Raw genomic sequence first — 286,374 nt, 5'->3', positions numbered from 1 at the left:
GAAAACAATCCTTTCTGGTTTCTCTTATTAAAAAAGTTTAAATACCATGTTTGGTTCTGGTGACTCTTTTTTCCCCTTCTTATACTCTTGCCATATGGTTCAATGTATAGGATGAAAAGTCTATGTCACTGTGCAGTAGTGTTAATGTTAACTTGATAATCCGTATAGATCACAGCAAGTCCCAGTAGACATGAACTAATCCTGCTTTCTTGACCTACAGGCACTGGATTTTAACTAAAAGGTTGGCAGGTAATTCAGCCAGAACCAAATGGTCTGTTCTGACTTGAAGGCTAGTGGGAGTGGAGCAATATAAAACCAGCAAAAGACAGAAATAAAAACATTTCACAGGGGAAATGCAGATCTAACCTTCTTCAAATTTTGAATTTACACTTTGGTTTAGAAATTCTTTTCTCCCAAATGAGTTGCATTTCAGATTACAGTTTGTTGAGAGGAAAGTGTTGACCTGCTGTTCTTCATACATTTTTCTGACAGGTAAAGATGCTTTGAAACAGTTAAATAGTTGCCAAGTTTCTGACTGGCTCAATTTCTGAGATTTGCTCTGGGCAGGAGGGATTTGCTCATTACAAGAGGGATGCTGAAATGCTGGATCGAGTGCAGAGGAGGGCAACCCAGCTAGTGAAGGGCCTGGAGAATAAATCTTATGAGGAGTGTCTGAGGGAGTTGGGGCTGTTTAGCTTGGAGAGGAGGCTGAGGGGATACCTCATCACTGTCTACAACTATCTGAAAGGACATTGTGGAGAGTTGGTGCTGCTCTCTTCTCACAGGTAAACAGTGATACAACAGGAGTGAATGGCCTCAAGCTGCAACTGGATAGGTTTAGACTGGACACTAGGAAACATCTTTTCATGGCAACAGTGGCCAGGCTGCCCAAGGAGAGGGTTGGATCACCAACCCTGGATGTGTTTAAAAGTTGTTTGGATGTGTGCTTAGGGATAAGGCTCAGGGTGAACATTGTAGAGTAGGGATATCAGTTGGCCTTATTGATCCTGAGGTCTTTTCCAATACGAAAGTTTCTGTGTGACTCTGTGATTTTAAGGACCACTACATCTATTCATGTGATAGTAGAGAGGTAGCAAGTTACAGTAGAGAGGATACTGTCTCCTACAATACTTTTTTCATTTGCAGCTGTCACCTTATTATGCAAGAGGTGATCATGCATTGCTGAAATGGAGTGTTCTCACCTTAAGGTTTGCACTTACCATTCCCTGTGGTGTAGCATGCTGAGTGTGCATCTGCAAATAGAATAGACATCAGAGACCTGCCAAGCAGAGGATGATGCTTATAGATACATGGATAGGACTGGCTCAGGAAAGCCACTGACACACTACCAACTTTATTATGCTGTCAAGAGCACTAATTTATTCTCCTTTCCCCTGCATTTCCCTGATAAGCCCCTGAGGCTGTGAAAGGAGACCTGCTGCTGTCATGGCGCAAACCATGGCTGGTGTATGGATTTTTTAGAGTTTATCAATCTCTCTTGTTGGCATCACCTTTGAATGGACACCAGTTGCCGGTGTACTGTGGCCAGTGGAATTCAGTTCTAGTAGCCAATCTGTGGGGAATCAAGTCTCTGTTTCAAGAGAAATGAAGGTTTCTGCTTCATTCACAAACTCTGGAGCCAGGTGACCACTTGATTTGACAGAAGGGCACAGTAGGAGGAGTGGAAGCAGCGTGATTATCAACACTCTTTCAGCAACAGCTCATTATTAGATGAGCTTGAGCAAAGTACAAAGCCATGTTTTTCAGCTCTGGGTAAAACCCCTCTCCCTGTACAAACAAAAGTACAACTAACTAATCTTGCCTTTCTGACCAGAACTTTGACACTTAACCACTGCAGTTACAGATACAGTTCTCTTACCTCTATGGTGCAAAGTCAGTATCTACTGCTAGGCATGATTGATTAACAATTGCTGTGCTAGTTTGAAGCAAGCTGGAATGTTTGGGTAAAAGAACTAGATAACAGGCAGTGAAATGAAAACAATTGATGTCAACTTCTCTCACAGTCTCGCTGAGAACTCTGGGAAGAAGAAATAAACTTTCTCCGTTTTGTCTCTCTCTTGCTTTTGCCTTAGACCTGGTCACATCTCATTAACCCTGCTCCCACTAACCTTGCTCCCTAACCTCTTGGCTGCACCTCTCTTCTTCCTGAGAACTGGGGTAAGGTTGAGAGGGCCGGGGGAGGTGTTGGGGTGGTTTGAGAGCCCCTCCTGGGGACTCAGGTTTCTGGGAGGGGAGTTGTGCTTTTGTATTGTTTATCCTTTGTATATTTCTGTATATAATTGTATGTAACTGTATATATTGTAAATAGCTGCTTGTAAATTCTGCTAGCTGTAAATAAATTGCTTCATCTATATTCCCAGGGTCCGTCTGAGTTAGCTGGGGCAAATACAAAAGTGTGTGGGGGCGGGGTAACCCCCAAACCATCACAATTGCTCAGGACAGTACATCTCCTTACCTCCTAGGAAATTGTTGGTCGTCCTGAAGTCTTCTGCTGATTCTTGCACAAGCATTCTTTAGCTGCCTTTTTCTTTTTAATATATGAGCAGTAGGTACTTTTAACTGGAAGTAACCCTGAAAATTGCAATGTTTTCTTTCTCAGACCATTAACCGAGCTCAGCTTGGATAACCTTGTGGATACAAAGACAATTTACCTTCTCCCACATCAGTAGGCTGAGAGGGGACATTGGGTATATTGCCAAAGGTTATTGTAGAACGTAATCTGAGCTGGAACGGACCGTAAAGATTATCTAGTTCCAATACTCTGCCATGGGCAGGGACACCTCCCACTATACCAGGTTGTGCAAAGCCTCACCCAGTTTGGTCTTAAACACTTCCAGGGATGAGGCATACACAGCTTCTCTGGTTTCTGACCACACTTCACCTAATCATTGATGTAGAGGGTGACACCCTCTCCACCTTTCCCCTGCCTGTCTTTCCTAAAAAGCTTGTTTCCACACTACCCTGACAGTTCAATTCAGGGTACAGAAATGTGTATAAAACCCAAGCAACTGAGTTGATTCTCATGTACCTTAAATAAGCAAGCAGCTTTAGACTGTGATGCTGAATGTGTATGATTTACACCTATACAATTTACAGGTGAAGCAACACTTGTGCCAGAGACATAAAATCAGTATACAGTTGCTTGTATTTCCAATAGCTTCCTGCAATAAAACTGTTGTGAGACAGCTAAGATTAACTGCAAGCTTTAGCAAATCTATAATAACTATACCTCTTCTAATAATCCTGACTATTTTTCATCATGAAGAAGCAGAGTACCAACTTTTCACCATGTGTATTGTTCACAGAGAGAGTGAGTTGCCATTGGAATGGGCTGCCCAGGGAGGTGGTGGAGTCGCCACCCCTGCAGGTGTTCAAGCAAAGTCTGGATGAGGCACTTAGTGCTATGGTTTAGTTGACTGGATAGGGCTGGGTGCTAGGTTGGACTGGAGGATTTTGGAGGTCTCTTCCAACCTGCTTGACTCTATGATTCTATATGCAGTATTATTGGTATTAGTGAGAATTGATGGAGGACGTCCCACAGTTAAGCACTGGGATGGGAGAGCTATAGGCTGTTCAGGAGGAAGATTGTAGGAGAGAACTTTTTTCATACGTCCTCAGTTAACTAACTAGGAAAGATATCCTCCTAGACTTGCTAATTGTGAATTATGAAGGACTCAAGGGGGATGTGATGACAGGTGGTTCTCTTCTCACAGTGCTTGTAAGATGCTTGATCTTAAAATTTTCAGTGTAATGAGAAAAAAAGGACAGCAAAGTTGCTGTCCTGGACTACAAAAGAGTAGACTTAAGCTACTCAGAGAGCTATTTAGGAGAGCACCCTGACAAACTGCTTTTGAGGCTGTAGGAGTCCACAAGTGCTGCTCAGTTTGTGAAATCTGCCTTTTAGAAGCACAAGAGCAGGCAGATTGTAAATCAAACAAGCAGGACACAAGACCAGCCTGGCTGAAGAGGGGAAAACAATTTTACAGTCTTGAAAGCAAGGTCAGGCTTCACAGGAGCATTACAGAGCTCTGGTTTCTGTATGCAGGAAAAATGCAGGCCAGGGTCCGCTTAGAGTTGAAAACAGCCAGTGGTGTGTCAGGTAACAACAAGGGCTTTTCAAAGTGTGATAATTGCAGGAGGAGGTCTAAAGAAAACATTGGACTGAAAGTAGCTGAAGATAGTCATCTGACTAACAGGGATGAAGAAAAAGGGGAGTCATTCCATGCTGGTTTTTTTTTTCCCTTGGTCTTTTATAACACAGATCTATCTTGGGCTGCCCAGACCCCTGACTACAAGTACCACAAGTGTGGGAGCAATGACATTTCATTTGTAGGCACTGAAATTGTAAGAAATCAGCTGTATCAGCTGAATGGCATCAAATCCATGGAGCTTGATGGGACTTCTCCTAGGGTACTGAAGGAGCTAGCAGATATTAGGGCAGGAATCCTTTTGATCATCTACCAAAGATTGTGGTAGGTCTCTGTTTGACTGGAAGCTGGTCTGTCTTATTCCACTTTGTAAGTAGAGAAGATTCAGGGAACCACAGACCTATTAGTTCTTCTAGAAAACCTGGAGAAAATTATACTAGGTGCTATTGATCTCAGAGGTCTCTTCCAACCTGGTTGGTTCTATGATTCCATTGAAAGGCATTTAAAGAATAATGCAATCATCAGGCACAGTCAACATGAGTTCATAGGAGGAAAGTCCTGTTGAATTAATTTGATATCTTCCTTTGGTAAGGTCTACCACCCAGTGAACAAAGGGAATGCTGTGTATGTAGCTTTTTCTGTATTTTAGTAAAGCTTTTGAGATTGTCCCTCACAACATCCATCCAGCAACGTTGTGGTGGAGTGTGTGAACGAATGGCTGAAGGGCAGAATACAAAGGGTAGTAATGAGTGAGGTTCCACCTGACTGGTGGCAGGTTGCTGGCAGCGCTTCTCTGATCAGCTTTAGAGCCAGTTCTGTTCAATCTATTTATCAATGATCTGCATGCAGGAGTTGAATGCACCCTTAGCAAGTTTGCTGATGATACCAGAGTAGGAGGTGATGTTGATTCTTTGGAGGGATAAGAGGTCTTGCAAAGGGTCCTAAATAGGAGAATTGGACAATGATTATGGGATGAAATTGAATAAGTCCATTAAATAAGTCCATATGTTGGACTCTGCATCTGGGACAGAGAAATGCTGCGCACAAGTATAAATTGAGAGGGAAGTGGCTAGAGAGCGACCCTACAGAAAGGGATGTGGGGCTGCTGGTTGACATCAAACTCAGTATGTATCAGAAGTGTGCTGTGGCAGCCGTGAGGACAAGCTGCACCTGTGGTGTAAGCAGCCAGCCAAATGCGGTGATCGTCTTACTGTATTTAGCACTGCTGCCACCTCACCTTGAATACTCTGTGCAGTTCTGAGCCCCACAGTTTGAGAATGTTAAGGTCATTGAATATATTCAAGGAGGTCAAGAAAGCTGACAAAAGGGCTAGAATGAATATTCTATGGGGAGTAGCTAAGGAAGTTTGGATTTGTCTAATTTGGAGAGAAGGAGGCTAAGGGGCAATGCCATTTCTTTCTCTTGATTCTGCTTCCTGAGTTGGGGAAGTGGAATCGTTCAAAGCTACTCTGGCAGGGGGTTAGACTAGACATTAGGAAGCATTTCTTTAGTGAGTGTGGTCAAACACTGAACAGGCTTTATAGAGGTGATGGATGCCCCAAGCCTGACAGCATTTCAGACAAATTTGGGCAATGCCCTTAGTAACATGCTTTGAATTCTGGTCAGCCCTGAACTGGTCAGCCTATTGGATGAGATGACCACTGTAGGTCACTTCCAGCTGCAAATATTTCGTACAAACTGAGGTCTCTTCTTCAAGTGGACAATGCTTTTATCATTTCTGCAAGAAAGGGGGCAGCAGGGAGTCCTGAACTACACTTCCAGCCTAGCATCCTGCTAGCCTGGAGGTGTTCAAAAGAAGACTGGATGAGGCACTTAGTGCCATGGTCTAGTGGATTGGATAGGGCTGGGTGATAGGTTGGACTGGATGAGCTTGGAAGTCTCTTGCAATCTGGTTGATTCTGTGATAGTCTCTGCATATTACTGAAATCAATGAGGAACAAGAAAGTGATTTTGCTGCCATTAACTTGCTCAGCCCACTTGGAGCTGGTAAACCCAAGAAATTACAATCTGGTCCTTTTAGCAGCAACAAGGAGACATATCTAAATATCTAAAGGGTGGACGTCACAAGGATGGGACTGGGCTTTTCCCAGTGTTGGCCAGTGATAGGACAAGGGGCAGCAGATACAAAGCAGAACACATGAGACTTCACTTGAACTTAAGGATAACTTTTTTTTTTGTTTTGAGGGTAAGAGAGCACTGGAATGGACTGCCTGAAGAGGTTGTGGAGTTGCCTTCTATGAAGACTTTCAAAACCCACCTGAACATATTCCTGTGCAACCTGCAGGCATACCTGCATCAGAAAGGGTGTTGGATTAGATGATCTCCAGGTGCCCCTTCCAACTCCTACCATTCTATGATTTTATGACATACTCAAGTTAAAGACCATGATATTCAAGCAGCACCATGACTACACTTTCTGAGACCCTAACCTATACTTAGCTCAACAGATGATGATGGTATTGTAATACAAGGTTAGGGCAAGAATATCTTCTAGGACTATGCAATGCTATGAAGTTTTGCAGTCTTAAAGTTCTCTGAAGGAATAAATCTGCTCTGCATAACAAAGCTGGCTACAAAAATAGGTCCTAATGTTACCCTGATAAAGTAATTGTGCTTCAGACTCAAGAGATATCCTAGTCACTAGATATTTCTGTGCGTTCTGCAAGCCACTAATTTCTTTTAAAAGGGACAGAGAATTTTCTCCATCCACAAGAGGAACTCTCCTAATGTTTCTGTTCTTATCAGAGTATGACATAACAAAAAAGTCTGTGTCTACTGCTATCCCCTCTTCAGAAGCCGAATTGGTTGAAAACAGTCTCTCCATTCTGCTTGGGTGAGATATAAGAGGAATGTGTCTGGGAATCCAGTGCTTGTCATCACCTCTGTTTCTGCCCCAGCTAAAGAAGAATTTGTGAACTTGAAATAAATAAATAGGTATCAGGCAAACAGTCACTTACAAATCCAAAGTAGCTTTTCATTTGGGAGGGAGCCTAGCCCTCAGCTACTTCACATTTTGTTGACTCTGTTGATCCAACAGTGTTTCCCCCACTCTTATGAGAGTAAAATATCTACACTTTGTGAAAGCTGAGGCAGAAAACTCAGAAGGACCTTGGAATGTCTGGACAATGCCATGGGGTATATATTAGGTCTGGAAAAAAAAGAACATTTTGAATCACAGAATTGTTTTGGTTGGAAGAAATCTTTAATATCATCAAGCCCAACCATTATCTATCACTACCAGGTCCCTAAACCACTTCTTAGCAAGACACCTTGGTGCCATGGTCTAGCCTTGAGCTCTGTGGTAAAGGGTTGGACTTGATGATCTATGAGGTCCCTTCCAACCTTGGTGATACTGTGATACTGTGATACCTAGATGTCTCTCCTATACTGCTTGGGATTGTGACTCAGCTGCTTACCCAGGCAGTCTCTTCCAATGCTGTACCACTCTTCTGGTGAAGAATTTTTTCCTCTTATCCAATTTAAACTTCTCCTGGTGCAGCTTGAGACCATTTCCACTTGTCCTGGTGCTTGTTACTTGAGATATCAGACTGATACCAACGGTGCTGCAACCTCTTTCAGGTAGCTGCAGAGAGCAGTAAGGTCTCCCCTCAGCCTTCTTTTCTCCAAGCTAAACAATTCCAGTTCCCTCAGCCACTCTCGTAACACTTCTGCTCTAGACCTTTCACCAGCTTTTTTGCCCTCCTCTAAACACACACCAGCAGCTCAGTGTCTGTCTTTCAGTGAAGGGCTCAAACCTGAGTACACTATTGGAAGAGCAGCCTCAGCAGTGCCTAGTATATGAGGATAATTACTTCCCTGCTCTTGCTGGCCACACTGTTTCTGATACAAGCCAGGATGCTGTTTGCCTTTTTGGCCACCTGGGTACACTGCTGGCTCGTATTCAGACAGCTACTGATCAACACCTCCAGTTCCTGTTCCACTGGGCAGCTTTCCAGCCACTCTTCCACATGCCTGTGGGGTTGCAGGAACTGGCACTTGATCTTGTTGAATCTCACACAACTAACCTGGGGACCGTTCATCCAGCCTGTTCAGGTCCCTCTGTACAGCTGTTGTACCCTCAAGCAGATCAACACTTCAGGCCAGCTTTGTATCTTCTGCAAACTTTCGGAGGGCACACTCAATTCCTTCATACAGATCATTGCTGGAACGTGTCCAGAGAAGGGCAGCAAAGCTGGTGAGGGGCCTGGAACACAAATCCTGTGAGGAGAGGCTGAGGGAGCTGGGGGTGTTTAGCCTGGAGAAGAGGAGGCTCAGGGGTGACCTCATTGCTGTCTACAGCTACCTGAAGGGACATTGTAGCCAGGTGGGGGTTGGCCTCTTCTCCCAGGCAACCTGCAATAAAACAAGGGGACACAGTCTCAAGTTGTGCCAGGGAAGGTGTAGACTGGATGTTAGGAGGAAGTTGTTGCCAGAGAGAGTGATTGGCATTGGAATGGGCTGCCCAGGGAGGTGGTGGAGGCACCGTCCCTGGAGGTCTTCAAGAAAAGACTGGGTGAGGCACTTAGTGCCATGGTCTGGGTGACTGGCTAGGGCTGGGTGCTAGTTTGGACTGGATGATCTTGGAGGTCTCTTCCAACCTGGTTGATTCTATGATTCTATGATTGGCAAAGATATTAAACAGATCTGTCCCCAGTACTAAGCCCTGGGGAACACCACCAGTGCCTTGAACTCCCTTCACTAGAACTCTGTGTCCAGCCATCCAGACAAGTGTATGCCCATCCAAGCCTCAAGTTGCGCCAGGGGAGGAGAAAGTTCTTCACTGAGAGAGTCATTGGACACTGGAATGGGCTGCCCGGGGAGGTGGTGGAGTCGCCGTCCCTGGGGCTGTTCAAGGCAAGGTTGGCCGTGGCACTTGGTGCCATGGTCTAGCCTTGAGCTCTGTGGTAAAGGGTTGGACTTGATGATCTGTGAGGTCTCTTCCAACCCTGATGATACTGTGATAAAATGATGTCAAATGCTTTACTAAAGTCTAGGTAGACAACATCCACTGACTTTGTGTTATCCATTAAAGACATCACCTTATTAAAGAAGGAGGTTGGCTTAGTCAGGCAGGATCTGACTAGGCCTGATCACATACACTTGTAATGTTTGTGACGTGCTTAAACTCAGTCAGCATTGTTTCACCAAAGGGAAGCCATGTTTGACCAACCCAATAGGACAGATGATGACAGAGCAGTGGATGTGGTTTATCTTGATGTCAGACACCATCTCCCACAGCATGCTCATAGCTAAACTGAGGAGGTCTTGTCTGGGTGATCAGGTAGTGAGGTGGATTGGGAACTGCTTGAAGGAAAGAAGTCAGAGATTTGTGCTCATTGAGATGGAGTCTATTGAGGCTTGTAGCTAGTGGGATCCCTCAGGGACTGGTTCTGCTCAATATGTTCATCAGCGACCTGGATGAGGGCACAGAATGCACTGTCATCAAGTATGCTGATGACACAACGCTGGGTGCTGTGGCTAACACACGGGAGGGTTGTGCTGCCATTTGTGAGACCTAGACAGGGTGGAAGAGTTGGGCAGGGAGAAACTGAATGAAGTTCAACAAGGGGAAGTGTAGAGTCTTGCACCTGGGAAAGAACAACCCCAGGTATCTGTATAGAACCATAGAATAGAATCATAAAATCAACCAGGTTGGAAGAGACCTCCAAGATCATCCAGTCCAACCTAGCACCCAACCCTATCCAGTCAACTAGACCATGGCACTAAATGCCTCATCCAGGCTTTTCTGCAACACCTCCAGGGACGGTGACTCCACCACTTCCCTGGGCAGCCCATTCCAATGCCAATCACTCTCTCTGGGAAGAACTTCCTCCTAACATCCAGCCTGTACTTTCCCTGGCACAACTTGAGACTGTGTCCCCTTGTTCTGTTGCTGGTTGCCTGGGAGAAGAGACCAACCCCCACCTGGCTACAATGTCACTTCAGGTAGCTGTAGACAGCAATGAGGTCAGCCCTGAGCCTCCTCTTCTCCAGGCTAAACAACCCCAGCTCCCTCAGCCTCTCCTCAGAGGGTTTGTGTTCCAGGCCTCTCACCAGCTTTGTTGCCCTGACTGGCCTGCTGGAGAGCAATGAAGGGGAGAGGGACGTGGGGGTCTGCTGGATGGAAAGTTGACCATGAGCCAGCAATGTCCTCTGGTGGCCAAGAAGGCCAATGCCATTCTGGGGTGTATTAGATGGGCTGTGGTTAGTAGGTTGAGAGAGGTTCTCCTCCCCCTCTACTCTGCCCTGGTGAGGCCACATCTGGAATACTGTGTTCAGTTCTGCATCACGCAGTTCAAGAAGGACCTCAGGGAACTGCTTGAGAAGTCCATCGCAGAGCCACAAAGATGATGAAGGGAATAGAACATGTCTCTTACAAGGAGAGACTGAGGCAGCTGGGGGTCCTGAGCTTGGAGAGGAGGAGACTGAGGGGTGACCTCATTAGTATTTACAAATATGTGAAGGTTGAGTGCCAAGAGGGTGTAGCCAGGCTCTACTGGGTGATGCCCAATGACAGGACAAGGGGCAATGGGGGGGACGTTGAAGCCTAGGAAGTTTCATGTAAACGTGAGGAGGATTTTTTTCACTGTGAGAGTGACAGAACACTGGAACAGGCTGCCCAGCACAGTTCTGGATTCTCCCTCTCTGGAGATATTCAAGACCTGTCTGTATGCATTCCAGTGTGATCTGGGATAGATAATCCTGCTCTGGCAGGGGGGTTGGACTGGATGATGTTTTGAGGTCACTTCCAGCCCCTGACATTCTGTGATTCTGTGAAACACAAGATAATCTGCTCTGTCAGCTTCTCTGGAACCAAGGCCTGGCTGACAGGCATACAATTTACCAGATCCTCCTTCCAGCCATTCTTATAGATGAGTATCACCTTTTCTAACCTCCAGAGAATTGAGACCTCCCCAGTTATCCAGGGCTGCTGACAAATAATAGGAGGTGACTTGGTGATCACTCAATACCTTTTGGTGGACACCATCTGGTTCCACAGACACGTATGTCTAAGTGATGCAGCAGGTCACTAGTAATTTCCTCTTGGATTACAGAGACTTTGCTCCATTGTCTCCCCCTCCCCCCCCCAAAAAAAAAAAAAAAAGAAGGAGGAAAAAGGGTCACGTTTTAAAAATTAAAATTAAAGGAAAGCTTATGTGTGGGTTCCAAGTCAAGTAATATACTGCAACTGCTTTGCTTGCAAAACTGCTTTAGCTTACAAAGGCATGACAAGGACAGCATCAGCACTTGCTTGTTGTCTCCAGGGTATAACATCCAGAAAGACACTATGCCTTGATCCAATTTCAGCAACAGCTCAATATAGAAATATGGATCTTGGTATTCTGTATCATCCTGCTCTCTTGAAAATAATAACAATTTTAAAAGCTGGCTGCAGCTGAGAAGGAAACAAAGAGCTATGTGAAAGTGTCTGTAATTGATTGCAAACATCTTGCCAAAACAAATGAGCCTGATTTCAGCTTAGAATAAGAAATGCATGTGTCTGAAATACAGCTGCCTATGTTAAGACCAGGCAATAAGCAAGGAAAATACAAATGGACAGTGCTATCTGCAGTTTGTGGTATTAGAGGGGGTTCTGCAAATATCCTGGGTGATGGAAGGGCTGCATGGGCAATGAGGAGGAAAAAATCATGTCTTGAAATGTCACTGATCTCCTGCCTGGAATGGCATTCTAAGCCCAAATTTGACTTTGTGAGCATGCAGAGTTAAATCCTGGCCCTGCTGATTTGATTTATGCCTTTACACAAGGGCCAGAGCCTACATTTCTCCGTGATGTCATTGCCACAAGCTGCTCATTAGGGCCTTCATTTTGTCACATTCAGCTCCCAAACCCAGCCAGGCTCCAAAACTGAGCCAGGTTCCAACACCATTAGAGTAGATTGTTCTGGCAGTGATCTTCCTAACGCAAGCCAGGATGCCATTAGCCGTCTTTACCACAATGGCACATCGCTGGCTCATGGTCAACTTAGTGTCCACCACGACTAACAGATCTTTCTCTGCCAAGCTGCTTTTCATGTGCTTGAGTCCCAGCATGTGCTGGTGCATGGAGTTAATCCTCCCGCCATGCATTTCCCTTTTCTGAATTTCATGAGACTCCTTTCTGTCCATTTCTCTGACCCTCCAAAGTCTCTCTGAATGGCAGTAGAGCCAACACCTGCATTAGTCTCTGTTCCCAGTTTTGTGTCATTGGCAAGCTTGCTCAGCTTGTCAACCAGTTAAATAGTATTGGACTCAATACACAGCCTTGAGATCCTTGAGATAACCGTGGCCTCCGCACCATGGGGCATAATGCTTGGGGTACAACTGTTCAGCCAATTTTCAGTCCATTTCACTGTTAATCTATTTAACAAGTTCTTTGTCACCTTGTGCATGCAGATGCAACAGAACACAATGAAAAAAGTCACACGAAGTTGAAGTAGAAAATATCCACGGATCTTCTTGCAGTCTCTCAGCCAGTGATTTTGTTGTACAAAGATAATAGGTTGGTTAAACATAATTTCTCCTATGTAAATCCATGCTGACTTCTGTTCACCTTGTCCTTTATGTGTTTGGAAGTGGTCTCCAGGAGATACTGGAATGTGTCCAGAAAAGGGCAACAAAGCTGGTGAGAGGCCTGGAACACAGCCCTATGAGAAGAGGCTGAGGGAGCTGGAGGTGTTTAGCCTAGAGAAGGGGAGGCTCAGGGGGGACCTCACTGCTGTCTACAGCTACTTGAAGGGAGGCTGTAGCCAGGTGGGGGTTGGTCTCTTCTCCCAGGCAACCAGCAACAGAACAAGGGGACACAGTCTCAAATTGTGCCAGGGGAGGTCTAGGCTGGATGTTAGGAGGAAGTTCTTCCCAGAGAGAGTGATTGGCATTGGAATGGGCTGCCCAGAGAGGTGGTGGAGTCATCGTCCCTGGAGGTGTTGAAGAAAAGCCTGGATGAGGCACTTGGTGCCATGATCTAGTTGATTAGACAGGTCTGGGTGATAGGTTCAACTGGATGATCTTGGAGGTCTCCTCCAACCTGGTTCATTCTATGATCTGTTGCATCATCTTCCCAGGGATCAAGGTGAGGCTAACTGCCTTGATTTTCCTTCTAGTCCTTCTTAAAGATGTGGAATGACTTTCAGTGACTACTTTCCATTTTCCAGAAATCCCTTCTGTGACCTTTCAAGGGCAACCACAAGAGGCTTTGAAAAGACAACAGCCCACTTCCTCAGCACATGTTGGTGCATTCCATCCTTTCTATTGGCTTGTGTACATCTGGTCTGTCTAAACACTTACCACCAAGTGTTCCTTGCTCCAGACTTTCCAGAACCAGACAGACAACGCTGACTGCTTTATGTAAAGGACTCTCCTCCTTTTCTGTAGCATTCACCTTTCCAACAAGGAAATCTAAGCCAATGGGCAACTCTTAATCATGGAGAAAGTAATTTAGTTCTGAACTTTAGTGCCTGGTCAACCTCATCTGCCAGTGTTCTATACAAGGCCCTTCACTGTATGATGAAAACTACAGAATAATCAAATAGATTTTTAAAACCCCAACGTATTTTCAGCTTACATTTTCAGCTCCTGACACTGATGTAAATACCCTCAAGAAAATAACTACTTTCTGATAGAGAAGGCTCTATCCAAAGAATGCAATGTCAGCGACAGTTCTCCAATCAAAAAGGCACTGTGAATTCTTGGTGTGCTGTCCTGGTTTCAGACAACCTGCTGAATCAGCTCACAGTGTTCAGGCCAGCTTTATAGCCAAGTGCTGGCCAGGGAAAAGCACCATGGGGCATGGACAGAAGATCGTAACATGAGATGGTTCCAGTTTCTGGGGGCTGCTTCTGGTTTCTGGTTTGGGGTGTTGGTCTCTTCTGCTTTGCTGGCTGCTGTTTGGATGCTGTGCTTTTCTGCTTGTTTGCTTGCTCACACAGTATTGGACATGGTATTATTCCATTAAACTCTCCTTACCTGAACCCACAAGGCTTTTTCTGTGTTTCTCTCAGTTTCACTCTCAAACTCTTATACACCAGGAGATGTACCCAAAAGCAGATTAAAATAAGTCAGAGGGGCAGCATGTTTGTCTAGGTACGTGCTTCCTCCTTCACCAGCCACTGGCCTAGCACTGTTCTGTAGTCTACAGTGGCACCGCTATAGTCATGAACTCCTAGGAACACAGCTGCATGTGAGCATTTGGAAAGTGTTTCTGCCACTTCTTCTAGATGGTAGGGGATAGCAGCAGACAACCTGGGAAATGCAGGGAAGCTTCTGGAATCTGTTGTCTCTGACAGTATAGAATACACATGTCAGAGACGCTCTAGACTTTGGGAACAAGCAAAACAAAAGGAAACCAGCCAAGCCACACAAGCTCTTGCACAGGTAAAGGAATGAAAGACTCTGTCAAGAAGAAAATTAATACTGCAGGTTTCAATGCCTGTAATTCTTTAATTGAAAATAACAACAGAACTGCCAGGGTATGCAGTCATATCTTGGCATAGAACCATCCTGTCACATCAAAATTTACATGCTGTCAGTATAGAAGGAGCTGCTCTGAGGTGAAGGGCTAATGGTAAGCAAAAACTGACAAAGGAAGGGAGAAGCAGTAAGCAGTGGATTTCTGGATGCAAAGAGGCAAGTTATAATATTCTCCTGTTTGCCTCCTTTTGACAGAAATGCTGGAATGCTTTTGACACAGAATGTGGAATGGGCTGTTGCACAGTAACTCTGGGGCTGACCAGCAAGACAGATTGCAGATTATTAAAAAATCAGAAATGTTTATACTATATAAAGGAAATAGAAAAAAAATAATTACATGAGAGAGGACAGAGATTATTTACTGAAAAGATAAAATCGTTTCTGCCTCCTTGTGCAAACTCACATCCTAAGAGACAGAAATTTCTTCTCAAATTTGGTCATTGTTTTCAGAGGTTCCTTGAAGCTTTACTTGGAGTAACAGATACAGCCACAGTTAGAGATGAGAATTTAGGCTAGAGAATACTAACACCAAGAGTTCAAGAGGTGGAAGGTTCTTTTCTTCTGTTTCAGTGAGTTTGTCTTTCAAGATGAACAGGGGAAGGTGATGTTACAGTAGGGGTCTGTTACAGGCCACCTGACCAGAAGAACCAAGCAAATGAGGCCCTCCATGAGGAGACAGAAGTGGGTTTGTGTTCACAGTCCCTGGTTCTCATGGGGGATTTCCATCACCCTGACATCTGCTGGAAGGACAACACAGCAAGGCACCAGCTATCCAGGATGTTCCTTCTCCAGATGCTGGAGGAACCGACAAGAAGAAATGCTATGCTGGACCTTGTTCTCACTAACTGGGAAGGGCTGGTGATGAATATGAGACTCAGGGACAGCCTTGGTTGCAGTCACCACAGCACACTAGAATTTAAGATCCTCAGGGCAACTAGGAGGATGTATTCCAAGCTTACGACCCTGGGCTTTAGGCATGCAGACTTTGAACACTACAGGGATCTGCTGGCCAAAGAATCGTGGGACAAAGCCCTAGAGGGAAGGGGGGCCCAGGACAACTGGACTATATTCAGTGATCACACTCTCTGTGCCCAGGAGCAAAGCATACCAACAAAGAGGAAGCCAGGAAAAAAATGGTAGGAGACCTGCCTGCATGAGCAAGTTGCTCCTAGACACACTGTCACACAAAAAGAAACTGCACAAGGAGTGAAAGAAAGGACAGCTAGAATGAGAGGCATATAAAAAAGCTCTCTGAGTAGCAAGAAACCTGGTGAGAAAAGCTAGAGCTCAATTAGAATTAAATCTAGCCAAGGAGTTGAAGAGGAATATCAAACATTTCTATAAGTACATTAGTAGCAAAGGAAAATGGGAGAACTGGTGATGATGTGGAGAAGGCTCAGGTTCTCAACTACTTCTTTACCTCAATCTTCGCTGGCAAAGGCTCCAGGCACACTCCTGAAATCTCAGAAGAATGCTGGGGGCTGGAAGAAGCAACTGTGAGTGAAGATGAGGTTCGTGATCATCTGAAGAACCAGAAAGTGTACAAGTCTGTAGGACACAATGGTATACTCTTACAGACACTGAGGGAAGGGGCAGATGTACCCAGAAGAAAAAGAGGAGGGTAATTGTTATTGGTGATTCCCTTCTGCAGGGAACAGAGGGCCCCATATGCCGGCCAGACCCCTTCCACAGGGAGCTCTGCTGCCTCCCTGGAGCCCGGGTCAGGGATGTTACCAGGAGGCTGCCTACTGTAGTGCAGCCCTCTGATTACTATCCCTTATTGGTTATACAGACAGGGAATGATGAGATTAATAACAGAGGGCTAAAAGCTATCAAAAGGGACTTTAAGACACTGGGGAAAGCAGTTGAGGGAGCAGGGGCACAGGTAATCTTTTCCTCTATACCCTTAGTCACAGGCTGGAATACAGAGAAGAATAGGAAAGCATATTTGATAAACAAGTGGCTCAGAGGTTGGTGCATCCAACATAACTTTGGATTCTTTGATCTTGGGGAACTTCATCTTGCCACAGGTCTGCAATCAGCAGATGGGACACAACTATCACAGAAGGGGAGAAGGACCCCGGCACATAAGCTGGCTGGGCTTGTTGAGAGGGCTTTAAACTAGAATGGAAGGGGGAGGGGGTTAAACATGACAGCACCAGAGATAAATCAAAGGGAATTGAGGATGGTAGGCTAGAGCTAGGAGTAAAAGCAGGAGCCCAGCTGAAGTGCATGTACACTAATGCATGCAGTATGGGTAACAAACAAGAGGAGCTGGAAGCTCTGGTGCTGGAGGAAAACTATGATATTGTCGCCATCACTGAAACGTGGTGGGATAGCTCACATGATTGGTGTGCTGTAATAAATGGCTACAGACTCTTCAGGAGAGACAGGCAAGGGAGAAAGGGCGGGGGAGTGGCTCTGTATATTAGGGATGCTCTGGATGTCGTGGAGGTAGAAATCAAAGATGTTCAAGTTGAGTCATTATGGGTGAGACTTAAGGTGAAGGCCAACAAGGCTGATATCCTGGTTGGAGTCTGTTACAGACCACCCAATCAGGAAGAAGAGGTTGATTTATTACTCTTTTAAGCAACTGGAGGCTGCCTCAAGATCACTTGCCCTTGTTCTGGTGGGCGACTTTAACCTACCAGACATCTGCTGGGACTTAAATACTGCAGAGAAGAAGCAGTCTAGAAGGTTTCTGCAATGTGTGGAAGACAACTTCCTATCCCAGCTGTTACGTGAGCCTACCAGGGGGGCAGCCCTGCTTGACCTGCTGCTCACAAATAGAGAGGGGCTGGTAGGGGATGTGGTGGTTGAAGGCTGCCTGGGGTCCAGTGACCATGAAATTATAGAGTGTGCAATACATGGAGAAACCAGGAGGGGCATCAACAGAACCTCCACGCTGGACTTCCGAAGGGCAGACTTCAGCCTATTTAAGGAACTAATTCAGAAAGTTCCTTGGGAAATAGCCCTTAGAAACAAAGGGGTCCAGGAAGGTTGGACCTGCTTCAAGAAAGAACTCCTGCAGGCACAGGAGCAGGCAGTGCCACTGAGCCGGAAGATGAGCCGACGAGGGAGGCAGCCAGGCTGGATGGGCAGGGAGCTGCTGAAGGAATTAAAGATTAAAAAGAGAGTGTATCACCTTTGGGAAAGAGGGGAGGTGTCCCAGGAGAAGTTCAAGGAGGTTGCTAGGTCTTGTAGAGGAAAAATTAGAGAGGCAAAAGCCCACTTGGAGCTCAGGCTGGCCACGGCTGCCAAGGAAAATAAAAAGTGTTTCTTTAAATATATGAATGGCAAGAGAAGGGCCAAGAACAACCTCCAGTCCTTGTTAGATAGAGAGGGGAACATAGTGACAAAGGATGAGGAAAAGGCAGAGGTGCTTAACACCTTCTTTGCCTCAATCTTCACTAGTGGGACAGGTTGTCTCCAGGACAGCTGGACTCCTGAAGTGGTGGATGGAGTCAGGGACCAGTACAGTCCCCCTCTAATCCATGAGGAAGCAGTAAGGGACCTGCTGCGTCATTTGGATCCTCACAAGTCCATGGGACCGTATAGGATCCACCCTAGGGTGCTGAGAGAGCTGGCAGATGAGCTGGCCAAGCCACTCTCCATCATTTATCAGCAGTCCTGGCTCACTGGAGAGGTCCCTGAAGACTGGAAGCTGGCCAATGTGATTCCCATACACAAGAAGGGTCGTAAGGAGGAGCCAGAAAACTACAGACCTGTGAGCCTGACATCAGTGCCAGGCAAGGTCATGGAACAGGTCATCTTGGGTGCCATCACAAAGCACCTACAGGATAGCCAAGGGATCAGGCCCAGCCAGCATGGGTTTAGGAAGGGCAGGTCCTGCCTCATCAAACTGATCTCCTTTTATGATCAGGTTACCCGCCTGGTGAATGTGGGGAAGGCTGTGGATGTAGTCTACTTGGACTTCAGCAAAGCCTTTGACACTGTCTGCCACAAGAAGCTCCTAGCCAAGCTGGCAGCTCATGGTTTGGACAGATTCACTCTGTGCTGGATCAAGAACTGGCTGGATGGCAGAGCTCAGAGAGTGGTGGTGAATGGTGCCACATCCAGTTGGCAGCTGTCACTAGTGATGTGCCCCAAGGATCAGTACTGGGCCCAGTCCTGTTCAATATCTTTATTGATGACCTGGACGAGGGCATTGAGTCCAGCATCAGTAAGTTTGCAGATGACACCAAGCTAGGAGCAGGTGTGGATCTGTTGGAAGGTAGGAGAGCCCTGCAGAGGGACCTGGACAGGCTGGATGGGTGGGCAGAGGCCAATGGGATGAGACTGAACAAGTCCAAGTGCAGGGTTCTGCACTTTGGCCACAACAACCCCAAGCAGCACTATAGGCTAGGGACTGAGTGGCTGGAGAGCAGCCAGGAGGAAAGGGACCTGGGGGTACTGTTAGGTAGTAGGCTGAAGATGAGCCAGCAGTGTGCCCAGGTGGCCAAGAGAGCCAATGGCATCCTGGCCTGCATCAGGAACAGTGTGGCCAGCCGGACAAGGGAGGTTATTCTTCCCCTGTACTCAGCACTGGTCAGGCCACACCTTGAGTACTGTGTCCAGTTCTGGGCCCCTCAATTCAAGAAAGATGTTGAGGTGCTGGAACATGTCCAGAGAAGGGCAATGAAGCTGGTGAGGGGCCTGGAACACAAACCCTATGAGGACAGGCTGAGGGAGCTGGGGTTGTTTAGCCTGGAGAAGAGGAGGCTCAGGGGTGATCTTATTACTGTCTACAACTACCAGAAGGGGCATTGTAGCCAGGTGGAGCTTGGTCTCTTCTCCCAGGCAAGCAGCAATAGAAGAAGGGGACACAGTCTCAAGTTGTGCCAGGGTAGGTATAGGCTGGATATTAGGAAGAAGTTCTTCACAGAGAGAGTGATTTCCCATTGGAATGGGCTGCCCAGGGAGGTGGTGGAGGCACCGTCCCTGGGGGTCTTCAAGAAAAGACTGGATGAGGCACCTAGTGCCATGGTCTAGTTGAATGGCTAGGGCAGGGTGCTAGTTTGGACTGGATGATCTTGGAGGTCTCTTCCAACCTGGTTGATTCTATGATTCTATGAGGCCACTAAACCACTCTCTATTGTATTCCAAAAGTTATGGCAGTCTGGGGAAGTCCTCACTGACTAGAAAAGGGGAAACATTACCCCCACAGTCAAAAAGAGAAAGAAGGATGTTCCAAGGAACTACAGGCCAGTCAGTCTCACCTCTGTGCCCAGTAACATCATGGAGCAGATCCTCCTGGAGGCACTGCTGAGGGAGAGGAATAATGAAGAAGTGAGTTGGTACAACCAACACAGCTTCACCAAGGGGGTACAACCAACACAGCTTCACCAAGGGCAAATGGTGCCTGACAAACATGATGGCCTTCTATGGCAAAGTCACAACATCCATAGACAAGCAGTGAGAGCAGCCAATGTCATTTATCTGGACCTGAGCAAAGCCTTTGGCACTGTTCGACACAACATCTTGGTCTCCAAGCTGGTAAAATAGGGGTTTGATGGGTGGACCACTCAGTGGGTAAAAACTGGCTTGATAACCACACCCAAAGAGTGTCTGTCAATGGGTCCATGTCCAGGTGGAGGCCAGTGACAAATGGAGTCCCTCAAGGATCAGTACTGGGACCAGTCTTGTTTGACATCTTTGTTACATGTCTGTATTGCTATGCAAGCTGTTAGGGATAAGCATTCTTACCAGTAGCCCCTTTTGGGCAACTAAAATGTAAAGCATCTCTGTTACAACACACAATATGTTACAACAACAACAGCAACAACAGAAGAGATAAAAAGACAGAGGGGAAAAAGAAGTAAAGTAATACATTGAGAGGATTAGTGAATTCAATCAGTAATTCTAGAACATGGAATTCAGATAGACCCATGACACTTTGGGTGGAATTAAATTTAGGCATCTGCTATATAAATTCCTGTTCTTGGACAAGTTGTCCAGATTGCCTTCTTATTCTGGAAGGCGGAATGGATATGTGGGATGATGCCTTTCATTTCAGCCCAATTGCAAGAGAATTACAGAAATATGTGGGAACATCCTCAGAAATACAGTCTCCTGCTAGCGTTATCTCTCCTAGAGTTATGTTGCAGAATAGCTAAATTGGCCAGAGGGATTATGTCCTATTTCTCTCTCTGTTGAAAGGAAGACTTGCCAAGCAACTCAAATCGGTCTTTTTGTTCTCCCTCCCTCATCATTCTCAGGATTCTCTGAACACTACCAGACAAGGTAGAACTCTTGACCCAGTCCATCCGAGTGATCTCAGAAACAGCCCTGAGATTCTCTGGTGACCTTTAGATAGCTCAAATATGTGTTCTCTTCCCTGCTTTGCTTTAGCTCAGCTGAGGTTGAAGCCACAGTTGTGTGCTCAACAGACTGTTGCTGTTGTAATCAGTGCTTTGACCCTTCTCTTGCAATAGCACTGAGCTGTGTGAGGGCAGAAAAGAATCATAGAATTAGCCAGGTTGGAAGATCCATGTGGGAAAGTCAACAATTTTGTACTACCTTTGTTGTGCCACTGCTGAGGATGAAAAAGCAATCTCTTCCCAGGTCAGGCTGCTGAGGTCCAATGCCCAAAAGATAAGCTAGCTACCATCACTTCTTCACACAACAGAGTCTTAAATATCTTCATGCTAGTCATACTCGTGAGCACAACCTATTTCTCATTTATTAACTGAAGAAAATAAGTGAAAAGACAGCAACGAAAAAAAGTGAAAGGTGGAAAATTAATCAAGTGGGAAAGGACCTTATGAGGTTTACGTCTGGCTGCGAAAGTGACACTTGCATTAATCTAAAAGAGTTAAAAGCAAGAAGATCTGCAACATGAAGAGGTTGGTAAAGACATGGTATCACAGTATCACAGTATCACAGTATCACAGTATCACAGTATCACAGTATCACCAAGGTTGGAAGAGACCTCACAGATCATCAAGTCCAACCCTTTACCACAGTGCCCAAGGCTAGACCATGGCACCAAGTGCCACATCCAACCTTGCCTTGAACAGCCCCAGGGACGGCGACTCCACTACCTCCCTGGGCAGCCCATTCCAGTGTCCAATGACTCTCTCAGTGAAGAACTTTCTCCTCACCTCCAGCCTAAATTTCCCCTGGCGCAGCCTGAGGCTGTGTCCTCTTGTTCTGGAGCTGGCCACCTGAGAGAAGACAGCAACCTCCCCCTGGCCACAACCACCCCTCAGGTAGTTGTAGACAGCAATAAGGTCACCCCTGAGCCTCCTCTTCTCCAGGCTAAACAATCCCAGCTCCCTCAGCCTCTCCTCGTAGGGCTGTGCTCAAGGCCTCTCACCAGCCTTGTCGCCCTTCTCTGGACACGCTCGAGCATCTCAGTGTCCCTCCTAAACTGGGGGGCCAGAACTGAACGCAGTACTCGAGGTGTGGTCTGAGCAGTGCAGAGTACAGGGGCAGAATGACCTCCCTGCTCCTGCTGACCACACCATTCCTGATGCAGGCCAGGATGCCACTGGCTCTCTTGGCCACCTGGGCACACTACTGGCTCATGTTCAGGTGGGTATCAATCAGCACCCCCAGATCCCTCTCTGTCTGGCTGCTCTCCAGCCACTCCCCCAGCCTGTATCTCTGCATGGGGTTGTTGTGGCCAAAGTGCAGCACCCTGCACTTGGAGCTATTGAACGCCCTCCCATTGGCCTCTGCCCATCTGTCCAGGTGGTCAAGGTCCCGCTGCAGAGCCCTTCTGCCCTCCAACCCAGCCACATCTGCCCACAGCTTGGTGTCATCTGCAAACTTGCTGATGACTGACTCCATGCCCTCATCCAGATCATCTATGAAGATGTTAAAGAGGATGGGGCCCAGCACTGATCCCTGAGGGACACCACTAGTGACTGGCTGCCAGCTGGATGTGGCACCATTCACCACCACTCTCTGGGTCCGGCCCTCCAGCCAGTTCCTAACCCAGCACAGAGTGTTGCCATCCAAGCCATGGGCTGACAGCTTAGCTAGCAGTTTGCTGTGGGGGACAGTGTCAAAGGCCTTGCTGAAGTCCAGATAGACCACATCCACAGGCCCCCCCACATCCACCAAGCGGGTCACCTGATCATAGAAGGAGATCAGGTTAGAAAGGCAGGATCTGCCCTTCCTAAACCCATGCTGACTGGACCTGAGCCCTTTGCCATCCCTCAGGTGTGCAGTTATTGGCCCCAAGATAACCTGCTCCATCAGTTTCCCTGGCACTGAGGTCAGACTGACAGGTCTGTAGTTCCCAGGTTCCTCCATCCGACCCTTCTTGTGGATGGGGACCACGTTGGCCATTTTCCAGTCTCCTGGGACCTCTCTGGTGAGCCAGGACTGCTGGAAAATGATGGAGAGTGGCTTGGCCAGCTCAGCTGCCAGCTCTCTCAGCACCCTGGGATGGATCCCATCTGGTCCCATGGACTTGTGGGTGTCCAGATGGCTCAGCAGGTCCTGAACTAATTCCTCATGAATTTCCAGGGGAACACACCGCTCCCCAACCCCATCCCCCAGTTCAAGAGGCCACTTGCCCTGAACTCCCCCCCCCTTACTGTTGAAAACTGAGGCGAAGAAGACATTCAGGACCTCTGCCTTTGCTTCATCATCAGTTATAGTGTTCCCCTCCCGGTCCAGTAAGGAGTGGAGGCTCTTCTTGCCCTTCCTTTTAGCATTGATAAATTTATAAAAGTGTTTTTTGTTAACTTTCACGGAAGTGGCAGCCTAAGTTCTAGCTGAGCCTTAGCCTCTCTAATTTTTCTCCTACATAGTCTGGCTACCTCCTTAAACACATCAGGAGAAGCCTTCCCCTCCTTCCAGAGGTGATACACCCTCTTTTTCTCCCCCACTTCCTTCAGGAGCTGTTTGCTCATCCAGGCTGGTCGCCTCCCCCTGCGGCTCATCTTTCTGCACGTGAGAACTGCCAGCTCCTGTGCCTTCAAGAGCTCCTGTTTAAAGTAGGTCCAACCATCCTGGACCCCTTTGTTCTCAAGGGCTGCTGCCCAGGGGACATTGGAAATAAGTTCCTTGAGCAAATTGAAGTTTGCCCTCCTAAAGTCCAAGGTGTAGGTTTTGTTGTAGTGCCTCCCTACCTCCCTGTATATTGAAAACTCCACTAACTCGTGATCACTACACCCCAGGCAGCCTCCCACTATCACATCTCCTACCAGCCCTTCTCTGTTGGACAGCAGCAGGTCAAGCTGAGCTTGACCCCTAGTAGGCTCGCTTAACAGTTGGCTCATGAAGCTGTCCTCCATGCACTCCACTATCACTTATGGTGATAGACCATAAGACGGCTCCCTTAACACAAGTTATTCTTTTGGGAGCACTCCATATCACACAAAACATATGAGGACACAGCTTAAATTAAGAAGCTTCACTTCCCTACAAGAGACAGTATCACCATGCACCAGCAGGACTCTTTTTGCCAGATGAAGCAAGGCAGTTATCCTCAGAGACTCAGGGCACAGAATCAAGTAATAAATCAGCAAATAAAGCTACCTGAAGCTTTTCAAACACATTTGAGCAGCTGTATTATGCCTTCCTCACTAGAACTGCTGTCCATATTCAAAGCTGAAACTCTGATGGGATATCCTATTCGAGACACTCAGCTAGGAATGAAGAGGAAATATGAACGTTTTGGGAACTGTGGACGTCTGGAGCAGCAGCTGAAAGACAATACTGAGACAATTCCTTCCACCTACATGTAGGCAACTAAGTCATATTGCAAATCAGCATCTTAATATTCTGCTTTCTTAATCTTCACTTTCAAGTGCATATTAAATGAAGGTGAGAAGTCCCAGGCAACATCCTCTCCCACTGCTTCCACATCACTCCTTCAGGAGACACTTCAATCAGATCTTAAATAAAGTAGTTCTTTGGATGCTTTCTTTGTCCCCACCTGATGAATCTGCTGGTGTTGCTGTAGCAGCAGCCAGGCAGGGACAAGCTACATCATGGATTCAGTTGAACCTGCTGCTGTTACTCATACCACGCTGCAGTCATGTCAACTTCAAAATGAAAGTACTAGCTGAAGCAAAGTATTATGGAGCTTGAGGTTCTCACTGTAACATGGGGGGCTTCCTGTTCCAGTTGCTGCTTCTGGGTTATAGGTTTTTTGGGTGTTGGTCTTTTTCGCTGGAATGGCAGCAGGACAAGGAGCAGTCGCAGAATTAACTAGGTTGGAAAAGACCTTTGAGATCATTGAGTCCAACCTATCATCTAACACCTTCTAATTAACTAAACCATGTGTGATGGTTTGGGGGTTACCCCGCCTCCCACACTTTGTATTTGCCCCAGCTAACTCAGACGGACCCTGGGAATATAGATGAAGCAATTTATTTACAGCTAGCAGAATTTACAAGCAGTTATTTACAATATATACAGTTATATACAATTATATACAGAAATATACAAAGGATAAACAATACAAAAGCACAACTCCCCTCCCAGAAACCTGAGTCCCCAGGAGGGGCTCTCAAACCACCCCAACACCTCCCCTCGGCCCTCTCAACCTTACCCCAGTTCTCAGGAAGAAGAGAGGTGCGGCCAAGAGGTTAGGGAGCAGGGTTAGAAAGCAGTGATGTTAGAAAGATGTGTCTCGGTCTAAGACAAAAACAAGAGAGAAGAACAAAATAGAGAAAATTTACTTCTTCTTCCCAGAGCTCTCAGCGAGACTGTGAGAGAAGTTGACATCAATTGTTTTCATTTCACTGCCCGTTATCTAGTTCTTTTACCAAAACATTCCAGCTTGCTTCAAACTAGCACAATCCACCCCTTGTCTACTTCGCTCAGAGTATCGCTGAGAATTATCCAATCTAATCTAAACCAATATTTACACTAAAACAATATATACAAGTTCAGTTCACACTTCAATCAGATGTAGGTGATTCAAAAGCTCAGAACAGGGACTCCCAGGTGATATTGGGTTCGTGCTCACGTACTGTAGATTCTATCGTAGATTCTCTCAGTGTTGGGCGCCGATGTTACCTAGAACAGAAAACTCCTAACAGCTTGAATTTAAACTCTCTCAGCTAAGGTTAGATTTCTCTGTGGAATACACTGTATTTCACCATTCTCCTGCATTACCCAGTATGTATGACCAGGACCTTCAGCAAAAACCACCCCTCGGACAGGTTTCCCTTCGCCCGAAGGAGAAAATACCCAAACAGTTTTCCCTAACAGATTCTTCTCACGTACAACAGGAACTTTATCACCGTCTACTGTTTGGACCAAATCTGATTGTGCAGGTCCTGCTCTGTTTACTGAACCTCTACTATTTACCAACCAGGTAGCTTGTGCTAAATGTTTGTCCCAGTTTTTTAGAGTTCCACCCCCCATGGCTTTTAGGGTGGTTTTCAGTAAACCATTGTAGCATTCAATCTTCCCTGAAGCTGGTGCATAGTAGGGTATGTGATAGATCCATTCAATACCATGCTCTTTGGCCCAGTTTTTCACAAGATTGTTCTTGAAATGAGTACCATTGTCTGACTCGATTCTCTCTGGAGTTCCATGTCTCCACAAGATTTGTCTCTCCAAACCAACAATGGTGTTACGTGCAGTAGCATGTGGAACTGGATAGGTTTCCAACCATCCAGTGCTGGCTTCTACCATCGTTAGCACATACTGCTTGCCAGAACGAGATCTAGGTAAAGTGATGTAGTCAATCTGCCAGGCTTCACCATACTTGTACTTTGACCATCTATCACCATACCATAAGGGCTTGATTCGCTTAGCCTGCTTAATAGCAGCACAGATGTCACAGTCATAGATGACTTGGGTGATAGCGTCCATGGACAAGTCAATTGACCTATCGCGAGCCCATCGGTATGTTCCATCTCTGCCTTGATGTCCAGATGAGTCATGGGCCCACCGAGCTAAGAACAGCTCACCTCGGTGTTTCCAATCAAGGTCAATGTCAAGTTCAGAGTTGGTATCAACTTGAGCAATCTTAGCAGCTTGGTCTGCCTTCTGGTTATGTTGATGTTCCTCAGTTGCTCTGCTCTTAGGCATGTGTGCATCTACGTGCCGCACCTTCACTGGAATTTTCTCCAGCCGTGCATCAATGTCTTGCCATAGATCAGCACACCAAATAGGCTTTCCTTTCCTCTGCCAACCATTCTTCTTCCAGTCCTTCAGCCAACCCCATAGAGCATTGGCTACCATCCACGAGTCGGTGTAGAGGTAAAGGATAGGCCAATTCTCACGTTCAGCCACATCAAGAGCAAGTTGAACAGCTTTTACCTCAGCGAACTGACTGGATTCTCCTTCGCCATCTTTCGTTTCGGTAGCTCTCCTGGTTGGACTCCAAACTGCTGACTTCCATCTTCGCTTGTTCCCAACAAGACGACAGGAACTATCTGTGAACAAAGCATAGTTCTTTTCCTGATCAGAGAGATCACCATAGGGAGGAGCTTCCTCAGCATGAGTTATTTTCTCCTCTGGAGGTTTGGAACAGTCTGTGCCTTCCGGCCAGTTGGTGATCACCTCCACCAGACCAAGTCAGTCAAAATTACCCATTCGTGCTCGTTGGGTTATCAAAGCCATCCATTTAGACCAGGTTGCATCTGTGGCATGATGTGGTGATGAACCTTTGCCCTTGAACATCCAGTTAAGAACTGGCAGTCTAGGAGCTAAAAGCAATTGTGACTCAGTTCCAATCACTTCAGAAGCTGCTTTCACTCCCTCATAGGCTGCTAGAATCTCTTTCTCAGTTGCAGTGTAATTTGTCTCTGAACCTCTGTAACAACGTCCCCAGAAACCAAGTGGACGACCACGTGTCTCATTTGGAGCTCTCTGCCAAAGGCTCCAAGTTGGACCATTGTCACTGGCAGCCGTGTACAGAATGTTTTTAATGTCCGAACCAGATCTCACAGGTCCCAAGCCCACTGCATGAACTACTTCTCGTTTGATCTGATCAAAGGCTGCTTGTTGTTCAGGTCCCCACTCGAAATTGTTTCTCTTACGAGTCACATCATGCAGAGGTTTGACAATCTGACTGAAACCAGGAATGTGTAGTCTCCAAAATCCCACCACACCAAGGAAAGAAAGTGTGTCCTTCTTACTGGTGGGAACTGCCATGGTAGAGACTTTGTTGATGACATCCTGAGGAATGTAACGGTGACCATCCTGCCACCGCACTCCCAGAAACTGAATTTCTCTGGCAGGTCCTTTGACCTTGTCTCTCTTAATGGCAAAACCTGCTTGCAACAGAATGTCAATGATTTTGTTACCTTTCTCGAAGACTTCCTCAGCAGTTTGGTCCCACACAATGATGTTGTCGATGTATTGGATGTGCTCTGGAGCTTTACCTTTCTCCAGTGCATTGTGGATGACTGAGTGACAGATGGTTGAGCTGTGTTTCCACCCCTGAGGCAAACGGTTGAACTGATATTGGATTCCTCTCCAGGTGAATGCAAACTGAGGCCTGCACTCCTTTGCTATGGGAATGGAGAAGAAAGCATTAGCAATGTCTATGGTTGCATACCATTTAGCCTCCTTCGATTCCAGCTCATACTGGAGTTCCAGCATGTCCGGCACAGCTGCACTCATGGGTGGTGTCACCTCGTTGAGGGCACTAAAGTCAACTGTCAGTCTCCAGTCGCCCGTAGGTTTGCGCACAGGCCAGATGGGACTGTTGAAAGGTGAATGAGCTTTCTCGATGACAGCCTGACTCTCCAATTGACGAATCAGCTGATGAATGGGCAACAAAGAGTCACGGTTAGTTCTGTACTGCCTATGATGAACAGTTTGAGTTGCAATTGGCACTTCCAGGTCCTCTATGTCATGATGTCCCACAACTGCAGATTCATCAGAAAGTTCAGGTCTAATAGACAATTTCAATTTATCATCCTCAATCTCTACAGATGCTATTCCAAAAGCCCATTTATGACCCCTAGGATCTTTGAAACAACCTTGTCTCAAAAAGTCAATTCCCAAAATGCAAGGCGCATCAGGACCAGTTACAATAGTATGTGTCTTCCACTCTTTACCAGTTAAACTGATCTCAGCCTGTACCTTAGTTAACTCTTGAGATCCACCAGTGATTCCAAAGATAGAAATGGACTCTGTCCCTTTGCAATTTGATGGCAATAAAGTACACTGAGCACCTGTGTCAGCTAAAGCCCTGTATTTCCGAACTCTTGAACTGCCAGGCCACCTAATGAATACATTCCAATAGATTCGATTCTCTCCACTATCCCTTTCCTCCTCCTGGCTGGAGGCAGGGCACCCCTAATGCTGAACATGGCATGTAGGGTGTACACAATGATTGGTGGTGTTGTGAGAGGAATTGCAACTGTTGGAACAATTGCAATTGCTCTCAGGAGCTGAAGAAATGACAGCTACCTTCCTGGCATTATTGCCTCTGTTTCTGCCACTCTGCAGATCCCTGACTCTCTTTGAAAGAGCTGAAGTAGGTTTACCATCCCACTTGTTCATGTTCTCACCATATGTGTCACGCAGAAGTATCCACAGTGACGCACGTGATTGCTGCTGTCTGGGTGGGATTTGTCTCCTCCTGGGCTGGAATTGCCTTGCAGGAGGTGGGCGTCTGTTCCTGACTGCAGAAACATGCACCCATTCAGATGATGCAGGAATGGTATCCTTTACCAGATTGGTAATGTTTTTGAGATCCTCCTTCAGTTCTTTCATGGTATCTTTAATCTCTGTGGTCATAGTTTGTATGGCAGAGACTAGGCCAGAATGTGACAAGCTGTCCTCAATCTGCCTGAGCTGGTCAGTCAATTCACCAACAGTGAAAGACCTTCCATTATCACTCCTTGATAGGAACTTGCTGGCCAAGATGTTAGCATAGGATGAAGGAGCAAGCTTAATCAGCTTCTTCATGAGACCTGTTCCCAAAGGAATATCATCAGGCTCATGAGTACCATGATCTCCATAAAGCACTTCCTTCACAGCAAACTCCTTCAGAAGCTTAATTCCCTGCTCAACGGTGTTCCACTTCTTGGCAGCCCATGGCAAATCATCTCAGGAAGGATATATCATAGCCACAGCCAACAGAAGGCGTGTCCACAAGCTAACCTTACCAAGAGGACTTGCTAGGTGTTTGTCCACTCCACTCTCCTTAGTGAGTGGTCCCAGCTGTTTGGCAGACTTGTCTCCTACCTGCAGAGCATTAGCACCAATGCCACGGCATCTCACTAGCCAACTTAAGATTGGCTCACCTGATTCTCTTGTGTATTCCTTCCTAACTTCCCTGACCTCTCTGAGTGGATCCTTGGAGCCTTGGATGTCATCTTCTACCTCTTCTTCCACCTGTTGATCTGGTGGTACTGGGCCTAACACAATCATCCTCATAGCACTCCTAAACTCATTGGAACCATCCTCTCTCTTGGCAGCCAACCTCACAGTGCTCCTCTCACTTGAGTATTGTTGTCTCAGCACATCTGCAAGGTCTCGCAGACTAACTATCTCCTCCTCCTCCTCTTGCTGCTGATCACCAGAGGTCCCCTCTCTTACATCCTCCTGTGAACCACTCTTTGTCTTAGCTTTTGCCTTAGCAGGTGCCAGAAAGACCTGAACAGCAACAGACTTGGGTGTGTCTGCTGGAGGATTTGAATCATTAGGGGTCTGACCTGGAGCATTTGAATCATTAGGGGTCTGTCCTGAAGCTTGTGAGTTCAAATCTGCCTTGCTTTTAACAGGAGGATTTTGGTTCTGGTCTGCTGGCTGGGGGTTCGAATTGGCTGAGCTGGTGTCATTAGGATTTGGACTGACTGGGCTAGCGTTGCCAGCATTAGCAGTGTTATTATTTGCCTGTCCTCCTGGGATGCCTGCCAACCCTGAGGTGTTATCATTTTTGCTAGGGACATTCTGATTTTGGGTACCTGCCTGTCCTCCTAGGGCTCCTGCTGAACTCTGTGGATTGTTGTTGCTTTTGCTATCATTGTTTATGTTAGTGGCGGGAACATTGGCCGTGTTCCCAGCACTTGGAGAAGGAGGGGCAGAGGCTGGCAAGGGGGAAGCCGATAACTGTGTTCCCTTGTTTTGCTGTGAAAGAGACTGCTTCTGAGACACAGAATTTTTCCTAGTTCTTACAGAAGCTGGTTTTGAATTTTTCACCAATAATGCCAAAATTAATATGAATATTAAAATCATGAGGCAAATATTAAAAACTGTAAGAAGAAAAACAGTTTTACACGAGCATGTCCCTAAGCAAACAGTTGGAATTCCTGTCTTAGGCTGAATAACTCTCATTAGAGCCATATTTAAAGCAGAATTTCCATTGATTGTCACATTATTGACCAGAGCTCCTGTAATATCCTTGGTAATATTCTCAGAGATATTAAAACCAGCATAACCAAGAATAAAATCACCCCAGCTCCAGAACATATCTGAAACCTTAGCTTTAGCCTTATTATAAGCCAGATCAATAAAATAAGCAACAATTTGAGCTTTTATCCAATTAAATGCCAAGAAAACAAAACCAGACCAGAGCAATGCACCAACCAAATACAATAGCTGCTTGATTAGCTTCATCTTAATTCCCAGAGCTAATTTCCAATCACTCAAAAATCTCTAGCCCCACGTTGGGAAAGCCAATTAAAAAATGTGATGGTTTGGGGGTTACCCCACACCCCCACACTTTGTATTTGCCCCAGCTAACTCAGACGGACCCTGGGAATATAGATGAAGCAATTTATTTACAGCTAGCAGAATTTACAAGCAGCTATTTACAATATATACACTTATATACAGTTATATACAGAAATATACAAAGGATAAACAACACAAAAGCACAACTTCCCTCCCAGAAACCTGAGTCCCCAGGAGGGGCTCTCAAACCACCCCAACACCTCCCCTCGGCCCTCTCAACCTTACCCCAGTTCTCAGGAAGAAGAGAGGTGCAGCAAAGAGGTTAGGGAGCAAGGTTAGTGGGAGCAGGGTTAATGAGATGTGTCTCAGTCTAAGGCAAAAACAAGAGAGAAGAACAAAATGGAGAAAATTTACTTCTTCTTCCCAGAGCTCTCAGCGAGACTGTGAGAGAAGTTGACATCAATTGTTTTCATTTCACTGCCTGTTATCTAGTTCTTCTACCAAAACATTCTAGCTTGCTTCAAACTAGCACACCATGGCACTAAGTACCTCATCCAGACTCCTTTAAAACACCTCCAGTGACAGTGACGCCAACAGCTGCCCGGGCAGTCCATTCCAATGGCAATCACTCTCTCTGGGAAGAACTTCCTCCTAATATCAAGCCTAAACCTGCTTGAGACTGTGTCCTCTTGTTCTGTCACTGGATGCCTGGGAGAAGAGACCAACCCCCACCTGGCTACAGCCTCCCTTCAGGTAGTTGTAGACAGCAATGAGGTCACCCCTGAGCCTCCTCTTCTCCAGGCTAAACAACCCCAGCTCCCTCAGCCTCTCCTCATAGGGTTTGTGTTCCAGGCCCCTCACCAGCTTTGTTGTCCTCCTCTGAATATGTTCCAGCACCTCAACATCTCTCTTGAATTGAGTAGCCCAGAACTGGACACAGTACTCAAGGTGTGGCCTGACCAGTGCTGAGTACAGGGGAAGAATAACCTCCCTTGTCCTACTGGCCACACTGTTCCTGATGCAGGCCAGGATGCCATTGGCTCTCTTGGCCACCTGGGCACACTGCTGGCTCATCTTCAGCCTACTATCTACCAGTACCCCCAGGTCCCTTTCTTCCTGGCTGCTCTCCAGCCAGGAAATTATACTTCATATTTGTTCATTTTTTCCCATAATTCTGTGGGGGAAACTGAAGGCTATTGATTGTTATGTTGTATGCTCTCTTCCTAAAATACATTTGTTGCCCTCCATGTGCTGTTACCTTGCAATGAATCAACACAGAAACAAGCAGGCCTCCCACTGGTTTAAAGTCATCGATAATTTGAACTTACACAATTTGGTTATTTGACTCAGGAAAAGGAATTGAGACATGGAGGAATTAAGTGGATATTCTCAGATCTTGTGTATACTTCATGTGTGGTTTCTGATCATATCAGAGAATCTTTCTAGTCTTCAGCTTTAGATTTGATCAGTTTTCCTTAAATTAATGAATTTTTGGTTTTGCCCACCCACCCTGTTCATGTTTCCCTCAGTCCATGCAAACATATGTAGTTTTCACAGTATCACAGTATCAACAAGGTTGGAAAAGACCTCGTAGATCATCAAGTCCAACCCTTTACCACAATTCTCAAGGCTAGACCATGGCACCAAGTGCCACGTCCAATCCTGCCTTGAACAGCCCCAGGGACGGCGACTCCACCACCTCCCCGGGCAGCCCATTCCAGTGTCCAATGACTCTCTCAGTGAAGAACTTTCTCCTCACCTCCAGCCTAAATTTCCCCTGACGTAGCTTGAGGTTTTGTCCCAGCTGTGCTGGTTTGAGGCTAACTGGAATATTTTTAATGAGAGAAATGAGATTATTTGCCGTAAAAAGAAAATAATGATGAAGTCTCTAACATTCATTGGTTTGCTAAAAGGGATAAAAAGCCAAAATGTAAACCATTTGCTTTCCTTCTGCCTCAGAGCCCTTGCTGCTTTCACTTCTCCTTTGCTCCACTCTATCATCTTCCACTAACAGACAACAAGTAAGCTTTGCTGATTGCTTGTATGGCTGAGAGAGAGGGAGGGGGTGGCTTTGAGCCCCTTCTGAGCACTTTCCTTTTCTGGGAGAGAGTTTGGATTTCTGTATTATTTCCAAATTGTAAATACTTGTACATATATTGTATATATATGCTTGTAAATTTAGCTTTGCTGTAATTACAGCTTTATCCTTTCAAGCCATCTGAGTTCATCTGGAAAATTTCAGTAGTGGCCTGGGGGGAGGAGAGGAGGAGAAGAGGAGAATGTTCCTTAACTAACTTTTTTTTTTTTTCCTCCTTCTTTTGAAACCAAAACATTAAAAAAAAAAAAAAAAATTTGGAATTACAATTTTTTATTCCATGTCAGGCCTACTCTGACTCTTGCTGTAAAGTGGCATTAGCAAAGGACTTCTCATACCTTGATCTATACAGACATTCAGGTCAGGAGCTATGTCCTGCTTTTTGGCATTCACTGAGCTGAAACAGATGTCTTTTCTGTAGATGATGTTCAGATGGTGCCACAGTGCTTGCCTTTGGGAAACTAATATATATTAACCTATTAGTATTATTTTATGTAAAAGGTTATCCCTCCTGGGGTAGTGGTCTTGACCCCACCCCCAGGTCCTCCTGACTCCTCCCCAGGAGTGGGCCTGACCATTATTCCAGGTGTAGTGCTTAGCCCACTGCCACTTCTTGTCTAGCTCCCTATAAAAACAGAGGAGCTTCCTGTTTCGTTCTCCCTTGCCCTGCCTCTCTTTTTGACAGCACCACCCTCCTGTTCCTGACGCTCCTTGTTTTACCAGGTGGCCATCAATCCAAACCCATTGACATCAATCTGGTTGTATTTTGTACCTTGTTTTCCCTTCCCTATACCTCTTTGTGCCTTTTATTTGTACCTACCTCAAGTACCTTTATGGTTAAAGTTTTATCTTTTAACTTCCAAATCGAAGTGAGACTGTTTATTTGTGCATGCTTTACTGTTGGGGAGGGGAAATTAATCGATGCAAGATGCTATTTTCCAAAATTAATACAGTTTATTAATTTTGATATTCTGAACTCTTTCCACCCCTGACCACTAATTTTCACATTATCACAGTACCACAGTATCACCAAGGTTGGAAGAGACCTCACAGATCATCAAGTCCAACCCTTTACCACAGAGCTCAAGGCTAGACCATGGCACCAAGTGCCACGTCCAATCCTGCCTTGAACAGCTCCAGGGACGGCGACTCCACCACCTCCCCGGGCAGCCCATTCCAGTGTCCAATGACCTCTCAGTGAAGAACTTTCTCCTCACCTCCAGCCTAAATCTCCCCTGGTGCAGCCTGAGGCTGTGTCCTCTTGTTCTGGTGCTGGCCACCTGAGAGAAGAGAGCAACCTCCTCCTGGCCACAACCACCCCTCAGGTAGTTGTAGACAGCAATAAGGTCACCCCTGAGCCTCCTCTTCTCCAGGCTAACCAATCCCAGCTCCCTCAGCCTCTCCTCGTAGGGCTGTGCTCAAGGCCTCTCACCAGCCTCGTTGCCCTTCTCTGGACACGCTCAAGCATCTCAATGTCCCTCCTAAACTGGGGGGTCCAGAACTGAACACAATACTCAAGGTGTGGTCTAACCAGTGCAGAGTACAGGGGCAGAATGACCTCCCTGCTCCTGCTGACCACACCATTCCTGATGCAGGCCAGGATGCCACTGGCTCTCTTGGCCACCTGGGCACACTGCTGGCTCATGTTCAGGTGGGTATCAATCAGCACCCCCAGATCCCTCTCTGTTTGGCTGCTCTCCAGCCACTCCGACCGCAGCCTGTATCTCTGCATGGGGTTGTTGTGGCCAAAGTGCAGCACCTCACAAGCAGAAAAGAAAAAAATCAACACAAACCATTTGGAACAGCTTATTGTTTTTAGACTCAAGTTCTCCTTTCTAGGTTCAACTGAAATCCTACTCCTGTGTACTGTTACAGCTGCTTTTTAATTATACTGCTGTAAAAACCCAAATCATAACATCATAGGATCACCTTCCATCTGAATTTCAGCTTCTGAGTTACAGGCATTTTCTCCAAACTAGACCAGTGAATGACAGTACTTAAATGGAGCCCACTACAGTATTTCACAGTCCTGCTGGAGAAGGAAATAGGGTAACCAGACTGCAAACAGCCCTGTTTTCTGGTAGTCTTGTCAAAGGCTATCCAAGAACTTACATCTTCCCTTTAGCACTGAAGCTCATAAAACCTACCACAACTCTAAATCTAAGCTGTGCCCCTATAAAATCCCTGAGGTCTTGCCTTGTACTACCATTCAATGAAATTGTAGTTAATGAGTTTCACTCACAGGACAGCAGAGAACATTGTGCAGCACAGTGGCCCCAGCCACCTAGTGACAGAGAATACAGATATGCAGCACAGCACTCAGGCGTGTTCACTTCAGCACATTGTTCCCCACTTATGACCACTCCAACATGTTATGAAGACACAAAATTACTTTCTACCCCAATCCAGAGACCTGTGCCTAGGTCTAGATCACCAAGGTACCATTTTTAAGTCTGCACACTGCTGAGTATTCAGTCACTGCCTCTGGAACAAGACTCCAGGATTTGTTGCAGCTCAGTCTTGGAGGTGTTTGTTTTTTTTTTTTAAAGCAGAAATGAAAATACAGTTAATGTTGAGTTTTTCTCTGATAATTCATCTGTGTAAGCACATAAACCCTGTCAAAGAAAAGGTGGGACTGAAGGTACTAAGAGGGAAAAGGTTCTTAAGTTACAAAGGAGCAGAATTACAGCCTTCATTCTCTGAACTGCTATCCCTACAAAAAACACAGTGGTGTTCTTCCTCTTCTATCTGCTTTCAGGAGAGCATAGCCTCTTACTGCTTTCAACCCCATCTATCCCTGCAGCAAGTGGCTTCTCCACTCGCAACCTCAGATAGTACCAGGTTGTGCCTGAATTACATGTGCTTACTTGCAAAGAGCTCCAGAAGTTTGCAGTGGCAGAAGTGTCCTCCTCAATTTAAACTGCACAGTAGACCAGCTAGAAGCCACTTGGATTTTGCCTAACACATGATGCTTAATTAGTTGTATTATCAGTCACATGCACCATTATGTCTGAGAAGGGCCACCCACTCAAAACTGAAACTCCTCTAAACAAAACCCAGGAAAACAAGCACGAACTAAATTAATCTGAACAAGTGTCACTCTGCATGTGTCAGGGGAAGACCATGACAAAAAGGTGTGCCACGCTTTTCGTGTGAAAGCTGAGCAAAATGTGTTCTAGGAAAACTCCCACCAGTTTCACAACATATGCTAGGGATCCATTTCATCTCAACACAATGGCTCGATCCTGCAGGTAATGCTTTCACATTACACTCTTCCCACTCGAGATTTAAAAAGCTTTCAGATAACAGCTTTGTGATTTTGCTGCAGTGGCTGGCCAACAGATGATTTTCCTACTTCTGTTTTGAATTCTGCTAAAATTTTGTTGTTGTTTGTTGGGTTTTTTTTTAGTGCCTCTAACCAGTAATGGTGCAGGCCTTTTTTTTTTTTATTATTTGTTTGCTTGTCATTGTTGTGTTGGTTTTTTTTGCAGCTAGAATCTAGCTTTTATCATTCTTGAAACAGTCCTTCTCATGGAATTCTGCAGTGCTCTAGGAAGAATGAGCATCAGTACAATCAGTTCACATGCTCTAGATTGGATTCTTCAGCTGCCACTGTTGTATAAAGTTTCTGTATACCTGGGTGAAGTTAGACTGGCCAACATCTTGAGCACTGTGGCTGAGATTCATGTTACCTAACTTCAAACATCCAAAATGTTGGCATCAGCTAAACCAAGATTCCAGACTCTCTTCGAATTCATCATCGCAGGCAAGAAGGCAGGATGTGACTGCAAGGGAGGTATTCATTTCAGTTCTCTGAAACTAAGTGATTTGCCATCTGGACATAGCCAGATCCACAACTTTTAGTGCTCTGGAGTTGGATCAGCAGATCACCTTTCCAAACTTAGTCCAAAATTCAAACTGCAAAATATTTAACTTAGTAATAAACAACATTAATCTCAGTCAGGGTCAAGCAAATCAATAGTAAATCTGTTTTAAATTTTAAATGAATAAATTTAAATCCTTTTAAAGAAGGGAAGAGTCTGTCTGAGCCTGAATTGAGGCAACTGGCTACAAAGCTGTAATCTAATGTCTCCAGCACAACAGCACCCAGGATTTTGAAGGAAACACACAGCATGAGTAAAACAGATTTTACTTCATTAGTTTGTGCTGACTAATGTAAGGGATTTCAGAGCTCATGGGTGACTGTAATAATAGTCCCCACAGTGGTGTCACACCTAGCATGTAAAGAAATCAGACTCCTTTCTGCACAAGCCATGCCTTACACAGGATAATTTATCTTGTCTTGTGCCAAAGGGTGAGGAAAAAAAAACACCAACAATTCATATGGCATCGAGTAATAAAGGCAGAGAATAACCAGCTTCACTGATTCTCCAGGTGCAGATCAACCTCTCCTGTGCTTCCCAGGCTAGAGCTGTTCTGTGATATCTTTGCCTTGTTTGAGGCAGGTGTTAAGTGCTGCACAGGTGAGACCAAGCATTCCTGTGTGCTCCAATTTATGTCTAACTGGCTTCACAAGCAAGCCAGAGCCTTTGCTGCATGAAATAACAACCTTCAGCATAAATCAAAAGCTTCATTCCAAACCTGCCAGAGCCATCAAGCAGTGGAGCTGTGACCTGTTACACGTATAATATCAGCCTTGGCCAGAAGGCAATCTCTCCTACACTAGGCACATGGTTTTAAACAGGTAAGCACTGTTGCTGCATGTCTGAGCAGAAGGAGGGGGACGCTGGTGTGAAGCTGTAGCTGAGGGCTTGTAAGTACACAGGACTGAGGAAGACAGCATGAGCACACAAATACCCTGCAAAGCTACAGTGTTGTGTCTGTCCTTGGGGCAACAAGAACGAGATACAGGAGAGTAATTTCTCATCAGTCTCCTTCCTGCCTACATTTCTATTAGCTCATGCCACAGGCTTTAATTACAATGGTGGAAGTTGATGCTATTTTGAAAGACAGGGAGGTCTCACCTTAAAAGAGTTCGAAGGGTTATCAGGTTTAGGGAGGAAGAGAGGGACTAGCCACAACAGTTTTGTCATGGTGCCGTGCTCACATTTTTCTGCCATCTGGAGAACTCTGGCAGATGTGAGTTCATGTGTCTGTGCTAGGCTTGTGCGTCCTGAAGGAACTACCTGATGGAAAGACACACCTGAGTATGCCAGGGAAGTATGTCTCTGCCAAGAGGTCACCTCATGAGAAGAAGCACCAGCACAGGATAAGTGACCATGATTTCATCTTAAATACTGTGTAGGTTCAGACTGATTGTCACAATTTCCTTTAAACAAAATGTAAAATTGCTCCAGAGTCTTGGCCAGGACATTTGGTCTCTTTGATTGTTACAGAGAGGGATTCTCTGTACCTACGCCTATTTGGCAGAAGTGAGAAATTAATTTGAGGTGACATAAATTTTATATAAAAATATAATTTATTAAAATTAATATTTATGAGCTCTCACCACCCCCAACCACTGTGTATTAAAACTTAGTCCTGTGCAAGATTATGAAAACAATTAGGACAGAATACATACAGGGATTTGGTCAAAAACTAGCAAAACATTCAAACTATAAACAGAGAGAGGAATTTCCCTTTGGCTTAGTGCCACTTAGGAGCTTATAGTATTTGCCCAGCAGAGAGGCTGAAACTCTTTCTGCTCTATGGCAGAGGAAACTTTTATTGCAGAAGAATTCTTCCCCTGTACTCAGCACTGGTCAGACCACACCTTGAGTACTGTGTCCACTTCTGGGCTCCTCAATTCAAGAAGGATGTTGAGGTGCTGGAACATGTCCAGAGAAGGGCAACAAAGCTGGTGAGGGGCCTGGAACACAAACTCCATGAGGAGAGGTTGAGGGAGCTGGGCCTGTTTAGCCTGGAGAAGAGGAGGCTCAGGGGTGATCTTATTACTGTCTACAACTACCTGAAGGGGCATTGTAGCCAGGTGGGGGGTGGCCTCTTCTCCCAGGCAACCAGCAATAGAACAAGGGGACACAGTCTCAAGTTGTGCCAGGGTAGGTATAGGCTGGATGTTAGGAAGAAGTTCTTCCCAGAGAGAGTGATTGGCATTGGAATGGGCTGCCCAGGGAGGTGGTGGAGGCACCGTCCTTGGGGGTCTTCAAGAAATGACTGGCTGAGACACTTAGTGCCATGGTCTGGTTGATTGGATAGGGCTGGGTGCTAGGTTGGACTGGATGATCTTGGAGGTCTCTTCCAAACTGGTTGATTCTTTGATTCTATGAATTAAAGCTTTACTTATAAGTGTTGCTATTAATTATTAATCCTAGGGTTGTGTCACAGCCTGTGCCCAATGTCCGGACTTCAGGGGTCTCTCTGTGGACTTGGATGCTGGAATCTTCCCGGCTTGAGGGGAGATAGGTGAATTTTCCCAGTCTCTGGGGTCTTAGAGTTTTCTAACCTTTCTCCTGGCGTGGGATGATCTCTGCCTCGATGCTGCTGTCTTCTTCTGGATACCATGTCCAGGGATTGTCAGCTTGGCAGGATTCCAGGAGCAGGAGAAGAATATCCATGTTGGCTCCAGCATGGTTCTCTTCACGGGTTCAGGCCGTGGGTGTGTGGGTGCAGACAACCCAGAAGTCTGCTTCCTGGTTCTCTCCAGGCAATATGCAGCGGGCATGCGAAGTGTGCTTGGCTGCTGGGAGTCTGAGCTCCGTAGATCAATGCAAGACAGCTTGCAAATATGTACAGCTGGTTTAGGAGGCTATTGGCTCCTTCTATATGTATGTGCAGGCTTGAATGAGCTCTGCATCTAAGCTATGCAGACAGGTTAGCTGCGAATTGAATCAGTGCATGAGGTCTGAGCCTCAGAGAGCATCAGAGCTATGCAGTGGCATCCGAGCATGTGAGTATGAGCAGCTGAGCACTTCAGGTGAAGGTCAGAACTGTGTTTGATCCTTGCAGATGGGTCAGAGAGCTGAGCTGGGCTGAACTGAACTGAGATGAACTGAACACGTGGTTCTCCTGTGCACCCTCTTTATGGACTGTGGGGCAAGATTAATGGCCTCTTTGGCCACCAGAGTGACCAATCAGGTTGGCAGTTAGCCAAACCTTACCATAATAGGCAGGAGGCTCTTGCCTGGCCTCTCCCAAATATGGGAATCACATGGACTCGCCCCAGGGATACACGAGCTGGGTGTGTGTGTTGCGCAACTTGTTTACAACCAGGGGTCCTGGCAGAAAAACATGTCCGGGCATGTAGGGGCATAAATAAGCCTCTGTCTGGGCCTACAGGCCCTCCACAACATTGATAAAATATAAACAGATATTTTTTTCCACTCTGTTCTGATGTGGATGAGCTGATTTCCTTCTGTGAAAATCTTGGTTCATGCTGGGATCTAGAATTTGTTCCCTTCCTTGTGGACAGTACTGGGCCTTGCAGCAAATTTTTGCAGGGCAGTTACGTGTCTTTTATTAAGCAACAATCACAAAAAGAATCCCACTTGTTCATCTATTAATGCATTTATTACCCTGATAATAGCACTAAAGGAAACCTCTTCATAGCGATTACCAAAAGAGATTTAAAACTTAGTGGGGAATACCAAAAAGCTCCATTTGATTTTCCAGAAAAGGAAAACTGTTACCACTTCAAAGTTCACTGGGTTTGTCAGTCATCTTTCCTAGTCTTTGAGCCTGCATGCACTGGTATAGAAAGCAGGATGCTCTTACCCTCGTCTTCTTCTCGTCCTTATGTGCCAGGAGCTCTTTGAGGCCAGAAAATTGGGTTCAAGAACACAATCTGGTCCTTTTGTGCCACGTCAGCCCTGAAAGTAGAAAAGGTGGCCCTGATGCAAGCATTTTAGTCTGTGCAGCATGTGTATTGCCAAGGAAACAGTAAATTCCTATGGGAATAACTATGGGAACAAGAATAGAGTTTGGCTTAGTTTCATTGTCAGTCTGTGCATGATTATTTAGCTCCAGGAATAACAAGAGCAAGACAGCAAACCTCTTAGGCAGTTATGCCAGCAGCCTGAAGGTCTGAACACTGTGGTTACAAGGTTAAAAGTGCACAGCAAACTGCACAGCCTGCACCTTCGTTAATGGTGCAGGCTCTCTTGACAGCCACAGAGCTCCTTGGGGCACGATAAGGATCACAGGATGTTAGGGGGAGGAAGGGACTCAAGAGATCATCGAGCCCAACCCCCATGCCAAAGCAGGACAGTACTATCTAACACAGGTCACAGAGGAACACATCCAGACAGGCCTTGAAAGTCTCCAGAGAAGGAGACTCCACAACATCCCTGGAGAGCCTGTTCCAGTGTTCTGTGACCCTTACAGTAAAGAAGTTCCCCCTTGTGTTGAGGTGGAACCTCCTGTGCTGCAACTTACATCCATTGCTCCTTGTGCTATCACAGGGAGCAAGTGAGCAGAGCCTGTCCCCCCCTGCTCCTGGCCAGCCCTCAGGTACTCATAAATATTTATCAAATCCTCTCTAAGTCTTCTTTTCTCCAGACTAAGCAGCCCCAGGTCCCTCAGCCTCTCCTCATAAGCCATGCCCTCCAGTCCCCTAAGCATCCTCGTAGCCCTCTGCTGGACCCTCTCCAGCAGGTCCCTGTCCCTCTTCAACTGGGCACCCCAAAACTGAACACAGTATTCAGGAGGAGGTCTCACCAGGGCAGAGTAGAGGGGAAGGAGAACCTCCCTGGATCTGCTGGACACACTCTCCCTAGTACCCCCCAGGGTCCCGTTGGCCTTCTTGGCCACAAGGGCACATTGCTGTGCCATGGGTAACTTGTGATCCACCAGCACCCCCAGGTCCCTCTCCACAGGGCTGCTCTCCAGCAGATCACCTCCCAGCCTCTACTGGTGCAGTTTATTCTTCCTCCCCAGGTGCAGGACTCTGCACTGGTCCTTGTTGAACCTCATCTGGTTCCTCTGTGCCCAGCTCTCCAGCCTGCCCAGGTCTCTCTGCATGGCTGCACAGCCTTCAGCTGTATCAGCCAAGCCTCCCAGCTTGGTGTCAGCAGCAAACCTGCTGAGCAGACACTCTGTGCCCTCATCAATGGCATTGATGAAGATGTTGAATAGGACTGGACCCAGCACTGATCCCTGGGGGACTCCACTGCTTACAGCTCTCCATCTGGACCTGGCACCATTGATCACCACCCTCTGAACTCTGTCTTGCAACCAGTTCCTAACCCACCTCACTGTCTGCTCTTCCATCCCACACTTCCTCAGCTTGCTCGCTAGAATGTCATGGGAGATGATGTCAAAGGCCTTGCTAAGGTCAAGGTAGACTACATCCACTGCTCTCCCTGAATCTACCCATTCAGTTATGGCATCATAGAATGCTATCAGGTTAGTCAAGCATGACTTCCCCTTGGTAAATCCACGCTGACTACTCCTGATAACCTTCTTCTCTTCCAAGTGCCTTGAGATGCCCTCCAACAGGAGCTGCTCCATCATTTTTCTATGCATGAAGGTGAGGCTGACAGGTCTATAGTTCCCTGGAACCTCTTTCTTGCCCTTTTTGAAGACTGGAGTGACATTGGCTCTCCTCAAGTCAGAATACTTGACAACAGACAGAAGGTTCACCTTGCAAGTGTGAAATGAAGATGCTCTCTGTTGCTGCAGGAATGAGGTGTCTGGGTTCAAATGGTCCTTACAGTGTCTGCAAATGGAATGAGGCTCATAGCTGAAGTCAAGCCATAGGTTCAAACTGCCCTGAAAAGTCATGCCTACACTGAGGGTGTGAACAGGAAAAGAGTATCTTGAGCATTTATTTTAACTTGTTAGTTAAAATTTGTTCTGCTTTTTCACAGTAACCCTGCTCAAAATGTTGTTACGTAGGCACTTCAACCCTCCCCTAATCCTTATCACTGCTGAGAGAGGCAGCCTCACCTCACATACCAGCCCACTGCAATTCAGTTATGCTGTCCTTGTGCTAGCTGAAGAATACAACCAGTTTCACAACACCTCAAGTCTGACAGATTTTAAGTATTTTCCTAAAGCATATTTTTCAGCTGATCTGTTCTTAGACCTGTCTGACTGCTTAGTTACATGAATATTGCAAAGGAGTGGGAACTGGAATGCTAGAGTGGGTAGAGGGTGAGACCTTCCTTTTGAGCAACAATTCAAGCATAGAAAAGTTTAAAGTGGTCAGAAAACCACAAGTTGTTCGTTTTTTTTTTTAATGAAAAGCAGCATACAGAAAACAAATCATCTTGTTAATACATCACCTTGCAAATCAGAAGCCAGAGGCTTCTGAATGTCAGCTAAGTTCTTCAGAAAAAGCATTTTCCTTTTCTTTTTCCTTTTCCTTTAGTAAGCTTAGTAACACAACAAAGCAAAATAATAGTTGAGTCCTTGACAGTTAAGTGATGTTATAATACAGAACTGAATAACACAAATTAGAGATCTTTAGTCTCTAGGATTTAGATCCTTGTTTTTGAGGCTTAAATATCTGGGTACCAAATTTCAAGGGACTCTACAGATAAACACTGAAATAAAGCAAAATGAAAAAATGCAGCAAGAGAGAATGGTTATGAGAGAAAGCTTAGTGGAAAAGATATTCAGGATTTAACATAATTTGGCACACTTAGTCCTACTCCTTCTGAAAATACATTTATATAAGCAGACAACCATTCTGCACTGCTGTCTGTGAAAGGCAGCCAGGATAGGGCAGCTTGGATTTGCCAGCCTAAAGGAAAGGAATTTTACCTGAAGTCTACATGGCTAATGGCACACTCTGGCTCTTTTCTGTAACATACTAACATGAATTTGCAAGCTGATTCTCCCAAACTGTTCTAAGTTTCCTTCTTCAGCACTGCATGAGCAAATATTGATGACAACATGGCCTGTGTATGTTCTCAGTGAAGAGCTGACGAAGTGTGCTTTTGGATGGGCGTTTACTAATGAACTGAGACTCCAAAGGTGAGTACAGATAGAGAGACTCTGCATTTAGCAAAACCATTCTTTGAATTATGCTCTCTCCCCCACCTTTCCCCTTAGGTCATATCCAGGTTTTGGGTGCAGGAGAAGGTGATCATACATACTTGTGCTGTCATTCATCAATTCCTACTAAATCTCATCTTACCATTTGCTAGAGTACAAGTCTAGTTTAGACTTAGAATAGAATCAACCAGGTTGGAAGAGACCTCCAAGATCAGCCAGTCCAACCTACCACCCAGCCCTAGCCAATCAACTAGATCATGGCACTAAGTGCCTCATTTTCAGTCTTTTCTTGAACACTTCCAGGGACGATGCCTCCACCACTGCCCTGGGCAGCCCATTCCAATGCCAATCACTCTCTCTGGCAACAACTTCCTCCTAACATCCAGCCCATACATCCCCCAGCACAACTTGAGACTGTGTCCCCTTGTTCTGTTGCCAGGGAGAAGAGACCAACCCCCACCTGGCTACAGCCTCCCTTCAGGTAGTTGTAGACAGCAGTGAGGTCACCCCTGAGCCTCCTCTTCTCCAGGCTAAACACCCCCAGCTCCCTCAGCCTCTCCTCATAGGGTTTGTGTTCCAGGCCCCTCACCAGCTTTGTTGCCCTTCTCTGAACATGTTCCAGCACCTCAACATCTCTCTTGAATTGAGGAGCCCAGAACTGGACACAGTACTCAAGGTGTGGCCTGACCAGTGCTGAGTACAGGGGAAGAATAACCTCCCTTGTCCTACTGGCCACACTGTTCCTGATGCAGGCCAGGATGCCATTGGCTCTCTTGGCCACCTGGGCACACTGCTGGCTCATCTTCAGCCTACTATCTATCAGTACCCCCAGGTCCCTTTCTTCCTGGCTGCTCTCCAGCCACTCTGTCTATTTGCTCTGTCTGTCAGTGAATCTGTCAGTAATGGGGACAATTATGTGTTGTGGCAGAGCAAGAAGGAGTGGTTTTAAATTAAAAGGGGAAATTGAGACTAAATGCAAGGTAGTTGTGGTAGGGTTAAAATAACCCCCAAAATAAAACCACCAGACTATCTTAGAAGGTTTGGAAGCAAAACGAAGCTGTATTTACAGCAAAGCTTAAAATACAATGAATATGTACAAAATATATTTACATATATGTACAATTCCCTCAAATTGTTCCCCCACTCCTCTGGACAAGGGAACAGCTCTCACCCCTCCCCCTGCCTTTCCCCTTTCCCTTCTTGGTACCTCATAGGTGCAATACACCAGCAGAAGGTCAGGAAAGAGAAAAGAAAGCAAAGCAGAATCACAGAGAAGTGAAAAAGAGAAAGAAACAGTTTGTGCAGCACACTATATACTCAGCCAGCAAACTAATGGAATGGTATAGGCTTATTTCTTGTTGCTCTTCTGTATCCAGTACAATTCCTTATTTACCTTTTATTCAAATATGACCAGAAAGTTCTTATTTCTCATCTATAATTTAAAACTGCACTAGATTTTTGTTAGTTCTGAAAATACCACAGTAGAGAAACACTCCAGCAGGCGATTGTCCCCTTGCACTCAGCTCTCGTGAGGCACCTTGAATATTGTGGTCAGTTTTCAGCACTTGAACTAAGGCTTGGCCACCTAAATTGCTGGTGACACAGAAATCTGCAGATCAGTGACAGCCTTAACCATCAGTATATAGGTATCAATAACTTACTGAGTCCATAGGGCTTTCTCCAATCAGTGTGGAGACTGGCTCATCAATTTAGGGGAAGCTGAGATTCATCAAGAGATTGTTTTTCCATTATGAAACAGACATGTCCAAAGATAGCCTTCCTCATTTCCACATCCATGCAATTGAGCTATCCTAATCTTCCCTTGTGTACATACAGGTGAAGAAATAATGAGTTTTCCAGCACCTTTAATTATTGATGCTTGTTTAAGTAATGCATAATTCTGCTCTGAGTAGCTGACATGCTCTGAATGCTGCCAGACTTATGGTGAGAGCAACAAAACCACTTCCATATAGTTTCCTTACCAATGCTCATGTCTATTTCTTGAACAAGACAGTTCAAAACCAGTAATACACGTAAGAACAGTCACAGTGGATTGCACTGAATGTCCATTTAGTCCTGAATCTCAGCAACACACAAAATCATACACCTAAGAATACATGTAAGGTCAGGACAAACCTGCTGTGATACTACCACGGAATATTATCGCAGAGGTTAATAAGTGGGCCTCTGGAAACTTCATAAGCCACAAGCATTTTACTACATATTACCCATCCTCCAGGTGAGACAGGAAAAATACTCTCACACTGATTTGTACTCTCTCCTTTTGAATCCATGCAAAATCAGTCTCTAACATTTTGGACAGAGGAGGCCCATGGCTCCCTACTTATTGCGTGAAGAGCCGTGTTCTTTCCTTTGTTTAGAACATGCTGCCCTTTGCTCTCATTTGTCCTCTTTACTATGAGAAACAGTTCTGGGCCACTCAATTCAAGAGAGATGTTGAGGTGCTGGAGCATGTCCAGAGAATGGCAACAAAGCTGGTGAAGGGCCTGGAACACAAACCCTATGAGGAGAGGCTGAGGGAGCTGGGGTTGTTTAGCCTGGAGAAGAGGAGGCTCAGGGCTGACCTCATTGCTGTCTGCAGCTACCTGAAGGGATGTTGTAGCCAGGTGGGGGTTGGTCTCTTCTCCCAGGCAACCAGCAACAGAACAAGGGGACACAGTCTCAAGTTGTGCCGGGGTAGGTCTAGGCTGGATGTTAGGAGGAAGTTCTTGCCAGAGAGAGTGATTGGCATTGGAATGGGCTGCCCAGGGAGGTGGTGGAGGCACCATCCCTGGAGGCCTTCAAGAAGGGACGGGATGAGGCACTTAGTGCCATGGTCTAGTTGACTGGCTAGGGCTGGGTGCTAGGTTGGACTGGCTGATCTTGGAGGTCTCTTCCATCCTGGTTGAATCTATGAACAGTAATTTCCTTATTGACTTTCTCCATTGCTCTCAGGACAGACATCTGTCCTATTCCCAGCAGTCCTCTGTACTCCAGATTACAGCAGCCTTGTCTGCTAAGTATTCCCACTTTGCTCCACACCTTTAAAACCATGCATTATGTACATATTAAGCATCATTACAGGGCCCTGGTACTCACTGGGAAACTTGAAAGCTACAGTAGCACAATACAGATAAGAAAACTGCAAACCCAAATTTAACATTATCCAAAATTGATTTAAAAAATAACCTAAGAGAACAGAAGCTATCAGATTTCCTGCTGATATAACCCTCCTCTCAGTGCAAAGCAAAAAATCAGAGCAGTTTCCCTGCATTTCAGCCAGGCTTACTTGCAGCCTTATATGTGGGCAGGGCTGCACATCAGACATTAATATTTTTTCTGCTTTATCAAAGGTTCTGGTCATTGTGTCAAAAAAAAAAAATCACCTCTGTGCAGCTGAACATCAGTAGAACTTGCTATTAGAAGCCTTAACTGTCCCACTTTTTGCTCTGGTGAACTATTTCTTTGGGATTTGAAGCATCTGAGAAACAGCAAAAAGTGTATCTTATTAATCACAAAATCCTCTTGTGACTGGACTGACAGCTACTACAAGAAATGTCAAGCTCAAGTGACACAGAGAGAGAAAAAAATTGTCTCACCTCTAACTAGATCATGAATTAGAGGCAATAATTGGCCCTATAAGGAGAGAAAAATGTCATCATTACTCTTACTATTTGACACTTTAAATGTTGCTATTAGGTGATGGCTCTAAAACTTTCTGGCTTCTGCCTGTATGAAGACTCTATGTCCTGTCTATTTGATGCTGCAAATAGCCTCCTCTATTGACCAGTGCCTGGAGTGCAATTTCAGTGTAAGAAAATGCTGTGATTGTGGTGGATAGACTTACTACAAAGTCAAGAAGGATTTCTGTGCACTCAAGGTTTTGAGCTTTGAAAGAATGATGACCTTCCTTTTCCAATTATGTTTTTATCTACTGAGAACAGGCCCTACGTACTGGGGAAAAAAAGAAAATGTTAGATACTCAAACAAAATTTTCTTTGTACTAGAGCAAAACCAGACATGGTTCAAATTATAAAGATGAAGAAAGGCAAAGAGAACAGGTGTTTCCATTAAAGTTTGTTAGCATCTCCAGGATTTCTACTATGCAAAGGCTTTTTCATCTATTGAAACTGACCTGCTCCAAACTGTACTGTAAAAAAACCCATGTGAGATACAGGTAACAAGCTCTTAAAGGGAAGCAGTTAGCCACAGGAGTGGCAGATGACATGACAGCATATTGTGTTTCCAGCAGTAATTTTTTTCACTTCATTAGAAGATGCAGATGTGATACAGGAACTGCTGAGTGAACTCTCAAGTGCTGTTTACACTAGCTTTCATACTGCGTTGTTGTGGAGGCAGGGAATTAATGTGGCCGAGTCAGGAATATATAGAAAAATAGAGTTATTTTATTTTCCCAAAAACCCACCCCCAAAACTATATACAGAAATTGATTTAGTTTTAATTAGCAGATTCAGTTAGGTTGAGAAGATCTACAAGGACACCATAGGTAATTTGACTCTTTTGGAAGTTGGAAAAGGCTGAGCTATTAAACACAGCATTCCTCACTATTAATCAAACTGAATCATTAATGTTTACTCACAGGTGAGCCAGGCTAACTGAGAGAAAGGGCAGTCCAGATGCTTATCCCCTGCTCTCTTTCAGAAGCCGTCCAAGGATCGTTAAGGACTATTGAGCCTGCATAAAGGGTGCTAACGGTGGACACCATCCAAAGCAGAGACAGTCCTGTCCCTCAGGAGATTGTCCTTCGGAGCACCAGGGGACTCTTTCTTCAGGAACTATCCAGGCTGGGGAGAGAACTCTAAGGCTGGACCCCCAAGGCGGGAAGCCTCCCAATATTCATACCCTTCCTAGACAAAGAGCAGAGTTACCACTGCCTAGGCACAAAGACCACAGCCAATCCCTAACCCAATTCCAGCGTGGGCACTGCATGGGGCACCCCTCATGCCAGAAGGACCCTTTGCTCCCCCGCTTCACTTCTGCAGGGCAGGTGAGGGAAAACAGGTCTTGTCATGCCTTTTCCTCCCCCAGTCAAACCACAGAGGGAGAGGAATTTGGGGGTATACAGGACTCCAGGACATACGAGCACAGACGTTCTGTCCTGGAAGGCCAATACGCCTCTTAGATGTCCTGGCTTGCCCCGCCCTTCTGCTAGTGGGGGAAGCAAGGGCAGGAGGAAAACAAAGGCTTGAGCCACTATGTCCCCTCCCAAAGTGATAAACAGGTACCCACAGGTGTTTAGGTACTTGTTGGTGTCGTGCCCAAATAAGGGTGAACAAGCCCTGTTTTCACCTAAAATGGCCAGTTTAGCAAAAGCCATTCTGATTGGTGCATCTCTGTGGCCAAAGGAGCCATTGCACTCGGGCAAACAAGATAAATTGAGCTAAGCTGCAAGCAGTTGCACTGCTTCTGCCTCACTGCTCTTGGACAAGGTGTTCTGCTCTGCCTCATGCTTCAGACTAGCTTAGCCCTGATATACTGGGCTTGAACTACCTGGAAACTTAAGTGCCTCAAGTTTCCCAGGAGAAGGCATTAAGTGCCTCATGATGTGGCAAGAACTGCCACTGACAGTGTTCTCTCTGCACATCTGCAAGAGATCCTGCCTGCACCTCTGCAAACCTCTGTGCCAAGAGGAACCAGGATCAGGTCAGAAATTGTCTGCCTCTTTCCCAGCTTGGGAAGATCTGGAAGCATCTCAACATCCAAGCAGCTCTAACACTGCCATAAAGGAGCCAGGGACTAGCTTGAAATGTCTGCCACACTGCAGTGAGTAGAACAGACCTTCCCCAGGGCTCCAGGCTGCCTATTTGTAAGTGAGGCAAAGCCATTTTGTGGCTAAACTTTTCCAATGTTCTGATTCTCCTAAAGGAAGGAATTGCCTATAAGCATCCTTGTGAAGATTTTTCCAACTGAATTAGAACCCAAATTTAACTCATTTGTATAGAGTTGTGAGTGGTGCTTTCTGGAAATAAAATTAACTACATATTTTGTAATTGCTGCCCCATTAATTGCCCCAACTAAACCATATTTCCTCTTGCTTTGAACTCTGTGCTCTGATTTGGTGCAGCAGACTTCACTGTAGATAGGAAACATCAGAAAATGTTTACTTTTGACAAACACATAGAGCAAATGGCAAAAACTTCAGAGTCAGCATTCCTCACTGCTGCCAAAAATGTTACAAGCTCCTGAAAATAAACAATAATTTGGTTAGAGAAGCCACAGAAATGTTGTCCTGCTGTACGAGACTGCCACTCAGAAGTCACATTGTTTGCAGGATGTTAGGGATTGGAAGGGACCCAAGGAGATCATCAAATCTAACCCCCCCTGCCAGAGCAGGACAATACTATCTAACACAGATCACAGAGGAACACATCCAGACAGGCCTTGAAGGTCTCCAGAGAAGGAGACTCCACAACCTCTCTGGGAAGCCTGTGCCAGTGCTCTGTGACCCTTACAGTGAAGAAGTTCCCCCTTGTGTTGAGGTGGAACCTCTTTTGTTGTAATTTACATCCATTGCTCCTTGTGCTATCACAGGGAGCAAGTGGGCAGAGCCTGTCCTCCCCTGCTCCTGGCCAGCCCTCAAATACTCATTTATCAAATCCTCTCTAAGTCTTCTTTTCTCCAGACTAAGCAGCCCCAGGTCCCTCAGCCTCTCCTCATAAGCCATGCCCTCCAGTCCCCTAAGCATCCTCGTAGCCCTCTGCTGGACCCTCTCCAGCAGGTCCCTGTCCCTCTTCAACTGGGCACCCCAAAACTGAACACAGTATTCAAGAGGAGGTCTCACCAGGGCAGAGTAGAGAGGGAGGAGAACCTCCCTTGATCTGCTGGACACACTCTCCCTAGTACCTGCCAGGGTCCCATTGGCCTTCTTGGCCACAAGGGCACATTGCTGTGCCATGGGTAACTTGTGATCCACCAGCACCCCCAGGTCCCTCTCCACAGGGCTGCTCTCCAGCAGATCACCTCCCAGCCTCTACTGGTGCAGTTTATTATTCCTCCCCAGGTGCAGGACTCTGCACTTGTCCTTGTTGGACCTCATCTGGTTCCTCTGTGCCCAGCTCTCCAGCCTGCCCAGGTCTCTCTGCATGGCTGCACAGCCTTCAGCTGTATCAGCCAAGCCTCCCAGCTTGGTGTCAGCAGCAAACCTGCTGAGCAGACACTCTGTGCCCTCATCAATGGCATTGATGAAGATGTTGAACAGGACTGTCCCCAGCACTGATCCCTGGGGGACTCCACTGCTTACAGCTCTCCATCTGGACCTGGCACCATTGATCATCACCCTCTGAACTCTATCTTGTAACGAGTTCCTAACCCACCTCACTGTCTGCTCTTCCATCCCACACTTCCTCAGCTTGCTTATTAGAATGTCTTAGGAGACTGTATCAAAGGCCTTGCTAAGGTCTCCCTGAATCTACCCATTCAGTTATGGCATCATAGAATGCTATCAGGTTAGTCAAGCATGACTTCCCCTTGGTAAATCCATGCTGACTACTCCTGATAACCTTCTGCTCTTCCAAGTGCCTTGAGATGCCCTCCAACAGGAGCTGCTCCACCATTTTTCCAGGGATGGAGGTGAGGCTGACAGGTCTATAGTTCCCTGGAACCTCTTTCTTGCCCTTTTTGAAGACTGGAGTGACATTGGCTCTCCTCCTGGCAAAGATGGAGAGTGGCAGAGCGATAACCTCAGCCAATTCTCTCAGCACCCTTGAGTGCATCTCATCAGGGTCCATGGACTTGTGAATGTTCAATTTGTGTAACTGATCCCTAACTCACTCTGCACTGACCAGTGGGGAGCATTCCCTCCTCCAGGCTTCCTCTGCTTCATCCAGGGTCTGGAGTCCATAGGGGAGTTCAGCCTTAGGTGTAAAGACTGAAGCAAAGAAGGCATTTAGCAACTCTGCCTTCTCCACATCCTCAGTTACCAAGGCTGCCTCCTCGTTCACAGTGCCCCCCCAACACCTTCCCTGTTCTTCCTTTTTCTGCTGATGTGTTTGAAGAAGCCTTTCTTGTTCTCTTTTACTTCCTTTGCCAGCTTCAGTTCCAAGAGCACTTTGGCCTTCCTTACTGCCTTCCTACAAGCCCTGATTACTTCTCTATAGTTCTCCCAAGTGACCAATCCCTTCTTCCATGGATTGTAAGTTTCTTTCTTCCCTGAGATTTCCTTCAGGAGCTCCTTATTCAACCTTGCAGGTCTCCTAGCACATCTACCTGATTTTTTACTCAGGGGAACACACCTAGCTTGGGCTTGGAGGAAGTGGTCTTTAAAAATTAACTAACTTTCTTGGGCTCCTTTATCCTCCAGAGCCTTAGCCCATGGGATTTCTGCAAGCATGTCCTTGAAGAGCACAAAGATAGCTCTGCAGAAGTGCAGGGTTGCAATTCTGCTCAATGGTCTGATTCTACCCTGCAGAATACTAAATTCCACCATGTTGTGATCACTGCCCCTAAGGCTGTTCCTGAACTTAATGTCCTCAACCAGTCTCTCTTTATTAGTTAATACAAGGTCCAGCAGTGCACCTCTCCTTGTTGGTTCCTCCGCTACCTGCATCAAGAAGTTATTGTTGATACACTGCAAGAGCCTCCTGGACAGGCTGTGCCTGGCTGTGTGATCTTCCCAGCAAACATCAGGGTGATTGAAGCCACCCTGTTATCACTTTGAAACCAACTCTTCCAAACAATCTGTGCCTACCTCTTAAGTTAGGGTATTTTGGTGGAGCTCCTCATTAAACTGGACCAGAACAATCTCTTCAAACACAATTGTTTTTCCTGTAAGCACAGAAGGTAGCAGGATGCGTTTGGAGTTGTCCACTGTAAAGGGTTAACCCTCCTGGGGGAGTGGTCTAGACCCTGACCCCAAGTCCTCTTGACTGCTCCTCAGGGGTGAGTCTGAATTTTACTTCAGGTGTAGTGGTGTGATGGTTTGGGATAGTTTAGCTCCATTAGCTTCATTCTGATTCCCAGAGTTAATTAACAATCACTCAAAATCAATTTGCCCCGTACTGGAGTGCCAAAAAAAAAGATGTAGTGGTTTGGGTGTTCCCTGCCCTCCCCACACTTTGGAAATCACCCAGGCTAGACTCAGCTGGCTCTGGAAATTTGAATGAAGCTTATATTGACAGCTTAGCTCAATATACAAGCAGATATTTACAGTATATACAGTTATATACAGAAATATACAAGGTGAAAGGTAATACAGAAACACAGCAGCCCTCCCAGAAATCTGAGTTCCCAGGAGGGGCTCTCAACCACCCCTTCACCTTGTCCCACCCCTCTCAACCTTACCCCAGTCCCAAGGAAGAATGGAGGTTCGGCCAGGGGGTGAGGAAGAAAAGTGGATTAATCAGAGAGATGGCAGAGAGGCTAGAGAGAAGTGCAGCTCAGGCAATGCCCCAAGAATAAGTATCTTATCTGTGTTTGCATTCTTGTTCTTATACCTCTCAGCAAGCCTATGAGTGAAGTAGACATCACCATTGTTTCCCTTTCACAGCCTGTAATCTAGTCCTTCTCACCAAAACATTCTAGCCTGCTTCAAACTAGCACAAGTGGTCAGCCCACTCCCACTTCCTGCCAAGCCCCCTGTAGAAACAAAGGCAGTTCCTCTTTCATTCTCTCTTGCCCTGCTTCCCTGCCTGACAGCACAACCCTCCTGTTCCTGGTGCTCTTTGTTTTACCAGGTGGCCATCAGTCCACGAGATGGACATACCCATTGCCATCAGTCTGGCTGTGTGTGTATATATATATGTATGTGTATGTGTGTATATATATATATATATTATCTTGTTTTTCCTTCCCTACACCTCTTTGTAGCTCCCCTACCTCAAATACCTTCTATTTATTGTTAAAGTTTTCTCTTTTAACTTCCCAATTGAAGTGAGACTATTTATTTGGGTGTGTTTTACCTTTTCCTCTCTACATCAAATTCCTTTTCTTGGAAGAAAGGAGGCACCGGGGAGAGGGAAAGGCAGCCTATAAATTGTTATTGGTTCTATTACCCATATTTGAGGCTCTGGGAAATTTATACTAGAACTGAGACATCCACAAAAAACATAATGGGAGTTAACAGTGTCGTCTGACCAGGACAACTGAAAGGTATCACACAGTATCACAGTATCATCAGGGTTGGAAGAGACCTCACAGATCATCAAGTCCAACCCTTTGTGGACAGGCGTCATAAGTCACTTACCAAATGTTTGCAGTGATGCTTGAATAACACATTTACTTGACAAGTGACTACCAACTTTGGATCTCTGCCTTTCCTAATGTCTCTGCTTGGCCTGGTTGAAATCACTTCAGTTCTGTGTTGCTATGGTTTCTCCTTAGCCACTTCCTGCCTTGATAGTCCTGGAGAACTTTGGGTTATTTCTTATTAAGTGGGGTACATTTATCATCTAATGTCAGTGTCCCAAATTATGGTGCTTTTCCTGGAAGTGAGATACCAAGAAGATAATGTGCACCAAACTTCACGCCTTGAATCACCTGTAGGAAACTCACAGAGTGAGTTTTCATCCCAACATGATGGGGAACACTTTTACACTCTCTAGTCTCATTAAACACTGATAATAAATTAAAAATAATATAGAAATCTACCTTCCATGCTCATAGTGTAATTCCTTTTTTCCTGACAGGCACTAATGCCCATTTTCATCAAATGGACTATTTCTTGACAATCTACTCTCGTAAGTATGGTTGGCATTTTCCTATCTCCTGAACTAGGCCAAGCAGCACCTATCTTCAAAACAACTGAATCCTTTTTTAGTAGTGAAATCCAAGTAGGTTAGCACAAAAAGAACTGAAAATGTAAAAGTAGGTGAGGGGATTTAAAAGCAGACATTATTACATTTACCAAAGAATGACTTCCTTTAACATCCAATTGTGTTACATGAAAGATGTGGAATCAAAATTGCATTTGTTCAACTTCCTTGATTTTATATTTTAGTGATTGTATCCACATTAAAAAAAAAAAAAGGGGGGGGGGGGGGGTGAGGGGAAACAAAGGGGGGAGAGAAGAGAAGACCTAATCTGATTACATGTAATAAATCACAAAGAAAATGTGTTGGCTCAAAATCCAGACAGTTACCCCTTTGATTTATAAGTACTAAAGAAAACAAAGACTTCTGATTAGCATTAAAGTGAACTTCAGCAAAATCAAAGCAAGACAGAGCTGTATTTCCAATGGACTAGCCATCTATCAATGAAGTTAATAGATTTTTGCCAAAGGAAAGACAGTGTCAGTGGCCAAGCCAAGCAGTTAAAGCAATCTAACAGTAGACAGTAACAGTACAAGCAATGTTGTTACCTCAGACTGCTCCTCCTCATGACCTGTCTCAAACACATTGCAAAAGCAGTACCTTAACTCTGCAGCACATCTTGCAGCTCTGATCATCTGAGAAGGTATGCTTAAGACTGCAGTAATTTCTTGGGCTTTGAAACAGAGTACCGAGAGTGATAGCTGACACTTGTGGTTTAGCACTGAGGGTGGATACTAGACCTGAGAACAGAACAAAGTCCTCAGTTTTTAAGCAATAAATATAATTGATGCACAGTGTGTTCAGTTTTGGCCCCCCAGTTTAGGAGGGACATTGAGATGCTTGAGCGTGTCCAGAGAAGGGTGACGAGGCTGGTGAGAGGCCTCGCGCACAAGCCCTACGAGGAGAGGCTGAGGGAGCTGGGATTGTTTAGCCTGGAGAAGAGGAGGCTCAGGGGTGACCTTATTGCTGTCTGCCACTACCTGAGGGGTGGTTGTGGCCAGGGGAGGTTGCTCTCTTCTCTCAGGTGGCCAGCGCCAGAACGAGAGGACACAGCCTCAGGCTGTGCCAGGGGAGATTTAGGCTGGAGGTGAGGAGAAAGTTCTTCACTGAGAGAGTCATTGGACACTGGAATGGGCTGCCCGGGGAGGTGGTGGAGTCGCCGTCCCTGGGGCTGTTCAAGGCAAGGTTGGACGTGGCACTTGGTGCCATGGTCTAGCCTTGAGCTCTGTGGTAAAGGGTTGGACTTGATGATCTGTGAGGTCTCTTCCAACCTTTGTGATACTGTGATACTGTGAAAAGAGACAAAAAGGACATTAAGAAACTGGATTTGTGATTGTGTTTCCTCGTGCCAGAACAGTGTCTGCAGTGGGTCAGACTCTATCTAAATTACAATAATTATCTATTTCCCTGTGGGAGAATTCATAGTATGGTAAGAAAGTGGAAGTTAGGGCATCCGGTAAGAAAGTGGAAGTTAGGGCATCCAATTCCCTTTGGCTCTTTTGGAAGAGAGGAAGATTCAGGAAACTACAGACCAGTCAGCCTCACCTCCATCCCTGGAAATCTAATGGAACAGGCCACTCTGGTGGTACTCTCTCTAAGCTCATGGAAGAAGAGAAGGTTATCAGAAGTAGCCGGCATTGATATACCAAGAGCAAATCACATTTGACTAATCTGATTACCTTCTGTGATGATGTGGCTGAATGGGTAGATATATGGAGGTCAGAGGATGTTGTCTACTTTGACTTTAGTGAGGCTGTTGGCATTGTCTCCCATAACATCCTTGTAGGTAAGCTCAAGAAGTGTGGTTTGGAAGAGTGGATGTTGAGAAGGATTGAGAACTGGCAAAACAATAGAGCTCAGAAGTCATGTCCCTCGAGGATCTGTATTGTGATCAGTGCTCTTTAGTATCTTCATCAAAGGCATCAACAGTGAGATTTACTGCACTCACAGCAAATTCACAGATGACACCGAGCAGGGTGGTGTGGTTGATAAGAATGAAGGACGGGATGCCATCCAGAGGGACCTGGACAGGCTGGAGAGGTGGGCTGAGAAGAATCCCATGAGGTTCAACAAGACAAAGCATAATGTCCTTCACCTAGGTTAGGGAAATCCTTGATATCAATACCAGCTGGGGGATGATGGAATTGAGAGCAGTCCTTCAGAAAAGAGGGATGCTAGTGAATGAGAAGCAGGATATGAGCCAACAGTGTGTGCCTGTGGCACAGGCAGCTAATCATGTTCTGGGATGCACCAAAAGAAGTATGGCCAGGAGATTTAGAGAGGTGATTCTGCTACTTTGCTCTGGAGCCCTCAATGCAGGAAGGACATGAACATGATGGAGAGGGTCCAGAGGATGGCCATGCAAATGATAAGGGGGCTGGAACACCTGTCCTGCAAAGGTAGGTTGAGGGAGCCAGGATCGTTCAGCCTGGAGAAGAGAAGGTTCCAGAGAGACCTAATAGCCTCCCAGTACTAGAAGACGCCCTACAAGAAGGGAGGAAAAGGACTGTTTACAAAGGCCTGTAGTGATAGGATAAGGGGTAAGGGGTTTAAATTAGAAGAGATTTAGATCAGATGTTAAGAACAAGTTCTTTACAATGAGGGTGGTGGGACACTGAAACAAGTTGCCCAGAGAGGTGGGTGAGGCCCCATCTCTGGAGATACTCAACATCAGGCTCAACAAAGCTCTGGACAACCTGATCTCATAGAGGATATCCCTGTGCAGTGCAGAGCAGGCTGAAGTAGATGACCTTTGGAGGTCCCTTCCAACCCAAACCATTCTATGATTTTGTTGTTAATGTTGCAGAGTCCAGCTGGATACCTGTAACCAGCAGGTCCAGTCTTATTCAATGACCTGGATAAGCATGTAGAATGTATCCTCAGCAAGTTTGCTGATGGTACAAAACTGGAAGGACTGGCTGATACACAGGAAGGCTTTGCTGCCATTCAGCAAGATCCCTATATCCTGGAGAGCTGGACAAAGGGTAATCAAAAGAGGTTCAACAAGAACAAATCTTGCACCTGGGAAGGAATAGTACCATACAGATTTGAGGCTGGCCTGCTGGAAAGCTGCTCTATGGGAAAAGACCTGGGAGTCCTGCTGGACAGTACATTATCCATAGGACAGCAATGTGCCCTGGTGGCCAGGAAGGCCAGTGGCATCCTGGGGTGCATCCAGGAGAGTGTGTCCAGCAGGTCAAGAGAGGTTTGCCTCCTCCTCTGCCCTAGTCAGAACACATATGGAGTATTGTGTTCAGTTCTGGACTCTCCCAGTTCAAGAGGGACAGGGAAATACTAGATACTAGCCCCAACAGAAGCTATGAGGATGATTAAAGGAGTGGGATATCTACCCTATGGAAAAAGACTGAGGGAGCCAGAGTTATTTAGTCTGACGACAGAGAGGATCTTAGTAATGTTTACAAATATCTGAAGGATGAGTGTCAAAAAGCAGGAGCCAGTCTCTTTTCACTGGTGTCTTGTGATAGGATGAGGGACAACAGACACAAACTGAAACACAAAAAGTTTCACCTCAACATGACAAAAAACTTTACTGTGAGGTTGACAGAGCACTGGAATAGGCTGCCCACAGAGGTGGAGTCTCTTTCTCTAGAGACTTTCAAAACCCACCTGGACACATTTCTGTGTGGCCTGCCTTAGGTGATCTTGCTTTGGCAGAGGGGCTGGATTTGATGATCTCTGGAATCCCCTTATAATCCCCTGCTATTCTGTGACTGCCAAATCTGCAAAAAAAACCATTCCTCAGACAGCATTGCTATCTCTGTAATTGTAGTGGGTTAGGAACTTCCCCTCCCCCACTATTGAAATTTACCAGACCAAACGGCTTGGAAGTAAGATGAAGCTATACCTACAGCAAAGCAAAATTCACAAGCATATATATCACAGTATCACTGTGAAGTAAGATGAAGCTATACCTACAGCAAAGCAAAATCCACAGGCATATATACACACGAGTATTTACAACTATATACACATCAGAAATAATACAGAAATCCAAACTCTCTGACAGACAGAGGGACTGCCCAGAAGGGGCTCAAAGCCTCTTTCTCTCTCTCTCTCCCTCTCTCTCTCTCTCTCTCTCTCTCTCTCTTCCTTCGCATACAGACAAACAAAGCAACCAGCAAAGCTTACATTGTTTTCTGTTAGCCAACTTTAGTGAAAGATACTAGAGTGGAGCGAAGGGAGAAGCATTGCAGAGCAAAGTGGAACAAATTGTTGGCATCTTGGCTTTTTATCCCTTTCAGCAAACCGATGAATGTTCATCTTTTTACAACAAATGATCTCATTTCTCTCATTAAAATATTCCAATTAGCCTCAAGTGAGCAAAATAATTCACTCTGTGCTAGGTCAAGAGCTGGCTGGATGGCAGAGCCCAGAGAGTGGTGGTGAATGGTGCCACATCCAGTTGGCAGCTGTCACTAGTGGTGTGCCCCAAGGATCAGTGCTGGGCCCAGTCCAGTTCAATATTTTTATTGATGATCTGGACGAGGGCATTGAGTCCAGCATCAGTAAGTTTGCAGATGACACCAAGCTAGGAGCAGGCATTGATCTATTGGAAGGTAGGAGAGCCCTGCAGAGGGATCTGGACAGGTTGAATGGGTGGGCAGGGGACAATGGGATGAGATTGAACAAGGCCAAGTGCAGGGTTCTGCACTTTGGCCACAACAACCCCAAGCAGCGCTATAGGCTGGGGACTGAGTGGCTGGAGAGCAGCCAGGAAGAATGAGACCTGGGGATACTGATAGACAGTAAGCTGAAGATGAGCCAGCAGTGTGCCCAGGTGGCCAAGAGAGCCAATGGCATCCTGGCCTGCATCAGGAACAGTGTGGCCAGTAGGACAAGGGAGGTTATTCTTCCCCTGTACTCAGCACTGGTCAGGCCACACCTTGAGTACTGTGTCCAGTTCTGGGCTCCTCAATTCAAGAGAGATGTTGAGGTGCTGGAATGTGTCCAGAGAAGGGTGACAAAGCTGGTGAGGGGCCTGGAACACAAACCCTTTGAGGAGAGGCTGAGGGAGCTGGGGGTGTGCAGCCTGGAGAAGAGGAGGCTCAGGGGTGACCTCATTGCTGTCTACAACTACCTGAAGGGAGGCTGTAGCCAGGTGGGGGTTGGTCTCTTCTCCCAGGCAACCAGCAACAGAACAAGGGGACACAGTCTCAAGCTGTGCTGGGGGATGTCTAGGCTGGATGTTAGGAGGAAGTTCTTGCCAGAGAGAGTGACTGGCATTGGAATGGGCTGCCCAGGGAGGTGGTGGAGGCACCATCCCTGGAGGTGTTGAAGAAAAGCCTGGATGAGGCATTTAGTGCCATAGTCTAGTTGACTGTCTAGGGCTGGGTGCTAGGTTGGACTGGATGATCTTGGAGGTCTCTTCCAATTTGGTTGATTCTATGATTCTACGAGTCTAATTTCTCCCATTACTGAACTTAAGTTTAAATAGGTATGAACAAGCAAAATAAACCTGTTTCCCAAATGAAAAGGCATCCTTCACATTGCTTACTAGAACTGTACTTCACAGGCAAAATACAAACATCCACAGACTGCATTGGGTTGGAAGGGATGCTCCAACTAGATCAGGCTGCCCAGGGCTACATCAAGTCTGATCCTGAATGTCTCTCAACCACATCCCTGGGTGCTCTACTTTAGAACTTCCCAGAGACCCGAAGCCCTCAGAACAAAGCTAAATATAGGATGCCTCCCCTCTCCCCCTTCTTGGAAAAGGAAAGAATTAGGTAGAAAGAGTGAGAAGGGGTAAAACACCCACAGAAAACAGTCTAGCACTGACTTTGGAAGTTAAACCAAAAACAACACTTTAACAACAAAGAAAGGGTATTTAAGGTAAGGGAGTTTACAGAGCTATAAGGGAAGGAATGCAGATACAAAAACACATACAGAAGCAGATGGATGACAGTGAATTGCCCTAGATGGAGGTAGACCCAGGAGGTAGCTGGTCAGCCGTGTGTTCGGCTGGTCCATGTGGTTAAGCTGAATGAGTTGTAGCAGCAAGGGTGCTGCACCTGAGGTGAGGCAGAGAGAGAATGGTCTGTTCTCCTGCTTTAGGGTTATGGTTTTACAGACAGGACGTGTGAGTGGGCTAATCTTTGCACCTGGAGGGGCCTCCCACCAGCAGGGCCCAGGAGCACTTGGGGGGCTCTGGTTTCAGACCACGCCTACCAGGAAGGGCCAGGGTGACCTGGGGTCAGGTCCCAGACCACCTCCCAGCCCCCTAGAGGCTTAACCTGTAAAACTGGGCAGCCTGTTCCAGTATTTTACCACTCTCACTGTGAAGAACTTCCTGTTTGTGCCTAACAGAAATGCACCCTTCTCCAGTTTAAAGCTGCTGCCCCTTGTCTTATCACCACAAGCCCTTCTAAACAGTCATTCCCTAGCCTTTCTGTAGGTCCCATTCCATTCAGACATTGAAATGTAATTAAAAGGTCTCCCCAGAGCCTTCTCCAAGCTGAACACCTCCAATTCTTTCAGCCTGTCTTCAAAGGAGAGGTGCCTCAGCCCTCTGATCATCTTTGTGGTCCTCTTCTGGACCCACTCCACCAGGTCCTTGTCTCTCTTGTGTTGGGGACTCCTTTAGCTGAACACAGCACTTCAAGTGAGGCCCTCCAAACAGTCCACCCTCAAACCGTATCTATCCAGTTTAGGGAGAAGGATGTCATGGGGAACTGTGTCAAAGACTTTAGAGGAATCCAGATAGATGCCAGATGTCAGTCTTCCCACATCCATTGATGTGGTTCGTCATAGAAAGCCAGTAGGTTGCTCAGGCAGCACTTGCCCTTAGCAAAGCCATGCTGGCCATCTTGCATCACCTCTCTATCCTGCCTGTGCTTTAGTATAGCTTCTAGGTGGATCTGTTCCGTCATCTTCCCAGGCAGAGTGGTGAGGCTGGCAGGTTGCTGGTTCCCAGAGTCCTCCTTTAAACCTTTTTGAAAAACATGTGTCATATTTCCCTTCTTCCAGTCCTCAGGGACTTCACCTGCCTGCCAGGTCTTTTCAAGTATCATGGAGAGTGGCTTGGCAACTGCATCAGCTAATTCCTTCAGAACTCTGGGATGCATTTTACCAGGTACCATAGATTTATGTATGTTCAGGTCCCTCAGGTGGCCCTGAACTTGATTTGGGAGAGACTTTACTGCACTGGTCCACATCTAGTAGTCTACTGACTCAGGAGCTATACAGATCAAGTCTGCTAATGAAGACTGAGGCAGTGAAGTCACTGAGTACCTCAGTCTTCTCATCATCTGTTGACACCAGCTCACCATTCCCACTCCTCAGATAGCTCAGATACTTTCTTTAATTTTAATTTGGGTTTGGTTTTTTTTTTTTTTTTTTGTATTTGCACTAGAGAAGAGGACAGAGATGGGAGGTCCAGACTCTGAAAATGCACTATGTGAAGTCAGGCATCAAAGAAAATACCCAGTACAAGTCTGCCTCTGAATCTTAATGAAACTGTCCACCTGGAGAAAAATTATTTCTGAGGACCTTAGACATAACTTGGCATAACAGACTTACCACGTGAGTTAAATCAAGACATGGACAAATCAAACATCCAAGTTCAACAGCAGAGAGGTTTCCCTCTCTCAACCTTCTGGTGTCTGTTTTTCTCACCTAAAAGTATCCCTCCTAGGGTCTGCAGGTAAAAAAAGATGCCTTCTATAATCACTGTCTTCACATTATCCTTGCTTTGCTGATGATACTGGAGACAACTGAAGGTATTCTGCTGCAATGTCCTTTTTGGCAAGTGCTATGGGAAACCTCATCATGGACAGCATAGAGATTTGTGGAAAAGAAAGTTGCTGAACGAGGAGGCAGCCTTGATAACTGAAGATACTGAAAATGTTGCTGAATGCCTTCTTTGCTTCAGTCTTTACACCTATGTACTCCAGACCCTGGAAAAAGGAGAGAAAGCCTGGAGGAGAGAATGCTTCCCTCTGATCAGTGAAGACTGGGTGATTTAGGCAGGAATTATAAAATACACTGTTATTTCCAGAAAGCCCCACCCACAACTATATGCAAATGAGTTACATTTGGGTTCTAATTCAGTTGGAAAAATCTTCACAAGGATGCTTATAGGCAATTCCTTCCTTTGGGAGAATCAGAACATTGGAAAAGTTTAGCCACAAAATGGCTTTGCCTCACTTACAAATAGGCAGCCTGGAACCCTGGGGAAAGTCTGTTCTACTCACTGAGGTGGAGTAGAAATTTCAAGCTAGTCCCTGGCTCTTTTGTGGCAGTGTTAGAACTGCTCAGCTATTGAGAGTCTTCCAGATCTTCCCAGGCTTTAGCAGGATGGTGGGAAAGAGGCAGATGATCTCTGACTTGATCCTGGTTCCTCTTGGCACAGAGGTTTGCAGAGATGCGGGCAGGACCTCTTGCAGATGTGCAGAGAACACTGTCAGTGGCAGTTCTAGCCACATTGTCAGGCACTTAATGCCTTCTCCTGGAAAACCTGAGGCACCTAAGTTTTCAGGTAGTTCAAGCCCAAAACATCAGGGCTATGCTGGTCTGAAGCATAAGATAGAGCTGAGCATGTTGTCCAAGAGCAGTGAGGCAGAGCAGAACAACACACACGGAGGCAGAGCAGGGAGGCAGAGCAGCTCAGTGAGGCAAAGGCAGCTCAACTGCTTGCAACTTAGCTCAATTTTTATTATTTGCTTGAGTGGAAACATAGAATCAACCAGGTTGAAAGAGACCTCCAAGATCATCCAGTCCAACCTAGCACCCAGCCCTAGCCAGTCAACTAGACCATGGCACTAAGTGCCTCATCCAGGCTTTTCCTGAACACCTCCAGGGATGGTGACTCCACCACCTCCCTGGGCAGCCCATTCCAATGCCAATCACTCTCTCTGGGAAGAACTTCCTCCTAACATCCAGCCTAGACCTCCCCCATCACAACTTGAGACTGTGTCCCCTTGTCCTGTTGCTGGTTGCCTGGCAGAAGAGACCAATCCCTTACCTGGCTATAACCTCCCTTCAGGTAGTTGTAGACAGAAATGCACCCCTGAGCCTCCTCTTCTGCAGGCTGCACACCCCAGCTCTCTCAGCCTCTCCTCATAGGGTACCTGTGGGTACCTGTTTATCACTTTGGGAGGGGACATAATGGCCAAAGCCTTTTTTTTTCTCTCACTCTTGCTTCCCTCATCAGCAGAAGGGTGGGGCAAGACAGGACATGTTTTAGGCCTATTAGCCTTTTAGGACACTGGGTTAGGGATCAGTTTCACAAATTGAACATTCACAAGTCCATGGGCCCTGATGAGTTGCACACAAGGGTGCTGAGAGAACCAGCTGATGTCATTGCTCTGCCTGTCTTCATCATTCTTGCCAAATCATGGCAGACAGGAGAGGTGCCTGAGGACTGGAGGAGAGCCAATGTCACTGCAGTCTTCAAAAAGGGCAAGAAAGAGGTTCCAGGGAACTATAGACCAATCAGCCTCACCTCCATCCCTGGAAAAATGATGGAGTGGCTCCTGTTGGAGGGTATCTCAGGGCACTTGTAAGAGAAGAAGGTTATCAGGAGTAGTCAGCATGGATTTACCAAGGGGAAGTCATGCTTGACTAACCTGATAGCATTCTATGATGCCATAACTGAATGGGTAGATTCAGGGAGAGCAGTGGATGTAGTCTACCTTGACCTTAGCAAGGCCTTTTACACTGTCTCCCATGACATCCTGGTGAGCAAGCTCTCCTCCCCTTTTACTCTGCCCTTGGGAGACTTCATCTTGAGTACCACATTCAGTTTTGGGCTCTCCAGTTGAAGAGGGACAGGGACCTGCTGGAGAGGGTCCAGCAGAGGGCTACAAGGATGATGAGGGGACTGGAGGGCATGGCTTATGAGGAGAGGCTGAGGGACCTGGGGCTTTTTAGTGTGGAGAAGAGAAGACTTAGAGGGGATTTAATAAATGTTTATAAACATCTGAGGGCTGGTCAGGAGGGTGGGGACAGGCTCTGCTCACTTGCTCCCTGTGATAGGACAAGGAGCAATGGGTCTATGTTGCAGCACAAGATGTTCCATCTCGACACAAGGGGGTACTTCTTTACTGTAAAAACACTGGAACAGGCTCTCCAGGGATGTTGTGGAGTCTCCTTCTCTGGAGACTTTCAAGGCCTGTCTGGCTGTGTTTCTGTGTGACCTGAGCTAGATTGTATAGTCCTGCTCTGGCAGAGGGGTTGGACTCAGTGATCTCTTTAGATCCCTTCCAACCCCTGACATCCTGTGATCCTGTGACTATGAAGTTTAAAGCAGTCATCTGAAAACTTCTATCCTTTCTGCAGTGACTAATAACTGCATAACTACCATGTAGATCTTTTCAGCCCCCCAAAGCACTGCATTTTTCTTGAGATGCCTTCCAGGCAAAGCTGCAGGGACCACACAATGATGTTAGCCATACAGATCAGTGCTGTCTCCTTGTTGTGTGTGGTCTTCTGGCACTGTCTGTCTGTTCTTTTGTGCCATAAACGGGATGTCTTCTGCAGAGGCAGACAGACATCATGCTTTATTTTGGACTCCACAAAGAAAATATCATAGCAGCAACATGGGCAAACCTCTCAAACAAAACATCAGACAACTTTATAATAACAACTCTTAATTTCAAGTGTATTTGCTGATGGCTCTGATTGCCTTCACTGCTAAGAACCTTTGTATCAGGTGGGAAATGTAAGTATGTATAAAAGAGTCTCCAAAATGAACATATGCACACCCATACATCTATATATTGAGGGGATGCTTACAAGGAGCTGGCTAAGCACCCTAAATGTGCTATGGATCTTTTTCTGTCTCAGCCTTCCATAACTCAGCAAAGATATCCCATCAAAGCCCTGGATTCATGTTTCTAATCCAACTCCTCCCACTCCCATTCTGTCCTCCAAGTTCGGCTGGTGCTCTCAATCTCTATGCCCACATGCTGCCGCTCCTCTGCTGCCAGCCAAAGTGAGGTGAGCAGGCTTGCCAGGGGCATTGCACTCTGATCTCTCCTCGCTCACCCTGCAGCACAGTATGTGTCCAGCTGTTGGCAAAGGAAGACACGGCAGCAAGTGAAAAAGCGTGCAGTGCAGCATCGCTGTGCAGCACGAACAGAGCAGACACGGGGATATCCTCTGCTTTTCCGTGTGTTTTAAAGGTCTGGTTGTGTATGGGCACAGCTCTGGGCAGAGAGTCATGGTAATACAGAAGAAGCATTTCAGTGTGGATCCACTAGCTCTGAGAACTAAAGTATCACAGTATCACAGTATCATCAAGGTTGGAAGAGACCTCACAGATCATCAAGTCCAACCCTTTACCACAGAGCTCAAGGCTAGACCATGGCACCAAGTGCCACGTCCAATCCTGCCTTGAACAGCCCCAGGGACGGCGACTCCACCACCTCCCCGGGCAGCCCATTCCAGTGTCCAATGACTCTCTCAGTGAAGAACTTTCTCCTCACCTCCAGCCTAAATCTCCCCTGACGTAGCTTGAGGCTGTGTCCTCTCGTTCTGGTACTGGCCACCTGAGAGAAGAGAGAAACCTCCTCCTGGCCACAGCCACCCCTCAGGTAATTGTAGACAGCAATAAGGTCACCCCTGAGCCTCCTCTTCTCCAGGCTAAACAATCCCAGCTCCCTCAGCCTCTCCTCATAGGGCTTGTGCTCGAGGCCTCTCGCCAGCCTTGTTGCCCCTCTCTGGACACGCTCAAGCATCTCAATGTCCTTCCTAAACTGAGGGGCCCAGAACTGAACACAGTACTCAAGTAATATCTGCCAAAGGAGAAACCATTTTTTAAGGCTACCTGGCAGCTTCACAAACAGCTATAGCGTGATCACGGAGTGCCATAGGCAAATCTCCAAGACCTGTGGGAAATTTATGTGACCAGGGATAAAAATGTCAGACCTATGACCTCGAAGTATTCGGTAATATGCATGAGGAAGTCTGTGGAGGGAAAGCAAACTCCTCATGGTGACCAAGCCTCCCTGTTCTTGGAAACCAGGTGACTGAGTTCATCAAGGCTTTCAACCAGACCCCAAGGGAGTATTTTTTTTTGTTTGTTTTGTTTCTTTAAGTCCTTTTAACTGTCTTTTCTGCTTCTGGAGATAAATGGGCAAGGAACAGTCTAAATCAGATGCATGTGATACATTTTAGCAGTCACTTGGGAAGAAGCTGAGCTGTAAGATGCTGGAATATGTCCAGAGAAGGGCGACAAAGCTGGTGAGGGACCTGGAACACAAACCCTATGAGGAGAGGCTGAGGGAGCTGGGGGTGTTTAGCCTGGAGAAGAGGAGGCTCAGGGCAGACCTCATTGCTGTCTACAACTAACTGCAGGGAGGTTATAGCCAGGTGGGAGTTGGTCTCCTCTCCCAGGCAACCAGCAACAGAATGAGGGAACACAGTCTCAAGTTGTGCCGAGGGAAGCATAGGCTGGATGTTAGGAGGAAGTTCTTCCCAGAGAGAGTGATTGGCATTGGAATGTGCTGCCCAGGGAGGTGGTGGAGTCACCGTCCCTGGAGGTGTTCAAGAAAAGCCTGGATGAGGCACTTAGTGCCATGGTCTAGTTGACTGGATAGGGCTGGTGCTAGATTGAACTGGATGGTCTTGGGGATCTCTTCCAGCCTGATAGATTTTATGAGCCTATTATTTGGACTCAACAACCTTTTTTTTTTTTCTTTTTACTTTTTTTTTTTTTTTCCCCCTGTGGAAAGAAATGGAGCTCTGAAGTTCTGGGAAAGGCTGGAGTTAGTTAATATGTGCTCAGAGTTGTTTTGGTTTGTGAACTGCTATGTCGTCATTTGCCTTTTCTTCTGCTACTGATTTTGTTTGCTATGTACATTCAGAACATGGTATCCCCTTGCCTGCTTTGCTGAGTCAGACACTCTCTTACATGTTTAGTGAGAATTGCCCACAGGTAAGTGATCTAGTGAGCCCTGCTTGTGTACTGAAACAGACCAGATTCTGCTGCCTTCTGAAAAGCTCTCTTGAACTGTTGTGTTTTTCAATTCCAGGTTCTGACTTTTTTTCAGAAGCATGACTGGGTTCTCACCCCTGATTATTAAGACTGGAAAAGTTCTCACATAGCCATCAGTTGATATCAAAAAGTATGAGAACTGTAATATTTACCACTAATGAATGGAAGCATTTGAATCAGCATCAAGAACCAAAATGTCTTTATTTTTTAACATGTAAGCAAATCTGCAGTCAAGGGGGAGACTCCTGCTTTGCCTTCATTAATTTTGTTATAGAAGGTTATAGCTGAGGGACGCAATTGATAATGTGGAGCTGATAGAGAATAGTCAAGATTTACTACCAAGAATACAAATAATGGATAAAAAGATATAGGGGTTCAGCTGTAGAAAATATTGATGGCTATGCAAAGGCTGTATTTAAAAGATCAAAATTTTTTGGGAACTTGTTTACAAAACTGAGGAGTTATAGGAAAGAAGCAAAATTACTCCTTGAGATAAATGATAACTACTCTTATTTTTTCCACATTTGCCTTTCTAATCAAGCATCAATTATTTTCTGGCATTGTTTATCTCTTGTAATTATACAGATATTTCTTAACACTATCAGGACAGTGCTGCAGTAGTAGAGTTTCTTAGCAACATCCTGATGTAAGTTTTCATTTTCAGAGTAGAATGATTTCTTGTGACAGTATAATATACTGTCACAAGTGACAGTATGTTATACTCAGCATTAGCAAAATGTGTAGGTAAGAGCTTTTTTTTTTTTAACCAAATACCCTTTTATAAAGCTGTCTCTAATTTTACACTACCTTGGCCTAGTGTCTTGCCCTACAGAGTGGCTAGACCCATATCAGAGATCTATAGCCTGATCTTCAGCATGTTGCCAAGCAGTTGTTAGGAATGTAACACTGCTTTAGACAAAGCACAATTAGAGAGGCATTAGGGGGGAAAAGAGCTGTAATTAAAAATAACATAACTAAACTGATACAGGAATATTTGCTCCATGAGTCACTACACCCATTATCAAGCAACAGCTGAGTCCCATGGGCCAGGAAAGCTACACAGCAGCTGCGAATATAGTCTCCTCATCATCAGTCTCATCCCTCATCTTCAGTCTCATCCCACCTCTACCCGAGAAGGAAGACACAAGTCTGCCTTGGAGGACGCCTGGCTATGGAGGACCTCTGGATTATGCCTGGCACATACCCAGAGCCACTGCATTTAGCACCCTGCTCTTCCAAACTGCTGAGAGCTCTACTCCTGTCTACACAGAAAAGTGAAGCTTCACAGAGGCAATAAACACCCATACTCCTTACCATGCAGCTATGGTGCAGTTTGTGCTGACTCAAACACCACCACCAGTTTCCAACCACTCCACGCACAGGCATTAAGGACTACTGTGTGGAGCTGCAAGTGAAAATCATGACAATTCTGTGTCTTTGGTAATACAAACAAAATTCTGCCACTATGTGGGACTCCTTAACTCAGTATTATCATCTATAGTGCACTTTTCATAACACTGATAATCTCTGGGGATTTTTCTGCATTTTGAATTTGCGTGGCCTCAGCTTTGTAGCTGAGAGGCACAAGAAAACAGTTTGTTGGAATGAGTATTAAAACTCATGTCTCATAGCTGAAGGTGTGAAGGCATAGACTACTCAAATTATTTGTCCAGGGTAGCAGAGACAGTCTAGGAAAGTGATGCTAAGTCTCCTGAAATGCTGGGGAGGTCCTTCAGATGTTTTCTGAACCCTCTTTTTATCACTTGCCTCATATTCCACTTTTCTTGCAGTGAATCACTTAATAAAGCTGTATCACAAAATCTGTCTGGAATGGACAGGATCTGGCACTACTCTAACAGGGGGTCTTAACTTGCAGATTATTTATCACAGCTTAACTCTCAAAGCCACAACAAATAAGAGAATTTAAGTGTACACTGACCTTTTGAGGCCTTTGTTTAGAACAAAGCAGGTAGATTGCAGACAGACTGTTGTGGCTTTCTTGTTTATTAGTGTTTTACTTGCCTTGAATTTGTATCTGAATGTTCTTTCACAAATACTGGAAAAGGTCATTTAGAGTGTGCAAACCTCTGCATCTTCTCTTCCCCAGCTGTCTTTAGCTTCCTCAGCCCACTTCACTGCAAACATGAAAAATACAAGTGGAAGGTAGCTTACACATTTGTCTGTGTGTCTTTGTATCTGATAGATATACCATCATTAATTTACTCTGGGTTTGTTTGTTTTCTTGCAAAGTTTCCTGTTTTTCACTTATTCACCACTTTCTGGGCTTATGTTCCAAATAAGCAGAATATGATCTGTACCCTGCTGTAGTTGAGTTCTTTGACTTTGGACCTTTACCCTGGGTAGGTTTATGTACTTAGGTAGTGTCTGAGCAAGAGTTTGACCACAATCTTTAGCTGTGGGTGTCTCTGTGCTGCTCTCCCGTGGGATTTTCCCCGGGCACAGCAAGCCGTTTGTCCTTACTAGTGCAGACATTTGCTTTGCTTGTCTCTCTGCCCTTGTGTAAAATGACATTAACAATTCTCCATGTGTGTTTTTGAAGGAATCTCATTCCCTTGGGACAAAAAAAAAAAAAAATCAGATGATTGCAAGGTGGCATTATGCTTGAACCCATCCATGGAGAAGGACAAAGCATAACACTCTTTTATTGCAGCTTGACGTTTCAGATGACTACAAATGTCGTCTGTATGCTTATCTCCTCTGGTCTCTTTTGAAGATCTTGGCATAAAGAGTTCTTGTGTAAATCAGTCAATTGTAATACACAGTTTTGCTCCTTCACTTCCCAGATAAGCATTTGTTCTCTTCTTTTCCAGTGCAAATGCGCTAGTCCTTTCTCCATTGGTGTGTGTTTGGCTTAGAAATCAGACAGCTTAATTTCATAGCTTTCCCTGTTGAGGTTTCTGAAGGAATATTGCTTAGGCAAGAAAAGTTAGTTCTTCACAGCTGGTAGATTAGGCTATGTGTCTTACTAGTGCTCCTGCTGTGTTCACAATTCCAAGGAGGAGTAGCAAACAAAGTTAAATCTTGGTTATATTGCATACTGCCTTTCCACAATGCCACATAGGACTTCGAAAAAGGATCTTGCATTATTCAGAGAATAAGCTTTCTACAACTAAGCGTCTTTAGAGCAGTATTAATGAAAAAAACAGTGAGTAATAAGACTTGGGGACACAGTGACTCCCTACAAGTAAATTCTGTTCATGCAACTGCCCTTCTGTGTGACCTTGACCACGGCGAAGCTCCTTTGCTGAGCCTTGGTTTCCTTTTGTTTCTCCTCTTTAGCTACCAAGTTCTGTACAATATCCACAGTATCACAGTATCACCAAGGCTGGAAGAGACCTCATAGATCACCAAGTCCAACCCTTTACCACAGAGCTCAAGGTTAGACCATGGCACCAAGTGCCACGTCCAATCCTGCCTTGAACATCTCCAGGGGCGGCGACTCCACCACCTCCCTGGGCAGCCCATTCCAGTGTCCAATGACTCTCTCAGTATCACAGTATCACAGTATCATCAGGGTTGGAAGAGACCTCACAGATCATCAAGTCCAACCCTTTACCACAGTGCCCAAGGCTAGACCATGGCACCAAGTGCCACGTCCAATCTTGCCTTGAACAGCCCCAGGGACGACGACTCCACCACCTCCCCGGGCAGCCCATTCCAGTGTCCAATGACTCTCTCAGTGAAGAACTTTCTCCTCACCTCAAGCCTAAATTTCCCCTGGTGCAGCCTGAGGCAGTGTCCTCTCGTTCTGGCGCTGGCCACCTGAGAGAAGAGAGCAACCTCCCCCTGGCCACAACCACCCCTCAGGTAGTTGTAGACAGCAATAAGGTCACCCCTGAGCCTCCTCTTCTCCAGGCTAAACAACCCCAGCTCCCTCAGCCTCTCCTCGTAGGGCTTGTGCTCAAGGCCTCTCACCAGCCTCGTCACCCTTCTCTGGACACGCTCAAGCATCTCAATGTCCCTCCTAAACTGAGGGGCCCAGAACTGAACACAGTACTCAAGGTGAGGTCTGAGCAGTGCAGAGTACAGGGGCAGAATGACCTCCCTGCTCCTGCTGACCAAACCATTCCTGATGCAGGCCAGGATGCCACTGGCTCTCTTGGCCACCTGGGCACACTGCTGGCTCATGTTCAGGCAGGTATCAATCAGCACCCCCAGATCCCTCTCTGTCTGGCTGCTCTCCAGCCACTCCGACCCCAGCCTGTATCTCTGCATGGGGTTGTTGTGGCCAAAGTGCAGCACCCTGCACTTGGAGCTATTGAACGCCATCCCATTGGACTCTGCCCATCTGTGCAGGCGGTCAAGGTCCTGCTGCAGATCCCTTCTGCCCTCCAACCCAGCCACATCTGCCCACAGCTTGGTGTCATCTGCAAACTTGCTGATGACTGACTCCATGCCCTCATCCAGGTCATCTATGAAGATGTTAAAGAGGATGGAGCCCAGCACAGATCCCTGAGGGACACCACTAGTGACTGGCTGCCCAGTAATAGGGTCATAGTTGGTGCGTGGGATTCTCACCGTTTATGTGGTAATTGTGATTTTTTTCTTTTCCAGTGGCAGATTCGTGTTAAACTGCTGAAGCTTTAAGCTAGAAGCTCTCGCTCTTCCTTTTCACACACACACACACACACACACACACACACACCCTCACCCTCCTCCTTTAGCACGGACAGTCCTTGGAAGGCACTGCTGGCTTGTCCTTGTGTGGCTGACACCGCTTTGGTTTCACGGCTTGCGCACGGGCAGTGGAGTTTTTAAGCCGACTTCTCCTACCGTCAGGCAGCACCTGGGAAGAGAATGGACCCCCGGCTTGAGCAGGGCGTGGGAACAGGTGTGCAGTGTCGCTTCGCTCCTCTAGAGGGAGCTCTCGCCGTGTCTTAAGCGTTCCACGGCGGCCGCTGCGGGCCGTCTGGCGTGGGGCGGGAGCTGCCGCCGCTTGTGGCGGAATGGAACCTGGCGGAGTCCCGCTTGCTGGAGCCGGCCGTGGTTGTCTTCAGCTGACAACGACTTTCAGTTTTGTTAGAGCTCCTTTCTTATTCTAGCCTGGCACTTTGGTCCCTAGGCAGCACGCAGGACACAGAGGTAGACACCCGCCACGGGGCTGGGTTGGGGGTTTTCTGCAGTCCTGCTGCTCCGTGTGCTGTGTCAGGTCTCCGAGCTGACAGGCAAACGCTGAACTCTGCTGATGGTGTGCGAGCGCCAGAAAACTCTGTCCTGAGAGCTAAATGCAAGAGGTTTCCTGTGGGAATGGGGCGGGGGAAGAGGATTGAAGAGAAGTGTGGAGAACAGTAACTGTACTGCAAACACTGTTGGCTGATAGCATCCCTCTGCTAAGCTGCTGAAGCTTGCTCTCTACCAGGATCCTCCACCAGCTCCCATAAGCCTGCCTGCGTCAGGCACCCTTCCCTTGCTTAACTCACTAGTGTCACTTTCAGGTTTCAAAATCCATGGGTGGCAATGATGATCTGGACGAGGGCATTGAGTCCAGCATCAGTAAGTTTGCAGATGACACCAAGCTAGGAGCAGGTGTTGATCTGTTGGAAGGCAGGAGAGCCCTGCAGAGGGACCTGGACAGGCTGGATGGGTGGGCAGAGGCCAATGGGATGAGATTTAACAAGGCCAAGTGCAGGGTTCTGCACTTTGGCCACAACAACCCCAAGCAGCAACACAGGCTGGGGACAGAGTGGCTGGAGAGCAGCCAGGAAGAAAGGGACCTGAGGGTACTGGTAGATAGTAGCTGAAGATGAGCCAGCAGTGTGCCCAGGTGGCCAAGAGAGCCAATGGCATCCTGGCCTGCATCAGGAACAGTGTGGCCAGTAGGACAAGGGAGGTTCTTCTTCCCCTGTACTCAGCACTGGTCAGGCCACACCTTGAGTACTGTGTCCAGTTCTGGGCTCCTCAATTCAAGAAAGATGTTGAGGTGCTGGAACGTGTCCAGAGAAGGGCGACAAAGCTGGTGAGGGGCCTGGGACACAAACCCTGTGAGGAGAGGCTGAGGGAGCTGGGGTTGTTTAGCCTGGAGAAGAGGAGGCTCAGGGGTGACCTCATTGCTGTCTACAACTACCTGAAGGGACATTGTAGCCAGGTGGGGGTTGGTCTCTTCTGCCAGGCAACCAGCAAGAGAACAAGGGGACACAGTCTCAAGTTGTGCCAGGGAAAGTATAGGCTGGATGTTAGGAGGAAGTTCTTCCCAGAGAGAGTGATTGGCATTGGAATGGGCTGCCCAGGGAGGTGGTGGAGGCACCGTCCCTGGAAGTGTTCAAGAAAAGCCTGGATGAGGCACTTAGTGCCATGGTCTAGTTGACTGAACAGGGCTGGGGGTTAGGTTGGACTGGATGATCTTGGAGGTCTCTTCCAACCTGCTTGATTCAATGATTCTATGAAACAGAGAGAACTTCTACATGGGAGGGTCAACTTCTGCATCCAGAGGAGTCTTTGTGGATATCATGGGGTCTTTGTTTTGGGCCAAGTTGTTCACAGTGGATGAGTGTAGCTCTGTCACAGGACTTCAGTGGAATGATTGGGTAATAGGGCAGCTTCCTTCCCACTCCTCTCTTGAGTTCTGTGCCTTCCCTGAAGACCAATAACAATTTTCCAGCTTATCTTATTACCCTTATATGGAAAAGTAATAAATCACCACTTCTTTTCATATTGCTTTGGTGCAGTGCCAGCCTTCCTACACTCCACAGATGTCTTTACAGGGAACAAGCTCTGACACAGTGCAGATGCAAACCCAGTGGTGCAATCTCTGACTAGATTAATACTGGTAAAAGGGGCAGCCATGAATATAGAGGAACTTTGGTCTGGGTCAGTGTCCTCATCAGGAGCAAGCTGGAAATTACCTCAAAGAAGACTAATGAAAGCAGTTGGGTGGGTGGATGAATGGATGGATGGATGCACTGATGGATAAATCTGTTGACACTGCATAACTTGTCTGTATTTTGCAGAATTCTCCAGGCCACCAGCTGGGATCTCTGGTGCGAACTGCTTTCAAAATCCTCCAGGAAACAAAGCCATGCAAAGTCCTCCACCTTGCCTAGATAGGTCAGGTGGGAAGGCCTGTGTGTGCTGGAACTAGAAAGAGGAGCTATAACAACAGCACAGGTTTTTGTTCTTCTTAGGTTTTCTAGATGAGAAAAGATTTGCTGTGGGCAGGGATTTCTGATTTACTGTCTATGATACGTGAGGAAAAGGCATTAAAACAAGTAGCAAGCAGACAAGAAAAATATTACAGATCAAGAGAACTTACCCATGTTCCTTATTTGTTGGCAGCTGTATGTGAGGACTGCTTTGCTTTAGTGCTGCCAAGTGGCCTAGGTGATAGATTCAATTGTAACAACAAGAGTGATCACAGGAACTAATCTGATGCCATGGACCCTTCAAATGAGTAAAGTGAATGATGAGGAGTGGGTACGGGCTGCCTAAAACCTAATTTCTTCCAGCTCCTAATTCCCATCTTCTCTATTATTTCTGTTATATGGCTCCCCTGAAGTATATATCCATGTACCACAGAGTGCTTGGTTCTTTTTTAGTGTTGAACCCAGCATTTTTCTTCTCTGGTCCATCATAGAATCAACCAGGTTGGAAGAGACCTCCAAGATTATCCAGTCCAACCTAGCACCCAGCCCTATCCAGTCAACTAGACCATGGCACTGAGTGCCTCATCCAGGCTTTTCTTGAACACCTCCAGGGATGGTGACTCCACCACCTCCCTGGGCAGCCCATTCTAATGGCAAATCACTCTCCCCCAGCACAACTTGAGACTGTGTCCCCTTGTTCTGTTGCTGGTTGCCAGGGAGAAGAGACCAACCCCCACCTGGCTACAGCCTCCCTTCAGGTAGTTGTAGACAGCAATGAGGTCTGCCCTGAGCCTCCTCCAGGCTGCACACTCCCAGCTCCCTCAGCCTCTCCTCACAGAGCTGTGTTCCAGACCCCTCGCCAGCTTTGTTGTCCTTCTCTGGACACATTCCAGCACCTCAACATCTCTCTTGAATTGAGGGGCCCAGAACTGGACCCAGGACTCAAGGTGTGGCCTGACCAGTGCTGAGTACAGGGCAAGAATAACCTCCCTTGTCCGGCTGGCCACACTGTTCCTGATGCAGGCCAGGATGCCACTGGCTCTCTTGGCCACCTGGGCACACTGCTGGCTCATCTTCAGCCTACTACCTACCAGTACCCTCAGGTCCCTTTCCTCCTGGTTGCTCTCCAGCCACTCTGTCTCAGCCTGTAGTGCTGCTTGGGGTTGTTGTGGCCAAAATGTAGAACCCTGCACTTGGCCTTGTTCGGTCTCATCCCACTGGCCTCTGCCTGCCCATCCAGCCTGTCATGTTCCCTCTGAAGGGCTCTCCTGCTCTCCAGCAGCTCCACACCTGCTCCTAGTTTGGTGTCATCTGCAAATGTACTGATGCTGGACTCAATGCCCTCGTCCAGATCATCAGTAAAGATATTGAACAGGACAGGGTCCAGCACTGATCCCTGGGGAACACCATTTGTGACTGGCTGCCAACTGGATGTGGCACCGTTCACCACCACTCTCTGGGGTTTGCCCTCCAGCCAGTTCTTGACCCAGCACAGAGTGAATCTGTCCAAGCCACGAGCTGCCAGCTTTTCCATGAGAAATGCCAGAGGATTATGCTTTTCTCAAGGAACAAGAATGCAGTAACAGAGCAGAGTACATTAGAAACTTGTTGGTCCAGGGGAGAGCCTGCTTGATACTTCTCTTTATCTGACAGTGCCTGGCTCCCTTTTTCTGAATCTGTTCATACTGCACTTACAAGCTGGGACAAACCCAGTCCCTCAAGTACTGTAGACTCAGCATTTCTTTTTACATGGAATTGTTTCACACATATTGTACACTGTGACCTATATCCTCAGGACTTAACAAACTGTTACTTTGTCATTTTAACTGTATTTGTCCTGGACCAATAATTCCTTTTATCTATCAAGAAGGCCCTTTTTGCAGATAAGCATGGCAATGGTGTGCTGCCAGGTGTGTAGACCGAATGATGTGTATCCTGACTAGGGCGAGAGCAATTTGAGCATGGAAACCCTGTTGAGACAAAACTGAAGGACTTTCTCATCTGTGTGCAGCACAGTACAACTCAGACCACACAGTGGGCTGTCTTAGACCAGACTGTGCCCACAACAGTGAACTTTTCAGAGGGAAGCCAAAGAGCTACATCACATACGTGCAACATGATCGATGAGAGAGTTTGAGTCCAGGGGTGAAGCAGGGACTGAGCCAGCTGAGCAGCTGAATGCACACACTGCTGAACAGGCCATGTGCACTTGCTTTTCTGTGTTGGAGGGCAGCTGGCTTTGCTTTTTGCAGTTGCAGTTTGTCTGGAAAGCCTTGCAGAAGCAGATGGCATAGTGAAATACATGTTTTGCATCACTCTAAGTATGTTTTGCAGCACTCTTAAGTAGCAGTCATGCATGCCACTTCTCATCTGGTGCAGTCATCCCAGTCCTGTATGTGTCTGTGCTGATGTGCTCTCACCAAGTTCACAGCCCACCTCTCTTCACAGTCCTTTAATGCAGGCTGCTAATCATAAGCATGGCTGGTTGTGCTCCTTGCCTACTCAGTAAAGAAACAGGTTGGGAAGTACCATAACTCTGCTGTGTGGGCAACCTTACTTGCAAAAAGTGGGAAATTCATGTTCTCACAACTTCTACTCCTCTGACACCACACCACATCCATCATCAGACCATCTTCTTCTTGTACAGGGGAGGAGTAAATGCAAAGCACAGAATAAACTGTGGAAACAAAAGGAAATAGGAAAATGCTGTCTTGTGAGTTGTAGGTTATTATGTGGCCTTCTACTGGGCTACTGTACCTAAGTATTATCCTTTACTTTTCCTGCACCTTCACGGGGACCTGCACCTTTGCCTCTTGGGACTAGAGGGGAACAGGACACGTTTACCATGATAGCCTTTGTTACTTGGCACTAAGGAGAAGTCTACATGTACACCGTTGGACACATAATGATTTCAGGCTTCCAAAATAAAGTTTTCTCTGTCTCAAGAGCAATCTTCCCTCAACATGAAACAGTTGAGGAATGTGTTCTAATGAGATGAGAAACTGTTAAACCAAACCCCAACAAGTGTGAAGACATTCCCAAACTGCTAATTAGCCACTGTCTGTAACCTCACTGCTCTAGGATCTGTGATTCTTTTAATGGCCATTTACCCAGTGAAACACTCGGGCTGTGTCTACTTTGCAAGACAAAGTATGTCTCACAGGGGGTCTAGGTACACTGAGCTACGGTGTAGGCAAAAAAATAGAGACCCATGGCAAAGCCTAGGCTTAAAGTCTAACTCATTCAAACATGTTAACAAAGGAACATTCAAGGACTGTGTGCCTTGGGCTTCAATATAAACACTTTAGCAGTAGTTGGTATCCTTTAACATGCTGTGCACCTGCCTACAGTCAGGTAAAAAATTTTACTTCTCAGTTTATCCAGAGGCTTCCCCTTTAGAAAATGAAATCCTTACTACTGAGTATTTTAGAATCTCTTTTAAGGCAGAAGGTGCCAAACCTGTTAGAATGAAAAGTCAAATTTACTTTTTGCGTATCTACCATCTGGAAGTTTCACATTTTAGAGTTTTCAACAGGCAAAGAAAAGAAGGAAGAAAAAGTGCCCACCTCTAGCCCTCTTTTAAGTCTAATAAGCAAAAAGAACCGTATGCATTTATAGTTGTTTTCAACCAGCTCTTTGAGGTAGCTCAAAGAACAAAGACATTTGAATAGATGTTGTTTAAGTGCACTAGAATTGCTCTAATTTGGAAGACCAATAACCAAATTATAGGATTATCAGCTAGAATACATGAGGATAGCTGAGCCAAGTTACAGCTTTTCCAGCTGGGAATCCTTCTGTGACAGTGTCCATCAGCAAATGTCTGCAAAACAGATTAAATGCAGCCAAAATGCTTTCCCAACATCTAATACAGAAGGATTTCCAGTACTAGGTGCAATGTTGCTGTGCATGACACCCTTAGGTGGACTTTTCTTGCATGAACTTCTTCCTTGAACTTCTGAACTGCAGAATCTTTTGGCATCTAAAACTCATGCATCAGGGTATCTTACCTTTAAACTACATGTTCTGGGAAATAAATCCTTTTTTTTCCCCTTCTTTTTTTTCTTTTTCTTTCTCCTTGAGATTTTTGGTGTGTTGTAGATACATTGCTGGCACTATCTAGACTGTAGATGTGGGGGGAGAAATTAACCACCAGCCTCCTCAGCACACCAGGGTACATCTCAGGCTGCTGCTGGGATGAATCTGCTAGGTTTGTTGGCCACATTGCATGATTTTTTTTGTGTATTGTTGGACATCAAGAAGGAGAAGAATAATAAATTCCCCTTTCTTAATAATGTCCTGAAAGGTTTTCCAAACAAGAGGAGCAGCTCAAATAGCAGCAGTATGGGTTGGCATGCTAATTTGTACGAAGGCACATAGAGAGCACTTACAGAGGCCTTTCTCTGCCTCATAGGGCTGCTGTGACAGTTTGGGGGAAATGGGGTCCATCCTGCCCTCCAAGATGCCTGTGGCCATCTGGTCTTGAAGTCTAAGGTCTCACTGCATGTTTATTTGCCTGTAACTGTGAGGCAAGAAGCAGGAGGAAAGGGGAAGAAGACCCACTACTTAACAGTGACAAAGTCAAAGCACCTGCCCCGGGTTTAACCCTGCCTCTTTAGGAAATTACCGCAAAAGACTATAGAAATGCTCTACTGGCTTCTCACCACAGCAGGGTTCAGCCTTTCAGACCCAAGGAGTGCCATGCTGATAGCTCCCTGAAATGGTGAAGGGATCAGGGGTCAGAAAAAGGAAAGGGATTGGTCAGACAAGTGTGTTGCTTTGCACTCTTTACTGAGACTCGGCTTGCTCTTGAAAGTGAACTTGATTTTGCCATCATACGGTTTTGTTGTTGTTGTTGTTGTTAACAGTGATCTCAACTTTTAACAAGGTGACTGGAAAAATCTTTTCTACTCTTAATTACTTTCAAAGTACCCGGCAAGAAAGAGGTTGGCAAAAGAATTTTTATGAGCGCTAGGAGACCTGCTTTCAATCGCTGAACTATGGTCTCTGTAGGTGAGTCATTTAATCTACACCAGTATCTCTGTTCTACATTTATTAAATAGACTTTAATGAGAATAAAACTCATTAGTGATTGTTGGATAGGCAAGCTGTGGGAAGGTGTGGACCCACAAGTGCCTAGATAACAAAGCGGCGGGGTGGGGGGGGGAGAAATAAAAAGGGCATAATATGCCAGGTCAGCCTGTGCTCACCAGCAGTGTCTTGGAAAATATCCCAGTCTATAAGCTCCATCTAAGATTGTTCCTTTGATTGCCTGGTTCCAGAGCCAAAGGAATGGTTGAGGACATACTTCTTCTAAAGCCAATTGCTTGAAACTGCCTAGCATCTTCTCTCAACACCAAACCTTGCCTTCATCCCTGCACGAACAGCAGTCACATGCAAATAGCTATCCTGACTCTTTGGAAGGAATTTGTCCGAGAGTAACCTTTCTCCTCTGAAGCAGCAGCATTGTTTAATTCCCTTCTCATCTTAGTCTCATGGTGGGCTGCTTTACAATAGCTGTCAGGCAACAGCTATCCCAAGTGAAAAGCTAAGCAGGCAAAGAAGCTTAAAAGGAGTCACTATGCAAATATGTATAGAATTCATGTATAAATATACACATGCATATGTATATGTAGTGCTTTTAGAGAGGGATGGTACTGGAGGCTGCTGATCTCAGAGAGTTCAAGCCTTGCTTTCCTCTGGAACCAAAAGATGGTTTAATTTCCATGATGGAAGTGTCTGGCGTGGGATCATTGACGTGTATTTGTGGGATCCTTGACACGTATTTGAAGGATCTTTGACATGTATTTGTATATTTTCCTCAGAACTCCTCTCTGGTTTTCCCAGTGTGCCTCATTCTGGGAAGGCTTCTGCAGAAAGGGAAGACCCAGGCTGAAGATGTAAGAGTGTCAGGTTGTGATCACAAAGGAGGTCAGGAAGGCACTGGAAAGACCCACGTCCCTGAGCACTCATCCATAGGCTGGAGGCAGGGGACAAAATATATTTGGGAAAGCAGTTAACATGACAAAGATGTGGTGAGTAACTTCTCACTGCCCACTCGTGCCATTTGCATGCCATTTCTTTCTAGCCTATGTTGTGTTCAGACAGCTTCCTCTTCCAAAGCAAGTGGTTTATCTCTCTGGTACTGCTGGTGCTACCTGCTCTGCACCTGCCCACACCAGAAGGGTGCTTCTTCAGATGCTGTGGTTTTCATAAACAGTGTTGGGGTCCAGCTCATCACAATTACTGTTCAAAAGGGCAGCTGACACTTGAGCTTCACTTAGGGCTCTCGGACAGTTTTAGGTCCTTGCTTCAAGATTCCCAACCCCCTTCTAACTCAGCCCTCTCCTCCTCTGGCTGACTTATCTCCTCACCATGGGGCCTCAGAGGGAGACAAACAAGTCTCACAGGAATTGATAATGCATAAGAGCTATTTTCAACATGTGGCCAGAGGGAGACATGAAGCCTACCCACAGATCTGTGAATAGCACCCTGGGTTTTGGTCTGTTTTCTTCCTGTGAAAAGTGTACAAAGGAAATTTCTTTTAGACAGCAGTAGTCAAGGGCTGGTCTCTACAGGAGAATTCCATACTGATTAATCTGTCCACCTGATCCTGCTGTTTACCAAAAGAGAACAGCAAATCTCCTAGAATGGGTGAAGCAACCTACTAACTGCTCCATGCAACGTGAAGAGGTTGTACATGGCTGCTGGAACTTTCCTTTGGCCACAGCTGTCAGGAAATTAAAAAAAAATACGTGTGTATGTATTTATGCAGTTGCACTGTAGTACACTGTGCAGAGGTGTGATAGACAAATCTATCAAAGGAGACTGGAAATCCATTCTTCTCCTATCAGAAGAATGGATCAGAATCCATTCTTCTCATATCTTCTCATATTCTGCTGATAGGAGAAGAATGGATTTCCAGCAGTCAGAGGGGATGTGTGATGCCAGGCTGCTGGTCTGACTTCAAGGCTGCCTTTGTATGCATATCCCTGGGATTATACTTGGTAATGCTATAAAAGACTATTCCCCCTCCAACTTTATTCTGAGGTATTTTTCCCTTGAAGAAGAAAAAAACATTTGAGCCTAAAACCATGTCCATTGTAATTCATGAACGCAGAAGAAAGGTAAGAATGAGATTCCCAAGTCTATTGTTACATGCCTATGCCTTTAAGGAAAATGAGTTATTTTCACTGCTTGGAGAGAGGAGAACAGCCTGGGATCGCTGTCAATCTATGACACGTGTAGGAATACCATAAGAAATTGAGGAGCTCAGACCTAGTTGTGCTGTGACCAAGGAAGAAGAAAACAGCTAGCTACTTGCCACAAATTCACAGGATTGGGAGGGTGAGCATGCATAGTATCCCAGCACTGCACAGCAGTGACTAGCTTATCTTCAGCATTCAGTCTTCAGAGTACTGAGTTACTAGGAAAGCTTTTTTTTTTCTCCCTCCCTGCCCCCTCCATCTCACTTTCCCTCACTGGTTTTGAACTTTAACAAATGTGAAAGGTGCTGATAAATACTGCAAGCGAGTGATACAGTATTTACTCACGCATGCTCCCCTCGTTTGTGAATTTATTATCTCAGCATTGTTAAAGAGCAAAGCACTTTGAGCAGCATCTGAAGCCCAAATATTGACAGTGTCTTCCTCTGCTCCAGCCCTTGCTGATTCCAGCCACTCATGAATTTATAGTGGACCTTTCTTTCTGGGAAAGTTATTCTCGTGTTTGTAGTCTGTTTTTAATTCAGCAGAGGTAGGGAGAAAACAGCCACATTTCTTGTTAACCTGTTTGTACTAAAGGGCTGTCTGCACGGCTACTCTTCTTTACAGCATTTCACATATCTGTGAATGGTGACACCAATATTGACAGGCTTTGTCTGTCAGAAAAAGAAGAGGCAGGATCAGTGAAAAGTGCTTTGGTAAAGACAACAGAAACACTGTTGACAGAAGCTGTCTTGTGATGTGTTCTCCTGTGTCAATCTTTAACCAAAAGACGTAGTCTACTCATGATGCTGCATTTGGACTATTCTTCTCTAAGCTAGCTCCTGGCACATGGCAGATGGCTTTCCTTAAGACAGACTGCTGTGCAATGTTTCCCCCACAGAAACAGCACTTGAAATTCCCATCTTGAGGGCTACAGCAGTGATTTAGGTGTTCCCTCAGTTCAATATTTTCACTTGTTCATGGCATATGTTACCAAGAGATACGGTAAGTGAGGGGTCTTACTGCCTCTGCTTTAATGTGGTTCTTCACTATGTGGCTGTAGTGATTCTTTTAAAATTAAAATGCTTCATTGTAGAATGGAGTTGTTTCACAGGGGAAAAAAAGAGTTCAGGAAACTGATCAGTAGAGTTTTACTAGGCTCAAATGCCTCACTGACAAAGTTTGACCTGTAGGAAGCAGACAGTTAATCCTCTTCTCCCGCAATCAGAATGGTTTTAATCTAATTATGGGCATGCATCAAACCCTTGTTCCAAATCTTCAAACATCTCTTCCACAAACAGTTTAATTTGTTTCCCCTCACCATTGGTTTATGTAACATAAGAAAATCTAGTCAAGTACAGTGATAGGAGAGATCTGATCTTTAAATACAACGTTTACTCTCTTGTGCAGCTTTTCCTTCAGCACAAGATGGGGAATGTGCTACTTAATTCAATGACTGAAGTGTTTTTCTTCAAGGATTCTTTGCATCTGCTATAGAAACACTGAAGTACAAGACTCAAACATAACTATATAAAATATAGGTCTGGATTTATTTATTTATTTGACTAACAGTAGGCAAGCATGTGAAAGTTAATCTTCCCAGCAACAGCTACAAGACCTTTCAGGGAGAAAGAAATGCATCCCTGCTTAACAGCGGTGTGTAAATGCCAGTAATGAATACTACCGAAACCAGGACACAGAATGAAGAGGATTCTCTAAAGAGATCCAAAGTCCTCATGTGTCATCAGGCTGCACAGAGGAAAGTCTGACTGTAAGACTAGTGCTCTGTCAATGCTGGACTCAATGATCTTGAAGGTCCCTTCCAACCAGAGATATTCTGTGGTTCCTTACGTGAGCATACAGCATGGTCAACAGGAGGAGGTTTCACAGGCAGGTTCTCTTATTCTGATATTAGCTGATCAGCTCATTGAAGACTTGGAAACACTCATCTCATCATCTTAATACAGTGTCTCTCCTTCCCCGTCTAGTGGCTTTTAGACCAAAATCTGGGGTTTAAGGGAAGCTAATATGAAAGGAAAAGGAGGAAAAAACAATGTTGCTGAGCCCCTTAGAGAAGCGGCTGATGCAGACTTATCTCCTACCTGGCTGGAGCAGGGATCACCTTGCAAAGCATAACACACAGATTCACCACACTCCTGCAAGGACATGAGACAGAGAGTACCAGGATGTATGTAGTGGGAGGGATGCTGAGTTCCACAAACATGGCCAAAATAGAACCGAAAGGGGAAATGGAAAAGAGGATTCAGCAGCAAATTAGTATACGTTTGGGGAGAAGGTCACAGAGGCTTAGTCATACCTACAGAAAGTTGTCCAAGCATTTGGTACAAGTTTGGTAAGGAAAAAGAAGTTCTCCTCTCTAGTTATTTAAAAGCCACTTTTCAGAGCTCTCTGCTAATTTGGTTACACTTTGTGTGGAAGAAAATGCTCCCATGTAATCACAGTTTTCACTACCCCTAAAGTGCCCAGGGAAGTAATGAAGGCAATGGAACTACTACTTTGACAGTTAATAAGGTATCACCATGGAGAATGGGCAACAACAAAGAAAGTGATGTCCAGCCACAAGCCACTCAGAAAATGTACCACTGAGTAACTGAAAAGTCTCACAGAGAGCTGCTTGAGCACTGACAAAACCCCTCAAACTGACCTTGTATGAGTTTGCTCCTTTGCCTCTTGCCTCCCCTTCAAACTGAAAACAGTGCTTGCAAATACAGAAGGGAAAAAAAACAACATCAAATCTTTAATGTGTCTGGGTGCTTAAGCCTTACATTAAAAAATATCCAGTCACAAAAACGCCATTGCTTTTGTGCTCCAAAGTTAAATCTAGATGCTTGAGCAAGACAGTAAAGTAACTGTCAAAAGAATCTTCCCTAGCATTTCCCTGATTTCTCCCCATAGCTTTTAAATTCAGTGACTAGAAAAGAAAAACACAGAGAACTACAGCAAGGTGCAGCTCTACAGATTCAATTCCTGAATCAGCCATTGTGTATGCATTTGCTTACTCCATCACTGCTCTGCTCTCAGGACAGTAAGAGAAGACCAGCACTAGCCACTACCTTTCTGTTGCCCTGAGTCTGGTCTCTGTCTCCTGCCTAAGGCCTGGGAAATAAAATCAGAGAAAGAGATTAAGATCTACTTCTCACCCCTGTACAGGAAAATTTTGGAAGCAAAGGGCAAAATTTTGCCAAGATAAACAAAACAAAACAAAATAAAAGAACCCTGGCTTGATTTTCTGTCTGTATTATAAATACATCTTTTTAAAGGGGAGAAATTAGTCATGTATAAATAATAGCTCAGTTGCATTCGAGAATATGTGGGTGGATTTCCTGGGTGGAATAATTTGTTAAGGCAGAGCTCTTCTTCTTTGCTTTTCCTCTTCCTCTTAGTTTATTCTTCTTGCTGAATATTTGCTTCTGCTTTTGAACCTTTATTTTCATCTTGCTTTTCATTTTGTAACCTGGGTGATCTTTCTATAATGACTCTTTACACATTTTCCCTTAGGACTGGTTTGTTTCAGACTAAGCATTCTCAGTAGATATCAACACAATGTAAAGCACTGAAATCTCTATTTAGCCCCAGGAACATCCTCTCATTTTCTTGATGTCAGCAGAATGTGTATTTAAAATCAAGGCTATGCTTAACAATTTTACTGTGCTAGTGGTGGTATGCCTGATCTCAGTGCAATTTTGTACAACCTGCCACAACTCCAAAGACCTTCTCTTCATCATTGCCTCTTCTTTGACATTTCTGCTCTTTAGTTTTGCTTTTTTTTTTTTTTTTCTTTCTCTTGTTCTTTGGTCTGGTTTGGTTTTGACTTGTCCTGAAATCGATGCTGACAAATGCTCAAAATTCTAGACTCCTGTCAAGCCTCTTGGCTGTTGAACCTCCCTGCTACGAATCAAGAAAACACCTCTCCTAGCTATGCTGTTTCCCATATTGCAGCTTGGCAGCAGTGAGGAATTTAAGAAGCCATGTCTGGCTTCAGAGCAAGAGTCTGGAGAGTGCATCCCACCTGAGACATGGGGATGGTCAGCCACACAGAGCAGTAAGCTGGAATTACATGAGAAAAGGCTTCCACAGCCCGTGGAAACCTCTGGCCTGCCAGCAAGAAGGCCAAAACAAACAGTGGGGTTTACTTGGGATCGTCTTTGACTCATACAGGAGCCCCTTGATGTTAAATGATGTGTTATATACCATGTCTCTCTCTTCCCCTTGCCTTTTTAATTTTATTTGTGTGCTCTTTACATCACTGCAATGAAGCTATTTTTTAATTCAATATATAGGCAAGCCTATACTAACCAAGAGATAGGGAAATATTTATAAGAAGTCAGTCAGAACTGTTTTTTTTAGCCCAGTGCCTAAGCAGATCATGACCTGATGCTGTGTGCACTCAGTTTGGCAACAATGCACAAGAGAAGGGAAAGCTCTGCTTTTGTTTCAAAACTGGGGTGTCATATCAGCACAAAAGAGCCCACACTGTCAACAAAAGAACTTTTCACAGCCTCGGTAGGGTTTGGGCTAGACCTCACATTGTGACTACAGATTTAGACTTTTCACCAGGAGTACAATCCTGGTAGCCCTCTTCTCACATTCAGAGTCAGCCATAGGAGTGGTCTTTAACCCCAAGGGTCAAGGAAGCCTTATGCAGCAACAACCTTTCAGGCTGTGGGAGGAAACTGGAGAAGTCCCTGACTGTGGCATGCCAGTGAAAGGAAGCAAGGGCCTCACCAAAGCCTGAGGATTCAGCAAGGAACTGTACTGGAGTCTTCTTTTTAATTCTTCTCTTGAGAAGGTGTGGTTGTTGCTAGCATCTGTTCAACCTCTTCTAAGCATGGGAATCTGTTTCTACTGCTCCTAAATTTTGCAGAGCACTTGTGTGTACAAAGTGAAGCTGGCACTGGCAGTCCTCTCTGAGTGTTTGTTCTTGTTTCACTACTTAGAAGATTCCAGGTTCACTGCTAACTGGGGGTAAAAAAAAACCTTTGGCAGGTGGAGCATGTCCTCACTTCCAGGCACTTTTGAGGACAGACATTTGGCCAGCCAAGCTACCTCATTGCTTGCTAGAGTGGTTCGACAGGATCGGGTGATGCACAGTAATGGAGATTCTCCAGAGTCATTGGCAAGAAGTGAGACTCATGATATCAGGTTACTTTTGACAGGAAGGGACTACAGCTAAGAACAGGGTGTTTATCTGACAAGAATGGCTGAGAGATTGCATCACTGGACATACACCATCACCTGCTACACCCAAAGTGGTCCCTCTTTAGCATCTGCTTTTCTGATGTGAGTTCATTGTTCTGGGTAACATGAAATTATTTAGGGAAGCGTCCTGAGTGTTGCAGAGCAGAGATAGCACCACACACGGATGTAAAGGCATTGTTGAGACAAGCTCTATATGGGATGTTCTGCCAAACGGGTCCCTTCCTCTTCTCATTTCCTTGTTCTTCAACCACGGGAGAATGCTAATCCCTTTATTTGCTTGTGTGCAAACTGGTGAATTTCCTTCTACAAAACACATTTGGCAAGAAGATTTTTATGGAAAGAGACAACAAAAGATGCTGGAAATTTCTCTCCTCAGTGATGAGTTAGTGGCATTTGGATTGGTCTCCTTACACCTGAGGATTTTAATATTGCTATGCATGGACCATCAAAGTCAGTATATGGATAGCCCTGTGCTGATGGCTGCAAACAAAACAGAAAACAATGCAGCTGCTTTCTGATCAGGCCACACCTTGAGTGCTGTGTCCACTTCTGGGCTCCTTCATTCAAGAGAGATGTTGAGGTGCTGGAATGTGTCCAGAGAAGGGCGACAAAGCTGGTGAGGGGCCTGGAACACAAACCCTATGAGGAGAGGCTGAGGGAGCTGGGGTTGTTTAGCCTGGAGAAGAGGAGGCTCAGGGGTGACCTCATTGCTGTCTACAACTACCTGAAGGGAGGCTGTAGCCAGGTGGGGGGTGGCCTCTTCTCCCAGGCAATGAGCAACAGAACAAGGGGACACAGTCTCAAGTTGTGCTGGGGGATGTCTAGGCTGGATGTTAGGAGGAAGTTCTTGCCAGAGAGAGTGATTGGCATTGGAATGGGCTGCCCAGGGAGGTGGTGGAGTCACCATCCCTGCAGGTGTTCAAGAAAAGCCTGGATGAGGCACTTAGTGCCATGGTCTAGTTGACTGTCTAGGGCTGGGTGCTAGGTTGGCCTGGATGACCTTGGAGGTCTCTTCCAACCTGGTTGATTCTGTGATTCTACGATTCTTTAGTTCTGCCCTTTCGTTGAAATTTTGTTTCCTATACCTTCCTTCTACCAGCTTTAGAAACAATGTATTTGCAGTGTCTTGCTCATCCAAAGCAAGAAGCTTCTGACATTTTGTTCACAATGCTCACAAAAAAAGGTTTGACATAGAGCTGTATCTGAAAAGAGAAAAGCATACTGGTATGCATTAAGAAAAGTGTCCAGCAGGTCATGGGAAGTTCTCCTCCGCCTCTGCTCTGTCCTGGTGAGACCACACCTGGAATACTGTATCCAGCTTTGGGCTCCCCAATTCAAGAAAGGTAGGGATCTGCCAGATACAGTCTGTGGAGAGCTACAAGGATGATTGCAGGACATGAACATCTCTCTTACAAAGAAAGACTGAAAGAACTGAGACTGGTTAGTCATGAGAAGGCTGAGAGGGGATCCTATCAACATAAATATCTGAGGGGTGGGTGTCAAGGTGATGGTCTCTTTTTGGTGATGCCTAGTCCAGGACGAGGAACAACATGAGCTATGAGGTATAAGCTATGAACACAAGAGGCTCCACCTCAACACAGGGAGACACTTCTTCACTGTGATGGTGATGGAGCATGGGATGCTGTGGAGTCTCCTTCTCTGGAGACTTTCCAAACCACCAGGATGTGTTCCTGTGCAGCCTGTTGTAAGTGATCCTGCTTCAGCAGGCAGTTGGACTTGATCACTGGAGGTCCCTTTCAACCCCAATGTTCTGTGATGCTCCAGAGCTAACCATCACAGTCTGTGAAAGGGAAAATAGAGAAAAAAAAAGCAGAGGTATGCAAAGATGTTACATCCAGAGAGTAGTGCCCAGTGGCTTGAAGTCAGATGGAGAGCAGCAACAAGTGGTGTCCCTCAGGGGTCTGTACTGGGACCTGTGCTGTTTAGTGGTTTTATCAATGCTACACACAGTGGGATTGAGGGCACCATCAGCAAGTGTGCAGATGACTCCAAGCTGAGTAGTGCTGTTGATATGCCAGAGGGACAAGATGGAATGCAGAGGGACCTGGGCAAGCTGAAGAGGTGGGGCCAGGTGACCCTCATGAGGTACAACGAGAGGAAGTGCAGAGTTCTGCACCCGGTTTGGAACAATCCCCAATCAATACACACCAGGGGAGGAGGTGCTAGAAAGCAGCCCTGGGGGCTTTAGGGGGAGGTTGGTGGACAAGAAGCTGGACTTGAGCAGTGTGAGCTTGCAGCCCAGGAGGTAAATCACGTCCTGGGTGCATCAAAAGCAGCATTGCCAACAGATCCAGATAGGTGATTCTGCCACTTATACTCTGCTCTGGTGAGACTTGACCTGGAGTGCTGATCCAGCTCTGCAGCCCTAATGCAGGAAGGACATGGACCTGATGGAGCAGGTCCAGTGGAGTGCCACAAAAATGATCAGGGGATTGGAGCACCTCTGCTATGAACACAGCCTGAGGAGCTGGGGTTGTTCAGCCTGGAAAAGAGGAGGCTTCAGGAGGGACCTAATAGCAGCCTTCCAGTACCTGAAGGGGGCTACAAGAAGGATGGAGAGAGACAGTTTTCAAAGTCCTGCAGTGATAAAACGAGGGGCAATGGCTTCAGATTAGAGAAGAACAGATTTAGATTGGATGTTAGGAACAAATCCTATGCCACGAGGGTAGTTGAGCGCTGGAACAGGTTGCCCAGGGAGTGTATTGAGGCCCTGTGCCTGGAGAAATGCAAGGTGAGACTTGACAGGGCTCTGTGTGACCTGATTTTGTTGAGGATGCCCCTGCTGACTGCAGGGCAGTTGGATTAGATGACCTTTAGAGATGCCTTCCAACCTAGGTGATTGTATGATTTTATGTGGGATTTATCTGTACGAATTTCATTATATCACAGTTCATGGAAATCAATCACCGACTTTACAGATATGCAAAGAAGTTTTCTCCTTGCTGAATCAGTGGAGTGCTTTATCAGTTTTTACAGGGGAATGGATCTTGGACTTTGGATTTTGAGCTACTATTCTCAACCCCTGAAATCTAATGTTTAAAGTATGTACCCCCTGATGGGCAACCAGGGGCCACATTTCAGGCACCTGTGAAAAATATGGTGCTTCAGCAGGGCAGTCAAGTCAGTTAAATTACAAGCTGCTAATTGAGTATTAGGACATCTAAAAACAGCAAATTCATGATGGTCCCAGAAATTTCTCAAAATCTAATACACGTGAATGAATTCTAGGCACTGGGTGCTTCAGTCAGGACTTCCTTGCCTTACAGGTACATTGACTATCTTTTCCTTCACTCCTGCTTCCCAGCCAAGAACAGCTTTCTGCCTGTTCAAGCCATGGGACAATGTATCCTTCTCATAGTCCCTTCCAGAGACAGTGTGGAAGATGAGTAGGCCATCAGCTTTCCTGATGTGGTTAGGCATTACCAAATAAGATGCAGGAGTAAAGGGGTCCCATGGAGGGCATGTTGGACAAGAATTTGCCCTGGTAGCAAAGAAAGCCAGTAGTGTACTCAGGTACATTAAGAGTACACCCAGAAGGTCCAGGGAGGTTTGCATCCCCCTCTACTCATCCATAGTTAGACCACATCTGGAATATTGTGTACAGTTCTGGGCTCCCCAGAGGGACAGGAGGGAGTTCAATGGAAGACTACAAGGATGATTAAGGGATGGGAGCCTCTCTCTTGTGAGGAAAGACTGAGACACCTGGGGCTGTTTAGTCTGGAGAAGGCTGAGGGAGGACCTTAGCAATGTCTACAAATATCTGGCTGTCAGGAAGATGGATCTCCTGTCAGTGATACTCGGTGACATGACAAGGGGCAAGGGATGTAAACTCAATCACATGAAATTGCATCTCAACACGAGAAGAAACACTTGTACTATGGTCGTGCTGGAGCACTGGAACAGGCTGCCCAGAGAGGCGGCAGGGTCTCGTTCTCTAGAGATCTTCAGAATGCACCTAGATGCATTCCTATGTGGCCCTGCTTTGTGAGGGAATTTGACTTGATCTCTGGAGGTCACCTCCAACCTCTAGCATTCTGTGTTAGGGAAGCTCCAAAGTTCTTGTGCCTGCACCAAAAACTATTTCACTGCTTTACTTAACGTATTCAGTGGTGAGGTTGCTGTGGCTTTAATAGAGTAATATCATCATGGTGCTTTTAAGAGATGTGGTCATAGGCCTTATCTTGTATGACTGCAGGAATACCTTCCAGTTCCCAACCCAGCTGCTGACTCATGGAAAGGAGGGGAGTATCCTTAGAACACCTGCAGCCACTATTTCCATGCATTTCCTTCCTGCAGATAAAGCTCCTGTCTCTGCCTTCCCTCTCCCATTCACTCCCCCTGGGCTACTCCACCTTCTCCTCCAGATCCTCCCTTTCCCTCTATCACTCCCCCCATTCATCTTTTCATCTGTTTTCCCTTTCAGAAGTAGTGAAGTGTCTCCCAAGCCCATGGAGAGCTGCTCTACTATTACACACACACCTCACTACAACTCTCAATTATGGCACTCTCCTTCCAAGGGCTGCAGTAGAGCCTTGCCCTGTGTCACACACAGCTCTTGTGACAACCACTCCTGAGCTCAGCTTTGCTCACACCATGTGGGTCAAAGTGGTGGGGGTTTGGTGTTTTTTTCTTCTCACTGTTACTCCCTTGAGCAGTAGTGGTGGTAAAGGACTGGTGCTTGACTCCTGCACCAACAAGAGAACAGCTCAGTTTTGGCACAGTAAACAGAATCACTGTTCTGTTTTTTTGCCCTTCAAAGTTAAGGGCTGTCCTAAAAAGAACATGAAACCACAAACTACAGGTGACCAGCTGTTTCTCATGGTCTAGGGATACTTGCTGGCACAGAGTGATGCCTGGTCTTGCTCTATCCTTTACCCTAAAGGAAATTAAACTAATTACACATTGCTTAAATAAAGTCTTATCCTGGGCTTTTTTTTTTTCCCCCCAATGTTTTTGGTGGTTTGTTTTTTTAAACCACAGAATCCAAGTAGAAGGCTGTGGTCCTCCCATAAGAGATATACAGTAGATTGTCTCAGCAAAAGGAAACTAGTGACTCATCCATTTGAGAATTTTATTAAAACCATGGGTTTGCATTCTGTACAAAACTGAGGCGCTTTCTTCTTCTTATAAAAGTATTAACCACAGAGGAAAGGATGCAGTGTAAGTGGTTTGTTGATAAAAACCTGAGTGTTATATACAGGATTAATACCACACAACTGTATTAATGCAGAGATTGTCAGCAACTTTAGCAATATATACAAACTACCTTTACACACATAAATATCTTATTTACAGCTAATAAATAACATCCAAAAGCTAAATCATGTGCCCTCATGTACAAGAACCTCCACTGTTTTGTATCCGAGTTCTGTATGTGTTTGTATTTGATCCTGCAGTAAGAGCACACCTGTTCAAACACCTTTTTTTTTCCCCTCCCCCTCAAAGAACTTTACTGTTAAGAGAAAACTGCAACAAATATGAAGTCTACAAGGAATAAATCATCATTTATTTTTAGAGGTCTCAAACGCAGTGGCTCAATACTCAACCCCACCCTCTGACTCATCACATCTCTGTTGTAGTTCAAGGGTTAGGAAATCAAATGTGAGCAATTTCAGTTATTAGTATTCCAACATATTGCACTGAAGACTTTTATCCCCAATATGCTAGCAGCCACAGCTAGAAAAAATAAAACAACACAGAAATACATACATGTTGGCTTCAGTTTCAAGATGGGATGATGTTGGAAAAAAAAAAGTAATAATAAATCATTACCTCCACACTGTCTTGCACACGCAGGAAAGACCACAAAACCCAGCATCAATAGCTCACATTACACCTCTCCAAGTGTCTACATTCAAACCCTTCTGCCTCCCCAGAACATTATCTTTTAGAAAGCTAAAAAGAGGACCACTGAACCTTTCAAAGCACTAGAAAAATCGTCTTGCTTAAAGGGGAAGCAGAATGCCTGCAACTTGCAGCATGTCTAATTCCAGTGTTTTTCTCCGAGCGTTCACTCCTGCGCATCACACAATCAGGCTTCTTAAAGGAAGCAGCTGTCACAGCTCCTGCTCCAGGCTCAATCCTACCTTACATCAGAAAACCAAGCAGCTCCTAGGATCTGGCACTGTATCATAACCAAACTGCGAACTGAGGTGGGTCACTGGCAGTCAATTCCAGTACAGGGAATAAGCATGCCTGTCACCAGTGCAAGCGAATCCACTTGACAGAAGACTGCAGACTGCAGGCACTGAGCTGCACGACTGGTATTTAGTGTCAGAGCAGAGCAACTACCGGTGGGGAAAAAAGTTTCCTGCTGTCTCAGGTAGCTCAGTTCCTTCATAATCCCTTATTAACAGTGTTAAAAGCTTGGTGGCTTCAACTGAAAGGAACAAAAGCACAGATGAAAAGCTGAATGCCTGCACAGGGCACCGGTACTGCTGTCTTCCCCTACAACTGCTATTTATCCCAGGGTTAGCTGAATGGAAGTATATAGCTTGTCAGATCGTAGCTATTGCTAAGTAGCACTGGCATCTACCCCCAGTAAAACACATGACCACAAACCAGAGAGAAGGCATCCCCGTGTTAATATCAGTCCCTGGCACCTTTTAGTAATACACACAAAGTTTTGCTTTTCCCCCACACAAGAAACCTACTCATTTGCTAAATGCACGCTTTCAGACAATGAACTCTAGCCACTGTCTGAAAGTTCAGTCACTTGAGGCAGTAAAAAATTTCAGAAGACTGCTGAAAAGAAAGGAATGCCACATACAGAGCTTCACTTCTTTTCAATAAATACTACAAAACTGCAATATATGACTTGATGTCAAGAAACCTTGTCATAAGGCACCATGATTAAGCAGAAGTACTTACTCCTTCCCAGCACTCAAGCTTTTGGCAAGTTGTTTTGATTTTGTTTGTTTGTTTTAACTATTTGGATAATGTATTTTTATGGTTAGTAACTTTGTATACTGTGACTTCCTTACAAAAAGTCTCCTAAAATAGCTAGGAATAGCAGGCAAAAAACCCAGCAGCAGATAAATATTTCTATATATTCGGTTCCGAACATCCAGTCCACAGGGATGAACAGACTCTCCTCCTCCCCAGCGTGGAGCTGGGGGGAGGGGAATAATACTCAGTTCTGTCACTTAAGCAGATTCATCAGCAGAGTTTTCTTTGGAGGCTTTCTTGGCACTGTAAGGAAACAGAAAAAGACAGCTGAAGTGAAGAGGAAGGTGTAGTAAGGTACTTGTTCCTTTGTCTTATTTTTGTGATTTAGGACAAAAAAAAATGTGTATACATCCATAATGCTTAACAGGAAAATAGATTATGGGCTTAGGCTTTTCCTGGCTGCTGCTTGATTTTGTGTCAGATACACACACAGAGCTCTCTGAGCTTCCCCAGGTCATTGGCCTGGAGCGAAGGTCAGCACATGCCTTTCAGTGCAGACCTAGATCTCAGTCTAGAAGCATACCCATGAGACCTTACACACAGCAATTGCACAAATACACACAACCACTTCTCGAGCGCCAGCTTTAGTGGACAAAAGTCCAATTAAAGTTGGATCCACATTCAAGTTTACTCTGTGTCAGAAAAATGGATCAAAGAATTAAAGTGCACCAAAAGCTATTAAACACAAAGACTCAACCTCTGATCTAAATCAGAGATGCCAATATCAGGAAGTCCATCTGCTGCTAGCAGAAAACACTGTGTTAGGAAGAGTACCTGCATATGCCTGCTCAGTTTCTACACCAGCCTCCAAATATGCTACTGGTCAGTATGGAGGGGAGGCTCTGGACTGACTCAGTATGGATGCTTGGATGTTCTTCAATCAAGGGTAAGTGCATGGCACATTTAGACAAAGGCATATCTTCATGTTAGCACCTTGCCTGTGAACCCTAACAGTCATTTACACTTAGCCTCTGTGTGAATGTGAGGCAGTGACTTGTACTTGGTTTTCAGATACATTAACAACCACACACGGAGATGGTTGGCAGAGAACCACACTGGGGTTTAAACTGCCAAAGCTGCAATAACCTCAGTCTCAGGTTAGTCTGAACTGTGACACTTCTGAAGCCTTGAGAAGGTTAGGGCACAAGTCAGCTAAATTGGGAAGCTTTATTAGATCCTCCTACTACCACTCGAGTTTCCCTTAGCCCATAACCAGTAGTATCCATTCATACCTTCCTCTCTTCCTGTTGCCAGGCTGCTCCAAGCATTTCACAAACACCGTCGCCTCTTCTCCCTTACCAAGACGTGAGGTGCCGTCTCGCGAACAGAACACCACCCTGCAGAATAAGTGTTGGACAATGACATTGGCTGAGCCTCAACATCTTGTTCACTGTATGAACAGGACTAGCACTTGGGGGCAGTTTGCACTTTGTCATGCGAGGCATTTACAAGCCTCTGAGAAAATTAGTTTTAAAAGATAATTCTGTGAAACAATGTGGGGAAGGGAAGTGAGGGGGGGAGAGAAAGAAACAGGTAAGTAGATTCTGCATGGACCTCAAGTTGTAACTATACATCTGTCCTTGTGTGACTTTCGCCAGGTCAAGGATCTTGGAAGAATGCCTTACTCCCTCAAATGTTTGCAAACAAAGTAGATGGTCAATTCTGGCAAACCTGAACAGTTGCTTTTCTACTTATCAGTACTTCCCCACCCTCTATTTGTTCAGCTCTGATAACTGTTCTCTGATCAAGTGACTGCCTTGTTTATCCAAAGGAGTAAAATATTATTCAGAATACTGAACAGAGGACATCGTGCTGTTCTGGGTCCATTTTCTGCTTGCAGATCTCACGTCTAGTGAATCATTTCAAAAGATTCAAGTCACAGTAGTTGTTCAGACATGCCTTAGCAGTACCCTGCAATGGTCATGTGTTCCCACCACTCAGGTATTCAACTCCTAAGAAAACCCAGCTTAACAAAGCAATGATTTCTTGTACAAATGCACCTCTGGGGAAAGGTTTCTAAAGATCTCCTCCTAAACACACTCTCTGCACAAAAGTCTGTGCAATTGTCCAGCAGAAGCAGGAAGGAGCTTCAGATACAATCAGAGGTGCCGGTTCCTGAGGATCCTCCCCTGCATATTGCAGCCAACTTAAGGCACACGAGACACTGGGATGCAAATCATGTGGCAGCCAAACTACACATCACACAGCCCGGTGGAAGCTAACAACCCAACTTGCTTGAAAAACAGCACATTGGTGCCACTGGCACCCTGACTACAGTGGTGCATTCATTTGTAATTGCTTTTCAGGTTTTGAAAGGAACCAGGAATCAACAAACTCCTTCAATTAAAACAAATACATCTAATAGTAATCAAAGCTCATTACTTTTTCTGAGTTTCTCCTGACTTCACTCTGATTCTCTGGATGTCAAATGTAAAAGGAGTCCACCAGTCTGTCCAGCTGAAGAAAGTGTCTTTCTCCCACTGCAGCTTGAGCATAAGTAGGTCACCAATGTCCACTTCTGTGTAAATCAGGAAGGAGTAGGTCTTGTTTGAGGATACTTCTGGCCTGTGGCAAGGGGAATAAGAAAAAGTGAAAATGGTAACACAGAAAATTAAGGCGAAACAGAATCAGAACTTTGCATAGAGAGACACAGAGGGGAAAGGAAGCAACCTTATTCACAGTTTTGATGGATGGAATAAGGTAAAAATGCCATAGGCTTTTGCAGAGCCACCAGCAAAAGCTTTCTTCAGCAAGGCTAGAGAAGTCCTGAGAGACTACCAGACAAGGAGTGTCTCCTCCAGTGCTCATGGCTTTCAGAGAAGCCAGACAATTACCAGCAAGGAACAGTTCAGGTTCCTTAGAGTAGAAAGGAGACTTTAGTGCTTTCCAGCCCCATTCCATGTCAGCACATGTACAAGGAGGTAAGCAGAGACTTCCGATTATTTGCAGAGCTGTAGAAGCAAATCCCATCTTTCCCTCAGCTTCTGCACTGCAGCCTTCAGGGCCACCACACAATCAAATCCAGGCTGCAGTCTCTTTTTAATGACATTTCAAACAGCTGAAACATGGCATAAAGACACTAAAAAGAAGAAAACTTGCCACAGCAGAAAAAAAATCTTACTAGGCTGAGCCACATTTCTGTATTTCAGATCTCTTATCAAAAGAGCTCATATAGAGCTTAGGCTATAGCTTCAGCAGTGGATGCATCTTCTTGACCAAGAACAGGTTCTTGGACTCTAATATGTCTGCAGTTGCAGCTAGAATTATTTTTCAGCTGGGTCTTTACCAGATTTGGGCAGCCTCAACAGTACACTGCAGTTGTTTCTGTAGCTACTCACAGTGTGAATGCAATGTTTTCACTCTGATCTAGAGTTCCATAGAGAGAGATCAGGAATGGTTGATTTGTCTTGGTCATATTAGTCTTTCCAAAGAAATGGATCTTGACCTGGTAGTGAAAGACTACAAGCAGAAAGAAAAAGGCCATTAGGGAAAAAAAAAAAAACCACAACACTCAGCCTCTAAAGAAACTGCTAATAACAAAACCACCCATAAAACTCCTGTGCAAATTCTAGGCTGCCAGCAGCACTAAAGCTGAGGAGCTAGTTTCCTGTAGGTATCCAAGAAACTATTTTTCCTAGGAGGTTAGGGTTCAAGGGAATTACAATTTTAAAACATCTTTGCAGTTTCTAACTAAACTTTCTGTTTAGAGCTGAGTGCCCCTACAATCCCAGAGCCTGGAGTATCGCCTTCAAATCTGTTATCAATGTGCAAGTCTTGCTGTCCCCGACTTTAAACAAGTAATCTATGCCCAACCCACACAGGAGCCTTAAGGGAAGGGAAAAAAGGAGAGAGGGAAAAAAAAAATCATCCCACTGACACTGCAGATTAAGCACCATATACCAACAAAACACTAGTCTTGCAGCTGTTCTAACACCACAGGAATGTGCCCTCTGATTGCACACAGTGAGCAGATCACATGGAACAGTCAAAGATAGGGAGTGAAATAAAAACACTTTATAATCCAGCTCTGAAGCTATTTTCCCAGCTGAAAGTCTTCCAGTTCTTCCTGGCAGTGTCATTCTCAGGCCTACTGCTATGGCAAATGGAATCAAGGAGTGCTGTAATATTTTAACAAGGGCTCACACTCCTCTGGCACAGGCACAGATCTGATGTTTGCGTATCTTTAAAGAGGTTGCTCACAAGGCTGAGCTCTGATGAATGTTTTCCCAGCAGCAGGAAAATTTTGGATGAAAAAATATTGACAGAAAATTTGGAAGACTTAGTTGTTCCAAGTGACCAGGCCACAGAGTAAATCCTCCTGTTTTTTCTCCTGAGAAATAGCTAAAAAAAACCCCAAAGTTACTTGCATTCCATCTCCCACCTCCACAACTTGAATAGGATGACACTGGTTTTGAGGCTGTACTTTGACTACACTTATCAGCAACTTGCAAGCAAGCTTCTTCCTTGCTCACCATTGTGCTAGTTTGAAACTAGCTAGAACGTCTTGGTGAGAAGGATTAGATCACAGGCTGTGAAAGAGAAAACAAGAGTGATGTCTACTTCACTCATAGGCTTGCTGAGAGCTATAAGACCAAGAATGCAAACATAAGGCACTTCTGCTTGGGAGCCCTGAGCTGCATCTCTCTCTAGCCCCTCTGCCATCTCTCTGATTAATCCACTTTTCTTCCTCACCCCCTGGCCGAACCTCCATTCTCCTTGGGACTGGGGTAAGGTTGAGAGGGTTGGGATAAGGTGGAAGGGCAGTTGGGAGCCCCTCCTGGGGACTCAGGTTTCTGGGAGGGCTGCTGTGTTTCTGTATTACCTTTTACCTTGTATATCTCTGTATATAACTGTATGTACTGTAAACATCTGCTTGTATATTGAGCTAAGCTGTAAATACAAGCTTCATTCAAATTTCCAGAGCCAGCTGAGTCTATTCTGGTGATATCCAAAGTGGGGGGTGGGGTGGGGTGCAGGGAACACCCAAACCATCACAACCATGAGCACCAAAGCAGCAATATTGTCATCTGCAGCACACACACGCCCTGACAGACAGCTGCACAAAAGTGCAAGTCATTCTCACCAGCAACCAAGCAGGACCTACCTTTGTAGGGCATCTGAGCACGAGTCTTCAAGTACATTTTGGTGTTCCGCTTCGTTCTCACTCTGTTGACCTTGTAACCCAGATTATTGCAGCGGTTCTTGCGGCAGCTCAGACAGAGACCCTTCTCAAAGGCCTCCTTTGTGTTGCAGCGGTAGGCCATGCTGGGCTTCTCTTCATAGAGCAGGGAGTCGATGAAGAGGTGGATGGATCGTTCATGGGAGCATTTCACTAGCTGATCCACATCTTCAAAGAAGAAGAACAGGTAGATACACACACACACACACGTAATGCCATAAATCCCTAAGCAGTGCTGTCAGCAGGCACAACCTACTACACCAGAGATGAGCGTTACAACATGCACTTAAAAGAACAAGTTCCTGTGCCTCGCAGATCTTTGACTGCAGGAAACCTGCAGGCTACTGAAGATGTTGCTCTGGGTGTTACCATGTTTCAGAACAGCCTCACCTGCAAAGCCTTTTTCAGCAATCAGACGGAGTGCTTCTCCCAAGTTGCAACCTGGCTGGAAGCCTCCACCGTTAGGATAAATATCGATGTGTCCAACAGGCTTCTGGATCCCAATGCTACGGTCTGGAGAGCCTCGAGTGTAGGTGTGCAGGACATCCACGAAGTCAGCATCGTCAGGGGAGAGACGTGTGAGGGCATCAGCATACTCAAAGGTAGGACCAGCTGGATCCAGCCCTTTATGGAGCAAACCACAAAAGAAAACTGAGATTGTCTGCCAAAAGACACTGAGTGCTAACAAATGTGACTTGGCTACCACAGTGAAATGGAGTACCACATACAGTTTTTGCTGTCTCTATACACGTGACTGGGATCACTTAAGTAGCATCTATGTATACAAGAGAATCAAATAAACTACCCTGAAATGCTGTCACTGCTTAAAAAGTCCAGATAACTTCAAAGCTGTAGCATGTCCAGTGGATAAGCCAAAAAACGTTTTCTCAATAGCTTCCTTCTCAAGAATTATAACACTTCTATCTGAAGAGTAGAAAACATCTTGCTGATAATCTCTGCTAGGGAAACAAATGAGAGCTTCACTGTCTACATGCCTAAGGGGGAAGGGGACTATTATGGTGAAATGTCAAGCTGCCACAACACTGACATGAAAGACACCCAGAACTATTCTGACAGTGAGCAGGTATTATCCAGGTAACTACCTGAGAGATGTCTGAAGGCACAACTGAAGGGACTTGTCTTTTCTGCAGAAAAATCTTTCAGCTTGGGGCAGGCATCTGGGTTGCCCACCTCTGGTTAGCCTCACCCATTCTGAGCTGCCCTCCCCTCTTGTGAAGACTTCAGGAACCACATTCCGTCAGCCTGTGCTCAAAGATGGCATTCCTTTCCTAGGGAAAGATTAATTCTGGGCACTGAGGCCAACTGTCAGGGCATAACAGTAAGCTACTGGTATTAGAGTGATTTGGCAGTCTCAGTGACAGCAGCGTGGCAGCTGAGAGAAAGGAAAACTAGAGCAGCAAGTGCCTTGGCCTCCTGTTTTTAATCTGACACCTTCTGGAAGTCAGACATTCCTGATGCGATTGCCGCCTTGCCCACTCCTGGCACACCTGCGGATCTGGAACGAAAGCCAGGCTGAGGTGTCAGGAGGAAGAGAGCTATGAATTCATTTGAGTGCTGCTCCTAAGCTCTCTCAGGAATGAAGACACCACAGATGAGTGATTCTTCTTAGCTGCATTTGCTGATGTTGGCATTTCCTTTGTCACTGATCAGTGTTAGGGGCTCTGCTCTCTCTCTCTGTCAAATCAGCCCCAGGGTGGCCATACACGCTGCCTTGACTAGTACACTTACCAGCCTCAAGAAATCGACCCTAAGCAGACATCTAATCATGCACAGAAACAGGGCAAGTATGTGTAGACTTCACTCCCCTCCATAAATCTCTCTATTATTTTCAGTCTAGAATATTACTTCAGCCTCTTAGGATTTAAGTAACCTACAGTGGATTTCTTCTGATCATGTGTCTTATCTTCCTTTGAGCCTGTATAAATGTCTTATATCTGTAGCATCTCATGGCAAAGAGCTCTGTTGGTACTACACTTTCTGCAGGAGAATCTGCCTCCTTTTCTTTCTGAATGGCTCCTACCGGCTGCAAGGACAGCTGTCTGGATGAAGACAGCCATCCGAAGTTCTAGTGCTGCAAGAGATACTGCGACCTCTGTGCCGTGGGTTTGTCCAGTCTCAGTCACATCCCCACAACTTGTCTCTTTTCATGGCCAATGAATCCCTGTCTACTCAATTGCTTGTGCAGAAGCAGATCAAGGCTTCTCACCCATTGCCTTTGCTGTTGTCCCCTGAACCTTTTTCAGTTCTGCCACAGAAGTACCAGACCTGCTGATTCCATAAAGCGTGAACACAACTAAGCACAGCTAACACACAGTTTTGGCCATTTCTCCAGGGGGGCATATTTCAGCAGGGATGAGACAGGACACTCCACTCTACAACCACAGGTTTTTCTTACCAGTAATTCTGTTCACCTTCTTCTTGGTCAGGCTCCCAGCAATCCCAGCAGCATGAGCACCCAGACTGTACCCCAGCAAGTGGACATTGTTGAGAGGATAATTGAATTGTTCCTGCAGAATAATGATTTGCTTAAAGTTTGGAGTCAAATGGCAAAACATCAGAGGATGCAAGGGAAAAACATTTTTTAAACACTGGGATTTCTCTTTGAGTCATGAATAATAAAAGAAATACCTCCAAAAAAATAACATCATTTGTGCCACACTTGGTCACTTAACTAACTCACAAAAATCTAGAGCAGAGAGGAACAGAGAATGAATGACAGAACACAGGGCTACACATCAGGAGTCCTCAACCAGCCCCTCCCCACCAGTTTCTGGATATCTGTTTCTCAAAAGCAGGGCAGATTTCTGTTTCCCAAGGGCTGGCCGCTGTGTAATATATAGGAAACTGTATTTTATAACAACTTTCACAGAGCCTTCAGAAATCCTGTGGACATAGGGCTCCACAGACCACAGGGTGAAGTTTCTGAAATGCACTATAAAAGGCCACCTTGTGTAAGAGATTTTTTTTTTTGTTTAAGCTAGCATTTTACCAGCCCAGCAAGAGTACTGTCTGTAATAGCTTAACTTCATCTACTCAACAGGAAACTATTAATAGGGTGGCATTACTGTTGTTTTGTTTCCTAGGACACTACATACCATACAAGAAATGGAATGCGAGTACATGTCTTACCTCCATCCAGTCGATAAACATAGCAACATCCTTTCCCACCAGCTTAGTGTAAGCAGCAGACACTGGATAATGCTGCTGAGCTCGAACCAGCCAGTCTACCACAATGACGTTTGAGTCAGGCTCTCTCTTGTATAAAGCATCCACGAGCTTCGGGACCCAACTTTCATACATCCCTGTCACCTGTTGGGGTTTTTTTTGTATATTAAAGAAGGAGATATCTTAACATTATCTGTGGTATATAGACACCTTAGCCAGTAGATCTAGCACAGCTAGAGGAGGAGTGTGGCTAAAGGGGAGATTTCTTCTTACCGTCCATCCATGGATCACCACAAAGGTTTTACTGGTATGGTTGAAGTTGCACTGTGCCAGGCTGTTCACCTGTCCAGGAACCAGGTAGCAGACATCCTCATCAGGCTCTGCAGGTGTCCGTAAGGAAAACTTGCTCTCAATTCCCTGAAAATTGGTCTCAGCTTCAGCTACGAAAGAACACAGAATACAGACAGCAGCGTTTTAATTAAGAGTATTAGGAGAAACAGTTCAGAAGTCACAGCTGAGACACTGGAGAGATGTCAGAAATAGTTAAGAAAACTTCTCCCCCTCTAAGGTCCTACTAAAACAGTGAGAAACTGGACAGTTGTCAGAGAAGTATGAATTCCTTTCAAGAGTCATAAATTTCCCCACTGCATTAACAAGAAAGCTGTAATTTAACACAGGAAACAGGAAAACACAGGACAGTCATAGACTGTACATGCAGAAAAGCAGCAAGGTCCCACGATACTACTACATATTTTGCTGGTGCATCTTCTACTTCAATAATCATTGCAGGTCTCATTTTAAAGAGTCTTCCTAGACAAAGTCAGCACTGTTTTGCAAAATGCTAGTTTTAACTTTTTACTAACATAGAAAAACAGCAGGTGATAGGATCAGGCATCCATAAAGAAAACTAACTAGTAAAGCAGGAGTCTAGTTCAGATAATTTGATTAGCAAGAAGAAAAAAAGGGGGGGGGGGGGGGGGGAAAATCTTTCTTTTCCTTCTATTTTGAACCTTTGAGTGGAGGGAGAGGAGTGAAGATCTTATACTGGTGGTAACAAAGCTTGTGATGGCCTGAGAAAAACCACTTCTTGAAGAATTCCTTCCAGCTTCAAAATAAGTTTTCCTTTTGTTTTTGCCAAGGCAGAGAAATTACTTTGCTATTTCCTTTGGGAAGAAACTTGAATCAGACATAAAAAGAAGAGGCACTTAACTCGTAAGTGCCTTCATGTCCAGCTGACCTTGTAATTAACTGCAGCCTTGAACTCCAATGTTTTTCAAAGACCCATCCCTATCTTGGCAAGTTGCATTTCGCTAATATTGATTGACTGTTTCCCGAGAGCAGCTGAACTCAGGCCAGCTCTGCCCTGCGCAATGTTGTGCTTCCTGGCATCATGACCACCAAGCTTTCACAAACTCCTAAACACACGTTAATGAATGGCTCCGAGCCACTGAAGGGAACGCAAAAGGATAGTGTGAGACCTCATGCCAGACATGCGAAACAGATTTCCATTCCCCTTCTTTTTCACACTGCTGAAGAGGTTTGCTATGACAACGGATGGGTTTGTATTTCTCCACCAAGTTGTGCTGCATCACTCAAAGGCAATGAATAATGATCTACCCACGTTTCTCCTGACACTTATTTTTCTGGTATTCACATTCAAGCTGCCATACTCAGCCCTCAGGTAGCCGTTCCTGAAGTGCTTGGACAGCCACAGAAATCAGGGTCTGACCTCACGTGTGGTTTAAAACCAACACAGAGGTTGGCAACAAATGCTCGCATACAAGGCTCGGAAAGGCTGCTGTCAAAGGCTTACTGCTGCCCAAGTTCTGCAGGACCTCTCACCTGCTGAAAGCAAACCACATGCAGGGAAGTAACGAGAACGTGTTCACTGAACAGAGCGCTCAGTTTTAGGTTCTGGCCTTGAGTGCACTAAACTGGCTAGCTAATCCCAGATAATTACACCAAGAGCTCCCTTCCTCTTAAAGAAAGGATGAAGTTTATGAAAAGCACCTTTCTCCAGAGAAGTAAAATTATTCACACCATGGTGAACATAAGACCTGACCTACTGAAAGCAAAACTTAAAAAAACTAACCAAATGCTGATCTTTCTCAGAATCTGCCCCTTATACTTTCTCACCGACTGAAACAGCACAGGATCCCCTCTCTGAAACAAATCTTTAGACTTAAGCTATTTATTTTCATGCTAGAAGCCCCAAAGACTGATTGGTTAAATATCACCTCTAACTTCTCACTCAGCAGTGAATCAGTAAATTCCTGAAAAGATCAAGACCAAGGTCTCACCTGGAAGGCATACAACACAAGGACTTTCAATTATGTGTATTCCTGTCCAGCACTGGAAGGTGACCAAGAATAGTCCACTTCATCATTAGTTAATAGTGCTTCCTCTCATAGATTAGATACCATTTCTCTTCTGAATTAAAGCTAGTAATTAACCAAATCCTAAATTAAATGGATTATCGTCTCTTGTAGTGTGTTTTCAATTACAAACACATGACACAATTTGCATGTAAAGTTCATACTCCATCTCTTGGAAATAAGCTTGCAAACAATGAAATCTGCAGTTTCACCTGCATTGTGCTTGATAGTGTGCTTCGAAACAGGCACCAAAGTCAGAGAGAGGTAAAGTACAGTGGCACCTACCACTGAAGATGTGCCAAGCACTTCACAAATTTGTGTTTCAGACTGAAAATCTGTGGGTGGCACTTACAGGCATAGGAACACTAAGATGCAATCACCACTAGGACTCCTGCAGCTGCAAAGCCACAGCCCATGGGTTAGAGAAATGGTAGAAGGCCACTTGCTCATGTAGGTACGAGGAATCAGGAAGAAAAAAGAATTGTTAGCACCTTTTTATTCTCACAAAAAGTGCCACATCTAATGCCGCTGGCAAGTTACTCCTTGCGTGAAGGACGCATATGTGGTGAGGTTTGCAGACTTAATGATATGCTCATTAAGAATCTATCCTCAGAAGTTCACCTGAGTTAGGCTGTGCAAACTGTATGGCCCAGACCGTACAGGATGACTTGTCTCAGCCTCATGTTGTGCTACATGCAGGCTGCAGCATCACCCCACCTTGTGAAGATTAAACATCAGAATTACAGTACAAAGGCATGTGACACCACACACCGACCCCCGTACATAGCATGCTTTAAAACTGCAGCAACCAACCTGCTCAGCACATCACTTCAGAAAACTAGCATTTCCTTCTTCTATTTTTGTACCTCACAAAGTACCTTGGTCTACTTAAAATCTGACAGAAAAACTCTGTCATACAGGGAATTTTGTCACAGACAAAAAGATTACATGTAAAAGGTCTCCTCGAATCGCGTCTTAACTGCCCAACAAGAAACTTCTTCTCATTCTTACCGTCTTACACAGAACCAAAGAAATCTTTTTCATGTACACACTCACCACTAGTCAATGGTGTGTTTTAACCCATGTTAATTAAAACAGAACACCACTAGTTAATGGTGCATTTTAACCCATGTTAATTAAAACAGAAAACCTAGAAATGAGGAGTCTTCAACACATAGATGGACATTTACCTGGATCTGCATCAGATTTTACATAATGTAGAACAGAAATTAGACCTAAAAGAATTCATGTGGATCCATGCTGAGATACTGGAAGTTTTAGTGACAACTCCATTTCTAAAAAAGTCCTTGCAGAGAAGCAGACCTGGAGGTCTCAAATGTGTAGACTTAAATGAATGTTTTTGCTAGAATGAGTTAAAAATAATTTAAAACCCTAACATGCCTTCCCAGGATTACTTCAGCAGAGACATAAAGGCATGTATTCTGTACTGTAAAAACTTGAAGGCTTCCCTGCTATAAAATAAGTTTTCTGGCCACTGCTATGTGCTTACAGTAAAGACTGTGATCATCAACAAGATTATTTAGGACACTGGAAAAGGAAGCAGAATTAAGCCACCAGTTTCAAATCAGACTTGTCTTTTCTAACAGCCTTGAGCGTGCATTACCAAACTCCATTTCATCATGCTCTGCAAACTACCACAATTCCTTACATCTCCACTTAGGTAATCTCAGTTTTTGTATATTAAAAGAGGTGTCCTGTACATCAAGGTAGAGAACACTGCAGAACCCAGAAGAAAGTGAAAAAAGGTTAGAAGCTGGGAAAAGTCAGTTTAATTTCCCTTTTTAAACCTTAGAATCATAGAATCAAGCAGGTTGGAAGAGATCTCCAAGATCATCCAGGCCAACCTAGCACCCAGCCCTATCCAGTCAACTAGACCATGGCACTAAGTGCCTCAGCCAGGCTTTTCTTGAACACCTGCAGGGACAGTGACACCACCACCTCCCTGGGCAGCCCATTCCAATGCCAATCACTCTCTCTGGCAAGAATTTCCTCCTAACATCCAGCCTATACTTCACGCAGCACAACCAGAGATTGTGTCCCCTTGTTCTATCGGTGGTTGGGAGAAGAGACCAACCCCACCTGACTACAATGTCCCTTCAGGTAGTTGTAGACAGCAATGAGGTCACCCCTGAGCCTCCTCTTCTCCAGGCTAAACAACCCCAGCTGCCTCTCCTCATAGGGTTTGTGTTCCAGGCCCCTCACCAGCTTTGTCGCCCTTCTCTGGACTCGTTCCAGCACCTCAACATCTCTCTTGAATTGAGGGCCCCAGAACTGGACACAGTACTCAAAGTGTGACCTGACCACTGTTGAGTACAGGGCAAGAATAACCTCCCTTGTCCTACTGGCCACACTGTTCCTCATACAGGCCAGGATGCCATTGGCTCTCCTGGCCACCTGGGCACACTGCTGGGTCATGTTCAGCTACTATCAGTAGCCCCAGGTCCCTTTCTTCCTGGCTGCTTTCCAGCCACTCTGTCCCCAGCCTGTAGCGCTGTTTGGGCTTGTTGTGGCTGAAGTACAGAACCCTGTGACATTTTGGACTTGGAATTGTGAAAGTCCATTCAGTCAGGAACTCTTAACCAGTTTTGAAAGTAACCCACTAACTTTAAACATTCTGACAATGCCAATGAGTTCACATATTAATCAAGAGAATTCATTTCCAAGTTTCCTTCACAAAAAGCCTAAGTCGACTTGGCAACTGATTTTGATGAAGAAAACTTTATCACTGGTCAGCTAGGTAGAGAATGTGAATTCTGAGGAAGCAACACCTGGAACATCAAGCAAAAGTTAAACTGCCCACATCAGACATTAAACAAATTAACAATGCATTTGCCAAATTCATTGCACCTCGACTGTATGGTTTTTAAAAGAGACTCTTTGATAAACAACAATTTCCCATCTTTATATACAGAGAAATGGAAATACCATTAGCTGGGTGTAAAGATCATTAGGAATTATTCTACCAGACTGTGTAAACTCAAGCCCACACAGACATGTACAGCAGCAAACACCTGTATATAGCATCTAATATGTACATAACCATCTGAAGTTAAATGGACTATCTCTTCCCTAAGGTTTCAGGTATTAGGATCACCTATCAACCATTCAGTCATACAGAATTCCTGAATGAGTTCTAAAGCACACCTCCTGGCTAGCTGTAATAAAGGGGCTGTATCACAGGAATTGTTATCTTTTAAATTAATCTGTACTAGTAATTGAAAGCAGACTTGCTTCAATGTATGTTGCAATCCCATGAAATTTACCGAACAAGTCAGGTTATTGTTTAACTTTGATGTAAAAAAATTACAACTTCAACTTTATTTACGTCTTCCTTAACTGCAGAGCCCCGAGAGCAAGTTCCCCTTCACTTCCCAGGCAGAGTCAACAGAAAGAGCAACACGTTTGAAGAGCAACTGAGCCCAAGCCCCACATCTGGCAAAACAAGGGCAAACTGCTGGTCCCACACTGTGCACATGGGTGCTCCCCCCTACCCAAGGCACTCCCTGTCAAATAGATCCTTACTCAACTACAGCTTGGAGGCTCATAACCCAATCCCCTCTTGGCATCTATCAGTCCCTCTGGGATATCTGTAATTAGCCAAAGACAATAAAATACAATCACCCTCAGACCTTGCATCAATATGGAGGAAAAGATGCATGAAAAAGCCATACAATGCAAGTACTTTTTGCACAGAAGGAGTTCTGGCTAACTTTTAGGAGTGCTAGCACTAACTCTACTTTCCAGCACACTTTTGATGCCTGACAACCTCACCTCTGTGCCTCCTCAGAGATGAATTGTTTCTGGAAAGGTCATGCTACAGGTGCTTTGGTGGGTTCATCCCCAAACCAGTAAGAGATAAGGACTGCAGCTCACATCATGCAACAAGATTAAATCTGCTGTAATCCCTGACTCTGGTTTTACACTGGTTAAAAAAGAGATCAAACTGCACTCCTGGTAATGCTTTTATCTTTTTCTGGAACACCAATATTATCATATCCTAGACTATAGTCTTCTGTGTTGTTTATGAAATAATCTGGATTCCTTGAGGGCTAGACCATATATTTTGTGTGGTTTCAAACATCCTTCTTACTGTGATGTGCAAGAAATAGTGCAGCACTGAAGGCTTGGAGAGTTTTAGGATGGTCACGCAACCTGTTTTCATATAACCTGTTCCTAAAAAGAAACAATATAATCATTAGTAAGTCCACAGCAAACCAATTCCTACAGGAGTGGAATTTTGCTGTGGGAAGTTACTGTATAAAAAACTTGGATATGCTAATGAAAAGTGCTTTAGATTACCTCTGATGGCACCAGATCAGACTCAAAGTGAGAATAGATGCCTCTGGCTGTGCCCTAGCATGTCATCTTACTTGTGAAAGTTTCCCCTCATTTTCCTTGTACATAAGGGAAATAACAAAGACATCCACAGTGGGGAGGGGGAAGGGGGAAGGCAGCAGTTTCCATATTATGTTTTAGTATCACTAAGTGTCTCAGCCACATTTTCTCTTAAGGCTGTGGACTTTTAAAGATAGATGTTACATGTCTACCTTAAGCGCGATTGCTGTAAGAAAGTTAAGCCACTGACAGGGCACTGATAACACACATTCGGGGAGCAGCAGTCTCCTAGAAACAGGTCTCCTTGCTCATTAAAGCCGCACTCATGTTACGATCAATCGAGAGCGCACTAGCGAACATCGAGCAGTCAGCAGTTACTCATGTTCTACTTCGTCCAGACTGAGGAGTGCCTATGGACAAATGGTAACTAAAATCAACCAATTATACGACTACGTAACTACTACAAACTGCCTGTATACATAGGCACTGTATTCACTCCTTCCCTCGTGGGTTCTGCTGCATTAAAAGCGTTAACTACAACGCAAAGGCTACACTGACGAAACCCGGCATTGCCTTGGGCAGCTCGCATCGGGAACTGCATGAATTTCAGGTGCACGTTCTCACGGGGATGATCGAGTCCCGAGTACTATAGACGGCCCCGGCCCTGCAAGGAGTCCCGGATACTGCTCTGGTGCTGCTGCTCTGTCAGTCCACCTCCAGCAGGGAACACTTAGAAGCCCACTTGCTCCTGGGTGAGCACGCACACATCCCAAACCTGCATTGCTCACGCCATCAGCACAGGAGGTTGTGCCTGCGCTTCTGTCGGGGAACCGGCCCGGCATCTGTCCTAAGAGGACAGTCCTCCCAGCATCGGTCTCCAGCGCCTATCCAGGCCACTCAGGTCCCGCAGCATTCCCAGTACCCTGTGAGAGCCTTGCAAAGGCAAAGTTGCAAACTCCCGTTGCCGCCATGCCGGCGACAATTCCCCAGTGAGCACCCCCCCACGCTCTCGCCAGTGCAACAGGCACGACCCTGTACCTCCCGCCCCAGCCATGCTCCGAACTCCGCTCGGGCTGCACGCTCCACACCACGGCCCCCACCCTCCGCGGACTGAGGACTTACCGCCGCCGCCAGCCGGAGCGGCACCGAGAGCAGCCACCCACTGCAGGCAGAGGCAGGCGGCAACCAGGAGCGCCTTCCTCCCCATCTCGCTTCCTCTCTCCCCGCACATTGCCGCAGCAGGAAAGTTTCAGTGGAAAACAAACAAACCAAAACGCTAAAGTTGTGTCGGCTCCTTTAAGAAAGCCACAACTGTAGCGCAAAAACTACAACTGCCCGGCCGGCCAACCTGCCGCGCCCCCTCCGCCGCCTCGGCCCTTATGTCCCCGCCAATATGCAAATATGCAAATGAGCTCCGCGCCCATTGGGCGCACGGCGCGGGGCGTGGCGGGGAGGGGAGGGGCGTGGCTAGCACCCGCGGGCAGCTCCGGCGAGGCGCCGGGCACGGGTGGTGTGGCCCCGGCGGTGCGTGCCTGTGTCCGGGCTCCGGCTCTGCAGGAGCGCTCATCCCGAGGGCCCTCTCGAGAGGCCATGCTCCCTCTGCCCACCCTCATCAGCCCTCTCCCCACTGCACTGTGCCCTGAGACTCTGCGCACAGACAGGATGCGTCCTCTCCGCTCTCCACTCTGGTCCTCCCTGCCTTGGGCGACCCAGTTCTTTGTGTCTCTACATAAGCCCTTCTTTCCCATCCATGGTTTTGCACTAGCAATCGACTGCTAACCACATAGTCCAATTCCTGCAAGGGGCCTTCCGAAAAAACCTTTGCCAAAGCCTTGTTTCGCTGTCACTCAAGGGGATACAAGTTTGGAGCGTTACATTAATTCTCTAGAGATTGCATCTGTAGTTTGGAGGAGTGCAAAGCTGCCTCTGAAATGTTCAACTCTTTCCACCCTCCCCTCTCAGCAGGCAGCCTTGCATCGGTGGCCACTGGGTTAAAGATCAGTTATGTAAGGACATGTAATAGGAAAATACAAATTAATAACAAGACCAGTTTTCATTTCGTTGGTGCAGTGTGTTGTCAAAGGGCCCAGCTTCATAAAGAAACTTTGGACAAGAACTGAGGGCTCCCTGGGTTTTGCAACGTGAGGATAATGGGACTCACTTTGAGCATAACTGATTCTTCTCAGACGAGGCAGCCTAGGGGACTAAAAGGTATATGGTCCATTTTAGCAGGGCTATGCAATAGGAGGAATGCTCAAGTGAAACAGAACTGCTTAACGTTTTCAACATTGGAGTTCGTTAAAACACCATTACCATCTCTGAGTGAACCACAGAATTCACCAGGTTGGAGACTACCTTCAAGATCATTGCATAATACCTTCTAGTTACCTAAACCATGGCAATAAGTGCCTCGTCTCGTCTTCTTTTTATACACCTCGAGGGACACTCCCCAGGCAGTCCATTTCAATGCCAGTCACTCTTTCTGTGAAGAACTTCTTCCTACAATCCAGCCTAAACCTGCCCTGGTGCAGCTTGAGACTGTGTCCTGCCACTCGTTGCCTGCCCCCACCTGACTACAACCTCTCTTCAGGTAGGTGTAGAGAGAATACATCTCCCCAGGTTCCCCTGCCACCAGTCATTTATATCTAAATGACATTTGAAGAGTTCAATGAAGGTGCAAACTGATGATGCTGAGGCAACCAGGGTAGGAGGGTCAAGGAGTGGGCTAAAGCAGTGGATGAGATAGTGGGAGATGTGGGGGGAGTCAGAGGCAGGGGATAGGAGGTGAGGAGGCTGGGAGTAAAGGGATGCAGCCTTCCTCGGTAGAGGATGGTGGTGATGTGAGCAGGGAAAAAAGTCCTTTGCTTTGCAGCTTGCTAACTATCAAGCATCTCCTCTGTTCAGTGTTTGTGACACTCTCATCAAAACACTAGCAGTAACTTTCTTGCATCTTTTTGTCCCCGGGTATGGACTGGACAGTCCATTTTCTTGTGACCAATTTAGTTGAAATTCTATAGTGTAGTTTCCCCCTTATACATCAGCCTGACTCCATCTAGGCTTAGACATACTTAATGTAAGATTCTAGTCCTTACAGGCAAAATTTGGCAAACTAAAAGAACAAACAAGTTAAAGCAAACTGCTGCAGTGGGGACTGTCAGGCTGCTTTAACCACAGGTGATGCTACCAATCTAGCAGAGCAAAACAGAGCACAAAGAGTCTTGCTTTTGCCCATCTACATCCACGGCTACTGCAGCAAAAACTTACATTATGGTATGCCTGGGGGCAGACAACTTGTGTAGTTTTAACTGCTGATTAGGGTCAGATTAAGTAGGCAGGAAAGAGCAGTGGCAATACTTGGCAGGCCAGCCCCAGATGGACTGCTGACCCCCACTAATCTCTGCTAAGCCACAGGTTATAGTCAGACTTTCGGTGCATTCACAATACAGATAATAAAACCTACCAGTAACAAGGGCAGTCAGTGGATCTACTTGGAGTAAAATCTAATTCGTTATCCTGAAAATATTTCTTTGCTTATTTCTTTGTTCCTTCTCATGCCCATGCCTTGATTTTAAAACACAATCTGAGTTATGCAAAGTCTTTGCCTGAAACAACGAGGGGAAATTAAAAACAAAACAGTAAAGGAAAATTTTCAAGTGATGAAAGTCAAGTATGTATGTATGTGTGTGTGTGTGTGTGTGTGTGTGCATGTAGGGAGGGCCTGCAATTCTGCTTTCTAAAACACTGAACAAATTGCCTGTCTGTTGTAAAATAACCTGTAGTAGATGGGACTTTGTGAAGGCAGAATGTGCCCCTGACCATTAAGCAACGTGCAGTTACATTAGCCCTACACAGTGTATTTTCCAGCATGTAAAAACTTTCTTTCCCTTGCAGATAATCATGACTGTATGGAGGAGAGCCCCCATGGCATCTCCTCAGTGTGCTTCAGTGCAGTGATTAACTGGATTTCAGTTTTGTTTCCTCTGTAAAACATGAAATCCTATCGGGGAAAGCAAAGCTCCATCAGTAAAATAAAGCTTGATTTATAGTACTCTGGGATTCCAAAGTGGGTGGAAGGTAATAGAGTGACAGCTAAAATGCATTATTTCTTATAAGGAGCAGGAGGAATGGAGACAGGGGTTGCATAACTAGGCTAGTGCTTGCACCCATAGACCATGTGGAAGGTTAAGGTCAAAACAAGCCCACAAGTGCCTACAACGCAACGTGAACCATGTTGGTTTGTGTTGTGCACATGTACTAAAAGCTCAGTCAAATTTACTAGCCTCACACAACAGCAATCAGGAGGAGAATCAACTCCAAATTTTTATTTCCACAGCAATGCTCCAAAGAGAGCTTGAAATACAGGGCAAGGTGGGAGGAGGAGGAAAAGAGATGTATAGAGGGATTAACACTCACATTAAAAATTCATGGGCTGTTTTAATTCTGTTTGTATAAAAGATTTGATACCTGAGGATGAAAGGTCTTCCAATGAAAGTGTCTTCTTGGAAAAAAATAAATGCCATGTTCTGTTCTCCTTTGACTATGAAATGCAAGTAAGTAAGAAGCTTCCCCCTACCTCCTTTAAAAATATTTAAATCTTCTCCTCCCAAGATTGGCAATAAAAAATTACTCTTGCCCGCTCGTGCCTGTAATGATTAATTGGGCTACAGGAACAGCTTGATGTGCTTGGGCTGGGCCTCTTTGCAACATGGCATTAGCCATTCGGGGTCTCAAGGGTGACTTTAGGCAAGCCTTTCCCACCAGCACTCACGTACAGGTTGGCTTTTGTGGCACAGTATTGCATGCCTTTACACACTGGCAGTGACCATGAGGTGTGGGTGCCTGTCGAGTAGGGGCAGAGACAGCCCGGTGATAGGCAGGCATGCAGACAGGTGAGAGCTACAGCTGCAGGAAAGTCTGCATGTCAAAGTTATCTTGAATGTCTATGAATGTGCAGCACTGGGAAAGGTTACGGCCGGAGCAACCTGCGTGTCTGTTTAGGAACACAACTCATTGAACTTCGCTGGTGTTGCTACCTGGTCTTCCACTTCAGCTCTGCTGAAGGCACAGAAATACTGGAAACTTGAATAGCTGCAGGTCTCACTGCAGTAGAGAGGGCTCCTGAGCCTCCTGCTCACTTTTATACTTTGCAGAAGGGCTCCTTCAGTCTTCAGTGCCACACAGGCAACCGGAGGGGATCCTCCTTGTGTAAAATAGCCTTTAGCCATCTTGCCTTGTTTACCCTTTCTGCTGCTGTGGTATAACTTGCTTTTCTGTTTCTAGGTTGCCTTATCTTGCAGACAAGGTCTTTTTTTCGCTGATTAGCACAAGGATTCGTTCCTTTTCATCCTACTTTCTTATTTTCAGTGCAAAATGCAAGCTATCTGCTCCTTCAAATAAAGAGATACGGACTAGATCAGGATGCCCTACTCTACCAGTGAGCTGCAGATCTGGCTGTGCTGTAAGCTTGTGCTATGATTTTCTCAACAGTGCTTTAATTAATTACCATGCTGCTGGCAGTGCCTGCCAAAGTCAGATAGCTGTCTCGCCAGACACATCTTTCAAAATGCAATGCCAGGGGAGAGACATTCCTGCGCTCCTTTTGGGGTGGTGAGTGGGGGAGTGTCATCCATCTTCCCACTCATTGGCTATGGGGCTGGTGCACTGATCAATTATGGTCCTGCCTGCTGTCCTTCACGTGGCTCCTACGCCCTGCCTGCAGTAGGTTAAAGATGATGTTGTTTGAAACTTCTGCAAGATTATGAAAACATGCAAGAATAGGAGGGAGAGGAAAGAGAAGAGCTCTTGCATGACTAAAAGCATTCGATTTCAGTAGTGCTTGAGCACCCATTGGGGTAGGAGCTAGCCCCTGCATCTTGCCAGCAGGATGCCTAGTGGAGAGAATTCAGTTTCCCCTGCTCTCTCTTGTTCTTCAAATTGCTAAACTTGTATCCCTAGCCATGAGAATGGAGCCTTCTCGCTCAGGTCCCAGCCTGGCAGCCTGGGTCCCTGCTTGGCAAGGGGACAGAAAGTAGGATGAGAGAGCAATACATAGCTTCACCAGTGTGGGTTTCCACTTTGAGAACTGTATCAGGGAAGAGAAGGAACTTTTCTGGCCTCTGGGCTCTCCAGCAAGGGAGAGGATAATTGCACACTTTCTGCTTTTCCTTTATTTTGCACTGCAAGGCTGACAGATGGTGTGTGGTGCAGCCAAGGCTGGATTCCAACTTCTATCTCCTTTGGTCGCTTGCAACTTACTGAGAACAGATTCCTCCTTGGGCTGACATTTCCATCTCATCCCAAAGGGGATTTATTTTAATTTCCATTTAAAGTTTAGTCTGAGTTAGCATTGCTGCTCTGGGATTTCACAACTGGTAAGTAAAAACTCCCTTCTGGCCCAACACTCCTGCTGTGGATATCCAACCCAAGTGCTCATGAAGTGAGGAGTGTGCTCCTGAAGGACTGTTCAGCCTGCCTGCAGTCAAAGCACAGTCATGCAGTGCCTACAGAAACTACAGAGTGATCCTGCACTTCTATTCTTAGATCTTGTGGAGAATTAAAAGATTTCAGGCAAAGCCTGAATTCCATTAATGATCTGTCTTCAAACTATCGGCAGGAGACTGGTCAAGTTTGCATACGGACAGTAAAATTTCATTCTCTGGTCTCTTCTATTTGCCACATGGAAATAATGAATAAACAGTATTTATTTCCACCCACTTAGCAAGTATGCTGGCACTTTGTAGGGATATGTACAGCAGTGATCCCTGTCCCAGAGATACTCTTGCTAAAATCAAGATACAGCAACAAAGAGGAGAAATAAACAAGAGGGATAGGAGGGAGGGAAGGCAGACGAGGAACTAGTAAGATTCCATCATCAATGGATTGATTGCAGTCACCATGCAAACTATGGGAAGACCCTGAAAAATTACAGACCTTGTTCCTTGGTCAAGAAGGGCTTCAGATCTCATAGACAGAGTTCTCCAAGTTGGAAAATGACATTTTCCTTGGAGGTCTTTCATTCAGAGAGAGTCTGTCACAGAAGTACAGCAACTTGGCCTTGGGGTCGCTATAGCATGCTGTCACTGTTGTCTGCAGCCACAACGCTGGGGAAACTTTTTCTGGTTTTGATGTCCCAAAATGCTGTCTGGCACTTTTAATGCCTGACACTGGAGGCATTACAACATGCCATGCCACAGAAAAGGCATGTTCCAGCTCCTCCTGGAGTGCAGGTGTACCAGCCTGAGGTGTCAAGGTCAGTCTGAGACGCAGAAAATGCATCCAGGCCACATCAAGGTTCTCTTCATCAACCAGAGCACACAGAGAGCAAGTAGAAACGTGGCTGCTCGGTGGTTTCTAACACCATCATCTTGCTCCTGCTGTAGCTCAGTGCTTACCTGGGGCTGTAGCAAACACAAGTGAGACTCTGTTGCTGCTCAAGTGAAAATGCTGGAGAGCAGGAAAACTACTTCCTGCCCCTCTTTTCTCTGGACACCAGTGAAGAGAGGACTCTTCAGTGCCTTTGCCTCTTCTACATTCATATCTCTCAGTGCATCCTCAAATTTCACTGGGGAATTTTTGTTTTCATGTCTAGTGGTGGAAAAGTAGTCATATGTGTTTATAAGCAGGTCTGCAGTAGTGTAGATGGTAGGATGCCAAACAAAAATTACTATTCTTATAAACCTTCCTGTTTACTTATCATGGGAGCTGCTTCAGTAAATGTCCCTGTGTTTAAAATTATAAAGAGGCCATTCAAATGATCTCTAGAAGACTTAGAAATCTCTGAGGTTCACACTCCAGGCATGAATTAGGTAAGGGCTGTATCAGCACAGCCTGTTTCTCTGAGACAGCTGATAACATTCTAGCTAACCAAACTATGACATAAACTTGCCCCAGGAAACAGGCAAAATGGCTCAGTGGGTTGTTTCAAATTACTTATCCTGAGGGAATTGTCAGAATTCCTTTAAAATAATTAGGGGCATGTGAATTTTACTTCAAATCAGTCTGATGCCATGAGAACTCTGGGAATGCAGCTGTTTTAAGGAATATGGGTTCCTTTGTGGCTCAGGGAACTTATTCCCAATTTTTAAGGGTTACAGTTTTGAAAGTCATTGACATCCTTAGGTATTATTTTATGCTAGCTGGGAATGGAGTGGCTGGAGAGCAGCCAGGCAGAAAGGGACCTGGAGGTACTGGTGGATAGTAGGCTGAAGATGAGCCAGCAGTGTGCCCAGGTGGCCAGGAGAGCCAATGACATCCTGGCATGGGTCAGAACCTGTGTGGCCAGTAGGACAAGGGAGGTTATTCTTCCCCTGTACTCAACACTGGTCAGGCCACACCTTGAGTACTGTGTCCAGTTCTGGGCCCCTCAATTCAAGAGAGATGTTGAGGTGCTGAAACTTGTCCAGGGAAGGGCAATGACACTGTCAAGGGGTGTGGAACACAGCCCTGCGAGGAGAGGCTGAAGGATCTGGAGTTCTTTAGCCTAGAGAAGAGGAGGCTCAGAGCAGACCTCATTGCTGTCTACAACTACCTGAAGGGAGGTTGTAGCCAGGTGGGGGTTGGTCTCTTCTCCCAGGCAACCAGCAAGAGAACAAGGGGACACAGTCTCAAGTTGTGCCGGGGGAGGTCTAGGCTGGATGCTAGGAAGTAGTTTTTGAAAGAGACAGTGATTTGCCATTGGAATGGACTGCCCAGGGCAGTGGTGGAGTCACCATCCCTGGAGGTGTTCAAGAAAAGCCTGGATGAGGCACTTAGTGCCATGGGCTAGTTGATTTGACAGGTCTGGGTGCTAGGTTGGACTGGATGATCTTGGAGGTCTCTTCCAACCTGGTTGACTCTATGACTCTGATTCTATAAGAAGTAAGGCTTCCAGACCCTTGCATGTAGGAACATAAAAGGCTTTTTTTAACATAAACCAAAAATTTTAAAGTTTTTTTTTTAGCTAAAAATCTTGAGGAAATAAAATCAGCCATATAGGCTCCTAGTGCACTGTGAGCACTGTGAGCTCACACAGCTGAGTGAGGATGTGCATATCATGAAAACTCCCTCAAGCAAGCAGGAAGCTCCTCCCAGGAACCTGTCTGTTTTACTGATGGCAGTGGCCCACTGCACCAGCTGCCCACCAGGCCCCTACAACATAGGAGGAGCTGAGCTTTTACTGGACTAGAAATGACTCCACCAGTTGGATACCATCCCCATTAGCACATTCATGCTTTGCCAAGGCCTTTGTTGCTGGCTTTTTTCCTCTGTAGGGAAAATAAATTATTAAATCTCCACTGCTGTTTTGCATTTTCCTACAAGGACTGAGACTTCCTGAGGCCATTTTGATGTAAACCTGGCAAAATTTTGGTTTGCAAAGAATTTCCCACGGACTACCAAAGAGCATGAGTCTTCTTGGTATCACAGTATCACAGTATCACCAAGGTTGGAAGAGACCTCATAGATCATCGAGTCCAACCCTTTACCACAGAGCTCAAGGCCAGACCATGGCACCAAGTGCCATATCCAGTCCTGCCTTGAACAGCTCCAGGGACGGCGACTCCACCACCTCCCTGGTGTTCAGCCTTGGCACTCAGCTCCTGTTGGATGCCTCAGCTAGCCTCTGGCCCATGACCAGGCAGCACTTTCCCATCTAGCACATGTAGCACAGGTTATTATGCAAAAGGCAGTTTCTTCCTCCTGCTCAGACTGCTCCTAATAGAGGTGGAATTTTTCCAGAGGATGTCTGCAGCTACTTCTGGAGATGCTTGGTTGTGTGATATTTAGGCACCCCGGAGGTCTGGATGCAGAACTCTCTTTAGTAGCAGTCCTGTCCTAGATGTGAATGCAATCTTTAATTCTGGTTTTGGAAATACCACTGCAGAAAGTGTGAGGAGATGCTGGTAAAGGAGTGCTCCTCCCCACAGGAGGGGTGCATGAACTGAGCCCACCATATGGAGAAGCAGAGGTGCAAACAATAGCCTTCACAAGTGTTAACCCTATGTTTTTCTATGAGTGTTGTGGCTGAGATACAGAGCTGAACTGACAGGGCTGAGAAAAAGCTGTACAAAATGCACACAGCACTACTTGGCCTAGCTGAAAAAAACTGCTAGGCTTTATTTGATTAGTTCCAGAAGACAAATGCTAGGGCATTTTTTATCTGCTTTTGGGTCTTTGAGGTTTAACATCCTCATCTTCGAACCGTTTAGTGGCCATGAAGGCTAAACATTTACTTTTCTGTCCTGCAAACTCTGAGTTGTAAGTTGTTGCAGGACAGGGAGGGGAGTCCTGCTTCCATGAGACTTGCATCCATTCCTGAGAGGTTCAGCTCCCTTTAGGACTAGTGAACACTTCACAAACTGTCCCCAGTTTCTCTTGGTTGTTGGTAAATCTCCAGTCAGATTTACCAAACTATTACTTTCTGGTTTATTTATGGTTTCCAGCAAGTGAGGCGAAAGCCAGTCTCTGATTCCTTCAGCAGTGGAAAGCCACACTCTGACTTCTTCAGCAGTTCCTATCTGGATACTGCAGTTGGTCCTCTTGGTCAAGCAAGGATTTTTGTTGTTGCTGTTGTTGTTGTTTTGGAACAACCTGGAAATAAAATAAAACCAAAATCGTTGTGAAAGCAAGAATTAGCCTCAAACGGGTGTCCACCCTTGGCCATGGTAAAAACAGCTCCTGTGGAAGAGTTTTCCTTTCACAAGGGAGGTCTAAAAAAGCTCTTTCGTTATGTTTTAGGAACATTACAGGACTCTGATTAGAGGAAAGAATCACCTTGTGAGTTGCTCTGTAGGCAATTGAAGAGGACAGTTGCTGCCCTGCTTGGTTCTGGGCTGTCACCTTCATTCCTTCCCAAGATAAAGCAGAGACAGACCACAGAGCAAACAAAGCTCTGGATTAAGGCAAATTTGGGGCTGATTAGACATGGTAAAGGAAGGAATCAGTGCTCCGTGGATAATTCACGATGAAACAGCTGCAGGCTTCTCTTTCGAGGCAGTAGAGCTCAGCAAACTATATTCAACCTAAGTAGTTCTTTGTCTCTGAAATTACATTATCACTCAATCACAGAATTTTGCAGTTTTGTGCTGAATTAACTAAACAGCTAAAAGTAATGAGAGGCAGCCTTTTTGTTTTGACACTTTTTAGGGCAAAGCACTGGTTTTTTTTTAAACCTTCTCGTTTGGAAACTGTTTTCAAGTTTGCTTTTAAAAAAAGTAAAAAAAGACAAAATGACCTCTCACCTCTTGAAATCAAATTTGACTACTGAACTTTTTTTCTTTATTATTTAATGAGCAGTAATTGAACACTGGTGGTTTTAACAAGTAGTTGTGCATAGCCACAGACAGGTATTTCAGCTGCAAGTTTTTTTTGTTGCGCTGAATCTCTTTCTGCATCCAAACTGCCTTTGCCTTTCCAATTGCCATTTTTCTCAAGAACACAACAAACGTTTAAAATTATAGTTTTATTTGAGGAAGTTCTTCCCAGAGGCAGTGATTTGCCATTGGAATGGGCTGCCCGGGGAGGTGGTGGAGTCACTGTCCCTGAAGGTGTTCAAGAAAAGACTGGATGAGGCACTTAGTTTAGCCAGGTGGGGGGTGGCCTCTTCTTCCATGCAACCAGCAAGAGAACAAGGGGACACAGTCTCAAGTTGTGCCGGGGAAGGTACAGGCTGGATGTTAGGAGGAAGTTCTTCCCAGAGAGAGTGATTTCCCATTGGAATGGGCTGCCCAGAGAGGTGGTGGAGTCACTGTCCCTGGAGGTGTTCAAGAAAAGCCTGGATGAGGCACTTAGTGCCATGGTCTAGTTGACTGGATAGGGCTGGGGGATAGGTTGAAGTGGATGATCTTGGAGGTCTCTTCCAACCTGCTTGATTCTATGATTCTATGATTCTATGGTCTAGATGACTGGATTGGGCTGGGTGATAGTTTGGACTGGATGATCTTTGAGGTCTCTTCCACCTGGTTGATTCTATGGTTATGATTATGTTGAACCATTTCTATCCCCAGATTAATTTTCAGAGAGTTATAACAACAGCATAAATTAAAAAAAAAAAAAATCTGGAAACTGAATCTGAAAATGGGTTAAAACCAAAAATTACTTTTTGGAAATTGGCACCTGTATAATTGTCAGTTTTACTGTTGGATAGAAATAATTGCCCTTGAATGACATATAACATACTAGATACAGTAAAGCAGCTCTAATCAGCTAATTGTAACGTTATAATAGCTGACAGTGAAGTCTAAGGTTTCCTCATAGTGAAACGAAAGGTTTTAGAGAATTATAGAATCAGCCAGGTTGGAAGAGACCTCCAAGATCATCCAGTCCAACCTGTCCCCCAGCCCTAGCCAGTCAACTGGACCATGGCACTAAGTGCCTCATACAGGCTTTACTGCATGGTCTTTTTCCATATGAAATGACCCTTCTCTATAAATGAAGATTTTACACATCTGAAAGAGGAGGATAATTGCTGTGTATCTTGAAAGGTTTTACAAAGGAACTGGCTTATTCCTCCCACCCCAAAATGCCAGTAGATTTTGGTCCTGTTGACATACATGCTGGAGCATTGATCAACTTGAGCAGGGGACAATATTAGTTTCCCACTAGGGTGCTGCTGCAACATATCAGTGCATGTATCTGTGCCTAGTGGCTGCTGCTGCTGTCTGTGATGATCAATGAGAAATCCCCTTCCCAAAACTTTTCAGTATGGTTGGATGCTAGCATAGAGAGGAAGAGACTTCCAGCATTGATATATTCACCTTACAACATGTCATCCAATGACCACGGCATGCATTTCCAAACCTAAGTTTCAAAATGCTGAGCTGCCCTAGGCACTGGAGAAAAGAAACAGTTTGGAGGAAGAGAGGATTCTTACAGCCTGGAACCACCTATGAAATTTACAAGTGCAAACCCCTATGAAGACATGGTCACGGGGGGTGGGACATGCAAAGTGTGTTATAGCTGGTGGATATGATATGCAGTGCTTGGAGGCACACATTTCTATGCCAGCCAACTAATTAGCATTAGCCATGTGGACTAGTTTACCAGCTTGCACCTGTTCTTAAGGCAGAACTTTGGGTTGGCCAAAGGTGGTGTACCCTACTCCAGCTATTTCTGTGACATCCAGCCCCAAAACTTAAGGTGTCAACGTGGATACACCAGGCCTTGCAAGAAGTGCAGTGAAGAGAGATTTTGAAGTTCCAGTAACTCCAGAGCCCCTCTAACTCTGCAAAAATACAGAAGATTCATGAGGAAATTTGGTACTTTCTATGTTGGATAATTATTGCAGCCCCAGGATGGCATCAATGAGGCCTCCCATCTACACAATACGAATATTCAAGTAGGATCAGCTCACTGGCTTCCTCTGTCGTGACTGCCAAGCTGCCATCCATGAGATTCAGTATATCTGACCAAACAAGGAGACAATCTTTTAATGAACAAGTTTTATTCTTGCTAAAATGAAGAATCCTGCTGATAATGGAAGTGCCCAAATTGTAAATCCAGTTACTAATTTATTTCTCTGACCAGTTGGTTGGTTGGCTGGGGGGGAGGTGGGGGTGTGGGGGGTGTTGTGTGTTTTGTGGTTGGAGTTTTTGTTTTGTTGGTTGGGTGTTTTTCTTTTTTTTTTTTTTTGTGTGTTTGTTGTTTGTTTGGGGTTGTGGGGTTTTTTTTGCCTGTTTGTTTTGTGGTGGTGTTGTTGGGGGTTTTGGGGTTTGGTTTTGGTTGTTGCTTTTTTTTTTTGTTTGTTTTTTGTTGGTTTGGCTTGGGTGTTTTTTGGTGGATTCGTTTCCACACTGCTATCCAGCCTACCAAGCAAATTAGCAAAATCTAGTGCCAAAGCAGATGCAGATAGTGCTTTTCCACAGAGGAGGTCTCATGTGACAAGCCTCCTATTTCAGCTGTCCTCGTACAGGTCTGTCTTGCATGAATACATCCCTTTTCTAAAGCCTCTTCTTTTGTTGAGTGCTTTTCTGCCTGGTTGTCATTTGGGAATATGGCTTTCTCTTTCAACTCACTGAAAGCAGATTTGAGCTTAAGGGTCCTTGCACTTGGGTAAACCATCTCAATAAATCACTGCCTTGCAGCCCAAGAGGAGAATCAAGACTATTCCCCTCTAGCCTCAAACTTTCTTAAACTCAGCTCGATGTTTTGTTCCAAGACCTTACACCATCATTTCTCTCCCTTTACACCCACAGCCACTGGAAAATTAACCTCTTCCCCAAGGATAGAGAAGGGCAATCTAAATCCCTGAGGAGTCCAGCCGTGACCTTTTGAAAGTTAGAGGCCTTTCCTGTCTGACACAATGCACTGGGGGGAATACACAGCTGAAATTGCATGAACTAAGCTTGTCTTGCAACCAGCCCAGCCAAGTGACTGCTAAATGCAATTCAACATCTACAGCAGATGCTTATCTACAGCCTGCAAGCACCATTGCTCAGTGGTGAATCCGAGGCTGGTGCAGCTTTGGGGACTGGTATTTGATTCAGTATTGATGTGCACACCATGAACTGAAAACATTCTACTGTAAAACTGCTCCTTGAATCCAACCACGGCATGTTCTCACCACCTTCTGAAACTTCTCATTCATTACCTGGGGTTTGTGCATTTTGGTTGTATCATGTGTTATTCTCCACATATGAAAATAGAAAGAGAGCTTTATGCTGGAAATTAACTTGATTATCTGATCTCTTCTCTGTGAAACCTTGAAGTGGATTTTCTGCAGGGCATCCAAGGTGCATTTAGCCCTTGCACAGAAATGCTGTGATCCGGCAAAGGTATCACACTGCAGCGTTTAGGTTCATCCTTACTGGAAACATATCACCTTTGTAAGACCAGTTGATTAAAGACCCAGCATACAGTGAGGTCTGCCAAGAAATGAGCTGAAAAAGAGGGTCTAAATATCATGTTTTGAGTGCTTTGCCCCCTCTCCCCCAGTAAAGGGGCAGCACTCACAACTTTAAGCCCCTCCAAGCCTCAGAGTGCCATGGCAAACAGCTGGGATTGCAGCGCTTCCCACTCACGTGTTCAGCCCTGTAAGCCCCAAGAGATTCAACTGGAACAACTCTGTGGGACAAAGATGATGCTGTTGCTATCTCTCCACCTACTCAGGCTCTTACAACCAACTTTTGGCAGTCATGTTCTACATTTTTCACTGATTCCTTATCCCCCAAGAATACAATACATCCCCCAGAAAGTCAAATGCAAGCTCTTAGAGCTGTTCAGCTAATTCAGCCAGAGGAAAGTTCCAGTTGTTTTACTTGGATGACATACAGGATTTGATAAACAAGGAAACAAAAATGTTTTATGGCCTGATCCAGCTCAGAAAGTGCTCCCACTGCATCCTGTCTGGGAAAAAATAATGTAAAGGCGTAGATTTTGTGATGCATCCAGGAGGTTTTGAAGTTACTTAGGGGAACACTTGCCATTTATGTATTTACATTTGCCTTTTACTTCTAAATTGGGCACCCAAATCCATTAGCTGGAAGAACTCAGTATTAGTAGACAGCATCAAAAACAGACCAAAAAAAATCTACTACAGAGGAAACTGCAAGTAAAGTATGGGAGTTTCTACATGCTCCAAGCTGGGCCTTCAGACATGAGCGTGATAAACATACACAGCTCTGTAAGATCCACTGCTGTTCTTCTGTGTCCCTGGCAAGGAGTCCAAGGACATTCCTGGTACATCAGGTGAAGGCAGAGGGAGTGCTGAAAAAAAGGCAAAAGAATTGGCACCTCTAACACATACATTATCACATACAGAGGAATTATTACATATAAATGAAGCAGGAAGTCTCTTTGGGGGCTGTTAGCAAGATAAGGAAGGGAGGAGGGGGGGTGGCAGTGCATTCCCATAATCTATGGCCATATGCGAAAGAAGGAACAAAAAATTGCCAGACAGAAGACCAACATTGTGCTGTAGAAGTATCTAAATTGCTGTGAAAAACCAGGAAAGAGCAGCATGAATTAATTATGCAATAGGACATAAACTCCTACCATTCATCCCCAGTGTACAGTTGGGAAAAAGACAGCATTACACAAATTACAAAATATATTGCCAGTCCTGAGCTATTTTAAATTCTCTTCATTATTTACTGAAATTAAATGCAAGCTAAGAAGTTCAGAAATATTTCTTAATATGCTGTTGCCTCAGGAAAGGTCACTTGCTGCAGGAGAAATGGGGATGATCAATACGTTTAACCTGTAGCTCTCTGTCAGCCACCAGGTTCTCCCCATCAGCAAACTGACCATAGACAGCTTATTACATCACAGATCAAACACTGCTTAGGTTTTCAAGGTACTTGAAGCAAGCAATCCTTGTTCAAGGAGTTAGTAAATAGGACCCCGTGGGAAATGGCCCTCAGGGACAAAGGAGTAGAACAGAGCTGGCAAAACTTTAAGGATGCTTTCTATAAAACACAAGAGAGCTCAATACCTACATGTGAGAAATCAGGCAAGGAAGGCAAGAGACCACCATGACTGAGCCACGACCTGCTGGTCAAACTAAAGAGCAAGCTGGGACTACACAGGAAACAGAAGGAGAAACAGGCAGTCTGGGAAGAGTGCAGAGACGTTGCCCAGTTGTGTGGGGATGAGGCCAGGAAGGCCAAGGCACAGCTGGAACTCAACTGGGCAAGGGGTGTAAAGGAAAATAAGAAAGGCTTCTACAGGTACATAAACCAGAAAAGGAAGTTAAAGAAAGTGTAACCCCCTGACAAGCAACAGTGGGGAACTTGTATCAATGGATGAGGAGAAGGCTGAGATGCTCAACAACTTTTTTGCCTCAGTCTTCACTGACAACCCCTCTCCTCGTGGCTCTCATGTTGATGGCCTACAGTGAGACAAATTCCCTCCCACTGTAAGTGAAGACCAAATGTGTGATCATCTGAGGAATCTGAAGATATACAAGTCCATGGGACCTGATGAAATGCATACCAGAGTCCTGAGGGAATTAGCTGATGCAGTTGCCAAGCCACTCTCCATGATGTGTGAAAAGTCCTGGCAGTGAGGTGCAGTCCCTGGGGACTGGAAGAAAGCAAACATCACACCCACTGGTAAAAATGGTAGAAAGAAGGACCCTGGGAACTACCAACCTGTCTCACATCCAGTGTGGGAAGATCATGGAACAGATGCTCCTAGATGCCTTGCTAGGGCACATGAAGGACAGAGAGGTGATTCAAGACAGCCAGCATGGTTTTACTAGGGGCAAATCCTGCCTGACCAACCAAGTGGCTTTCCATGACAGTGACTATGTCAGTAGATAAGGGATGACCTATGGATGTGATCTACCTGGACTTCTGCAAGCCTTTGACACAGTCTCCCACAACATCCTACTCACCAAGTTGGAGGGATATGGATTTGATGGATGGACTGTTCAGTGGATAAGGAATTGGCTGTATGGTCACATCCAGAGGGTAGTGCCCAGTGGCTTGAAGTCAGATGGAGAGCAGCAACAAGTGGTGTCCCTCAGGGGTCTGTACTGGGACCTGTGCTGTTTAGTGGTTTTATCAATGCTACACACAGTGGGATTGAGGGCACCATCAGCAAGTGTGCAGATGACACCAAGCTGAGTGGTGCTGTCGATATGCCAGAGGGACAAGATGGCATCCAGAGGGACCTGGGCAAGCTGAAGAGGTGGGGACAGGTGACCCTCATGAGGTACAACAAGAGGAAGTGCAGAGTTCTGCACCTGGGCTGGAACAATCCTCACTATCAATACAGTCTGGGGGATGAGGAGATAGAAAGAAGCCCTGTGGAAAAGGACTTGGGAGTGCTGATGGATGAGAAACTGAACATGACCAGACAGTGTGAGCTTGCAGCCCAGGAGGCAAATCACATCCTGGGTGCATCAAAAGCAGCATTGCCAGCAGATCCAGAGGGGTGACTCTGCCACTTTGCTCTGCTCTGGTGAGACCTCACCTGGAGTGCTGCATCCAGCTCTGGAGTTCTCAACACAGGAAAGACATGGACCTGATGGAGCAGGTCTAGAGGAGGGCCACAAAAATCATCAGGGGGTTGAAGCACCTCTGCTATGAGGACAGGCTAAGGAAGTTGGGGTTGTTCAGCCTGGAGAAGACGAGGCTCTGGGGAGAACTAATAGTGACCTCTCAGTACTCGAAGGGGGCTACAAGAAGGCTGCAGAGAGACTGTTTACAAAGACCTGTGGTGATAGGACAAGGGGCAATGCCTTCAAAGCAGAGAAGATCAGATTTAGATTGGATGTTAGGAACAGGTTCTTCACTATGAGGGTGGTGGAACACTGGAGCAGGCTGCTCAGGGGGTGGTTGGGGCCCCATCCCTGGAGATATTCAAGGTGAGACTTGACAGGACTCTGGGCAACGTGATCTAGTTGAGGATGCTGCTGCTGACCTCAGAAGGGGTTGGACTAGCCTAGATGACCTTTGGAGGTCCCTTCCAACCCAGACCATTCTATGATTCTATGACTCTAAAGCAAGTAGTCACCGCTCCTACCCTCAGTTCAACACTGTGATTGTAACTCTAGCTACAGTAATTGTGTCTCATGTCTTTTCTCAGATGCTTCCCCTTAGACCACAGGCATGGGCATGTCAGATCTGCAGGCAGGAACAGATGTGGCCTGTGAGTCAGTAACTTTTTGTGGTGACCTTTTAAAAGAAATTGTGGTTCCCAAATTCTGAAAGAGAGTTATGCAGTCCTAAAGAGATGCTAAAGGGCTGCGTGACACAATATAGTTAGATCTCAACTGGGATATTGTGTACAGTTCTGGACCCCCCAGTTCAAGAGGGACTCTCTCTCTGGAGAGAGTTCAATGGAGGGCTGTGAGGGTGATAAAGGAACTGGAGCATCTCTCTTGTGAGGAAAGATTGAGAGGTCTGGGGCTGTTTAGTCTGGAGAAAAGAAGGCTGAGGGGACCTTAACAACATCTACTAATATCTGGCTGGTGGCTGTCAGGAGGATTTTCAGTGACACCCAGGGGTAGGACAAGGGGCAATGGACATAAACTCAGTCACAGGAAATTCCATCTCAACATGAGAAAACAGTGGGTTGTTTTTACTGTGACTGTGCTGGAGCATTGGAACAGGCTGCACAAAGAGGCTGCAGACTGCTTCTGCAGAGATCTTCAAAACCTGCCTGGATGTGTTCCAGTGTGACCTGCCCTAAGTGGTTCTGCTTTGTGGGGGGGCTGGACTTGATGACTTCTGGAAGTCCTTTCCAACCTCTAGCATTCTATGGTTCTGTGATCCCTGGAAGGAGAAAGGAAGTCACAGGGCAAATCTTCTAACAGTTTGCCCCATTCTGGGACCACAAACACCATCAAAAGAGCCTAAATGCTGCTGTGCCTCCATTTTCTCTCTTGGGGCTTTCATCTACCAAAGCCTGCAAGAGACACATTGAGATACTGGAATGGGCTGCCCAGGGAGGTGGTGGAGTCACCGTCCCTGGAGCTGTTCAAGGCAGGATTGGACGTGGCACTTGGTGCCATGGTCTAGCCTTGAGCTGGGTTGGACTCGATGGTCTATGAGGTCTCTTCCAACCTTGGTGATACTGTGATACTGTGTGATACTGTGAGGTCTGCAGCACTACACATCTGGGCATCTTGGCTGTTTGGGATACCTAGGAGAAGAGCAATCACAGGCACATTCCATCTGTGCTCTTGAACTGCTCTGGAAATACGCAGCTCCTAGCCGAAGAGAAGCAGGACAACTCCTTACCAATAACTGACGTGGCATTGGAAGGACTTGTTCCTGAACTGGAGGAACCCAGCTCAAACCTGCTCACAGAGTGGTTTGGTAAGAAACTGGGTGTGTAATACTTGAGTTTCTGCTCAGTTAACACCAGACCTCGTAGAGATTTGGAAACTCTTTCATTGTGTGCTTGGGGCATGAAAAACCTAGAAAGCAGGACTGTTGTCTCAGGTGATGGCTTCAAGTTGCAGTCTAGCATAGCTTAGCAGCATTTGGCACAGCCCGGGTCAATGCCAGTGCTTGCTAACAGGATGTAAGTAAAAGAAAAGGCTCCCAGAGACATTGTTGAATCTTCATTCCTGAAGGTGTTTAAAAGATGCAGAGATGTGGTGGTAAGGGCTATGGTTTAGCACCTAATTTGATAGAGAGTGGTTGGACTCAATGATCTTAAAGGTCTTTTCCAAATAAACCAAATCTATGATTCTATGAAGCCACTGTGTGGCATGTTCTAACTCTGCCTTCTCACTCATGGAGAAGTATCTGTTGGTGCAACCTTCTAGTGACACATGCAATGCTAGAACGCTGTGTCCTTTTATACCTTCTTGTGCTCCTGGGTGGTTTATCTTTCAGGCTGCAAGAGCAATCCTAAGAAGCAATCCTGGGCACATCCTCCCCTTCCTGATGGGGCTTTGAAGGCCCTACAGACATATATAAACCCATACAGACACTGACACTTTCTTGACCCTGACACTGAGTGCCTTCTCATTCCCTCTTGGATGCCCATGTAGAAGGAAGTACCAACATATCTCTCCACCACTGTCATCCTTCAAACATATCTCTCCACCACTGTCATCCTTCAGGCACTGGACTCCTCCACCATGCCCTCCACCCTTTCCAGAAATTAGGATGCTGCACCCATGTCAGCAACCCAAAATTTCCCAAAAAGCTTCTGGACAGGTTTTTGGTACTAAATCCTAGGCTTTGCTTGTTCTGAGTAGCAGGAAAGACAATACAGTGATATTTTCTTTCTACAAGTTATTTCCCTAATCTTCAGGAAGTATCCTCCTCTGAGGTCAATACATACAGGGATGTGCGGTGTGAGCAAATAGGAAATCCTGTTTTCTTTTCTTTCTTTCTTTCTTTCTTTCTTTCTTTCTTTCTTTCTTTCTTTCTTTCTTTCTTTCTTTCTTTCTTTCTTTCTTTCTTTCTTTCTTTCTTTCTCTCTTTCTGTCTTTCTTTCTCTCTTTCTTTCTCTCTTTCTTTCTTTCTTTCTTTCTTTCTTTCTTTCTTTCTTTCTTTCTTTCTTTCTTTCTTTCTTTCTTTCTTTCTTTCTTTCTTTCTTTCTTTCTTTCTTTCTTTCTTTCTTTCTTTCTTTCTTTCTTTCTTTCTTTCTTTCTTTCTTTCTTTCTTTCTTTTTCTTTCTTCCCTCCTTTCTCATACCATAGTCAAAATAACCAATGTGACTCATGTAACAGAGGCTGAAACACTCCTAGAAGCATCACTTCTTGGCGTCAGTGACTCACTGCCAAGACCAGGGCCTCCACATTCATCAGCCACCCCTGCCCAGGCAACTGAACCCTTCTCAGGTGTGGGCTGCTACAGCAGTGTCTCAATGTGTACAGAAGCAGGCTGCTTAAGGGCTGAGTCCCAACAAGTGGCTATCATGGCAGCGATGATATACCCTGCAAGATGAAAAGTGGAGTTAAGAAAGGGCAAAGCAGGGCCCCGACCAAGTCTGAGGAGGAAACACCTCGTGTTTTGTGCTTCTGCTGCCTCTGGATGGCTTCCTCAGTTGAAGGAACAGGCCAATCCAGCCCATCCTTACCTATGAAATGTCCAGTGGAGACCATCATGGCCAGGTGGAGGAGCGGGATTCCCTAGCTGCAGAAGAAAGCAGAGGCACCTTTCTTGAAAAGAAGAAGAAAAACATTGCTCTGCTGAAGCATGGACTGCCTTCTACTTGGCTGTCAGCTCCTTGATTGCACAAGTGAAAGAGTATGTAATTTCTTATTGTCAAAGTGGACAAGCTGTACATTTACTGGTACTGGATTTCCTACCACAGAAGCTCTTTCTGTTCTCTTTTCCCCTTCTTATGCAAGCCTGTTCTGGCTGAGATGCTGTGGGCATGAAATAGAATAAGCTGGTGATGAGGTCTCAGCCCAAGAGGCTAATGCTCCCCCCTAACTCCTCCATGTTAGAGAACAGCATTATTTTTCCATCAGGGAGTGAACATGCAAAAGAAAAAATGTCCTATGTATATTGTGCATCAGAGAGGCCAGCAACCAAAGCTGTACCTCACAGCTGATAGTCTGTGCATCCTGTGGGCCTAAGGGTGCCATACCAGATGTACCTATTCTGGAGGGAGGGTTTGGACACCCTGAGAGTGTCTGAAATGGTGCTGGGTACATGTGGTTAAGAACCTGGATCAACTTCAAATTTTCAGTGAGAGCCTGCAACTGAAAATGGTGAAGTCGCTATGTGAGAAGACAATCTGACTCTGCTCAAGAGAACATCCCACAGCTTGTTGCACGTAGCTTCCCCAGCAGAACAGACACCAGGGCTTTGCTGCCATTGAAAAATGAATTGTGACAGTGGAATATCAGTAGACTCCATAGCATTCATATACAATGGGAACAACATCCGATGCTAATTACATTCTTAACTCAGGAATCTTTGGTCTGGAGCAAAGGTGCATGATGATACAACCCAAAAGGTGGTGGTCATCTGATAAAGAAGTCCTTGCCTTGGTCTTGCTTCATAGCTGGTGTTCAGAGAGGCCAGCATCACAGAGACAAAGAATTGTCAGGGCTGGCAGGGGCCTCAAGGATCATCTAGTTCCAACTCACCTGCCATGGGCAGAGACATTTCCCACTAGACCAGGTTGCCCAGAGCCACATCCAGCCTGGCCTTAAAAACATCCAGGAATGAGGCTTCCACCACCTCCCTAGACAGCCTGTTCCAGTGGCTCACCACCTTCATGGCAAAGAACTTCTTCCTAATGTCTAATCCCAGTCTCCCCTCCTCTAGCTTGGATCCATTTCCCCAAGTCCTATAAATACCTGACACCCTATTAAGTCCCTCAATAGCTTTCTTGTAGCCCTCTACAGATATTGGAAGGCCACAGTAAGGTCTCCTTGGAGTCTTCTCCAGACTGAACAACCCCAAGTCTCTCAGCCTGTCCTCACAGGAGAGGTGCTCCAGCACTCTGATCATCCTCGTGGCCCTTCTCTGGACATGTTCCAGCACCTCCAGATCTTTCCCGTGATAGGGACTCCAGAACTGGACACAGTACTCCAGGTGGGGTCTCACGAGAGCAGTCCCCACAATTTCCCTAACTCAGATGCAGGACCTTGCACTTGGTCTTTGTTGAACCTCATGATTGGCACGGGCCCACCTCTGCAGCCTGTGAAGCTCCCTGTGGATGGATTCCTTCCCTCTAGCATGCCAGGTGCACCACACAGCTTGGCATTGTCGGCAGACTTGCTGAGGGTGCATTCAGTGCCACTGTCCATGTCACCAATTAAGATGGTCTCTTCTGCCAGGCAACCAGCATCAGAACAAGGGGATGCAGACTTAAGTTGTGCTGGGGGAAGTACAGACTGGATGCTAGGAGGAAGTTCTTCCCAGAGAGAGTGATTTCCCATTGGAATGGGCTGCCCAGGGAGGTGGTGGAGTCCCTGGAGGTGTTCAGGAAAAGCCTGGATGAGGCACTTAGCGCCATGGTCTAGTTGACTGGCTAGGGCTGGGGGATAGGTTGAAGTGGATGATCTTGGAGGTCTCTTCCAATCTGGTTGATTCTATGATTCTATGATTCTGTGTTCAATAAGAGTGGTCCCAATACTGATCCTGGGGAGAGTCCACTTGTCACTGGCCTCCACTTGACAGGCACTCTTTGGGTGTGGCTATCAAGCCAGTTTTTACCACTCCACCCATCAAACCCCTATTTTACCAGCTTGGAGACCAGGATGTTGTGTGGGACAGAGCCAAAGGCTTTGCCCAGGTCCAGATAAATGATGTTTGCTTCTCTCTCCCCTTGTCTATTGATGTTGTGACCTTGCCATAGAAGGACAACATGTTTCTCAGGCACCATTTGCCCTTGGTGAAGCTGTGTTGGTTGTACTGAATCACCTCTTTGTTACTCTTCTGCCTCAGCAGTGCCTCCAGGAGGATCTGCTCCGTGATCTTACTAGGCAAGGAGGTAACACTGACTGGCCTGTAGTTCCCTGGATCATCATCAAGTCTGGTCAGCAATTTGAGGCAGGAGGTAGAACATAGGACCTCTCAGGTATGTGAAACAACAACAGGCCTGAAGTCAATAACCGTGTCCTGAGATCTCATTGGTCTTCCATGTGGCTTAGTTTCCTATGCAGATGAGTCCCTTTCCTACTCCATCGAGGCCTAGTGTGGCATCTCAGTGGTACAGATCAAGGATCCTAGCTGCACAGGAGAGACCATACAAGGCTTGGTCCATTAAGAGTCTTTCTGCTGCTGAAAGATCAGATGTGTGCTCCGACATGCCTCTCCTAGTTGGAAGACAGGAATAGCACATGATAGGAGATCATTGGAGAGCTCAGAGTAGCCTGCTTGCCTTTGCCATGGGCTGGTTGCATAATGCCTCCCATGCATCCCATACTTATATCGGATGCCATACATAGCTGAGAAAACAGTGGTCTACTTGCTGGGCAAAGAAGGGGCAGAGTCATCTCAGGTACTAGAGCATGTGCAGTGTATCATCAGGACAGCAAGGAGCAGACTGACCTGACAGAAGGGCAAAACAAGGGACTATGGCCACCTCGTGAAGATTTCCGCATGCCCATGGTGATGCTCTGCAGTGGTCCAGGGCTGGCTTGGACCTAATTCTCCTTCAGGAGCTGCTCAGCACTTTTATGTAGGTTTCCCTCAGCCCAGAGCATCCTCTTAGAGGAAGCACATGAATCATACAGCGTATCATCATCGTGTTCATTATCTGTTGCAATGGGTTGATCTGAGAAATGATAACACAGAGATAACTAGGCAACAATTTGTGCTTGGATGTCCACATCCCTAAGTCAGGACAAATGGCATGACGGTTAGCCACCTGCTTCAGGGTGATCTCGGGCATGCCACTTAATGTATCCTGTCCATTTCAGTAGTCCACTTGTGAGTGGACCAAGGATATGTCTTCTGCTCATAAGTCTAGTTCAGTGGTTCTGAGTGCTGGGAGAGTCTTCCAGGGAACTCCCTGCCTGCAAAATGTCACAAAAGCCTGAGGTTTTCTGTGGAGTTGTGTTTGTGTCTGTGTTTTTTCCTGGATGCAGGACACCACTGAGGTGAGTCTTGCCATTCAGACCTCCCCTTGCCTTTGTGCTGCTTGCCTTTCTCCTTATATACCCCTCCTCTCTCTTCAGCCTGTAGACAGCCATCTCCTTTGATGGCACCATAGCTATCCTTGTCCTGCCAAGTTCCCCTTCGTGGAGTGCTGATTCTCAGCAAAGCTGCGTTTTCAGTGCCAGACTCAGGAACTTTCAACATCCACTTGGAAAACTCTCTCAAGTCTTTTTATGATAAAGAACTGATGTCCCATGCACTTTATTTCCAGGACAGGAAATGGCTATCCACTGGGAAGAGAGATGGCACAGCCCCATCTTTGTCAGTCTGTGCCATGGAGTGACACAACATGATTGCAAGCCTGGTTGCAACCCAGCGCAAGCTGGTGCTGTAATTGCCAGCGGCCCAGCTCCGCTGAGAGACTGCATTAGCACACCACTGTAGGAAGCACAAGGTCATGGATTGCAGTTCTTTAATATCACAGGTAACCACATCATGCCTCCCTGTTCACAGTTCTGCCATGATACAGGGCGAAAGCATGTCGGTTTTCTGCCCCAGTAATTCCACCAGGGAAGTGGTCACACAGCTTCATTCCTCTGGTGGTTTGAAACCAGAATAATTGCCAGCCTAAATTTAGGCACTGGGTTTGGATGTTGTTGCCGTGCTGAGAAAGGTTGTGAGACTTTCCAAGAAGGTACACCTCTACAGGCAAGGACGAATGCTTTGCTTAGCTTTCAGGCATGTAAGAGCGTAAGCTATGCCACCTACTGGCACCGACATGGAAGACTTAGCTACTCTAATGGGCTGGTGCGATGGAAAAGATCATAATGGAGGTTGTCGTTGTCCAGATGGTCTTTTGCAGCTGAAAGTGAGCTGTAGGCAGAGACGGGAGCTTTTCTGCTCTCAAGTATTACACAGTTAAGCTCTGTAGAAAATGTTCAGCCTCCGACTCCCTTTCGCCTTTTGTGAGTGAGTAGTAAGGGAAGCATCAGGCAGACCTGTTGTTGATGTGTAGCTTGCATGCATGCTGGGGCAGCTCCTGAACTTCCTCAGAAAGTGAACGTGGAGTGATTAGGTGAAATCACACCCTTGCCAAGCAATATTTGCAGGTGATAGATGAGTGCAAACTGGATATAGTAAAGGCTCCGAGGGAGGCAAGAATCTCACACAGCTTCAGTAACTGAAGGATCAGGATTTCATTTCAGAACAAGTTGCAAATGGAAAGGTAAGGCTATGCCTCAGTTACTCAAGGGATGGATACTGGGGGATGGATAGCTGGGTAATTCCACTCTCAAAATAACATGATGCAGAAACATTTGCATGCAATAGGCTTACAACACAAAATAAGAAACAACAAATGTTCTAACTAAGCTAAGGAAATCCTACTACATGATATTCTCAAGCTAACTACCAGTTTGTGTGGGTTCCTCCATCCCATCTCCAGAGGCCAAGTACACTGAAGTAAGCACTTATGCATGAGTTAATGCATAAGCAGAGAGCAATTCCAGAGAGCTGATTATTTCCTAGCCCTGCTCCCTCTAAAGTCATGAGAGGGCTGTAGATGTGTGCACCTGCACAACCTCCTCCTGCTTCAGAGAGTACACTGGGAGCCTCCAGGCAGCAGGGGAATCGCAACCTTGAGTGATCACTGCCAGAAGCCAAGTTACAGAAAGTCAGTTGTGCACCCTGGTAGAGGGAAGGAGGATGCCAGAGTTGGCATTGCACTGCAAAGCCTTTCCTTCATCAGCTATCAGCCTGCCTTTCCCTGATCCTGTAAAAGCTAATTGTGGCCACTTTATCAACCTCTGTTATTGCAAGCACAAGTATTGCCCCAGAAACCCACCCTGCAGCCATCCCTGTGTCCCTGCCTGCACCAGGAAATGGCTTTCCTCTTGGCTTGCCAAGGTTTTCTTTCCTGTCCTTCATGTTCTAGGATAGGGATAGTCAAGTTGTAGCAGGAACATGCACTAGGCAAATATATGGGCACAGGGCCAGGATGGGTCCTGCTGAAGGCATCGTCAGTCACACTTGCTCCACACTAAGCCTCTGCTGTGCTTCTGAGCTTCTCTGCATAACTGCTGCAGGAGGAAAGGAGCATGCTGGCAGCAGAAAGGTAGCATAGCCCACAGCCAGGAATCTCCAGCTGAGCCAGAAATTGCTGGAGGATCATTACACCTTCCTCTGCAATCTTGCTTCTCATTGCAACTGGATTCACACAGTGAGGGTGGTGAGACACTGGAAGAGGTTGCCCAGGGAGGCTGTGGATGCTCTCTCCCGGGAGGTGTTCAAGGCCAGGTTGGATGAGGCCTTGAGTGACCTGTTCTAGTGGGAGGTGTCCCTGCCTATGGTGGGGGAGTTGGAACTGGATGATCTTTGAGGTCCTTTCCAAGTTAAACCATTCTATGATTCTATGCTTCTATAAGGTTCAGTGAAATGTGGGTCTTGGCCAGATCCTGCATTCCTACATCTCATTTCTGGCACCATGGCTGGATGAAAGCACGCAGATATCCAGATAGTTTTTAATGCAAGAAAATGAGTGTCAGGTCTTCCTTGCATATTTCTCATCTCCCAGGAGATGCTGCTCTTTGTCTCTTTCTTTCTGTGTCAGATCAGAGCAGGTCTTTCAGCAGGAGGATTAAAACAAGGATATTCGTGCCTCCCAGCCTTACAGTCTGTATCTGCCCCAAGAAAAACAAAGGGAGGAAGCACCATGCTTGCAAACACCAGAGACAGCTGGAGGGAGACAGAAGTAGTACCACAGAGGCAAAGCAAAGCTGTATGTGGTGCATGAGACCCTGCCAGCTGATGTCAGTTCTTGCAGCATCTCTGACTGCAGCTGTCTCTTCTGACTCCTTTCGTGTAAAATTAATGATGGCATTAGACATTGATGATTCATAGTTACTGATCATCCTCTCCCATTCCTTGGCTGGATTCTGACTTCTTCATGACATTCCTGCTTGCCTTTAATAGGAGAAATTAATACCTAAGCTGTGAAGTAAAAATGGTCTTCAAGAACAACAGAGAAGTACTGAGAGTTCCCAGTGACTATAAACATAAAGTAAAATATGTGAGGTCACACAAGCTTACACAATGGAGTGTCTTTGAGCTGCACTATCACTGCAGTTTTATAGGCTGAACACTTAAATACATGGACAGTTTGTTGCTGTTGAATTCCCTGTCCAGCTCCTACCAAGGTTGTGTGATACTAAACCCTGTGCAAGTTAATAAATTTGGAGAGATTACAAGTAATTGTTTTTTAAATGGCTGAGATTGAACATGTGTCTGTAGAGGCATTCACCTTCTCCCCTATCACCTGTTCCTGAAATAATTAGTTGCAAAGGGGGAAAAAAAAAAGCCAAGCAAGCAAAACAAAACCAAACAAAACCCCACAAACATACAGTATGAAAGAGTACAAGCCATAGCTTTGCTGAGATTGTTGTATTTCATAACAGTCTCAGTTCAAAATGCATTTTGCCATGAGATCAATACAGTTTCTGCTTTGGCTAGGACTAAAGTTGCATTGATGCTAAAGTTGCTGAAGCAATTCAGAAAGAGTGTAAACAAAGCATCACAACAAAATGTTTCCCACAAGACAGAAAGTTGATTTAGGCAGTGGTTTGGAAGAGACTCATTTGTTTTCCTTCTCTGCCACATTAATTTCTGCATGATCTAACACTTCGCCACGTAATAAGATGTGTACCTTATAGCCTAGGTTGAAAAATGCAACTTCAAGTGCATTGGTGGTACAGAGTGAACCATGCTTCAAAGGCAGCATTGCCAGCAGATCCAGAGAGGTGACTCTGCCACTTTGCTCTGCTCTGGTGAGACCTCACCTGGAGTGCTGCATCCAGCTCTGGAGGCCTCAATACAGGAAAGACATGGACCTGATGGAGCAGGTCCAGAGGAGGGCCACAGAAATCATCAGGGGGTTGGAGCACCTCTGCTATGAAGACAGGCTAAAGAAGTTGGGGTTGTTCAGCCTGGAGAAGACGAGGCTCTGGGGAGAACTAATAGTGACCTCTCAGTACCCAAAGGGGGCTACAAGAAGGCTGCAGAGAGACTGTTTACAAAGACCTGTGGTGATAGGACAAGGGGCAATGCCTTCAAAGCAGAGAAGATCAGATTTAGATTGGATGTTAGGAACAGGTTCTTCACTATGAGGGTGGTGGAACACTGGAACAGGCTGCCCAGGGAGGTGGTTGGGGCCCTGTCCCTGGAGATATTCAAGGTGAGACTTGACAGGACTCTGGGCAACGTGATCTAGTTGAGGATGCTGCTGCTGCTGACCTCAGAAGGGGTTGGACTAGCCTAGATGACCTGTGGAGGTCCCTTCCAACCCAGACCATTCTATGATTCTGTGACTATATGAAACATGTTTGTACTGTTTTATTTCAGGTGGGGATGAATCCTCAGGGTATTGCCCAGATACTGTCTCTGCTCAGCTCAGTACCCAACAGCTTACTAGCCTCTGCTCACCTGTGAGGCTTTCCAATATATCACCTCATCTGCATGATTTTTATGGGTGAGCTGCTGACGGTATGAGTACAGCACCTGTCTGCAGTTCTTCCCAGTTCAGGAACTTGCTGCTGATCTGGCAACACTTAATTAATTGCAGGAGGGAGATGGTATTAGCTGCAAGCTATCAAGCGTACATCGCTCTCCTGACTGAAAATCACACATGTTGAGATCTCTCCAAGCACAATCAGCAAGGTGCCTCTTATCCAACCTTTACAAACAGCCAAGCATGGTCTCATAGTGGTTGTTTCACCACTATGTATCTTTCATGAGTTTGGGAGAAGGTTTCAGTTATGATGCAGGCACAAGATCTGCATACCTCAGTTCTCTGGGGAAAGCAGAGAACAATTAGTCCAGCGCGGTGTCAGCAGAAATAATATCACCACCTGTTTTCTTAGGTGAGGACAAAAAGAAGCTCATGGAGCTTAAAGGGAAACATGGCATCCATCCTGAGCAAATTCATCCAGAGACCACTGTGGAGCCCAGAAATAAATGTGGTGCTCTTCCCAGGCTATCAGCACCAGGTTATTGCACAGTGTCTGCAGAGAAGCAAGAGACAGAACAAGAGGTGTGATTGTGTTTCTGCACCCCAGGTAAAGGAGAACAAAGGTCTAATACTGTGTCTGAGCATACTGTCCTTAATGGCACTTGAAAAGCCCACGAGCAGGGAGACTGAAAAAAATAGAATGGGTGTTCGAGGCTAGGATCAGAGGAGATACCTGGTACTGAGAGAGAAGTGGAGAGCTTAACCTTTTAGCTCTTCAAGAAGTAACTAAATAGGGCATGACTGCAGCACAAAAGCACCTCTAAGAGAGAAAATTCTGGCTCCTGAAAGGCTGTTTAACCAGGAAGAGAAAGGTACAATGGCAACCAATGCCTGGAAACTGAAGTCAGTTGTTTACACTGAGTTCAGAAATATTTGTAAAATCTAAGGAAGAATTAACTATTTGATGGTGGGAGGCATCCTTTGACCTCTTTTGGGAGAGCAGGCCACAGCTGATCCACTGTACTGACATGCACACTACTGGGATAATGCAGAGAAGTTTCCATCTGTAATGTGAGGCTAAGTGCTCTAACAGCACCTCCACTGTACCTCTCATCCTTGATTTCCTCCACATTATTGTCCACAGGAGGTGGGTGAGATTAGTCTGGAGAAGGCTTAGAGGGGATTTGATAAATGTTTATAAGTATCTGAGGGCTGGCCAGGAGGGCTGGGACAGGCTCTGCTCACTGCTCCCTGTGATAGGACAAGTAGCAATGGGTGTAAGTTGCAGCAAAAGAGGTTCCACCTCAACACAAGGGGAACTTCTTTACTGTAAAGGTCACAGAGCACTGGAATAGGCTTCCCACAGAGGTTGTGGAGTCTCCTGCTCTGGAGACTTTCAAGGCCTGTCTGGATGTGTTCCTCTGTGATCTGTGTTAGATAGTATTGTCCTGAAGGGGGGGTTGGACTCGATGATCTCCTTGGCTCCCTTCCAACCCCGAACATCCTGTGATGCTGTGAGTACCGTAGGCTGATCAAGTAGAGCTGTTGTCAGCAAGCCTCCGTCAATTTCAGCGCATTAGAGGTCTTTCCTGTTACACCACGGAATTTTGGGGGCTATCATCTCTCCTCCTTTTTTAAAAAGGAAAACAACATCTCCTGGAGCTTTGGAATCTGATTTTGTTTTTTTTTTTCATCATTATTTTTGCTGTCCTTTCCACACTTCTTCTCTTAGGAGAGCAAACCTTCAATCCCAATTGAGCCTTACAGTGTGAAAGGATACCTTCAGCTAATATACATCTAAATGAGCATTTGTCAGAGTAAAATATAATGGTCTTACTGTGCAAAATGGCTCCTCTGGCAGTACTAATCAATACTTGTTTGATGGATTGCCTGCCAGGAGTCTTTCAGGCACATAATTTGAGCTGCTAGACTTTCTGCTTGCTCATTGCTTAACAAAATAAATAGAGATGAATCATAGTATTTAACATAAAACTCCATCTCAGAATCAAAGCTGTTTAAAATGCACAGTGGTTTGCCCCACTCCATCCTTCCTTTCCCTTCGCTCGGGAAGAATGTTAAGTCCTTCTAGAGCAAGCACAAGGCTTGAATGATAACCACTTCACCAAGGACTGCCCTTTCTTCTGCAAACAGTGATTACATTTCCAACACAGTGCACCATTCCTCATTGACCCCTGAAGCAGGAGCTCCTTGGGAAAGAAAGAATGGAGACATACGCTCGCATGGCTGATGGGAGGGTGATATTTCACATATGCCTTTCTTAGCTGCTGTGATGCAATGCACAAACTGTTCCCTCTGCTGCTGTGCCTATTGTGCTACTAATCCATGTGAGAGCTCCCACCACTGAATTGTCCCCACCTGCAACTGCATCAGATTTGAAACTACAAAAAGCCAGGTTTTTGAGAAACACTTGGCTTCCTGGTAACAATAAATAGATGTACGGCTCTCCAGAAATTCATATTTGTATTCAGAAACATGATTGCTGATTTTTTCATCTGGCTTTTCAATTGGTCACAGGGGTTTTTTTGAAACCCTATACACCCACAGCCCATTAACAACCTTGTAGAGGGTGAGTAATCAGAGCAGCAACTTTTCTTGGACAAAGAGGAACATCGGGCTCATCTAGCAACTTCTGCCCCATCTCTTATCTTGCCAGCCCCATCACCACCCTGCAGTACCACTCAGACAATTGGGCAGGAAGCTTGAAGTGATATGAGATCCATCTTCAGGCTCTGACTCATGACTCATGATTTGCTGACCCTCACACCATCAGAAGACTCCAAGGCTGAGGCTTGGAGCAAGGGGCAGAGATGCTTGTGTTTCTCTCACGCATCTCCTGGTTGTCCCTGCCTACACCACACACTCAGCCATGAGCCTCTACTTCTGCCTGCTCCCTTGTCCTCTGACAGCCAGGAGCACTTGCCAGGCTTCTCTAAGCCAGACTTCTTCACGACACTGAGTTTTGGCTCTTCATCACTTCTCAGCCCATTAGCCCATTCTGCCTTTCAAGCCCGCTTCCCATGGCAGATTTCCCTTGCCTCTCTCCCAGAGAGCCAGTGTCCCTTGGGCTGTGACAGTGGGCAGTTGTATGCTGGCACCACGTTTTGAGCTTTTTTTCTGTCATGTTTGTGGGGATTCTGCCTTTTTGTCTTTCTCCCCAAAGGCCACAGCCACAAATCATTCATCACTGCAATGTCAGATGGGCCTGTGTGGCAGCCCACACAGGACATGAGCTTGTCCTGTGCCTCTGGGGAGTACTGCTCACTGCTGCTGTGACCCCTCTGACTCCTCCAGCAGCACCAGTAGGTGCCTGGCAGGGGATTTACCATGCTTTGTTCATGGTGCAGGTGAAACACTCTATCCCTACCAGCTAGGTACAGGGAGGATTTCCCAATGGCCATACAGAGCTCAAGGCAGCCAGGAAGGAACATTAAGAGGGAGAGATTTGAGGACCAACAGCTGAACAATCAAGAAGGAAGTATCCCTATAATATGGACTCAGATAAGACCAGATAACATCTTGTCAAGAAAGCTGTCCACCAGCAGAGAGAGCTCAGGTAGCCAGGAAAAGCGTCAGGCAAATGGTGAGGAGTGTGGCAGCAAAGACACAAGTGCTGCACTTCATAGAATCATAGAATCAACCAGGTTGGAAGAGACCTCCAAGATCATTCAGTCCAACCTAGCACCCAGCCCTAGCCAGTCAACCAGACCATGGCACTAAGTGCCTCATCCAGCCTTTTCTTGAACACTTCCAGGGACAGTGCCTCCACCACCTCCCTGGGCAGCCCATTCCAATGCCAATCACTTTCTCTGTGAAGAACTTCCTCCTAACATCCAGCCTAGACCTACCCGGGCACTTTCTGGCAGCTCAGAATTTCAGAGCAGAGTGCTTCACACTGGCATCCTGTGGGACAGCAGCAGCTGCAGCATGCAGGATCTGGATGTTCTGGGGGGGCATGCAAACACAGACAGCAGCATTCTGGAAAGAGAGAGGAAATCTGTCACAGGAAAGTGGGTGGGATTCAGACAAAGCTCAGTTCTATGAAGGAGCAATGGGGTCTTTCATCTTGAAAGCTCTGCTTCTGCACCTCCACCTCGTCATTCTCCGCTTTCACAGGAGGCTGTCTGGGGATGCACATACAAAGCCAGTAGTCATTCAGCACTGGGAGAGATCAGAACAACTTACTTTCATCCTGTTAAGGTTTCTGTGTCGTTTTTGGCAGTGGTACAAATATCTTATGTCTACACGGCACACGCCAGGGGTACATCAAAGGAAGCATGGCACAATTTTTGCAAGTGAAAAGGAGTTTACCTAGGCATGAGGTGGATCTCTTGAAATCCTTCCATCAGAGATTTCCTAGCTCAAACCTGTAAGAATTAGCAGATGACATTTTGTGGAGCATCCTTCACAAAAGCTAGCACTCACTGGTAGTGATAATAATAACAACACCATCCCTGGCTTTGCAGACTGAGAAGAAATGGATCTAGGACATTACCAACGACATTATTTCTAGCCTTAAGGTTGAGAATTGTTTCTTGTTTTCATTCCCCAAGGAAAAAAAAAATCTTGCATTCAAAACACTTCATAATAGTTTTAGTAAATCCTTCAGTTTTCAGTCACCTTGTCCCTAATCTGACAAACCAGTGTCTAACATTTTCTGTTAGCAAATTCTTTGAATTACACATAAAGAACTGAAAAACAAATCAGAGAAGAACTTGGCTGTTTCATATGAAAACAGCGTGGTTTATGATTAGTTACAGAGTGAAAATAATACAGAGACTTGACCAATGTTGTACAGTTTATGCAGGAAAACAGAGGTTAATGCTTAGATTTGTTTGTGCTTTTCTTACCTGGCAGGATGGAAGCCAATGGTAGGGCAGAGGTAACCTCCACCCTCAACCCAAGCAACCCCCTATTCCTTTCTTTATTGTGCATAACAAAGCACAATTAACAGGAACAAAGTTATGACCATGGCAGAATGGCCACAATGTGCTGCTTCCTTGTCTTTGTTTGTCTGTCTTTCCTAACTATTTTGTCTGCTAAACTTCATGCTCTGCTTCCAGCCATTGCAACCTTACCCTATTAGCACTTAATGGCAGAAAGTCAAATAACTCTCTTACCTTTGAGTTTCAGCTTGAATTTAAGCCTTTGAATTGAAGCCATGTTCTGGAAGTGTGGGAGGCTTACATGCTGCTTAGCATAGCAGCACTCTGAACTCAGGTGGGGACCAGGGCAATTAAAAAGGAATTTAGGGCCCTGGGGAAATTGATAGATGGGGTGGGAGCGCAGGTGGTGTTCTGCTCAGTTCCCTCTGTGGCAGGGGAGTTCACAGAGAGGAACAGCAGAACCTACGATATCAACAAATGGCTGAAGGGATGGTGCGAGCGGCGGCGTTTTGGCTTCTTTGACCATGGGGGAACTTTTACTGCGCCGGACCTGCTGGCTTGTGATGGGGTGCAGTTGTCTAGGAAGGGCAGGAGAGTCCTGGCAATGGAGTTGGCAGGGCTCATTAGGCAGGCTTTAAACTAGATCTGAAGGGGGTGGGTGAGGCAATTACTCTCTCTGAGAAGGAGAGAGTGGGAAGGAAACTAGGGACAATTGGGGAATCGAGAGCCCAGCTGAAGTGCATCTACACCAATGCACGCAGCTTGGGTAACAAGCAGGAGGAACTGGAAGTCCTAGTCCACCAGGGTGACAATGATATAGTTGCCATTTCAGAAACTTGGTGGGATGACAGGCATGACTGGGCTGCTATACTGGGGGGATATAACCTCTTCAGGAGAGATAGGCAAGGGAGAAGAGGAGGAGGGGTGGCCCTGTATATTAAGGAGTCACTCCATGCCATTGAGCTTGAGGTGAGGGATGAAGGGGTTGAGAGCTTGTGGGTTAAAATCAGAGGGAAGACTAATAAATCTGACATCCTGGTTGGAGTCTGTTATAGACCACCCAACCAGGATGAAGAAACAGATGAGATATTTTACAAACAGCTGGAGGCTGTCTCAAGATCATCAGATCTTGTTCTTGTGGGTGACTTTAACCTGCCAGATATCTGCTGGGAACTTAATTCAGCAGGGAGGAGGCAGTCCAGGAGATTTCTAGAGTGCATGGAGGACAGCTTCATGTCCCAGCTGTTAAGCGAGCCTACTAGGGGTCAAGCTCAGCTTGACCTGTTGCTCTCCAACAGAGGAGGGCTGGTGGGAGATGTGACAGTGGGAGGCTGCCTGGGGTGTAGTGATCACGAGTTAGTGCAGTTTTCAATATGCAGGGAGGTAGGGAGGCACTTCAACAAAACCTACACCTTGGACTTTCGGAGGGCAAACTTCAATTTGCTTAGGAAACTTATTTGCAAAGTCCCCTGGGCAGCAGTCCTCGAGAACAAAGGGGTCCAGGATAGTTGGACATACTTTAAACAGGAGCTCTTGAAGGCACAGGAACTGGCAGTTCCCATGTGCCGAAAGATGAGCCGCAGGGGGAGGCGACCAGCCTGGATGAGCAAAGAGCTCCTGAAGGAATTGGGGGGAAAAAAGAGGGTGTATCGCCTCTGGAAGGAGGGGAAGGCTTCTCCTGATGTGTTTAAGGAGGTAGCCAGATTATGCAGGAGAAAAATTAGAGAGGCTAAGGCCCAGCTAGAACTTAGGCTGCCACCTCTGTGAAGGATAACAAAAAGCACTTTTATAAATTTATCAGTGCTAAAAGGAAGGGCAAGAAGAGCCTCCACTGCTTACTGGACCAGGAGGGGAATACTATAACTAATACTATACCACAGTATCACAAAGGTTGGAAGAGACCTCACAGATCATCAAGTCCCACCCTTTACCACAGAGCTCAAGGCTAGACCATGGCACCAAGTGCCACGTCCAATCCTGCCTTGAACAGCCCCAGGGACGGCGACTCCACCACCTCCCCGGGCAGCCCATTCCAGTGTCCAATGACTCTCTCAGTGAAGAACTTTCTCCTCACCTCCAGCCTAAATCTCCCCTGGTGCAGCCTGAGGCTGTGTCCTCTTGTTCTGGTGCTGGCCACCTGAGAGAAGAGAGCAACCTCCTCCTGGCCACAACCACCCCTCAGGTAGTTGGAGACAGCAATAAGGTCACCCCTGAGCCTCCTCTTCTCCAGGATAAACAATCCCAGCTCCCTCAGCCTCTCCTCATAGGGCTTGTGCTCAAGGCCTCTCACCAGCCTCATTGCCCTTCTCTGGACACGCTCAAGCATCTCAATGTCCCTCCTAAACTGGGGGGCCCAGAACTGAACACAGTACTCAAGGTGAGGTCTAACCAGTGCAGAGTACAGGGGCAGAATGACCTCCCTGCTCCTGCTGACCACACCATTCCTGATGCAGGCCAGGATACCACTGGCTCTCTTGGCCACCTGGGCACACTGCTGGCTCATGTTCAGGTGGGTATCAATCAGCACCCCCAGATCCCTCTCTGTCTGGCTGCTCTCCAGCCACTCCGACCCCAGCCTGTATCTCTGCATGGGGTTGTTGTGGCCAAAGTGCAGCACCCTGCACTTGGAGCTATTGAATGCCATCCCATTGGACTCTGCCCATCTGTCCAGGCAGTCAAGGTCCCGCTGCAGAGCCCTTCTGCCCTCCAACCCAGACACATCTGCCCCCAGCTTGGTGTCATCTGCAAACTTGCTGATGACTGACTCCATGCCCTCATCCAGATCATCTATGAAGATGTTAAAGAGGATGGGGCCCAGCACTGATCCCTGAGGGACACCACTAGTGACAGCTGCCAGCTGGATGTGGCACCATTCACCACCACTCTCTGGGTCCGGCCCTCCAGCCAGTTCCTAACCCAGCACAGAGTGTTGCCATCCAAGCCATGGGCTGACAGCTTAGCCAGCAGTTTGCTGTGGGGAACAGTGTCAAAGGCCTTGCTGAAGTCCAGATAGACCACATCCACAGGCCTCCCCACATCCACCAAGCGGGTCACCTGATCATAGAAGGAGATCAGGTTAGAAAGGCAGGATCTGCCCTTCCTAAATCCATGCTGGCTGGACCTGAGCCCTTGGCCATCCCTCAGGTGTGCAGGTATTGCCCCCAAGATAACCTGCACTGAGTTAAGAAAGCAGCACATACTCTAGAGGTGTTAGTTACAATTGCAGAGGTTCAGAGAGTTGTGAAGTCTTCTCTGACAGCAGTTCAGAACTAAACAAGCTGAGAGCAAGAGTGAAGGCTAAGACCAAGAGGGATGATCTTCATGAAGGAGGTGAAGCTGTCAAAATAATCAAGGCAGATAAAGAAGGAAGAAGTGTGACATAAAGTGATACACTGCCTTTTCTGGGAGAGGGAGGATTCACCTTCCCCCCTCCCCAAATTTCCTGGATGACTAAGTTGGTTAGGCTTCTTGTGCTTCATATCTAGACACAATATGATGTGGTTAGTTAGCACAACTAAAGGGCACAGATAAGGAAGGAATGGCATACTCTAATGAGTGTTAATACCAGCAGCCAAACAAGTTTGGTGTTTTCTCATACCAATCACAGCCAAAACAGAAACAGCAATAACCACAGTAGCATGCCATCATTTAAGGTGGGACAGAGCATGGGATTTTTTTCCCCCCTTCTCATTTTAACATTCTTGTGCAAAATCAGGGTTCACAGGAGTACCTGATACAGTGTGTTTAGCTCTGAATTGCTGCCAGAGAAGACTTCACAACTACCTGAATCTCTGCAATTACAACTAATACACTCAAACAAGTTTAACTCTCCCTTGGTTGCATGAAACACTATGACTAGCCTTTGTGTTTCACATCGAAGCCATACCAGCCTCTGAAAGCTATGAAATTTGCAAAGTATAAGCACTCATTACTGCTGATTGTGCATGGCTGAAGCCTCTGCCCTGGAGAGTTTGAGGTTTAAACAGCACAGGCAGACTGGTGTGCACACATGCAGCTCTGGCCTTACTCTACACCTGGGAAAACAGAGAGTGAAACGTCCTTGGCTCCTGGACGGAGGCAGATCACGGTAGGGGATGCACTGGATTTGACACCTACCTGGAGGAGCAGACTCTTCTCTGTAAAGATTAGGAGCTGAACCCAAACCGCACGGTCAACACATGCGAGACCCTCCAGGACTTCTGCAGCTCCTAAAGCTTGTCAAGGAGGCTCCAGCAGTCAGACTGCACACTGAGCTAAACATCAAGACACATTTGATGAAATACAAGCACATCAAGAGCCTACAGGGCTGTAAAATACCTCTACAGACTTGTTTGTGACAAGTATTTTAGAAAGTTCCAGAGGAATTATCTGGAGATGTGAATAGAATTGCTGTAGGACTTAAAAATAGGATTCCTCTTGCCTTGCTCCAGAAGCGAGGCTTAATGGAGGGTAATCACACAGGTGCTCAATACAATGCAGGTCACCTGTTTTAAAGCAGCATTATCTAACTTGATATGTAGCTATCCAGTGAAGATCTTTGTGATGGCATCAGCTCCCACCTTGAAACAGAAGGATCTGGAGTCACATTGGAGCTTGGTCATTCTCTACCTGAAAAGTGTCTCAATGCAATGCATGCTATAGCTGAAAGGCTGAAACAACCCAGAGGTGGATCAGCTCATCTTACCTTCCTGACTGGGTGGTAAGAAACCCTAAGAGAAACTATGAGAGACCAAATGAAAAGTTAGTGAATGAGCAAGTCAGTATAAAGCAAGCATCCCTACCATGACAGGCAAGCACATATCCTGGGAATGATGCAACAGTCCCCAGACTGCTATGGCTGTGATATTTAATTAAGCAGCAGATTGTCTAGAAAGCTGATGTCTCAAAACTCCCCAGCTCAAGTGCTTCCCAGGCAGCTGCCTGTGGTGGTAGTTGAAGGCAGTGCTCCAGGCTGGAGAAGGGCAATGCAGCTTACTGAAGCAAAGTCGTGCTCCACGGAGCATCCATAACAGATGAAGCTCCTGGGGAGACTGAAGTCAGACCAACAGCAGATGCATTACTCACTGTCTGGGGCCTTTGCAGAAGTTTTCCATCCAACCACCAAAATTACCTTCGTGTTGCTGTAGCCCAACATTCTTGGCCTCTCTGGTACCTTCGCTATGCTCAGAGGATTACCTACTCACCTGCAGGTGAATGAGCAGCTAGGGGTTACCATGAAAAGCTGCCCCTGTGGCTTCACAGTTCTCATCATCTCCCAGAACTGGAGGTGCAGACCTAAAAACAGATCTATATGAGGGATGGTCAGAAAACTAGCCTGCAAGAAGTTTGTTGAGGAAAAGAAAGTACCAGCAAAGGAAGACAAAGCTCTCCAGGGTTTCAATGTACTGGGTCCCCATAATCTGCCCACATTTTGCCCACACACAGTTTAATCAGCACGCCAGGGTGCCTGGCTCCCTGCCAATGGCAATGCAGATTCTGACTATTTATCTAAAGTGCAATCAGAAATTGCAGCTAAACAGAAAGAGCACTTCTTTTTGGGTTTGGTTTGTGTGTGTGTGTGTGTATGTGGGCTTTCCCCCCACCCCCCCCAAAAAACAATTACAACCTCTAAATGCCACCCACACCTCAGTTGCCTGAGAAACGCAGCGTGGGAATGGCTGTGGTAATAGGGACTCAGGTTTTACACCATGCCTGCTATCACTGGCTGGCTGCAAGGCCCCCACAACACTGTCTCAGCACGATGAGAAGCCCAGACATGGAGAGTATTCCCACCCCAGGCACAGCCCACTGCAAGATCTTACCATGGTGAGCATCATTTTTGGAGAAGCCAAGGATGTTTTTGTTACTCTGGTAACTATGCTGGTAGTGGCCCTTTCTCCACCCACCCCCATCTCAGTAGCTACACTTCGGGGATGCCCAGCACAGTTCAGCCCCAGATAGGATAGAATGGGAAGAGAAGCAAGAGCTGGGAATCACACTTGCATTTCTGGCTAGGTGGGAATGTTCTCCACACCCACCCTCACAGGAGCATCCCTGTCATCACCACGATCAAATCCAGTTCTTCTCAAATGGCAGGGTACATGCCTGTGCTGAAGAGTGTACCCACAGCGAGTGTCAAGAGGCAGACGTCTTGTTTATCAATGACTGTTGGTGTGCTGAAAAGAGGATGTGTGCCTTTGTACACTGGGCACCTGGGCAGGCTGGGGAAGGTTGTTTGTGCTGAATACAAACATTCACCTTCCCAAGCCGGTGGCAGAGTGTCTCTACTACACACTTCTCCATTCAGCATCAAAAGGCCAAGTACATCAGAAAGATGATTTCTGGCTGAACAAAGACATTTCTGGGGAGGGAGTGTGCGTGCGTATCTCTGTGTGTAGAAAACAACCACCCACCCACCCACTTGAATCCACATATGTTGAACAATCTCTGCGTAGTGGTGAGGGGGAAATGGACTTTGGCTTGGTTTTCAGGGATTTTTCTGTGTTTTCCAGCAAAGCTACTCCCCATCCAGCAGACAGCACACAGACCCCAAGGACGCTGATCTCTTCCAACCTACAAAGAACAGGCAGGCATATTTGTCTTGCTTAACCCTGATCTGCTTTCCCTGAAGGCCAGCACACAGCATGCTGTGCTGGCCCCGTGCCAGCAGTGACAGCGTTCAAAATGCCTCTGCAAACAATGTCTGAAAGAGAACTTTTCACCAAAAGTGCACTTGGCAAAGGGAGGAGTTAGCAACCTTCACAGGTGGCTAATCCCTCCTCATTAATGGGTTGCCTTTTCCAAATGGTCATCTGTGCACTGTTTGGTTGCCTTCCACGCTTCTTCTTTACAGCATCCTTCAGTCTTCTTCTTGCCTCTGGCTTTCAAACGGTTCCTGGTCACTCTTCCTTCGAGCCCCACTGCTCTGTTCTGCTTTCTTCTGTCATCTAGCCATCTGTACAGTACATTTCACCTACATTTCAAGACTGCACAGATAAAGGTCTGCCAGTGCCCTTACACATGCAGACAAGTCCAGTTTTTAATCTGAGAAAACACAGTGCTTGTACATTATAGTCTGTCCCTGAGATTTTTTTTCCCAATCCACAGACCTTGCCTTTCCAGCATGTCCTTTCCACTGATATTTTTGCATTCTGAAGACTCATAATTTTTAGCTTGTGGTTTGTGGTAACTGGCAGAGCTCTCACATAATTCAAATACTTTCAAACATTCCTACAAATATCCTTGCAGTTGTCTGTGTCATTAAACCTATGGTGGCTGAAGCAAGTTCATACTCTGAAGTAAATGCCTCAGGCACTTTCTCCTCCGTTATTTCAGGAAACAACTCCTTCCATTTAGATTGCAAGATTGAGATGTAATTGATTTAGGAAGCTATAGTTTTAGTGATTAAACAGCACCCCACTAAGAAACCGGTCAATCTATTAAGTAATCAATACCCTAATTACCAAGTAAACACACTATTGCTAATCTGCAATTATACTGTTTTCCACCCTATTACACAGCTTTGCACCAAGCTGCTAATCTAACACTTTCACATTTTATGAATCACACACATCTACTGTTCACTTACAAATCCACCTTTACCTCCCTGCATGACCTATCCCACGGGTGGAAATCTGTCCCTCTGGAGACCAGACTCACACATTTGCTTTTTAGGTACAAACCTGATGGAAAGCCCAGTGTCTTGGGTTGGCAAGTCAGCAACACTGTCATCTATGGACATCTGCACTCCTATTGTCAGAAGATGCCCTGTCCTTTGTTCTTTACCTGCTCTACCATATCCCTTGCTTTTTCAATTTATGGACAACGTTTTTGCCACCCTTGTATCTGTCCTTTTCTACTCAAGCTCCTCCCTAAGACACAAAAATTACTTTTGCTTTGCTGCCCCAATATAGCAACCATACCAAATCCTGGTGTTTCCAAAGTTGTTTCTAAAGCAACCTCAGCCTTATGCTGAGATACACTCTGCCTGGATGCAGGGGGGAAAAGCCTCCCCACAGATTTCAAGGTTGCAGTAGCAACACATTACCTTACAAATTCTCTGAGGCCAATCAGTCTGCTTATCCTTGATTTCTCCACCTTATTTCACTTAAGCTTCTTGTCTCAAGAGCAGACCATCAAAACAAAGGCTACATCATCATGTGTACCTGATCTACCCAAAAAAACTAAGTGTGGAATGGGAACAGGACAGATATCCTAAAATGAATATGACTGTGACAGCAAACCTAGGATGTTGTCAAACAGTAGTTTATACTTTCTAGGATGGGTCTTCTTCTAGGAGAAATAGCTAGCCTGGTGGCCTGGTCTTGAGAAACATCAAATTAGCTGCAAATGTGGAAAAGAAAGAGCATGTGATGGCTTTACAGATGGAAACCTGGGTGCTAGGAGGAAGTTCTTCACAGAGAGAGTGATTTGCCACTGGAATGGGCTGCCCAGGGAGGTGGTGGAGTCACCATCCCTGGAAATGTTCAAGAAAAGCCTGGATGAGTCGCTTAGTGCCATGGTCTAGTTGACTGGGTAGGGCTGGGTGATAGGTTTGACTGGATAATCTTGGAGGTCTCTTCCAAGCTGGTTGATTGTACGATTGTCATACCATTCCTCTTCAGGCCCTAACTGAAAAGCTACTGGGTTATTTTGGCCCTTTCCTTAATGTTTAGGAGGCCGCTGCAGTACCTCAAGGCTTGAGCAAGAACTTAACTTCCATTTCTGATCCAGCTATATCCATAACGATTTCAGACCAAATCGTGCTCTGCTTTTGGGCTAAGCTACTCTTTCATGTTAAGTTACTTATAAATAGCCACGGAGAGGTGTGTACCTTCTGTGGACTGTGGAGGTTTCACCTGCATCAACAAGCTAGACCTTTCAGGGTCCCGCGTGTTCTGTATTTGGAAGTTTGAACTGAAACCGGACGATGAAGAGAATATAAACACATCTGTCTTTCACTTTGCACTTGTTCTGTTCTTTTTCTTTGTTGTTTTTTTTTTCTGGTTTAATGTATTATGAGCAAGGTGACACAACTAATGATTCTAGGCAGAACATCATCGGAAAAATTTCCAGTGTCACTTTTGTCAGCTGGGAAGACAAAATAGGAAAAGATGTGTTGAGCAGTACTGACATTAACATTCAGACATGGTTAAAACATTTATTTGGGCTTAGAGGAGGCATTTAATACATCATTGTAAAATACTCCCACCCACCCTCACCACCACTTTGTTTAGCCTTTTCATGAAAGATGTACTAATCCAAAAGCATGCGCTGGAACCAGAAGCACTGACTGCTGTGAAGTAACCAGAACAGAACAGCGATGAAAAAATCTGACACACCATGGTATGGCATGAAAAAAAACAAAGCACATAACTATCTCAGGTGCTAGAGGTCTTGCCACTCTTCTAAAAGCAACATGCTGAATCTCTAGCAGGAAAAAAATTATCTCAAGATGGTCAAAGATTCTGTGTTTTCTCCTTCTTTTTAGGAGAAAATGTGTCTTCCCACCTACTGTCTCCAAATCCAAACTCCCAAGCCTGTCGTAAAGCTTCTCTATGCCCTATGTGGTATTGGACATTTGCCCTGCTACTCACTGTCCACACAGTATCCTGTCTTCCCATATTGAGCCATGTCCAACCCAAGAACTGCAAGCACAAGGCTATTTGCCATCATTTCTTACCCACTTCCACTTCTTTCTGTGCTCCCCCTTTTCCTTAGTGTCTGACTTTTCTGCCTCCCATTTGTCCTTGTTTCTTATCCACGAGGCCAGCAGCAAGTTTCAACCCTGAGACTACTCTCAACCAAACTAATTGATAAAAATCTTAGGTCACCTCCAAATCATTTCTGAGCAGCTGTTTGCTGCAGCCTCCCTCTTGCAATTCATCTACTGGCAAACCCATCATTGATCAGTTAATTCTCTTCTTTCTGTCTCTTCACAGCTAAGGTTGTGGTAAGTCTCCAAGGCTACGCACCCCTTAATGAACTGGAGAGGTGCAGAGGAGGAGAGACATGTTCCAGCTTCTCTCACACAGAACTAGTATGCATGCAGTATCATTGGCTCCACTGGTCACCCTCAACCACACACCTTTTCATGCTTCCTTAAGTAAGGATGACTTCCTATACATTTGTGTGGGGCTACACTGGCCTCTGCCCTGGCAGAGGTATTGAGGTCCAGGTAAGGCAGTGAATAAAATTGGAACTGGTGACTGCCAGAAATCAGAAGTGCACACTGGACAAAGCACTGCAGCATCTTCCCTGGGCAGGACAGCCAGAGGCCGATGCATGAGCTGGTAAAGCCACCTTCGTGTTCTCACTTTAAGGAAGCAACAGTAAAGGCTCCAGTAAATAACGTCCAACTGCAGAAGATGAAATACATTTGGTTTATTTCTTTCTAAAGTTTGTACATATACATATATCATTATACATATGTGAGATCCTTCACTAGGGTTCCTTGATTTCAATTACATAAAAATTGTTGGGAAGCTTGCAGGCTCTCTGTTGCCCGTAAGCAACATTTATTCCAACTTATAAAAACACAGAGGAACAGAGTTATAGTCAGGAACATGGACACAAGAGAGAAGTCTACTTTATATCTCACAGTTTCAATACATCAAAGGCAAATTATTTGTCTGTATACCGTAGGCTTACTTTATCAGCAATGATAAAATAGAGGAAATTATTTATATACAGTCACCTCAAGTGAAAAATAAAGCAATGTAAACTTAAATTCCAAAATATTATTTTAAATGATATAACAATATCCCCAAAAGTCCTTCTTCCAAGGGGAAGAAGACTGATTAAGTGCCTTCATTTATCAGGAAATGATCATTCTAGTACCAGTTACATGAAGCAGAATAAGGGAGGGCATCCTGTGGTACCTGTAGAAAAGAGTGACAGCTCTGCTTCGGGAAAGCATCTCCGTGTAAGAAAGTGTGTTTGAGTCCTTATGGACATCAGCAGCACATGGAAACATCTCCCATGAACCAGGGCTTGACTTAAGTCTGCTCTGACTCTGAGCAATGAGAAGTATGCTTTTCTGACTGTGCACGTTCCCAGGGACGAAATGGGGTGCCCCGATGGTAGGACAGCCTCAGACCTGAGATGATGACCATCCCAAGAGTCAGAGCAGCAAGTTTCATGCTGCTGGAAAAGATTTAGTCATTACCTCAATGCTGCTTCACAGCAAACCAAGACGTTACCACAAAGCAGCGAGACCAAGATGACATCTAGTGCGTTGCATGAAAAACACCCCAGTGATTCAGTGATCAGAGTAAACTGAATTCAAGGTTACCAGAAAGAAGGTTCCTACACTCGGCAAAAGGGAGGCCACCCAGAGGAAAGGTCTTTCAAGGACTGTTGTCAGGCCCTGTAAGGTTAGGTTTGCACACAAGGAATGCACAGGGCATGTGTACGTGCATGTGCAAAATGCTCTTCTGCACTACCACTATTAAGATTAATTCTTCCACTATGGATACCATGCAAAGATAACTGAAAATGCGGTTCCCTTTCTTGGCCTAAGCCCAAGTGGAGGGCAAAGGACACTTCCTAACTTGTGACTCTGAGTGCAAGTGCTCACTGTCATCTTCCCACTGCATCACCATGGGAGGCAGGTAACCCAAGGGAGAAGCTCAGCACCTGGGAAAGGATTACAGGATTATAGCTAACCCAGAGCAAGGTGATGGGCATGGCCTTCTTCATTTCATTCTGAGCTACAGTCCACTCATGTCTCAGTCCTGCCAGACACAGCCATGGTCCAGTAAAGTAGAAAGCATGGCTTCAATGAGATTGCTCAAGTGCTTAACAGTAACTGCATGAGAAGAGTTGTATGAGTCCAGGTAAGAATCCCACCCTGAGGCTTTGCTCTCCCTTTCCAAGTATAACGCAGATAGTACTCATGTTGCCCTGATGATAGCACAACAGGGAAACTCAATGGTTCCCTTACGCCTCTTAACTTAGACCAACAACTTGTTAAAAGGTTGTTTAAATGTCCTAAGGGAAGCCTTTGGAAGGCATATGAGATGATCAAGAGAGATATTTCAGCCCTGCTGCCCTTTTCCCTGATGATGAGCCAAACACATTTCTGGAAATCTCTACAGCTGCAGAAAGAAACCCTCACTAGTGCTGCATGGTACACCCACAGGAGACATCACGGATACCTGCCCTGCCTGGACACTTTCAGGCATGATGTCCCCGCACTGAATTTTCACAGCATGAGGTCAGTTTGCTGTGTATTACAATCCCCAGACCGTGACTTTTCAAAAGTCAGCACAGATGCTTCTCTGGTGCAGGCACTGGCTGACATCAACAGGGAGAGAGTTAAGCTAGCAGAAAATTCCACTCAGTAATCCTTGCTCAGACTCTCAACTATATGTCTTCACTTTTGATGTGCAGAACAACAGGCAGCCCCTGGTGGACAACAAACAAAGATCAGGGCAGCTCAAGGGATACCCTAAATCTGTGAAAGCTCTGATGACTGTTTAACCTACTTTGAGAACAACTAGAACAACAAGCATCCTAACAAAATTTGCAGCTACTGAAGTGCTTTGACCAAAATAAGCCTCGGAAAAGAACAGCAGACTTTGGAGTGCTGAGCCACAGAAGCCATACTATACCTATGAAACACATACACACATCTACGGGCATCACTTAACACATTCACCACGTAAGCCTCAGATTTTACCTCACTTAGAGAGAAGAGATTTAAAAGGTTTCAAATCGCTGAAGAGCTATGTTCTTGTAGCCAAGCTGTAATCCCAACCTTAAGTGAGAGGACAGAGTTGTCATGAACATGTGCAAATTAAATAGCCCTGTCCTCATCTACAGTCTTTCAGAATTTGACAGCATTGAGCATGAGGTCTTCCTAAGCATGTAAGTGATTAAAGACTGACATCACCAATAGAGTTTTCCCTGTGCAGTGAACACAGACTGGGTATCATTGATCTCCCTCCTAGCAAGAGGCTCAGGGGAGTCAAGAGGATTTTGCGTCAAACATGTCTCCACAACAGCTTGGCTAGCTGCTCTGTGGTTACACAAGGATATTCACTTAGCCCAAAGCAAAGCTGAAATCCTGTCTGCTTAGACAAATTGCCCTGGGTTGGTCTAATTTAGGTGAGTTACATACAGGACCACTGCTAGAGTGGCTACTAATTACAATGGTCTACGTCAGAAAAATCCTGCCCTTGTAGTCTGTAGCTCTTTCAATCCCTGCATTAGTAAGCAATGCACTTCTTTTTTTGTCCAAACAGATCTGTGGCCTGTACTCCAGCTGACTCCTGGCACAGATACAACAGCAGATGCCATGGGAAGTCCTTCACTGCTTAAGCATTTAAAATTTGTATGGAGTTAGTTCATTGTTCAAAGGGAAGGACAGATAACGCTTTGGGCTGGCCTAAATTTGCTCCTTCTGATCACGGGAGCAAAGTCAAGTCAATGGTGCAGTCTTTAGGAAAGCTGTTGCTTGCATTCATTCACCAAGGGAAATACTCTAGGAAATAATTAAACCCTTGCCTCAATGCAGCTAACGAATCAGACAAGCCAGGTACCTTCTCTCAAGCAGCGCTGAGCACACAGAATAGCATGGCATCCGGGCACACTTCCCTGGAGCCTGCCCTCCTTGTTCTTGTTAAAACCAGCCTTCTAACAGCAGCACAGTGGCACCCCTGGATGAGGGTGCTGCAGCCACAAAGTAGAAAAGCAACAGGTGGTAGAGACAACTTCTCTAGCAGCAAGGGGAGGTGGAAAGGGAAGTCAGCATTTTTAATTACCCCTGGCACTGAGGGCAGTGCTTGAGCAGAGTCTCCAGCAGGTGCCCTGCCACAGAGGGTGGCACTAGCTTTCTGATTTCCTGTGGTATCACTGTCCTCTGCGTTGGTGCTCAGCTTAGATGACATCATTTCTCTGGAGGCTGACAGAGCCTCTTCTTGCTGAATCAAATGTTCAGGTCCTACACAGCAAAGCTTCAACTGAAGCCGCTCATGCTACTACACCTATGCTGCTGGGCAATCTCTTGGTGAGAGGAGAGGCCAGGCGTGTAATACTGCTTCTACATGTACTGAAATGCAGGAGATCTCTCTTTTAAGCAATTTCTGAGGCAGCCTCTTTGGTTCACCTCTCTAGGCAGCCCAGATATCAGATGCTGGGAACACACACTGGGACCTCTGGTTGTGCTCTAGAGAGAAAACTGGACTTTACAGCTGCCCTCTCAGAGCAGATGTGATGTCCCAGAGCCTGAGGAGAGTAATACTGGGGAGAGATTAAACAAGCAGCTGGAATATTTACACAAGATGGAACATTGCTTGAGAAAAGGTGCATACACTGCCCTTGTTTCAGCAAAAGCAGCCAGTGCTTCTGACAACTTGGACATCATCCCTCTGTGCTTGGGGGACAGTAGCTGAAAACATAAATCTTAAATTTTGTTTTTACACAGCTCCTTAAAAGGCTGTAAAATATATGGACTGATTTGGAAAGCAACCCAGCTCCTCACAAAACAGCATTTCAAGGTGTCCCCACATCGTGGGTAGCCTCTGCCTCCAACAGTTCTTGGAAAGGAGATAAGGAATGTCATCAGTGTCTGGTCTGAGTCTGGGAAGGAGGATTTTGAATCTCTGCAGTCTAATGCTAGAGGATCACAGCAGTCTAAATCTCTGTCTTGCACCTCCCAGCTATAATTGTGGCTGGAAATACAGGATACCAACAAGGAGGATGAAAAAGCTCTTCACAGGGTTATCCATTCAATGTAGCACTGCTTGAGAGCAGGTTTTCTCAAGGCAAGATGGGACAGTCACATCTAGATTTCTGCAGGCATGGAAGGAAAGAGACCTGTTATACAGAAGCAGCTGAGGTGCTAAGATGACAGACAGGAGCAGCTTGACAGAAAAGGAGGAGGAGCTGTCAGACTAACTGCAACAAGGCCAAAATTAATTTAGGGATGGAGAATGCAGACACGGTAACCACTGTGCCATCTGCAGAGTAAAACCTTCCCCAGTTTCAAGAACACTGTCATTCAATGCCTCCAGAAGCTAGTGATAACCTTGCCACCTTTGACTTTCTCCACAGTCACAATCACCTCCCTAGTGAAGGGGTTGCTCTAATCAAGAAGAAACCCCACTCCCAACGGGATAAAGGCAAAAACATTCACTCTTTTGCACACGAAAAGCAATCAGCCTTGTTATCAGAAGGCACCAGAGCTGTGAAAAGTCATCAAACAATTCTGGTCTCTGGAGATCTCTCTTAGTCCAAACTCCTCCTAAAAGCAGGACAAACGTCTCTCCAGGGAAGTCCCTACATGTGGACAGACCACGTCCTGGGTGCAGGCAGGATTAGGGTGAAAGCACTCAGAGAACAAGCCGTGACAAGCCCTTATAAAGCTTCTGGTAACCATTTACAAGTGGCTGGCTACAGATGAAAACTGAGTCAGCATCGCAGCTAAATGGCTTTCCCCCACAGCTCCACTGCATTAATCACTCTGCTGGCTGACTTATCTCTCCACATCAATTAAAGACACAACATAAATACTGGATTTAAAAGCCGTAGTCATGTTCACTGGTCCATGAGATATTTATCTGTGAGATGCACACAAACACACAGCTGGCCCAGAGAGTCTTTCGCAGCCACTGCCAAATGAAAAACAACTCAACCAGAACCCTGCATCCAAGTGACTCACAGAGGAGATCACAGTTTTGGCTTTGGGAGAGTATCTCACCTGCTATGATTGCTCAGTGAGGAGAGGAGAAGGCAATTTTGTCGTTCCTCGCCTCTCTGCTATCAGGTGCAGACTCAATGAGGTCCTCTCCTGTTTCTACCCCCTCAGCCAAGGAAAGAAAATGGCAGAGCCCCTGAAGAGCAAGGAACCAGCAATGGTTCAGAGTGAAATAGGTCCCTCTGAGAACTTGGTCGGCATCTTGAGAGGCCAGATATGAGAGGCCGTTGGTCCCGTCCTGCCCATTTCAACGCTAAGGCAGAAGCTTTGCAGCAGGAAGGATGAGAAGGAAGGATGGCAACTCCCTGCACCACTGATGTGAAGGCTGGCTTGCATGGCACATGCTCATGATGGTCTGCCAACTGCTCACCGTGAGCACCTCTGGAAAGCTGCAGGCTGCTCTGCTGGTACTGACTCCATGGTGGGTCCCAGAGAAGGGTTAAAAATGAACAAGAGTATCTTTACATATTACAACAGGAGCTCCTGAGTCACTGAGGTCAAGCACTGATCTCTGCTAAAGGCAAACACACCAGAGAAAAAAGGCAGCATACTGGGTATCATGCAAAGCTAAGTGGCCAGAATGTCAGTTGCACCACAAAGGAAGGTGCACCACTGATACCTCCTGACTACCTGCCAACCACCCTCTACAATGCCACTGAGGGGGGGAATAGACAGACAAACAAATTACAATACTGTTTATTACATGATCCTACTTCCAAGGGAGTCCAGAGGCCAGCCTTGGCCTCCAAAATGCACTTTTTCATAGGGGTTCCTTGGATGCCTAGAATTTGTAAAGCAACAAAGTAAAATGGCATTAATTAAAACAGAAGTGGGACCTGGCAAACTCTCAGTAAACTAATCTGCATGCCTCAGCATGCCTCAGAATGTTACAAGCTCAAAAAAATGTTTAAAAACTATAAGTGCAGTGAGAAATTGCATTTGCTAAGCCCAGAAGAGACTTCAAAAATATACTCTAATCTGTTCACAAGTGTACATGGAAACAGAGAATGAAAAATGAAACGAAATCAGCATTTTTGCAGCTCACTTTTTGACTTTTCCTATTGCTTCAAATTATCTCCTCTGCAGTGACTCTAAAGAGGAATTACTGAGTTTTTGTGTTAAAGCTGGGAAATACATCTTGTGGGAAAAAATTTCTTTTTGAGCTCAGCAATTTAACTGCAGTCTACAGCAACGAGAATACTTTAAAAGGGAAAAGAAGTCAAATGCCACCTCTTTGCTTTTTTAAAGCGCAGCACTCTGTAGGGGTTTGCTGGGCAAGTTTCAGCCTACCTTCAGAAAGCTCATCTAGACAACCCCGCCCAGAGGGCCAAGCATTTGCAAGTCTGCACAAGTTTCTGTTGCATTATTCCTAATGCCATTATATAAGGTAGGAGAAGCTGTCTTCTCAAACGTGCAGGTGGCATTCCCCAAAGCAATTTCTTCTTCCCTCTCTTCTGATCAATAGCTACAAGAATCTCCTGGCTTTGTTTCCCCTCCATGACCCGTTGATCTACCACATTTGGTTAATTCATACAACCTCTCCCAATGAGAGCTATCGGGAATCTTTCTACACTGAGTCTTCCAGCAGCATGCTGCACTGCATCACTTTGGTTCCAGCAGAAGAAGGTTATCTTTCCTCTTCAGGAAAAGGACTGAACGTTTGCTCCACTGCAGCAAGTATGCACAACTTCTAAAGCCCCAGGAGCCTGGGAAGCACTGACAGTTTCTATTCAGGACTCTGCAGTTTTGAGTATCATTGACACAGGGTTGGGGGCTAACCTCCTGACTTCTAGAATGGAGCAGTGACCCTCAGCAGCAGATGCTGTACGAGTGTGCATCCCATCATCACATGTAGAAACAGCCTCATCTGGTTTGCTGCTGGGCTGCAACTGCAAAGATCAGTTTGCTGCAGTACTTGCCAGCATCTGAGAGTCTTTGTTACTGCCAACAGTGAGCACACCACCAGGAAAATTGTTGCACGGTGGTCCTCAGTCATGTGGTGCCTTGTTAAGGTTCTTCTCCTTGATCAATCCCAGGCCTGCTTATTGAGCTAACAATTCAATAAATTAGATTAATTGATGTGGACCCTTTGGGAAGTCCAGCAGAGCACAAATCCACTCAGGTGGTAATTTTTTTGACGTGTGGCCCTTCAACTACTTATGTTGGACACAAGTTCATTGCTTAGTCCTTGCATTGCTGTTGACGTTTCTTCATGCATTAAGAATTACAACCATCAGAAAGGCTTCCTTGTGACAGGCACACAAAAGTAACAGCAATGAACAATTTTCAGCTGGCCCTGAACACTGCTTCCCACAGTGCTCTGCAGGAAAAGCCGCTTTGCTTCTACTACTCTGAGCAAAGGAAAAGTAGTGGGAGAGACCTGTCCAAGCTCACCCAGTGCCCCAGTATCAAACCTGAGATTAAAACCCAGGGTGTTAAATAACAGGTGAGTCAGTGTTCTCCGCAGAGCCATGATGCTGCACACGCAAGAGGAGCTGGGAAGCGAGGAAACTATTTTTACATTATCTTTCTACTCCATGTGCCATCCTACTGCTGGCCATCCTTAAGGGTCTGTGGCATAAACAGGAGGCTGTCAGTTTTGGAAAGCCTGACCCATAGTGCTCTCTCTCTCCCTCTCTGTCCAGTGCTCCCCTCTTAAAGCTTGGTAGAGGGTACACAGGAGCTGTAAGGCAGGATAGTTTCCTGTGGGTGGAGGGTAGATCTGCAAAAAACTGATGTTGCCTTATGCTGACCTTCAGGCATGGAGTAGTCAGCAAGGCATCAAACCCTGGCCTGCAGAGGACACGTCTGTCCCCTTCTCTGATCTGCACCAGCCTCTTCCACCTCTACGTGAGCAAAAGTAGAAAAATGGAGAATCCCTTTCTGAAAGGGCAAAGTGCTTTGTCACTAGCAGAGAAATTGCAAACACCTATCTGTGCACACCAACAAGGAAAGTCTTGGAAAGGGGAGCATCATAAGGCTCTATATAGCAGCTAAGTGAAAGCGTATAGTTAAAAACTACGCAGAGGCCCTTTGTCTTTAAATACACTGTGAACGGCTGACAGCTACAGCAGCCTCCTCCGCAAATAAATGCAAAGCCCAGGTAATGCTTCTGACTGGGTAACCTCTTCTCTCCCAGACTGCAGAGGCAGCATGGATTTGGATACCCACCCCCCCCCCCCCCCGGCCTGCTAACTCAGAAGATGCTTTGCTCGGAAGGAAGCAAACAAATTATGCCAATGCTCTCATCCCAGCGTTGCCAGAGGTTTCTAAGTTTCATTCTTTCACGTTCATTGGTCCGGGGTCAATGCAGTAAAGATAAGCAACAGTGACTATTTACTGTAGCACCTGCTGCTAAGTACTAGTACCAACATGCTCTGCACTGACAGGAAACCAGCGTTCCTAGTACCCTAGGCTCTAGCTAGCCTTCTGGAGCCGCCCGTTTGCACAGCTCCGCTGATAGCTACAGCTCCTGTACACAGCACTGCAGCCTTTGTCCAGTTACTTTTCCCACCCACCATGTAAATAAAGTGACAAGTGACTTGAGAGATGAAAGCCACGTGCCGATGTGAGGAGATAAACGGGGAAGAGACAGAATACACGTCACAGCGCTCTACCCCTCCCCCAGCTCCTTTAGAAACAGAACAACACAAAAGTCCCGATGCTTCAGTTGCTTAATGATAAATTAACAAAGCAAAGCAAAGCAGGAGCAAAGACATCTCCCACAATTTGCACAGAAACAGCAAAATATACAATAGAAAATGTCACTAACACTCCATTCAGGCAGATGCACTTATTTTTCTGTGAATGACAGGTTATTAAATGAAAAAAAATTTGATCACCGGTACTTTGCTGCATGGCTGTTCCCCTAGGTGTCATTTCCACCCTAAGTGACCTTCTGCTTAATGCTGGGTGTTTCTGGCCTGTAGTCCTTCCTCTCCGAGACGTTGCGTTTCACCTTGGCGCTAACTGGAGACTCCTGATTCAATGAAGGACTTGAGTGGGATTTCTTCAGTCCTGGCGCATCATTCTCTACTCCACTCAGCAGCTCCTTCACTCCTTCTTTCAGGAGGCCAACATATATCTCATAGCGATTTTTCTGGGAAATGAAGAGAGACACCTGAATTAGTCTGGAAGAAATTCTGCAGGAACGCTTCAGAGGCTGCCTGGCTAACTCGATGGTTTCTGCTGGCCTTGAAAGCTGGGAGCCTAAGGTGGAGGATGCAAACAATGGTGCCTGATGTGGCCACGAACAATGATGGCTAATGCAAATCACGCTGTACGAAAAGAGCTCCAGGCAGGCTGAGCCAGGGTGCAATTAGAGGCGCTCAGCTCTGCAGCACACAAATCCCAGAGCTCTGCCAAATGGTGGCTCCCAGCTAGCTGGAGCACGTGGTGATTCCCAAGTAACAACACCGAATGAGAGCTTGCTGACCTTATTCACATTCTATGCTCATGCGTATTGAGATGTTATGTGCCCCATGGTATGGAGATGAAGTGCAGCAAACTAAAGGACAACGATCATCTGGCTCTGGTTGGCTACAGTTCTCTCTTGCAACCCTCAGTGCTCATCAGCAGGTCCTGCTTTCCTTGCTTCAGTCCAAGGGGAAGAAACCAAAGCAGGGTCCTGCTAAGCTCAGACTGTACCAGCTTGACTACCACTAAGCCCACCAGAGGAGGCTCTGCAAGACCTGACAAAGGAGCAGATGAGAAGGTTATGACAGCAGCATAGCATGTTCCCATGACAAGGCCACCCATGACCAACCATGAACATTGCTGTCTGTTCAGACACTTGCATTTTTCAATAAGAATTGAAAGTTGACTTCAGTGTGCTACATGCTCACTTTGTTTTGTTCCTTGTCTGGAGCAGAGCCTTCCCTTTCCAACATGAAGATTTTGCTCTGTGTGCCACAGTAACATCTTCCTGCATAGAACATCTTCACAAGCAACAAAATGAAGGTATTTTAACAGAAGATCCCTGCAGGGCCTCAAAACCAGAAGCTGGGGCAGGAGGTCTTGAGAACAGAGCAACCCACCCCTTGGGATCTGCTTAATAACCTGCTCTGACATATCCACTAAAGATAATGGTGCAGGCATTCTAATTCAGATGACCTCAGTCAGCTGGGGACCAGAGAAGGAGGGTGTAAGCATCCCTTTTGATTGTTAATTTGTATTTCAAAGTGGCAGAACAGCTGCCAAACGATTATGTTCCTGACAGAGGAAAGTGTTAAAGGAAAATTCTTCCGATTTATAATAAAATAATAAAGTTCTGGTAATAACACTTATTCAAGGGCAGGAAGTCAAAAAGCCTGCTAACTGCTTTGCAGTGTTGAATATAGAGGGGGGAGGGGAAATGGAGAGAACGTGACTGGGTTTCCAAGGAGTCCTTTGAATAAACCAAACACCATAGAGGAGGATCGTAAAGAACCCTCCTGAAAAATCAATAAAAAAGCATTCTTATGAATTCCATATCTGCTGCTCTGGCTCCATGCTGCAAGAGACACAGATGAAGCAGGTAAGATGTGTCATCCAGTAAAAAGAGAAATGGAGAAACAGCAAGCAGAACCCTGATGGTGATGCTCTGGGCTGATGGATGATTCATCACACAACAAACAGGACATCCTTGCAAAAGAAAAGGCGAACCAGTTCTCTAAGCTTGTGGATCAGCATAATATACATCAACACAGAGAGTGACTCTACTGCCATACAGACTTCTGCTTCTAGCTGGTCCAGTAGATATCACTAGGGTAGTGAGATCCAGCAATCAGAATGGAAATCCAGAATCACAGAATCAGCCAGGTTGGAAGAGACCTCCAAGACCATCCAGCCCAGCCAATCCACCAGCCCTATCCAGTCAACTAGACCATGGCACCAAATGCCTCATCCAGTCTTTTCTTGAACACCTCCAGGGACAGTAACTCCACCACCTCCCTGGGCAGCCCATTCCAATGCCAATCACTCCCTTTGGGAAGAACTTCCTCCTAACATCCAGCCTATACCTCCCCCGGCAGAACTTGAGACTGTGTCCCCTTGTTCTATTGCTGGTTGCCTGGGAGAAGAGACCAACCCCCACCTGGCTACAGCCTCCTTTCAGGTAGTTGTAGACAGCAATGAGGTCACCCCAGAGCCTCCTCTTCTTTAGGCTAAACTACCCCAGCTCCCTCAGCCTCTCCTCATAGGGTCCAGTTTCTGCCCTGCACGTCTTCCAATGGCCTCTTTGTCCCAGACTTTTAGAGCTCATGAGTTCTATTGCAATTAAGTAATGTATTTGGAAGTTTCTATTTTGATTTCAACTGCAATAACCTTGCTCGTTCACTGATCTGACATTTAAAACTAGGAATTAAAAGCTGGTGGAATTTTTTTCTTAGAAGAAATCTGTCTGGAAAATTTTGTCAGGAAAGTAAAAACATTTAAGTTTAAATAATTTAAAAGCTTCTGCAGTGTTATCTCCAAGGAGAGGAAATGTGGTAGCCACCAATGAAATATCTGGCTTCACCTCTCACCTGGCAGCACTCAAAACATCTCTCTCAAACCCTAGGTTTGCTGCAATGAGCAACCATCATTTGAGGCAGTACTTCCTCAGAAGGCAAGCAAAGAGAAATCTTCCTTCATGTCTAGAAGCAAAGAAGTTGAGCAAGAAAAAATGTTTCTGGCTGCATCTCTGAACAAGGACCAGGAATCTCCTGATTCACCTCCATTTAGAAGGAAACACCACCTCATGTGTCTTCCATTGGGAACAAGAATGAAGGAGAAAACAGTGGATGAACAGAAAGGAATTACAAAGGGATATGGAAAAGGAATCTGGCTTCTTCCTGGCTAAGGGACAATGCTGCTTCCTCTGCAACTCAACAGGACCTTCTGATGTGCTTCTGGACACATCTCTGCATGTTCATACATGGCTTTAAAGTCTGGTTTGTGGTCTCATTCACACAGAGCCTAGTACAAAATACTGCCTCACTCCCTCTGTGCCCTTTTGCTTTGACCCCTATGGCAACGTCTGTCACTAGCTCCTGCCTGACCCTGGCAGGACTTTGTTCTGAAAGTCCTGTAAGAAAACTCCAGAATGAAGGGGAAGCTTCCATTCATGATTTCACATTGCTCACTTTTTAGATTTTTTTTTAACTGCTTATTGATAGCTCAACACTGCCTGTAAAATCTGTGACAAATAGGAAGGGAACACAGCACAGCACAGCAGCATCTCAAATCACCATCTCTTGCAGAAAACTGAAGTTAATGCCACCACTTGCCTGCCTAGACAGGCATTACTGCAGCGATGATTACGTACCTGAACTGCACAGCTCAACTGCTCTTAAGGGCTCTTCAAGGGAAGATGTCTCTTATTTGCTGGTGTGTACTGGTTCTGCCTTGTACTGAGCATCTGAGGAATATTTCTAATATTTCTCTGAAGACCACCATGACAAATTTGACAGAAAACGACAACCTCCTTCTCCACCAATCTTTCTAAAATCAGCTAACAAGCCAGCCTAAATTTCATCCTAACTCATCCTAATGTCAAAGAACCAATGCTAAGAAACCTTCTGCTCTCAAGGTGAAGATTCCCCACAGAGTGAAAGTGTATGGCTCACTCTGTACATCTGAGTGCCGAGTTCAAAACACTGATAACAACCCTTTGATCCAAAATTTTCAGCCAGTTTCCCCACCACCTTACTCATGATTTCTTAGTCCACACTTTGTCAGTTTCTCTGCAAGAGCATTAGAAGAGACAGTGTCAAAATCCCTGTTGAAATCGAAATCGAACAACACGCACTACTCTGCCTCCCTTCATCACACCAAACATCTCTCTATCATGTTGGTCAGGCATGATTTCCCTTTCATAAACCAGTGCTGATTACTCACAACCAGCCTCTTGCCTTTAATGTGTTTGGAAGCAATTTCCAGGAGAATTTGCTCTATCACCTTCCCACAGGTGGACAAATGTCTGACTAGCCTGCAGTTCCCTGGACCTTCTTCCTTGCCTTTCTTGAAGACAGGAACATAATTTCTTTCCTCCAGTCCCCAGGGGCCTACCCTGATTACCATGGCCTTTCAAAGGTCATTGAAATTGGCCTCACGATGACATTGTTCAGTTCACTCAGCATTCATGGATTTGTCCCATCAGATCCCACAGACTTACATATGTGCAGTTCAAATATTTCTTACCTTTATCCTCCTTCACACAGGGTAAGTCTTCCTTGCTCCTAATTTTCCCACTAAGCATATGTGTTTGTGACTGCTGAACGCTGGTCTTAACAGTAGAGATCCAGCCAAAGGACACTGAGTACTTTGGCTTTTCCCTCTTCTTTATGACCAGACATCCTGCCCCACCATGGCACCCAGCTAGGGTCTGTATCTTCTGTAGCTGTTCTGCAGTTAACACACTTGAGGAAGACTGTCTTTTTGCCCTTCACATCTTCTGCCAGATCCAACTCCACAAAACTTTGGCTTTCCTAAATGCAATTTTTCATGGTTGGACAGTATTTCCATTCCTCCCATGTCACCTGGCACTGTTTCCACCTCCTGTACCCTCCCCCACAGCCCTACAATATGGCATACACCACGATAGATAAAAGCTGCTGTCAGATATGCAGAACAATCTCCCAATGCAGCTGCCTCAGCTGCATCACTCAATCCCTTTTCCTGCTCATCCTAACATCCAACTCACTGATACACAATAAAAATCTCTCTGGTGAGGCATGCCCACGACAATTTCAGATGAACAACTCTTTAAGAGCATATCAATGGAAGACAATCATAATCTGCATTACTGCAAAATGCAGCCATCCATTCCATAAAGACTGAGGTTCCAACACAATAAGCAACACATAGTCTTACAGCATTAGATAGTCCCTGCCTGAAGACCTTAGCATCTTTTCACACAGATAAATCAGGAAAGGATAGAGGGTCACATTCTTAGGCTCTGTTTAACAGATGAGGAGCTGAACTCATGGCTAAGGTCAAAGGAAGTTCTTATCAGAAAGAGGAGCCACATCCCAGATTCTGGGATTGATGTCACATATCTGCCAAATAAGAATATACTTCTTGATGACGTGTAAGGTGAAAAAATCCAGAACCTCAGGACTGTACCTCAAGTATAAGACAAGTTGCCCTATCCACAATCACAGGGTAAGAGTAACTATGTTTCCCATAGATACCTCAAACTCCAGATAGTGGTCCTTCAGTTTGTAATCATCTACTTCCTTGCCCTTGACCTTCTTGTCAGGAGGATAGGAGCGATGCTCAGCAAGCTCGGTGGAGATCTGCTTCAGCTTAGCTTCATGGGACTTCAGTTGTTCATCCTTCAGAAAGACATTAATTACTTAAGTGAAGAATAATTAAGCAAAGGACAGCAGAGAGATCCCTGTAAAATAATACTAAATAAGTTTTTCTTTTTTCCCCTTCCTTCCTTCCTTCCTTCCTTCCTTCCTTCTTTCCTTCCTTCCTTCCTTCCTTCCTTCCTTCCTTCCTTCCTTCCTTCCTTCCTTCCTTCCTTCCTTCCTTCCTTCCTTCCTTCCTTCCTTCCTTCCTTCCTTCCTTCCTTCCTTCCTTCCTTCCTTCCTTCCTTTCTCTCCTTCTTTCCTTATCTCCTTTTCTCTTTCTTTTCTTCTTTCCTTCTTTCATTATCTCTTTCTCTCTTTTGCTTTTTATCTCTTTCTCTATTTCTCTATTTCTTTCCCTTAACTAATTTCAATTGCATTGATAAGGTCAGTTATCCCAGAGCTCTGTGCCTAACAGCCCTTGCAAAGGCACAAATGCAAAGTGGCCAACTTTGAGAAAAATAACAGCAGCTACCAGATGCCACTGGGAAGGATAGCAAACCTGTCACTCCTCACCTTGCTGAAAGCAACAGACACAGCTCACTGCAGAGCATTACTGACAACATGACACTTCTGCTCTAGTACAGTTTTTGGCAAATTAATTCAGGCTGTCGTGTATGCAGTCAGACCAAGGGCAGAACAAGACAGGCAAAGAACCTGTGTCCAGTCTTTGCACTGTCTTTCCAGGACAGAAACAACATAGAGTTAGGGCCCTTCCTTCCATTTCTTCACTGCTCTGGTCTGTGGCTTCCATTTTGCTCAGAACTATACAACACATCCAGAAAAGGAAGGGCTGTCCAATCTCCAAAAGGTATGTCATTCTGCTAAGCTGCCACCAGCTTTCATCCCACTGTGTAGCTGGAGAAAGTGGGGAGATGCTACTCCCCCTTTCTAGGCAATTTCCTTTATCATAATCCTAGGCCCACACACTTCCTTCATTCCATCTGTCAACTAACCTTCCCTCAGCTCAGAAGGTTTCCAGCTCCTGCAGCATGGCCTTCTGGCCATTTCTAGGCTTGTATCTGAAATTATGTTTGAATTAGCTAAGCTGAAAATATGGACAAGATCATTCAGCTCTCAGTGACTTAGTCAGAGTCATAACACCAGGTAGTACCCAGCTCAGCTCCCACACATGTACCTAGTCTCAGAGTAGGAAATAGCTGCCAGTAGCTGTCCGTCTGTGGTGTGGCTGCACAGCTTGCAGCTTCAAGCTTAGCTCAGACATGCCTGCGCTGCACTGTGAGTCACACCAGGGACTGAGCCTCTCAGCTCACTGAGCTGGAGCTGCAGAAAATTGCAGAAAGGAGAAAACTTCTACAGAGGATGATAGCTAAGCCTCAGCTCATCTTCTGTTTCAACTCTTCTGCAAAAGAACTGAAGACAGAAACGTGGGATAATTTGCCTCCGCCTATACATGGTAGGGCTCAAACTACTCGCTATTGGCTGCCAAAAATTCTCGTTGCTGTTAGTAACTACCTTGGATCTATCTGCTTGCTCTCTATTAGTGCACAATCACTTTGCATTGTGCTGAGTCCTTGGTCCCAGTGACATCTTGATGTCCATCCATGGCCTGATGACAAGGATCTTTGAGCAGCTATTATTCTGACATATGTCATTTCAAGGCAGCAGCCATTTGGAGCTTTTATGTGTACATGCACATTCTTAGGAAAAGAAAAAGGGGGGAAAAACACAACTCTGGTTAAAATCTTCTCTAGACTAGCTGTTCCTTTATATATTTAGCTTTGTCATATCACATCTCTTCAGTTGGACTAAGCAAGATCAGATCCTGATCTGTTTTTGAAAGCAAACTTTTGAAATCAAACTTGCACAATCCATCATGCCCAATCTCTCTCCCTTCCTCATGTTCTACCTGCATCCCAACTTCTGTCTGACCAGGAACAGGCCTTTTAAAGAAGTCCATCATGATTCAGCACACAAAATCCTCAACAGCAACCACAGGGATTTGACAATTCATATTTTTTTTGTCAACCAAATGAGAAGCAGCCTGCTGGCAGCTTTTCCACACTGACAGATAAAAGCAGACATGTTTCTGCTTGCCTTTGAATTTATCTGCTTTGAACACTTAACATTCTTCTGCCTTTAGCTAAAAGAGCTTATCTTACCCCATTTTTTGTATCTCCCCTTCTTTGAGACACAAACCATGGGGCTGTGTTCTATTATTTTTCTCTCCAGATTAAATGGAAACACTGAGATTAGGACATGACATGTTAAAGGAGCAATCACACAAAGCAACGAGTGAAAAAAGCCTTTTCTTGGTGATTTGGGGTAAATTACTGAAGTCCCATTCAGTATTTTTTAAAAGGTATGTATGAGAAAAATGAGACAAGTTAATACTATTCTGTTTTAAACTTTAACCCAGTAAAGAAGATGGAAAGTTGGTCACCACATTGTAAGAAGAAAGGCTATGGATTGGAAAAAAAAGTACAGTCAATATAAAAAGCCCCACTCTCTTTGAGAAATGCAGGTTATCAGTCAGTGGTCCAAAAACTGCTTTTAAGAAGCAAGCCAGTATGGGCAAATGACTTTAAAAGCTAACGGAGGTTACTTGTAACATATACTCCTAGGATGGGGATCTTTCACCTCTGCCACTCAGTCAACTCATCAGTTACATTTCTGCAAGTGCAGGAGGAATTGCAGGCATGCATTACAACACCCAAAGCACACAGAGCAAGTATCAGACACAGGCAGCCTGAAACAGCAGAAGTAGACAGGGGTTTCTGCAAGAAGTAGCAGAGCTGTGAGAACTCCCTGTTGTGGAAGCTGAAAAACTTATGTGACCACAAGTGAAGACCGAAGACATTCATGTAAGAGACAGTTTATAAATATACATTAAACAGGAAATCCCTGAGCTGATAAGGGCTGGAGTCTGGAAAAGTATTGTGGGAGAAATATAACCGATGTTTGCTTGACATATGAGCTTTCACTTTTTATCACCCCAGTAAGCCAAAGGCCAAGAGTATGTCCATTTCTTTGGAAGTGGCAATAAACACACAAATTCAAAATTAAAACCGAAAGACACTTTTTGAAATGTCTGCTGGAGGGCCATAACCACAGGATGAAAATTCTGGTGCTGGGAACAGTGATAACTGCTTCTTTTCTTCACAGATATTAAAAAAAAATTAATATTCAAGTCTGCTGCTTCTCTTGCCTCACTTCAAATTTTTCATCAGGACACGAGCAGAGATTACTGCACAAGCTGCCTTCTCCTGGGAATGCTAGTGGAGACAGTCATAAAGCAATGCCAAGGACCACTGTGAAGCCTCCAGCCAGCCTGAGAAGTCAGCATCACCTACTCTCTCTACAAAAAACAACTTACCTGAGATAGCTTTGTTGTGGTGGCTGGCAGAAGTGGGCGACTAAACTTCTTCTGAGATCCAATTGCTGCTGGAAAAGGTGGCGCGGAGAACACAGCAGCCACACAGTTAATCTTGTTAATCCAACTCTGCATTTCTTCTTGGCTCCTGGGGAAGAAATACATATTAATCATAGAATCAACCAGGCTGGAAGAGACCTCCAAGATCATCCAGTCCAACCTGTCATGGAGTCAGTCATCAGCAAGTTTGCAGATGACACCAAGCTAGGGGCAGATGTGGCTGGGTTGGAGGGCAGAAGGGCTCTGCAGCGGGACCTTGACCACCTGGACAGATGGGCAGAGTCCAATGGGATGGGGTTCAATAGCTCCAAGTGCAGGGTGCTGCACTTTGGCCACAACAACCCCATGCAGAGATACAGGCTGGGGTCGGAGTGGCTGGAGAGCAGCCAGACAGAGAGGGATCTGGGGGTGCTGATTGATACCCGCCTGAACATGAGCCAGCAGTGTGCCCAGGTGGCCAAGAGAGCCAGTGGCATCCTAGCCTGCATCAGGAATGGTGTGGTCAGCAGGAGCAGGGAGGTCATTCTGCCCCTGTACTCTGCACTGGTTAGACCACACCTTGAGTACTGTGTTCAGTTCTGGGCCCCCCAGTTTAGGAGGGACACTGAGATGCTTGAGCGTGTCCAGAGAAGGGCGACGAGGCTGGTGAGAGGCCTTGAGCACAGCCCTACGAGGAGAGGCTGAGGGAGCTGGGATTGTTTAGCCTGGAGAAGAGGAGGCTCAGGGGAGACCTTATTGCTGTCTACAACTACCTGAGGGGTGGTTGTGGCCAGGAGGAGGTTGCTCTCTTCTCTCAGGTGGCCAGCGCCAGAACAAGAGGACACAGCCTCAGGCTGCACCAGGGGAGATTTAGGCTCGAGGTGAGGAGAAAGTTCTTCACTGAGAGAGTCATTGGACACTGGAATGGGCTGCCCGGGGAGGTGGTGGAGTCGCCGTCCCTGGGGCTGTTCAAGGCAAGATTGGATGTGGCACTTGGTGCCATGGTCTAGCCTTGAGATCTGTGGTAAAGGGTTGGACTTGATGATCTGTGAGGTCTCTTCCAACCTTGGTGGCGATACTGTGATCTGTTGACCCAGCCTCCTCTACCGCTTTCCAACTCCTTCAAAGGCATTTTAAAAACAAATAACCAGAACTGGATGAGTTTTAGGATTTGCTCAGTTTTCTGCACTGTCTTTGCAATTACATAATTTCAGATACCTCAGTCACAGGGTAGCTCACGCTTAGGTCCACTACTCACCTCAGCATCCACAATTTCCTAATCTGATCCAAATCACATAGATAACAAAGGCAATCAATACCAGAATTCAATCATGTGTCCTGAGGTCTCAACCGTGCTGGACATTGAAAGATCTCTATGAGGTTTCACACAGATTTCATTGAAAAGGGCTCACACACATGACTGATGCACTTTTCAATGTCAGAAGTAAAAGGCAGGTAATCTGTTCTATCTGGATACCTCAGCCTGAAGAACTTAACTAAATTATTCTTGTGTTAAGTAGTAGCTTTGTTTGAGACTAAAGTGTACCTTTTAGAAAGACATCTGGATAGGACCTGATGACATCAGAAGACAATCTAAGACTGCTTTTTGATCATTTGCTTAAATGATTAATCACCCTGACTGTTAAAACTTTGCATTTTGTTTCCAAACTGAATTTCCTGCAGCTTCCAGCTGCTGCATCTTGTTATGTCTTCCTCAGACAGATTAAACAGCCTCTTACAATCCGGTGCTTCTTTCTCATAAACCACTTGTGCACTCTTATCCAATCACTATTTAATTGTATTTATGATGAAATAAACAGACTGAACCTCTTAAACCTCTGCTTTAACCTGTCCAAGCATGAATTTACCCCTCCTTCAGCACTGCTTTCTTTCCTCTATGAATGTCAAGAGCACTTACTGGGCTTGGAAAAGCAGGACCCTCCAATCTGCTGTTTTAAGCTTGAGGACATTGGGTTTCTTCTCATAGTCTGTCGCCTTGGATGCCAGCGCATGATGCACACTAACTGCATTCTTCAGATCTTCCTCCGACAAAGCCTTTTCTGGCTTGTATTCATCCTGTAGAAGTTAACAGGCATAAAATGGCATCTTATTTCTCCATGTGCTACTCCTTTTTTCCTTAGCCTAGGGAAAAATCTCCTTCCACAGTCATGAGCAACATCAAAACACATGAACTGAATGTAATCTGATTTGAGCACTTGTAGTTTCCACTACCTTTAACCTGGTTTCCCTTCTCTTTCTTTCTCTTTTCTGATCTATTTGCAAAGGAGAGAAGTAGCTCCACTACCTGCTTGACAGGAAGAACGGTAAATGGAGCAGCTAACTATCAGAAAAGCTGTAGAGTATTTGCTTTGTCCAGCTCCTCATCTCCACTACTCAGATGCAGTTACTTGCCTGGGTTCTCAGCCTTCACTGCTTGATTTTTATTTTTCTCAGCTACCTTTTAATGTCCTCCTAGGAAGGCTTTCACATAGTGTAGAAGCCCTCTTATCAGTCTCCACAAAGCAAGTATAGCAGCTGCACCTCGGGGCAATAGAGCAGACTCTCTGCTCAGGGTCCACTAATGGCAAGCACAAGCACTGTCAAGGTTTTTGACACAACAACGGTATCAATCCTAACAAATGACTAAAGGAGGGAGGCAAACTCCTCTGTGTTGCAAGCATCATCCTGGGTGCAGTTTTTGGTCTCTTGAGTGATAGAAGCTGGATAAGGGCACAATCATGGTATAGCCACAAGTTCAGTTTAAAACTCACCTGTCTATAAATGGCTTGGGAAAGCCAGGAAAACTCAACTGCCAGCAACAATGTTTATCTCTCTGAAGTAGAGGCCAAAGCAGGCTGCATTTTGGCCCCTTAGGACATCACAGAAATCAGTCTCATCTGAAACACCCACAGAGAGAGGGGGTGTGACAGCTGCAAAACAGAGGAATAGTTCCCTGCAGGAGTGACAACTATTGATTCCTCCACTTGCACAAAAGAGTTGTGAGATGGTTTTAGCAGACAACAGAGTGAAGGACACAGAGCATGTGCAAGGACAGCACTAGCTTAAACACACGGAGAGGCATCTACCCTAGAGAAGAGCTGGTTGAGTTGGATTACAGGGCTTGTCTGGCAGCACACAGACCTGGTTGCAGCCAGAGGCAACTACACTACTGAAGGCATCTGTGCTCTCAGCCAGGCTGGGTTTGGTCAGGGCTCTCTAGGAGGATTTTCAGCAGATGGGGAGTCACCAGCTGTGGTGATCACTTCCCAGAAAGGAGGACATAGCACCCTAGTCCTCCCTCTTGTCTCATCCTTCCTCACAGATGTCCAGTTAGCACAGACCCAGAACTCACTGTTGCTCAGATACTTTACCCAAGGAGATGCAGCTACTCAGCAATATTGTCACAACATTGCATCTGCTTGGGGCCAGCCAAGGGCACAACCTGCCATAGATGTGGCAGGACTACCAGAAAAGCAGAGTGCTGCTGCACAGATCAACAAGGTTAGACTTCAATGTAAACATCAGTAACATATGGGTTTTTCAAGGTCTGCTAATGAGCAAAGCTAAATGTCCTTCTTCTCTCATAGTCTGAGTACCAGTAAGCTTTGGAGTGGTCTCCATATCCTGATGGACATTTGATTCCTATTTAGGCTACTCCCTGAGTTTCCTTCAAGGAAGATTTGAGAAAGTCCCTAGCCAAAGGACAAGAACTGGAAGAAGCTGTCCAATATCTCATCTAGTCCCATCTTGAAGATGAAGGAACAAATCCCCCCAGGTCAAACCTCTTCCTTTGGGGCTTTAAAAGCTGCTTTATTTGACGGTAGTTTTGGGGAAAATGACTGACTCCACTGTCCATAGAGACTGGGAAAACTTAAAGCCAGGAAATGGACTTAGACAGGCCTCAGATACATGATATGCTGGCATTCATCAAGTTACTGCCTAGAGACAGTGTCAGCTATTGCCTTGCCTGTTGACTCCCAGTTTCCTCTGTGAGATATATCCAATGTCCACAAGCTGCTCTGGTGTCTAAACATGTTCCAGAAGGACTCCACATTTGGGCAGTCTAAGAAGCAGTCCTGGCTGGGAACCACTCCTTAGCAATTCAGAGTGTTCACGATAATCCTTGCTAATCCCATCAGATCAGTTGGCTGCAATCTACCTTGACAGCTAGGGCTCTGCCAGCTTCTTCAAAGGCACTGATCAGCATACTGGAAATGCCTCCATGTAGTTGGTCAGCTTCAGAGAAAGCTGGAAGGGCATGAATTTGCTGTCAAAATTCCTCCAAAGCCTCAATCTCTTTTCAACTGGCAGGGAATGCTAGGGGAACAGGAAGATCCGTATCTCCTGTGCCATCAAGAACAGCATGTGCTCCGATGTGCTGATGTCAGCGTGGAGGTTGACCTGAAATAGAAGGCAGCTGACTAAAGTTAGACCAAGATGGTGGCAAGGAATGTATGAGGAGGAACTGAGAGTCAATCTCTATCGAGAGAAGGCTGATGGGAGTGCAACAACGTGCCGAACTCATCTTTCTCAGGCTCACACATTCTGCTGACAGAGAGGCAGCACGTCTATGAACCTGGTTTTGAGAGACCAGAGAATGGCATTGTTTTTTTATCAGTGAGTGTACCATGGGCGGGTACAGGCTCAGCTGCCTGTGACAGCTGCAAAATTCTCTTTCAGAAAGTCTTATCACCAAACGTATCACTCTGAACTTTCTGTTACATTTTAATAGAGAATACACATTTGAATGAAGTTACAGAAAAACACCTGAAAGCATGCAATATTCTAAAGTGCCACTTCAAAGAACAAAAATGTTACAGATCCCACAGAAAGGTCTGAAAAAACACCAAGATCCATGTCCTGCACTGCTTGCCCAGAAGCAATTTCTAGCAAGGAAGTGAGGTCAGACTCAGTGTCCTCTCCTTTTAAACCTCTCCTCTGCATGCACATCACATCCCACGTCAGTCCACTGAACAGACATTCTGTCAAGATCCTGCTTTGCAATTTCCTCTTGCTATGAACAGAGGGGGGTGGGAAATTAACCTCATCCTGAGGATGCCAAGACAATGCCAACATCCCAAACGTGTCAAACCTCTTATTTTATATACTACCGTGCAGCATGTTTAGCTGACTAATTGTGAGCACTTCCACTGAGCCTCTCAGGTGGCCTCTCTGCTAACCAAATCAGAAATCATCTCAGATCACCCATTTAAAAATAAAGCAATATGCAGCACAGGAATCAGCACTGGAATGTTTCTGGTGACAAAAATAAAACACAAATGTTGGCACAGAGACAAGACTGCCCAGATGAATCTGCCATTAAAATCTCGAGTGACCACCATTTACAAACCACTCTCACGCGTGGACTTTGATAGCAAAACAAGAACCAGACTGGCATGCAACCACAATGACAGTAGAATTGGAATCACACTGCCCACTGGGGGAATTACAGTTTCTACAAACAGTATTTATATTACAGTGGTGTCTTGAGAGAACAGCTGAGTAGCAGACAAGCACGGAAAGCAATAGCGCATAGGTTCGTACACATTCGTGTGTATGCAGCACTAACAGATTTCTCTCTCCCATGACTGAATAGCAATGCAACAATCACCACACACAATACACAGCTGATGAGAGAAAGAAGGGGAAAGTGTGTGTGTGTGCATACGTGCATGTACCCTGCCTTAGAGCACTCCAACACAGGCAACGAAATCCTTCGCCTGTGACTGCTGCCAGAGGTAGACGTTCCTACAAAGAAACCAAGCTGTTCCAAAACGCTCCTGAACTTTTCTGCAATTAGGGTAATTTCAGTCTCCTGGTATGCTGCAAAAGTAAACAACAGCTCAGCCGCTTTTACTATAATTGCTTGGTAGAGCTGTGTATTTTTAAATCTCTGCTGTACCACATGCCTAACAGGCGGGGCCGAAGCAAGCCCCTGCTGGACCTTCAGGAGCTGAAGAGAAATTAGAGAATGTTTCACAGCTGCAACAGGAGGCACCAGGGCTGAGCAGGGGCTGAAGGCACCCTGGGGAGGCTCACAGCTGCCCCATCACGCTGGGAATTGAGTCACTGCCCATCAGGCATCGACCTTTTAAGGCACTAAAGTAACAAAAGTCTTGCTTGTCACTGTGCCTCAGTAAGATGGCTGCAGTTGCAAGTGCATAGGAGAGCGCTGCTTTGCGGAGTAACCACCCTGTGGTCACTGAATTCCAAGTGCTATATGACAAGTGAAAAGACACACAAATAACAAGCAAAGAAGAACAAGAATGAAAGCAACACATTTCATTCTGCAAAGACTCGTTCAGACGTGAAATTACTCTCCTGCTCTGCAGGAGCAAGACGGGGGAGAGCACCATTCTGCAGAAAGTTGTGTGTAGCATCTCTACATTGTGTTAAACTGAAAGTGTTCTAAACCAAATTGCCAGCGATTCTCATACAATTTTTTATTTAATACTCTAAAATAGAGAGCATCTCCTTTTCTACCCCTTGAAAGCTTATTAATTGCCCTTTGAGGAACAATGAAGAAATTAATTAATGTGTTAAGGACAAGAAGCCTTCTTATTTCTTAGGGAACCACACAATATTTCAGGTGACCCTTTCAGAAGTGAGTGCAAGTGACTCGATCCAGGAAAGGGCAAGCACAAAACTGCCACGAAGGCCACCTCAGAAAAAGCTCAACCTGCTGCCAGCAAACGGACCAGAAAGAAGGCTCAGCTGCAGTTCAGCAGACATGGTTCTAGAATCTTGCATTGGCTTTGAGCATGCCACATCCAGCTTTAAGTCCAAATCTTCCACCCTGGCCACAGATGTTTTCATCTGTTTCAGGATTACAGCCCTCTCAAAAAGGTACTACACCCAGAGTATCCAGCTTGTATACTTCACGCTATATAAGTTCGATCCATACCACCCTCTTTTCTTCCCAGAGACAATCCAGACTGGCTCTGGTGGAACAACCAACTTCAGAAAGCCTCAGCAGGGGAGGAGGGAATAGCAGCATACATTTTAACTTGTTCTCCTGATAGTTGCAACACACAATGGAAATGTAAAAAGGCTTTCAGAGGAGCATATTTCCTACAACACAGGGCAGTCAAACATCACCTACTTAATGAGCATTTCACCTACACTGGGTGTCAAAAAGCCTTAAAAATCTACTTAGCTCCTACTGTTTATTTGATTTTGGCAGTTCTCGCTCATATGCTGCATTTCACGTTGCAGGAGTACAGTTGAAACTGTACTATAATCTATTAGAGCTTGTGCCTAAAGACATCGAGGATTTCAGCCGAGGAGGTTTTTTTTTCAGACTTCCTGTTCTGAAGTAGCAGTTTGTTGGAAACTGGGTGGGGGCGGGGGGAAAAGGTATCCTTTAATCCTTCATTTCTGCTGTGGAGCAGAAGCTGCAGATTTCTACCAAGGCCAAGCTGCCATTCCATTGTTCTGCAGCTTGCCTTGCAGGCATGGTATACTTGTACTATGAAAAGACAGGAAAGGAGGACAGCTTTACAGGAGGGGAAGTCACACATATAAAAAGCAATGTTAAAGCAGCCTAGAGGAATGTGTGCAAGAGAGAGAGATGATGCTGTCTTTGCTGATGAGGCTGGCTATTTTTTTCAGTCGTGAGTGGCAGCAACAGCATAAACTGAAATTGATGGGGTGCACATGTGAATGGGGACAATGGGACTGAACTTGTGAGTGTGAAAAGAGAGAGGCTGTCAATAAACGATTAACATCTGAATGTGTGCAAATAGGGTGGGGGAGATAGAGCAGCTACACCGTGTGTTGGAGAGAAAGGATCCTGGAGGTGGGCTGTGATAGTAGAGAGCATGCCTGCTGTTTTATCTCTCTTTAATTAGTTTCCGAAAGACAGTGATTTCCCCTACCTTCTGCAAGTACAGGACCGTTCCCTTCAGCACAGCATAAAAGGTTTTCCAACCTCGCTTTCCCCGGGGAGCTGCAAAGAAAAATGAAAATCCATTTAACTCAGATCCATTTTTACACTTTGTCTAGGCAACAGTAGAGCTACATTATTCCTGTATTAAAACTCCTTTGTACTCTCCTTTTCAAAGGACAATGCAACTTAGTACAGTGCCCGCACATACCTGCTGTGTGTGTGAGAGTAGTGGAACCTGATGACAGCCCTGGACTGGGTTAGAAGTGAACAGCAGCAATGCATAATACAGGCTAGAGAAACCCTGTCTTTGTGCTCTCGCAGGTAGGCATACACTGCCCCTGCACAGCTAGGTCTGTGCCCTGCACCGTGGCAGTTTTCAGATGGAAATATCCTTTCTCCATGACACAGAAGACTATCAGGCATTGCTTTAGGCTAAAAGGATGCCGCTCAGGAAAGCAGTGCATCTCAAAAGCATCCTTCCCCCTTGCCACTACTTAACACTCAAGTTGGCATTGAATGTCCAGGTGCCTTCTTGGTCCTTTGGTCCCTTCCTCTCTCCCTGCAGCCACAGAGGAAGCAAAAGGAGAGAAAGAAGAGGGGAGGCAAACAAAATCCTAAGAAAAAAAAAAACAAACAAACCTCCTCAAGAACCCCAAAGTCAGTTAAAACGTAACAGAGAAAACACATTCCTACAAACAAGCAGTAGGGGGTGGGAAAAAGGAAAATCAAAGGAAAAATAAAGTGTTTTTCAGAGTGAAGGCTCCAGTCTGAAATTCAGCGGCAATAATGAAATAGAAGGCACATACCTCATGGTCATAGTGCATCTAATCTCACTCTCCACAAAGCATGCACCACAGACCAACATCCATGTCCCTCTATATGCAAATTAGTAACTCAGAGATGTCTCAGAAAGCTATCTTGGTCTGACTTGAAGACAGAAACTGACAGTGAAGAAGTGATAAGACCTTTATTCCAGAGGTTAGCCAGTCTCATCTCGTGTCATATGCCTTATTTCTAATTAGTTCAGGTAGGTTTCCAGCTGCTGGTCTCTGTTACATCACTCTCCTCTAGACTACCTAAGTGTCTTAGTTCTTAGTGCTGAGAAAATATATGCAGCATATTAGCACACCACATCATTAACTATACTGCATGAGCCCAGTGATAACTGCAATAACAAGAGTATGTGCAGAGCCCTGCATCTGGGAAGGAATAATAAATTGCACCAGGACAGGTTAGGAGGTGATCTGCTGGAGAGCAGCCCTGTGAAGAAGGATCCAGGAGTTCTGGTGGATAAGAAGTTCTCCATGGGACAGTAATGTGCCCTTGTGGCCAAGAAGGCCAGTGAGATCCTGAGGTACATTAAGAAGACTGGACAGATGTGCAGAGTCCAATGGGATGGCGTTCAATAGCTCCAAGTGCAGGGTGCTGCACTTTGGCCACAACAACCCCATGCAGAGATACAGGCTGGGGTCGGAGTGGCTGGAGAGCAGCCAGACAGAGAGGGATCTGGGGGTGCTGATTGATACCCGCCTGAACATGAGCCAGCAGTGTGCCCAGGTGGCCAAGAGAGCCAGTGGCACCCTGGCCTGCATCAGGAATGGTGTGGTCAGCAGGAGCAGGGAGGTCATTCTGCCCCTGTACTCTGCACTGGTTAGACCTCACCTTGAGTACTGTGTTCAGTTCTGGGCCCCCCAGTTTAGGAGGGACACTGAGATGCTTGAGTGTGTCCAGAGAAGGGCGACGAGGCTGGTGAGAGGCCTTGAGCACAGCCCTATGAGGAGAGGCTGAGGGAGCTGGGATTGTTTAGCCTGGAGAAGAGGAGGCTCAGGGGAGACCTTATTGCTGTCTACAACTACCTGAGGGGTGGTTGTGGCCAGAAGGAGGTTGCTCTCTTCTCTCAGGTGGCCAGCGCCAGAACAAGAGGACACAGCCTCAGGCTGCACCAGGGGAGATTTAGGCTGGAGGTGAGGAGAAAGTTCTTCACTGAGAGAGTCATTGGACACTGGAATGGGCTGCCCGGGGAGGTGGTGGAGTCGCTGTCCCTGGGGCAGTTCAAGGCAAGGTTGGACATGGCACTTGGTGCCATGGTCTAGCCTTGAGCTCTGTGGTAAAGGGTTGGACCTGATGATCTGTGAAGTCTCTTCCAATCCTAATAATACTGTGATACTGTGACTCTGTCTAGCAGATGAAGGGAAGTTCTCCTCCCCCTCTACTCTCCCCTAGTGAGGCCCCACCTAGAATACTGCATCCAGTTCTTGGTTCCCTAGTCCAGAGGGACAGAGATCTACTTGAGAAAGTCCAGTTGCTGGGGGCTGAGCAGGATTGATCAGAATTAAGCAGAACTGAAAAGTCTGAAAAATAAGGAGAACCGGCAGGGCGAGGCTAAGGCCACTCTGATAAGAAGCACAGCTGCAGGGAAGTGGCCTTGGGGAGGCTAGAAGAGCTGAGAAAGTTAGCTGCTATCTGTAGCTGAGCTGTGCGAGGAGGCCTTGAAGGGGGGCAGGCTGGTCAGCCCTGGGAACAAGTGAAATGTTGTTGTTAGTGGAGCCTATCAAGATTACATACGTATGTACTGAATCCACTATCCAAGCATCACTCTTAGCTTCAATAAACAGATTGACCTTCTACGTATCATATAGGTGTCTTTCCAGTCTCCCGCACGGCCTTTGAGCAACCCAGCATCCAGTGGAGGGTTACAAGGATGACTAAGGGACTAGAGCACTGTCTGACGAGGAAAGGCTGGGAGACCTGAGGCTTTTTGGTCTGGAGAGCAGAGGTCTGAGAGAAGATTTCATCAATGTATATAAATACATGAAGGCTGGGTGTCAAGAAGGAAGGGACAGCCTCTGCTCACTTATGCCTTGAGGTAGAACAAGGGGTAATGGATGTAAACTACTGCACAGGAAGTGCCACCTCAATGTGAGGAAGAATTTCTTTGCTGTTAGAGTCATGGAGCACTGGAGCAGGCCTCCCAGAGAGGCTGCAGAATGTCCTTCTCTGGAGACTTTAAAGACCTATCTGGATGCACTCCTGTGTCACCTATGCTAGGTTAAAGTCCTGCTTGGGCAGGGGGGTTGGACACAAAAGATCTTCTGAGGTCCCTTCCAACTCCTAATATCCTGTGATCCTTTGAACTCAAGAAGAAATGAAATATGAAAAGGTCTAACTAACTTCTAAAAAAAATAATTTCTTGTATTTGCAACTGAAAAGTCAAAATGTCTTTTTTTTTTTCTCAAGAGATGCATGACAATGAGACACAGACCTCTATGCTATACAGTAACTTCTGAAAACATTACCTTAATTATATTACTCATAAAATTATTATCTCTAGAATGCCACCATCCAGTGTGCTGAATAATGAGCAATTCTGCTTATTAAAGAAATAATCTAATAAAGGTGACCAGATGCAATTAGTTATTGAGATTAAACAAACAGAAGTTTAATAAAGAGGAACCTATTCGGTGCATCCAGTTATCATAAAGAATGTGGTCAGCTTCATTCTGCTATCTCTGGATTTAGTTGTCTAGCTGTCAGCCTCCAGCCTGAAAACACTGACCTCCAATTTGGCCTCCTAAAATATACTGGCAACACATGCAAACACCATAGAGCTTAGCCCAGCTAGGGGAGAGCTGCAGTTACTCAAAACCCATCACAAAGCCAGACTGTGCCTTCAGGATTCAGCCTAACAGTCTGAAACATGAGTAGGTGATCAACAACAGTGATTAGAGAAAATACAGATTCTCTGGGTAGCCTCTGTTGTTTCTGAGATCAACAGAAAACAAACAAATGAAGACAGTTAAACAACAAAACACACACAGGTGAATCAAAGACCTTCAATAATTAGTGCACCACAAAGCAAGTGCACAAGAAATTGGGTAAGAAGGAAGAGGATAATTCAAGTATAAGAGACACAGCAGGATTAACAGCAGAAAGGGACAGAGAAGAACTGCATGACATAACTCTGACTGTTACCAAAACCCGTTGAACTTCATTGTGTACATGACCCAAGGCTGGAAAAGTCTGGAATGGTTACAGCATCTTCCACACAGAGATAAAGAATGGCCTTTCTTTAAAGAAAGGCCCAGAGGGGCAGGGAGATTTGAAACAATCTGGGTCATGTAAGGGAAAAGGAGAATTACCAAACTACTGTGGAACAGCTGCTGCAACTCACTTGAAATTGTTTTCTATAAACCATGAGATTCATTTTGATTTAGCACAAAAGATTTACACTGCTTTACTGTATCACATTACCTGTTATGGTCACATATTAGAGCTGCTGCAAACGGGACTGAGCAGTGTAAATCCTGGCCTGACTGAGAGCTTGATAATCCAATTGCTGTGTTGTTTGTTATTGCTGCTGTTTACACTAATAAAAGCGGCACTCCTTGCCTTGAGAAACACATGGACTCATTGTGAGTGACACTACACGGAGACAACAAGAAAATAAGGCATTAAGAGGGAAGTATACTCACTTTTCTTTCCATCCATATCTGCGTGGATTTTCCGAGCCAGAAATCCAGTTTTATACACAGCAGCATTGGGATCATGAGGGATGTCCAGGAATGGGTTATTTGAGTTGCCAATTCGACTGACAGCCTTCGTCTGGTTCCCATTATCCTTTTCGTCTGTACCATCTGAGTGAGACTTTTTTTTCTCTTCTTCATCTCTTAAAAAGCAATGAAAAACAAGCACCTTTAAAGGAGGAACTGGCCAGCAAAGTTTCAGTTCAGTAATTCTTGCACACTCCTTGTCAAAACATACCTCTTCCTTTATAGGGGGAACTATTTGGAGAGAAATCTAAACGTACACCAAAAATTAGCTGGGGTACAGCAAAGCGCCAGCTCACCTACCTCAGCACAGAACATGGGAGACAGACTTAAAAAAAGCCAAGGTTTCCCCATTGCACTCTCAAAGGGTGGGATTTCAAGAGTGTTACGTGCCCTCCAACTTGACCCGTTTTTAATTCAACTTACTTGAGTGCTAAAACAGGGAAAAGGTTGCTTGCTGGGCTCATCTGAAAAATCTCCAGTTGCTTCATGGGTTCACATGTACATTAAAAGAATTAGATTACTATAGATTATTGTGGCTTACCCCTTAACTTTGCATATGAAACACATGCTCTACCTCTTTTTTCTTTATTTTCCTCTGCAGACTACCACAAAAGTAGTAATTTGAAAAATAAAACCTATACTAGGTGAATTATGTTATCTGTATTTTAGGAACAAAATGCTACTCAAAATGTTACTTATTAGGGCAATGTACTCAACACAGCTTTTGGAGACAACAATGCAACCCGTTTCAGCAAGTCACAAGCATTGCCTGACTAATAAATGCCTTTTTCCTTGTCACAGCCAAAGTGAAAAAGGATCAGGCAACCTAAGTGAAAAAAGAGGCTGTCCATCATAAGAGTAGTACAATTGTTCCCAGAGAAAAATAGGCCACTGAATTGGGGCAGATGCTGTAGCTGGACAATCCAAACTTTCTCAGTTTGGATGACAGTGCAGTCTTGAGAAGGACACAGGGGGGTCAGTTGATGAAAAATCTCAACATGAACTGGCAATGTGCACTTGCAGCCCAGAATGCCAGCTGTGTCCTGGACTGCATCAGAAGTGTGACCAGCAGGACGATGGAGCTGATTCTCTCCCTCTGCTTTGCTCTCATGAGATCCCACCTGAAGTACTGTGCCCCAAGCATAAGAAGGGCATTGAACTGCTGGAGCAGGTCCCAGGCATAGCCATGAAGATCATCAGAGGCCTGAAGCACCTCCCCCAGCGGGACAGGATGCAAGGGTTGGGGCCATTCAGCCTGGAACACAGAAGGCTCTGGGGAGATTTTATTGTGGCCTTCCTGTACCTGAATGGGGCCCACAGGAAATCCAGGAAGGGACATTTTACAAAGACATAGGAAAGAGAATGGATTGAAGCTGGACAAAGGCAGGTTTAGACTGGAGATCAGAAAGCCTTTACAGTGAGGGTGATGAGACCCTGGAACAGGTTGCCCAGGTAGGTTATGGATGCCCTCTCCCTGAAGGTGTTCAAAGCCAGGTTAGCTGAGGCCTTGAGCAATCTGGACTAGTGGAAGGTGTCTCTGCCCATGGCAGGGAAGAGGCTGGAATTAGATGATCTTTAAGGTCCCTAACAACCCTAGCTGTTCTATGATTCTAATAGTGGGGGTGAACTTCAAGCTGCTACATCCCACTGTACCCAGATGACTGTCAGAGAGTAAGTTCAGGAGATCTTCCCGTCATGTGCATACTTTAAAGGTATGTATCAGAGGAGGATGAGCAAGGTGTACATCATTCCAAGAGCTCCTTTTGGAGCACACTGTGTGAACACGTAGGTTTATGGAATGGTCATTCAAAGAAATGTCCTCCAAGAGCCGCAGGCTACAGTGACAATCTCTGCTGAAATGCTCTTCTGATGAATAACTCAGGAGATACAAGGATAATAGGCTGGTTTGACAACAGTGAAACCAAATCCAGAGGCTACATTAATGAACTCAGCAGTGCCAAAGAGTGTTCCCAGGCATATTACTTTGATCACCTCTTATTATTTTGTACTTGGCATGGTCTCATCCCAGCTCACTCTCAAACAATTTCCAGACACCACTTAGGAATCTGCACAGTCCAGGACTATCCCAAAAAGCAGTATAGAGGCAGGCATCTCCTTTTGAAGGTTAAGACTTTTCAGTAATACTGATATGGATGCTAAACATTGACAGAGTCAAACAAAAGTGCCAGACATTTGATTCAGTTGTAGAGATATAGCCAAGGTGGTGCACCACACCTTCACGGTGCTGTCTTACAAGGCCTACTGATTAAGAGAGACAAAGCTTTTACCTGAAGACCTCATTCCTGCAAGGAAGAGCAGCCTACAGAGATGTGTTTTCCCACTCCAGAACAGAGAGATCTGCAAAAACTTCTTGTTGGTCAAATCAATTAGGATTTCTTTATGCATGCTTGGGCTGAGTCCTCTCTCAGCTGAAAAACCTTAGGTATTTCTGACAACTTTGATTGTCTCCACCCTTCCTGTATCCTCTGCACTTACCAGCTGCAGGCAAGTCTGAACCATTGTGGGGCACTTGTTCGTTAGATATGTGTCCACTTCAGGAATAAATTCAACAGATGCCTGTGGTACTAAACCCAGACTAGAATCTCCTACAGGGCACAAGCACTCAGGCCAATCTGTCGCATCGAAGTGCCTTGTGAATTCTGGGATCTCAGCCAGGGGCACCATGGATTTCTCCTTGTCAGCAAAGACCTACTGCTGTAAATGGCTCAGCACTTTTTCTGAATAAGCCATCCTCTTTGGAGCTCTGGGAGTGAATTACTTTATACTGATCAGCTGTCTTAAGGGAACGTAGCAGTGCCCTTATCCAAAGTGCCACAGGTGTTGTGACGAGCAATCGTCAGGATTCTGAACACCCCAGTGCTAAGGGAAGCACTGTCAAATTCAGCATCTCTGGGACAGCTAGCTATTAAAAGGGAATTCAACAGACACATGCAGATGGAGCAAAGACAAAATGGCATCTGCTGTCCCGACTGCTGACAGCACTGAACAAGCCTTTAATTGGTCCTTTAATCTGCCTTTGAAAACAAGACACCCTTGAAACTCAGATGCCTCAGGCACTTGTGAGACCTGAGTGTCCTGATGAGATCCAAGAGGTCAAGATACACAAGCCAGTCTCTAAAAGGCGATGAAGGGAATCTGAGAACCAGAGGAGCTCAGTACAGGGAATGAGAAATGGAAGAATAGCTGAGAAAACGGAACTAAAAGGAGCTTCCATTTCTCTTTGATCTTGAATATGAAACACCAGCAGAAATAAAACCAGGGCACCTCAGACTTCTTCAAATACTCCATGTTGCTTCAGTGATGATGCATAAGAAGAAAGCAGGATGATTTGGATGACCTTCAAAGTAGTGAAACAATTCAGGCTGCCCAGTGAGGTACTAGATGCCCCATCCCTTAAAACATTCAAGGTCAGGTTACATAGGTCTCCAAGCAACCTGGTCCAGTTAAAGATGTCCCTGCTCACTGTAGGGGGACTGAACTATGTAACTCTTAAGGGTTCCTTCCAACCCAAACCATTCTGTGGTGCTGTGACTCTGTAATTAGCCTTTGCTTACGTGTTCTCTAAAGCTGACTGATTAGATAGGTCCTGCATAGGCCTTATCAAGGTTGTAACAATTTAAGCTAACTCCCTCCCAGCCTTCAGGGTACAGCTGAAAGAAGGAAAACCTGCAGAAAAGTCGGTTCTGGATAAATAAATCTGAAATTTGAATCTTTGAAATCAGAGCCTGTGAAGGGTTCAACTACTTATCAGATAGTTCTCATAGATGATTCAAGTTCTGTAACATCCCCCCAGCATAAAGGCCTCCAGTGAAGTGGGTAAGTCAATGAGTGCTGTCCCTGTGAAGCTATGGTCAGTCATGGATCTGGTGTGACACAGGCAGAACTCAGGTCCTTGTCAGGGGCTGACTCAGTGCTTCTCCCTTCCGTTTTGTGCAAGAAACATGACAATTCTTTTGCCTTTGAAGAAAAAAAAATCCCACGTTGCTTCCAACAGAAGTTTCAATTGCAAAACATTATCATGAGCCTTAAAAGATCTTCTGTATTTGATGAGCAAAAGCAGATCATTCTTGGCTCTGGAAACACTTCATCTGGTGATCCCTCTCTGATGACTGAAAGGGTCCGATGGCTACGAGCTCTCTGTTGGTGGAAAGTGGGACCTACAAGCAAGCAACTGTTCTGTGGGGAAGACTATCACCTATAGAGTTTCTCCAAGGCTCTGCTTATGGCATGTGACATTTGCAAGCTTTCACAAAACAAGGGGCTTCAGTTCCACCTTTCTTAGCTTGTCTCTATTGCAAAGGGCACCGTTTGCCCATAACAGCCAGCACACCAAGGCCAGGATCTGATTGCTTTATGACTTAACACACAGCATGCAAACAGCAATGCTTTCCTTCTCAAATGCGTGATCACTGATGACTAGAAAGAGTTTGCCTTTCATTCTTAAACACACAAATTTGAAAAACATGCATTTAGGCAAAGAAATAGATTTTTTCCTCTCTCCAAAAAGGCCCTATTCAGGAAAATCCATTTTTTGCCTCCTGGGAGAAAACCACCATCTGGTTCTCTCAGTAACAAAATCATTTCTGTACACTGTGGTCTGATTGGAAGCTCTGCTTTGGAGAACTTTGAAGTCACTAAGCTGTAAAGACAAGGTCAGACCTTTCATTTTCATAAGTCTGCTTCATCTCTGCACTTGTTCAAACGCAAAACATGCATGACATAAGAAAAGGCTAGGTTTATCCATTTAAAGATGGGCATTTAAACAAAAAAATCAGATCTGTACTATCTAATTATATGAATCTGTGGAACTGATAGCATCTGTATTATGAAACTAACTTAAGCAACCAGTGGAGAGAAGATTGGGCATCTTTCCCAAAGACAGAACAGAACAAAGAGGAGCCAGGCAACTACCACTTGACCCCTCTCTAAAACCAGTCATAAAGCTGCAAACAGGAAACATCCTAGAACTCGAGAGACAGAGTTAATTACAACAGGAAGAGATTTCTTGATTTGGCCTTGAAAAAGGTGAGCTACAGCATTATCTTTATAACCACCCTGGTCTCAGTGTCGTAGTTGCCCACAGGAAACAGAGAGGATTTGGCAGCAGCTCTTTCCCACCATCACTGTCGCACTGGCTGGAAGGAGGTGATTCTTACATGCAGTGCAGAAAAAGAACAAAAAGTGTACCATGCCCATGTTTAAGCTTCTCTGGAAAGAAAACTGCACCGTCAGCTAAGGAAAAAAAAAATCCAAACCAAAACCCAGGAGTGATTCTCCTGAAGACTACACTGTCTTGCAGAAAGGAAGCTTTCAGGATACAACGGGCTCTAATGCAGCCATTTGGCTGTTGTGATTTTGTAAGCAGAGCTTTGGGATTTCATATGTTCATTCTAGGTTATCAGTCTGCCTATTTTAAGATGATGATTTTTATTCCTGTCACCTTCAGCAGGAAGTGGACATAATATTGCAAACAATAGAAAGCAATAATGTTCCCCACCACATTTCCCTATAGACATCACGCAAACAAAACATATTTAGCTCTGGAGCCTTTGAAATCAGGTAGCTTTTTCTTCTTCAGCTTGAAGATGATGATTAGTGCAACATCCAAAGGAAAAAAAATCTGAGATATAACATTACAGACATTGGAACTACAGGGCTATTAAGAGGTCGGGTAATCCATCTCTACCTTTAAGGCTGGATCCACTCTTCCTAACATATTCTGGACAAAATAACCAGTTCACAACAGCCTTCAGTGAAACCACTCATCCAGGCACACCTATGCCCTGCATTAAAAGGTTTATTGAGAGAAAGCTTTTTTTCGAATATTGAACCCCAACTGCACTTGCTTCGAACTTAAGCCCATCCACAGTGAGTGTGAAGAATAATCCACACTCTTCTCCTCTGTGACAGCCTTTGTGTACTGAAAAAGAGTCAGGTCCCTCTCCCCAGTGATCCCTTTTCCAACTAAAAAACTAAACTCCTTTTATCTCACTGCTCATGTTCACAGGACCTTGAATTAATTTCACCTTATGGGTTGAAGAATCAGAGTTTACCACTCAAATATGAGAAAGAACCATCATGGAAATAGCAAGATCCTCAGGGATATTTAAGCAACATGAAAAATGACAACACAATTATTGGAGCTGAAGGCACTCGAGGTAGTTCCAGTGACCTCACCACACTGAAAACATTGGACCACCTGAATGAAGCAGTACATGGCTTCACTGCAGTCAAGAGGAACTTCTGCCAATGGCTTCAGTGAGAGCCAATCACTGTCTAGTACTTGGTTTGCCGTTCAAAGAAATGAACCACAGTAAAACAGACAGGAGAAATAGAATCATTGAATCAGTCAGGGTTGGAAGAGACCACAAGGATCATCTAGTTCCAAATCCCCTGCCATGGGCAGGGACACCCTACCCTAGATCAGGCTGGCCAGAGCCTCATCCAGCCTGGCCTTAAACACCTCCAGGGATGGGGGCTCCACCACCTCCCATAGCAGAGCTGCTCCAGCCCTTTGATCATCCTCATAGCCCTTCTCTGGATATGTCCACATCCCTCTTGTAATGGGGGCTCCAGAACTGGATGCAGTACTCCAGGTGGAGTCTCACCAGAGCAGAGTAGAGGGGGAGAATCACTTCCCTCCACCTGCTGGCCACTCTTCTCCTGATGCAGCCCAGGATCTGGCTGGCTTTCTGGGCTCCAAGTGCACACTGCTGGCTCATGTTGAGCTTCTCATCCACCAGCACCTCTAAGCCCCTCTCCTCAGGGCTGCTCTCCAGCCAGTTACCGCCCAGCCATTATTTGTGCTTGAGATTGACTCAAACCAGCTGCAGGACCTTGTACTTGGTCTTGTTGAACCTCATCTAGAACTGCAAGCAGTAGAGTGGAAATACAAACTGGAACAAAAGACAGAATAATTGTATTCCAATGATTAATTTTCCCATACTGCTTCCCATACAGGACACTGTAGGGGAGTAGCACACAGGAGAGGGATTTGGGGGTCCTGGTGGACAGAAGGATGCCCACAAGCCAGAAATGCGCCCTTGTGGCCAAGAAGGCCAGTGGTATCCTAGGGTGCATTAGAAGGGGTGTGGGGAATAGGTCGAGAGAGGTTCTCCTCCGCCTCTACTCTGCCCTGGTGAATATCCGGGAATATTGTGTCCAGTTCCAGGCCCTTCGGTTCAAGAAGGACTTCAGGGAACTGTTTGAAAGAGTCCAGTACAGAGCCACAAAGATGACTTGAAGGGAGTGGGACAACTCTCTTACGAGGAGAGGCTGAGGGAGATGAGCCTCTTTAACTTGGAGGAGACTGAGGGGTGACCTCATTCATGCTTAAAAACACATGAAGGGTGGATGTCAGGAGCATGGAACCAGGCTCTTCTCAGTGATGTCCAATGGATAAGGGGCAATGGATGCAAGCTGGAGCATAGGAGGTTCTGTATTAACATAAGCAAAAGCTTCTTCATTGTGAGGGTGACAGAACACTGGACTGGGCTGTCCACAGAGGTTGTGGAATCTCCCTCCATGAAGACATTCTAAACCTTCCTGGATGCATTCCTGTGTGACCTGCTCTAGGTGATCCTGCTCTGGCAGAGGGGTTGGACTAGATGATCTTTCAAGGTCCCTTCCAACCCCTAATTTTCTGTGATTCTACGGAAAGGAACCTAAAATGTGGGGGTTGAAGTACAGTGTGCATTCAGAGTGCCACATTTACCAGTTCAGGGTAAACTCCAGGTGAGAGCCATTTATTTTACAGATCATAGTAATGTTTTATACTTTTAACCTTCTGGAGAACTTCAACTTGGACCTATTGCAGAAAAAGAGCTGTAATGCAATCCTCCCTTCCAGAGCTATAGATGTGCTTGCCCTTTCATAAAGGATAAATGACTACTGAAAGTTTCTGGAGCCTATCTTCTGATCCACCTCTGGAGCCCCTGGGACTAAAGGGATGTGGACATGCTGGAGCATGTCCAGAGAAGGGCCACGAGGGTGATCAGAGGGCTGGAGCAGCTCTGCTATGAGGACAGACTGAAAGAGTTGGGGCTGTTCAGTCTGGAGAAGAGGAGGCTCTGACGCGACCTTCTTGTGACCTTCCAGTATCTGAAGAGGGCCTACAAAAAAGCTGGAGAGGGACTTTTTAGGCTCTCAAGGAGTGACAGGACTAGGGGAATTGGAGCAAAGCTGGAGGTGGGGAGATTCAGACTAGATGTGAGGAGGAAGTTGTTGAGTGTGAGAGTGGTGAGAGCCTGGAATGGGTTGCCCAGGGAGGTGGTTGAGGCCCCATCCCTGGAGATGTTTAAGGCCAGGCTGGATGAGGCTCTGGCCAGCCTGATCTAGGGTAGAGTGTCCCTGCCCGTGGCAGGGGAGTTGGAACTAGATGATCTTTGTGGTCCCTTCCAACCCTTACTAATTCTATGATTAAGGTGCTGCTTCTCTTGACAAGAAAACAGGCAAGTCAAAGGTAGAATTTCTTTCTGTGGGCTTCAGATCAGACTGCAGTTCCACTGGAAATGGACAGCAAACTACTTAGGTTGATGACACACCTAGCTCACAGCTAGTACAGCAAGAATCGTGTTGCTGTCTTACACCATCTTATGCATCACTGTTACTCCTCTGCCAAGACATCTCCCCTGCCTATGGACTTACTGTCAGTCATTAAATCACCAAATAATGCACTGTCAGAGCAGCTCTTAAGCTGCTGCTTAGCTCATGAGAAAAAAAAAATCTTTGCTCCTCACAGGGATTCTGACTGGAGGAAAAGCATTGTTCCAGTGTGCTAGCACTGCAAGGGAGCTCATGCTGGGGTTTGCAGCCCTACTTTCTCCTATGCCTCTTCTTCCCCTGACAACTGCATCAGGGAAGCAAAACCGTACTGTCTGGAAAGGAGAGAGGATCTTTCTCAGTCCCATCATAGCAAAAAATACTGTGTCCCCTTCCTATCCACCTTTCTCTGCAGATCATGACAGTACAGCAGTAAGAGTGATGTGCCTCCTCCCTCTAGCTCAGGCCGTCCTGGGACTCCTTGGGATGACTACACCAAGCATGCATCTCTGTAAAAGTGAAGAGAGACATCTTCACACTCCCTCTTCCAGCCAATATTCTCAGTCCTAAAGGTAAAGGGAGTCAAGAAAGACAGGTGTACTAGTAGATCTAGTACTGATAAACAAAGAGGGACTAGTGGAGGACATTGAGACTGGGGGCACCTTCAGCTGTAGTGATCATGAGGAGAGTTTAGGATCATGGATAGTAGGATTGCAGCCATGGACTTCACTAGGGCTAACTTTGACTTCATAGCATTGGATATCCACAAGTCTGTCTTGATGGACTGCAGTGCAAGTGCTGTGGGAATTAGCAGAAGTCATTACTGGGCTGCTGTCCGACCATCTTCAAAAGATCTTAGAGAACAGGTGAGATGTCTGATGACTGGAAGAAAGTCATTGTCACTCCAGTCTTCAAAAAGGTCAAGAAACTTTCCTCCTGACCCAGGAATCTACAGGGCAGTCAGTCTCACCCCCATCTCTAGAAAGATGATGGAACAGCTTGTTCTGGGCACCATCTCAAAGCATGTGGAGGAAAACGTTATCAGAAGCTGTCAACATTCTACAAGGGCATAACTGGATTAATAGATGAGGGGAGGGCAGTGGACATTGTCTACTTTAGCTTCAGCAAGGCTTTTGACATTGTCTCCCATGGGCATCCAGCATGACTTCAACAGGTGGCAGACTTGGGCAGAAAGCAAATTAAGTACAGACAAGTGCAGGGTCCTGCACTGAGGGTGGAATCAGCTCATGTATCAGTACAAACTGAGTGCTGACCTGCTGGAAAGCAGCTCTGTGAAAAAGACCTGGCAATCCTGGTGGACAGCAGGATGATTACGAGCCAGCAATGTGACCCTGTGGCCAAGAAGGCCAATGGCATACTGTGGTGCATTAAGCAAAGTGTGGCAAGCAGGCTGAGGGAGGCTCTCTTCTCCCTCTGCTCTGCCCTGGTGAGGCCTCATCTGCAGTATCGTGTCCAGCTCTGGGCTCTCCAGTTGAATAAGAACAGAAAACTGCTTGAGAGGGTACAGCAAAGGGCTACAGAGATCTTTAGGGGACTAGCACATCTCTTATGATGAAAAGGCTGATTGGATTTCTTTAGCTTGGAGGAAAGAAGACTAGGGGGTGGATCTTATCAATGCTTATAAATACTTACAGTGTGGGTGTCAGGAGAATGGGAGTAGTCTGTTTTCAGTGGTGCTCAGCAACAGGACAAAAAGTAATGGGCACAAGTTTAAACACAGGAAGTTCCATCTAAATGTGAGAAGGAACTTCTTCATGTTGAGGGTGGTGGAGCACTGGAATGGATTGCCTTGGGAGGTGGTGGAGTCTTCACCTCTGGAGTCATTCAGAACCACCTGGACATAGCCTGTGCAACCTGCTGTAGCTGAACTTGCTCTGGTAGGGGTCACTGCACCGGCTGATCTCCAGAGGTCCCTTCCAACTCCTATCATTCTACAGCCAGAACGATCTTTCTCAGCAGAGAAGGTAACTGTCACAACACTCCCAACTACTTGTCTGAGTTTCTGACTGGAATAATCAGCTGTCTCCTTTGAGCATTCCGCTGGAAGAAGCTGACTTTACACCCACATCCAAAATCGTGGTCAGTAGAGTGAGGGAGGTGATTCTGCCATTACACTTCGCTCTGATAAGACCTCACCTGGACTACTATGTCCAGCTCTGGAGTCCTCAGACGAAGAAGGACATTAACCTGTCAGAGCAGGTCCAGAGGGGAGTTACAATAATGTTAAGAAGGCTTGAACACCTTCCCTACAATGATGGGCTGAGAGAGTAGGGTTTGTTCAGCCTGGAGAAGAGAAGGCTCCAGGGAGAGCCTTTCAGTAAATGAAGCCTATAAGAAAGATGGGGACAATCGTTTTACCAAGACATGTTGTGACAGGACAGAGGGTAATGGTTTTAAACTAACAGAGGACAGATTTAGATTAGATAGAGCAAAGAAATTTTTTCCAGGAAGGTGGTGAAACATTGAAACTTACCTATAGAAGTGGCAGAAGCCCCATTCCTGAAAACATTAAAGGTCAGGTCAGAAAGGCTCTGAGCAGCCTAAGCTAGTTAAAGATGTCCTGCTCACTGCAGGATGGGGGATTGTACCCTATGACCTTTAAAGCTCCTTCCAACCTAAAGCATTCTATTATTCTACGACCCTAAAACATTATTTAAAGGGGATTTCCCCTTTCTCCATCTTTCAGACTGTTTGCAGTTTTCCCCCAAAGCAATTAATTAGCAAGGGGCATGGAATGGACTATAAACGCCAAAGCAGTTACTACCTAGCTGTCTTATAAATCACACTGATTGAAGCTCATGGGAGCAGAGCCAAGAGTAAGCCTGTTCTCACTCACCTGGAGTCTGCCCAAGTGTATTAGACACAATATGGACTCGTGGCAAGAGCTGGAGAAAACCTCTTAATATCAAGCAAGTCACACAATGGATTCTACTGGATATAAAGTGTTGTCTTGCAAACAGCTCTGGCATTGTGACACATTAGATTCACACAATGTATTCCAGGTCTGAGACACCACACTTTTAACAACGATCCTCACAAATGGCACTTCTTGGTTGATTCCCTGTAGTGGCAACACCTTCCTTCACTACTCTAACATTACCTAACATGCTTCTGAACAGTGACTGCAACCCTAGCTGGGACTAGCAGCCTTTGTAAGAAATGTTGCACCATCCTAATGGGAAATTTATTTGCAGATGATGAAATTAAACCAGGGAAGATTAGAAGCCAATGAGCCTGCAAGATCTATGGCAGTTGTTAGGACTTCAAGCACAAAAGGTGCAGAAGCATGCATCTCAGACATGTGTTGGCCACAAGATGAGGTTTCAGATATGCAAATGAATGCAGGTAAACACCTTGTACAGCCAAAATAGATAAAAGACATGATTTCTTTATTTTATGCCAAAATCCACTGTTCAGCAGGTAGCCCACTCTTTGCTGGCATACCTCGACCACATGAAACCTAAGCACAGAGAAATGCCACAGTATCACAGGATGTTAGAGGTCAGAAAGGACTTCCACAGAGCATGGAGTCCAACCCCCATCCCAGAGCAGGACCATACATGTAACGCAGGTCACACAGGAACACATCCAAATGTGTCTTGAAAGTCCCCAGAGAAGGAGACTCCACAACCTCTCTTGGCAGCCTGTTCCAGAGCTCTGTGACCCTAATAGCAAAGATGTTCTTCCTCACGCTGAGGTGGAACTTCCTGTGCTGTAGTTTGCATCCATTGCCCCTTGTCTTACCTCAGGGTACAAGTGAGAAGAGGCTGTCCCTTCCTTCTTGACACCCAGCCTTCAAGTATTTCTATACATTGATTAGATACCCTTTCAGTTTTCTCTTCTCCAGACTAAGGTCTGCCAGTCTTTCCTCATCAGACAGTGCTCCAGACCCTTAATTACCCTTGTAGTCCTCCATTGGACTCCATGTAGTATATCCCTCTTGAACTGGGGAGCCCAGAACTGGATGCAATACTCCAGGTGGGGCCTCACTAGGGCAGAGCAGATGAGGAGGAGAACCATCTGCTGAACACAGTCTTATTAATGCCCCCCAGGATACCACTGGCCTTCTTGGCTACAAGGGCACATTGCTGTCCCATGGATAACTTGTTGCCCACCAGGACTCCCAGGTTCCTTCTCCACAGGGCTGCTCTCCAGCAGATCACCTCCTAATCTGTTCTGGAGCAGTTTATTATTGCTTCCTAGGTGCCAGACTCTGCACTTATCCCTGTTGAACCTCATTAGGTTTCTCTTTGTCTTGCTCTGCAGCCTGTCCAAGTCTCGCTGAACATCAATGTCGAAGAATGTCAACTGAACACAACCAGAAACCAAACCTCTTTCGTGTCTGCAGCACTTCTGTAGTTGACAGGTTGAAAGCAGCTAAGGATGGGGGGGATATCAGACTTTGTCCAGTTTATCATATTTCATATTAGGTTGTTGTCAAGTTATCCATCCACAGTCAATCAAGAGACAAACCAAGACAATAAACCAAGAACAAGAAACTGAATCCAAGACGCACGTTGTTATTCAGTGCTTCTGACACAATGTACCAAAGACAAAGGGAGAAGTCTGCTTCTGTTTTATTTATGCAGTCACAGAACAACAGAGGATTTAATTTCTCCCTTTTCAGGCTGAAGTTTCCTACTAAATGAAATGTCCTCTTTCCTTACAAATGCAATTGGCTCCTATCATTAACAATTCCTCTTGCTGGAGAAACTGACGAGACAGTATTGCAGGTCATTCATTAACAGAAAAGCAAACTCATTATGTACACTGGCTATCTACAGGCTCTTTAGCCCACTCAGATGGTGACAGAAGACATATCACTACACAGGTACTGTTTTTAAATTCCTAATTTTTACACAGTATACTTACACTGCCCATTCCAGCTTCTCGTTCTTGATTGAATTGTAGAGGGCCTGCAAAGGGAGAGAAATTAGATGAGATTATTGTTTGAACCCTGATACATATGCATTAAAAAGCTGAGGAAAATTGTGTAGCTAATATCAGCTAGTGAGCTGGTACCATGTCTGCTCAGGGTAACAAAAGAGTCTTGAGCAGAAACCTCAACTAAGGAAAAAATATCAGAATGTAGGGTTTGTGATCACAGCTATTTTCTTAAGCAGGTTTTTGGGTTTTGTGGTTTCTTTCTTCTTTTCCCCCAAACTGTTGAGTTTGCAAAAGCCACAAGACTATACAGCCTTAAAATTCAAGGACCAATTTTATTTCTGACAGTCTGTGAGGGTTTTTTTTTTTGTCACTGACTTCAGTGGGGTCAAAGTTTTACCACATGGGCTACAGACTTTGATAGAATAGCTATCCAAAGTCCCTGAGTCTCACAGACACCTGAATACTTTCCCAGCCAACACACTCAAACACAAACATATTCCATTTCTAACCACAAAAAGAGAAAATTAACAATTGGAATAGTTCTCATGCTTGAATAGCAATGTCTTGAACTGATGCCTGTTAACCCTTTAAATTCATAGAAAAGATACTATTAAGTTTGACATCAAAGGTCACAATTCTGTTGCTGATACCACCCTGCAAAGAAAAGGGTCAAGAAGCAGACTTAGCCTAGGTGAACAGGCTAAGATAGTTGGGATGGATTTCTTTTAAGAAGGGATAGGTACATCTCTTGGTTAAGTGTGTCTGATTTCCAATATACTGCTGATGCATACAATGGATAAACGTCTACTATTACTACAAGCTAATGAACTTTTCAAATAGGCCACTTGACTCAAGTGAAGTATTATGGTATGGAACGTCCCTTATTCTCACACTTACAATCCACATTCGTAATTTACCTTATACACATAGCTAGATTTACTCCCTTTGGCACATTACTCCTACACAGACTCAAAATATGTTAACGTGTAGAAGAACTGTTGATGCACATGATTACCAAAATGTAGCGCATCAAGTATGAACAAGCCTGAAAATCACATAGTATAATAGCTATGACATGCTCGACAGAAACATTAGCATTTATACAGCCTTCACTTTGACCAGAACCAAAAATAACTATATCCCACTGCTCATCCTGTGATCCACTACCTATTTGAAGATCCTTAATACTCAGCTCTGTGAAAATCTAGCTCAACTGAGGAGGTGGTGGAGTCGCCGTCCCTCGAGCTGTTCAAGGCAAGATTGGACGTGGCACTTGGTGCCATGGTCTAGCCTTGAGCTCTGTGGTGACAGGTTGGACTTGATGATCTATGAGGTCTCTTCCAACCTTGATGATACTGTGATACTGTGATACACAGGCAGGTCAAACACAATGGTTTATTCGTCTCATGCTGATGCTACGTGTGACCAGAGAAGGGCAACAAGGCTGGTGAAAGGCCTGGAGCACAAACCCTATGAGGAGAGGCTGAGGGAGCTGGGATTGTTTAACCTGGAGAAGAGGAGGTTCAGGGGTGACCTCATTGCTGTCTACAACTACCTGAAGAGAGGTTGTAGGCAGGTGTGGTGGCCTCTTCTCCCAGGCAACCACCAACAGAACAAGGGGACACAGTCTCAAGTTGTGCTGGGAGAAGTATAGGTTGGATGTTAGGAGGAAGATGTTCCCAGAGAGAGTGATTTGCCATTGGAATGGGCTGCCCAGGGAGGTGGTGAAGGCACTGTCCCGGGAGGTGTTCAAGAAAAGCCTGGATGAGGCACTTAGTGCCATGGTCTACTTGACTGGATAGGGCTGGGGGATAGGTTGGAGTGGATGATCTTGGAGGTCTCTTCCAACCTGGTTGATTCTATGATTCCATGATTCTATATGCAGCAAGTTCTAGTTATGCTGTACTATTAAAGTAGGTTTCTCAGTGCAATGGAATAGATATGACTACCACAAGGAATCATCCCACATTCTACTAATATTGAACCAGCAGAGAGAGGTCTCCATCACTAACAGGGCTTTGCTGTGCTACTCACAACTATATAATAAAGTATTTCAGCTGTGGAAACTATCTATTTCTATATATTCTATCTTCTCCAAACTAGATAAGGAGTTCTGATCCAAAGGCAAACAACAGAAAGTGAAGGAAAGGGCACTGCTGGCAGTTTGTAGGCACTTTGCTTAAACTTCAGGTAAGAGATACCAAGAGATTTTATGATTATCCTGCAGCAAGAAAGCAAAAGAAAGGGCTAATATGGCTAACATTTCTCCTACCACACAGGCATCAGTTTAGCAGAATTCGGCAACACCATTTTCCTGCACAAGCTGATGACTGATACTGATTCCCTGGGATCACCCAATATTTCCTATTAGAAATCTCTGTGTTTCTAATGATGTGGCTAACACCTCTCTCTTGATCTGTTTTTCTCTTCCTACTACGACTACAATATTGTCTTACATTCTGAGCCACAAAACTACTTGCAAATACAAGGCAAACAGGCTGCTTTTTTGTTGTTTTTTTTTTTTTGCAGGTGCTTCTCCATTTTATTCAGAAGCAACACTTTTTATACCACCTGGTTGGATGAGCTTTTAAAATGCTGTAAAATCCTGGCCTGGGGTATCAGAAATGCCTTTTGCTCATGTGTGGCCCAAATGCCTACAAGGCTGGGTCATGATCTCTGAATATTAACACCTGCCCTGTACAGTACTGCTTTTTAAGGTTTTTTGCTGCAAGAAGCCTCTAGGGATCACTACAGCCAATAAGCAGGACACACAAAAGCAGCACTCCAGATTGGTGTGGGAACAACAAATGCCCCAGGCTTTCGCATTGTGGAGAAGTGACATGTGTTTGTCCTGATCTTCACTAATGAACCAGGCTCCATCTTCCCTCTTCAGGGAGCAGTAGACACAAACCCAGTCATTCGGCATGTATCTGACAAAGGACAGAGTGTAGCCCCACAGAGCACCAAACACAGCCTCTCAGGAAGCCTCTGCTATTTACAGAAACTAAAGAAAATCCCAAGAAGCACCTGCAGTCCAGGCAGCTGTGCACAGGGCATGTTTGATGTGTCTGCCGAGCATGTGCAGCAAGACCCCAACAAACAGACCTCTCAAGGGATGGAGATATACGTGTTCTCATGCCTGCCCCCAATCCATCTCTCTGGCAGAAACTGCTGCCAGGATGTCCGCTTATCACTTGCCTCACTGGCCTTTTAGAGATGCTTCTCCCTCCTTCTCCAAAGAAATTTACACTTTAAATTTTCCTGATGTCCGATGAGTGTCTGCCTGATCTGGAGAGGAGACATTTCATTCTCTCATGCTTTCAAACCAGCAGCAAACATGCACATCCCAGCACTCGCTCTACCATTTCTTTCATGGCTGTTTCCCACGGCTCCAGCTCAGACAGGAGCTCCTTTCAATAGACGCTTCTCCACAGTATGATGAAACTAAACAAACTTGGAGACAAGCACTTAAATGAGTCACTAATTGCATAAAACTGACCAGAGATTATAGCCCGGACATGACTTTCACCTTATTTAATTAGCTGCAAGGACAGGTTTTATTAACTTATGTTTCCTCTCTGGAGGAGAAAAAAAAAAAAAAAAAGACAAACCACCAAACCCCCAAACCACTCTGATTTAAAGCACTCTTACAGTTCGACAACAATCACATCTTATTTGCTAGCCTGGGGAAGTGCTTGGTGAATCTGTCATCTAAGCCGTAAAAGTGGAGACTGGAGCATAGAAGTGAATACCATAACAAATACTGCATGGGTCTCATCTTGCAAGTTGGACTTGGAAAGGGAAAAGACCTTCCATCTCTTTTGACACCAAAGACTTGGAAGCAGCTATCAAACCCCCTACCAATTCAGCAGTGTTTGACTTCACTGCTTCCACTCATAAGCTCTATTAATTAGACCTCAGAAACCTTCTTAGAGCTGTCCTATGAGAACTGATGATTTCTGAGGTCTCCTAGAGAAACAACTGCAGTTTTGAAGGGAGAACGTAAGAAATTAACTGCTGCAATGGCAGACAACTTCCTAGACACTTTCCTTATCTTAACTTCAGTTGTGTTTCCTCCAACTCCAATTTGACCCTTAGCAGACTGCATTGTAAAAAAGAAAAAGCGGAGTTTGTATTTGCAGGATTTGTTTGTACATGCTTACAGACTCGGCAAGAAACTTAAAACTTTCCTTTTTAAGAGGAAGTCTGTAACTCTGTAACAAGCTGCTGAATTTCATCCCCATTTTTCCTTCGATAAGCAGATAGGCCAGACAAAAATACAGATTTTCATGAGATCTCACCAGCTGGTACATTTATTTCAACTGGAAAGAGACACAAAGCCATGGAAGAAGTGCTTCTGAAAACTCCTGTTTATTTTACAAAGCTGCCAAGAATGAAAAAGTCACCGGCCGTTCTCACCTACCTCTAAACCTTGTCACATGCATGAACCTCTGGACCCACTTAAAAGGCACCTGCTAACTGCTGGCAATCCTGTGATTCAGCTTCTACATGCAGAAGCAGTGAACAGAAGAAAGGCACAAAAAGGTGTGCACATAAGGACAAAGACATAATGAGTTACCAAGATACTCATCTCTATAGATCATCAAGTAAGAAGTAGGCACAAGGTCCCCAAAGCCTAGCCAGCAAGATGCAAGGTGTTGAAAAGCTCCCAGGGCACTACACAAGCCCTTGCTTTCAAGGGGAAAAGAGGGCTGACTCCTGAAGCAGACAGATGACTTTCTGTATTCATCAGACCACTCTGGAAAGCCTGCCAAAAGGGAAAGGAATACACTGCAGGTATTTCTTCTACTGCCCCACACAGAGAAGGAGCCACCAATACCTGCTATGAACTGGGAAGCAGGCAAATCCAAAACCGAGTTCAGAAAGCCAGCAGAGATGACCCAGACTGTCTTCTCCAGATTTTGTTTCCCATGCTTTCTGCTCACACCCAGTTCCATCAATTCTGGAGTCAATCTTGAGGAAATAACCATGTGACTGCCACAGGAGATAGCCTGGGTGTCTTCTGCAGTCCCCAGGACAGGGATACACTTGTGCTCTGTGATCCGGAACCCTGCCATCCTCCCCTGCAGCCACTGTCAGAAGAAGCCCAGCCTGGGGACATTTCTTTTCCACCTTCTGTTGGAAGCAGCGCAGTTGATCCCAGGCAGCCAAGAAAGCCTGAGTCACACCTCTGGGTAAAAATGTGCTTAGCCTTTGCAGTAGAAGTTCTCAGGTGAAAGTTCAACATTTCACCCAAGCACCAGATCATTGGTGCTGCTGCTGGGACCACAGTAGTTAGCCAGGCACCAGCTGCAGCTCTCATCACAAGTGGCTTATCAGAAGGAAAAAAAAAAAAGGCCACAAAAGTAGTAGAACCCTACAGATGTAAAACAGGTTACAGAAGCAGCAGATAGCAGAGACTAGAGGTGTCCACATACAGCCTGCACGCAGGTGTCAATGTGCCCATCCTCCAGACCAGGGTGCATCTCTGTGCTAGTGTCTTTTGCCAGGGCTGGATGAGGTTTAAAACGCTACTATATATCCCACTCCTAGTTTGATATTTAGGTTGACCCTCCTCAACAACTGTTGGTTGCACACAGATCTACACTGCTTCACCATCTTATTTTGCCATTCTCCTCCAAAATCCAGATCTTGACGTTTTCCTCTGTCTTCATGCATGAATCTGTAACTCTTAGCCCTTGGTAAGTGTTAAGGGCAATGATAAGGGCTCTGATCATTTAGTGCCTGTAATTCCTTGACAGGCTCAAAGCCCACACATCCTCAATGCCTTATGCCTTTTCCCCACCCTGATGTGGATGTAGCAAGGATGCCAGGGTAGTACCCCAAAAAGCCCGTGGGTAAGTGCATGGCACAGCATGTCTGTTGACATTGCTTTCAATTTCAAATTCAACTGGTTTCTACAACAAACATTCTTCTAAAAAGCCAGCATACATTATTCATAAAACAGCACAGAGCTGTTCAGCAGCATATGGAACCAATGAATGTTTTTTTGGTGTGGGTGGAGATAGGATTGATAGGAATGTTTTAGGGGGAAGGGAAGGAGATCATTTCACCCAGGGAATTTCAAGTGCGTCACCAACTAGAGAACATTTCTAAGAGAAACTCCTCTGTTAAAAATCTGGTTTGCATGGAGAAGTGGGGGAGGTGGAGAAAGGGAAAAAAAAAAAAAGAAGGGAAGATTGTGCCAGATATATCATCATAAAACAGAAAAGGATGGTTAGCTGAGGCTCTGGAGAACTAAGAAATTAATGCCACAGAAGAAATGTGTCCTCTTGGGGTATGGGGGTTGCTACAGAAGATTTGTTCCATACTTGCTGGAGTGTTTCATCAGTGTTATTAGTAAAAGCAGCCTACTGAATTATTATGGGTGAACACAGAAGAGGCCAGAGAAGCATTTCCTCATAGCAGAGCACCTACACAGCCTATTTCAGAAATTCTCATACCAGCTCTGTGCATTTGCAGGCAGGACAGGCAGAAGCACTCTGCAATTCAGTCCACGGCTGTGGGAAAGCAGTCTGTCAGAAGGAGAGACTGCTGAGCATGCTGGGTTACAGAGATGATCCTAAGGTCCTCTGACTCACCTTGCAGACAGTCTATGTTTGAGCCCACTCTCCAGAGAACAACAATACATCAACTGACATTATCCTTTTCCCAGGTTCTCCCACTGGCCTGAGGCTGGTTCCCAGGTTCTCCCACTGGCCTGGGATGCACGGTCTAGTGGAGCCTGCCTATGTACAGGTGCATATGTGTACATATATATGTGTGCAAAGAAGCACTACCTGATATTTTTCCAGGAGATGATGGTCCTTGGGCTGTCTTTCTTTGACACTGGCAGCAGGCAGACCTTCTATGCAGGCACCATGTTAGTGCTTTGTTCATACTGGCTAGGGCATGAGGATACAATATGCTTCCTGGCTCAGCAAAACAGGCTGAGTCACGTAAGTGCAAAGTGTCAGAGGAGTATGTTTCTGAGGCACAAATGGGTTAAATTTGTCTTCTGCCCTGTGTCAGCTGAAACAGTCACAAAAACAAGTCTTGATCGTTGTTAATTACTTAGTAGAGAGAGTAGATAAAGTCCAAGGCAATTCAGGCACCAATGGGGGAAACACCCCCACAGAAATACAGAAGAGGACAAGACTACAGATCAAGCCCTGATTGAGACAGAGGGCATCGATATGGCACCACTGACCAGAAAGCCCAGCCTAGAACTGAAGATGTGTCAAGAAAGATGATGCAGATTCATACTGTTAAAAAGCCCTCCTTTGCCAAGCTACACATTGGCAACAACTTCCAGAGCTCTTCCACCAATACAACAGTACAAAAGAGCTAAAGGCCAAATACAAGTAGGTGACATCTTATTAAAATAATTGGGCAGACAAAGAACAGAAAGGGGAACAGACATATGGAAAGAACAGGGCTGCCCAAAATCACAAGACCAATCAGAAGCAGTCACTTGTCATCTTGTCAGTTGGGCAGGCATCACTGATGGGCATGCAGGGATCTTCTCAGCATCCCCATAATACAGCTTTTCCATGTCTTAGATGCTCCACAGATACAAGTATCTTTGTTTGAAATAAGAAAACAGCACTGTAAACAAAAATAAAGCTGCAGTATGCTTCCCAACTTACTGAACCAGGTAAGAGAAGATGTGGATATCTCACACAACAACCTATTGCACTCAGGAAGCAGAAATGTTAATCTCACAGAGTGCAGAGCATTCATTACTGCAGTAGCTAACTATGTCAAACACCATCCCTGGGAGAGTGTCCCACCTCTGAGAACATTACACCGTGTGTACATGGAAGACACAAAGTCTGGGGGAGGGAACAGAGGTACAGAGACTAAGTGAATCACACAATGTAAAGAGACCTGAATTTACATCATATGCAGAGACTTTTTGTCCATAAATCCTGCTACATATACATACACCATGCAATTATTCCCATGCCTAGGGTGAAAGTGATTACAGCAGCACGATACCAGAGCACTTGCCAGACGCAGCCTTTACTTTGGCATTTGCTGGAGTAGCAGACACTGCATCAGCAACAGACTGAGAATGATGGCCATACTATTTCTCTGCCACAACCTTGGCAGGACACTATTTCTTGGTTGTGGTCAATTAGGCCCTCAAAATGGAGGTCTAAAATAAGAACGAATAAAATACTTCAGTTATTTCTAATTGCATTTGTCTGTGGTTATTAAAGCTCTGCAGCTGAGGCTCTGAAATACTACAAACCCTGGAAGCTGGCAGAGAGCGATCTGCTAGGAGCTGCCATGCAGCACTGGGATCACTTCACCACAGGAGAGGAGGTTTCTCTCAGGACAGATACGAGATTCAGAGAACGGACAGTACAGGAAGTCCATGACTGTGCCTGCTTGTTTGCATGCACACAGACACGAGGTGTGGTTAAATGCCTTTGGCTGATGTTTTGAAATATTTCAGCCTCATTCAACACACCGTTGCAAATGGTTATATCTTACAATTGCACGGCAGAAGAAAGTTGCAGCATGAATGAAAATAGAGCCTTATTTGGTCACTGCATAAACTTCATCCAGTCCCTTGAAAACGAGACAGCTAGTAATGCACTTGCCAGGGGTTCCTGGGTTCCTCTCAGCTACTGAGTAGAAGCAAGGAATGAGAAAAGAGAAAATACTGCATGGAGTGAGGGTTGTTTGCCTAGAAACGAACAATTGGGCTGAACGAGGAGATGCTGCACACAGCCAGCCCAGCAGCTGAGTATAGTCTGTGCTAATGACCATTGCCATACACTAACGTATCCCTGTGAAAGCACAAGTGATGCCTCTCCTAAGAGATACTTAACAGCAGTATTTAATCATGCATGCAAATGAGACGGTATTTTTACCTAGCAACCACACCTACTAAACTACGGATGTGTAGAAAGGAGCAAAATCCTGTTTTTCTGCAGAAAAAAAAATAGTATCTAACAGATACTTCCAAGGACATCACTCGCGAACTCCAGCACCTTTCCCGAGAGCAGAGTGCAAATTAGCATTCTCACTAGCAAGCTTCCACTGTTTACTATCATACCAGGCTCAGTGACAGGGCATTCCTCAAAGACCCAGTCACTACCACACATCAAAAACCTTTTTCACCTTCAACTCTCTTCTCAAAGCTGCAGATTTTTTTTTTCTGACCTGACAGCAATTCTGTGATCACTGCAGATCATCCCTGCAGAGCATAACCTTTTCAACACCAGCACCTCCACTCCTAGCTAAGAGAAACGCTGTGAATATTAGGTTATTTACCTTGCTTTCTTTAGTAGAAAACTCAGAGGAGTTGGAGATTTTCATAGATTTTGACCGATGGGACTGCCGCCAGAGAGATTCTTCTCGGGAGTATTTCACCGAACCTGTGGCTCTCACGCGGACTTTGCTGGTGCTCTGAACACTGTTAACTCCGATCATTTCCAAAAGTGAGCGTATGGGATGAGGAAGAAGAAAGCTAATGGCACTTCCCAATCCCCTGCAGAGGAATTGGAAAAGGTCACGTCTGGAGAGCCCAGGCTCAAACAATCAGTGTTTGCTTATAGCGCACTAGACTGTTTTCTCCAGCATCTTCAGGCACACTGTTTGGAGCCAGCCTGATTGTTCCAGGCATTGCTCACGTCACTGAACAGGGGAAAAAAAAAAAAAAGAGGGGGGGGGGGGGGGGGGGGGGGGGGAGAGAAAAAAAAAAAGAGGAGGCTGACAGAAACTCCACCCCTGCTCCATTCCCCTCCTCACCATCAACTCCCCCTTCATACACTCACCGACAGCGAGAGGGAGAGAGGTGGAGAGAAAGGTGCTGGAACAAATGCCAGCAGATCAAGCAAGAGATTAATTTGCAGTTCATACGGCCACACTCCCCTGCCTGCAATAGCCTGCCATGTTCATTACTGCCTGCGATAACAAAGGACGCTGTGAAAAGAGTCTTCAATCACCTGCCAGCTAGGCGCTCCTGAACGTGAGAAAAACCGATGTGTTCCCGAAGCGCTGGAGAAACGAGTGAAAGCCCAGAGCACCATAGCGAAATTATGGCAAGTCCCTGAGAAAAGACCCAGCAAATTTCCACAACTTCAAGTGCTTGCACTTGTTATAGCCAGAGTCCTTGGGGTGCCTCCCCGGTGACCACGCAAGAGCAAAACCACTTCCATGCTCTAAGAGGGGCTTAGGTGAAAAGACACGGCTTTCCCAAGGTGAGCAGAGCAAACGTGTCAGAGCTGTAAGCGAGCAGCTTATGTCTCCCCTTTGCGTTCAGAAGAGCTGTAGCTATACCTTTTCACGAGCAGACTGCAGGTCCAGCAGCTGACCCCCCACGAAAGGCACTCTGTGCAGGGGGTCCAGCACTGGGAAGAGCCAAACACAGCAGATGAGGCACTGCTCCAGCCTGTGGGTGCCTGGCCCTATGGGCTGGGCATACTCCCAGATCCTGGAGCCACTTTCCCCTCATGCAGTGGGCAAGGGGAGGCTGGCATCAATGGCAGCAGGCACTCCTACCAAGATTGGATCCACTATATAAAGGAAAAGAGAGACGTTGACTAAAATATTGCAAAAGCACCATCATTTCTGGCTGCTGGAGACCCAGCACACAGCAGATTGTGCATTGCCATGGCAACCTGCTCCGATGAGAGAAAGATATCTCTGCTGTGTTCAGCACTGTGTGTGGCAGCAGGTGGAGCAGCTCATGCAAGCTCCAAGGCAGAAGAGGACAAAAGGGACATCACCCTGAACTCAGAAGAGGCAAACAGCTTGTGCAGAGAAAGCACAAGTACCTGAAAGATTGTATGGCACTGGGACCTCACCAGGGGCTAACACCAGGTTCGACAGCCTGCACTGTGCCATCAGCCCACAAGGCAGGGCAAGGCTAGCATCATCACAGTCATGGTCTGAGAGGACACCAGAGCCTCTTCCACTCTCACCTCGACACAGAGGGAGATGCAAGTCTGTGCGCATAGCCAGCCAGGGACAAAGGATCACTGCCCTGGAATGCCAGTGTGAATGTCCAGTGTCAACGTGAACCAGGCAGCCAAAAGATGGGTAGAGGGACTCCAGACACCATCCACATCTAAGTCTCACTCAGTGTCCACCAAGCTACAATAAGCCAGAACGAGAGCTGGTCACCCTTCATTACATGTGCAACAGCACCCTATAGCTAAGGAGCAGATTAACTGAGTGGGCTCTTCCTGTAGTTACACCTTTCCAGCCTCTTGCAATAAGGGATTTAGTGGGCAAATGGCTTGACAGCCATTACGGTCCCACATGCATTTTTGCTCATAAAAGCCACTGCTGTCTCCCTAGTACACAGCAGCCCTTCAATCAGCAGTCACTTTTCGCTCATGTTACCTTCAAGGCTGCTACAGATCAAAATCCTTCCCACAAACTGCAATAGGTGTGAACCACGCTGAAGGACAATGATGAGTGGAACACAGGACAAGGAATCCAAGTATCAACATAAAAACTGCCCTCGAGGTGAGAAACTTCTGATTCCCCACAGCTCTTGCCTCTGTCCTGCTTGAGGTACAGATTTTCAGCTGGCAAACAGTTAAAATATATTTTCATTTCCATCACAGTCAGGTCTAGCAAGCACATCCCTGCCTCGCAGGTGAAGACTGACTCCCAGATGTGCTCCAGCCTTTTTACAAAAGTCCTGTCATTGCTAGGAGGCTTATGAAGGAACTGAGGACCCTTTTTCTCTTGTGCTATTTCCCAGAAAGGGTTTTAAGTTACTTAACTCATCTGAAATTATCCACTGCTAGTGGAAAAGATTTTCATAGAAAATCTCTTCTTAGAGGAAATTTTCACTGCAGTCAAGCAGCTCTGGATGAGCTAAGCAGCAGGTCCTGACAGGTACTACGTAAATGGCCACAAATCACTCTCTATCCTGGCAGCCCCCTGCCTAGCAGATTATTCTTGCTCTCAGATTTATAAGGCCACCTCACCAAGCACCCTCAACACATCAAATGTTACTTATATTCCCTAAATATCACATGTAGACCTAGGCTAACATGGATTTCACAGAGCAATTTAATTATTAAACAAAAGCTAGACTGAACCACAGCAACATTCCTCTTTTGTGGCCCACAGCACCAGCACCACTAAGTGCAGAGCCTCCCCACCTAGCATCCTCTAGGCTGAGGTCAGCAGATTCTTATGCAGGACAGGAAGCTTAATGCACAAGGGAATAGGTCTGGCTCAGTCATATCCAAGAGTCCCCCCCAGGGTGACAGTCTGCATCTTCTTCAATTTTATTTTATTTATTTTCCAGTGGAGTATAGAAAAATACTTCTCAGCTCATGACCTCCAAAAAGGAGAGCCTCAGGAGATCATGGTTTTGAAGCTACAAATGTCTTCAGCTCAGATTTCACCAGTGCTCCTGATTTTCATCTGCACATGACAATACAGTCTTGCATCCTTGAGCAAGCCAGTAGCCCTGTGTACACAGTGACTGTCTTCTTCTGTGAAAAGACAACTCTTGAAGGCTAGAGAAGTCCCACCATTTTAGAAATGTGCATGCACACAGACTTCATTTCTGTCTGTAACTGAGCAACAGGGATGTCTGAAGAAGAAGTGGGTTGCTAACATAAATAGAGGGACAGAAGGGATGCTTTTAAAGAGGGGCTGAAATGGATGTACATTACCAGAAAAATCAAAGCTGCCTGCACCCCAGATACATCAAGAAGCCATGATCTTCCCCTTGATCAGAGACCAGCAAAGAGGTGGTAGAAAAGGGACAAAATACAGATAATCAATCAGTATTTAGTCTGAACAGCCTACTGACACTGCTGGGGTGACCTAAAGGACAGTGTGCCTATTTATGGACATTCACTACAAGCACCCCTAAGGAGCAAATCACAAACCAGCAGAATTTAAAACTTTGGGCTAACACAGATGCAAAAGAAGAGAAACAGAGTCTCTACTATTCTCTCCCTCGCAGCATTTTAAAGCCCTCCAAAAGGTTTTCGTCTGTGACAGGCAGGTATCAACCACAGAGGAAACAGGCAGCCATTCCAACCTTACTGTGCAGTCAGCTCCCCTCATCCTCTTTCTCCTACCAGTCAAGCTTCCTTGAGGGGCCAGAAATACTCAGTCCTTGCTTGATCCTCCTAGTGTCATTCAGGTAATCAAGAACACAAGAGGGAAAGCTGTGAAATCCGAAGTGAAACCCAAGGACCACATCATTGTGTCTGAAAAACTCCCATATGCTCACAGAGAGCCACAAGAGTCCATTAGCATCATTTAAGCCTGGTCCAAGAGATAAAAATACCAAAAAAAGCCAACAAAATACAAAATGTAGTTTCCCCCAGTACAGACTATTCTCTATTACCAGACATCTACGGAGATGTTGGGTGTTACCTCACTCTGAATCTGCCAGCAAAAAAACACCAGTTAATGCCCCTGAGAAAAAACTTTCATTTTCTTATGCTTTATACTGTAGTACATAAGCCTGTGTTCTGAAAGAAGCCCTGAGGGTGACTCTGATTTCTCTTAGGATACAATGGAAAGTGGTCAAATTACTACAGCCCAGGAAAACTATCCCATGTCAGCTAGGTTACTGTATCTATAAGCATGTGCTCTCAGACCCCTCCACCATAAAGCAAAGTATATCAAGTCATAGCACCAGGAAAACACAAGCATTGGTCCTATGACCCCATGAGGGCAACTGAAGTTGTATGTTTTACTCTATGTGACAAGCAGGCTAAAATGACATCCACAACCAGCTGGATTTTGGTCACAGATACAAGCCTTTACTACTGACTTGTTAGACCAGTAAGCCCCCCCATACAACAGCAGAGAGACAAAGTCATATTGGCTGGTATCACTGTACCATATTGAGCCAAAAGAAACCACTCCTAAGATAAGTGTCCTGCTGAGAATGTTTGGAAACCACAGGTTTAATAAAAAGAAGGTCTTTGATAATAACAGGGATGCAAAGAAACCATGTCCTTCTTATGCTCATTAGCATTGCAAGTGAAGAGATGTCATCACCCATCTTCATTTTTCTCACAGCAAAATTGAAAACAGCTCTGTCACAGACTAGCCGCTGCACTTTCTGGCAAAGAACTATAGTCTCCAGGGGAAAAAGTTTCTCATCTTGCATTCCTTCTTTTGGGAACTCCTCTACTGCCAACAGAGCTGACAAAGGAGAGGGGAAAGGGAGGGGAATGGGGGAGGGGAGAGAGAGGGCAGAGAAAGGAGGAGAGAAAGTGGGAAAAGAGGGAGGGGAAAGGGGAGGAAAGGGGAGGAATGGAGGGAAAGGATAGAGAAGGGAAGGGGAGAAAAGTGGGAGGGGGAGAAATTGAAACCACTTTGAGAACCACATAGGCTTCACGTGGGTGGCGCCTGTGCTTGGAAGCACTGCAGCATGGAAGGCACAGCTCCAGGGGTGAAAATGGTCCTAACTTTTAACATCCCTTTCCTCCACAAATGCATACACCTATTATGTTGATGTCTGGCAGTCTTGCTCTAAAAGCAGGAAAAATCCTTCCTAATGCTCACAACTCCTGCAAGAACCCATCTGTCAACAGGCCAGAAAATAGGTGACTTGGATTTATCTCATGCTCTACCAGAATCTTATGCATACTTCATTACTCAAGGATGCATGGGCTTGGAAGGAAACTAAATCTTCCACTTAATATCACAGGAATGGAGGAAAAGAAACAAAAAAGCAGAATTTAAGGAGTAACCCACTGCTCTTGCTTGAAAGAAAACAGCGTAACTGAGTCAGAGAGAGAACAGTTCAATGTTATTTGAAAAGTGTGGTGATAAACAGTTGGAATGCTAATGGTTTATACAGCAATAATTCTAAAATTGGTGGAAGCAATGTTTTGTGTTCTCTCTCTCTCTCTCTTTTTTTTTTTTTTTTTTTAATATGGTATAAATTATATTCCTACTCCTCCTTCTCTCGAATTGCAGCACAGAACTTAAATTTCAAGCAGATCAGTGGGTGGAAGATCAAAGAATGTTTTTCAGAATTTGTTTTCTACCTACATGGAGGTGGGAGTAATATGTCATAGGGACCAAAATGTATGTGTGACATTGTATTAGAGATTTCCCAGCTCAAAAAGAGCCCAAAATTCCTCCTTTAAAGTGGCTGAGCACATCACTCCCGAAGACTACCAGTCTGTATCCTCCACACTGACAGCATAAGTAATGGGAAGCTCTGAACCGTGACATTCGTCCTCGGGAGCTGCTAAGCATTTCAGTTAAACCAGGGCATAACTGACATCCTTGGCTATTTGACAGGCTGGAGAAACTACACATCAAATGATTCACTCGCCTAATCAACCTGGACAAGACACTGCAGAGACCTTGCTTCCACAGATGAAAATTAACGTCCCAAAACATTCATTAGGAGCCTGGTGTTGAGCCACAAAACTGCCCTTAGTAGTAATGAAAACTCTTAGCCGATTCTACTTGGGTTCTATGCCTTAACGACACAAAAGCCTGGTGGGCTGGGATCTTTGGAACAATACTCAGAGAGCAAAGGGATGAAAGGTTGGAGGAGCAAAAGTAATTCAGAAATGAAGATTGTGAAAGCAGACACAGGCCTACCCTGTGGAACACTTGCCTTCTAGTTAGATAAATAATCCCCAGTACCACATCTAGACCACAGTGGAATTCTTATTCCTGGAACACTATTACAAAGGTTCAGATTTTCAGTTCTAAGATTTGTATTTTCCTGCTCATAGAGAGCTGGTAGTGAGCCTCAGGCTTTTGGTTTTGCTTATGTTGCTTTCCTCAATGCAATACCTGGGCTTATTTGACTTGAGAAAAGTGCAGAGATTTAAGATTTTTGAGGTGCTGGAAGGTGTCCAGAGAAGAGCAGCAAAGCTGGTGAAGGGCCTGGAACACAAACCCTATGAGGAGAGGCTGAGGGAGCTGGGGTTGTTTAGCCTGCAGAAGAGGAGGCTCAGGGGGGACCTCACTGCTGTCTACAACTACCTGAAGGGACATTGTAGCCAGGTGGAGTTGGCCTCTTCTCCCAGGCAACCAGCAATAGAACAAGGGGACACAGTCTCAAGTTGTGCCAGGGTAGGTATAGGCTGGATGTTAGGAGGAAGTTCTTCCCAGAGAGAGTGATTGGCATTGGAATGGGCTGCCCAGGGAGGTGGTGGAGGCACCGTCCCTGGAGGTGTTGAAGAAAAGCCTGGATGAGGCACTTAGTGCCATGGTCTAGTTGACTGGCTAGGGCTGGGGAATAGGTTGGACTGGATGATCTTGGAGGTCTCTTCCAATCTGGTTGATTCTATGATTCATGAGACCCAGAGCAGTGCGTGCACCCTCACAACCTAGTCCAATTCATATCTCTGCAAAGGTTTGCTTTAACTAGACAGGACAAATACCACCACCCCCAAAAAAAATCTCAAATTAAAGCAAATAAAGGTTATCAGACCAGGAAGGTCCTGGGTGAGGATGGGAAGGGTAGCAAAGACAATCCAGGTGTTCCCTTCAGTCAGTGCGGCTTTTCAGAGGGTGAAAGGAAAATAAGCTTCTCCAAACAACTGCTTAAGACAAGGATTAATGATTTTATCCTACATTCTCTCACTTTTTTACTGCCAGATTAGACACCACTGTCTCCTAGCAGCTGAAAAGGGCCTTTGGATGTTTTGTTTCAAACAGATAAGAAACAGCTGCTCCCAGAATCTTTTTAACAGGAAAAAAATTATTATGGGGGAGAAATAAGGAGACAAGTGTGCATGGCCAAAATTAGGGTCTTTCAAAGCCAATCTCTCCTCTTTCCAGACAATCTCATAAGACCATCTCTGAAGAAGGCTATGATCACATAATGCAAACCCAGAGCATCATCTGTAAAGATGGTATCACTGTACCAGCTTAAAACTGGTGTGAGCACAGAAGGAAGGAGATAAACTGCTCCTATGCTCTACTCACAAGGTTTCTGACATTGCCCCAGAGTGATTTAATTCCTCTTCCAAGTAGGAAGACCCTTGTCAGGGCCTCCCTTTCTACACAAATAAACTACCAGCAGTCTGGTTGTGATTTTCTCAGGCAAGCAACCCATAGGTGGGAGTAAGTTGTTTCATCTCAGCTGTGTTCATCTCTCTCACTTATGGTGGTGCTTCATCTCTCCACCCCTTTCCTCAACCATCCACAGCAGCGCCTGTGGCAGCTAATCTGGGACATCAGGTGCATCTGTTGTGAGGAAATGAGCAAAGCAGCTGGGTCCTTTTTTCTCTCTCAGTCCTGGTAAACCTATCACTCATCCCCACCGGTAAATGCTATTAACTGTATGATTCATCACCAGTCCTAGAAGTGAGCACTGAGCCCAGGCACAGCAGAGTACCGCTGCACTAACTTGAGCACAGGCAGTCACAAGACTTGGTCTCTAGGACTCCTTCCAGGCCTTCAGCTCTCCAGAACAAAGGGACTGTTGCTACAGGAAAGTTAAGATGAAGGCTGAAATTCAGGATCACCTTGCCTGATCACAGCTTGATACAATAGAAAGTTATTTGTGTGCTTGGAGTGAGAAAGCTCAAAGGATGGCAGTTTCGAAAAGTTTTCCTGCTTTTGAAAATTTCCCCTTCAATGACTTCCATCTGCCTTTAACAGACATGACTCACTTTCTGCATCAGTCAGACCCACAGAGATAAGATACTCCTGATTTGCACCAGAGAATCACAGAATCATAGAGCTGTTTCAGATTTCTGAAATCCAACCACAGCTTGGGATGCTGATTCCCATTCACAAGGAATATGGACTAGCTGGAATGGATATAGGAGCCCTGCAGAAAGTATAAACTACCACTCCATGGTCAGCATGCACTTACAGTACATAGCCAGAAATCATTCTTCTGTCTTCATGTCTACTCTTTACTAGCAGCTGATGGGTTGTTTGATAGACAGTCAAAATGGAACCAGGACAAATGGAAGAGAAGGTACAAATATCTGCCTCTCTGGTGAAGTACTGAATATATGAACACTGCAAACAGATCTCATGGGGAAAACCACATTTTTAATAACAGTTTGGCATATCTCTCTTTATGGGTCCCATCTTTTAAAAGCAAACCCAGATCTGACAAAAGGAATGAGGAGGAAAAAAGCAGTGAATCTTCGTGCAGATGAGTATACAAAAGCAAAACTCTTTCCTGTGTTAATGAAGGGACAGAAGGACACAAGGTGAGCAAGATCATATTAGTATTTTTCTTTTCCACCTCTAACCAGAATAAAAGTCGTTGTTCAAAAAGCCCACTTGCTTCCCTATGGGTCTCACCAGCACTACTCAACCAGTAGGTACGCAGGGTCTCACTCCCACAGGGGCACACTGCCACCCTGTGGAAATGATCCTTCCTCTCCCAGGCGGCTGGGAAAGAACGCAAAGATAGCTTGCAAGCCTCACCAATGCTTATTAGCTACACTGCTAATGTACCTACCAGCAAGCCACATGCACTTTGGCACTGTGCTGAAGCAGGGCTCCGTTAATTTAATTTATTGAGACTAATGTAAATTTAATTTCTCCTAAGTCTTTGTAATCACGTATCTAGTGGCAGGGTGGCTGCTGCAGAGACAGTGATGTAGCTACTGAAATGCACAATTACTGCCACTTACCCCACTTGATAAATTAAAACAACAAGGGGAGGATCATTAGCTAATCTTCAGATGTGCCAGATGAGAGACCAAGGCTGGGTGACATTTCTGTCCCCAAGACATCAGGACAGCATGCAGAAAACAGCAGGAGGTGTCAAACAAGGTGGGACACTGTCACTGGGTTTCCTCCTTTCTGCTACATCCAAAAAATTCTGAGCACAGGCTCCAGCTTTGGTGGGCCAGGAAGGAGCCAGGCAGTCTTTAGCATTAGCAGGTCAGCACTAAACAACCAGATACAGCCCCCACTGGGTAATTCTGCCGGCAGGAAAATAAACAGCAGGTGAGCACCAGGTGAAGTCTCTCGTCAGTACACTCAGAAGGTTATTTAAACACAGTCTGGAGACCTATTTATTCAGTAAGGACTGTAATTAGCCTGCAAATTAATCTCAACACATGTCTCCATGGCAGACTTGAGAAATGAGATTCCTTGGGGAAAAGAAACCCACAAACCAAAACAAACTTAAGTATTGCTGCTGACAGCTGAATACTCTGTACCCAGATTTAAAAAATAAAGATGTTAACTATAAAATCAAGGTGGTTGAGTTTATATTCCTAACTCCTTAGTAAGTCCTGAGGCCCAAAGGACAACCTTCCTGAAAAGGCTGGAGAAAATGACGGTACTATCAATACCAGGAAACAAAGTCTGCCTCTTGCAGCTATGCGGGTACAGCTGCACCTCAGAATGGGACTGACATAAAACCCATAGAAGAGACAGCAGCTCTTCTAATTTACTTTGGTAAGCTTTGGGTCAGCTCTTAGATGCAGCAACTCATTTTTATTTCCATTACAAAAAAAAAGTTATGAACTGTAGTGTATGTGCCCCTCTCTTTGTTCAAACTGATTGCTGTTTCTTGTCAGCAATCAGACAAAAGAGAAATGAAACATTCTCATTATTATTAACAATGAAACAAGATTTGTCCTGCTCAGCCTCTTTAGCTGTTTTCCAGATTTAACTCCCGGCACAAACTTAATGAACAAAACCTGAAGCAAAGCAGCCTGTGCCAGACAACACATTCTAATCTGAAATTACATCTCCTGCTCTAATGTGAAAACCTTAAAGTACCTTTGATGAAAAAACATACATACCTTCCAGATATGCAGAATTCAGGACTAGCCCCTATGTATTCAGTAATATCAACTGCCTGCTTCTTTTTGCAGTAATAAGGAGACAGCACTTTGGGATGGCATAAGATTACAGGGCACAACTCTGGAGCTAGCCCTACTGGAGTTTGGTTTCACCGCTCCACACTGAAGAGACTCTTGATCACAATCAAATGAAGGCAAGAGGCAAAACAACAGAATGAACACTGTATACATTACATGAACACTGCATACATTACATATGCTATGGGAGGAGAAATGCTCATTGTTTGTCATGTCTGACAATTAAAATTCAGAATCTGCCAAGTAGGGTGTTCTGGTTTGAACCATCTCTCAACTGAAAAAGAAAGCCACATTCTGAAGATCCTTTCTTACCTTCAACAACCCTTTTGGGAAGTCTTTGCCATCATTCATCCCCTGGAGGTTAGCAATGAACTCCTGGCAGGTCATCTTTTTCCCAATGTTCTGGAAGGGATGGTAAAGAAACAGAGTCATGTTTGTGCTGCTTTCCAAAATGATGTGAAAAAGCAACACCAGATGAACTGCATCTCCTTGCTCTCATTCAAGCCCAAGGCAGGCAGCACAAAGAAGGCATTCCCACGATTATTCAGATACAAACATCCTTGTGTGAATATAGTTAGGAAAAGCATTTGGACCCCAAGTGCCACCACACCCATCTAAAACCAGCTACATACTGAAGGGTAATGAGAGCGTGATAATGAAGCTTCCTGATATCTGCATGGTGCTGTACACCCTCATGTCTCTAGAGGCTTCACCAGCCAATAATGGAAAAGTTCTAATTGATCCTGTTGCAGGGCATAAGGAAACAGCCAACTTCCACATCCTTCCCTTACAATTTCCAATGCTCCCTTCCAATACCAACTGCCCTGAGTTGGAGTAAGATGTTCAGGAGCAGCCACTGACTTTTCTGTTCACACACTGAGGCTGCCTTGACATTTCCATAAGACTACTCTCTTTTTTCTCTGCCTGGCTAATTCTTGGACAGAAAGTTGCCCAATTGAGACACAGGTGTGGGAACCCTTGTGAGCAGGCAGCAACAACAGCACCAAGCTGGTGAAAAAGGAACCCAAAGAGGTCTAAAGAAAGTGAAGCAGCCTGGGATAAGCCATGAAACTCGGGTAAAGGCAGATGGACAATGCAGCCCTGTGAGGATGCCACTGCTGCCAGTCAGGGGAAAGCAGTGAAGACAACTTCCTCATGGTCAGGGTATGCCATGGACAGAGAAACACCGTGCAAAAGTTCTGGGCACAGGCAGTGACCTAGGTTAGAACCAAGCACCCAGATTAACACAGAAGTGGACCCTAAAGAAGGACACCAATCAGTAATGCGAGCCATTCAATGTTACAGTTATAGGAGAGCTTGAACTGCATTTCCTTACTTCCCTTCCACAATGCACGACCAGGGACACATGGAAAATCGGCAAATGTTGCCTGTGAGCCTCTTGCAGTCACAGTGGAAGATCCCACCACCTATGGGCAGCAGAGACCAGCTGAAAGAACACAGGCAGGAACACTGGAAACATGCACTGCTTCCCACATCAGGAAGGCTCCTGACAACACAGTCTGGCTCTCTGGGCGCTAAGATTCTATTTACTAGTGCATATATATGCAAAAGGCAATCAGGTGGAATGGATACAACCACAAGTCTAACCGACTAAATCCATCTAAAATCCTCTACCTGTTCTACACTCAGCTGGTGTGAGAGTAGGACATAATTGCTTCCCCCTCCACCCCATCTTAGGCCTACAAATTCCTAGGCCACATGATGCAGCTCAAAATTCCCTGCCAGGTGGTAGCCATCTCCTCGACACAAACCATAAGACGAGAAGTAACCCACACTCTTCCCAAAGAAAAAGAGGTGAAGGGAGAAGAGGCAGGGAAGGAAGGAGATCGATAACGGACAGGCACTGCCTTTTAAGCTGTAATACCAGAAAACAGAATGGAATAACAATATTACAACATCCTGAGATGCCCACATCTATCCCCTGGGATGGGTCCTGGTTCCTGTAGTATTCTTAGGGGAGCCTGGGACCCCTCAAACTATGAGAACCATGTGGCTAGTGAAGCACTGGAATAGGTTACCCAGGTAAGTTGTGGAAGTGTTCAAAGCCAGGCTGGACAGGGCCTTGAGACAGCTGGTTTAGATCACAGTATCACAGTATCACCAAGGTTGGAAGAGACCTCACAGATCATCAAGTCCAACCCTTTACCACAGAGCTCAAGGCTAGACCATGGCACCAAGTGCTACGTCCAATCCTGCCTTGAACAGCTCCAGGGACGGCGACTCCACCACCTCCCCGGGCAGCCCATTCCAGTGTCCAATGACTCTCTCAGTGAAGAACTTTCTCCTCACCTCCAGCCTAAATTTCCCCTGGCGCAGCCTGAGGCTGTGTCCTCTTCTTCTGAGAGAAGAGAGCAACCTCCTCCTGGCTACAACCTCCCCTCAGGTAGTTGTAGACAGCAATAAGGTCACCCCTGAGTCTCCTCTTCTCCAGGCTAAACAATCCCAGCTCCCTCAGCCTCTCCTCGTAGGGCTGTGCTCGAGGTCTCTCACCAGCCTCGTCGCCCTTCTCTGGACACGCTCAAGCATCTCAATGTCCCTCCTAAACTGGGGGGCCCAGAACTGAACACAGTACTCAAGGTGTGGTCTAACCAGTGCAGAGTACAGGGGCAGAATGACCTCCCTGCTCCTGCTGACCACACCAGAGATATGCTCTTTAAGATTCCTTCCAACCCAAACCATTCTATGATTCTATGACCCTATGACATGTAAACATTTTCCCTCCTGCAGCTTGCAACTTTCCCATGCTGACCAAAAGTAACAGCGGTGCAGCTCATTTCACCCATTGAGATAACTGGCACGGCAGAGGAATGGCTGTTTTGTACCAGGACTAAAAGCTAACATCTCCACACAATATCACACGTGTTCCAGAAGATGTGCCAGGCAGTCTGGAGATACCTTAAAAGTCTCAAGCATCAGCCTCCATGATGACCTCTCTGCACAGAAGTGAGCAAGCATCTTCAAGACATAGTTAGCAAAAATTACATAGTTACAAAAACAACGGAATGTGGCAAGACAGGGATAAGGGGTAAGTCTACAAGAGTTAAGGGGAAGTGAGAACTGAAGGCAGAGCAGCTGCACTGCAGCCCTACAAGCAGCTGAGCTTATTGTGAAATGAAGTGTCCACATTTATGAGCAGTATGTCAGCAGCAAATGGAGCTCACTGTAGACAAGTCCTGTGACTCATCTGCTTCCTGTCTCTAACAGAATCATGGTAAGGATGGCTTAGAGGATTATCTTTGTTAGGAAACAGGCAATTAGTGTTTATCTGCAAGGAGCTCCATTTCAAGCCAAAAATGCCCAACTTACCACCTACATGGAAAAAATGCAAAGCAGTAAGAGCAAGAGACAGAGAGAGAAAGAGAGAAAGAGAGAAAGAGAGAAAGAGAGAAAGAGAGAAAGAGAGAAAGAGAGAAAGAGAGAAAGAGAGAGAGAAGGAGAGAAAGAGAGAGAGAAGGAGAGAAAGAGAGAGAGAAAGAGAGAAAGAGAGAAAGAGAGAAAGAGAGAGAGAGAAAGAGAGAAAGAGAGAAAGAGAGAGAGAAAGAGAGAAAGAGAGAAAGAGAGAAAGAGAGAAAGAGAGAAAGAGAGAGAGAAAGAGAGAAAGAGAGAAAGAGAGAAAGAGAGAAAGAGAGAAAGAGAGAAAGAGAGAAAGAGAGAAAGAGAGAAAGAGAGAAAGAGAGAAAGAGAGAAAGAGAGAAAGAGAGAGGAAGAGAGAAAGAGAGAGGAAGAGAGAAAGAGAGAGGAAGAGAGAAAGAGAGAGGAAGAGAGAAAGAGAGAGGAAGAGAGGAAGAGAGGAAGAGAGGAAGAGAGGAAGAGAGGAAGAGAGGAAGAAAGAGAGAAAGGAGACAGATGCAGAACTCTGGCAAATGTTACAGCTGCACACATGCAACAACACGCTCACAACTGCTATGATAAACCTCCAAAGTTACATGCTGCAACAGCCAGTCAGCTTCATCTGCAAATCACCACCAGCAATGATGGGTAAGAGCCAGAGCGTTTACCTAATGAAGGCAATAGGGCCCACCAAGGCATGGCAGGGAGTGACAGGAAATGCTGTCAGACCAGTGCACAACCATTTGGCCTCTCTCCCTGGACTACAAGGCCAGGCAGGCTGGAGAGCAGGTGCCAGGCTGCTCATCACTCTGGAGATCAGGATATCTGTACAAGCAGTCTCAGGTATGCTCAAGAGAATCAATGTCTGCTGAGAGGCACACCAGGGCACGTTCTTGTACCTCCACTCACCCTCTCAGGCAACTGACATGCTCCTCCGTCAGGAAAAGCTACTCTCCAGAGAAGAAATTTTCTTGCAACACCCCCCTCCCACTCCTACAAGTTTCAGACAAAGGCATTCAGTTAATAGGAGGTGGACATCAAAACCTCTGGTGAAGCACAGCAGTTATCCATTGTAGAGCTGTGATCAAGGAATACCTGGAGACAAATCCAGGATGCCTTCATCTCCTGCTGCCCTACCTATCACCCTTACTGTGCAAGAGCTTCCAAGTGCAGTCATCCTGGAAGAGCTCTTGTAGCGCAGCGAAGGAGCACTGCACTCTATCATGCCAGTCATCTTCTGCTTTCCAATATCCATCTGGACTCCAGGACAGAGGAAGTCTCCTATCAACATGGGAATACCATGCATAGCAGGCGTATTACACCACGGGTGCCTAAATACACATCCTGAGGTTCCTGGCACCTGCTACCAGTACAACTAAGAGGACCAAAATGGAATATTATTTCTTTGGATCAGGCAGTGGGAAGAGGTGTGCAGCTGGGAAACACAGGGCTCCCACTCAGGATGCCAAATCCCTCCTTCTCTGTTTTGGGGACGCCTGTCATCACTCTGAGCAGAACTCTGAAACTCTGGTTTCATCAGATCTCCCTTCCTGCAACTGGAAGCCTGCAAATATCACCCTCCCCTTGTGGCATTCCAAGCAACTCTTCACCTCCCTTTTGCCTTCCCAAATGTTTCCACACACTGCAAAGGGGAATGCAGTCCCAACTACAGCTTCCTGACCAGAGACAGCTGCTGTAACTGTGGAAAGATAAGAAGCCTACCAGAAAGACAAGCACCTGAAGACAAGAGGCATCCTCACATATTACTGCAAAGTCAAGTACAATGCCAGCTTACACAAGACTGATTCCAGCATGACAGAAAGCTCTGCTCTGGACAACAGCCACTGCTCTCTGTTTGCAGTGGTGTTTTAGGAACAGGCCTCTAGTAAAGGGACTCTTCAGGCAGAAGGGCACCCTGTCCAAGCACAGTGTTGATAGGAGCAGCCTACACAAAGCTGTGCATACTTACATGGCCATGCAGGTCTGTGTTCAGCAGCATCATGGCACACGTGAGACAGTGAACTCCATCTGCAGAAAGAGACATAACCAGAGTCATACATAAACCCACAACTGGACCTTTAAGAACAGCTGAAACTGTGCCTCATAGTCTAATTGAGTCTGTTCCTTAAATGAGAATCTGTTTTATCAAGAAATACACATAATTAAATAGATGACCAGTGAGGTCATTCCACGGCTCCCAAGCCAGAACAGCCTTTCTTTCATCTTTTAATGACTGTCAAAACTATCTTGCAGCACCCATGGATGAAGTAAACTAGGCAGGAAACCATGCTGTCACTCTTTGCTTGATAATGTCAGTACCACAGCCTGGAACAACTCCATTTATTTCAGGACAGAAGAGGAAGAGTAAAATATATACATTCTCATGTGCAGAGTGGATACAACATGGTATCCCACTTTCCTCCTCTGGTGCCCTCCCCATTCACAGCTCAATTAGACTGAGAATTTTGGAGAATTCAGTAAGCTATTTAAGGTACATTAGTTCCACATTAGGTGGTCCTATAGCAAGGGCAGGAAGAGACAGATTACAGTCCTGGAGTCACTGTGGCAGACTTTGGGTGCAATCAGCATGGCTTCACCAAGGGCAAATCCTGCCTGACAAATCTGGTGGCCTTGTATAAACAGGTCACAACATTAATAGATGAGGGGCAAGCAATGGATGTCATTTCACTGGACCTGAGCAAGGCCTCTGACACTGTCCCACAGCTCATCCTGGTCTCCAAGCTGGTGACACATGGGTTTGATGGGTGGACAACTAGATGGATAAAGAACTGTCTTGATGGCCACACACAAAGAGTGGCTGTCAATGGGTCCATGGCCAAGGGGAGGACAGTGACAAGTGGAGTCCTCAGGGATCAGTCCTGTTCAATGTCTTTGTTGGTGACATGGGCAGAGGCACTGAGTGCCCTCAGCAAGTTTGCTGACAACACCAAGCTGTGTGGTGCAGCAGACATGCTGGAGGGAAGGGATCCATTCAGAGGGACCTGGACAGGCAGGAGAGGTGGGCACAAGCCAACCTCATGAGGTTCAACAAGACCAAATGTAGTGTCCTGCATCTGGGTTGGGGCAATTCCAAGCACAAATCCAGGCTGGGCAGTGACTGGCTGGAGGGCAGCTCTGAGGAGAGGGACTTGGGGGTGCTGGTGGATGAGAAGCTCAACATGAGCCAGCAGAGTGCACTTGCATCTCAGAAAGCCAACCAGATCCTGGGCTGCATCAGGAGAAGTGTGGCCAGCAGGTCGAAGGAGGTGATTCTCCCCCTCTGCTGTGCTCTGCTGAGACCCCACCTGGAGTACTGCATCCAGTTCTGCAGCCCCTATGACAAGAGGGATGTGGAGATGCTGGAGCATGTCCAGAGAAGGGCCACGAGGATGATCAGAGGGCTGGAGCAGCTCTGCTATGAGGACAGACTGAAAGAGTTGGGGCTCTGAGGTGAACTTATTGTGGCCTTTCAGTATCTGAAGGGGGCCTACAAAAAAGCTGAGGAGGGACTTTTTGGGCTATCAGGTAGTGACAGGACTAGGGGGAATGGAGCAAAGCTGGAGATGGGTAGGTTTAGACTGGATGTGAGGAAGAAGATGTTCACCATGAGAGTGGTGAGAGCCTGGAATGGGTTGCCCAGGGAGGTGGTTGAGGCCCCATCCCTGGAGGTGTTTAAGGCCAGGCTGGATGAAGGCCAGCCTGATCTAAGGTAGGGTGTTCCTGCCCATGGCAGGGGGTTTGGAACTAGATGATCCTTGTGGTCTCTTCCAACCCTGATTGATTCTATGATTCTATGACTTAGGAAAGTCAGTGTATACTGTCATTTGCAACAGTGGACACCAATTTCATAGTCCTCATTTCCACACTTCTCCTCTTTTAAAATCTAAAATATACTGGCTGTGCATAAATCCAGATGAGGGTGACAGTACCTATGGTACTATTTATCACATCTGCCTCTAGCCAGTTTCCAAACGTTAGGAACACATTAGGAAAATATTTTCTCTAGTCTCTTGCTCATTAACACATGGTGCTACCTTTCCTTCTCTCACAGCCATTTATGACAAGCACACACAGCAGGCAGATGTACAGAAAAACCTTTGTAGCCAAGTCAGGTAATGACTATGCACAGATCTCTCTGTGCTGTGAAGGAATAAAAATGAGGACAGATTTATCTCATACTCAGTGTGACTATCAGAGGCTTAACTCTGTGCTAGATGAAGCCATTACAAATAGATGTTCCTCAAGGTAAGAATGTTAGGAGGAAGTTCTTCACAGAGAGAGTGATTTGCCATTGGAATGGGCTGCCCAGGGAGGTGGTGGAGTCACCATCCCTGGAGGTGTTCAAGAAAAGACTGGATGAGGCACTTGGTGCTATGGTCTAGTTGATTGGAGAGGACTGGGTGATAGATTGGACTGGATGATGCTCAAGGTCTCTTCCAACTTGGTTGATTCTATGGTTCTTTGACTATGTTTCCTTATGATGTTTGAACAGGCCCTAGCCCCCAAGCAATGTGGCTGAACTATAACAGAACATAAAATGAGAGAATTATCACTAACAGCAGTAAGTCTGAAGCAGCTTTAATCTGGGGCTGTGGTCTACGCATTTCTCTAGAGTAGTCAGTACTCTCATTTCCAAACCACAGATGCATCCAGAAGATTGAAAAAGGAAAGGGGAAAAGAGAGGCAAAGACAGTTCTTGGTTTCCATTGAAAGGAACAACCACCATATTTCTGTGGTGTAGCACTCCACCATTGGCAGTAGATGATGCTGAATTCTGGGAAGAGTTTCCAGAACTCAGTATAATCTAAACACTTACTCAGGCTCAGAAGTTGTACTGTTCCTTCTGCACACTGGACTAGAGTAAGGCTCATCAACATACAAGCCATTATTTCAGTCTGGACCTACTTGACTACCTGTGATGTCTTGAAATGAGAAGGACATTAGGAAGTGGACAAAGATAGCATGAGAGCAGACCCTGTCTTACTGCCACCTCTTACCCTCCCCAGCATGCCAGCCAATACAGCTGAACTGGCACAAAGTGGACAAACATGACTGTACTGCAATGAGAGCAGGTCAAAAAGCAAGGAGTAAGGAGGTGTGGAAGTACCTCCAAATGTAGTACCTCCTTCTCACTGCTGAGATTAAAGGCATAGCTTAGCCTTCTTATTTTCTTTCACTCTCTCCTCTCTTTCTCAGTGTATGATCAGCCTATGCTGCAATCACAGGGCTGCCTGCTTCTGCTGATGCTGCTGGCTCAATGCAGCAGCTATGCCAGTGGACAGCTTATTTTCTTCTCCAGTACCAATATCCTCGGGTTCGATCTGTGTGTTTCCTCGTTTCCCCTGTTGTGCTGGTTTGGGTGTTACCTGCTGCCCCCCCACACTTTGGAAATCACCCAGACTAGACTCAGACAGCTCTGGAAATTGAATGAATCTCATTATTTACAGCTTAGTGCAATACACAAGCAGATATTTAGAATATATACAGTTATATACAGACATATACAAGGTAAAAGGTAATACAGAAAGACAACAGCCCTCACAGAAACCTGAGTCCCCAGGAGGGGCTCCCAACTGCCCTTCCACCTTCTCCCACCCCTCTACCTTACCCTAGACGTTGCCTTGTGCCCCAAGGAAGAAATGAAGGATCAGTCAGGGGAGTTAGGAAGCAAGTGGATTAATCAGAGAGATGGTAGGTGAGGTTACAGAGAAATGCAGCTCAAAGCCCAGGCAGTGCCTGAATGCCAAATGCCTTACCTATGTTTATACTCTTGTTCTTATACATCTCAGCAAGCCTATGAGTGAAGTAGACATCACCATTGTTTCTCTTTCGCAAACTGTGATCTAATCATTTTTACCAAAACATTCTAGCTAGCTTCAAACCAGCACACCCATCCATTGCCAAAATGACTGAAAACACTAGCAAGAAGGCAGTAGTCCAACAGATGTTGGCTAGCCAGAGTCTGGATGCAGATCCCAAAACTCACCCCCACAACTAGCAAGAACTGGCATTCCTGCTGTCAGTGCATGTAGAGATCCAGGCACTGAATAGAGTAGTGAAAGAAAACAGCTTCTCTTCCTCCTTAGATGGGATCTGTTCTCATCCATGTGCATGTAGCTATGGTCAGAGAGACCAGGAACCACATCTGAGGACACTCAAATCATAGAATCATAGAATCAACCAGGTTGGAAGAGACCGCCAAGACCATCCAGTCCAACCTATCACCCAGTCCTATCCAATCAACTAGACCATGGCACTAAGTGCCTCATTCAGCCTTTTCTTGAACACCTCCAGGGACAGTGACTCCACCACCTCCCTGGGCAGCCCATTCCAATGGCAAATCACTCTCTCTGAGATGATAAAACTGAGAAGGCCTAAACACCTTTCCTCACTGTGGTTAAATACTTATTTTTCACTGCCTTACCATGATGATGTGTGGAGAAAATGAAAGGCTTCAATGCTCACCACAGGCATGGCAATTAAACACCTTCAGTTCCTGGGCATGCATCACAGATGCTATTGAAAGCGAGAATGAAGGAAAAGGAAGATAATAAAAAGCCTTATATAAAAAATAAAGTTACCTTGAGAAGAAATGGTGTTTGGGTTGCACTGGTAGTATCTGCTAGAGAAGTGGATTAAAACTCTCTCTCTTTCCTGAGTTTCTCCAATAAGTGAAAAGGCTTTAAAGAAACTCCTAAAAGAAGAGTGGAAAAAGGCAAAAAGGCAAAATTAAAGTCATAAATCCTTTTTTACCTCACACAGCACACAGAGCAAAGCACACTTTGTGGGAAGAAGTATGTAAGAGCACACCAGATATTCAGTTCTGAGAAGCCCTTCTAGGAAAACAGACTATTATACCATGTGCAGTTAATCCCAACATTATAGCAAATGAAAGAAGAGTTAAATTACCACTAGTTTCAGCCACAGAAACATAAACTAATAAGCAACTAAAATATTTGAAAGAGCTGATCTTATTTTTAACATTTTTATTTGCTTTGGAAATGGAGTGCAGCAGGTGTTGTTTATGCATGACATTCATATAGGGTGCTCTCTGCCCCTTCCCTTTCTAGTTGTCTGTTATCCCTTTACCTTTTAACTTTACACTCATAGTATTCCCATTCAAATCAGAGGAGCTACTCCAGACAGTGAAGTCAAGCACACTCAGTGAGGTCCCCCTTCTGAAGGGTCACTTTGCAGAGGGATGTGTGACTACATAACCTGCAGAAAACATCTGAGGAAGAGGGCAGAAGAATCACAGCATCTCTCAGAGAGGTTCAACAGCAGGAGGAGCAACCTGTCCCACCTCAGTTCCTGCTCCTCAGAGCACAGGGTTGGTGCATATATGGGCACACCGGTTAGACTCAGCCAGCAAGCCTGTGCAAAGAAGTGGGACACACAAACATCTTCCACTCTTCATCCAACACTTAACCACCTCACTTCTTAACCATGACACTGGTCTTCCTCCTAGAAAAGCTCACCTCACAGCCCAAGAACCTCTGCGCCTCACAAAATCTCTCCATGCTGAAGCCAAGAGACAACCTCAGAATTTATCAAGCCTATGCTTATTTGTCAGGATGCTGCTGAGAAAAGCCTGAACCACAAACCTTCTGGGTCGGATACAAGCTGGCGTACAAAATGAATGCCTAATACCCAAATGTTAAATACCCCAGGAGACTGAAGCTAACACCAGACGTGCACTTTGTTGCTGGAACATTCACATCTGTCTAGTCTGGACGAATAAACATTGATCTCTCCTCTTTGATGCAAGGTCAGAGAGAGGCTGCTCTTGTAACAATCTCGCACCCATACACAGTGTGATCTGCCTGGTAATAACTTAATTTCACATCTAATGTATTGCAAATAACTCAATTCGCAAGTAGATACAACTAAATCCTTGCAGCGTTTCTATTTCCTTCCTACTTCATGCCCTCTTGATACATTCTGACAACCAGCCATGTTTCTTCCTCCTCCAGCTTAGGCTCTGTGCCTGACATTCTCCTGCCCATGACAGGCACTACCAACCTACACCCTCTCTTCCTCTTCAGCACATCTATGCCCCCTCGAAAGCTGCCTCAGAGAGGCAAGCAATCAAACAGCATTTGGTAAATAAACAAGGCAGATTCCTCACTGCCAGAGGACAAGGCTGTGGCTGAGGACCACAGAGGAGAGATTCTGCCCACTGGGAAGACAAGGATGGACACTGAGAAGGACTGGAGCAATGGTTCCACCTCCTTCCCTCCTGTGGTCCCGTGGAACATGCAAGAGATGCATTCACTAGATGTAAGGGCAATGTGGGTCCAGGGTGTAGAAGCAGAGCAGGATGATGAAAGAACCCACCTCTTGTTGCAGACTTGCCATTGACAGTGGTAGACAGGGGACAACAACATCCCATATTCTGGCAGCATGCTGGACCTGGACTGCTGTGATGGGCTCAAAAATACTTAACAAACCACAGCTTGCCAGGGAGCCAGCAGCAGCAAAGTACATATTTCTCACTCTTTGCAAGCACAAGGCAACACACTTCAGCTGCCCCAGACTCCAGTATGACATTGTGTTTCCAGCCTTTTCTGTGTGCCCAGGGCACATAGTCAGCAGCTACTGTGGCTACTTCCAAAATCTCAGCAAAGCCCTGGCACACCTAAGTCTCAGATGAGCCAGGACATATTTTAGAGGTCATGACTATTAATATTAACAGGAGGTCTACTGGGAGTAGAGACCTCCTAAATATGTGCCTCAAAGCAATTAGGTGTTGGATTTCACAATTTAAAAGATGGATATATTTAGCAGCATGCTTCAGGGCTGCTAAAACCCAGAATGAAGAGCAGATTTCCCACTGCCCCAGTTGCTCCCAGCCTGTGCTTAGTGGGTGTTCCATCTCAGATCCGTTATCCTGCTGCAGGAGCAGGTGATTCCCTCTTCCACAGTGACATTTCCTTTCTGCCTCCTTGGGCAGCCAGGACTCCTGCTTTGGGGTCTGCCAAGGTCTCCCGCAGCCTGCCCCTTGGAAATGCATTTGCAATGGAATTAGCAAGCGTCTGTGGACACCCTAGTTTTGTATCACCAGGAAAAAAAAGACACTAGTAGCTTCAGATTTTAAACTTTTAATCCCTTCAAATGCCAGAACACCAGAGTAGTGTTTTGCCTCCTAAGAAAAGAAATACTGTAAACAAACATCGTTGAGGCCTAATTCCAGTGCAAAAAGGAAGGAAAATTGAAGGGCTGGGCTTCCAAACACCCACATTGGCAGCTACCAAACTCTCAACAGCATTTTCCGTGTGGAAGCTTTTGCTGTTCCACACATTTTTGGGTGCCTTAGAGGGATGTGGTGAGGGGAGCTGTTGAACCACATCAAACCCTTGTCCTGGCTTTGTGCATGCATCTGGACAGAGCAAGCTCCAAGAGGCATCAGCCATAATTTCTGTGTGGCTCAGCTGTGAGCAACACCTTCATTCCCCTGCAGCACCTGGCATACTACATGTCCCCTGTTTTCTGCATGACTGATGATTTTTTTTCATCTCTTCTGCATCAAGGACCATCTCTAAGCAGATCTACCCACAGATCTCCCTCTCCAGGAAATGCCACCACTCCATGAGCACTTTAGAGAATGTCAACATGCCAAGCCAAACAGAAAAGAAAAGCTCCATACCAAAAATGTGTCACATCCCTCCCTTCTTTCCTGCCCCCACAGGGCAGCCACTTCAATAAGGACAACACAGCAAACATCACTGTCACTAAAACAATATAAGTGGCCACGTACCTGAGTGAGCAGTCCAGCGTCATGCCCGTGAAGTCAAAAAACTTCAGGTATTCTTCAGCTACAAGCTTGCTGAAGTCATTGCTTTAAACAAACAAATATGCAAAGGTTATAATTCAAGAGTGAATCCCTCCAGAACCAGCAAGAAGAACAAGATGGCTAAAGGCCTCATAAATGGGCACATACTTTTTACCCAAATGCTTTGCCACATCAGAGCGTTTGAATCTGTCCAGATGGTAGAGGCGCTTAGCCAGGCGCCTGGCTGCTTCCAAATTGCTGCTGCTGCCATTGCTGAGATCATGGCTAAGGACTCCCATGACATCTTTCTCCTGAAGTTCATTGCTCCCCATGGCAGCACTGGAGTCTAACACCATATTCTGCAGTTCAGCATTGCTATGAGATGGAAATAATACAAAAAAGGAGAAAAATGAGATGACATTACAGTTTCAAGAAGGATTTAATTCCACTGAAACAGAAGGCAACTAATGGTGCAGAAGCAAGATTACATGGTACAGCAAATTCCACTTAATTGAAGGAGCTGTGTGGAACAGGGACATTTATTTAGCAGTCACCAGAAGTTAAAAAAGTTAAACATGGAGATGCAAATATAGGTTTTTCAGCCCAGAAATACCTTCTGAGTGTGCTGAGTGTCCACAACTTGTGCTTACTTCACACACAGCTGCTTCGTATTATCAACATACACCTGACAACACTGGCTCCTCATTTTCTTCTTGCACTAGTATTTTTTTGACCAAATCACTTGCTTACCTTGAAAGTGTCCCTATAAAAGTAGGTTGTTAGCCAATTTTCAGGAGAAAATGCAGCAAGCAAGCAGCGGTGTTCAGTAGCTTTGAGCTGACCCAGCACAAGTCCTCTTACTCACTGTGCCCCAGTTCTCTAGGAAACAAAACAACTCCCTGAATTTAAAATAACATCCCCAGAAGTCTCTCCATGGCTTCCATGCCACCATGAGTCATGGGCATCCCATGGATGGGTACCATTAGAAACAGCAGGACTCAAAGCAAGGCACTCAGTTTAGTGAATGTGAGAGACATAAGTCACCTAGGCTAGCCTAGAGGAACTGATTGCTTTCCTCCTGTTCCCTCGTGTTGAGAATAACTTCCTTCACAAGCTGCTCAGAGTTCTGTTCAGCAAGGTCTGCTCAACATGGCAATCCCAGGGCACTTCACACAAATCATGCATTTATAGATTCCTCCCACCTTAACTACAGCAGGAAAGCTTTGGTTGAGCTGTGTGCCTGTTTTGCTTCTCCCATCAAAGAGGTAAGAGCTCTCCATACCAGAAAGCACACCCACACACACATACACACACCCCTGCACAAGAGGCAAACTTTTAACTTTGGAAAAGCTTTTCCTCTGACACTGCCACGAAAATTCTTGCAACTTATTTGCCCCATGTGTGTATGTGCATGGCAGCATTTCTATTTTTAACAAATACAATATAGAAATTCTTTCCTCTGAATCCTCCTTCACATAGATCTAATGAACAATCAGCAGGGGTCATGCACAGGGCAGATATGAGCGGAATGAGTTAAAGATGACTTTAAACACAGCTCTCCAACATGCCATGGTTTCACACACCACTGTAATCTTCGAGGTTGACAAGCCATGGTTAGACAACTGAAAACTCCACTCCTGTTATAGTTCTAGCCAATTACTGACATGTCTGCTAGTCACTTTTTAACCCTATAAGGATGAGATTTTCATGTAACATGAGCTGAAAATACAAATCTTTACTATTCTGCATGCCTCCTTGCACACAAATCATTGCCTGTGCCTTACCTCTCTTCTTATGCATGGCTGAAGAGAAGGAGATATATGGTACTCCTACAGGAAGGAGACTGGCCCATTTCATGTCTGTTTTCACCTTCCTAGTGCTGCTGCAGCATCAAAGGTATCACAGATCCACACTCTGGGTACAACATTTTTTATCAAGTATTAGGGGAAAACAGAAACCTAACTTGTTCAGGAAAGTACTAGGGATTCGACTTTGCATTTATTTCAGGGCTTTAGTCTCAGTGCTCTGTTAAGGTGTTAGTGCTGTAAATGCAATTTCAACAGCATTAACGTCGCTGACCACTAGCTACCCTAGAAAACACAAAAGGCTCTTCCTGATACTGATACTATGAGAAATGCCTACTCAGCCCTTTCTAAAAGCACTAGCCAATGTCTGCAATTCTCTGAATTTGATCTGCTCCGGACTCGTGAAGAAAGCAAATTCCCAAGTCCTCTGGCATATGCCTGTGACCTACTGTTCTCTGACAATGCCTTGTCCATTCCAATCAAGCACAACTGCTTTCACACTTCCAACTCTCGAACAATCAACAAGAGCAAAGTATAATCAGGGGAGCCAACACCCCTGTACGGAGCCTGTGTCTTACAAACGCTGCGTCAAAAGCCATGCCAACTTGCAGAGCCTCACTCATAAATCTCAGTGTTGTTTCACCACTGCTCTTTATTAAAGGAAGTATTTATAGCCCTGAAAGATGGCCAAAGATGACAAGAAACATCTGCAACCTGCTAGGAACCCGTGCACTACAAAAGTCAATGTTAACACAAACCACCACAAGTTTAGAAAGAAGGGAAGTGCCAGCATTCACCAGTTAAAGAAATATAACATTATGGTAACTCCTAGTTTCTATTTTGCCTCTTGGGAGCAGTGGCTAGCATGTGAATGAGGAACACCCAGCAAAGAGAAGACTGTGCTCTTTCCCTTGCTTGTCAAAACAGTCAACAGGACTATATGAGGAACTTCATCTTTTAACCTCCCTGATTTAAAACTATCCTGATGGGGATTCTGGTGACATATCAGCTCAAAAAAAATAAGAGATGCTTCCTTCAGCTGTTCTGACAGTTAATTATGTTACTACTTAACAAGCACAGGGTGGCAATCAAATCAATAATATAGGTTGTCTGTAACGTAAGTCTCTTGTTCAGGGAAAAAGTCAGATTTTTAACATAAAAGTAAGAGTTCAATTCTCAAGTTTCTTAGTGAGGAGGCTTAGGAAATGCATTGTACTGCACATAACTACTGCAAACTGCCCTCTACACAGGTCATTTTATCAGGGTCTGGGGAGCGCTGTTCAGGGAAAAGACTGACACCTTTTCTTACCTTTAGTCTCTCTTTGCCTTCCATACCTCAGTTTCCCCTGCTGCTGAACACATTTGGAAGATTTGTCTCCTTCTGTAAAGTGCTTATAATAGACCCTAATTGATATATATGAATGACCAAGGCTAAAAATAGGCCTGTCTTCAGCAGTCTACAGTTTCTATACAGCAGCATTACCAGCAAAAAAAGAGCCAAGAAAGGGCCTTGTGGTGCAGAAAAAGACTAGACATAGATTTTTTTCACAAAGCTATATTCCTTATCATGTGAAAATGAGAAATTTCCACAAAAAAAAAAAGTAGGCTGAAAATGTAATAGATCACATTCTCCCCCACCCTGGATTCAAAGTCAGAAGCAGCCCTAACAATACTACTGCTAGCAGCCTGTACAGCAACATCTGATGACTTTCATCTAGAGACTCTTATGTTAATCTTTGCTACCAGAAACCAGAGAAAACAGAAGATACAAAAAACATCAGGTCAGACTCTTCGGTCCTACAAAGCTATGCCCAGAATCCAAGTCTTTACACCTTCTTATTTCTGTCCCCAGCAGTGCACTCTTGATACATCTGCCAAAGCATCCTTAGGTTCACAGCCAATGCACAGAAGCTGTGACCGCCACATCCAGCAGAAATTGCAGCAATTTGTTAAGCAGCTGGTACTGTAAATTTAATACCTTCTAACAGCAGCAGCTACCCCTCCACACTCACTGTTGAAACACAGGCAGACTTTAACATCTGTAAAGCTAGTTTCCCATAACACACTGAAACAACTAGTCAGAGTCTGAAATATCTTAAATTGTTTTCTTCACTTACCCCATTATTGACCAGACCTACAGACATTTAGCTCCCAGTGGCAGGGTATGTCAGTTTTGTCCTGCCCAGCACTTAGCACACAATCTGTTCAAGAATATTCTAAATTCACTTGTTCCCCACACCCTATATCCTGGGTTTCATCAAAATCAAAACCATCTACAACTGTTTGGAGAATGGCTGCAACTTCCAGACAAAAACAGAGCAAGGTCAGCAATATCATGGCAAGGACACAGGTACTTCATATCTCAATGATCCACACTCTCAGTCTGCTGGGCTGCTTCTGGAAACCTTGCCATGAGTACCTGCAGTTTCATGTACCTCAAAGCTTGTAATGTACTTTGTCTTTTAGCAAACCCATGGGGAAAACCTTCTCTGTTTTGTCCCAAGGAAGAAAAGCACATTAGTGTTTTGCGCTACAGGTGGAGAGATGAGATCCATCACAGAGCAACTGCCCCAACCACTTAGAAGGAGCTGTTTGCTGTTGACACTGAATGACAAGGTGTGACAGCTCAGTCTATGTGCTGTCCTCAGCACAGCCATGTCAGTGAACCCAGCCTGCCACTGCCTGCAGTTTTTGCTGCATGCATAGCATATGCTTCTGTGGCACACCATCTCTCTCAGATGCAGATGGGCACTTCACTGAGGAAACATAAAAATATCTAGTATGCACTGGATGCACTGGATGCACTGATTTCAAGAGGAGCTTGGATATGACAGGTCTAGGACCTTCACAGGTCTTTTTTTGAAATAGAGGAGGAGGAAATAGTGGGGGGGGGATAACATTTTTTTCTCTCAAATAAACCTGCACATCTTTAGCATAAGCTTTCTTTAAGGCAGGCTAGATCAGGCATTTGCCAGCAAAGTCCAGCAGAGCAAAACGAAGCAATGATTAAAAATAAGGAAGGGTGGAGAGGCATTCTGGCACACAGAAGCTCAGGCCAGAACAAATGTTGTTTTCAGCAGGAGTGCAGTATCTGCTGGGGAGCCATGCTGGGGCTGATAATCACCTCCTGAAGCACCACACTAGCCCTGTTGTTTATAATGACTTTACTCTGAGCCTTCCTCAAGTTCTGAAAGAGAGAAGACCTTCCCCCTCAACCATATCCATCAACCCCGGCTGTGAAAAACGCTCTCGATTTCTAATCCAACAGCCCCTCGCCAGCAGCTCTCACTCTCACAGTATGGCAGGGACATCACAGAAAGGCAGATGCATTTGAATGCTCCTGACACCAAGCTTAGGCTGCAGAGGGAAGAAAACTACCCTCAGTAAAAAGTCCTGCCCTGAGGGAATGAATCCCTGCCTTACAACTCTTCAGAGAGGTATACTTAGCCACTGAAACCCTTCCACATTTCAGAGCTTGGCAAAGACGATCCGTGGCACAGGCCGAATTTTGTTTCAAGGGAGTTGACAAGCCCTGCTCTAGCAGCCTGGCTCTGAAAGAAGTAGCCCCACCAGAGAAAGTGAAGAAATCTCGGCAGCAGAGGGACGTCATGAGTCAGTTCCTGCTGCAAATGACCGACCACACGGACGGGCTGGGAACAGCTCCGAGCTGGCTTCTTCGGGTGCCAGAAAAGTGCAAGCACAAAACCAACACAGAGCAATGATTTACCTTGACAGCTACTTCCATCTCCAAGGCTCTTCCAAGATAAAACTCTAGGAAGGGAAGAAAAGTAATAAAAATAAAGCCCTTTCCTAGCAGTTGACTCACTGTGCTATTTCACTCTGAATGGTTTATTCAGCTTTGAAGTCCTACGTATGGATTCTCTTCAAAGACACACTTTGAAGTAGGTCCCTCTTTGAGGACTGGCACAGCTGCGCTTTGCTGCAACTGGATTCGGTAGGTGTCTCATGAGCACAACATCAGCCAGGACACATGAAGGGAGGATGGTTTCTACAACCCTGAGTATTCACCAAGTATCCATTAAAATCTAACTCAGCCCTTGTCATGTCACGCAGAGAGGAGCAAAGTGAAAAAACACACAAACAAGCCCTGTAATCTCCTATTGGTTATCAATAAAACACACAGGCAAAGTGGGCTTCTGAGGCTGAAATGCATGCTGCTGCTTGAAAACAGCCTCTTGCTCCCGGCAATCATCTGCCTTCTCCTTTGATTAAAAGAACTCCTGCCAGTTGTAAGTAAGGGAGCTAACAGCTAAAGCGCTCAGAAAATGCCATTCTGGTACACTTGCACTGCAGCAAATGCAAACACTACCATTATGGGATCACAGCTTTCAGGCAAGACCTGCTACACACAGGGACGGGATTGCAGCTCTTTCTGAAGACAATGTGGTTTTTATAACACAGATATGCTGGCTTGCTGCCACCTGAAGTACAAACATTTTGCTAAAAATACTTCATTTGGTTCCACTTTGGCCTTAGGCTCCTTACATCACTGTGATGAGGGTTAGTGATCGCAAAGGGACTCTCACCGCATTAATGTCTCCATGCCTAGAAAGTGAACACCTGGCCCTCCAGACAGAGAGTGTCCAAGGGCTCCCCTTGGAATGGGTATTTCTGACAGATGCAACAACGTGTCAACCAGTCTCTTGGATACATCAGCATAGTCTCACGCTCAGGATCTGGCCCACCTGCCTCCACACAAGGAAAAACTAGATCCACAGAATGTACTGCACACCCATGACCCTGATCAGAAAACACTCAGACCCTAAGTGTTTTGGGAGCCCTCAAGCTCCCTCCTCTCAGCCTATGCACACCCTACATGCTGCGGGTACCAGAAGCCATCCCCTGACTCAGTGCCATCCTCCCAACAAGGCTCCTGCAGGGTCTTCTGGGATGGGAGCAAAACTAGGAAGGAAATAGAGTACTTTCCCCCTCAGCTGTGCTTACTTTAACTGTTTGAAGACTGAAAGTGCATATTAACAGGGCATCTGGCCCAGCTGGTACTTTCTGGCAGGGAGGAAAATAGATGCACAAAAATGTGTGTTTATGCCTTTCGGTTAAGGCTTCCCTCCAGATGTGCAGACAGAGCATTCCAGTACTTGCAGTAGTATCACCCAGGAGCTGTATGTTACAGCCATGCAGCAAAATGAACTAGCTGCCCTCAGAAAGAACAGTTAATAATAATAAAAGACAGAATTCCACAATAAAGGAAAAACAACCACTAACCAACTCCATGGCCCACCCAGCTGTACTTGCAGGGATTCTGCAGACTACATTGCCTAGTCTTTTTCCACCTGGTGCTCCTGCATCACATCCAACACTGCCTCTATGCTGCCCTGCCAGCTGCCAGGCTCTGCCTGTTTTCACCCCAATAGACAGAGGAACAGGAGAATTAACTATCAAAAACTTGGAAAGGGACTTGACTGCCAGCCAGTCGTGGCTAACAGATGAGACATCAGGCTGAACTTCAGGACCTACTTGGAGCTGGCAGACACCTCCGTTTCAGTGAATGAAGTCTTCCCGACCTAAATGGGTTTGACTTTAACAGAGATACGCCAAGAGATGCCAGCCTAGAAGCTGAGCTGCTGACAGCTTTACTGAGGCACTTTGTGCACTGCTCCACTGATCAGCTGGTCCAATTTTTGTTTGTCTGTTTGTTTTCTGTTTTGATTTTCCTTTCTGAATCCTAGTTTTGTTTGTTCTATTTTCAGAAGAGTATGGGATCTGAAGAGTGAAAACAGTTTGAAACAACAGTTTATTTAGCAACTAGAAGCAGTTTTACAAACTCGCTAAAAAAAGGTGCTGCAGGCACCTCGTTAGCCAGAGCAAAGCTAAACTCACACACTGTATTTCCAGACACTTGATAAAGTGATGCTACCCTCCTGCAGACAATATCAAAGTGATCAGTGTAGATTAACATTTCTGAAGTTACTAAGTGATCAATGGTGCTAAGCCCAGATGCAGACCTGTAACTAGAAGAGTCCCCCAGGCATCAGTGCTGGGTCCAGTCCTGTTCAACATCTTCAGAAATGACACTGATGTGTGGACAGAGTCTGCTCAGCAGGTTTGCTGATACCAAATCAGGAGGCTCGGCTGAGACACCTGAAGGCTGTGTGGCCATTAAGTGAGATTTAGACTGGAGACATGGGCAAAGAGGAACCCAATGAGGTTCATCAAGGATGAATGCAGAGTCCTGCACGTGGGAAGGGAGAATAAACTGCACCAGTGTGAGTCTGGAGGTGATCTGGTGAAAAGCAGAGAAGGACCTCCAACTCCTGGTGGACAACAAGCTATCCATGGGACGGCAAAATGACCTTGTGGCAAAGAACGCCAATAGGATCCTGGGGTGCATTAACAGTAGTGTGGCCAGCAGATTGAGGAAGGTTCTCCTCCCCCTCTACTCTGCCCTAGTGAGGCCCCACCTAGAATACTGCATCCAGTTCTGGCTTTCCCAGTTCAAGAGGTACAAGTTACTACTTGAGAGAGGCCAACAGAGGCCTATAAGGATGATTAAAGGGCTGGAGCATGTGGCCTATGAGGAGAGGCTGAGGGACCTGGGGCTTTTTGGTTTGAAGAGAAGACTTAGAGGGGATCTAATATATGTTTATAAATATAGGGGATCTAATAAATGTTTATAAATATATGAGGGCTGAGTGTCAAGAGGGAGAGAACAAACAAGCTCCTTTCAGTTGGACACTGTGATAGGACAAAGGGTAATGGGTATAAACTACAGCACAGAAAGTTCCATTTCAACATGAGGAAGAACTTCTTTACTGTAAGGGTCACAGAGCACTGGAACAGGCCTCCCTAGAGGGGTTGTGGAGTCTCCTTCTCTGGAGACTTTCAAGACCTGTCTGGATGCACTCCTGTGTGACCTGAACAGGATATTATGGTCCTGCTCTGGCAGCGGGGATGGACTTGATGATCTCCAGAGGTCCCTTCCAACCCCTAACACATCCTGTGATCATGTCAGCTGCCAAAATGCCACCAGTATCGAGATTTACTCCTTCAGACTGTGACACTAACTTTACGTGGATTTAACATACCTATGCTGGCATATTGTGTTTATTTGTGGCTCAACAACTGACATGCTGTAGCCCATGTGCAATAAAACATGGGCACCAGTATGCATCTTCTTGTTTACCACATGCAGATGCATTTGCCTGCTTATCCAGATATGTGGATGGCAGCAAATGTGAGGTATCATCTTATGACAGTCCTAGCTCTCCTAGGTCCCAGAATCTGTCATGAGAATCACATCCAAAGGCCAAAAAAGATAAGTTCACTTAGGTACACAGGGATCTCATCAGATCTCACACTGAATGAAAAATTCAACCAGTTTGCACAGTGAATCTCAAAGGGAAAAAGGTTCTACCAGACTGCCCTCAGACAGACTAACAGAATGAATTAATAAAGGTTATGTGTTAGATGCATAAATATTGAGTCTCATATCTGCACTGAAAATCAAATACAAAGTGCATTGGACAAAAATACCAGAACATGAACTAAAACCCAGGATTATAACTGGCACATAAGATACTGATAAAATAGAAGGAAACTTAAGGAATCAACCTGGAGAAAGGGATCAAAACTGGGTTTATCTGTCAACAAAGTTGACAGACACAACCCATAGGCAGATGAAAGAAAGCAACTACGGAAACCACTATGACAAGCAGAAACCACTAAGAGTAACACGGCAGCCTTTTGGAACTGCACTCTATGTTCTTGTGCACTTACTCTGATTGCACTTACACCAGATTGCTTAGCGAGTTTGTCTTCTTCCCCACACACCTTGAATTTCAAAAGAACATACATGTGACTTAATCTGTGTTTTCATCTCTAGGAAAAACATAAATAAAATAACAAGGCTTGCAAATTCTCCAAGCACCAGCAATTCTTTGAAGATGATGGCAGGTGGCAAATACTTAGCATTTTTGAGGATTAGAAACTGCAATACATATTTTCTTCTCCTCAGATTTAGAAAAATATTGGGCAATGTCCTACCAACAGAGACTGCATCTTCCAAGATAACTCAGGGAAAGAAATGCCAGAAGTTATTTCGTTTGTTTTGTTTTCTTTTTCTGGCTGCAGCATACAAAGGAAGGGGGAATGGGCAGTCTCTCACAAAGAATACAGAAAAAATAAATATTAGAAGAACGTCTTTCTGTCTTTAAAGTCTGAAAATAGAAAAGAAAGGTAAAGTATGAAGTTCTCTCAGTGATGATCTCTACTTCTAGACACAATGATGCTCTGCTGCTCACTGTATAAACAGGAAAGATAACTTATTCTTCCCTTGGGTGTATCTTACTACTTTGCAAATACGTCCCCTTCTTCACACTCTGATTGGGTGTAAATGATTACACCTAGCTCAGATGATGCAAACTCAGGCTCAGTGTCTGGATAGCATCTTACAGTCTTTCTTACTGCCTCTGTGAGCATGACTAAACTCCAATATACCAAGGCTAAGCCTTGCTCCATCTCAACACAAGTTCACCATCATGAGAAAGAGGAGTGTAGTTATCTGGATGCAGCAGTGGGGTCTGCATGCCTCTGCAAAGAAAACACAGAAGCAAGTGGACCAAACATAGCTACACATGCAGTATCTTTACTGGCACTGCAAAGCTTCATTACCCTGGCAACCTGTAGCTCAGCATGCTTCACGGCGACCCCGTTGTGCCCCAATACATAGCATGGCTGCCCTTCAGCTCTGACACTTCACACACATCCACCACTCCTCCTCCAGTTCTCCCACCCCCATGTGGGGAAACTTAAGGCTGCTTCACTTGCAGAAATTTGTTATTCTCCCATAAGGATGATCATTGCACACCTACAAATGAGATTAAGACCCCCAAAAGGCACCAAGAGCTGAAACCATTTCCAAAGGAGGGAAACCTTCTCGCCCTTCTCCCACAGGCATCCCTCCTCCACTGGCCAGGCACAAAGGGCATCTAAGCTGTGCTAGGGAAAGACTACTTGCAAAAGAAAGGCAACCTGTCCTGCGGGAAAACCCAGAGACCAGCTGACATTCTCCCGCCGCAGGAAGCGTGGCGGGTAGCTGTCAGAGCAGGCATGTCGCACGGCTCTCGCCAGGACTTACTGTGTTTAACCACGTCCGGCAGCTGATAGGGAGAACAGCAGGGACGAAACATCCAGACACCCGGGAGCCCATAGGAACTTGCAGCCTGCAAGCCTCTAATCTCTCTTTTTTCCTCCTTTTTTTTTTTCAGTTCTGAAGGCATGTGACCGGCCTTCACATACCAGAGCTGACCCCTCCCAGAGCCAGCGATTTCCTAAGCGCAGAGAAGGATGTTACCCTCCCGCTTACTCATTGCCAGACTAGGTTTCCTTGCCTCGCACACTAAAAACTCACGCCATCTAGGGACTGCACGTCGGCATGTCTCCACAGAGATACAGAAGGTGCCGCGGTGCAGAGCCACCTGGTATTAGGAGGGCATGGCTATGGGGAGCATCTACGCTTCCTTTCCTAAGTGGCATACGACTTTCCATTTCCAGGTGCAAGCCATTAGCTGCCTGCACTTGCTTCCTTACGCTCCCCTTCTGTACCCGACCGTGAAGAACTGCCAGTATTTCACACTCTGTTCCCCCATAAATTAGAGCTGGTACTTGGAAGTGTACTCTCTCCCCACGCACTTTCCCACACATTTTTTATGTTCCTCAAATACCACGGCACAGGGAGCTGCTGAGATTCTGGTTTCAGTTGTTCACTTGGACTGGCAGCAGAGTCCCTGCTTCTTCTTGTGCCTCACTGAAACATTGCAACTGCTTTGCTCCCAAGCTTCCTGCATCCCAAATCCCCCCTGCTTCGCTTTGCACTTGTCACTGTTCACATGCTGAGACCCCCCCCCACACCGGCCTCTAGCTCTACAGGATAGGGTCCTCCAGTCGGTCTTGTGCCTGCACCCGCAAGGGTGGGCAGAGGAAGGCGCGGGAGCCCCTGCGGCAGGCAGCGCCGGCAGCTCTGCAGCGAGCACGGAGACCTCCGGTGGCTCCGCGATATATGGCAGCCAGGATGCTGTCTGCCAGCTTGCACCGGTGCCAGCGGGAAGCCGGGCCTGGGAGCGCTGCCTTCATCCAGCACCTGACTCTCCGGGAGAGCTGGACGACTGCTCCACCATGCCAGGCTGGCTCTACCTGTAGGAAAGTACAGACCCAACACGACCCCGGGTTCCCAGCACCATAGGAAGCAAGGACTTAGAGCAGAAGACACAAAGGTGCCACAGTGGCTGCCACGCATGTATCACACACGTGGACTTTCAGTCAGAAGAACAAATCTGAGATGGCTTCAGACAATACAACCGTGCATGCAGGCTCCTAAAAATAGTACCCACGGCTCAAGCTGCTATTTCTGGTTCACCTGAGCTTGACAGTGGCACACTGACTTGAACTCGCTGCAAATAAATGCCAAGTAGCCCCCAGCACGAAATCAAGGGTCCTCATCCACACCGTTAACACCTTGATCCATCAATGGTTCCAGAAATAACAGACAAATGATCTATCAGTCAGCTGTACCCTGGCACAACAGCACATATCTAAACATCATGGAGCACACTGGTTAATAAAGTTATTGTCCAGAGCCTTACCATGTTGGGCACCTCTGTGGCTGGCTGTACCACTGCAGCTGCACACGTCAGCACCTACCTTAACAGAGCAAGCCCTCCAGGCTCATCCTAACCCAGTCCTACAGACTACAACAGCAGAGCTTCCTAACAAACCCACTGTTTGTGACACTTCTTTCCTTTTCTTTTTTTTTTTTAATTAAGGAGGAAAAAAGAATAATTCTAAAAACCTCTGATGGTTTATTTCTCTGGCTACCAACAGTTCCTAATGAAATTCACACTAGGTAGGCACCTTAAGTGTTTCTAGGCATTATCTAAGTACACCTTGTCTTCAAAATACCTCCTGTCTCAGTGAGCCCATGTGGGCCTTGACAGTGTTTCTTAGATAGTAGATAATGCAGCTATGGAGTAACAGAGTCAGGGTTTGTATGTGCTGCTTGTCCTCCACTGTCCAGTTTTAAACTAATCTCTGGTTTCAGTACAAGTAAGGGGCTGCACGTGTCAGAACTAACCACAGTTACTGGCTCCATATTGGTTGTAGCAGACTAGCAGTCACTTAACTCCTTACTGGCACCAAGCAGTTTATGGTTGTAGAATTTTTAAACATCTTTTTTTCCAGAAGGACTGACAGCAATAAAAGTCTAAACTGTTAAGTTCTTCTGTGTGTTCTTTTAAAGGCAAAGGGTACCTTAACCTGTAAAGTTCACAGAACTACTTCAGTACAAAGGACTTCTTTCACACTAGCACAGAACAAATAATACAGATAAAAGACCTCTCACCACTGGCTCCCAGGAAAGTTCAGACTACACTAGTCCCATCTAAGGGAATCATCTAAGGAGTCTTAGATAATATCATGTCCCTGGACAATGATAGAGATCCAAGGCTTCTTTGTCATTCACAAGGTCACTTATCGCACTCCAAATTACTGCTTTTGGTTTGAACCCCGACTTTGCCCATCAGTCACTAGACAGCTGAGGACAGTTTGTTCATAAGACTGAGTTTCTGCACTTAAACAGTATTTGCTGACCACTTACCCTAGTTTTTGTTTCTCACATGACTGTTCTCTTAACAGGTTTTTTATCTCTCCCTTTGCCTCAGTGGAAATTATTCACATTTTTGCACACTCCCTCTTCTCAGACAGTAACTACTGCACAAACAAAAGAAGCAGCTAACAGTTTCTAATCCCATAAAAGTAGTGGGAGATAAACATTGTCCCAAATGTGGACAAACTCCCACTGACCTCAAGACAGGAGAAGCTTTAACATCCAAATCACAAAATTAATTTGTGTGCACTGCGTGTTCCTGAAATTGTCGCTCCAGCAAAACTGGAGCTGAACAAGGTTCATTTGTATCTGGTAACTAACTCCTCCATGGACAGTTCCGAGAGATCTCACAACACCAGCCAGTCTTGTACTCACACAAGTATCATCTATAAAACCTTCATAAAGTAAGTCTGCACTTTTCTAATGAACAGCACCAGTGTGGATGGCTCGCTTTTCTCTTGCAGCTCATTCTGTTACACTGGAAATTATTCTGTGCAGAAAATGCAGTGTTGGAAGAGGCAAAACTACACTCTGTGACAGTCCACTGAAGAAAAGAGACATCAGGAAAAAAACAGCAGGCATATAGAAAGCTCAACCACTATTTTTACCTTTCCAAACAAGGAACTTCCATGACATCTCCTCTGAGGATGGCTTCGCTTGCATCCTTTAAGCCATTGGCGATGCCTTCTCCACAGCCCTTCACCCCTCCATCAGGGGGAAGCTGCAGGACATCTGACTGCCCTGAGACTGACGTTCGATCTAAAAACTGTCCGCCCTCCTTCATGCGCTGCTGGATCATGGGAGTAAGTGGCATCTCAAAGCTGAAGTAGCTATCAGGCTCTGAGTACAATGTCTCCAGCGACTCCGCACTGTAGTACAAAGATGCATTGTCTAGAATGTTTTCAAACTGTGAGCTGTACAGATCAGTGGAGATGTCAGAATGCCTCTGCCCAAGGACATCTTCATATCCTCCGCTGGCTGCTTCCCCCTCCTCCACCATCCTGGAAAATAATTAGAAACAGCTCATTTCAGGTCAGGGGCAAGGTTTAGGCCTCCGGGTGAACTTTCTCGCCTTCCATCTTTGCAGTCATCTTGCAGAAAGATTACTATGGTGTCATGCAGGAGAGGACGCTGCAGGTAAAATACTAGTTCCTCCTTGCACCACCTGTCTTCATGACTGGCACCATTTCCCTCTCTGGGGATATAAAAAGAAGAGGGGTGTGGGTAGAAAGCCTCATGTTGCTTAACAGACAACATCAGCTGCTTATCTGCAAGGGAGGAGAGCACTCACAAATGTGTGACATCTCCGAGTAGCACCACTGCTAAGCAAGAGGCTGAATAGGTTGGACACATGCACTCAGATGGCACTTCTGCCCCCAGAGGACAGTTCACCGTCCTAGGGCTGGGATCTTTGGCAAAAGCCTGGAGGACATTCCTCCAAAATGCAAAGGGGAGAAAACAACTAAAACTCCAAAGCCAAGAGAACCAGATTCGAAGGAGGAAGACTCAGCCTGCAGATGCACAGGGGAAGGTGTACCACCCCCCTGAATATATTTCTTCTCTGCTGCACCAAACACTCTGGACCTGAGCAATCTCACATGCTATCTAAAGCAAAACTCCACAGATCCTAAGGCACTGAGGCAGAAAGACCTCCCTTTCCAAGACCTTATTGCTTCAGCAGCAAACACCCCACCAGGTCAGAGCAGGCGTGGTTTGCTGGAAGGGTGCCTTTTGCATCAGGAAAGAAAACTAAGCAAATCAGGATGCTCTGGTAAACAGCAAAACACATAGCTAAAATTATATCAACACAGATGGGCAGGGCATATAGAAAGCACATCACAACACTTACCTTCTAATAACATACAAAGCCTTGGGTAAAAACATTTTTATTATCTGACCTCTCAGGAGGTGCTTCCACTGTTCTTGTATGAAAGCTACCCAAAACCAGAGAATCTGAGCAGGTACATACAGCCAGGCCTGCATGCTGCCTACATTTAATTTCATGCTATGTCCAGATCCTATTTACACCTACTACAGATCCTTCATCATGCAGCCACTATTCAACAAACAGCAAGACATATCTTCATGTTTCCAAACCTGAATCAGACAGCAGAATTTAGCAAGGTCGTACGGATGAGGTTTAGTCCCAACTTCATGCACTAGCCACCATCAGGCATGAACCAGTGTCACCACACCACAGACAGCAGACAAACATTCATTGTTTGTCGGCAGCTCCTAAGTAGGTAGGCTCAAGCCACATTCTTGGGATAAGAGAAACCCTGACTAACCCCTGTGCCTCCCCGCCAACACCATCTCACCTGCCCCGGCCTCCTGCTAGGACAGCTGTCTGCTCCTCGCCATGGTTCTTCTTGTCTTTCACAAAAACTTCATCCTCCCCACTTGCATCAAGCAGTGCCAGAGAAGCATCTCCAGAGGCAGCTGGTCCCAGTCTTGGGTCCTCACAGACTTCACACTGAGCACTGTCTGGTGAGGAGACCAAACCTGGGAAGGATACTGGTGGCACAGGGTGGCTGGATGTTTTGGGGAATGCCTTCCTCTCCACAGATACCGTCTCCAGCAGCGAGTGCTTCTTTCTTCTCTGCTCCTCAGCTTTTTGCAGCCATAATATCTCCACCCCTTGAAATTCTACATGTTTGCTCACAGCTGCCTCTTTAGAGAGCCTCCTCTCAGGACCCACTTGCATTTTGCCTTGACTGTGCACTGAAAACTCCTCAAAACGCGCCCACCCCTCCACTCTGCTGGCTGCTTCCAGGTTTGTCACAGATGGTCTATGACAGCTTGTCTCCTGTGCTGCATGGACCTCCTCAGCTTTATTACTGATGGCTTGCAAGGACTCAGGCTGCTTCTCCCCAGTCCACATTGCAGCCAGATCTTTCTCTACAATCGAATGCATTTTTTCCTCAGCTGTTCGTTCAGATGGAAGAGGCATGTCTGAGGGTTTTTCTTGGCCTGTTGTAACTGGCTTTCTGGCTATCCGTACATTTTGGCTGCCAGTAATACTCTTTTTTTCCATTTGTGTTTCTGAATCAAGAGAATTACTTGCTCTCTCTTGCACCTTTGTTGCTTCCAGCCGTTGAGAGACTTTCGTGACCTCTGGCAGTTTACCTGCAGGTGGCAAACCTTCTTCTGCGGCGCATAGCTGCCTTGACCCAGCATCAGGTCTCAAACTGTCCGCAGAAACCACATGCTGAGGAATGGGCCTGCCAAGTACCCACTGGTGATGTTCTGGACTGTGTGCCACAGGCTCTGCCGGGTGTGGCAATGAAGTCCTCAGTGTGTCTTCACTTGGCTCTACAGTGCCGTACTCTGGAAATTCATTGATGATGGTGTGAGGGAAGGATGTTCTGCCTCCATGGCCACTACCTGTAAAGAGAAGAAGAAGCACAGGTTTTACCTACTGCACGCACAAGCAAAATTCCTGACCTCCCTTCCCAGACGTCTCCTAACATGGTAACTACACTCTTCCCTGTGGGGAAAATACCACTAAGTTTAACACATTTCTGCATGCTCTCACACCACAGTCATCCAGAGCTGGTCCCTTTACATGAAAGTTTTTGGGCAGACCTACTTTGGGAGTGTGCACTGCCGAGAAAGAATGCCAGAAATGTCTGCTACACTTCAGAAAAGGTCCCAGTGGCCCATGAGCAGTCTGTGGCCACAGGCCAGATGCAAAGGCTGAAGAAAGCAGATATTCAAAGCTCTGACATTCATCCACAGTATGCACCATACATGTTGACTTTACTTTTTAAAAAATAGTTTTAGGTCACTTCCACTTTAAAAGGTGAAATGCTGGGAAGATAATTAGCTACACCACATATATTCCACAGCTTTGACAAAACTAATTAACCAAATTACAAAGCAACCAATCAGTCATTCAACTTTCTGCCAACACTTTCCTCTTCCTTTAACAACTCAGGTAACTGAGGGTCTTGTCACAGGAATTATGTGTACAGCCCACATTTTCTGTGGCAGCAAATTCAGAGCTGTGCTTCCCCTGCTGATGTTGCTTTTCCAACTGATGTAAACAAAGCAGAAGCAAAAACAGATGGTCCCATTTTTCAAGTGCCTAGCACCCAGTGACTCCCATTGTTGTGGGGTAACAGAGAACTAGCTGTCCTCAGAGGGGGCAGACAGATGACACAATGACAGATACTTGGCCATCTCACATTACAACTCAAGGAGGAAATGAGCTTTCAAAAAAACAAAAACAAAAACAAAACAAAAAAAAGCCACAAAAACCCAGCAGCAACAGCTGCCCTGGCTGTACTCTTCTGGACAGAAATGGTCTGGAGTATAAAACAAACAATAGGAGGGGCACATCCACCCAAACACCTACTGTTAAATGACAGCTCTGAAACCAGACACCAACTTGCATTTCCACGCTGCCTCACTCAAGGTGCATCTCTAGGTGTTGCACTGCAAACTGATCCCTATCTCCACTATGAGGAGGCCAGCCACAAGCAATTTCTGAGGAACAAGCCATGCAGCTGTGATTAATAACCAGCCAAGTTCAAGGTAATTTAATGCAAGCTTAGTGCCACATTAGGGTGGCTATTAGTCTACAGGTGTTTGTAAAGGTGAGCAGCAGCTCACACATGCCAGCTCACTATTCAATGTATCTGGCCACAGAATAAACACCATATAATGTGTATGGTGCAGGATCAAAGTGACAGACTCGGAGGACACCAAATGACAGTCTTTTCACCAATAGGCTCTCTCAGTGATCTTTGTGATATTGAGTTAATTGCTCAATAATAAAAATTCAGTGATTAGGTTTCACCTGAGTGACTTGCATGCTGCTGAGCATGCACCTCTTCTGTGCTGCAAGGTGGCGGGATGCTATGAGGAGTATGGATGCCCTGTCCACTTCTGCATCACCAGCCTGCTTTTATGGCAGGGTTTCCAACACACAAGTGTGAGTACACTGGAAGAGTCTTTAGAAGACAGCGAGGTCCCCTCTCCTCATATGAACATTCTGAGTCATGGTGCTTTTTCTAAGTGCCTGAAGACCCAGAAAAACAGTGCCCTTGCACAAAATCACACTGAGCTTGTGTACATCTCAAACTCACCCTCTTCACGTCACAGATGCCAGACTGCCAATGGCACGTACTTCCACCACGACAGATTCAGAGACAAGAGCAATGCTGCAGAGCTGCAACATCTCTGTATCTGCAGAAGCACCAGCCTAAGCCACCAGAGGCCATGGCTTCCCACCTCATGGTGCTGGTCTGCTCGAATGCAGGAGCATTAGTGCTTGCTGCTCTCTCAGCATATGTCTAGAGATGGACCTTTTAAAGACAGACATGCTGAGATAAGGAGCCTGGCCCTATAAATGCTATCATGAACACTTCTCAGTGGATACAGCTCCACCCACAGCAACTTGGCTTGCAGACTTGTAAGCAAAAGGTGCCCCATTTAGGATCACCTCATGCCCTAAGAGCTCAGGAAAGTGCTTGGCCAGGTTGGCACCTGGGCCACATGCTCTGCCCAAAGGAAGGCAATGCATGATGCCCTAGGAGCTAGCTGCCCCCAAGTCTCCCTCCAAACTACGCACCTCATCTCACCCTGAGGATGCCTGGAGCACTGATCCCTCTTGGTCCCCTCATGGGTCTGGGATGCAGCCAACACGCATTAGAAGTCAAGCCCTGACAAGGCAACTGCACAGAGACCGCGCCAAGGGGCCAAGCTCATCTCTGCTGATTGCTTGCATAGCTTCTGAATTGACACCAGGGAAACAGATGCAGCCTTATTTCTGACAATGAATGCTAAATGCAACAGCTGCTGCTGACAGCAGTAAGCAATCCCAAGCAAGTTTCTGAGTTATTTCTCCTTATTAAGTTTATCTTAAGCAAGCTTTACCCTCTGGTGAGCCCAAGAGACTCCAAAAGAGATACATGCAGAGAGCACATACACGCATATATATCTACAGAGAGATGTGCAGGAGAAGTGAGCTTGCACACAGGTACTCCTCTCTGCCACGCTTGCAGGCCATGTTTCACCTGGACAAGAGAAGCACTTTCATGGCAGAAATTTAAGGCCTTTTCTACAATGAGGTGCGAGTAGTCCTGCTCTGAAAGGACTGCAGCTCATGCAGTATGCAAGCACGAGTCAGCAGGATTTTCACCCTCATGGCATCCTGCAGGAACACTACCTAATTCACTGCCTGATTAAAAGGAAAAACCACCTGTGACACCAAAGCAGCAGCCTGCTTCCGCTACGCTAAGTACCACCATGCACATGACAGCTGAAATCTTCACTTCTTGAAGTAAAACACCACCAATTGCCACACCCTCTTAAACGGTTTGAAGCCTTTCCCTTTGCTGAGAGTGAGAGTTTAGGTATCAGAGCTCAGAGGAGCTTGAGCTCTTTAAGGGAAACTCCTCCCTTATTCCCATCCACCACCACAGCATCATGTCTTGCTGCAGCTACTGGCATATCCTGTCCAACCCCATCCCCCAATATGACTGCATTACAAACAAGGGTAGAAAGGCAGCTACAAAATTTAAGGACTGCACTGAAGATGAGCAGGAAAAAAAAATTCCCATCACCAAACAAACAAAGAAAGGACACACACTATCAGGTAACACAAATTTCTACTTTGCATTGAAGGTGGCTTCTTTCAACAAAGACAGAAAGATTTTTAAAAAGGAAATAATTGGAGAGAGAAAGGTAAAATAGAAAGGGAGTGAGGGGCTAGAAAACTGAGATTGGGCAAATCATAATCTAACAGCCGTTGGCAGCCTTTCTGGTAACTAGAGGTTGAAAGAATTCGTTACTTAAATCAGGCATAGATATGGTTTTGCATAGGTAAATAACCATTCCATATCAATCAATCTTGTCTACAGCATAATAAAAGGAAATTCTAGGAAGCAAAACACAAGTTAGAAGCATAGACATTTTGTTTACAGGTACATTTCACAAAAGAATTGTGTGAGTGTCTCTCTATATACAGTATATATATATATATATATATATATAAGCTATCTCGAGAAATTAGATATATTTGCTTGAACAGTCTCCTTACTCACAGAGGTTACTGTAGCTCCAGCAGTTACCCATTGGTCAAAGAGATAAAATGCACAGATCATCAGTTTATCTACAGCGAAACCAGCTAATTCAATTGCTGCTGTTCTAGCCAACTGGAATCAAAATAGTTTCACATTTCCTGGGAGCTGCTGCCCTGCACTGCACACAATGATGTAAATGGATGCTTTCTGAGTATTATGAAACTGATGGGGGAACTGCAGTCTCATTCAGTCTATCGCAGGAGCTAAGGAGTCCACCTTGGCAGCTTGCGCGGGAATTGGGGGGGGAGGGGGGAATTTCCTCCAGCAAGACTGCCTGACAGCATGCCAGGGAGATGCTTGTGCTTAGTTGTTATTTATTATAAACGCATCTGCAAGGGAAGAAACCGGCAGAGTGGCAGTCCTGAGGGTCGTGTGCTGGTTTGAAAGTGCGGGGCACTTGACGCATTTCAGCATTACTGAGCTGGAAGGTTTCACAGAGCAGCCCAACCATCTTGCGTTTTATTTCTCTGCAGCTCTTTGTGCCGATCACGAACAGCATGCGAGTGAGCTTGCATGTAGCGTCACCGCATCAGTTATGCTCTCTTGGTATTGGAATTTCTCGCCATTATTTGTAAACTGAAATTTAAAGCAAGTAAAAACAACGTGTGCATTAAAAGGGAATGGGGAATGAATCTCTAGGTGACAGAGTTTAGCAAACACATTGCAGGACTTAAGGCACTGCATCGTTACTGCAGCCTGCAAAAGAGGGCGAGTCACATGTCTCTTCATCCTGCACTCCCAGGAGTTGCAACTGCTGTGGTAACTAAAACTATTCTGACTTACAAAGCAGTAACCGTGCACGCTGAGATGGAACAGCCTCCCACTATGAGAGGGGAGGGATGCTGCATAATTACTGGCAGCCTTGCGCAGCAGCCCTTTCTCCGGATGAAGTCATTCTCCGTGCTGCCATAGGTCTTGCCTGGCTGGAGGAGGTCCTTCGTTAGCCAAAGCCGGGAATTAGCATAATGCAAGCAGCCTGCTTTTGCAACCGGGCTGCAAGCATCGGAGCCACACTGGGCGCAGTGTCTTCTGCAGCTCGCAACCACTCCAGGCTTTTGGGCAGTTCGCTTGCCCATAGAAAAGGAAGCCAGGCCTTCATCTCTGCAAAGTTACACCGGCACTGTGTAACAAGAAGTTGGTGCAAGTGGAGTAGCTGACTGAAGGCACGGGAGAGCACAGAGGGAAGTGGTGGGGGACAGTTGCCTAGCCCTGCTTAAATGCTTCCGTCTGTCCTGCAGGCACACGGGGAAGGTGGAAGTGACCAGGCAGACAAAAAGTGATCATGTTGGCTGAGGTCGCTCCTGCTGCTGCCAATGAGGGGGGTGTGACAGTGATCCGGCAGCATGTGCCCTGCTTGAGCAGCTAGGCAATGGTGTGGCAGACGGTGAGTAAGGGCTACCAGAAATTAAACTGACTGATTCAGGAAAGAAAATAATCCCCTTGCAAGCACCTGGGGCCAGCGTGTTGCTCAAGAAATCCCACCCACAGCTTGCTGCACACTGAAAGACGTTATGAGCTAAGTACTGCTCACCTCTACTTTTGTGTAGCTCCCTAAATTCTAGGTTATTTGGGCACTGAAAGGCTCTATTAGGTGAACCTTCAGTCTGCCACTGGACAGCCACTGCCAACACTAGGTACACTGGTCACAAATCTCCCCACTAGCCAAGTTGCAGTGCCTGAAGTCAGGTAGTGATGTGATGTCCAAGTTGCCATGGCTTTTGAAAACAGACAGTGAGAAAAAGCTGCTACTTGAGGAATAAAAATTCTGTCCATGAGGAAATCAATGTCCCAACTCAGCACCTAAAATATCAGGGTCGTTGTGTGTATGTTTCAGTGTGTGTGTGTATTTGTTAGTTGGTTTTTCTTCACAACTGCAAACCTTCTGTCCCTGTTCCTGATTAAACGCCTTAGGTAAGCGATGATGTGACCCTTGGTTGCTTATTTATTTTACCCACAGATTTTAACTATCTTCCTAGTGGTAAACAGGGATTTGGAGCACTTAGGCATCCGCGACTGCACTAATGACAGAACCCTGCACCTTTGCCCCGGCTGCAGAAAGGATGGCACCTTGCCACTCACAGGCCTACAGCGAGCTCAAAACAGGACAAAGTCCAAAACTAACATGCGGCATGTGCTGGGAGAGTATGGTGTGAGGGATTATCCACTACAAATTGCTGTATGGGCCACAGATGGTCAGTGAGATAGCTCGGTCCCAAGAGTCAGTTACCCTGGAAAGCAAAAGAGATCAAGCATAACAGCTGCTAGTGTGAGAGGGAGCAGGAGGGAATACAAAGGGAGTATCTGAGTTCCTTACCCTGATGTGAAAGTGCAGGTGAATCTTGATATATCTAATGCCCTTTTCTTTAAAAGCCTCACCTCCAGGAGTGATGTGGCTGACAGAACAACAAGTTTTTGTTTAAGACTTTTATGTGGAAATCTTAAACCCAAAATTCTAAAGACAGATGCAAAGGGAATCCAAAATTTTCTACTCTTCACAGCTCTGACTCAGAAACAAGGTGTCTAACAAGTGGTTTTCTAAATGTAGGTACACGCAACAATAGCAAGAATTACTTCAGAAGCTCCCTAAGAGACTTCAGCTGAAACTTCTGGAGCAGTGATAGACAGCCCAGAGGTGCTCTGACACTTACAGCGTCTACAAAGACTTCATAGCCTCTTTGAATCCACTTGTACTTAGTGATACATATTTAAAATACCGTATTTTAAAATAATCTTTTTTAATCTCTCCAAAAAGTCCTTCAAGTAGAAAGCTCTCTTCAGATAAAAAATAAATCACCAATCTTTGAACAAGCCACAATGGTTTAAACACACACCCCCCCATGCTACTACTCACAGATCTCAGAAACTCTGGGCTGTGCAGCAGTCTCTCTCAGAAACTCTGGGCTGTGCAGCAGCCACTGAAGAGACCAGACACATCTGCAGGAAGGAACATCCTTTAGTGCATCTCAGCGTTTGGAGCCAATTACCCAGGCTGAAAGAAAGCTTGCTAAACAGACATTCAAGGACCCCAGGAGCGGGATATTAAGTTACGCATACAGCTAAAACAAAAATAGGGTACAGAGGGACACATGTGTCTCCCAGGCTCCAAGTACTTGCTGCTAAAGGCATAGCTGGAGGCATGGTAGCTTTTCAGCAAGCTCCTACAAAGATTCCCTTTCTCAGGAAGCTGGAGAGAGTTACATAAACAATGCAGAGGTCTAGAGCAGACGACTTGTTAAAGCAGTGAATTATGAAGAGGAAAAAGACTTCTTGTACTCCGTGTTAAACTCTTCCAGTATAATACCAAGTCCGAACTACATCTATCCACATAAATGTAATTAAACATCTTCTCTGTGTCCATTATGACTCCAGCAGCAGGGTAACATACATTTGTCCTTCAGAAAGCTTCAATGATGATTCAAGCTACTGCATGATGGAGACCTTGTGCTGGTGTGCTATCTCACCAGGTTATGGAGCTGAGCCAAGGAGAGAAGCAGAGCCCACAGTGAAAACAAGCAAAAAGGCAGCTTTGTTGCACCACACCCACCTACAGAAAGCCTAGTCAGATGTCTGAGCCTCTCCTGTTGTGCCTGCTAACCTGGATGCATCGCTTTCCATCGGCCTGACAGAAAGGACAGGGCTGACCATGTCTGAGAAAATGTTTCTGAGCCCTGCCAATTTCAGATGAGCTCAGCCTGCACCAAGTATGCTTAGAGCATATGAAGTGGCCAGCATCACAGGCTCCCAAATAGTTGTGCACTCATGTCAGTGCAGCTCTCAACTTCAGCCAACAGCCCACAGTGAGGTAACTACTGCCTTAACTCTGGCATTTCCTAGCTTTTGAACGCTTAAGTCTGCACCTTTAAAAAACAATAAACAAACAGCCCATGTTTTAACAATTACTTGTACTAAACCCTTGGCCATCAAACAGTTTTGTTGTTTACCATGTCACGGATGGGGTAATCTCCTCCCTGTATGTTATGATAACTGGAACTGCAGAGCTTTCAAGTGCAGGTCACAAGACATGCAATTTCCTCCTGTAAAGCATGAGACTTAGCATAATGCCTTACAGCCCTTTATTTTTCCTTTCCCTAGGACTGGAAATCCAGACATCCGTCACACCACACCTGATAGCTCTGGAGCATGGCCTAACTTTGCCCAGCCCCAGGAAGCAGGATTCAGAAATTCAAAGGGAGAGGCAGCAAGACAGTTCCATGTCACACAGTTGAGATGCAGAGCGCAGTGCAACCTGTACTCTTTCACCTGCATTAATTTTACCATAGAAACAGTCAGATGTGCTTTTCTGTAAGAGACTGCTGGTCCTCAGAGCATCCAAATAGTTCAAACCACCTGGTTTATCCCATGTTGTGGTGGAAGAGGAGCACTGGTGCTGATGACAGAGAGGTAATCACTTCTAAAAGTGTACAAACTCAACCTAAAAAGTACCTTTTAACACAGTATTTCTTGAGACTTAAAAAAGTTAACCTTCTCTTTACATCTTTACCAACCAGCAACACCAATTATCACAGATATCTACAAGAAAATGTATTCATTACACGCTACTATGCAAAAAACCCTGCCAGTCTTCAGTGTTCCTGAAAATGCAGTGGAACATTAGAAACAACAACATCAAAGCCCATAACTAAATACATACAGCATAATGATGGAGTTTTAAACAAGTGTGTGGGGGTTACCACAGGTCTGACCTTTCCAGATTCCAGCCTTGCATGTATCCCTGGTAAATGCTGCATGACACAGTTTTAAATGCACATCTGATGTACCTATCCTGACAGGCTCCATCCACTGTCATTAAGCAACATGAATGTGAAAATCAGGCAGCCCATCAACCCTTACAAAATGCAGTTTTGCACCTTTCAGGAAAGCAGCTGCAGAGGAAAATACCAGACCAAGGAGCCCAAACTTCCAGGATTGCCTGAAGATGGAAAGAGCAAAAGATAAAAACATAATGAAGGGTGGTGCCTCAAAATGGAATGGGATGCATTTGAATCACTCAGCAAGAACTACAGTCATGAGAATGATGCAGTATGTCAGTGAGCATGGTCTAAGGGCAGTGTTTAGGGTGAGGATGAGGAAGGTGTGACACTCATGCATGCAAGGAGGATGCAGCAGAGCTAGACACACATGACTCGAAGTGACACAGAGAAAACAAGTGAGGCAAAAGAGCAAAAGGCAACCCAGAAAGTTAGTGACTTTCATTTTATAGAAAGTTACTGAAGTAATTTTCATATTTAGATCAGCATTATAGGACCATGAAACAGCTTAGTTTGCATAAGACCCCCACTCATTGTGTGGTTTTTTTTTTCTCCCCAAACGAGTTAAATTCTACATCAAAAGCAACCATTTCCACGATTCAGGTTCTGGAATGGGTGTGTTGCATGTGTTACAGTTTGTTCTCTTTCATGTGTCAGCTCTGACACTGTTTTGACTCCTTTCCAGAATGCAAGGAGAAAGTAAACTTTTTTTTTAAAGGTTTTTTTTTTTTTTTTTTGGCATTGTTTTGGATTATTTTTTGTCACTCAGTTTTTGCTGGCTTGAGTTTGCTAAGAAAACCGATGAGCACAAGAACTAGAATGAGACAACCCATGGCAGTGTGCTGCTGGAACCATCCCTTTTGGCAGCAGCAAGCTGTTCAAGCAGCTCAGTTGCCTCATGACACCTCACTGTACACAAAACAGCAAGTGACAAGCTTTCCAAAAAGCTGTTTGTTTTACCAGGAACTCAAAAACACACTTCTTCCAGCAGCTGTTGGGAAAGACCAGATTTGCATAGCAAACAGGAGACTATCTGTACAGAGCTTTTTTGTGAAGGATGAGATTAAGCTCGCTGCTACACAGTAGGGGTGAAAGGTTTCTCCCCCTAGAAGCACTAGTGAAAAGACTGTTTATGAGTTCTAAGAACCTATTTTCTTTGTAACAACTGTTTTGGATTTATTTTCTCACGTAACAGGAACTACTTGGCTTTCACGTTTACTTATGCAGTTACTTTGTAGTGTCCCACTCCTTGCTCCTGAAGGAAGCACTTTTTAGGAACAGGTCACATTGTTGGGACGTTTTTTGTTTTCAATATATAAATATATTAACTGCCAAGTCATAAAAATCAGTACTCTGTAGCATACCCAAGCCTAAAGATAAGGCTGCTCAATAGAGATCACTGTTTCCACAGCTGACTCCAGAGAAGGCTGTGTTTTCATATGCAACAAGCACCCTTTATGCCGAAGAGGCAGAAACTTCTTGCCCAAGCCAGCCAAATTAAATTTTTAAAAAACATTTTCTTTTGCTGGAAGGCAGAAGGCTGGTGTTTTGCCGAGGAAGGCAGCCAGCCCACGCAGGGATGTGTGGCTGTGTGTCATGCAACCTCCTCACTCCCACAGCAGCAAGAAGCAGCCCCACAAGTAGCGATCTGCAGAGACGTGTGGTCCCGAGCCTGCCCTGGAGACAGTTAAGAGCACCCAGGGTAAGAATCGTAGAATCATTAAGGTTGGAAAAGACCTTTAAGATCACCTAGGCCACTCATAACTCATCTACTATGACTACTAAACTCTGTTCTGCAGCACCACATCTACACACCTACTGAGCACCTCCAGGAATGGCAACTCCACCACTTCCCTCGGTAGCCCGTTCAATGCCTCACCACTATTTCAGTAACATGTTTTTTTCCTAATAGCCAATCTAAGCTCCCCCTAGCACAACTTAAGCCCATTTCCTCTTGTCCTATTACTAACCACTTAGGAGAACAGACCAACACCAGCCTCACTACAACCTCCTTTCAGGACGTTTTTGAGAGCAGTCAGATCCTCTCCTCTCCCTCTCCTCTCTCCTCCAGGCTGAACAACCCCAGTTCCCTCAGCTGCTCCTCATGATATGCCCTCCAAACCCCTCTCAGGACACACTCCAGGACCTCCCTCACTAGCCTTATTGCTCTTCTCTGGACACACTCCAGGACCTCAATGTCTTTATTACACTGTAGTACCCAGAACTGAACACAGTTCTCTAGCTGTGGCCTCACCAGTGCTGAGTAAAAGGGCATGACCAATTTCCTGCTCCTGCTGGCCCCACTGTTCTTGATACAGACCAGGATGCCCTCAGCCTTCTTGGCTACCTGGACACACTGCTGGCTCATGTTCAGACATCCATTAGCTAGCACTCCTAGATCCTTTTCCACCAGGCTGCTTTCTAAACACTCTTCCCCAAGCCTGCAGGGTTGCTTGGAGTTGTTATGACTAAAGTGCATGACTTGGTCTGTCAACCTTATACCACTGGCCTCAGCCCATCCACCTAACCTGTCCAGAGCTCTCTGCAGAGCCTTCCTATCTTCAAGCAGATCAATACTCCCACTCAATTTAGTGTCATCTGCAAACTTGCTGAGGGTGCATTCCATCTCCTCTTCCAAATCATTAAAAGAGATATTAAACTGAACTGCCCCAAATATGGAGCCCTGTGAGACACCAAGCGTGAATGGCTGACAACTGGATTAAACTTTGTTTACCACAACTCCCTGGGCCCAGCCAGCCAGCATTTAATCCACCAAGGACTACACCTGCCTATGCTATGGAATGCAAGTTTCTCTTGGATGATGCTGTGGGAGATAGTGCCAAAGGCTTTACTAAATTTCAAGTAGACAATGTCCATAGCCTTTCCCTCATCCACTAGGTGGGTCACCTGCTTACAGAAGGAGATCAGGCAGGTCAAGCTTTTCTTGAACCCATGCTGGCTGGGCCTGATCCCACCAACATCAAGAAGATGAGCAACGGACAGGAGACAATGCAAGCCAGACAAGAGGCTTCACAGAATAAAGACAAGAGCTGATGAAGTACATTGGGTATCACAAATACACCAGATAAAACTAGACTGAGAACAGGAAAGGAGGGAACTGAAGTGAATTTGTTTTTAATGTGGTAGCTTTATTAGCATTTGAGTGTCATTGATGAAACACCTCTTCTACAGGCGTTTAACTTCTTTTTTCCTCCTCTCACCTGTGAAAATGACAAGCTTCAGCCTGGAAAATAAAAATCAGCATAGTAGCTTATTAACAAATTCTGCCATCTCCCATCTAGGCAAGCAGAAGTGTTTGCTATGGTTGCTTCCAATTACTCTTCCTTCTTTGTCTGATGCAAGTATTTTAGTACCAAATTAAAAAATGTATACCCTCAACACCATCCAGCAGAGCTTCAGTAATATGACTGTGGATGAAAGGGAACAAATGAACTGGGAAGCAGAAGTAATTAAGCTGTTTAGCAGCACACATATTACATTCTCAGTTTCTGAGTCCAACCAAAGCATAGGTGAACTGCTTTGGGTTTGATAAGGTTCAGCTTCACTGCCCACAGTGACAAGCTGTTCTCTTAACCAGCTTTAAACACCAGCACCTCTCCTGGCCCTGCTTCCATCACTCATTTGCTTGAAATCTTTCATACTTTGATGCACAAAAAGCATCTGTTATTTCTTCTAAAGGCAACTTCAGGAAGTAACAGGTTTGTTTGGATTCTGGATGGTATTTTCTCCCTCCCATCTGACACAGAGAAGGGCAGAGAGACAAGCATAGCAGCTTTCCCTTAAACTGTATGTCATTAAATATTTGGCATATGACAATCAGAGGGAGGCAAGATTTGTTGTACAGAGCCCTGGGCGGGTATTACTGGGCCTTCAGTCACTCCATCCTCATTCATCTCCAATTACTAAGCAGTTCAAACCTGCTTACTTGAAGAAAAAAAAGTAGAAGGGTCAGCACTACTCTCAGTTATCCATTGTGGTCAAACATCTGCCTGAAGGAGGAGGAGGCATTTGTCTGTCACAGCCTGAAACCAGTCTAGGTAGGCACAGCACCACAGTTTTCTGGTACAATTCAAAAATGTTAATGTTAACCACCATCAAACATTTGCAAACTCTCCCTAGAAGTCTCTCCATTTTAACTAATTCTTAGCACCAAATGGTGGTTTCTGATTAACAGAGGAACAGATGAGATTCAGAAACAAGGTAAGAGGCAACACAGGAAAAATTACAGAAACATAAGACAATGTATCTGACTTTTTCATTGCTGCCCTTTAATTTAAGGCTCTGTACTCAGTCAGCTCACAATACCAAACACATTTGATAATTGTTTTGGTTAGCAATAACAATAGATTTACTTGGATTTAGTAGACACAGCATACTTTATTTAATGCCAATCTGCGGAAACGTACTAATGCCTGCTGACAGTGCTCTCGCACTGTGTCTCTCCAAACAAGAAATGAGGTCATTGTGATTCATATAATAAACTCATCCATGTTTTGTGGCAATTTGTAGAAGTTTTTAAGGTTCCTAAATAACATCAGTTTGACTGTTTTGGTTTGGGCTTTTTTTTTTCCTCCATTCTGCAGTTTAGGATTTCCCAAATGGAAGACCAAACTTCAGAAAATCCAATGAGAATCTGTTTAATTACTTTCCAGCCTTCAGTTCTGTATTTTTTTATTCATGCCTTTTTTTTTTTTCCTTGCCTTTTTTTTTCTCTCCTCACCAACATGCAGAAGTCTACACAGCTTGCTTCTGTACAAAGTGCTGCCCTTCTCTGGCAAGAAGAGAGTCTTCTTTAATTAAAAGTGACAATGCAGGAAGTTTGCAATTAGAAGGGATCAAGGTGCAAAGAGAATAGCCTGTGGAAATATTTTTGCAAAGAAGGCAGGGATTGTTGATAATTACAAAGAGGCAAGTGAAATTGGTATAGTAACTACATTTTCTTCTAAGCCTGGGCTGTGAAAACGTAGAAAACACCCTGTATTTCAAGAAAATAAAAGAACTAAGACTGATCCTTAGGTATAATACTTTCTTGCATTGCTAACTAAAGAGGGCAGAGCAGTTCAGGCACCACCTCAAGCATTTAAATGAAAATCTCATCTACCTCTAGCTGTAGGAAGCACAGCATGCAGACCATGGAGGGTATTCCTGGAAAGATTTCCAGGCAGAGATAGGTATCTTTCATCACGTGAAATTGCAGAATGGGTGGCTGGAAGAACACTACAGAGAAGTACTGGGACTCCCTCCATAAACGTGTCTCCTACCACACAAGTCCCTGGAGGTGGCCCAGATAAATCAAAAAGAAAGGTGGAGGCCTAAGGCAAGGAATTGCTGACATTTTCTGGGCCTAAACCAGCAGGCTCCTTTGGTTTGGTACTTGTGGTCCAGTGAAAAGCAGCATGGCATAATGCACAAGCCCTCATGGGGTCATTGGGGTGCAGCTGCTGCAAAACCTTTCTGAGTTGCTTAAGAGATTTAGAATATTTTTTTGCACATGAAGTAGTAATAAATACCACTTACCCCTTTCTGAAGGCTTCTCTTCTTCCAAGCCAAATAAAAATTCATATTTGGCTTTGGCAACACTCTGGGCATGAGCCGACACATCGTTATCCCACACAAGTGCTTCTGCCTGTACAGTCAAAATAAACAAAGCTTATCTACCTTTTAGTGAAAAAACAGCAACAGCAATATGAAATCCCCTCAACTGGGCTTTCAAGTAGGATTTTCAAAGTGCTCACTTTATCACCACCAGGATCAATAAGAGCAGACATAGGCCAACTCAAAAGTGCTTTTGAAGAGCCCTCTGACTTTGAACCCAAGCATTTCAGTAATAAGGAATGATGTTAGAGCACCCAGCCCCTCACATGTTCAGTCTGCTTACCCACTGCAAAGCCAGCAACTGGGCAACCATCTCAGTAATATCATTTACAGTTAAAAATGCCTAGGGAGTAGTATCAGAAATAGCAAATTTGAGGATGGATGTCACAATACTGCGACCCCTGGGAAAGCTACAAATGAGGCAGGCTGTTCCTCTGGGAGAAGACTGAGGCAGAGAAAAAGGATGACAAAAATCAGGAAAAAGGATAATAAGGTGTGCAAACATGTCATGACTCCATGTCAGGCAACAGCCCAACCTGGTTTTATGACCATGCTACACAAATCAAGCCTACTTCCATGGCCAGGAGGTGAGGAGGGGACACAGGGTGTTCTCTCTGCCTAGCAAAGGAGTGCTTAGTTGTATAGATGGACAAATGGATAGAGCATCCCCACATCACCACGGCCTCATGCCACCAGCAGCTTCCCACTGCTTCCTGCTTATAAGAAGCAGTTTCATAAAACAAAGATCCAGGTTCTCAGAAGAGAGAAGGGCTGCAGGACTAATAGTAAAATAATTTTTCTTAACAGTTGTGGAAAAGTCAAATCTGCAGGACAATGCACACACTGGCAACAAACTGTAGTGCAAAAACTGTCCGCAGTCAGCATTAAGTTTCTTCCCAGCTAGGCAAGATGGAGCTTGTGATTCTTCTGTCTGAAGTGACAGATGAAATATATTATTAACTCTGTAAATTCTTCAGTAACCTGTATATTCATAGCCTATGTTTGAGGCAGTCATTTGTTAAAGCATAGCAAGTCATTGCATGGTTCACACTGGAAAAAGCCTTAGCTTACAAAAACACTCCTTAAATAAAAGAAGCCAGGTGGAACATCCTGCCCCCCCCAGACAATAATAACTCTTATGCACTTCCACCAAATAACCTTAGGGTAAGCGTCAGATATAAACAGAAATTCAAAGTACAGGAGACGTATAATTCACATGAACACATGATGAAGGCTCTTTAATCAGAGGTGGATGTAATCACAAATATATACATTCCTCCAAGGCCAGCTCTCCAACAACTGCATTCTCTCCCAAGGGTATATTGACAAATGACTACCTCGCCCCATGCTCTAGAACTGTTCTGTTCCAGGCTCTCCTGACTTTTTGCCCTCATTTGTTCCCCCACCTTTCTGCCTTGTGCTAGTTTTGCAGGATTTAGTCCAACACACCTCTGTAATAAGTGGGCAGTGTATCTTCTGCAGGAGCCTTGAACGTATTTGTTTACCATTCACTGGTCCAACTATTTATCACTAAGTCTACAACAGGTACTGAGATGGATTTGCCAACATCAGCCCACTAAATACTTGAGGAAATAAAGGGATAGATGAAAGGCTTTCTAGTACAAAGATGACTACAATAAGCATGATGGAACAAGCTTGTAAGAAGTCTCCGTTGTTTCATCTTCTTTCACAGGTCTGCACTCATTTGCAGGAAATGGAGGAAGGAAGAACTAGAAAAGGAACAGCTGGATCCAGAGCTCACTGGAGAAGGCTCTCAGTCTGCAATAGCCTGGACATGTATAGCAAATGGAGCAAGACAAATATTCAGCCTACTCGGATGTGAAGGGATGGGATGGCTAAACAATTAGCTGGTGCCAAATCCCACTTATAGATTAATGAAATGGAAAATAAAAGAGATAGAGCAGTTTGGTTCCTGAGCAGTCGACAATTCCTGATTTACACACCTCTGGGACACTGCATCTCCACCCCTCAGTCCTGCTTTTCAAGGCTTCACAGACATCTGCTGTTCTGACCTTCTCTGATGGTAAAAACATTTTACAAGAGTCCATATTTGTCTATACTTTAAAGCAATGAAGAAGAGTTTGATTCACAGCACTCTATGCATCACCAGTAGCAGGCAGAAATTAATCATTAAAATAATGGTTTTTTCAGTGTACAGGGCAGCATTTATCAGAGTTAGATGCCTAGGTAAACCTTTACCTTGGCATCTGAAAGGGGTAACCTGACTTTCAGACATGCTTAGCACCACTGATGAGAATTACAGATAGTAGCTTGTGCATGAGAACCTAACGTCTATTTTGTTGTCACTGTACTATATATAAGAGTGTGTAAAGGTAAAGCAGCTTAGAGTCTCCAGATGAAGGTTTAAGAGTAAGTTTACAGTACTTCATCCAAATAAGACATCTAAGACAGAAAGCAAGATGGGGAGAGAATAAGAATGTGATGAGCGCAGAGATGCCTTTTTGGACTACTGCTTTACTGTTACCTTTCCTTGGGGACAGAAAAAAAAACAAATAACAGAAAATATATGCTCTTCTTTTATTCTTTCAATCTGTCACCCACCCAAATATGGCAGAAGTCGTCAAGTCTTGAAACCAGGAGTCCAGAGAAGAGATGGACAAATGTTCATGTTGCTTTCCAAGCTGCATTAGCAAGGATTAAATGCCAGCAAGATTGGAAGAAATAGCAAATTCCCACTTAAGCTTTCTCCCTCAGTTGAAGAGCAAAGAAATCTGCATCCGGGTCAGCTCATTTCATAATTGCTTCCCTCAGAGGGCTTTAGCTACCACCTTTAATGCATCTGGTGTTTGTCACTGCTGGAGAGGGTAATGCTTGTTCAGAGCATCAATCCCCTTAAATCAGCCCAGCTGTACATACATTTCTCATGAGCGACATACACACTGTTTTCCAGTTTGATTGCACTCTGAGCAGAGCAGCAGCACGTTCCTGCCCATTCATTCACCTTTCTTGCAGCACTTGCTGACAGCAAAAGTTTGATCAAGCCTACCTCTCTGGACCATGGTTCTTGGTCAGAAGCTGGGGAGGCTGCATGTGCCTCGCAGATTAATTTTGTGTTAACATTTGTGAGGCTACATTAGCTTGGACATGGCAGTCCTCACCCATTAGACTTCCTGCCAAGACCACAAACCAGTTTCTGCTAAACTCATATAAGACATTGGCATAGGTCGACAGAGGTCCTACCTCCCTGGGCTTTCATCCCTTGCTGAGAGAGTTCAGACTGGTTTATCAAGTGCCAACAGCGTTCATGCTTATTCCAGGACAGCATGGGAAGTGAAGCTGCTGAATCCATATCTCAGCACTGAGCTGTACAGCATTAGGATGCTAAGATGTCAGGATCTGACTCCTCCAATGGGAGCTGTCACGGACATTTAAGTCAGCCCAGTGTGAAGCTGCCTCTTCTCTGCTTTGCTGTCTGAACATGCAAACAGGAGCAGAGAGTGAGCACCTGCAAGGAGAAACCATTGCCAGAATCCACTCCTGAAAGGTGACTTTAGGCAAGACTCCTGAGATGCTGTCTTTCCTGAAGCACAGTCTCCCTCTCTAGATGAATTTTATTTTGATTCAAGTCATGAGCTCCCTTCAAACTGAGCTCCCAAAAATCACAGTTGGTTTTCAGATAGCCACGGTGAGTCACCCAAGCCTGAAGAAAATGCTTCTTCTTTCTTTATGGAAGGAAAGCACTGGAGCATCCTCTTTTGAATTCAGCAGAGGTTTTGACTGGTGCCTTTTTTGGGAACTATTTTCTTCTTGCTGTTTTTTTGTGGGTTTTGTTTTGTTTTCAGTACCTACATGCCATGTTAAAGTCTTGTTCTCCCATCACCATTTGCAGCTGTGCCAACAGGAGAGCTGAGTTTTACTTCTGTGACTCTCACAGGAGGAAGACAACATTGTCCATGGCTGCTGGCACAAGGAACAGGTCAGTCTGAGCACAAACAGCTTGCTTAAACGCATACCTCCTGAAACTTTCACACTTAAGGTCATCTGTTTTCTTTGAAAATATCTAAGAAAGAGGAAGAGTTCAAAGAAGCAGACCATCAACTGTCAAACATCAGTCCAGAGTTTCTTCGACCCCCTGAGAGGACAGATGCTGGTAGATTGATTGACTCCTCATAGGAGACCTGGGAAAATGATGCTTTGGAGAAAAGTAAAATGGGATGGATGCCCAATCTTGAGTCTTCATGGAACAAAAGTCTGCAGAAATGTTGGACCACAGGAAACGAGTTATGCTAAAGAAAAACACCAGCAAGAAGGGGTCTAGGGACCTTTCATGATGGGCTGTGGGCTGAGACAGAGGTCAAAGCAAGCTTTTTTAATAAAACCAAGGTATTCTAACTCCAGAAAAAAAAAAATCACATTATTCCAACTCTTCTAGGCTCATTGGAAAACCTGGAGGGGAAAAAAAGGCAGGGGCGCTGGACCAAAGTTTTGTTTTCTTCTAGACTTACAACCTTCTCCAGCATGTTCCCAGCAGAGCAAAAGGACACGTGTCAAGCCACAACACCAGGGTCAAGGCTTCAAGGACTTTGTCTTTGCTTACACAGATGGACAAGCCCCCCAGCATCCTGGGCACAACAAGTGGCCAGCCCTTGCTTTTAAGCACTGCTATCATTCCTATGTGGGTGTAAGCTTAGCAAGCCTCACTGCTTTTGACAGGTCATACTAATTGTTCTGAAGAAACTATTTCTGCTGAGCTTTTATAAGATGATGAAGATGGATTTAAAATAAACTTTCTAGCTGTTTTGAGTGCACCAACAGCACTGAGAGAGCAGACAGTGATGCTGCTGCTCGTAAGACAACTAGTAAGGTTTGCACTTTTTACTTCCCTGTGACCTCATACGCCACGTTTACGTTTTTCCTCACACACAACCTCACATGCTAATAAAGGCTCACAGTTCTTAAATTAAAGCATTAGTAAAACAGATTAAGACTGAATGGGATTTTTGTACAGCTAAATCTCAGCTGAGGCTGTCAAAACTTAGAGCTAGCAAAGGTCTTAGAGGAGAAGAAATCTCAATTTGTTTTTTTAAACTAATTCCTAACTATCAGGAGTAGCAGTGATATGTGTAGAGAGCCAGAAAGTGTGGAAGGAAAGAAAGGGCTTGTGAGAGAATGCTGGCAATAGCAGTTGTCCAGCAGAAAGTCATGGATTATAGAAAGGGATAACTAAATCAGCTAGAACTTTTCAGGTGAAGGAAAGAGACAGACTCAAGACCCTTGGTGAAGTCATAAGGAGTCTGAAAAAGGTAAAGAGCAAGTGGTGATCCACCACACCTTTTAATACAACAGTCAGAGAACACCAAATGAAGTTTAGGAGTCAGCATCACACAAAACAGGAGATAGCTCCTCACAAAATTTGTAGTCAAAATCTCAGACCCTATTGAAAAGCAATGAAACCAAAGTCCTGTTGGGGGCTGAAAAGGTGAATGAGCTCAGGGGTTACAAGCCACAACATATGTAAAAATTACATCCTTCTCGTTAAGCTCTAAGCTGAATTCCCCAGGCATCCGCTGACATCCATAACTACATACATGCTTCTAGGCTATACTGACCTTAGGTCCAAACAAACGCTGCCAGCCAGCAAGCTGATTGACCTCAAACTCCCTATCAGCCAGCCAGCTCCACTCCTCAGATGTCACTGCAATGTGCCCCACACTTTTACCCCAGAGATTCATCAAAGGCACTGGTGGCTTCCCATGCTGCTCCCAGCACTTTGAGATTCCCAGGAGCACTGTCCTGGGAATTAATCAGGCGGAAGAGAGAAAAACTGGAAGGGCAAAAGCACTATTGGAGCTGCCCTTTCTGCTTGGAAGCAGCCTTCAAAAGTTCAGTGTCTGACAAGTGGTTCAATTCACAAACAAAACAGAAGAGTTCCTGCTTTAAAAAAAATACAGGGGAACCATGACAAAAAAAGGGATGCCTTAGCAGCAGTATCACAGAGTTAAAGGTAAAATTTGCTTTCAGTACAGTTCCCTTAAAGAAATGTTTGCATTTTCGTTTGGTTGAAGTCGTTAGGAAGCAGTCAGCTATTGTACTGAATTAAATGCTTTTTATTATGCAAGGGCTGACACTGTCTGAGCCGTAACTGTGTAAATGTGAACAGCATATTAATTCAAACTCCATATGATTGCACTTTACCACTAAAGGTCACTCAGCACTTTGTATCTGCCAAGTCAGTGATTTCTCATGTGTGTTGTATGGACCTCCAGATGTCTATGTGGTATTTCTATATGGAAGAAGTGAACCAAGTCCTATGAAAGGCAGGCTTCAGCTCACTGAGTGAACCACCATGTTCTTAGATATAAAACGTAAGGCTATTAAAAAAAATCCTAAACTTTTAATAAAGCCACAGTGAAAGTATTTTACTGAATAATGTCACAAATAGCACAAAGACTGCATATCTCATCCAGAGAATTCAGTGGTGCATATACTAGGACATGTTGCATTTATTTTTTCACACTGTTCCAAGTGTATTTAGTAAATACTTCTTTTTAGCAGGTGGTGCACTTCCATCATCTTTAGGTATCTCAGATGCCGGAATACAGAATCACAGAATATATCTGGTTGGAAAAGACCTTCAAGACCAACCTCTGACTCATGACTGAAGGGTCAACACTAAACCATGTCCCCAAGTGCCAGGTCCATACTCTAATTAAACATTTGCAGGGATGGTGACTCCACACTGGGCAGACCGTTCCAGTGTTTGATAACCCTAGTATCTATCCTAAACCTCCCCTGGCACAGCTGGAAACCAGTTCCTCTGGTCTGTTTGACACCAAGGAGAAGAGGCTGAACCCCTCCTCACCCCAACCTCCCTTCAGGGAGCTGTAGAGAGCTATGAGGTCTCCTCTTAGCCTCCTTCTCTCCACACTAAACAACCCCAGCTCCCTTAGCCACTCCTCACAGGTCACATGCTCCAGGCCCTTTGTTGGCCTTGTTGACCTCTCAACGTGCGCCAGCATCTCAATGCCATTCCTATAGTGAGTTGCCCAGAAGTGAACACAGTACTCAAGGTGTGGCCTCACCAGTGCTGAGTACAGGGGGAAGATCACCTCCCTGCACCTGCTGGTCACCATGTTTCTAACTCAAGGTAGGATGCCGTTTGCCTTCTTGGCCACCTGGGCTCTGCTGACTCATGTACAGTCGACGATCAACCGATACTCTCAGGTTCCTCTACTTGTTGCAACTCTCCAACCATACATCTCCAAGTCTGTCACTTACCATGGGGATGTTGTAACCCATATGAAGGACCTGGCACTTGGCCTTGTTAAACTTCATACAATTAACCTGGGCCCATTAGGCTAACCTGTCTAGATACCACTGTAAAGCTTCCCTACCATCTAGCAGATAGACACAGCCACCCAGCTTGGCAGCACCTGCAAACTTATTGAAAGTGTACTCAGTGCCCTCATCCTGATCATTAATAAAGATATTAAAGAGGACAGACCCAGTACTGAACCCTGAGTGACACATTTATGACCAGACAATGATTAGACAGCCTACAAGCCTGCCCCCACATGGTTTTCAACTCCGTGGAAGCTAAAAATCAGATATGCCCAAGTGCCTCATGAGCCTACCAGAAGTTGCATCTGCATCTTTAAACAACTACATTCTTTCCAAAATCCAAGCCAACATCTGTTGAGTCTTGAGAACTTGCAGGACACATTCTTTCCCATGTACTGTTACATTCTCTATGTCCAGCTAAAAAAGTACTGATTTTAGGGATGGAAGTTAAGGACAGCTCATCTTCCTTCTTCACATAAGTATGGTGAACACAATTTAAGGTAAAAGTGATTAAAATATTATTTGCACCCAAATTTCAGTGAATGGTTAATTTAAAAAAAAAAGAAGGACAAACCACAATCTGAAACCCCAATTACTCTGCAAAAAGCAACTGGAAGAATTTACATTTGCAAAGGTGTAAAAATCTCCACTTTGACTATGGCAAGGGCAGGAGATAGAGCTACAACGCAGCCGTAGAGCATGCAAAAAGGGGTATCTATCTCCCGCTAACTTATACGTAGTTACCCACCCTGCATGGTAATTTCATATCACACATTTAATTTGTAACTTTCTCCTAAATTGTTTTTTCCAAGCTGCATTTAGCAGCTTTTTGGATCAGAAATTTCACTTAGTTTGATCTGAGCTTTGGCTTCCCTATCACAATTGAGGTAGGAGCTGCAAGTGACAGAACAACTTCACAATAAGGAGCAGGTGTTGATCTGTTGGAAGGTAGGAGAGCCCTGCAGAGGGACCTAGACAGGCTGGATGGGTGGGCAGAGGCCAATGGGATGAGATTTAACAAGGCCAAGTGCAGGATTCTGCACTTTGGCCACAACAACCCCAAGCAGCACTACAGGCTGGGGACAGAGTGGCTGCAGAGCAGCCAGGCAGAAAGGGACCTGGGGGTACTGGTAGATAGTAGGCTAAACAGGAGCCAGCAGTGTGCCCAGGTGGCCAAGAGAGCCAATGGCATCCTGGCCTGTATCAAGAACAGTGTGGCCAGTAGGATGAGGGAGGTTATTCTTCCCCTGTACTTAGCACTGGTCAGGCCACACCTTGAGTACTGTGTCCAGTTCTGGGCTCCTCAATTAAAGAGAGATGTTGAGGTGCTGGAAGGTGTCCAGAGAAGGGCAGCAAAGCTGGTGAAGGGCCTGGAACACAAACCCTATGAGAGGCTGAGGGAGCTGGGGTTGTTTAGCCTGGAGAAGAGGAGGCTCAGGGCAGACCTCATTGCTGTCTACAACTACCTGAACGGAGGTTGTAGCCAGGTGGAGGTTGGTCTCTTCTCCCAGGCAACCACCAACAGAACAAGGGGACACAGTCTCAAGTTGTGCTGGGGGAGGTCTAGGCTGGATGTTAGGAGTAAGTTCTTCCCAGAGAGAGTGACTGGCATTGGAATGGGCTGCCCAGGGAGGTGGTGGAGTCACCATCCCTGGAGGTGTTCAAGAAAAGGCTGGATGAGGCACTTAGTGCCATGGTCTAGTTGACTGGGGGGTCATGGTCTAGAGGGATGGGGGTTAGGTTGGAGTGGATGATCTTGGAGGTCTCTTCCAACCTGGTTGATTCTATGATAAGCCTCCTGCTGTGCAAGTGTTTGGGGACTGAAAAGGCACTGTTGCAAGAGCACTGTTTGCTTGTTAATAAAGTCAGAGTTAAGGAGCACCAGAACCAGCATCCTCAGGCCTCAAAGTCATAGCCCCACAGTCAAGAGCTACTAGGCAGCTTCAGCCACAGCAGAAATGCAAAGACACCAAGGTGATACATTCTCCACAGGCAGCACAACGCAGGCAGAAGTGTACAACTGGTGAAGAAGTTAATACTTCCTCTTTCTCTCTCAATTAGGCCACAGCAAGTTCACAGACAATTAAGCTGATGAAAACCAGAATTTGCTGGTACTAGAATTTATTTTGAAAAAAGGGCTTTCCTAGTAAGAGTTCTTCCATTAATACTGAAATGCAGCTGTATTTGATGCTTAAGTGCCTCTTGCCATCGCAGTTGACATTTGTTCATCCTGGGAGATGTGGTTGTTACCCCAGTGACACTTCCTGCTTGAAGACTGTTGAGAAAAAAAATGATGAGTGCACTTTGGAAATAAGTCACCTCCTTCCAGTAGTGCCATTTCTTGCTAAGGAGAGAACACAAGCCCCATTCCTCACTTCTGGGGAAAAAAAAATAAAGGAAGGCTTGTGCTGTATCTTCTGGGCCATTTTAGTTGTTTTCTTAACATTCACAAACTCCTGCACCACAGACTCAATACAGCCCTCCCTTGCTCAGTCCCCTTCCACCAAGTGTCAAAAAATCCTGACTTCGCTGTGATGCGAAGACCTCAGCACACATGGCAGTGACCAGTATGGTTCTGCTTTGGCAGCCCGTCCTCAAGAACAGCTCCAGCCTAGTCTCTTTAGGCTTAACTCAGCAGCCGGGGCATTGAAAATCTCTCCATACACTTGACAAACCCAGCCACGGGGAATGTCACACACTTCTCGAAGCCAGAGCGGATGGCTGAGGTCCTTGGTGGAGGTGGAAGTGCAGAGCTCCCAGTGTGATCCCTGAGGACAGCCCGATTCAGTGCCCCAGCAGGTTTGTTTGCTTACAGCATAGAGGAAGTACAGGCAATTCAGGAGCGATTCAGGCTTCAATGGCTAGGTAATAACTAAGCTCCTCTGACTCCTGGTTTAACCCTGTAGCAACCTAGCCTGCACCCAGAGGGCTAGCACTCACCCCACCCTGCGTTTAATCCCCATCCACAAACCTGCCTTGCTCATCTCTTTAATGCAAAGAATAAATGTTTGGATGCATTAGCATCCCGGGAACCTGTGGTCTCCAAAAGGAACAAGCAAGAAGCATCACCGAGCAAGGAGGGACTGTGCTCAGTAAAAGCATCTGGAAGCCTTACTGCAGAAGCATGCTTCAAACAGTGCCATTCCTGAGAGGAACAGGGCACTTAGGGCTGGCCTAAATGTCTACACTTAGATCTCGTCTCAAATACCTTTTTTCTTCCAATGGGAGCACCCCAAACTCATCTCAGGAAAAAGGGACTGGAAACTGCCTCTGTTACCATGGATGCCAAAGGAAAGAAATCCCTTCACAAAAAGATTCATGTTTAAGACACAAACTGCTGAGGACCTAAATTTGCCCATCTGCAGTGCCACTTCTTTGCATAGTAATGATCTGGAGTAGCTCTCTATCACACATACTGCCTCTCAGTCAGACTTCCAGAGGGAAGGCCCCACACGCAGTTTAACAACTCACCAAGATGCAATGAACTTCCCAACCCATAGAGTGGATCTGGGTGGGAGAAACAGAGCATGAGATCCCAGTTCTGCCATATGCTAACTTTCCATCAGGAACCAGCTGCAAGGAAATGTCTCCTCAAGGAGAATGGGTAGCATGTGTCCAAGGATGTTGGTCTCGTTTTTCCTGGACAAGCCTACAAACCTTACACCAACCAGCTCTACTTGCTACTGTGCCTCGAGGACCCCCAGAACCCACACTGCATGGAGCAGGATACTTTGGTTAGTGGCTGAGTGCCTTTCAGTTACGGCAGCAGTTCCCAGTTTTGCCCAGCCTCAGCTGTAGCACAGCAACTTGGCAGATGGCTCTCCAGTACCCCAGGGACCCACCTAATCTTACTCTCCAGATGCTACCCCTTCCCTCCCTTCCTTGGGCTCTGTTTTCTAGCCCCTACATTGTACTACCTCTAATTTTCCTTTAAGCCATCACCCAGCAGTACCAGTCTCTTGCTCTCTTTAGGGATCCTTGCAACTAAACAGGAATTCCATAAACACAGGGAGCATCACAGGGAAAGTCATCCCAAGTCTGCCAGCCCATCTCTCCATACAGAAGGGTTAATTTCAAGCAATCAGTTCTGCTGCATGCACAAGGACAGTTTATGTGCCACAACCAAAGCATCCTTCCACCAGTGGCTGCATGAGAAGCGTGACTTGTGCCACCTCAACAATTCAGCCTCAACACTGAAGCTCCCAGCACTTGGCTTAGAGCACAGATGTGCAGACAACCACTGATACTCAAGAGATCCTCCACAGCACTGATCCATGGTACTCTCTGAGACTGACTTGACTGCCTGTTCATCTCACAGGAACCAAACACTAAACAATCTCTTAAATCAAAGCTGTAAAACCAAACAGCAGACTTTCCTGGTAACGTGACAGATAGAAAGAAAGGACCATTGTGGGGGGGGAATACTCTTAACGACATCCAGGTCTTTCAGTTACAGAGCTTGACATTAGTGAAGAAATTCTTGCTGGAAAAGAAAACACTAGCTTGTTCCATATGATCCTCACTGCTCTGCTCTCTTCCATCTCGATTTGATGGCGGAGAAATGGCAATAGTAAATCAGATAATCCATCAAGTATCAATAGCACAAGTGGACTACTTTCAAACATGTAAGCTGTCCCAGAATTTTCTGTATGTATTGGGAAGTAGTTTTTATTCTTCTACTGAGTTTTAAAGAAAGCAGCATGCAAGTTTCTTGGATTTTTTTTTTTTAACACCATCCCTTACTACCACTAAGGATTTTCTCATACCCTTTTCCACAGTGAACCAAGGCTGTAATGGAAGACAAGTATTTGCACTGTGACTCCTACATGGTTTAACCTCAACTTTTCTGCCACCAAATCCAATGTCTCTACAGCCAGACTCAGTTTGGCTAAATCAAGAGAGCTAAATCAAGAGAGCTAAGTCAGATTCATGACTGACTTAAAGCTGGTAACATCTGCCAAAGCACATTAATTAAGGACGTGACTGATGAAAAAGCATTTGGAGTAGAATAAGGTTTCTTTCTACTAGATAAACAAGAAAGGTCTGGACAATTCTCAGCAGCTTATTACAATTGCTTCAGATGTTGGGTGTGCAACCATCAGTTTCTTCAGAAATACTGAATTTGATTTTCTGGCTCTGTTTGAATGGCCACACTCAGAGAGAATTAAACCGTAACCAAAGCTGCGAAAGCAGCAGTAACTGCAGTGGCCTATTACACACCCAAATTGCTCCAGTGGCATAGGTGTGCACGGCCTGACAACGTACCAGCTGAAACCCTGTGGGCACCAGGTAACTCTTGCTTACAGCATGAACTCTTGCTTACAGCGTGGAAATACTGGGCCTCTATGGAAAGCTACCATTTTCAGTGAGTTTGTGTCAAGTTGAAGCCCATTTCAACTCTGCGTTTATGTGACTATTCAGAAGCGCAGCCCCAGTCCCAGACAGCAAGGAAGAAACGCATAGGACCATTACTGTGTTAGTTTAAGGTTTTAGGACTTCACACCTGTGGTGAATTCAGCTAAATTCCAGTACTCCCCAGTAACCACAATGCCACTAGTTAGGCAAAGATGCTGACACTTTTACAACATCGCATCGAATTCGAGAATTTGGAACGACTAAGAGAGCTTGTCCGCGCAACTGCAGCGCTGATTCGTTACACAGACAAGTTCTCTGGAGACAGACAAAACCAAGCGCTCAGGATGCAGGCTGGGGAGTCCCAGACCCTCGGGTGGGGTTCCCAGCGGTGTCTCCCTGGTGCAGTTGGTGACTCGGGATCTACCAGCAATGCGTGCAGAAGTGGGGTTTGAGTTTTGTTTTCTCAGGGAAGTGTGAAAAGGAGAAGTTAAAAGAAAAAAAAAATAAAAAAGAAGAAAAAAAAGAAAAGGAAAGGGAAAACTTAAAAAGGGGGGAAAAGAGAAGGAAGAGGAGATTAAAATAAAGTAATTAAATAAAGAGGAGGAATATTAAAGAAATAAAAAATAAAATTTAAAAAAAAAAAAAAGAAAGAAAAGAAAAGAAAAAAGGTACAAGTAAATGAAAGGAGAAGAGTGGCTCCGGCAGAGCACACCCCCCGCAGCCGCACGGGCATACGCCGCCCCTTACCGCACCGCCGGTTCCTTCCATCTCCCATCGCCAGCCGCGGCAGATCGCAGCCGCCCTCTCGAGAGGCCGTGCCAAGCCGGGCCAGACTGTGCCGGGCCGGGCCGGGCCTGACCGTGGCGCGCTGACGGGCCGCAGCGCCGGCAGGGAAGCCGGGCAGCGCGGCGCCGGGCAGGCGGCCCCAGCGCGGTGGGCGCGGAAGCGGGCTCGGAGCGGCGCGGGCCGAGCGGCGGGGCGGGGCGGCCCGGGGGCGGGCCGGGGCTCGGCCCGGGGGCGGGAGGGCTGCCCAGGGGTGGGGAGGGAAAAGGAGGCTGGTGGCCAAGGGGGGGTCGCGATAAAGGGAAAGGGAGGGCAGTCCACCACGTGCGCTTCGAAGAGGTTTGGTGGGGGTAGGAGAGGAATTACTCCTGGATTAGCGAAGCTTAACGAGAAAAAAAACCGAAAAGAGTGAAGTACGCAGCCCAGGCCGCCCGGCCACGGGGACGGCGCTGGGGAGGGACGCGTCCAAAGCCCGCGGGGTCAGGACATGCTGTACTCTGCTATGGGCCTAAATCCCTTCAGCGGGGTACGCAGTTGAGGCCAAAAAAATCCCAAACCAACCGACGAAGCGAACAAAAATTTGAAAAGCGCCTTTTCTAGCCCTGGGGCTTTCCTTTGCAGCCCGACCTCGGCACAGATGTCCGGAGTAAGCCCATCTGAACACTGGGAACTGATGTGCGGTTTTATTTTCCCCACAGTGCCCTGGAAGCTCTTTTGCATCGTCACGTTGCTGAGCATGTGCCCACATCGCTACAGGTCCTCTAGACAGGGACTCCACAGGTTGTCCTTTTTAATAAAAAGTGGAATCTCCCTGTTAGAAACTACATTTTAGAAACACACACACCCCCTCGTCCCCAAATCTGAGGGGCTCAGTTACAGGAGTTCAGCTGTCGCTACCAGAGTGGAGAAAGAAAGATGTGGGTTTCTGTACTTTCGGTTTATTTGCATTTTGATCAGTAGCAGTTGAAAGCTGTCACGTTTTTTTAACTCGCCAAAGTTGAGAACAGGCTTTCTGGAGCAATCCTGATCAAGGATGAGGACTCACTAAACTTTTATGTTTGCTCTTTTCCTCCACACCGGAAAACACAGGTGTGTGTTAGGTGGCAAGCAAGGTCGTTCCAGGTGCTTTGCTGTTAAGAAAGGGTTTTGATGCTTACGGTGGTACAAATGCATCACCATGAAGTGACTGACAGAAGTGTACCACACCCAGACAGAGCAGCATCTCAGTGGTTAAAGAGAAAGCATAGCCCTGCCTTGTTCCCCGTCAGCTGTCATTGTCTACTTCTGGAGCCATGCTGCCTGCCAACACAGGGTGACCTCAGCCTTATGGTTCACCAGAACAAAAAAAAGGGTTCATCCAGCAGTACCTGCCCATGTTCCTCCACATGGCTGTGGCATGTGACCTGGTTTTCTGTTCTCCAAAATGGCAGATGCGAGTCCCAAGGAGGCGCTGTCTGGGCCTGCAAGCACCACCTCATCCACCTCTGCCCAACACGGCAGCAGTGAGCCCAGCACCTATAGGAGCAGCATATCCCTGTGGTGAAGCCATGTGCTCTTCCATCTGTGGCTGACACATGCCATGGACTCCAGTGGCCTAGCAAGACACAATAATGTGCTGGAGGGCTTCGTCCCTCTGCCCCAGCCTGGGCTGTGATGCCAGACACATTTTGACCCCCACAGGGTTTTGTCCCATCTGTTTCAGGTGCCTCTTGAGGCCAGTGAAGGGGACAGGCTGCAGATTTCCCATCTGTGACACATCTGAGCTGGCTAATGCAGCAGAAAAAGAAGCCTCCCAGTGCATGAGTCTCTGAGGAGGTGATGTGCTCTGCCTCCCTCCTCCTCATCAAGGTTGAGGTAATGCTGCTGCAGTCCAGGATGTAGCTGGGAGCAAAATCTGGATTCACCAGGGGTAGGCTGGTCCTGTTCCTTGCAAGGCAGCTGCCCATCACCCAGCCCTGAGTACCCGATGCTGCAGCACTCCAGTTTGTGGCTGTTTTCCCCTACTTGTGTTGAAAAGAATTTTACCTTTTCTCTCTCATCCAGGCTTCTGGCTTGGGTCACCCAGACATTTAGACCCCCAGGAAACAGCTTTGTGTGGTAGGACTGGGTGAGGAAAGCATTTGGTAGCCTTGGGAAGGATGATTCTGCAAGCCTCTGCCATGCTGGCATTTAGTTGTTGGTTTGTTCACTGCTAAGGAGGGTGGTGGGGTTTGGCACTGCCTGTCCTGAGATTTTCTGAAGGGAAGCTGGTATTTCTTACACCATCGTCGTAATTCTACGCATGAGTGCCATATGAAATCCCAAAACATTAACATAAAAGGCAATCAGCAAAGAAATGGGGTGGGTTTAGCGCCTACATGAAGGAAATCTCCATTTCTTTTGTCCAAAGGCTTGATTGACGTTTCCAATTAGTTACATAAAAAACAAACAAACAAAACCACACACACAAACATGCAGCAAAAGCTGTCACAAAAACTAGTGGCTTGCTAAGTAGATGTGAGGGTTTGACACAGCTAACAGAACATTCTGAATTGCTTAAGAATGTATGTTTGAGTACAGAACCTGTGTTTTGGCACAGCCCAGCCTACAACAGGAAAAAAAAAAAGGCAAAACGTAGAGGCAGGCACCCAGCAGTTGGCCTCTGTGGAGGTGGTAAAGTCAGCTCCACAGGGCTATCTGTCCTGGTTCAGTGGCTAAACTGCTGCAAATCCACCGGACAAGGGCAGTGATGAGGAGCAGGGAGCCAGCACCAGGTAGATGGACACAGCTATGGCCTAGGCACTAGGCTGAGGTTCAGCAAGGTAAACAGGGTACAGGAGACTGGAGGCAACATAAGAAGCAGCAATAGACAGCAGTGTGAAAGCACCACGTCAGAGATCTGGATCTCACAGCTTGGTTAAAGTGCAGTTGTGTGAGAAGTGGCCAAAGTGCAGAGGCCACTGTGCTGGCAATATGTGGGGAGTGGAGCCCTGCAAGGCCAGTGGTAAATCATAGAATCAGCCAGCTTGGAAGAGACCTCCAAGGTCATCCAGTCCAACCTATCACCCAGCCCTGTCCAATTGGTAACAGTACTGAAAATACCAAGTTTGGGTATCCCATGCAGAAAAACTGAAATCCAAAGCAAAAAAAAAAAAAGTAGACAGAGTGGGTTGCTTGTTTACAAGGAGTCTGGGATGGACAAACAGGAGGTCAAGAAACAGGAAAACAGGTAGGTTATGCAGTGTCAAGGCACTACCCAGGTGTATCTGTCAAGCAGCCTCAAGCATCACCAGAGTGGGAGACAGACGGAAAACCAAATCCACTTTTCTGACATGCCACATGTATCAGACCTGTCTGTGGTCAAAACAAGAGGCCATACGGTGTTTTCCCTCACCAGCAGGCGAGCACCTGGGTAGATGCATGAACTGAGCATCGCAGCATTGCTGCGTCAGTGCCTGTTCCAGGCAGTTGGCACGTGCCTCTTCCCACCACGTCTAGACAAATATTAATTGTCTGGGTCAAAAATTCATGGCTGAAAACACATTCTCTCATCACCCCACCCCCTCAGAGCAACAACAAAAATAAAAGAGTGTGTGCAATTAGTAGTCTGTAATAACTAATGCATAAGCTCTGTAATCTTTTGCCTATAAAGGTGCTTTCTTCCTTATTATTCTACTCTCACTGGATGATGTGAGGAATACAGGAAACTCCCTTCCAATTTATTTCTTCTCATTCAAAGGGCAGAAAAAAAATCAGAAAATGTCTCAGGAGATTGCATTTTAAATCAGAGATTCTTTCTTTCTATGAAGTGAAGGTTATCAATTAAGAAAACAAAGAGCATCAGAAACACCATTATCTGCAGATGGAAAGACGGTTAATTATTTATTGTGTTTTCCTCTGTGTGTCTGCATTTTCTGAACGCAGCTGGGAAAACAGTTTTTAATCGTGTTTTACTCGGAAAAGCACAGGCACCTTCCAACTCTTTCCTTTTCAGATTAAAGTGGAAAAGTAACTGCAAGTGCACAAGGGGAACAGCAGATTTGGACTGAGGTGCAGACTAGGAAACAACTGGGCATGTGTAAAGAGGGTAGCATCTCTGTATTTCTTAAGAGTCAGAAAGCACTAACAAATTGTTGTAGTAATGCCCAGAGTCATGGGAGTGTGTGGGTTAGTGTATGCACAGGCTAGCTCACATTTATGTGAGGAGGGATATGCTGCAAGCCATGAAGGTAGCATTGTTCTTCACACAGCTCTTTCCTGGTGGATTGTTAGTCTGGGTGGGCCTCACACCCAAAGCTCCTGGAAATTTTCCTTTTAAGGGTTAACTGACTCTTGTCTTGCTCCTTCTCCTGCTGACAATTCTCTAGACTCTTGCCAAGCCCAGGACTCCAGGAAACATAATTTTTCCAGACCCTCCATCTATTGTCTCCAGAGATTTCACTTCACTCCCTCCTCCATCTGGCATGTTCCTTGGGAGGAAAGGAAATGATCAACATTATTTGCCTGGAGAGCCCTGTAACTGTCCAAAATTAGAACATGTGATGAGAAATCTTAAAAGGCTTGCTTTTCCACTCATCAGAATTTGGGGATCTTCATTTGATAATTATCCCCATAAAACAGGGACTTCACAGCATAGGTACCTCCTATGCTGGGCAAGTCTTTAGAAATCTTGTTAGCCCAAGCCAAACTGAAGGGCAGAGAAAACCCTGCTGAATGTCCCTGCTTCGGCAGGTTCATGATTACTTCATGGGTATCTGTGGTCACTTCCTCTCTTAATATTAACCTTTTCCCTTCCCCATCTCCAGAAAATCTTTCTTTTCTGGCTTCTCTTTGTCAGCAAGCTTCAGGGTCCTCTACTTAGCCCTTCAGCAGTGGTTTTGTACCTCCTGAGCATCCCACCAGTGACAGCAAAGAATACCATGCCCTCCCCAGCAAACAGCCACAGCTCCTGGGGGCTTGTGTAGGACTGATGACCCCACAGCAGGGACAGGTTGTTAAATCTCTTCCTTGACAATTCCCTCCAAAGATGGTAGCCTTGTGCATCATTTATGGTGTCACATAGGGGTCTTTTTAAAAGCTCTTCAGAGTGCAGAAACCAAGAGAGTGGCCTAGTGAGGCTGACTTTGGCCGTGTTCTTCCCAAGCACCTCCAAAAGTGGTGTAGAAATGGTTGGTTAATTCTGGGCTGCCAAGTCTGAGTTCTGCTCCTGCCCAGCACTAAGGTTGCAATCCAGCTATCTCTTTAGGTGGGAGAAAGCTCTCCGTTCTACTCCTGACACAGAAGGAAGACACCAGTTCTAGGACTACAGGATGCTCCAGCAACAGGAATGTCAGCAGTGGAGGCAGGGAAGCACAAATTTCAGCCAGTTTCCTGGAGCTTAGTGTTATTTCTGTGGCTGGCTCTGTGCTAATGAGGGAGGTTGCTAGGGTTCAAAATCACCAAGTCTACTTCCATTCCCTCAAGTTACCACAGAAAGGGTAAAGGAGAGATTCACATGTTGGCTATTTTGCAACATCATCCATGTGGCAAGGGCAGATTTGGCCTGTAGGAGAATATGGGGAAAGGCTTTTTTCCACTGCCTTCTAGCTTAGAGTTTGCATGCATTGCACAAGTATCATCAGTCTTGCAAGTCAGTCTCATATGCACAGCTCCTCAGCTCTGTCTCAGAGGATACAGTGTCACGCAGAAGAGCAAACAAGAAATATACAGAGAGATCGTGCACTCCGCCGTATGTTCATCAAGTCAGCAGTGCTTTGTTGAAACAGATTAATCAACAAAAGGCTGTTTCAAAATATGTCTGAAAAACGTCTGCTTAAGCATGGTGACTCTTAAGGGTCTTCTCTCAGAGCACCACCTGCACTAGACTCAGTGACTCCTCTGCTGTCCCTACCTTGTGTGTGAGTATGGTAATGAGATAGCAAAACAGCCTACCTAGACTAAGAACCACAAGAAGAAGGATTGCTTTGCATGAACATCTGCAGAGGTATTAAAAAATGCACTCAATTAAATACAAAGGTGAAGAGAATACACTGTATTTGAGCAGAAAAGAAATGTTCCAGGTGGTCTTTTTCCCTCCTGAATAACATATGGGCTTGTAGAGAATGGTGTCCTTTCCAGGCACATCTAAGGCAGTCTCGCATAAATTGCTCTGTTCTTGACCTCCAGAAGTAGCTGCCAAGTGCTGCAACTGCATGGTATGCTAGGATCAAGGAAAGCACACATTTCAAGCCAAGATATTGTGGCTTTGTGGGTTTGGCTGCCTTAGACACTGGCATCCCTGTGAAGACCCCCTGTATGGTTTTCCTCTTTTCATGTGTGTCTTCATTCTCCTGCTACAAATGGTTCAGACTAGACTGAGACTGCACACCAGATACTAAGCCAGTGAGCAATGAGGGGAAGTAAATACCTCTTTGATGGCTTTTTTTTTTTTTTTTCCCTAGTGTAAATAGCAGCTTTCCACAGTACTTGCAGTGTCTGGAAAACCTGACTCAGTGGACTGCTGCAGCTACAGCATGCATCCTTTAAATTTCCACTCTCTCGTGGACCATCTCTCTTCCTTACAATCAGCCCAGCCTCGCCTCTTGCTTCTCCTGGCCCTGGTCTCCTACAGCACTCAAACCCAGACTCCAACACAGGAGCTTTCAGTCCCCCTGCCCTCCTGCTTTACACCACTGCTGCCCACTTCAGGAAGGGTCCCAGCACCACTGCCATACATCCCCAGCTTTGTGCTTCCTGCCTCTCCAGCAAGTATTAATCTTAGTATTCATTCTCACCCTGCCCTTGGCCAAGGACTAACTTTCCATCAGTAAAATGGGCACACAGTCAACGTTACCTGAAGCAGCAGGAAAGCTGTAAAAGGCCCCATACATCCTACATTCATTCCTCCTCGCCATCTGGAAATTGTGCCAAATGCCACATCTAGCAAGGCCCACCCTGTGCAGACAGAATGATCTAGCCAAGAAGTACAATTTTCCATTTCACCTTTTTTTCTATCTTTTCCCCCAAAATGAGTTACTGCCATCACCTTTTCTCCTCCCACTCTTTACCTCAGCCTTACTTTTCCATCTGCAATTGGATAAAACAGCTCCTGCCTGCTCCTCTATACAGAGCTTAGCATGAGTTTTTACCATTTCCAAACATCTTCCTCCTCACTCAGATGTCTGAACTAAAAGCCAAGCTATTAGGTTATACAACATTTATCATTTTTCTTCCCATTACTTCCAAAAAATCTTCATTAGGAATGCAGAGGGAATGAAACAGACAATACAATACTCTAATCATGGAGATCAAATACACACAGTGGTTTTTACCTGAACAATCGAGGACATTGGTGGGCATGGCCTGTCTTTTCCCATTTCCTATCACTCACCATCTCTATGCAGATCCAGTGTCTAGAGGTGAAACAGATGTATAGCTTCTGAATCCCTCAAGTCCAAAAATCATTCTTTGCTCTATTGGTCTTTATATTTTTCTTCATCATCATACAGACATTTTACAACTCCATCAAACCAGCTTTACAACCTCATAACTCTATCAAGATCAAATTCAAATTCAGCCCAAGGGAAAAAGCTGCTTATTCCTCCAAGTATGTGTTCAAATCCTTCACAATTCTCTTACATTTATATTTTTAAATTAGAATGCTGGATTTTTGATAGCTGGTATAGAAACAACACGCTGTTTTCTTTGCTTTCCTTCATGTCAGAAAGACTCATCTCCTGTTTGAAGAGCTTTCTGTATTCCTGTTTTCTGAGAGAAGCAGATGAAGAGTTATGTATAGTGATGAAGTGATAACTATCTGAGACAGCTGTAGGAGATAGAAGCTTGGTTCAAAGCCTGCTGGAGTCAGTGGAAAGCTATCACTGACTGCTTTGGCCTGTGGAGTCTCTGTTGGTTTTAAAGGCTTTAGGTTCTTCCCAAGCTTTGGATTGTCAGTAGTGGTCTTATTTTATTTTTTTTTTTTTTTTTTGTCTGATTATAATCTTTCTGAGAATGTTCTTTGAGCAGTACATGCTTTGAGCAGTAATGGCAAACAGTCAGCTGTATTCAGGATAAGGCTGTTGTGCAAGTGTTTTCAAGTGCAGGACAAAGAACTCTTAATTACGGGTTTTCACACTGACAGACTTCTCTGAAGTCCAGGGTGCACACTCATGAATTAATCCTCTTACATCACCTGTCAAAAAGGCAAACTCTAACAATTTGACTTCTCATATGAAACAACCAAGGTAGGGAAATTTAATGACATGATCAAACCACAGACGCAAGTGAGTGTTACAGTCAATATGAAAAGGCTGCTCTTTGCATGGTAATATACCAGATGTCTTTCAGCTTGGCGCCTCTCAGTCTCTGCTTAATACATGGTTCAGTCCCACTGAAGGTAGTCACATACATGAAATTGGACAGGCACACAATTGCCTTATAAAACTGGGACTCAAATATCTCAGTTTCACATTTGCATTTTTAGGTGCTGGTCAAGCACAATGTTGAAATAAAAGCTCCAGTACATTTACCACATCCAATGTGGCCACAAAATAGCCAGGCAGTCCAGCTTGCCTCCAAAGTCCTGAGGCCTTGAAGAAAGGCTGGTATTTCTCCAGGTTGCCTGAGCTTGAGCTATTGGGATTGAGTGGATAAAGGAACAGATGTTATTCTGAGGCACTCAAGCTTGTCCCTTTTTTCCTCCAGCGCAAATGGAGAATACTTTTCAATCAGTGAGCTCAGATCAATAAACATGATCCACATCTTGGATTTGAATTTGAAGGTATTATCTGAGCTGAATGGGAGATCTGTGCCTCATTCTGCAAGTCAGTATTTGTCAGTGTGTTGTTAGTTCCCTTGATACCAACAGATCACTGTTTTCTTAGGTAAACGTGCAGGTGTGGGAGTCACCCACCCCTCACATGGCTAGGAATTCACCAGACTAACTCAGCTGGATGGAAGTTAGGAAATGAACCAATATATTTACAGCATGGCACAATTTACAAGCATATATATACAATATATACAAACATTTACAGCTATATACAAGTTAAAAGTAATACAGAAGTACAAAACCTCTCCTGAGCAGCCAGACTGCTCAAGAGGGCTTTCAAACCAACTCCCCTCTTTCCTCCTTTCCAGCCTACTTCCCATATCTCAAAATCTCCCTTACGTGCAGGGAGAGCTGCAAAAGGTCAGCAAGAGGTGTTAGAAGAATGATTAGTTTGAGTTACCTAGGTTCAGGCAGATAATAAAGCAGACAGCAGCCACACAGAGACTCACTATATTTGTTAATGTTTCTTGGGTTTATATCTCTGAGCAAAACCAATGGGTAATGTAGACAGCACTATTATTTTCTTTTCACGGTAAATGATCTAATTTCTCTCACTGAAATATCCCAATTAGCCTAAAACCAGATGTAGTGGTTCTGGGAGTTACCTGCCCCCCTGCCCCACACACACAATGAAGTCACCCAGACTAGTCTCAGCTAGCTGGAAGTTAAGAAATGAAGCTTTATATTCACATCTTAGCACAATATCCAAGCAGATGTTTACAATACATTACAAATACTTACAGTTATATATAAGTTAAAAGTAATACAGAAACACAAACCCCCTCCCCAAAACAGTCAGACTGCCCAGGAAGCTCCTGACCAACCTCCTTCCCCCCTCCCACCTCTCTCCCTTCTTTCCCTCCCCTCAGAAATAACCAGATAAACTTCTGCATAACTCACATGATAAATCTGCAGAGATCTGAGGTGAGATATCAGAAAGATGACAAAGAGGTTAGAGGAAAAGGTTATAGCATATTAAAGAGCTAAGGCAGATGCAACCGCACAGACTGACAGAGAGAAGAAGAACAGCTGAGAACTGAGAAGTGTGTGAGAAGTGAGTGCCTTATCTGTATTTTAACTAGTTGCATTTCTCAGCAGAATGAGTGATATAGGTCACTGTTATTTTTCTCCTCACAGCCAAGGATTTAATTTTTCTCAGTAAAATATTCCAATTAATGTCAAACCAGCTCATCAGCACAGTAAAATACAAAGGTTCAGCTTTTCCAAAGACATCTTCATGCTGCAGGTCTTTGGACACAGTTTTAGACACAGATGGATTGACACTGGAGGTTAGCAACAGCTAACAGAACTTTCCATAGTGGGAATGTAATTATTGCTAAAATAACTTGCTTAAATAATGGCTTTGATGTCCTAATACAACAAATACAGCAGGCTTACAATGACAGAAAACCAGCATATAATCTTGTGGCATGACAGGAATACTTTTTGCATTTCCTGAATCCTCCTTGCATTTTCTGCAGAGAATGCATTTTTGGAATGCAATGTAGACACTGCAAAAGCAATCCTTGTATCAAGGCTATAAGCATCAAGCCTTGCTGCTGCCCATGATACAGCCTGATGATTTGCAGGTATCTCACCAAGAACATCTTCTGGATATGAAACATTTAAGCACATGGAAAGAATCATTGTGCTATGTGCACTGAGGAAACCTGGCAAAAAGAGATCGTCAGAGATCTTTTAGGAAGCCAAAAATGTGCAGAATGCTTTCTAAGCATTATTGCTTATTGAAAAGAATCTTACTTCAATCCAAGTGATGCTTTTTTAAAAGTCAGTATTTTTTCTGTGAATGACATGACAGGGAGGCTAATAAAGGTGTCCTAGATGACAATAGTTTGTGCTGAGATTCTGCTTTTCCTCTCTTGGTGTATTTTTCAACCCATTGTCTTAGCTTCTCCTTCTAGTCCCAAGAGAAGGCATCATCACAGACAGGGACTGATCTCATTCATTCTGAACTTAGTCTGATCTTTGAGTCACAAAAGTATCATTATTTCCTGTGCCCAAAGTCTGCTGAAGCAGTTCTGAGAGCCATGCTGATCATTGGATCAATGAGAATTCAATCAGACCAGCCAAGGCAGGGATTTTATATTCTTTGTGTCCCATTAGGTGTCTGCTTCATTCATCCCCCTG

At 45.6% G+C, this 286,374-nt stretch overlaps 2 protein-coding genes and 1 long non-coding RNA gene across 8 annotated transcripts; 1 reads left to right on the top strand and 2 right to left on the bottom strand.

Annotated features, from left to right (window-relative positions):
- Positions 1–92,544: 92,544 nt before the first annotated feature.
- Positions 92,545–110,868, bottom strand: LPL (lipoprotein lipase). The gene is made up of 10 exons (XM_064140194.1): positions 110,654–110,868; positions 103,074–103,240; positions 102,765–102,944; positions 102,031–102,142; positions 100,005–100,238; positions 99,540–99,782; positions 97,774–97,894; positions 96,818–97,000; positions 95,668–95,772; positions 92,545–94,678 (listed from the first exon to the last, which is right to left on the bottom strand). Exons 1-10 carry the CDS (start codon positions 110,760–110,762, stop codon positions 94,633–94,635), a joined length of 1,500 nt encoding a protein of 499 aa, XP_063996264.1. The 5' UTR covers positions 110,763–110,868; the 3' UTR covers positions 92,545–94,632.
- A 41,532-nt stretch (positions 110,869–152,400) lies between these two features.
- On the bottom strand, positions 152,401–267,728 carry LOC135173361 (PH and SEC7 domain-containing protein 3-like). 5 transcript variants are annotated; one of them, XM_064140206.1, is made up of 16 exons: positions 267,569–267,728; positions 261,900–262,008; positions 246,823–247,888; positions 245,113–245,505; positions 231,230–231,436; positions 231,047–231,127; positions 227,871–227,983; positions 223,259–223,317; positions 218,251–218,340; positions 198,137–198,180; positions 184,604–184,797; positions 180,121–180,191; positions 174,162–174,319; positions 172,208–172,352; positions 168,709–168,852; positions 154,225–163,655 (listed from the first exon to the last, which is right to left on the bottom strand). In XM_064140206.1, exons 1-16 carry the CDS (start codon positions 267,689–267,691, stop codon positions 163,443–163,445), a joined length of 3,210 nt encoding a protein of 1,069 aa, XP_063996276.1. In that variant the 5' UTR covers positions 267,692–267,728; the 3' UTR covers positions 154,225–163,442. The 5 variants fall into 5 exon arrangements, with proteins under 5 accessions (XP_063996272.1, XP_063996276.1, XP_063996274.1 ...); XM_064140202.1 differs by lacking the exons at positions 261,900–262,008; positions 267,569–267,728 and adding an exon at positions 152,401–152,946 and having other exon boundaries at positions 163,399–163,655; positions 246,823–247,607; XM_064140204.1 differs by lacking the exons at positions 245,113–245,505; positions 246,823–247,888; positions 261,900–262,008; positions 267,569–267,728 and adding an exon at positions 241,982–242,059.
- Positions 250,947–268,376, top strand: LOC135173362 (uncharacterized). Of its 2 annotated transcripts, XR_010301296.1 has the most exons (4): positions 250,954–251,105; positions 252,831–252,976; positions 263,671–264,021; positions 265,849–268,376. It is a non-coding gene; the product is annotated as an uncharacterized LOC135173362 (long non-coding RNA). The 2 variants fall into 2 exon arrangements; XR_010301295.1 differs by having other exon boundaries at positions 250,947–251,105; positions 263,671–268,376.
- Positions 268,377–286,374: the final 17,998 nt, after the last annotated feature.

Source organism: Pogoniulus pusillus, chromosome Z, assembly GCF_015220805.1.
Source record: "Pogoniulus pusillus isolate bPogPus1 chromosome Z, bPogPus1.pri, whole genome shotgun sequence".
NCBI classification, from domain to species: domain Eukaryota; kingdom Metazoa; phylum Chordata; class Aves; order Piciformes; family Lybiidae; genus Pogoniulus; species Pogoniulus pusillus.
This window is presented reverse-complemented; position numbering and strand designations above follow the sequence as displayed.

Bases quoted from the DNA above. Each gene is read 5' to 3' on its own strand.
- LPL (XM_064140194.1), bottom strand. From the start codon at position 110,762: ATGTGCGGGGAGAGAGGAAGCGAGATGGGGAGGAAGGCGCTCCTGGTT. The intron at 97,895-99,539 runs GTAGGTCCTGCT...TTCTGCTTGTAG, and splicing joins TGCTCAGATGCCCTACAAAG to TCTTTCACTACCAGGTCAAG. The intron at 97,001-97,773 runs GTGAGTAGCTAC...CCCTTGCCACAG, and splicing joins GAAAACATTGCATTCACACT to GCCAGAAGTATCCTCAAACA.
- LOC135173361 (XM_064140206.1), bottom strand. From the start codon at position 267,691: ATGAATCTCTGGGGTAAAAGTGTGGGGCACATTGCAGTGACATCTGAG. The intron at 227,984-231,046 runs GTACGTGGCCAC...CTCTTCTTTTAG, and splicing joins ACGCTGGACTGCTCACTCAG to GAGTTTCTTTAAAGCCTTTT. The intron at 172,353-174,161 runs GTAAGTGCTCTT...TTTCTTCCCCAG, and splicing joins GTCCTGCTTTTCCAAGCCCA to GAGCCAAGAAGAAATGCAGA.